This window comes from Prionailurus viverrinus, chromosome A1 (assembly GCF_022837055.1).
Source record: "Prionailurus viverrinus isolate Anna chromosome A1, UM_Priviv_1.0, whole genome shotgun sequence".
NCBI classification, from domain to species: domain Eukaryota; kingdom Metazoa; phylum Chordata; class Mammalia; order Carnivora; family Felidae; genus Prionailurus; species Prionailurus viverrinus.
The window spans coordinates 111,587,938-111,834,952 of NC_062561.1; the positions used below are offsets into that span (position 1 = coordinate 111,587,938).

Genomic DNA, 247,015 nt, shown 5'->3' on the forward strand with positions numbered 1-247,015 from the left:
TGAAAGAACACCACTGGTACTGTCCATGGAAGCCTAAATGGACCTCACAAATGACAATACTGTGGATGGCTCAAGGCTATCTCCAGAGAGATTCCCAGGGGGTCTAAACAGCAATAGGAACCACATGTTGCATTATTAGTAGCATTTTAGGGAAAGAAAACTCAACAGTCCATGTAATTATCCCAAACCTGTTGAGGATACAAACTACTTACAAACTTCAGCTGCGAGACACAGAGAATTGATGGTTACCAGAGGGGAGACGGGTGGGGGATGTGTGAAATAAGTGAGGGGGACTGAAAGCACACCTATCTTGATGAGCCTGAGTAATGTATAGAACTGCTGAATCACTGTATTGTACTCCTGAAACTAATACGACACTGTATGTTAACTACACTGGAATTAAAACAAAACAAAACCTTCAGCCATGAGAATCTGTGATTTGCTTTAAAAAAGAAAAAAAAAAAAAAAAGAGAAGAGTGCCTGGGTGGTTCAGTCAGTTAAGCATCCAACATCAGCTCAGGTCATGATCTCACAGTTTGTGGGTTTGAGCCCTGCGCAGGGCTCTGTGCTGACAGTGACAGCAGGCTAGAGCCTGCTTTGGATGCTGTGTCCCTCTCTGCCCCTCTCCTGCTTGCGCGCGCTCTCTCTCTCAAAAATAAATAAATCTTTTTTAAAAATAAAAAAGAGAAAGACATGGCCTTTTTTCCAGCATTTAATCACTATCTATCTCTTTTACCTCTGGGAGAGGAATTCTGGTCCAGGTGTAACAGGAATCACAAATCTGGGATTTTTTGCTCATTCCACTTACTTGGTCATCACTGACCTTTGTGTGTTCAACTTTTAAAACAAATCTGTACATTATAAATATCCATAATTATTTTCTTTTCCTCAAATTTATATACCAGCTGCTAAAAACATCAAAACATATGTACAGGATAGCACTAGGACGGCAACAGTGCCATTTCAGCAAACATCCCATTTTTGTCTACATGGCAGTACCTGTATAATTAAATATACAGAATAAAAAGCAGAAATAAAATACACTTATAGTCCTAAGACATAGGCTTAAACTAAGATTGAAACAAATATGGAGATCATGAGGAAAGCCTGAGATAATACATCAACAACCTTTGTAAATTGTACGACTGTGAAGGGAAAAAAACTTAAAAAAAAAAAAAATAGGTGCACCTCATTTGAATAGAATCCACCCCAAAATAAACAAGCCCATCATTAAACTTTAAGGTCCATTTCTAGGAACACATTAGGCTGAAAAGTAAGGGGAATGCTTATTATACAGGACAGGCGAAAGTCACTATTGAAACAGAGTCCTACAGTATATTTTAATTTTACCAAAACCCACAACCACCACCAATCACCACAAAAACCAATTTTCCAAAATTTGCAGCTGGAAAACTGAGCAGTGATTCTTAAATCTAAATGTAAATTAAAATCACTTGAGAAACTTAAAAAAATATGCCTACATATGCCTCCAAACAATTTAAATCAGATTTTCTGTGGGCAACAAGGCTGAGAACCACAGAAATAACCATCCTTATCCTACTCATCTAAAGCTAAGTCTTCCCGAAAAATAATTTAACTATTCTTCCATTTAAAACATATCTACTGCAACCAAGAAAAGGAAAAAAGTCGGGGCGCCTGGGTGGCGCAGTCGGTTAAGCGTCCGACTTCAGCCAGGTCACGATCTTGCGGTCCGTGAGTTCGAGCCCCGCGTCGGGCTCTGGGCTGATGGCCCGGAGCCTGGAGCCTGTTTCCGATTCTGTGTCTCCCTCTCTCTCTGCCCCTCCCCCGTTCATGCTCTGTCTCTCTCTGTCCCAAAAATAAATAAACGTTGAAAAAAAAAAAAATTTAGAAAAGGAAAAAAGTCATGTGTGTTTGCTTAGAATATTCAACCTAAGAAATGAGCATACCATTTTATCACTCATTTTACCCTTAAAAGTTCCAAAGCAAACCCCTGTAAGTTCTCTGTTTAGAATACTCAAAATACATATTTTTAGTTGACAAGTCTTTAAGGAAAAAAAAAAATTTTTTTAAAAGTTTATTATAAAAATTCTTTTAATCTGTTACTAATTGACAAATCAACAATGGCAATTACTTATTATTATTAAAGGAAATTACTATACTTACCAATGCATTTTTTAAACTCATTTCATAGGTAGGTTACTAACACTTCCCAGTTAAGATGGTTAAACTCCAGTCTTTCTGTACAACTAGAAAATTAGTTGAAATTCTGGTAATCATTCTAAACCCAAGCCATTCTGGCCATGAGCCCTTTTCTGCTAACCACAAGAATTAGAGAATTTGTACACCTGAATGATAGTACCACAGGTCAGTTAGAAGATACGCATTCCTTCAAAGCCAATTCTGTTACCACAGTACCTGAAAACCAGATGCCTGGTATCTAAATTACTTGGACACTGGGTTAAAACTATGGCACACAATAAATTATTTGTTCAAAGAGAAAGGGCATAAAGCGACAAAGCAAAAAAAAAAAAAAAAAAAAAAGATACATGTATTTCTTGTGAAAGCATGAAAAGAATAAAATGGAATGCAGACATAGAAAAACAGGGCTTTTTGCTTTGGACCATCAATTCCACAAGCCACCAAAAATACTGTCAATTACATCAGAGGACAGATAAAAAAGAAACTAGACCATTTTTAAAACAGAATGTGTGTGGGGTGCCTGGGTGGCTCAATTGGTGGAGCATCTGACTTCAGCTTAGGTTATGATCTCACGGTTCAGGAGTTCCGAGCCCCACATTGGGATCTGTGCTGACAGCTCAGAGCCTGGAGCCTACTTTGGATTCAGTGTCTCCTTCTCTCTCTGTCCCTCCCCACTTGCACTCTGTCTCTCTCTCAAAAATAAATAAACATTAAAAAATAAAAAAATAAAATAAAACAACAGAATGTGTATTTTCCTCACATCTTGGATATGAGAAAACTTCCTTGTCAGTTCCAAGTTCAACACAATACAAAGCAAAGGAACTTTTATTACTACATTCATACAAGTAATGATCAAGTGCCCTGAAGTTTACCCTCATAGCTTTAGATGACCAAATAGTAGTTTCCACAGAAGAACTGTTTTAACTTCCTAATCCTATTCAAAGGATAAAAGGGTGGGGGAAAACTCATTAAGTGCTTAGCACTGCCACTTCATTTCAAATGCCATTTTAGTCCTTGGGGGAATGCACATAACACTAAACCAAGATCTAGCAACAGTTTTCTATTTGGTTTAACTAGTTTCACTTAAAGAGCTAAATACAGGATAATGCTTTAACAGCTTTTTTATCTGAGACAAAATTAACTCTAAGATCACATGACAAGCAATGTACAAAATCTGTCAATCATTTTAGAGTCCATCTAACATACATAGCAATAGGATATTTACCATCAGAAACTGCACTGACTGATAAGTAGACACATTAGTTTGTTAAGCTCCACCTGAAAACATGATGTTTTATTAAAACAAAAACCAAACAATTAAACACAGTTGGGTCTTCCTGAAGTTGCACAGATTTCCCTTCTTGCAGGCCAGTTAATATGCAGGAAGAACGCATGAAGAGCACGATGGCTATCTGACAAATTGTACTATCTGGATTACAAGTCCTGAAAATCATCTGAAGAATGTCAAGGAGTTAGCAGAGAGATTATATAGTGACCTTAGTTTTTATTTTTCTTTACCTAGAATTCTACAAATTCTAAAATTTATCAATTGATGTATCTTTTAAATAAACAGCACCAGTCTTGCCCATTGATACAATTAAAATTTGACTTTCTCAGTTCTTAGTTCACAAGTTTATTATGAAAAACACTGCAGTGCTCTTGTGCAGTAACATCGTCTTATAGGAGGGGGGGGGGAAACAGTTCTGTTCAAAACAACTCACCAGGTTCTGACAATAACAAAGAACGACATGAGGCTGAGATTTGAGAAGGGAAAGAAACTGAGTGCAGACAAATCATACAATTAAATTAAACGGTATCCCTGAAAATAAACAAAACGATTTCAAAACTCACAAGTAGAGGGGAGGCCTTGGTACTTATTTTAAAAATGTTCATTAAGCTCCAATGATTGTTTGCTGCTATCCTTATCTACAGTCATGCTGAGTAAAGCTATAGCTAAATGGAAGTTAAATTGTATTCACGAGGTGTTAATGTTTACATCTTATTATCTGCAGTCTCTCAGAGAAAGCAAAAGTAACTACAAATAGCGCTATGCCAGAAACTGGTTTCTTGACCAACAATGTCGCTTCAGCATGCAATGAACTGGTTCATTCTAAAGTGGTCACGGCTGTTGATGACAAGAGGCTCTGTATTTTTATATGGCACATCTTTTGGTCCGTGTGAAAACAAGTTTTTTGAATGTTAACTATTCTCTGACACTTTGGAGTTACTGTTGCTCTTCCCATTTCCATTAGGTCAATATATGGTTCATGGCAATACTGTACAAGTTTAAAATTTCATTACAGGAAGTAGTCTGGGGTACGACGAGTAACATGTGGCTCGCCTCTGCGAGGTGCTGGGTCAAACTGCAAGCTGAAAAAACAAAACATATTTGTTTATACGGCACGTTACCAATGTACCGACAATCAAAATCAAGAACATTATTCTTTCAGACTTTATTTTTTTCCTGTATGATTTAAGCTTGCCTTAATGGAAGAGAACCTTAATTGCAGCCTAATAGTGCATTTAATAAGAGTCTTGTAGTGGCACACCTCCTCAAAGAGCTGATGCAACTTCAGATAGAATTTTTACATATCAGAGTTCCTTCTAAGATTATATCAAAGGGGGGTTCCACTGAATAAATAAAATTTAAAGAGCCCAATGTACTGTATTTGTAATCTAACCTCAGGATATATTTTATGAATTCCATATTTAAAACAAGTGTTTAAAAGTTAAAATCCTAATAATTCACACATCAGAATCTATACAGTACCAGGTTTCTGTTGATGTGTTTCAACATATCACAGGTCTGTTCAAAAGGAAACATAAAGATGCCCTGAGGGACTCAGTCAAACTCCCGACTCTTGGGTTTCAGCTCAGGTCACGATCTCATGGTTTGTGCAATCAAACTCCACATCGGGCTCTGTGCTGACAGTGCAGAGCCTGCTTGGGAGTCTCTCTGCCCCTCCCCCCTCCATAATAAATAAACATTAAAAAAAAGGGGGGGCGCCTGGGTGGCGCAGTCGGTTAAGCGTCCGACTTCAGCCAGGTCACGATCTCGTGGTCCGTGAGTTCGAGCCCCGCGTTAGGCTCTGGGCTGATGGCTCGGAGCCTGGAGCCTGTTTCCGATTCTGTGTCTCCCTCTCTCTCTGCCCCTCCCCCATTCATGCTCTGTCTCTCTCTGTCCCAAAAACAAATAAAAACGTAAAAAAAGAAAAAAAAAAAAAAAAAGGAAACAAAAATCAAATTGGAATCTGAATTTAGCATGAACCCTTCAATTCTTACACACCACCCCCCCCCCCATTCAAACTATACAATTTGACTCAACTGTAATGGCAGCCATCTACTCAGGTGTAAATACTTACAAAGAGTATTTTAGAGTATCATCAAGTTCCATGATTGCAGCTTGATTACCACAACGATAACAATAGTTTGGAGCACTGAAAATTGTTACTACATTCCGGTCGTGGCACCAGTTATACCCCTACAAGGAAAAGTAATAAAAACCTATTTTACTCCCTTATTTACAATTAAATATGACTCAAGAGAGAAAAAAGATCTCCCCTTCCCACAAGGCTTGAAGAATACTAATGTTTTGTTTCTGGCTAATTTAATACCATATTAATTCTTAGTCATAGGTGAAGGTCCCCACGTTGGTCACTGACCAGGTACAAAGAAAATAGGCCTCTAGGATCTCCAGCCTCATTTTGTCGAAGTCCATCTGAATACGTGAGTTATGTTTTAAGTATTGTACACAAATATCTTTCCATATCTCTAGCAAAGTCATACTTTTATAACAACCACTTAGTATTAATCTAAATAGGCCCCTAATATTATAAGTATGCTAATCAATGTTCTATACTAAGAACTTAGCCCATTTCCCCTTTGGTTTCTTCTTTAAAATCACCTATAATTCTACCATCCAAAGGACCAGTGAACATTTTTCTATTTCATCTCAATCTCCCCTCCTTACATTTACCTGTTAAATACATGAAATAAACAGAATTGAAACCATAAAATGCTACATTCCCTCCTCTCCTGTTCCCTGAATCTTACTTTCCCACTCTAAAATCCCAAGCACTACCCAGTCATTAAAGACATCTCTGAAAGTATGTCAACTATGAAATTCACTGTGATCAAAAGCTTGAGATTTTAATTCTAGTGTGCATCTACTGAAAAGGCTCAGGCAAATTTATTGGAAGGAACACATGGAATATTCTCATCATTAATATCACTAACTGACCTATCCCCTTCCAAAAAAAAAAAAACAAACCCAAAATCCATCCCTAAGATCCCTAAGATCTTCCTTAAGTTTACTTAAAAAAACAAATTAGGGGGCGCCTGGGTGGCTCAGTCCATTAAGTGTCAGACTCTTGATTTCGGCTCAGGTCATGATCTCACAATTCATGAGTTCGAGCAAAGAGCCTGTTTGGGATTTCTCTCTCCCCACTCCTCTCTCTGCCCGTCCCATGCTCATGCCCTCTATCAAAATAAGTAAATAAACATTTTTTAAAAATACATAAAAAGCAAATCAGGTTTCAAAGAGGAGAACATACCTCCATCACCAGCTGGTGAGCTCTGGACACCAATGTGAGGCCATTGGCATGATTAAATGTTTCAGAAATGTCTTGCCCAAAGGTGTAACCAGCTCCTCGAGGAGATATACCCCAACCACCACGATCATCTGGATCTGACCACAGCAAGTCACACATTGGACCCTAAAAAGCAAGTTTTGTTTTGTTTATTGCAAGTTAGGTTTTAAACAGCCTCTTGCAAAAACGATTTGAGTAGTTCATCAGAAGCGGCACCCTACAAAGTCACATTTTTTGAGTGATATTTGCTTTAAAAAGCTTAAGGTCTGCTTTAAAGTCAAATATGTGTGTCAAGTAAGTAAGAAACTATTTCCAGATGTTTTTAGAAGTATATCCTACATCAATGAGCCCCAAGAGCAACAAACCCTAACGAGTTACTAACCTACCTATAGTATGCAAATTTCAACATTAGGCAATATAGTCCAGTAATGAAAGGAGAGCTCTGAAGACAACTACCCAGATTCTAAGGTCAGTCCCAAAGGCACTGTTATCTTGGCAGGCTTCTTAATATTAGCTTCTTCTGAAGAATGAAGTTGCTGTTCGTACCACATGGGGTCATTTTTAAGCATTAATGTAGAGAATACATAAAAGAAATTAAGTTACAATTAAATTTTCCCTTTCTCTACCAAATAAGAGTCAATACCTCATGAGGAACTTCTTGTAGGCGATCAAGTGCTCTGATGTGATCCAGTGTATCTATGGATGGTGACAGGCCGCCATGTAGACAGAATATCTGAAAAGAGTGGTTTATAATGTTAACCTCATATAGAAGAAAATTCACACATTCTGGATTCGGTCAGCCCACATCACTTGGTCCCACTGGGGTTTCTGTGTTCTGCCAGAACCAGGCTTGTATCTGCAGGGTCAGTCTTTCTTCCAGCCCACTCTCAACTATTGAACATACTCCCTTTCTTCCTGATAAATCATTGCTACTACAGCTAGACTCCACTTCAATCAGCTCCTCCAAAGAAACATTTCTCTGACCTTACCCTCACCGCAGACTACCTTCCTTCTCATAGAATTTCCTTGCAATTTCTTCTGTGCACTTCTCTACCTGGTGAGTAAATAGCTAATTACATCTTCAAGACTTGTCCAGAAACAACTTGAGAGGATGGATGGGTTACATTTTCTATCCCTGTGGTCCCAACTTAACAGTTCAGTCAATGCTTGATACAAAGAAGGTACTTTAGAAGTCTAAAAGGGATGTGAAGGTGGAAAAATGACTGGGCCTAAACATTAAGAAAGCAGATTCTTGGGGTGCCTGAGTGGCTCAGTCAGTTAAGCGGCCGACTTCAGCTCAGGTCATGATCTCACGGTCAGTGAGTTCAAGCCCCGTGTCGGGCTCTGTGCTGACAGCTCAGAGCCTGGAGCCTGTTTCAGATTCTGTGTCTCCCTCTCTCTGACCCTCCCCCGTTCATGCTCTGTCTCTTTCTGTCTCAAAAATAAATAAACATTAGACAAAAAAAATTAAAAAAAAAAAAAAAAAAAAAGAAAGCAGATTCTTGAAAATAAGCAGCAATGTAACTTTTAGTAAGACCTACATACCTGCCCATCCACCAAGGCTGTAAGAGGAAGATAGTCAAAAAGATCTGTGAAATATTTCCAAACATTTGCATTTCCGTATTTCCTTAAACACTCATCATAGAAACCATATACTTGTGTGATCTGTCTGCTCTCATGATTTCCTCGAAGAATGGTGATGCGCTCACGGTAACGAACCTAAAATGAGAAAATAAAACATATGAACACCTGGCTCTTTCAAAAACCAAATGACAGTTCAGCAAACTCTACAAGAAAACCCAGAGTTCCAATTTTGGTAGTGGTGGGGGGGACCCCATGCCCCCACACCACAGTAAAATGAAATCCCAAATCCCACATCTATAGTTATTTGACCATGGAGTATCAGCAAAGCCTATCTCAATTAAAATCAAACTCCTACGACTACCAACTTTTACACAAAACATAATCATCAGCTGTAATATTCCAATCATGAAATTTCTGTCTACAGTTAGATGACTTTTGGTAAATTTACAGTTATACAAAAACCATCACAATCATTTTAGAACCTTTCCACCAGTCCAAAAATATCAGCCATAGGCTGTCCAACTCCTACTCCCAACCACTGACTTAACTTTGTCTTTTGAGATTTGCTTTTTGTGGAAATTTCTTAAAGTGGAATAATACTTTTTTGTGTGTCTGGCCTCATACACTCATCAGAATATCTCTGAGGCTCATCTGTGTATGAATCAGTGGATTATTCTGTTTTTTTATTGCTGTACAGTATTCCCTTGTATGGCTATTATACCACAGTTTGCTTCTTTATTTACCAATAGGATGAATACTGGGATCCAGGTTTACAGCTTTTGAGTATTATGGAAATGTTGCTATGATCATCTTCCATGAAGTTTTTGTACAAAGTTACAATCTACTTGGGGCACCTGGGTGGCTTATTTGGTTGAGCACCCCACTCTTGGTTTTGGCTCAGGTCATAATCTCATGGTTCGTTGGTTCAAACCCCATGCTGGGCTCTGCACTGACAGTGCTTGGGATTCATTCTCTGGCTCTTGCTCTCAAAATAAATAAAACTTTAAAAAAAGTTATAATACACTTTCATTTCTCTTGGGTATATTCTCAGTTCACTATAATGGCTTGGTGTTATGGGTACAAGTATGCTTAATTTTTTGAGAAACTGCCAAACTATTTTTCAAAATGGTTGGTGTATGAAGGTTCTAATCTCTCCATAAACTAACACTTGATATTATCAGCATTATTATTGATAATAGTCACTCTAATGAGCGTGATTATGACTTTAATTTACATTTCCATGATTAATGGTTTTGAACATCTTTTCATGTGCTTTTCTACTATTTATCTTCTCAGGTGAAATATCTGAGTGTTTTGTCCCTTTTCGTCTTAATGAATTAGAATACATTTTTATTATATGAACGCAATTTTTTTTTCTTACTGATGTCTTTTGAAAAACAAAAACTCTTAATTTTGATGAAGTCCAATTTAATAATTTCCTTTGGGGGGGGGGGTGCGCCTGAGTGGCTCAGTCAGTTAAGTGTCCAACTTCAGCTAAGGTCATGATCTCACAGTTCGTGGGTTCGAGCCCCGCATCGGACTCTGTGCTGACTGCTCAGGGCCTGGAGCCTACTTCTGATTCTGTGTCTCCCTCTTTCTGCCCCTCCTCGGCTCATACTCTGCCTCTGTCTCTCTCTCTCTCTCTCAAAAATAAACAAACATTAAAAAATTAAAAAATAATTTTTTAATGGACTATGCTTTTCTTATCCTATCTTGGAAATGACTGCCTAACCCAGGGTTACGAATATTTTATCCTATGTTTTATTCTAGAAGCATCAAAGCTTTAGCTCTTACATTTAGGTCTCTGATTTTGATTCATTTGTACGGTATGAGGTATCTAACTCTTTTTTTTTTTTTTTTTTTTGCATATGGATAATCCAACTGTCCAAGCATCATCTGCTGAAGTTTCCTTCCCCCGACTCCACAATTTGTGTGCAATGTACAACAAATGGGCAGCTTAAACAACAGAAATTTATTTCCTCACAGTTCTGGAGGCTGGAAATCCAGATCAAAGTGTGATTAGTCTGAAGGCCTGTCTACATAGCTAACAAATGGTCATCTTCTCCACATGTCTGATCATTTTCACTTTGTATCTGTGTCCTAATGTCTTCTTACATGGACACTAGTCATACTGAATTAGGGCTCACCCAAATGACCTCACTTTCCTTTAATTACCTCTTTAAGGTCCTATCACCAAATACAGTCACATTCTGAGGTACTGGGGGTTAAGACTTCAACGTATGAAAGGGGCTGGGGGAAGGGCATGCAGCACAATTCAGTCCCACAACCTTCAAATATGAATTATTTTTTTAATTAATTTGAGAAATAGAGAAAGCATGAGCGGGAGGGAGGCAAAAAGAGAGGGGGAGGGAGAATCCCAAGCAGGTTCCACACTATGAGTGCAGGGCCCAATGCGGGGCTCGAACTCACAACTGTGAGATCATGACCTGAGCCAAATTCGGACGCTGAACCCACTGACAGGTGCCCCGCAAATATGAATTCTTAAAGGCAGCACATTCATTCCTCCTCTGAGCACTGGGATTCATCCTGGGCTTTGCGTACAGATTAGTTTGCAAGGTTGTTTTCACAGTATCTAGAGTCATCATAAATTTTTAATCCAACATTTAATCTAAGTGCTTCATTTTACAGATGCGGAACATACTATCCTCCAAAAATGTTTTGTAGCACATTACATGATTCAGACTAGTAGCTACATAACACATACATTGTATTGCCTACAATTCAGCTCTTGCCAAAACTACATTTTACCACTTCCCCAATATTCTAAGTTTCTGGCAGCCATTTTATCACTGTGAATGTTCTTTTTCCCCCTTATTTATTTAAATACAAGTTAATTAACATATAGCTTTTTCAGAATTTAGCAATTCATCATTTACATATAATACCCAATGCTCATCCCAACAAGTACCCTCCTTAATGCCCATCACCCACTTAGCCCACCCTACCACCCACAGCTCTTCCAGCAACCCTTGGTTTGTTCTCTATATTTAAGTCTCTTATGGTTTGCCTCCCTCTTGGTTATCTTATTTTTCCTTCCCTTCCCCATGTTCATCTGTTTGTTAGATTCCCCATGAGTGAAATCATACGATACTTGTCTTTCTCTATTTCCCTTAGCATAATACATTCTAGTTCCCAATGTGAATGTTCTTTAATAGAATCTCTCCTAAAAGTGAAGTCATACTTCCTAGAGGAAGACAGAAGCCTGCCATTCTAAAAGCTATCGACCATTCTACCACTGTTTTCACTTTCAGATCTTTGTATATTTCACAAAGCTACAACTGGTATAAGGCAACTTGCTTTTCTAGATTGTCAAGTTTTAATGGCTGCAAACTATTCCACTGAGATAAATCTTAATTTAGATATTCACTTTTGTTGGCTTTTTAGATCTTCTTTTTCTGGTATTAAAAATAATGTCACCGTTAAGGTTTTCAAGCAAATGAAGCTCTTTTCCTCTTGAATTTCTTCTTCAGTAAAAGTCTAATTATAGGATTACTGTGTCAAAAGATGTAAACATTCTGACATTTAGTATATTTTATTTCAAAAGCATCTAGAAAGATAATTATGCTACTTCTCCGCATCCTGATTAACTAAAGTTACGTTTCTATTTGACCAGCCCTCTAACATTTTTCAAATAACCTGCATAATAACCTTTTTACTTTTATTCTGTACCATCCCCTTATTCAGAATGAAGACAGACCTGTGATTTTTAAGCCCCAAACCTGAATACTTGCATTCCTAAATATGGAGTTTTATCCTAAAACTGAACATTCAAAGAAAATCACAAATTACTGAGGAAAAAAAGAACATTCAAGACTGTCTCACCCAGTACAAAATGCCAGAACAAAACAGAAATTACCTTAAGAGCTACAAGCAGAGTAACGGTTTCAACTGAGTAATATCCTCTGTCAACATAATCTCCCATAAACAAGTAGTTCGTATCTGGTGATTTGCCACCAATTCTAAACAGTTCCATAAGATCATGAAATTGCCCATGCACATCTCCACAGACGGTGACTGGACATCGAACCTCTTGCACGTTGGATTCTTTTGTCAGGATTTCTTTAGCCTACGGATGGAGAAAAAAGAAACCAATACATTTGGCACGAAACATTAACAAAGAGATCAAAGATATGTTATTTACACTTAATGTAGCATAAGGGGCAGACTCCGTAGAAGATGAAAATGTGGGCATTGGTAATCCCATTAACATAAAAGGGCAAGATATGGCCAGATTCCATCTATTTGCTATCTGACTCCTGACACTTAGGGGAAAAAACATGTATCAAGATGCACAGTTCTAGTCTTCTCATCACTATCAGTTTTTATGCCAAGCAGTTACTATCTAATTACATGCTAAACAGATTATTATTAGCAGCCATATAAGATTAATGAAAGTGGAACAAGACATTCAGGTACCTATTTCCTTAGCTTTAATGTCTAATTAAAATATGCCAGCACTTCAAGATTCCAGGCTATGAGGAAAAGTTTCTAATTTCTGCTTGACCTTTTTTTTTTTTTTGAAACACGAAAATTTTGCCTGTATTTTTATATTCTTTATACCAAAAGATAAACGTTTTGTTTTATAATTGTTAACTATTCAATATACGTGGTTTTTATAAAATTGTTTGGTAGTATATGCATTCCCCCATGTAATCACAAATTCAAACATTACTTTTAAGGGCAGCATAACATTTCACTCAACAGAGATCCTATCAGTCATTCAACACACATTTATTATTAATCATTTATCATATCCCCAAAACTAAAGCGCACTGGGAGTCAATCGTTCGTTCATTTGCTCAACCATCTGAGCGATACTACGTGCCAGGCCCTGTCCTAGCCACTGGGGGCATAGTGTACAAGATAGGCCACTGGGGGCAGAGGACCACAAACAAGTAAACAAGTAACAAAGTACTGGCTGTGTTAAGTGGTGAAAAGAAAGGGAAAGAGTAAATGGTGGGTAAGTAAGACATCACAACAAACATGACAGCCTATAAAAGCACAGTGGAGCAAGAGAGGCAGACAAAATGATCAGGCCAAGTGCTAAGACATGCTAGAGTAAGCAGGAGTGTTTCAGGATCACAAACACTGGGAAAGCTAGGAAAACTGCCTGAGGTCCAAGGAATTGGCAGGAGTTAGTTATAGAAAGGGGATAGGAGTAGGAAATGGGACAAGGTCCAAAACAGACAAGATGCAATCATGTGTATCAATTCTCAGGAAAAGGCTAACAGGAATGAAGCATACCCCACAAGAGTAGACAAGAGGGAAGACAGGTAGGTGTAGGATGACCGAATTACGCTGGTTTCAGCACTCAAAGTCTGGCATCCCAAGAGATGCCTCAGTTGTGCTCAGGTAAACCATGACAGTTGGTCACCCCAGGTACAAAATGTAGAGGGGAAATAGGACATTGAAGAACAAGTCTAATTAAAGTAGCATTAGAACAAAGATTCCCTGTCAGAAAACCTGATAAGTGAATTTATGATTTCAGAGGTAGGGCTAGACATGTGGATATCTGAGACAGAGTAGAGCTTAAAGGCTACTAGTATTCAGCGACCAATCCATCACAAGTCTGGTCTAGTCTCCCTCCAGAACATATCGCAAATCAATCAGCTTTTATTTATGGTTTTTTTTTTTTTTTTTTTGCCACTACCCTGGTCCAAGCCACCATTACCTACCTCACCTGGATTACTGTGCTAGCCTCCATACTGAACTCCCTTCTTCCATGTTTCCTGACTCTAATCTATTTTCCAGGCAACTGTCAAAGTTAAGAGTTTAAAATGTTCACTAGATTCCTTCAATTCACCATCATGTACACAGCACCTTGTTAGAACAATGTCTGAGATGTAAAAGGTACTTAATGTGTATTTTTTTAATGAATCAAGAACTTAAACTGGGGTACTCTTAGAGAGGTCATCTTGGAAAAACATGGATGTCTCTCAGAACAACATCAGAAGTACATGCCTAGAAACTGGTACCAAGTTCTCTGAAGAATGAAGAAATAATAGGTAACAGTAGTAAGGAAAGGTGCTTGGGTATTTGGTAGAAAACAGAAACCTGAAAAACAGGGAATTCTATGCTAGAGGAAAGCAGCATCCATCCATTTATCAGGGAAGGCTATTAGAGAAATACACAATTTCCTGAGAAGAGCCAGGTTTCAGTTAAGCCAAGAAGGTAAAAGAAATTTATTCTGAGAATGGGTTTAAAGTATTTACCTCAGACACTCAACATTTATTGAGCATTTTCTTCTCTGTACAGCTAGCACTATGAATGGTGTTCCAGAATGTACAGTGGGAGGCTGGGTGAGGGAAGCCAACACGAGAACATGAAGGTGAGAACTGTTGCTAACTTAATTGCTCATTACATTTTGAGAGACAACCAAGAGTAAAAAGGACTGGTTTTTTTTTTTTTAACTTTTTTTTCAACGTTTTTTATTTATTTTTGGGACAGAGAGAGACAGAGCATGAACGGGGGAGGGGCAGAGAGAGAGGGAGACACAGAATCGGAAACAGGCTCCAGGCTCCGAGCCATCAGCCCAGAGCCTGACGTGGGGCTCGAACTCACAGACTGCGAGATCGTGACCTGGCTGAAGTCGGACGCTTAACCGACTGCGCCACCCAGGCGCCCCAACAAGGACTGGTTTTAAGGCAGTGGTATGCAACCTTAGCCACACATTAAAAATCACCTGGGGGCAGGGGGAGGGGGGCCTGGGTGGTTCAGTCGGTTAAGTGGCTGATGACTTCAGCTCAGGCCGTGATCTCACGGCTTGTGGGTTCAAGCCCCGAGTCAGGCTCTGTACTGACAGCTTGGAGCCCGGAACCTGCTTCAGATTCTGTGTCCCCCGTCCCCCCCCTCCACCTCTCCCACTCACACACTCTCTCTCTCTCTCTCTCTCTCTCAAAAAATAAACACAATAAACAAATAACTAACTAGCTAACTAACACCTGAGGGCACCTGGGTGGCTCAGTAGATTAAGCATCCAACTCTAGATTTCAGCTTGAGGTCATGATCTCAGTTCATGAGATCAAGCCCTCATTGGACTCTGTGCTGACAGCAAGGAGCCTGCTTAGGATACACTCTCTCCCTCTCTCCTCCCTCCCCCTGGCTCACACACTCTCTCAAAATAAATAATTAAAAAAAAATCACTTGAGAGGGGAGCCTGGGTGACTCAGTCTGTCCGTTAAACGTCTGACTTCAGCTCAGGTCATGATCTGGAGGTTCTTGAGTTTGAGCCCTGCTTTGGGCTCTGCACTGACAGCTCAGAGCCTGGAGCCTGCTTCGGATTCTGTGTCTTTCTCTCTCTCTGCCCCTCCCCAAGTCTCGCTCTCTCAAAAATATACAAACATTAAAAAAAATCACTTGAGAAGCTCTTTGAAAAAAATAAAATAAAAATCCAGGTGCCAAGGCTACTCCTCCTTCAATTAAGCCAGAATCTTTGTGAGTGGGATCCAAGCATCAGTAATTTTTTAGTCTCCCCTCCTCACTCTATTCCAGTGCTTTCTTAGGTACAACAAAGTTCAAGAACCCTTATTTTCAAGTTTTCAAACACTTGGGGAGCCTATTTCAAGACAATGACCAACCACTGACATCCAAAAATTAATCATTCATTCGATCTAACATTTTATTTAAAAAGCTTATTTTAAAGTTTATTTATTTTTGAGAGAGAGACAGGGCAAGAGTGGGGGAGAGGCAGAGAGAGACAGGGAGACACAGAATCTGAAGCAGGCTCCAGGTCAGGGCTCAAACTCATGAACCACGAGATCATGACCTAAGCCGAAGTCAGATGCTCAACAGAATGAGCCACCCAGTTGCCCCTAACATTTTAAAACGTAGACCACTGTGTCTCAAAGAGTGATATTTCTTAAAAAATATATAGAATCCAAATCGCTAGGGTAATTCCAATCTCCCATGATTTATTATTACTAAAAGGCAGAATTTCACTAGTTATATTCCATGAACAAGTATGTTTGGGATTAATACCATGTCCAGTGTTTTTAGCACCTGGCACATGGTAAGGAAAATAGCTGCAAATGAAATGATAGGTCCTACTTCAAAAAAACTTGCAAGTTATTCAGAAGTTTTAAAAGGACAACGACATAATAAAACAGATGGTCAGAACTGTACAAATCTTACAATTCTGTAAGAAGTTACATTCCAAAATACATCCCTTGACACTTGCTTACCCACAAGGCTATTCCCTGTATGAAAAATAAAAAGTTGCCACTCATGACTGCCTCATGTCCTTATAACAACCTACTCAAAATTTCCATTCAAATCCTAAAATGACATTTAAACCTAAATGCTATTTGTTCCTTTTATCTCAATTTCAGCAAATCACAACCATCAACAATGTATCTTTACTTTTACTTTTAAAACTGTGAAGGTCATAGTGACAATCTTTGGAAAAAATACTTTGGAGCAGATAAAACTAAATGTTCCTTTGGGAATTTGGGAACGTTCCCTTTGGGTGACTCGGTTGAGCTTCTGAGTCTTGCTTTCGGCTCAGGTCACGACCCCAGGGTCAAAGGGACCCCAGGGTCGAGGGATCAAGCCCCCACACTGAGCATGCACAGCCTGCTTAAGATTCTCTCTCCACCCCTACCTCGCGAGTGCATGCTCTAAAAATAAATAAACAAGAAAATAAAATTTAAGACCCCAAAAAACAAAAAAACCTAAATGTCCCCTTTGACCACTCTCCACAATCTCACTCCCCTTGGGCAAAGTAACCACCAACAGTATCCTGATGTACATCCTTTCAAACCTTATTTACAAATTTTACATACATATTATATGCTTACAAAAACATACTCATTTTCCTTTGCATTTTTAAACTAGTAAGAGTATTGGGGCGTCTGGGTGACTCAGTCAGTTAAGCATCCGACTTTGCCTCAGGTCATGATCTCACAGTTCACCTCCTCATCTCTGCATCAGGCTCTGTGCTGACAGACCAGAGCCTGGAGTGGGCTTTGGATTCTGTTTCTCCCACTCTCTGCTCCTCCCCCGTTTGCGCTCTCTCAAAAATTAAATAAACACTAAAAAAAAAAAAAAAAAAAAAAAAGTATTATTCAGCAGCCTGCTTTTCTAACAATCTATCTTGGAGATCATAATGCATATATATTCATTTGGTTAATTTCTCATGCTGGATGTAGAGTATTCCCTGAGGGATTATAATACGGGGCAGGGGGTGGGGGGTGGGTAGCAGGGAGTGGGGGGAAGCAGTGCAATGTATATCCTAGTATTTGCTCCCTGGTATACATATACACTTTTCCTGAGAGATACCATGAGGTGGACCTATTAACATATTTAACAGCTAGCTTCTCTTTATGTTACCAACTTATCCTCTAAAAGGGAAAGGACACTGTATTAAGTGAACTTTTAAACTTCTAAATCTGGGAAAGCCCAAACTCCTTCCTTTCCTACCAAATTTCAGACTAGAACAATTATAATTAAATCCTGCAGAAAAGAGTATTATGTATCAGATGCCATCAAGCCAACTATTAAGTATATTTTAACAATAAAAATTCAAGCTTACAAAGAATTTAAGTATAGTTTGTTGTTTTTTAACCTCAACTCACCTCTAAGATGATAACTACACCAAAATACACTATCACCAAAACAATAAAGGTTGCAGTGGTTCTCACTGAGGATTATTTTGCAGCCAGGAAAAACTAATCACAGAAAAAAAAAATGAGAAGTTGTGCTATCACATGGAGTCAGGCCTTTCTACCTTCAGAAGCACCTAACCAAACCCCTCTATGGATCACCTAATGAGACCTCTAATCAGTCACCTTTAGAACCTGCAGGCCTTCACCATCAATTTTTCTTTGCTTTTTTTTCTTTTTTAACCAACCATCAGTTTCTAAGGTAGCTATACAACTTCAACTCTCTAGCCTATACTCAAAGTAAATGGGAGAACCAGATTTACAAAGCAACTTAATTAACATTAGAGATATTTATACATTTAATGTCTTTTCACTTTCTGATATTGATTCCTATAATTTAAAGCCTCATATCACCTGAATTAGGCCCAGAAACAAAAGCAAAAGACACACCCCCCCCAAACTTTTTTTGCTTCCCTAAAACACTTTTCCAAAGCTTCAAGAGGCTCAGCTAATAAACAACTGAAAGAAAATTAAAGTTTTTAAAAATAGTTTAATTAGCATCATATTGATTTTTTAATTTATTGGAACCCTACTGAATTTCAGTCAAATGGCAAAGACTGAAATCAGTGAATTTAAGGAAAAAAGATGCAATCTTAAATTTCCTAGAATGGGGCACGTGGGTGGCTCAGTCGATTAAAGCGTCAGACTCTTGATTTTGGCTCAGGTCATAATCTCCTGGTCCATGTTAACTGCGCTGAGCCTGCTGTGAAACCCCAGAGAAGGGGATTCTCTCTCCTCCTCTGCCTCTCCCCCATTTGAGCGGGCCTACTTTCTCTCTCAAAATAAATAAACCTTAAAAAAAACAAAAATAAACAAAACCTTCCTAGAACAAGATTAAAACTAGAATAGGGTAATCCAGTAATAAGAACTTAACCATGAAAAGTTAACATGTTCTACTGTCCTAAATTAAAAGAATTTGGAGATCCACTTGAAGAAAAGAAATCTTTAGGAGCATTAATTTATTATCAATGTCCTCTCTGTATTCTGAGTTCAGATTCAGAAACCTTAAAAGTTTATTTTTCAAATTACTGTAAAAACAATCTGGTTTCTTGGCATATGGGCTATCCCTAACCACCATAATAACATGAAATTACAAAAAAAAAAAAAACCCAAAATTTTAAAATAAGAAATACTTTAAAAAAAATGTTTATTTATTATTGTGAGAGAGAGAGCATCAAGTGTGCAAGTGGGGGAGGAAGAAAAGAGAGAATCCTGAGCAGGCTCCACGATGCCAGCACAGAGCCTGAAGCGAAGCTTGATTCCACAAACCACAAGACCATGACCTGAGCTGAAATCAAGAGTTGGACATTCAAGTGACTAAACTACCCAGGTGTCCCAAAGCAAATTTAAATTAGACTCCACAAATCATTCAAGTCAAGATATTTCAAGGAAGACAAGTAAAAAGAAAAAAGAAAAACAAGAACCAACAATGATTTGCCAACCATTTATATATTAATTTCCTTAAGGGCACACAATAGCAGTATAATTTCTATTTAACATGTACTGTCGAAAAAGTCATGGACTGTATTAATTCATTTTTCTTATTAAACCAAGCAAACATTTAAACATGCAGAATGATTGCAACTATGTAAAAATTCTTTATATGAGAAGACTTGAGAACATTAAAATGTTAATAGATTGTGGCAGTCTTAATCCTACCACAACAAAAACTACTCACAAACAGACTTCATGCTTCAAATTGGCTAACATCTCAATTTGTGTACTAAAGTTCATATTCATGGGGCGCCTGGGTGGCTCAGTGGGTTGAGCGTCTGACTTTGGCTCGCGTCATCATCTCACAGTCTGGGAGTTCAAGCCCCACGTCAGGCTCTGTCCGGACAGCTCAGAGCCTGGAGCCTGCTTCAGATTCTGTGTCTCCCTCACTCTCTGCCCTGCCCTGCTCACACTCTGCCTCTCTCTCTCTCAGAAATAAAATAAAAACATTAAAAAAAAATTTTAAGTTCATATTCATGAACCCAATGTCCTATAGCATTATAGCGATCACTTTAAACTGCTGTATAATATCTTCCCAAACAGATTTATACGTGTATTGTTTATTTAATTTACTTTCAGGAAATTTTCAATTATGGAACTACAGAGTTAAATATACGAACATTTTTTGTTACGTATGTACTATATAAAGCTCAATTTTGCCCAACTTGTATACAATAATAAATGGAAGAATGCACCTATTCCCATCTACTTAAAATATAAAATGCTACATTGTGATTTAACTAGCACTCTTCATTTTGGAATTCAAACTTTTTATTCCATGTTTATTACCAGTTATTTTTCTCTTATACAGACTGTCCACACAAATTCTCTGAATATCTATTGATAGAGAGCTAGATAATGCTCTTAGATATTTTTCTATTAAAAATCTGGTTATTAATTCAAATGTTCACTGGAACTCTATTTCACATAAATTAAACATTCAATACTTTAATCATAGTTGAGTATTTCTTCTACCAATATAGCCACAAAGACATAAGAGAAGCAAAGCTGAAAAAAATGCAGTAATTAATTTTTGGATTTTACTTTTTAGTTTCAGAATTAAAAACATTTGAAGGTTTATTGGGGCGCCTGGGTGGCGCAGTCGGTTAAGCGTCCGACTTCCGCCAGGTCATGATCTCGCGGCCCGTGAGTTCGAGCCCCGCGTCAGGCTCTGGGCTGATGGCTCAGAGCCTGGAGCCTGCTTCCGATTCTGTGTCTCCCTATCTCTCTGCCCCTCCCCCGTTCATGCTGTCTCTCTCTGTCTTAAAAATAAATAAACGTTGAAAAAAAAATTTAAAAAAAAATAAATAAATAAAAAAACATTTGAAGGTTTATTTTTTTTAAATGTTTATTTATTTTGAGAAAGAGTGGGGGAGGGGGCAGAGGGAGAGGGAGAGAATCTCAAGCAGGCTCTGTGCCCAGCACAGGGAGCTCAACGCAGGGCTCGATTTTACAACAGTGTGATCATGACCTGAGCCAGTATCAAGAGTGGATGTTTTGAGAGCCTGCGTGGCTCAGTTAAGCATCTGACTTCGGTTCAGGTCACGCTCTCACAGTTTGTGAGTTCAAGCCCTGCATTTGGCTTTGTGCAGATAGCTCAGAGCCCAGAGCCTCCTTGGGATTCTGCATCTCCCTCTCTCTCTGCCCCTCCCACACCCCACATGTGTGCTCATGCTCTCTCTCTTTCAAAAATAAACAAACATTAAAAAAATAGAGTCAGACTCTTAACTGAGAGCCACCCAGGCACCCCCATTTGAAGACTTTTTAAAAAAGTAAATTCGCAAGAAAAAATAAATTTTTTCAATACTCTAAGAGAATTTTATTTTGTTTCATACTGCTTTTATGAAAGATAAATGGAAGGTTTCCTGGATTTTCATAACTGCAAAAAAAAAAATTAAGGTTCATTGCAAACTAGTATATATGGACAGATTTTTATTTTCGTGTGATACATAATATAGGACATACCAGTAGCTGTGGAAGCAAATAAATTTTGAGTTAATTATCATAATCTTTCTTCATATTATTTGCCTTTTCTTTAATTATTCTGAAGAGATGCCTCTAGTTTATGAAACATTTTGGTCTTCTGTATGATTATACTGTATACACACTATCAGTGTGATTATACTAGAAAAGTACTATACCCCTCCATGTAATGTTCTAGGAACCAGTAGTTACTATTTGGTTAGTGTCTAACCAGAAGAAAAAGGTCAGGGATTAGGGAAAATTCTAAAATTATATTAAAAGAAAATACTACATAGGCTGATGTTTTTCCATCTCTGTCAAATAATCATCTGTATCTTTGAAGAGAATGAATGTCCATATTCTTCAATGACCACTGAAGAATATGGACATTCATTTTCTTCAGAGACCCTATGTTTCCCATGCAACACACTGGCCCAGGTCTTTACTAACCAACCTACACATATGCACGAATTAAACATTCCCAATCATGCCTGCAAAGGGGAAAAAATATATACAACCTACTAAACAGAGAAATGTTGGCATATACGTAGTTGTTTAAAAATTCTCACCACAACACTCCATATGGACAATATTCAGCCACTCTGGGCTCCTTCATCTGTACCAGGTGACTTGGCCTAAATGGTCTTTAAGGTTCCTTCTATCACTAAAATTTTACTAAAGCAATTCTTAAGCCTTTTCATTAAGTCAGAGCCACCCAACAGAAACAGGTAGTGGGGAAATACTCTCAGCTGACCAACAATGGGTGGCAAAGAAATAAAATTCACTTGATCACTATTAACACGTTCTAAAACCTTTCCTATCTATAGAATTTACTACAAACTCAACCTCCTGACTAACATGAAACTGTACCATTAGAGCAATGAACTAACATCCCTAAAATAATGCTATTTAGACAAAGCTAAACAGTGAAAATGAATAACACACATAATGGAGGCTTAATAAATTTTGACTGAATTCCAAAACCAAACGTACACCGTCACATAGCATCGCTGACATGCGACAGTCTTGTGAATTCCACTTATTATACATCTCTAGTTAAGTAAATGAAATGTTTCCCAGGAGCACTCTAGAAAGAGGTTCTCAGTCTTCTTTCAGCCCCCTCAACATCAGCCATACTCCCATCTGTAGTAACTGAATGACAAAAGCGGAGGTAAGGACATGGGAGTACCAGAGTGACTGGCCAACTGGTCATGTACACTTTAGAAAATAATTCAGATTCATTTTTATTTGAGAGTGTTCCCACGAGTGAGGGAGGGGGGCAGCAGAGCAGGAGCCTGCTGAGGAGCTTGATCCCAAGAACCTGGGATCATGACCTGAGCCAAAATTAAGAGTTGGATGCTCAACCAACTGAGCCACCCAGGCACCCTGAAAATACCCAGATTCAGACACACACATTTCTGTCACTGCCTTGTTCAACCATTCTAAATGCTACACCAATATGTAAGGAGGCAATAGTAACTTTGTAACATTAAGAAGTTAATCAGTTAATTCCAGACTGCTCTTTACAATTCTTTCAGAACCAATCCCCCATTTACTGGCAGCCAGACCTCTCTCTACTTGAGCCTCCTCTACCACCTCTGCTCCAGAAGCTGAAAGAAAAGGTATTTAAAACAAAAACAAAATCTTTCCCCTTAATAGTTCGAGTCCAATTCATAGCTCACTTGTGTAGGAGAGTGCAGGTTTAAGGTTTTTTCAGGCAAAGATGGTAATGAGAAATAAGTAAAGAAAAAAAGAAACGAGAGATGGGTCAAAAAAGTAAAACAAGGGATTCTCTGTCACACTCAACTTTTCCTCCCTTCTCAGTACCTTTAAAAAAGACCCTCCCCCTACCATTACCTCAATCCAAACCTAATGTCTCCTGGCTTTCCTTGTACATCTCCTCCAAACTAAACAAATACTCCACAAATAACTGACAAATGACTTACACCACCAACAGCAATATCTGCTGCCATACAAAGTGGGGGTGGGGGTGGTGGAGAGACACCTGACCCATGTTACAATTATTACATACACTTCTCCAGTGCCTATCATGCTTTCTACAGCATGGGTTTCACCTGCCAATATTTGCAGAGAGAATTCTTGGCTCTGACAGAGAAAATAAAAGGGGAGTCAGGGGACTTGTGTGTCTGAATAGTAGGACTATTCACCTTTTCAATGTTTCCTCAGTAAGTCAACCCAAAACCAAGTGCATTACTGCTTCATGCCTGGGAGATCACGAAACACACAAAAGGCACAAATAGGTCTGACTGTGGAAGCTATGATAAAAAGGGATTTTACAAGCTGTAGTGATTTTACAAGCGTAGTGTACAATATAAAGGTCACTTATGCTTTCCTGGAATATTTTAGATTTCACCTTCTAGATCATGATTTGCACTGATGATACACAGAAAATGAGCTGGCATTTTCTTCTCACTAACGGTATGTGAGGGGAAAATGCAGTTAGCCACATCCAAAATTGAAGAATTATTACTGTTTCTTCCTCGAGGACAAAGTGAGACAACAGTGTGTGACATGAATAGGAAGTCTTTGAGCAATTAGAATAAAAATGTTTTATTTTACAGAGCTGCTGATTCTACAATACAATTTGACCCCAATTCACCTCCGTCTTTCATTGTTAACACTCCCTAAGAAAAGAGAGGGGAGGAAGGCTGTGAAGCAAGACTAGAACACTGGGCACAGAATCCATAAGCCTATGCAATCCCACTTTAGCCCCTGAAGTCACTGTACCTTTCTGAGTCTCTGGTTTCTATCTATAACTGAAGATAATAAATGTCTCATAAACTTAAGAGAACTGTATATGTGAAAATGATGAAAATAATATTCTGCATCATGCTTTCCCCCCATTTGTTTCCAATATTCAAATTACTTTTATGGAAATGAGCCAAACAACCTTTTAAATTAAGCACACATACAGACTCATAAAAATGTATCAGCCACTTCATATAGAAATTTAACCTTGATCAAATATCTTGCAGCTCATCCAGTTTAGAAGGGTTTGCTTTTTCCCATACTCATGTAACAAATGTGAAGACTTAATGACTGCATTTTATTTATAGTGTTTGCACAGCAATGGAAAATAGCATACCTAGGTAAAGAACTCCTTTGGGGAAAGAGGGGGAAAAAAAAAAACAAAAAACTGGCTATCAAACAACATTCTCCACAAGTTTGGTAAGACCTGACAACACAAAGCCAAAAATCATACCTAAATTAAACCACTGCTGAAGCCACATAATAAAAGAGTGTTTACTGTAGTTAATGCAAAAGCAAGTTGATACTATTTACTTCTTCCAATCTGTAAATGGAAACATACCAGTCCAGTCATACAAATGTAGTAATGTTACTGACTATAGAAGTGTACTTAAGACAACACTGCATTCACTCACCACAAATTTTTCAGCAATCAACTAAAATTATGATTCCCAAAATGACAAAGTATAATTCACACAATCATCTTGGTTTTGATATAAGCCTTGATCACATTTTGGGGGGAAAAAACCTTAACTAGTCAATTGCATAAAAACCATATTCACCTCTGTCTAATTAATACACACCTGGATTCTCTGCATTTTGAACATGCACTGTTAATTGCTGATGGGATACTACAATAACGGTCTCTGGATTTTTTAATCACCATAACCTCTAATGGTATACTTCTATCTTTACCATTTAAATATTTCATTCAGATCAGGCATGCTCAGGAAGATGGAAGGCTTTTAAATTATTTTTCCTTCTTATAATGAAAGAAATGATCAACTACTACCAAGTACCTGTCTCCAACAAGAATTTTTTCTTTAAAAGGAAATAAAAAACTATTGTACTAATGTAAACATGTTTCCCTTAAGATTTTCTAAATATGTAGCTTTCACTATATGTGCTTTGGCTAGTCAATTAATAGTGAAAAGAGAACTTTTGTGTTAACTTTTCTAGTACAAAAAATCATTTCAAGTCATGCATCCTAACTCATTTCATATGCCTAAATAGCTGCCTTTAAGTTAATTTAGTTTGCAAAATTAATATACTTCCAGAAGTTGAAATATTTACAAGTTAAAAAGAGTATTAAGACTGTATAATATTCCCCCTCAAAGGACCCATTTTTTGGAAACTTAAAACATTATTTCCATCTTTTTGACTCTAAGAACAAATACCTGGCCACACTGGATAACCAGTGGGGATCTAAGTATAAATTGTTTAATCTCACTATATCTTAGTTTTACAAAATTGTGGACAAGAATCAACATTTACCAAATTATCAAGCTTTTGATAACCAACCTTAGCCCCCAGTATTATCTCCTATGGTCTCTAACACAAACCCACTACTTCCCTGGTTCATCTACTACTGTTTTCCAACTAGATTTAGGCTCCCCGAGAATAAGCATGATTATACTTCATTGCTTTTCACTTCTTTCATAAAAGTTAGCAATCTTGAATAGTCATTAAATATTTAATATTTAAACACAATGTATGCATCTAAATTGGATTATATAATTTCATAGTAGAAGGGTCCCTGGAACATCTGTTTTTAAGTCTTTAGTTTACAGACAGGAAAATGTGGACTAAGTGGTTGTCCCAAGGTCAGTCACAATTACTCTGTGGCAGAAAGAGGACTAGTGTCCAGGTCTAGCTTGAAGTCCAGTGGTCTTTCAATTACATCATTACCTCTCTTTCAATGTTTTCTACACAAATGACTAGTCATCTAGCCAACTGCTGACTCAATGTCTTTATATAAAGTACTGATCTTTAAAAATCATTAAAATCATCACTTACAGCACCTAGAAATATACAATAAGTTTCAGAAGCCTATTTCTAAATCCTTACTACATACACCATTCTCATTTGATGAAAGAAAATTAAGGGTAAAAGAGGAACAAAAGACTCAATACATTGCTAACAGTAAAACTGAGCTCCAATAGGTAATGTGCCACCTCATCAACTAGTAGGAGAGTTGTTCAGGCTTAGGATAAATAAATCTGAATTTGACTCATTTAAATTGCACTTATTTACAGCATTTCTGAAAAAGCCTACTTTAGAAGCAAATACATCAAACTCATGAACCCAATTTTCCCATCAAAACCACAAACGAGTCAGCATAATTGCTCTCTAATAACTCTCTACACTAACACAAAATGTGAATATGGTATTCTGCAATTCTGTACTAAAATGAAATGCTGCAAAGTTAATTTTGACAAGAGTGAAACTATTTATAGGAGAGATAAGCATTTTCTATACATTAGAAAGCTGACTTCTAAGACTTCAAAAACACGACACAGCCAATAGTTAAATAGACTACCTGTTTCCCCAACCCCTAGGGAAAACCAAAACGGAATTAGGTAATTTAAAATCGACTTACTAAAGCAACTACAGCATTCCATTTACAACATCTGAAAAATATTTAAACGCTAAGCACAATGTATGGGACACAATAAAAGCTCAATGTACAGCTATCGTTATTATTACTACCATTAATTACTTAAACCCATAAAAATATCAACAAGTAAGTTTTCAAACAAAGAGCTGGGATACAAAATTTGCTGCTTTAAATTTACGCTGTTCATTTTAAAAATAGATGGCAAAATGCCAAGTACGTTCAGTTTACAGAAGGGTTTCAGTTACCCAATTTGAGTCAGCATATAAATCATAGATTAAATTGACACTTGATTTCCAATCCGAAAGCTCCTTATGTAGTATGACTCACCAAATTCTCCATTTGTTCCAACTATGAAAAATAAGTTGTACTCCTCCCTCCATCTACCACCACGACCTTCGCAGAAATTAGGTTAGAGGTATATTTAAAAATTTTTATAACACACATTTTTAAGTCTCTGTCAAAGATTGCTCAATGAGTTTAACACAAACCACCGAGAATAGTACTAAAGCTGTGTGACCTTTAGACAGGTCTTGGTATGTAACCTACGAGCCTGCCTTTGGAGGATCCTCTGGACAGCTCTGGACCGAAGAGTTAGGCCCGAGTACAAGTAAAAAGCCTCTGACCCACCTCACAGTAGAGTCACAGACCTCTTTCCCAGACCTTAGAACCCAAGTCCTCTTACATCCATCTCAAAACCGTGCCCGACCCTAACACACAGGGTCTCTGCTCCCCCAGCCACATTTCCCGGCACCGAAGCTGGAGGCTCGGAAGCCCTGGAGTCGGGTGAACGGCGCCATTTTAGGCGGCGGTGGCGGCGACAACCAATCCCTGCGCAGGAGGCAGGGGGCGCCGGGTCGCCCGGGAGCCGCCGCCGGGCCGCGCCGGGCGCCGGTCTGGGAGGCTCGGGGGGCCCGGGCCGACGGCCTCCGCCATGTTGCACTCTCCCCACAGCCGCCTCCTTCTCGGTGGGCTCGGCCCGCGGCGGCTCCTGCAACCGGAGAGAAGCTCACCTTCTCGCAGAGGCTCTTGACCTGGGACTCGGACAGCTGCTTGCACTCATTCAGCTGCTCGATCCACTGGTCCAGCTCCTTGGTGAACACCTTCTCGTCCATGATGCCACCCGCCCGAACCAGCTGCCGCTCCGCGCTACTCCCGCGCCGCCGCCCGCACACGGGCCACACGCACACGCCGCCGCCGGTTCCCGGGGTACTTGTGTGGCTACTGGCGGCTGCTCGGCGCTAGCGCGAACCCGCGAGTTCTCCCTGAAGTACCCGGCCGCCGGCCGCTGTCCTCCTCCGCTCGATCTAGTCCTGGAGCTCGGCTCTCTGTAATGGCGGCCACCGGCGTGGTGACATCACGCGCGGCGTCAGGAGGCGGCGGGGTAGAAGGGCCGGGACAAGAGCTGCGCAACTGCAGAGCCAACCCCGGTCCGCCGCCAGGCCAGAGTGGGGCGGGCGGCAACCAGGGGCCACGGCGCAGGCGCAACGTAGCCGGCTGGTAACTGAGGCACCTTCGCTTTTAGGGCGTGGTGGTCCAGAAGGGAGGGGGGGCGGGGAAGAGAGGACCGAGTCCGAACAAGCGCGATGCTTGCAGCAGGAAACTGGGCTAATGCCAGAGCACAAAGTCCTGCGCGGCGCGGGCGCCTGTTTAGCGCAGGCGCAGTCTGGGGCTTGGGAGGTTGAGGAGAACCTGCTAGTCCGAGCTTTTTCTCTAAGGTGAGACAGTTCTGCGCTTCGCCCCGCGTTTGTACTCAGGTTACAGAAACTAGAATTGTGACCTCACGGTGCGCTGGAATTGTATGGGATTCCTAAGTCTTTGAGGGCGGGAACGGGTGCCAAGTGGTAGCCTCTTTGGAGTGGCCACCTCCGCCTCTGGGCGCGGCAGGCACCTTGTAATTAGGTCACTCGTGGGCGGAGGAGGGTGTGTCTGCCCTGGGAGCGCGGCGCAGTGCACCTGACTCCTTGGGCACACACCTGTCTTTGGGCCTAGGTGCCTGTCGGCCGTGATGCCTGCGCCCGAGCCTTAGGCTTTTCTCTAAGTTTAGGACCTCGATCCTAGCTTCCACAAGCCTCGCGCAGCCTCGCCCATTGTCGCCTTCTCCCCAGGTGTGCGCCTTCCTCCCACTCTGGTTCCTCCGGAGAATGAGGAACCCCTTCGCCCCCCACCCGTGCCCTCTCTGGCCTGATGATGTTAGAAGCGGCTACAATCCGCGCTTTAAAGAAAGCTCGGATATCTGAGTATCGGACCTCGGTCTGGCTATGAATCTCTTTGATGTTTCCGAGATGTTTTACATGCCATTATCTCTGCATTCACAGAAATATTTGGCTCAGTAGAGCATCAATTATGTGCTGAATCCCATCCTTAGGAGAGAGAGGGGTCAACCAAACAGACAAGGTTTCCTGCCTCGGTGGACGCTGGTATTCTCCCAGTAGTGTAGGACTAGATGGAAGAGAGATTATCATGTCCCCAGGACCTGAGAGATACAAACTTTCCAAAGGACGTTTAGAATTTTTTTTAACGTTTATTTATTTTTGAGAGAGAGACAGGGAGACACAGAATTGGAGGCTTCAGGCTCTGAGCTGTTAGCAGGGAGCCGGACAGGGGCCTCGAAATCATGAGCCTTGAGATCATGACCTTAGAGGAAGTCAGATGCTCAACAGACTGAGCCACCCAGGAGCCCATCCAAAGGACTTTTAAAATGCAAGGCAAGAGCTGAACCTAGTCACTTGTCTTCTAGATTTCCTATCCCCAATAGCAGTTGACCCTGCCAAATCCAGGCTCACTCTGCAGCTCTGAGGGCATCGTCCCAACCAATAACCTGAAGAAGGATCTAGAGGCCTGGATGAGCCAATGATGGGTCTGAAAATTCTCCTTCATCAAAGAGAACTTGCTTAGTGAGGTCCCAGACTGAAAATGGCAATTCTGCTTTTCTTTCATACCTCCCAGCAGCGTCCCTAGAGGAAAGTCTCTCAGATCTTCTCCCCTAAAAGCTTATACTTAATTTGCCAGACCGGAAAAAAGTTCTTTTAGCCCAAATTCTGACCATGTTTTATAGTTAACATCCCCCAATAATAGAGGAGTAAGGAGTTAAGACCATGTAGAATGTATAAGGAAAAAATCATCACTTAGTGCTTATGACTATAAAGTCATGCCTAGTGTGCTGTCATCTTATTCTTCACTGTTGCCCTGTACCTGTGTGAGAACTGGTCCTGTCTTACAGGGCAACAAGAAGACAAACAGAAAAGAGAAGGGACTTGCCCAAGGTAGTAATTAGGATTTGAAATTTGATACTCCCAAGTGCAGGGCATCTGCCACACTCACACAACTGACCTCTAAGAACTGAAATACAGAACAGGGTCAATGTGATTTCCCTTTGCTTGAGTTCTCTTATCTAGAAAGGTTGGGTGATGTTAGTTTGGTTCATTAAAGAATATTGAACACCCTAAGGGCTGCATTCTTTCATGTTTCAGACAAAGCTCCTGAATGGGTGCAAATGTGTACTGAGGACATCAAGATTTTATGCATCTGCAGCAGCATTTCTAAAGTAGTTTCCTTGAACCATGATTCCCATGAGAAACAAATTCCTTTCAAAAGGAAATTTACAAAATGATATATTCTCAGAAGTCGTGTGATTAAAAAAGCAAACAATAAAAACCTCATGAGTTTTATCTACCCTAAAAAAAAAAAAAGTATTGAGCACCTACTATGTATTAAGATTATAATGAATGGGTTTTTCCAAAGTGCTGTGAGCTCCTAGTTGGTAGCCCTAATGTAGGTATTACTTATTTTCTCTTGATGCAGATTACTTGGCTCACCACCACCACAAAATGGTGGGAAGATATAATTATATATACTTAAAACATCCTGCCAAATAATTAGATGCCATGACTTAACTTCTTAAGCAATGAATTCTAGGAAGCTCTTATTAGCTTTCAAGCCATGAATTAAAGCATATGTGATTATAAACAATACAGAACTAAATCAGAATGTGTTTTTCTTTAGAAGGAATCTAGATTGTTTTCTTACTCTGCAGAACTCATACTCACCGACGGATCTGAAACTTCAGATTGATTGATCTGGTCCTGACTCAGTGGGTCTGACTGTCTAAATTCTAGAGCTGAGGAATGCTTGGAACAAAAAAGTAAAAGCAAACCAAAAAAACATTGTCCTTTTAATTGCTTGGCAGAAACCAGAAAGTAAATAAATATGCTTTGAGAAAGAAATCTTTGCTCAGATGGCAAATTCAGTATACAGCAAGTCTAAGTGTTGCCCATGATGTTTAAACATAGCTATAAAAGAAAAAAAAATCATCTGATGATGGGGGTGGGGTTGAAGGAAGATGACCTTGAGCAAATAGCTTGATAATAGGTACTCTTAGCCAAAGTATAAAAATTGACATCAAATCTTGGAGGAAGAATGAGATACATCGTTTTGTCAACAATTCTCTTGGCCTCACATTAGGTTTATTTTGTTGTTATTCCTTCCAGTTGCCTGATTTCTAAGCTTTACTGAGACAGAAAGTAGAGCCAGATAGGTAAGAAATGGCTCTGGAATCAGATGGACCTGGTTTGAATTCTAGTTAAGAAGCTTGGCAAGTTACATAACTTTTCTGAGTCTCCATTATCTCATGTATAAAGTGGGGATAATTATAATTGCCAAATAATAAGGTTCTTGTGAGAATTCAGTGAAATTATGAATGTAAAACACAGCATATAGTAAATGTCCAGTACGTATGAGATATTCTTACTTTTAATAGTTCTAAGTGGTCTCTGGTCCTACATATCCCCTAATGCCAGTTGGAGCACTTCATTGCCTGCTATGGAAACAGAACATAACAGTATCAAAAACATCATATACACACAAAGCCATCAGATGAATTGAAGATGGAGGGGGGAGGGGATTCAAGAAAAGAGGGTCGAGATGGAACAAAAAGAACATCCCCTCTCTTCCCTTGACACCGTGCAAACATTCAGAAGGCTTGTTGTGTAGAGAAAAAGTCAATGAGGAATAAGTTCAAGAAATACAGTTGGTTAGTCTTATGTTCCTGTTGTGTCAGAATTTTTTATCTGAAAAGGGTGCCATATCTGATAACATGCACTTTGCACCAAGGCCTTTTATGCCCCAGAAATTCCAACATAAAGACCTAATTAGTCAACATTAGTGCCTATGCCCATGAGAAGCCTGCCATGTTCTGGCCAACTGGGCCTGCCCAACTACTGGAAGATTTTGGTACTCGGGATACACAAATACTTGCAACTTATTGGTAGCTATCCCTGTTTTTCTCCTTTGCAGTTTTCTGAACAATTAAACTTAACATTTCACCTGAAATTAGAATTTTATATATGTGGCCAAAATTTTGTGGCCAGGAATTTTGCCACAGATATAATACAGCTCTTTCCCTCACCTACTACAGTTTGGCTAAAGAAAAAAGAGAGAGAAATGACCATATTATCCTTTGGTAATGTCCCTGACATCTAGATACTATTCTCAGTTACAGAGGAAATATTTTTTACCCTGTTACAGGAAAAATAAAATCTCTGAAATGAAAGGCAAAGTTTATTACCAGAAGGCTGGATAAACCTTAAAAATACTGTCACCAACTTTGCAGGTATTAAAAATCTTATCATAGAAATAGGTTTATTGACATGGAACATTATGCACAATATAGTATTAAGTGACAAATACCTTATAAAACAGCATATATGATAGTACCATAATTTTATTAAATATAAGTATATGTTTATGAGACTTTAGAAATCTATACAATGAGGTACTAATAGCAGTTGCTTCTGGTGAATGGAGTTTTTCTTTTTTTCTTTTTATGTACTTGATTCTTCTGTAATGAAAACATATTGCTCATAATTGTGAAAAAATCTTCAGATATCCTGAGTAAACATGATTAGGGGAGTCACAGGCCCAAACAACAAGTAGCCAATAGTTATGTTAAATATTCCACTATGCCCTGGAATATTACTCAAGGGCCCCAACTTGTGAAAAGAAGTCTCACCTTCCTGTGGATCTCTTACATGGCCTCCTCACACGGCATTTCAATATGGCCTTTTCTTCAACCTTCCCTCTCATTAAAAGATCTTATCCTCAGCTCAGATGGCCCTCTTCCTCTCTCAGACAAATACTGTACTCATCCACTCCATTCCTACTTTCTCCTTTGCTCAACATGTCCCTTCTCCTCAGACAGCCACTTGTATCTATAAGAACCCTGGCATTCAAGACCAGTTCAAGCCCCACACTCTCTGAAGAGTCTTCTCTGATGGCTGTAGGTCTCTCTTGATTGGGAGTGCCTACAAGAGCAACAGGAAAACCTCAGAGTCTGGTGGAACAGCACAGAGACCTGGCACCTGTCAGAGCAGAGGGGTAAGAATGGAGAACTTGTTCGTGAGCCCATATGAGTATTCCCTAAAGGCTCTCAGAGATGCTGTAGAAGATGAGGGGGCATTTTGCAGGGAGCCAGAGAGAAAATCTGTTTATATTTTGTTCATATTTTCCATATTAACAAGTTTACCAGTGTTCTAGCTTGACTCTAGGCAAGATTTAGAAATCACACCTCCCCCCCTGCCGCCAAAAAAGAAATAAGGTTCTCCAAAGCAGATGAATTTGCAAGTACAAAAGCATCTAAGGAGTACTTTGAAATTAATTTGCAAAGATAGGAAGATAGGACCATACTGCTCTTCTGTCTGATGGAAAGAAACACTCTCCCTTGACAGGAGTGTTCATTCCCTAAGCTGTTAGAAGGCACACCAGACAGGGAGACACCCCACCTCCCCACACACAGACAATAACCAGGTACTTATATGCTCATCTTTAAATTGTGGTGGATGGTGATAGAATTAGGTCCACAAACAAAAGAAGGAACAGACATTGTGTGCAGAAAAGAGAAAACTCATGGGTAATTTAGTGCCTACAGGTTGGTGGATGGTTTTTAAAGGAAGGATGTTAATCAGTTTTCTCCATCTTTGGAGGAACAAGGAATAGGAAATGAGTCTCTGTCAAGTAGTTAACAGTAATAAGGCCAGCATTTATTAAGCACTTATGTACTCTTCCAAGTACTTTACGTATATTATATCCCTCCTCCCTCACAACTCCTGAGTGAGGTACTATTATTATCCTCATTTTACAAATGATGAAACTGAGGCACAAAGGGACTGAGTAACTTGTATAAGGTAAAATAACTAGTAAGCAGAGGAGCTGAGGTCTGGCTTCAGTGCCCAAAGTCCGAAGTCCTACTAGAGAGCCTTTAGCATCAAAACTCAAATGATTTTCATGAATGAAAGATCTTGACCACTGAACCATCTGACACTTTCAATGCCTAGCAATCTCCAAGGATAGACCAATAATCCATGTCCTTACAGGTTGCAGCTCAGTAGTGAGTGGCCTGTGATCCAGCCCACCCCATCGCTCCTATTCCCTAAATACATCCATCTCGTCCCCTCCACTACCGTCTTCTTGTACCATGCCCTTCTCTCTTTTCTCTGATGTACCCTCATCCTTTTTCTTCTCTTTCTCTCCTCCTCCTCCATTTGTCCAGCCTGCTTGATTTGGCTCTTTATTATGCAGAAGCAAAAAGCCTGCCAGCCCCTGAGCCACCTTCTTTGGAAAGGAGATCCTTCCCGATCCATAGGCTGAGCATAGGCAGCCTAGAAAGCCATGAGAAGAAAAAAGAGACCAAACAGTTCTGAAAATGAATTGCCCTGCTTTCTCTCCACAACAGGAAATACCAGGTTAGCTTTGCCTTTTAGTCCAGTAAACAATACCAAATGGACAGCACTCTCTTCCTCCCAGAAACCAGTTGCAGTGTAAGGAAAAGAGTGCTGGGCTCATCCTCACCTCTGCCATCAACAATCTGTATGACTTTAAGCACATCTTTACCCATCAGTTTCCCCATATAACAACGTAGAGATTGGACTATACTGGAGACCTCTTAGTTTAAGATTCATAGGTGGATTCATGGGGACTTACCAACTCCCAGAGGATAATGTATAGGAATTTTCTTTTTTACTGAAATTTTTATTGAGACAATTTTAGATTCTCATGTGGTTGTAAGAAATAATACAAAGAAATCCTGATTTCCCATTGGTAACCTCTTGCAGTACTAGAGTACAGTATCACAACTGGGATATTGATATTGATACAACCTACCTATCATTCATATTTCCCCAGTTTTACATGCACTCATGTGTGTGTGTGTGTGTGTGTGTGTGTGTGTGTGTGTGAGAGAGAGAGAGAGAGAGAGAGAGAGAGAGAGAGAGAGACCACTTACTGCTGTACAACTGGGAGTTTTCTTTTGTATATGCTTTTTTCCCTGGGGAAAGAAAGGTTCTTAGCTTTTATCAGATTCTCTCAAGTATTGTAGATGCAAAAAAGGGTTTGATTCCCAGCTCTGAGAATTCTAGAAGACCACACCCCAAGCCTTTATACCTCTCTGTTCCAAAAGCAACATTTAATTGGCACTTACCACATGATAGGCGTAGAGATGCATGTGGAGGACAGGTGACGGGAAGAAATACAGGAATAGTGGGGAAAACTCAAAGACGCATAAAACACAGTCCACTGAACTCATGGTCCAGCAGTGGAAGACGGACATTCCTACAGGTAAACGTATTTATTAAACACGTACAGAAGAGGAATGGCATCGTTACTTGGGGCAGCTTGGGAAGTACTTCCACAGAAGCTGATGCTCGAGCTACATCTTAAAGGATATCCAGAATTCCTCAGCTGAGAAGAGAAGAACTGGCTGTTAAAGTCAGACAAGAACTCCCTCTTGAATCATATCTATTTTAGATGCTTTTAAGAAAACATAGGAAACTATGCCTACATTTGTTTATTCTACAATGTTAAGGTGTCAAATTCTTCAGCTCCCGTGTGTTGGTGTTGAGGCCAAGGGATTTTTTCCCCCTGAGTCTATTTTCCACTGTCTTGTCCAAATTGGATACCAGATCCTGCCTGCTTAGCTTGAGAAAGGCATTTTATCTCTGGCGCCTTGATCACATCAGAGCTTATATTTAAAGCATGAGTGATGAAAAGAGACCGCAGCTGAGTCCTGGCTCTGTCCCATCCCTAGAGCACCCTCCTCTCCACCGAAGGCTCTAGAGGCCAATCCTACAGTGGCTGCTGGAGACGAGAGCTAGTCAGAGCCATGAGGAAAAACATCTCTGCTCTGGGATCTCCCACAGGGGCTCTTCAGAAACCCTTAGAGGCTGGGTTTCCTGGCTTTCCTATGTGTGCCCCCCATCCAACCAACCCACATTTGATGGTTGGCTGCCTTGTGTTGGCTCAGGCTCAGACACCCCTTGGGGGTCTCTTTCTGGGTGTGGATTGCAGGTTCTACATCAGCCTGTTCAGTTCCCAGTGTTGCTCGCGGGGAGATCATTGTCTCTGGTACAGCCATCCTGCACCAGGGAGACCAATAGCCTACAATCAGGCCCACCCTTTGAAGAACCTCCTACAAGCCTGATTCAAGGCACAACTTCTTTTTTTTTAAAAATTTTTTTTTTTCAACGTTTATTTATTTTTGGGACAGAGAGAGACAGAGCATGAACGGGGGAGGGGCAGAGAGAGAGGGAGACACAGAATCGGAAGCAGGCTCCAGGCTCCGAGCCATCAGCCCAGAGCCTGACGCGGGGCTCAAACTCACGGACCGCGAGATCGTGACCTGGCTGAAGTCGGACGCTTAACCGACTGCGCCACCCAGGCGCCCCAAGGCACAACTTCTTATGGCTTCTGTGTCCTCAAAGTTATTTAACCCCCTAAACATCAGTATTTTCATTCATATGATGGGGATCATAATAGGACCCCCATAGGGTCCTAACCCCGTAGGGTTATTTTAAGCCTTAAATAAATGAATCCATGTAACGCTCTAGTACATAACAATTACTCCATCAACATTAGCTATTATTATTAACTATTTTTATAATAAAACTATTTCTGGCTGTAAAAGAATTAATGATCACTGCAGAAAATTTGTGAACTGCCAGCAAGTTTCAGGAAGAAACAATCATAAGATCCAGAAATGAGGGCTATAATCATTTTGATGTATAGCCTTCTCAGCTTTTCTTGGTGTGCATAGATATATATTATCGGAAATTAAAAACTGTAAACTAAAGTTCATGTTGCATGTGTCTGTTCTGTATGTATCTGTTTTCCCATATAGTTAAATACTCCTTGGAAAGAATATTTCTTTTTTTTTTTTAATTTTTTTTTTTTCAACGTTTATTTATTTTTGGGACAGAGAGAGACAGGGCATGAACGGGGGAGGGGCAGAGAGAGAGGGAGACACAGAATTGGAAACAGGCTCCAGGCTCTGAGCCATCAGCCCAGAGCCCGACGCGGGGCTCGAACTCCCGGACCGCGAGATCGTGACCTGGCTGAAGTCGGACACTTAACCGACTGCGCCACCCAGGCGCCCCTGGAAAGAATATTTCTAAAAAAAGTTTTCTTAATGTTTATTTTTGAGAAAGAGAGAGAGAGACTGTAAGTCAGGGAGGGGCAGAAAGAGGGAGACACAGAATCCGAAGTGGGCTCTAGGCTTCCAGCTGTCAGCACAGAGCCCAATGTGGGACTCAAACTCACTACCGAGATCATGACCTCAGCTGAAGTCAGTCGCTTAACTGACTGAGCCACCCACACACTCCAGAAAAGAATGATTCTAAAAGACTACCTAGTTTTCAAGCATATCAATGCAGCCCAATTTATGTAACTAATCTCTTAGTTTGGTAATTAGATTGTTTCTTATTTTTATAAGTACCATGGTAAGTGTCCTGTTCACAAATGTCTGTGTGCATCTTTATTTATTCCTTAAGATAAATGCTTAGACGTGGGGTGACTGTGCCAAAGGATATATACTCTGTTTTTGTTTTGTTTTGTTTTAACGTCTGGCATAAATAACTGGATTCACCATAATCCTTTGTACTGACACTCCCGTAATTGGTACTGGATGGCCTGATCTTGTTAATTTTGGTGGTAAATTCATTAATTTTTTAAATTTATTTTTACAGTTTGTTTGTTTATTTATTTATTTATTTATTTATGTATTTATTTATTGAGCACAAACAGGGAAGGGGCAGAAAAAGAGGTGGAGAGAGAATCCCAAGCAGGCTCCACACTGTCAGCGCGGAGCCCAGTGAGGGGCTTGAACTCTCGAACTGTGAGATCATGACCTGAGCCGAAACTAAGAGTTGTATGTTTAACCAACTCAGCTACCCAGGCACCCAATTCATTAATTTTAATAACATATTCAGTCCCTGTCAATCCACAACCCAAAACAAAAGCTAGGGCCTCGGCAATAACCAATACTGAAGCATAAGGCTTTCCACACCATCTTCCTGTGTTCCCCACCCAAGGGAACCATTCTGAATCGTAAGTTAATTTCCTTTTCTTTTGATGTGGTTTTGCTCTATGTGTATATATTCCTGAAGAGTAAATTTTCAGAACTGTCCTTAGCTTTATAAAAAGGACATCAAGCTGTATGTCATCTTTTGGGATTTGTTTTTTCCATTCACTTTGCTAAAATTCATCCATGTACGTGCATTGTTTCTAGGATTTAGCTTTTGTTCACACTGCTGCTACGAATGTTATACTATAAATGTTCCCTATTGTACATGTACAAGAGTCTGTCTACAGACCCAATTTACACTCCCACCAGCTATAAACAGAGAGCCTCTAGATCCACAGTCTCTGGTATACCACAGATCCATGTTGTCAGGTTGCTCTCCAGGTGATTGGCTCAGTCTACCTCCCTCCAGCAATACACAAGAATGCCAATTTCCACAAACTCTTTCTAACCCTAGGGATCATCAAAAATTTTTGACCATTTGATAAGGAAAAGATACATCTCCCTTTTGGGTAACTTTGTTGCAAGGTACTGACTCCTCTCAAAGCTAAGAGAGAAGGGGTTTGGCTCAGAGAATTGTTTCCAGTCTGATAACTTCAGTGACATTTCTGGGACTGGTTCCTCAGTGGCTCAGCTGCTTTCCCATGTCCTAAAAGAGGTGACATGGTTGGAAGGAGGGAATGAGGGGAGCCAGGATGGGAAACAAGCCCAACTCACCACAGTGTAAGCTTGTCTCTTGGTCTCAACCCCTGCCAGTGTCAGATCACTCCTTCTCCTTGATGAAGCAGGCATTATCTCTTCCCTACCCACCCCCCCACCCCCCCACCCCCCCACCCCCCTACCCCACCCTCGCCCCAGAGAAGAGCCAGTATAATGCTTCCCTTTGTTATTTGAATTGATAAATTTAAACCTCTTTCCCTGCTCTGCAGTAAAAGAACTTTCTATTTTGGGCTTAGTGACATAGCCAAAGCCAAGCAGAGAGCAGCAGGCTGCAGCATGAGTTAATAGTCTTTATTCAAGGGAGGGAACCTGCAAGCAAACAGAAGGACCTTCCAAAGTACATCATCTGTGTAGCAACATGCAGCCTATTTGCCTGTCTTTCTGGTGACAGATATATTTCAAAGTTTAAAATCGAACACTCCTTAACCTTCAGAGTAAGCTAATGAATGCATCCTGAACAATGAATTTTCTTCAGTCAATTCGCCAGGAATTCATGGATGTCCCCCTGTATACCTAGCGCTGGACTGGGTATTATCAGAGAAGAGAATACTGTCTTCAGGGGGAGTTCCAGCCACCCAAAGTTAAACTGATTTGAGGAGTGCCTAAAACATTTATTTGCCTGAGAATATGCTTTCTTCCTTAGTCCTGAGATCTGCCTGAAATCCCACATGGGTGAAGGGTCCCGGGTCTCAAGAAGCCTCCAGGAGTACACAGAGGTCTTGCTTATAGGAGGGGCAATCTATTTAAATCATTGGCACCTGTTAGCACATAACTACAGCCTGGAAGAACAGGACAGAGGACAAATAAGTTCCTCCTGAGTCTCACCCTGGCAAACTTTTTCTTACGGGAAGTTTCAAATATACACAAAGGTAGAGATAATAAACCTCCATGTACCTATCACCTGGCTTCAACAATTATTAAAATATGGCAATCTTGGGGCACCTGGTGGCTCAGTCAGTTAAGCATCCTACTCTTAATTTCGGCTCTGGCCATGCATGATCCCAGGGTTGTGGGATCAAACCCTGTGTCCAGCCTGCTTAAAATTCTCTCTCTCTCTCTCTCTCTCTCTCTCTCTCTCTCTCTCTCTCTCCCTCTCCCTCTCCTTCTCCCTCTCCCTCTCCCTCTCTCCAAAATTAAATTAAATTTAGGAGTGCTTGGGTGGTTTGGTTGGTTGGGTGGCCGACTTTAGCTCAGGTCGTAATCTCGGGGTTTGTGAGTTCGAGCCCCATGTCAGGCTCTGTGTAGACAGCTAAAGCCTGCTTCAGATCCTGTGTCTCCCTTTCTCTCTCTCTGTGCCCCTCCCCCACTCATGCTCTGTCTCTGTCAGAAATGCATAAACGTTAAAAAAAATTTTTTAATAAAATTAAATTTTAAAAAATGGCAATCTTGTTTTATCTGTACCCTCCCCTCCCCTCGTTTCCATTTTAAATCCAATTTAAAGCAAATCAAACATTTTCATAAGCAAATACATCGGTATGTATCCATAACAAATAAGGACTCATTTTTCAATAACCACTTTATCACATCTTTAAAATTAACAATAATTTTTTAAATATCATCTAGTATCCAGTCAGAGGTCAAATTGCCCTGATTTTCACAAGTGTCTTTCTGTCGTGGTTTATTCTAATCTGTCACTTGTATTTGTTGATATATTTTGTCTGTATCCTGTAGTTTATAATTTTTTAATTTTAAATTTAAATTAAATTTAAATTTAAATGTATTTAAATTTTTAATTTTAAATTTTATAAGTTTCCTCTCCTTTTTTTTTATTCTCCTTATTGGTGTTATCAAAGATAATAGGTATTTTAGTTACTATTGCTGTGTAACATAAAACAATAAAATAAACCAATTTATGGTGCTTGTGGATTCCATGTGCCAGAAATTCAGAAATAGCACAGTAAAGATGGCTGCTCTTTGCTCCAAGGTATCTGGGGCCTGAGCTGAGGAGATTCAGAGTGTGGTGATGACTTCAAAACTGGGAGCTAGAAGCATCTAAAGTTTGTTTACTCACAGGTCTGGTGTCTGAGTCTGGAGCACTCAAAAACTAGGACTTGTGACCACAGGCCCTACATACAGCCTCACCATGTGGTATGGCTTTCTTGCAGCTTGGTAGTCTCAGGATAGTCAGATTTCTTGCATGTCAGCTTAGGGCTCCAAGTTCAAGTGTTCCAGCCAACAAGGTGGATGCTATATCACTTCTTATAACCTAACCTCAGAAATTACATCGTCACTCGTGTTGTGTTGTGTTGTGTTGGGTTGGGTTGGGTTGGGTTGTGTTGGTGGCAAGCAAGTCCAAAGCTTACCCAGACTCAAAGAGAGTAGAATCAGACTCCAGCTTTATAGAGGCAAAGGCAAAGTTCCAGAAGAGCATGTGGGATGGCAGATACTGTTGCTCTACTTGGGACTAGGATGGTCATTCAAGCCTGCCTTTCCAACACCAACCAGAATAAAGTTGCAAATCATGGAAACCTAGTGGAAGAGAGAAAGGCGGGGAGCTTATTTGTGTGCAGGGCCACGTCCTACAGCTGTGTCGATTATACCCTTAATAACCAACGAGGTTACTAGGCTGAGATCCAGCTCCACTTGCTACACCTGTGCCTGACTGTGGGGCTGTGTTGCTGGGAAGAAGAGGTACCTTCTCTTATACATGTAAGATACCACAGGGGCAAGAGATGTCCCTTAATGGATAGCAAAAGGGCATTCAATCTAACTTAACACTTACCAGATACCTACTGAAAGGGAACTTTCTTTATGCCACTTTGAAGAGTATTAGGTCTTTTGTTTTGTTTTGTTTTGTTTTGTTTTGTTTAAGCTACACAGAGTGGACCAAGAACTATCTCAAAAATGGTGCTGGAGTTAGTCATATATTTGTTAAATGGTGCAAGTTTTATGCATCAGGTACTTTTTAAAAAAATTTTTTTAATGTTTATTTTTTGAGAGAGAGAGACAGAGTGTGAGTGATGTGGGGCTCAAACCCACAAGCTGTGAGATCATGTCCTGCGCAGAAGTCAGATGCTTAACTGACTGAGCCACCCAGGTGCCCCCATCAGGTACTTTTTGATTACATTGATTTAGAATGTTCCAGATGAATCTTGAAAGAAACTTATACACTGTGTCACAATGACGATAGGCCCATTTTGACCCATCTGCTGCAAGCCTTGGCCGAATGCAATAAGTGGAAACCAGGCCAAACAGAATTCAGGGTTTTTTTTTTTTCTTCTTTGTAGTCACTATTCTTCATTAACATAGCTTTTATAGATTGATTAAATTCCTAGGGAATCGGGTGCCGGGGTGGCTCAGTTGGTTAAGCATCTGACACTTGATCTCAGTTCAGGCCTTGATCTCAGGGTTGTGAGTTCAAGACCCCTGTTGGGTGCCATGCTGGACAAGAAGCCTACTTTAAAAAAAAAAAAAATCCCTAGGGAAGAAATGCTTTCATTTCTATTTATGAATACAAGAAAAATAAAATAATACAGATAAGGCAAGTTAACTTCCAAGGATTTTTAAGGACCAGGAGATAGCAAACTCAAACCTGAGTTTGATAAGGACAGCTATGTTATAATGAAGCTCACACAAGTCCAGATATAAGTCTCTGTCAATGAGATTATTAAAAAGCGGTGATCATGCTGATCTAGCCATGCTGGTGGTCAATAGCTGGGGTGAGGAATGCATTAAATGGCAAGGCCCAGGGCACCTACACTTATTAGGCCTCAGGTGTAGAGTGCTAAATTAATTGCACTTTTCATTCAGTTCATGGCACATTACCTTAATTGGTCCAGACAAGTCCACTCTTTTAGGTATGTGTATCTACATTTTCTCCTATTCCCACTCCTCACTCCTATCCTTCCTTCCTGCAAGGAACCATTCTAATACATTTAATTATATTTTTTTGGCTTGTATGTGTTCTTGTGGATGTGTGTTGATGACTGGTTTGCATGTCTTTTAATTTACACAATAGCATTGTATTACAGATCTCACTCTGTCTTATTGTTTCCACTCCACACTTTGTTTTTAAGACCTATCCACATTGCTGTGTGCACATCCAGTCCATCATCCCTGACTGCTGAATACTCCAGTAATGGGCACCCCCAGTGCCTATAACTTTCTAGCACCCAAAACAATGCTGCCATGAGCAGCCTCATATGTGACCCATTTTGGGCCTGTGTAGCAATTTCTTTAGACAACCTCTTGCCCACAAGGTGTCTTTAAGTGCATTAGAAAAGGTGCCTCTTCATCTTGGAGAAAACTGCCCAGTGGTTAAATGCAAGGTTGGGCAAGATGGAGCCCAGACTGAGTTTCAGCCCCAACTCACCCCCTCAGTTGGGAGTCTTGTTCAGGGTACAACTGTAGGAAGTGGCCCTGCCAACAAACATTCCCCAGTTCTCACTTCCACCAGATTTCGGCTGTTGGCAACATCACTCCTGGTTGGTACAGGAAAAGGGAGGGTGTCAACTGACCACAGAAATCTCATCATAGGATCTGTGTCTACTTGATTTGATCAAGCAGTGCTATAGTACTTGGGCACTATATACTTGGGCTGATGCAGTATGTGGGAGCACCATGGCTAGTTTACAACCTGCACAGGAAATGGGGAGTCAGACATGGCTACAGTACACAGGTGATAGTGCAGATATACCTGCCTGAGGCCAAGGCAAAGGGCCCGAGTAATTCAATCCCTCACTTTGTCTTGGAGATGGGAGAGAAACATCTTTTCTCTTAATGCTGTTGTCACAGGACACAGGTGAAGGGGCGGGCCTCGTATCTGCAAGGCAGCAGCTCTGAGTGGCTTTGCCACAAATAGTGGACATCGGGCCCTGAGCCATCTTGCCTTTGCCCCTTGGTGAACGTCCCGGGGCTGACACAAATAAGAACTGTCAGTTCTTTCTCAAGGTCACCTGGATAGGCCAGAATTCAACTAGGATTATTCAATCCTTTAAGCAGGTCAGGTTTCAAATCCATCAGAAATTCTTAGTGACCATTCAGATATATCTTAACCCTCTTAATTTTTTTTTTAATTCACTTCAACATTTTTTTATTGTTTGCTTATTTTTGAGAGAGGGAGACAGAGTGCAAGCAGGGGAGGAGCAGAGAGAGAGGGAGACACAGAATCTAAAGCAGGGTCCAGGCTCTGAGCCATAAGCACAGAGCCCGATGCAGGGCTCAGACACAGAGCTCAGATGCGGGGTTCAGATGCAGGGCTCCAACCCACAAGCCACGAGATTGTGACCTGAGCCAAAGTCAGACGCTTAACTGATGGAGACACCCAGGTGCTCCTATCTAAACCCTCTTAAAATAACCCTCTGTGGAGGGGGCACCTGGGTGGCTCCGTCGATTGGCCATCTGACTTTAGCTCAGGTCATGACCTCATGGTTCATGAGTTCGAACCCCACATGGAGCTTGCTGCTGTCAGTGCAGAGTCTGCTTGGGATCCTCTGTCCCCTTCTCTCTTTGCACCTACCCCCTCACTCTCTTTCCCTCAAAAATAAATAAACATTGTGGAGGTAAATGAAACACCTAAGTTATAGAGAAAGTTGTTATTTTCATGCCAATGTTTTTTCAGCTGTCCAATGAGGATAATCATGATGAGAACTTCTAGAAGACAGAAGTCTTAATTCATAATTTTTTTCAGAAAAGAGTCATTGGAATTTTTCAGATTTCTGGAAGAAAGGCAACCTCAGAAATCAACCTATTACTACATTTCTGGATTATGCTTGCAAATTAAGAACTACACTTCAGTATTTATAATAAGCCTGGATAGGGGTGCCTGGGTGGCTCAGTCAGTTAAGCATCCAACTTTGGTTCAGGTCATGATCTCACGGCTTGTGAGTTAGAGCTGTGCATCCAGCTCTGTGCTGACAGCTCAAAGCCTGGAGCCTGCTTCCAATTCTGTGTCTCCCCCTTTCTCTCCCCTTCCCCCTCTCACGCTGTGTCTTTGTCTCTCAAAAATAAACACTAAAAAAAATTAACAACAACAACAACAAAAATAAGCCTGGATAACAGTCAATCACACAAGGATGTGAGCCACACTGAATACCATAGTGATTACTGTTAATGTGTGCCCTTGTGAATACGCAACAGTGGGCTTTGAAACAATGCAGAAGAACGAAAGTACAAATCAGTTGTATGCATTAACAAACATTGGGGCGCCTGGGTGGCGCAGTCGGTTAAGCGTCCGACTTCAGCCAGGTCACGATCTCTCGGTCCGGGAGTTTGAGCCCCGCATCAGGCTCTGGGCTGATGGCTCAGAGCCTGGAGCCTGTTTCCGATTCTGTGTCTCCCTCTCTCTCTGCCCCTCCCCTGCTCATGCTCTGTCTCTCTCTGTCCCAAAAATAAATAAAAAGTTGAAAAAAAATTAAAAAAAAAAAAAACAAACATGAGGGTCTGGAAAATATGGAACACTAAGTGGGCCTGTGACATAAAAACCATAAAATAAGCTTCATATTTGGGAAGAGGAGCACATGGGACACCTTGGTGTCTCAGTCAATTGAGCTTCCGACTCTTGATTTCGGCTCAGGCCATGATCTCACAGTTTGTGGGATTGAGCCCCAAGTAGGACTCCATGCTAAGCATGGAGCCTGGTTGGGATTCTCATTCTCTCTCCCTCCCACTTCCCTGCTCATGTGTGCACATTATCTCTCTCTCAAAATAAATAAATAAACGTTAAAAAACAACAACAAAAAGAGGAGCACTGGTTAAAACCTAGAGATGGCTGACAAATGTCAGGAAAGATACAGAGATTCTCAAATGGCCTGGCTGCTTCACATAGGACAAGGTATCCACCACCCACTGAGACCTGACTCATCCTTCTCAAATGGTTCCAGCATAACTTCATCCTTTCCATCCCTCCCACCAGAAATACGTGACCTCATCGGGGTCCTGGAGCTTACCTGTACCCACAGTGTCTCTTGGTTAGCTCCCCATCCCTATATCATGGAGTCAGTTAATCACATCATTGGCTTGTTGATGTTTAATGACCTAGGAGGTCTGGGGTGCCTTCTACACAATGTGAATTCGAAGTCAGCATCCCTCCCTGCCCTGTCAGCTCAAGCCCCTGCTTTTATCATTAAGAATGATGGAGAGGGGTGCCTGAGTGGCTCAGTCGGTTAAGCGTCCGACTTCGGCTCAGGTCATACTCTCACAGTTTGTGGGTTCAAGCCCCGCGTCGGGCTCTGTGCTGACAGCTTGGAGCCTGAAGCCTGCTTCGGATTCTGTGTCTCCCTCTCTCTGTTCCTCCCCCACTCACACTCTGTCTCTCTCTCTCTTTCTCAAAAATGAAGATGAAAAAAAAAATTTTTTTTTAAAAAAAAGAATGATGGAGACCAGGGGCGCCTGGATGGCTCTGTCAGTGAAACGTCCTACTTCAGCTCAGGTCATGATATCACGATCCATGAGTTAGAGCCCTGCAATGGGCTCTGTGCTGACAGCTCAGAGCCTGGGGCCTGCTTCCGATTCTGTGCTTCCCTCCCTCTCTGCCTCTCCCACACTCATGCTCTCTCTCTCTCAAAAATAAACATTAAAATAAATAAATAAATAAATAAATAAATAAATAAATAAATAAAGCCTTTAAAAAATAAATAAAGGTATCTTTCTTCTGAGAAGCTCAAGCTCATAAGAAAAGTTTTAAGAGGGACGCCTGGCTGGCCAGTCGGTGAAGCATGTGACTCTTGATCTTGGAGTCATGAGTTTGAGCCCCACTTTGGGCATAAAGATTCCTTAATAAAAGATAAATAATAAACAACCTTTTAAAAAAACTTAAGGAATACCTACCTAATAGTGATGGAGGGCGGGGTATAATGATCAAGAAATTATTGTATCACCAGACAATTAATCAAGAAGAAACTGGCCCAAATTAAGGCAAAGGACATTTGGGTTGGCTCCTTCCTGGTGAAGTATTTGACAAAAGAGGAAAACCAAGGCTGGATTAGGCCATGGGCAGGAAGATGGGAACTTCATTTCATTCCACAGTGCTATTCTAGACTCAAGGCATGCCTGCCTTCAAGGAGGGAAAGGCCAAGCAAGTTTCCTTATACATGAGGTAACACTTCAGATGAATGACTAGTTGTTCTTGCAAGCTGAATTTTTTATTCCTAACAACTGAACAAGAACCTATTCCTAGAGGAAAAATGAATGCTGAGAGCCTGTCTAGGATTCCAAGAGCTCAGAAAACCTGCTATGTCTGCCCTCCTGAGCCCCTGGAGAATGGATGTGTTCACTGTTGATTTTCTTAACCACTTTTTTTTTTGTTAACGTTTATTCATTTTTGAGAGACACAGAGAAACAGAGCATGAGTGGGGGATGGACAGAGAGAGAGGGAGACAGAGAATCCGAAGCAGGCTTCAGGTTCCAAGCTGTCAGCACAGGGCCTGACGCGGGGCTCGAACCCACAAACCGTGAGATCATGACCTGAGCTGAAGTCAGATGCCCAACCGACTGAGCCACCCAGGCGTCCCAATTTTCCTTCAAGAGGAAGGGGAATCTTAAACGGTAATGTCCATTTGGCGGCTGAAACACTCAAATAATCAAACAAATCTTAGATGTTGTATCAGAGCTACATTTGGCAATTATCCACGCAGAACTAGTATAAAAGGTTTCTCCTAAAGAAAACTTCCTGGAGGAATTGAGCAATGCTGGAGAAGACACGAGCCCGCCGCAGTTCCCAGGGAGCTCCTTGGAACGGAGCACGCAGAATGGGTCCATTCTGACAACTGGCAGTTCCCCGCCCTTCTCAGCTGGGGCCCAGCGTGTGCATGAGAAAGTTTCCTCCTGTTGCCTCAATCAACAGCTAGAGAATCGAGAATCCCAGCTCCGAATACCAGGCTACTTAAGCAGTGATGAATCTGCTTCACTTCCTTCTTTATTTCCTAACCAAGAATGTAGTTCCAGTTTCAGTGTGGAGGCCAGAAACGGCTGAAGACATCACCACTTCCCTTCACTCAAACATCTCCGCAGGTAAGCCACCTGCCCTACACTTCCTTCTGAAGGCCCAAGCTAGAGATCATAGTTCTTAAACAGGGCACTTAACATATTGCTTGACTCCTTATTGGACTAAAATTTTCAAAACAAACTTCCAGGAGGTGGGGACTTGGCCAATAGTGCTGAGACCTAGTGTCTATCATGGGCCCTGTGGGGTAATTATATGACCTGGAACAAATCTGTGCACATTCAGGGCCTTTGGATAACCTTTAAAATGATGCTTTAACCTTTCTCCGCAATAAAAATTTCTACAACTCTAGGCTAAAAGAGGAAAAGGGGCTGCAGAAGACTACTGGCGACAATTTCACCTACCTAGAAGAATTAGAGCTGTGTTAGAGCCACACCAGTAAGACCAGACCCAATGCTGTGAGCACAGCCTCTGGGGGGCAGGTCCATGGTCCCCACCGTTTGGGGATGAATTCTGGAATAATCACTGGTTCACTGGAGAACACAGCTGCCATTCTCGTCTCTGTTTCCTTCCCTTTTCCCTCCCTTCTCTACCCTGAGACCAAATTACTTCTGATTTACAAGAAGAAAAAGAAGGATGTATTCCCTCCCAGCTTCAGGGAGAATCACTGTTGTGTCTGAATTGGACTCAGATGTTCATGACACATAGGCCAACATTTAGATAATCACCATCCCTTTGCAAGCCTTTTGAAAAATATTCGCTTACACTATTTGATCTCCTTTCTTTAGCATTTTACTTTATCATTCTTGAGAAATCATACTATGATGGATGAAGGGCTGGTTACATGGAAAGTCATGCCATGATGAGATTACTAATCTAAAGGAAGAGACAAGGTAGAGTAGAAAAAGCTCTAAGAATATAGATAAAAAGCACGGGCAAATGTATAGGAAAATAATCACAGCTCTACAGAGTTAGTGTAGGCTTGGAGACAGGGGACAGACTGGTGCACTATGCATTGAGAAGAGCAATGACTATGTATGCACATGTTTCTAGAAACAATTCATCAATATTTCTTTTTCATTGTAGTACTCGATCCAAAATCTAAAGAGTGATCATTTAAAAATTGTGTATAGTTTCAAACATATGCAAGTAAACATTTTGCAAAGCTAATAATTGTTCACTAATTTATATAGTGAATAATATAACGATCCCCCATGCATGCATTATCCAGCTTCAACAATCATCAGCCCATACCTATCGTTATTTTATCTGCATCCCCACTGACTTTCTCCATCCAGTGTTATTTTGAGGCAAATCCTAGACATCATATAATTTCATGTATAAATATTCAATATGTATCTCTAAAAGATAAAAACTCATTTTAAACATAATCACTCCCATACTTGGAACTAATAATACTATAATGTCACTTATAGAATATATAAGTCATGTCAGAATATAAAAAGTGTTGACGAGGGGACGACTTTTGATCAGTCGGTTAGGCATCCGACTTCGGCTCACCTCATGATCTCCCAGCTCATGAGTTCTAGCCCTCCATTGGGCTCTGTGATGACAGCTCAGAACCTGGAGCGTGTTTCGGATTCCGTGTTTCCCTCTCTCTCTGCCCCTGCCCCACTCGCACTCTTTCTTTCTCTCAAAAAATAAATAAGTAAACAAACATTATACATTTTTTTCAACTTTTTTTGGGGGGGGGGGACAGAGAGAGACAGAGCATGAACGGGGGAGGGGCAGAGAGAGAGGGAGTCACAGAATCAGAAACAGGCTCCAGGCTCTGAGCCATCAGCCCAGAGCCCGACGCGGGGCTCGAACTCACGGACCGCGAGATCGTGACCTGGCTGAAGTCGGACGCTTAACCGACTGCGCCACCCAGGCGCCCCCAAACATTATAAATTTTTGAGGAAAAAAAAAAAGATGTTGACCAGTGGAGAGGTGTGAAATACTGCCATTCCCACAGACTGTAAAATGAAATGGGACTGATTTCTAGCTTATCCAATAAAACTTCAGAGAGTGGGTGATGGAATCTCATAGTCAACCTAATATTTATTATTTGTTTATTCTGCACTTCAGGGTGGGGAATCATGGATGAAATCCCCCGAAAGGAAAATTAGAGAGCCTCCATACTCATGAGCAATTCTCTTGGATAAGAGGAGGCTCCATGTAATTAGCCAATGTCATGGTGTCACACACTCTGTCTCAGACCTATACACAGAGCTCAGGAATGTGAGTGAACACCGTGGGCGAGGAAATTGCTTGCAAATCCAGCGCCCAATCCAGAAGCAACAGTCTATGAGAGTTTTCCAATGCCGGATTCTACTAGTTTCTGTTTCTTTGGAAATATTTTAGGAATTTATCAGACCTGTAATAACCTCAGTGTCATTCACAAGGAATTGAAGAGAAAGTAGAGTCATGTACAAAAAAGGGGGGAGGGGTTGTGAGGGATATATGCATACTCCCTATATTCCTTTGTACTGATTGACAAATGTTCCTTTGAGAATGTTACATAAACACAAGGGAGCCTGGGTGGCTCAGTCAGTTGAACGTCCAACTTCCGCTCAGGTCATGATTTCGCAGTTCATGAGTTTGAGCCCTGCATTGGGCTCTATGCTGACAGCTCAGAGCCTAGAACCTGCTTTGGATTCTGTGTCACCCTCTCTCTCTAACCTCCCCCACTGCTGTCCCGCTCACACTCTGTCTCTCTCTTAAAAATAAACATTAAAAAAAATTTTTTTAAAAGAATATTACATAAACACAAAGGTTAGTTTATGCAGTTCCCAAAGATTTATGTGCAAAAAAAATTCTTTAAATCAAATCCTATCTTTAAAGTTTCCAAAAGAGCACATTTTGTAAAGCTAATTCATGTTCTCTCTCATGTTGTGAGACTAGAGCTTTGAACGTTTTATTTTCTTAAAATGAAACAATCCCAGGGGCGCCTGGGTGGCGCAGTCGGTTAAGCGTCCGACTTAAGCCAGGTCACAATCTCACGGTCTGGTCTGGGAGTTCGGGCCCCGAGTCAGGCTCTGGGCTGATGGCTCGGAGCCTGGAGCCTGTTTCCGATTCTGTGTCTCCCTCTCTCTCTGACCCTCCCCCGTTCATGCTCTGTCTCTCTCTGTCCCAAAAATAAATAAAAATGTTGAAAAAAAAAATTAAAAAAAAAAAATGAAACAATCCCAACTAGACTCGCAGGAGGAAATCACATATTCTTGGGGCTGTGCATGCCTTTTCACTCCTGCACCACTACTGCAATAGTTACCTAACTGGTTTGTATGCTTCTCCTCCTCCCCCTTCACACTGAGCTGTCTTCTTAAGCACTTACCTAGTCCTGCCACTTTACTAATAGGCATTTAATGCTTCCATCGCCTTCCAAAAAACCCCCAGGTCTTTGGGATAGCATTCCAAGTTCTGAGATTGGTCTCTGACTTACTGGAACAACCTATTCCTCACTCTCCTACTCTCCACATACTCTATTTTCTGGCCGCATTAGCTAGTAAATGTTTTTAGAACATAAGCTAAGTTTTATCAAACAATGAAACACTGAATTCACATCTGAATGTAAGGGATGGGATAGCCCAGTGTTTAAAAGCATAACCTTCATGTCAGACTGGTTGGGATCCTGGCTCTGTCACCTACCAGCTAACTGACTTTGATAAAATCACTTACTCTGCCTGAGGCACAAGTTGCTTCAACTCTAAAATGGGAGTGATTAAAGCACCTTTCTTGTAGAGTTGCTGGGAGGATTAGGTTAGATTAAGCAGTGCCTGGTACATAATAAATATCCAATATATTATAGCTTTTATATCAGTTGATTAAGGTCTTTCTATCTGTCAAGAGACACCACCCCATGAAACCTTTATAGTTTCCCCAGTGGAAGGTCATCCCGCCTCTCTGATCCTACAGACCATTCATACCTCTTTCTCAGCACAACTTTCTATCTTGTATTATTTTTATTATTCTGATACACATCTTTGCTGTCCTATGCTGTTGAATACCTGCCATGTACTAAATGCCATAGGGAATAAAAAAAAGGAAGAAAACTTGGTTCTTTGCCATGCAAGTAGTGCTCAGAATCTAGTTAGCAAACAGACATTGGCAACCCAAATACAACTCACCATTGTTTGTTCAATAAAGATGTGGTTCATTATTATTATGATGATAGTTTTCCTAAGGTCCTCTTACAGAAGAATCTCAAAGTATGAGCTACATTTTAACACAGGGACCATTTCCCCTACTACTAAACAGAATTTACTTCTAGAGAACAAATGTGGTAAAATACAATTGAACACAGCTGAGTTTGAGGAACTATCCAGGGAAAGGTACTGTCAGCGATGTTTAGAGATTGAAATGATAGAATCCAGCTAGGACTTCCTCTGCTCCCAAAACTTTTGCCAAAATAAATACACAAAGTATTAGGCCTAAGATATGGCACAGAGCTAGAAGCACTTCTAGCCTCCTTTCCCTGGTGATGAATTATGATATGCATTCTTGGTGTATGTGTAATCCAAGGGCAGAAGAGATGGTGAAGGCCACACAATCCCTCAATGCTGCATCACGTCAGCCAGCCTAGAGACCAAAACTGTGAGGTTAACGACTACAACTGGATCTCAGCTGCAGAAAACCAGCAGTCCTAATTGCTGAATCTAATCTGTCTTGTACTAAACGAGGTTTTAGGTCAGGGCCAAGTTCCCAATGTCAACAGGACTTCAGGTGAGACTGCCAGGGTTCCTGCCTCGCCCAACTGAAGATGACACCCACAACACCTGCTACAACAGGAAACAATGCAGCTGGACAGCATATTTTGACCATGTGGCTGGGCACGTGTCATCAAGATGGCTCCTCCTCAAGTAACTGCTCTGGGCAGCTAAGCAAAGAGGAGTAGCTTATTCTCCTGGATAGAGCAGACCACGCCCCCCTTTCTCCCACTGTCCCCCACTCCAGGCTGGCTGAGCAGTACAACCTTGTGGGGGTGGGGCAAGGCTGGTTTCCTCACTACACCTCCAGGATTCTAGGTCTGTGAGGAACTGTGAGAAAGGAAGCATTATTCAACTAGGGGCAGTTTTGTGTTTCTGAAAACAGATGCAAAAGTCAGATGTTTGGTCAAACAATGTAAGGACAGTTCATTCCCAGAAAGCTAAAATCATTATAAAATCCCTAATTGCATCTTGCATTTTAATCATAGTATTGAACAATTTATTTTCCAATATTTGTAGATATTTCCTTTTTTTCTTTTCTTCACAACTGAGCGTGTCATCTGGCATGTGACTAAGAGTCCAGATGGGACTAAAGGGTCATGCTTTTAGTACCCCTCAGGAACAGCTTTGTCTTAATGTTGTCACATTCAGAAAAGTGATGCTTCTAATCACTAGCATCAGTAACCTCATGTTTCTACTCCAAATAATTTCTATTTTTACACACAAAAAAAGAGTAAAATATTCAAGTTGTCACATAGGCACCACTATGCAAACAATGAGAGCACCACTTTTAAGCCTGCATGATGGACCTGGCAGAGGAGGACAGACTGCATTAGTCCAACTGATGGATGAGAGTCTGAATGTTGGACAAGTGGACTAAGGAAAAGCTGTAAGTATAGTGAATACAGAAGTAAAACATGTGAGAAATGAGGGTGGCTAGTTGTATGAAAACTATACCTTTATAGAGTATCTTCTGGGTTATAGTCTACTTTCATGTACATTTCCTCATTCTGTCATCACCTCACACTTTCGTCTCATCCCACACCCTTCTTCAGTTTCAAGAAAGAACAAGAATGGTAAGATGACAAAATCAGTATTTGCTTAGCATGAAATACTAGTCAACAAAGAAGTATTATATTTAGATCTTCCTTGATATGGTAAATATTGAGTAACTGCATAGCCATCTTATGGGGTGTTAAGAATAAAAGTATGTTAAAAAAAAAAAAAGAATAAAAGTATGTTACAGGACGTCTTGACACAGGTGTATAAAAGGACCAAAACCAACTTTAGCACAGAGTTAAACAATTACCAGTCATGTAGAAAACAGGTATCTGTGGAAATGGCTGCCAGTTTCCACAAGTCACCTGAAGAAGTTTATATTCTCACCCCATCAATGGAGTGAGCCAGTTGCCCTCAGAATGAGATCTTCAGCTCAACACATGTTCAACAGAACTTCACTCAATGCCTTGTGCAGAGCAGCTGATCAACAATTTAAAAAATTAAAACAAAGGCCTGGGGGCGCCTGGGTGGCGCAGTCGGTTAAGCGTCCGACTTCAGCCAGGTCACGATCTCGCGGTCCGGGAGTTCGAGCCCCGCGTCGGGCTCTGGGCTGATGGCTCAGAGCCTGGAGCCTGTTTCCGATTCTGTGTCTCCCTCTCTCTCTGCCCCTCCCCCGTTCATGCTCTGTCTCTCTCTGTCCCCAAAATAAATAAAACGTTGAAAAAAAAAATTTTAAAACAAAGGCCTGATTCAAACAGAATGTAAAAATATGAGAAATATATTTGAACACTGATTGAATAGTTGATGGTATTAACAAAGTGTTAATAACTGTTATAAAGCCATAGAATTATGTCTTTGTAGGAAGAGGTCTTAGCTTTTAGAGATACATATTGAAATATGTAGGGAAGGGTTAAATGATGCCTGGGATTTGCTCCAAAATAATAAAGGAGGGGAAGAAATGAGTGGGGAAATACATGAAACAAAACTGACCATGTGTGGATAATTGATAATCTGGGTGATAAGTACATGGAGGGCCATTGTGATACCCTGTCTACTCTTGTATATATTTGAAATTTCCCACAACAAAAAGTTTTTTAAATTTTGGAGCATTAGAAACATAAATTAAAACTGGATGCAAAGAATCCTGCCGGGGTGCCTGGCTGGCTCAGTTGTTAGAGCATGAGACTCTTGATCTCAGAATCATGGTTTTGAGCCCCACATTGGGCATAGAGATTACCTAAATAAACTCAAAAAGAAGAAAAACTTGCCACATCAACATGAATAAACATTAAAAAAATGTTGGGGATGGGTGCCTGGGTGCTTATTCCATTAAGTGTCGGACTTTTGATTTTGGCTCAGGTTGTGATCTCTTGGTTCATGAGATTGAGCTCTGCGTTGGGCTTTGTGCTGGTAGTGCAGAGCCTGCTTGGGGTCCTCTCTCTCTCTCTCTGTCAAAATGAATAAACACTTTTAAAAAATGCTGGGGAAAAATGTGTTGCAGAAGGATGTATCCTGAAAAATGTCATTTATATAAAATTCCAAACATGTCAAACAATACAAGTGATACAATACAAACTCCTAAGATTACATGCAAAAACCTAGAAAGACAAGCATGGGAATGACAGATACAAATTTCAAAACCATGGTTATTGGGATGCAGGAAGGGGAAGGTAATTAGGAAGGGTTACACAAGGGGCTTCAACTATTTTTATATAAGGCAGTAAACATATGTGATTATCATATTATTCTCTATTCACTTTTGTGTTTTTTGAAATATTTAACAATAGAAGTACACATAAAAATTAAAATTAAAAAATGAAACAGAAATTGGATAATCATTTGTGGGGATGTTCTGGAAGAGTCCTGCACTTCTTGTATTGACTTCCAAGAACAATATCCATCGCCACCCTATTCCTCAGCTTAGGAAAATTGCTTCTTTTTTTGTTAAAATATTTTTATTATAAAAAAATCATACTGACAAAAATATAATTAGCATATTTAAATAATAATAATGATAATGATAAAACGAACTCCTTTAAACCATGACTCAAGAAATCTGACAGTACTAGGACCAATAAAGTTCCTGGTACAGTCTCTATTCACATTCCCAGCAGACAGAGCTGCTATCCTGAATTTTGTGTTTATCTTTCTTGGACTTTCTCTGTAATATAATCATATATTGTGTATTTAAGATATAGTTTTACATGTTTTTAACCTGTGCATGTGGAATTATACTCTGACTTGCTTTTTTTTTTTTGAGGAGAGAGAGAGAAAGAGAGAGAGTGAGTGGGGGAGAGTCAGAGTGAGAGGGAGACAGAATCTTAAGCAGGCTCCACGCCCAGTGTGGAGCGCAACGTGGGGTTTGATCTCACGACTGTGAGATCTTGACCTAAGCCAAAATCAAGAGTCGAATGCTTTATTGACTGAGCCACCCAGATGCCCCTTGACTTATTTTAATGTGAGATACTATGAAATGTATTGATGTTGATGCATGTGTTATAGTTCATTCATTTTCACTGTGTGTGTACTAAATTATTTATTTATCCAGTCTATTGCTGATGGACTTTTGGGTTGTTTCCAGTTTTTTGCTATAATAAACAACACTGCTGGACACATTCTTATACTTATCTCCTGAAGTCTATGTGCAAGACTTTCTCTACAGTAAACACCAAGGAAGGGAACAGTTGGGCATAGGGTAAGTCCATCTACAACTTTACCTAGATAATGCCAGATTTTCCACAGTGGTTGCCCCAGTGTGCACTCCCACCAGCCTTGTGTGAGAGATTCCAGTGCTCTGTATCCTCACCAACACTTGGTATTGACAATTAGTTTGCCTACTGAGTGAGGTGAGAACTGGAATCTGTGATTTTAATTTCCATTTCCCTGCTTATTAATGAAGCTGAGTCTCTTGTCATGTTATTCCCCACTCATCTTCCTGCTTTTGTGAAATATCTGATTCCATCCTTTGCTCATTTGTAGGTATGTTGTCTTTTTCTTATTGATTTTTAAAGGCATTTACTATATATTTTAGATATAATAATATAAATTATGTAATTCCCCAATTATGACCTGCCTTGTCTAAAATAAATGTGTTTCCTCCCTTTGATCTGTTAGGGTAGTAGACTAAAGCATTAGACTTCCCTATCAACCTTGTGTTCTGGGACAAACCCAACTTTGTTATTAAACAGTACCATTTTTTATATTCTGGATTTTGCTTGCTAATATCGTGTTTAGGATTTTGCAGCTGTATGTGAGATTGGGCTGTTACTGTCTTTGTTTTATTGATCTTGACTGACTTAAGTTTTAAGACTATTCCACACATCCATTCACTGAACAAAATTTTTTTTTTAATGCCTACTGTATACAAGGCACTATTCTAGGCATTTGGACACATCATGAACAAAAGAGAAAAATATCTCTGTTCTGGTAGACATTACATTCTAGCCTCATATGATGAGTTAGGGTATGTTTCCCTTTTTTTTTTTTTTTAACTTTCTGGAGGGGCTATAAGACTTGGGAATTATCTCACTCTTAAATGTTTGAAAGAACATACTGTTTCATTTTTGTTTATATTTTTAATTTTTAAGTAAGTTCTACATGCAATGTGGGGCTGGAACTCATGACCCTGGGATGAAGAGTCACATGCTCTACTGACTGAGCCAGCCAGGCGCCCTTGCAAGAACATATTTTTTAAGCATTCTGGGCCTGGTGTTTTAACAATTGATTCTTTTTTTTTTTTTTTAATTTTTAAAATGTTTATTTACTTTTGAGAGAGAGATAGAGTGTGAGGGGGGAAGGGTCAGAGAGAGAGGGAGACACAGAATCTGAAGCAGGCTCCAGGCTCTGAGCTGTCTGCACAAGAGCCCAACGTGGAGCTCGAACTCACAGACCACGAGATCATGACCTGGGCTGAAGTTGGACACTTAACCAGCTGAGCCACTCAGGTGCCCCAACAATTGATTCTTTTTCTTGTTTATAGCATCATTCAGGTTTTCTATTTTTGAGTCAGTTTTAACTAATATTTTGTAGAAATTCTTCTAGTTCATTTAAAATTTGAAATTTACTTGCCTGAGGTTGCTGGCAATGTTCTCTTGCAGTTTTTGTTTTGTTTTGCTTTTATCTCAACTGCGTCAGTACTTACGGCCACCTTCACATTTCTTACCTGGCCTGCTGCCTCTTCCCCATTTTTCTTGATCCATTTCACAACAGGCTTGTCAATTTTACTAGTCTCATAAAAAAATTAACTTGTGGCTTTGTTCTCTATTGTATTATATTCTCTATTATATCTCCATTTTTCACTTCATGAATTTCTGTTCTTCTAGTTATTACTTCACCCCTTTTATTTTGGTTTTATTCTGTTCTTTTAAAAATTTCTTCAGGGGCGCCTGGGTGGCTCAGTCAGTTGGGCGACCGACTTCGGCTCAGGTCATGATCTCACAGTCCGTGAGTTCGAGCCCCGCATCGGGCTCTGTGCTGACAGCTTGGAGCCTGGAGCCTGTTTCAGATTCTGTGTCTCCCTCTCTCTCTGACCCTCCCCCGTTCATGCTCTGTCTCTCTATGTCTCAAAAATAAATAAACGTCAAATAAAAAAAATTAAAAAAAAATTTCTTCAGTTGGTGTTTAATTCATTCATTTTCATCTATTCTCTTCTTATAGAAATATTTAAAGTAACATATTTCCTTCTTAATGTCACAAGTCTTCTTTAACTTTTATAAAAACCATAACACACATACACACAAATGCACAAATCATAACACTTCAGCGAATTATCACAAAGTGAACAGAACATGGGTGACTCCCATGCAGGTCAAGAAAGAGAACATTACTAGCCTCTCCCAGTCCAGTCTCCTGCTTTACAGAAGGTAACCACCATCATGACCTCTGTCACCACAGATCAGTTTTAGCTGTTTCTGAACTTTATGAAAACAGAATAATGTAGTATGTATTCTTTCTTATATTTGGCTTAATTCTTTGATATTATATTTATGAGATACATCTAAGTTGTTGTATGTGGGTATAGTTTGTTCACTTTGTGGCTATATATAATATTTCATTATATGAATTCACTAGAGTTCATTTATCCATCGTACTTTTGATGACCATTTGTGAGGTTTCCAGTTTGGAGCTAATACAAACAATGCTGATGTGAACACTATTTCATTTTGAAATAATTTCAAACTTGTAAAAAAGTGACAAAAAAGTACAAAGAACGTTTTTTCCTGAACCACTTGAGACTAAATTGCTGGTATGATGCCTCAAATAACTTAGAATTTATACGCAACTCCTGTGAACAAGGGTATTGTCTTACTTAACCCGAATACAATAATCAAAAACAGTAAATTAACATTAATATACTACTATCATTGAATCCACAGACCTCATTCAGGTTCTTCCAATTCTCCCATATGTCTTTTGTAGCAAAACCCTCCAGTCAGGGATCACATGTTATATTTGGTTTTCACATCTCTCTTTCTCTTTCAATGTGGAGGAGTTCTTCAGTCTCTCCCTGACTTTCAAGGACTGACTCTTTTGAATGTTTCAGGCCAGTTGTTTTGTATAGTGCTCCAGATTTTAGTTTTTCTGACATTTCCTCATGTTTAGATTCCAGGTCATGTATTTTTGGTAGGAATATCAAGGAAATAATGTTGTTATTTTCAATGCATCCTGCCAGGTGGTAAATTAGGTCAATTTGTCCCATTACTGTGAATGTTCACTTTGACCAATTTACTAAAGTGTTTTCTAACAAGTTTCTCCTCTGTAAAATTATTCTCTTCCATTTGTAATTAATAAGTTATCTTGTGGGAGACATTTTGACACTATGCAAATATCTTAGTTTTAGCATCCATGAATGATTCTTGTCTGTGATAATTATTAGTGTGATGTCAAGTGATGATTTTCTTTTTTCATCATTCCTTTTACATTTATTAAATGTAATTCTACTATAAGAAAGAGCTGTGTCTTCTCCCCCTGCTTATTTATTTTTTTCAATTATTTATTTATATGTATATGGACTCCTAGATAGTGATTTGTATTTATACGTTACACTCCATTGTTGTTGTTATTTGTTTTGTTGCTCCTATTGTCTCAGAGTTGACTGTTAAAAGCATCTTCCAGTTGGAATCTGTGTCCTTTAAAAAAAATTTTTTTAAGGACTCCCTTACTTTCTGGCACAACAAGATGTTGCAGGCTCATCATCTACTTTCCCTACTCCAGCCCTGGCGTCAGCCATTTCTTCAAAGAGCTTTGTCATCTTTTTTTGAAGAATACTATTTGGAAGTAAAGATGTAGGCACTAGATGCACTCATTGCTAGAGATGCATCAGCAGAAAAAAATGAAGAAAAATATAAAAGTGTATGTGAAAACACATACATGCATCTATATCTCATAAAAACCATGAGTTTGTGGGAATGCAAGCTGGTGCAGCCACTCTGGAAAACAGTATGGAGGTTCCTCAAAAAATTAAAAATAGAACTACCCTACGACCCAGCAATTGCACTACTAGGTATCTATCCAAGGGATACAGGTGTGCTGTTTTGAAGGGACACATGCACCCCCGTGTTTATAGCAGGACTATCAACAATAGCCAAAGTATGGAATGAGCCCAAATGTTCATTGATGGCTGAATGGATAAAGATGTGGTATATAAAGATACAATGGAGTATTACTCAACAATCAAAAAGAATGACATCTTGCCATTTGCAACTACGTGGATGGAACTAGAGGGTATTATGCTAAGTGAAATTAGTCAGTCAGAGGAAGACAAATATCATATGACTTCACTCATATGAGGACTTTAAGAGACAAAACAAATGAACATAAGGGAAGGGAAACAAAAATAATATAAAAACAGGGAGGGGGACAAAACAGAAGACACTAATAAATATGGAGAACAAGCAAAAGGTTACTGGAGGGGCTATGGGAGGGGGGATGGGCTAAATGGGTAAGGGGCACTAAGGAATCCACTCCTGAAATCATTGTTGCACTAGATGCTAACTAATTTGGATGTAATTATTTAAAAAAATTAAAAGAAAAGAAAAAAAACAAAAACCATGAGTTTGTTCCATAATATACTTATTTGCTCAAATTCTAGAATATACATAAAATTTATAAAAGTTTCAGAATTGTTAACACACGCTCCTGTGAAACACAAATTTACTAACTAGACTACAATATTTGTGTACTGTTCTTTTTGTTTTTAGCTTTACAGTATAAAGGCAAAATACTCTTTTCTCTTTAAAAATTTTTTTTAATATTTATTTATTTTTGAGAGAGAGAGGGAGGCAGAGCATGAGCGGGGGAGGGACAGAAAGAGAGGGAGACATAGAATCTGAAGCAGGCTCCAGGCTCTGAGCTGTCAGCACAGAGCCTGATGAGGGGCTAGAACTCACGAAGCATGAGATCATGACTTGAGCTGAAGTTGGATGCTTAACTGACCGAGCCACCCAGGTGCCCCCAAAATACTCTTTTCTAAAGTTATTTAGGTTAGTTCTTTCCTTCTCTACCCTCTCCACTGTGGCTATTTTATTCATTTGTTATGATTTGTATTCAATTTTGGTTCCCACCCCCAACACATACACACACACACACACACACACACGCACACACACACACACACCCTGGTGTCAAATCAATTAAATGGAAGGAAGGAAAAGTATTTTTTTTAATGTTTTATTTATTTTTGACATGGGGAGAGACAGAGCATGAGCAGGGGAGGGGCAGAGAGAGAGGGAGACACAGAACCCGAAGCAGGCTCCAGGCTCTGAGCTGTCAGCACAGAGCTCCAGGCTCTGAGCACAGAGCCCGACGTGGGGCTCAAACCCACAAACCGTGAGATCATGACCTGAGCCGAAGTCGGACGCTCAACCGACTGAGCCACCCAGGTGCCCCAAAAGGAAAAGTATTTTTAATGAAAGGTAATAGAATAATAGGATATCTGATTGGGGAAATAATGAGCTTCAACCTCCATTATATTCCATATGCAAAAATAATTTAAGATTATATCTAAATCAATCAAATATTACTACTGTAAAACTTCTAGAAAATACATAGGAGAGTATCTTTGCAACTCTGGGGCAGGTAAAATTTATTTAGCTCATAGAAAGCACTAGCCATAAGAGAAAACATTGATAAGCTGGACTTCAACAAAATTCAACATTTCTACTCATCAAAAGATACCATTAGAAAGATGAATAGGCAGAGGTGCCTGGGTGGCTCAGCCGGTTAAGCATCGGACTTTTGATTTCAGCGCAGGTCGTGATCTCACATTCCAGCCCCACGCTGGGCTCTGCACTGACAGCACAAAGTGTGTTTGAGGTTCTCTCTCTCTTCTCTCTCTGCTCCTCCCCTGCTCATGCTCTCTCCAAAAAAAAATAATTAAAGGGGCGCCTGGGTGGCTCAGTCGGTTCAGCAACCGATTTCCGCTCAGGTCATGATCTCACGGTTTGTGAGTTCGAGCCCCACGTGGGGCTCTGTGCTGACAGATCAGAGCCTGGAGCCTGCTTTAGGTTCTGTGTCTCCCTTTCTCTCTGCCCCTCCCCCACTCATGTCTCTCTATCTCAGAAATAAATAAACATAGATAGATAGATAGATAGATAGATAAATAAATAAATAAATAAAATAATTAAACTTAAAAAAAGAAAGAAAGAAGGGGGCGCCCGAGTGGCTAAGTCAGTTAAGCATCTGACTTCAGCTCAGGTGATAATGTCACAGTTCGTGGGTTTGAGCCCCGTGTCGGGCTCTGTGCTCACAGCTCAGAGCCTGGAGCCTGCTTTGGGTTTTGTGTCTCCCTCTTTCTCTGCTCCTCCCCTGCTCATGATCTGTCTTTCTCTCTTCCTCAAAAATAAACATTAAAAAAACAATTAAAAAAAAAAAGAAAGATGAATAGGCAAGCTACATACTTATGTACTGGAAAAATGTTCTCTATCAATAAAGGATCTGTATTCAGAATACAGGTCTCTGGTTAAAAAACCCTATAAGTTAACAAAAAAGACAAAGGACACATTAAAAATGAACAGAAGTCTTCAATGGGCAACAAAAACACATTACAAATAGCCAAAAAGCATATGAAAAGGGACTCAGTCATTACTCATCAGAGAAATGCAAATTAAAACCCCAATGAAATACTACAACATCCCCCCTAAAATGGTTAAAAGAAGAGATGACAAGCCCAACATTGGTAAGAATATGTAACAACTTAAATCTTCAATCACTGCTTTGGAAAACTCTTTAGCAGTTTTTCTAGAAAGTTTAATGTACATATCTACTCTATGACCTAGCAATACTACTCAAAGGTATTTGCCTGAGAAAAATGAAAACATGTCCACAAAATATTTGTATAAACATATGCATAGAAGTATTAAAATCTGGGTGCCTGGGTGGCTCAGTTGATTAATCATTTGGCTCTTGATTTCGGTTCAGGTCATGATCTCACAGTTTGTGAGTTCAAGCCCCACATTGGGCTCCGTGCTGACAGTGCAGAGCCTGCTTGTGATTCTCTCTCTCTCTCTCTCTCTCTCTCTGCCCTTCACTCTCTCTCTCAAAATAAATAAATTGATTTTTTTAAAGTATTAAAATCTGTCAGCAACTGCAAGTGAAGAGATGGAAAAACTTTTCTCATGAAAATTGAAGCAAAAAAAAATCCAGGATAGCAATATTTATATCAGACAAAATAGACTTTAAAACAAAGACTAGGGATGCTTGGATGGCTCAGTGGATTAAACATCCAACTCTTGATTTCAGCTCAAGTCATGATCTCATGGTTTGTGGGATCGAGCCCCACATTGGGCTCTGTGCTGGTAGCAATGTCAACGCAGAGTCCATGCAGGGCTTGAACGCACAAATCGTGAGATCATGACCTGAGCCAAAACCAAGAGTCAGAGGCTTAACCGACTGAGCCACCCAGGTGCCCCAGGAATGAACAACTTTAAGTGGATAGATTATATGGTTTGTTAGACATATCTCAATAAGGCTATAAAAAAAGGAATGAATTGAATATACGTATACAACATTGATGAATCTCAAAAACATTGTGAAAAAAAGAAGCCAAGTACAAAAGAATATCTACTATATGGTTCATTTACATATATACTATATGATTCTATTTATATAATATTCAAATACAAATAATACTAATCTGTGGTAACAGAAGTCAGAAAGCGGTTGCCTCTGGTAGGAGATACTGACTGAAAAATATATAATTGTTTATTTGTTATATATTTTGCTTTGGGTGGCTGTTCTGTATTTTGATATAATTGTTCTATATTTTGCTTTGGGTGGTTGTCACATAAGTATATTTGTCACAACATATGAAGCTAAACAGAATCTGTGCATTTTATTTTACGTAAACTATACCTTAAAAAGAATATATCTTTTTTTTATGGTTCAAAAGGTATCTACATTTTTATTTCTGATAGGTATTTTCAAAGTGCTACAAAAGTCATGCACCAATTGCACTCCCACTAGCTATGCATCAGATTACCTACTTTACCCAAAGTCTTCCCAGACAAAATGTTTTCTAACTTGGATTTGTGACAATTTGCTAAATTCAACAGTTTTCTCTCCAGATACTTTAAAAATACATTTTCTAATTATCAGTGAGGATGAATTTGTAAATGTTTAAAAGCGAATTCTAATCCTAACCACATGCTTTTCATCTTCTTCTTTTCTTTTCTTTAAAAAGAAGATATATATTTTTTTCAATATATGAAATTTATTGTCAAAATGGTTTCCATACAACACCCAGTGCTCATCCCAAAAGGTGCCCTCCCCAATACCCATCACCCACCTTCCCCTCCCTCCCACCCCCCATCAACCCTCAGTTTGTTCTCAGTTTTTAAGAGTCTCTCATGCTTTGGCTCTCTCCCACCCTAACCTCTTTTTTTTTTTCCTTCCCCTCCCCCATGGGTTTCTGTCAAGTTTCTCAGGATCCACATAAGAGTGAAAACATATGGTATCTGTCTTTCTCTATATGGCTTATTTCACTTAGCATCAAACTCTCCAGTTCCATCCACGTTGCTACAAAGGGCCATATTTCATTCTTTCTCATTGCCCTGTAGTACTCCATTGTGTATATAAACCACAATTTCTTTATCCATTCATCAGTTGATGGACATTTCGGCTCTTTCCATAATTTGGCTATTGTTGACAGTGCTGCTATAAACATTGGGGTACAAGTGCCCCTATGCATCAGTACTCCTGTATCCCTTGGATAAATTCCTAGCAGTGCTATTGCTGGGTCATAGGGTAGGTCTATTTTTAATTTTCTGAGGAACCTCCACACTGTTTTCCAGAGTAGCTGCACCACTTTGCATTCCCACCAACAGTGCAAGAGGGTTCCCGTTTCTCCACATCCTCTCCAGCATCTATAGTCTCCTGATTTGTTCATTTTGGCGACTCTGACTGGCGTGAGGTGATATCTGAGTGTGGTTTTGATTTGTATTTCCCTGATGAGGAGAGACGTTGAGCATCTTTTCATGTGCCTGTTGGCCATCCGGATGTCTTCTTTAGAGAAGTGTCTATTCATGTTTTCTGCCCATTTCTTCACTGGGTTATTTGTTTTTCGGGTGTGGAGTTTGGTGAGCTCTTTATAGATTTTGGATACTAGCCCTTTGTCCGATATGTCATTTGCGAATATCTTTTCCCATTCCGTTGGTTGCCTTTTAGTTTTGTTGGTTGTTTCCTTTGCTGTGCAGAAGCTTTTTATCTTCATAAGGTCCCAGTAATTCATTTTTGCTTTTAATTCCCTTGCCTTTGGGGATGTGTCAAGTAAAAGATTGCTACGGCTGAGGTCAGAGAGGTCTTTTCCTGCTTTCTCCTCGAGGGTTTTGATGGTTTCCTGTCTCACATTCAGGTCCTTTATCCATTTTGAGTTTATTTTTGTGAATGGTGTGAGAAAGTGGTTTAGTTTCAATCTTCTGCATGTTGCTGTCCAGTTCTCCCGGCACCATTTGTTAAAGAGACTGTCTTTTTTCCATTGGATGTTCTTTCCTGCTTTGTCAAAGATGAGTTGGCCATACGTTTGTGGGTCTAGTTCTGGGGTTTCTATTCTATTCCACTGATCTATGTTGTCTGTTTTTGTGCCAATACCATGCTGTCTTGATGATGACAGCTTTGTAGTAGAGGCTAAAGTCTGGGATTGTGATGCCTCCTGCTTTGGTCTTCTTCTTCAACATTACTTTGGCTATTCGGGGCCTTTTGTGGTTACATATGAATTTTAGGATTGCTTGTTCTAGTTTCAAGAAGAATGCTGGTGCAATTTTGATTGGGATTGCATTGAATGTGTAGATAGATTTGGGTAGTATTGACATTTTGACAATATTTATTCTTCCAATCCATGAGCAGGGAATGTCTTTCCATTTCTTTATATAAAAAGAAGATATCTTTAAGGAAGTGAATGGATAATATCACACATTGGGAGATAATATTTATAATGCATATGTGTGACAAAAGACTTCTATCCAGAATATATCAAGAATCTCTAAAAACTAGCAACAAAAAAGCAAACATTCCAGGGTGGTTGGGTGGCTCAACTGGTTAAGTGTCTAACTCTTGATATCTGGTCAGGTCACGATCTCATCGTTCGTGGGATCAAGCCCTATGTGGGGCTCTATGCTGACAAAGTGGAGCCTGCCTGAGATCCTCTCTCTCCATCTCTCTCTGCCACTCCCCTTTGTGCACACTCTCTCTCATAAGAAGCAAACATTCCAATTTACAATGTGCAAAAAATGTACAAAATATATGAACAGTTAACAAAAAAGATATGAGGATGTCAAATAAGCATGTGAAAAGATGCTTAACATCATTATTCCCTAGGGAAATGCAAATTAAAACCTCAATGAGATGCTAATATGCATCCACTAAAATGGATAAAATGAAAACAACTTATGTATGAAATGTTTATAAAGATATGGTACAACTGGAACTCTTATCTATTGTTGATGGGTGTTCAAAGAGTTCTCTCATTTTAGAGAACTCCTTGGTAGTTTCTTAAAAATTTGAATATATACCTACCCTATGACCCAGGAATTCTACTTCTAAGTATTTTCCCAAGAGAAACAGTGGTTCATATCCACAAAGAGGCTTGTGCAAGAAAGTTCATAGTATCCTTAATCATAATAATTAAAACAACCCAAATATGTGTCAACAGGAGAATGGATAAGGAAACTGTTCGATTTTCATACAACAAAACACTACATAGCCATAAAAAGTAACAAATAACTGACACCTGCAAACCATGGATGAATCTCAAAACACCACACCAAAGTATACACACTGTATTCTATTTATACGATTCAAATTTCAAAGTCTGAAAATGGGCAAAACTAATTTATGGTGTCAGAACTCAGAAAGTGTTTGGATTAAGGGGGAGTAGAAAATTCCCTGGAAAAAGGACTAGGGTAATGGAAATGTTCTAGATCTTGTTTCAGGTAGTATTGCATGGGTGAATACAACTGTCAAAACTCATTCAACTGAAGACTTAAAATCCATTTCAAAAGCCCTAAAATGAAAATGAAATAAAGATATTTTCAGAAAAACATAAATGTGTGGCTTTGTCACCAACAGGTCTACATTAAAGGAAGTATGAAAGGGTAGTTTTCAGGCAAATTTCAGTAAAATGATCCCAGATGTAAGCTTGGAGATTCTGGGAGGAAAATACATAGCAACAAAAATGTTAAATATTAACTGTCTAAAACAATAATAGTGTATTGTAGAACTAACACATACATAATTAAAATACATGACAAAAATAACACATAAGTCAGGAGAGAAGTATAAGGAGTAAAGATAGTCTCAGGTCCTTTCATTGTCCAAAAACAAGTAAAAGTACTAATTTTATTAAACTCTAGTAAGTCAAAGATGCATGCGATAGTCTACAGAGAATTGTAAAAGAGTATAATTAACAAACAAATAAAAGGGAAATATTGAAAAATAAAAATACTCAAAAAATCCAAAGAAAGCAATAAAGGGAGGGGGAAAAAACAGAACAAGTAGAACAAATGGAAAATAAACAGTAAGCTGATAAATTTAAAACCAAAGATAGCAATAACTAAATTAAATATAAATGGCTCTAAATAAAATCCTTCAAATAAAACACATGAATTGTCAGACTGGATTTAAAAAAATTAAAATTATGCTGCTTATAAAAGAACCATTTAGATGAAATATAAATACATAGGAATATTGAAAGTCAAAATTAAAAATGTACCATACAAACTCTAAACAGACAAAGCTAGTATAGTTGTATTGATAACAGATCAAGTAGACTTTATGGCAAGAAATATTTCATAATGAACAAAGATGAGAGATATTTCATAACCAAAAAAGGTAAAATTCAGCAGGAAAATGTAATAAATCTATATTTTTGCACCTAAAAACATAGCCTTAAATGTACATAAAGAAAAAATAAAATTAAAAGGAGAAATAGAGAATTCCATAATCATAGTTTGAAATTTTAACACACACCTGTCGATACCTGTTAGAATAGGCACAGGCAAAGAATAAGAAATGATTTGAAGATCTGAATAACACAACAGTCTTGAACTGACACCTGGAGAATACTGTACCCAATGACTAGAGAATACACATTATTTTAAAGTTAAAAAATTTACTATATGCTGGTACATAAAACAAGTCAATAAATTTCAAAGGACTGAATTAATACAGATTGTATTCTCTGACCACACTCTAATTAAGGTAAATAGTAATTTCAAAGATCCTCATATGTTTGGAAACTGAGAATTACATTTCTCAGTAACTCATGGGTCAAAGCAGATATCACAAGAGAAATTAGAAAATACCTTTTACTGAACAATAATGAAAATACTACATATAGAAATTTGTGTGACGCAGAGGTAAAAATTTGTGCTTAGAGGTAAACCTATCACTTTAAAATGCTTATTATAAAAAGAGCAGTGGCTGATAACGATTTAAGTTAGAAAATGAACACAAAATTTATGCTAAAGAAAGTAGAGGGAAAAAATTAAGGATAAAAGCAAACATTAATGACATAAAAAACAAGCAGAGAAAGGATCATCTTCATTGAAGACGTAGAAACTAATAAATCTCTGTCAAAACTTCCCAAGGAGGGGCGCCTGGGTGGCTCATTAGGTTAAACATCTGACTTTGGCTCAGGTCATGATCTCATGGTCTGTGAGTTTGAGCCCCACATGAGGCTCTGTGCTGACAGCTCAGAGCCTGGAGCCTGGTTAGGTTTCTGTGTCTCCCTCTCTCTGCCCCTCCCCTGCTCATGTTCTCTTTCCCTCTCTCTCAAAAATAAACATTAAAAAAAATTACCAAGGAAAAATGAGAGAAAATAGAAAATTTCACTGTCAATAATCAAAAAGAGGACTTCACTATAAATCCTACAGATTTTTATAATAAGAGAATATTATGAACAACTTTATCCTGACAAATTTAGAAATTTAGGTGAAATGGACAAATTCGTAGAAAAACAACAAACAAGCAGCAGCAGCAGCAGCAAAAAAAAATAATCAGTCAATTAATTAATAGGATCTAACTTTCAAATAAAAGGAGTTGGTCATTAAAAACTTTCCCACACACTGCTGCTGTTGCCAACACGATGTGAGTCCCTTGGATCCTTGGATTCTAATGAAGTCAGGTGATGCTGCAGAATGAGAGACAAGCCAATTTGAGGGAAGTTTGGATCCAGCCTCATCTAGAATTAGGATTAGGGGCGCCTGGGTGGCTCAGTCGGTTTAGCGTCCAACTTCAGCTCAGGTCATGATCTCACAGTCCATGAGTTCAAGCCCCGCATCGGGCTCTGTGCTGACAGCTCAGAGCCTGGAGTCTGCTTCAGATACTGTATCTCCCTGTCTCTCTGCCCTTCCCCCTGCTCATGCTCTGTCTCTCTCTGTCTCAAAAATAAATAAAAGCATTAAAAAAAATTAGAATTACGATTAGGCGTTTGATAAAAACAAACTCATCCAGATGCAAAATATCGTGATGCATTTTGCCAGTGGGAGGACAGAAGTGCCTGCCTGGGGAATGACGAACTCATGAAGAAGTGTACTAGATATTCAGTTCAGAAAATCTAGCATAGTACCAAAGCACAAGACCTCTAGCCTATATCAAGTAACAATGTCCTCAGCTCAAGGCCAACGTAAAGCCCATCTTTTAATTTTTTTTAACATTTATTTATTATTGAGAGACATGCGCATGAACAGGGGAGAGGTACAGAGAGGGGGAGACACGAATCTGAAGTAGGCTCCAGGCTCTGAGCTATCAGCACAGAGCCTGACACAAGGCTTGAACTCACAAACTGTGAGATCATGACCTGAGCCAAAGTCGGTCGCCTAACCAACTGAGCCACCCATGCGCCCCAAGCCCATCTTTTTATTGAAGTACATTACTAATGCTTGGCTTTGCACCAATCACACATTCAGGTTTGTCCTCTACAATTTCAAAGCTGATCTCTCACCCATGTGACCACATTATTTCCCTCTTCTTCCTGATATAAATCAGTCTCCTAGATACTCCAAAATTCACAATTAAGTAGGGCTTGTAGCAACAGTGATGTTGTGCTATTGCCACTGAAGAGTTATAAGTATATTTGGATTATAGTTTTTTTATCTGACATTAGTTTGTGTGGTAGTAGCACAACTTTAGAAAGAGTACATAATGGACTTAAAAAAAATTAAAGACAAGTGGGGCACCTGGCTGGCAGGCTTAGTTGGTAGAGCATGTGACTCTTGATCTCAGGATTGTGAGTTCAAACCCCATATTGGGTACAGATACTACTTGAAAAAAAAGTCTACTGCTGAGTTTCTTTAATAACCAAAGAAGAAGAAGAAGAAGAAGAAGAAGAAGAAGAAGAAGAAGAAAAGTATCTAATCACAGCCCAGATATTAATTTATTCAGATGTATGAATACTTCATTATGAAACAAAACCATGAAAACTAAATGAAAGGAGAGAGAGGTCAAAGGGAAGGAAGTGTAGAAGACACTCCCACAAAGAGAACTCCAGGCCCAGATGGCTTCACCGATACATTTTATCATTTTAATAAGAAAATAATCTGGGGCACCTGGATGGCTCTGTCAGTTGAGCATCTGACTCTTGATTTCGGCTCAGGTTATGATCCCAGGGTCGTGGGATAGAGCCACAGCGTCAGGCTCCTCACTGAGTGTGGAGCCTACTTGGCATTCTCCCTCTCTCTCTCTCTCCCTCTCCCTGCCCCCGCTCCTCTCTCACTCGCTCCCTCCCTCTTTCTTTCAAAATAAATAAATAAATAAACAAACAAACAAACTTAAAAAAACAAACTAATCTTACATAAAATCTTTCGAAGAGTAGTGAAATTTTGCTATCTTACTCTGTGGAAACAAATAATCTCTAAGTCTCAGTGATTCAAAACAATGAGGATTTCTTTCTCATGTTACGCTTCAGATGCAACAGATTTGTTGCAGCTCTTCTCCAAGCTGTGGGTATGCTGTGGCTCACATCCCTGTGATCCGAGCTGAAGGAACTATTTGGGATTTACTGTTATCATCTAATGTCAGAAGATAAAGAACAAGAGAGATGGCACAAAGACATAATGGATTCTTTCAGACATAGTGTATGGCTTGTCCATTTACATGTCATTTGCCAAAGCAAGTCAGATGTTCAATCTCTACTCAGTGGGTCAAGGAAATGTACCTCCTTCATAGGTGCTACTATAAATCACAAAGGCAAGGATGTATGATCTCTTAGAGAAAAGGGGAGTGAATATCTGAATAGCTATATAGATTGCACAGTTTCCAACCAATTTTACTAAATCAGCATGATTTGATCGAAAGTCTGACAAGGACATTGTAAGAAAGGAAAATTACAGTTCATTCTCACCCATGACATAGATGTGAAAGTTCTAAGTGAAATACTAGCAAATTGATTTTGGCAATATGCAAAAGTATGAGAAAGTTTTTAACAACCTATTTTCTCTCTGTCTCTATAGATTTCTCTGTTCCAGGCATTTCATAGGAGTGGAGTCATGTAACACATGGTCTTTTTGTGACTGGCTTCTTTCAGTTAGCAAAATATTTTCAAGGTTCATCCATGTTGTACCATGCATTGCTACTTTATTCCTTTTTTAAGGCCATAGAATGTTCCATTGCAAGGAAATGCCACATTTTGCTTATCCATTCATCAGCTGATGGACATTTGGGTTGTTACTACTTTTAATTATTGCTAATAATGTTATTATAAATATTTGTGTACAAATTTCAGTGTATATAGATATGTTTTCATTTCTCTTGGGTATGTACCTAGGAGTAGTATTGTTGGGTCATAAGGTAACTATGTGTTTAATTATTTAAGGAACTGTCAGACTATTTTTCCAGAGTATCTGCACCATTTTATATTTCCACCAGCAGAGTATAAGGGTTACAATTTCTCTACATCCTTTCCAACATTTGCTATTGTCTGACTTTTGGCTTCTAGTCATCCTAATGTGTGGGTGTGGAGTGGCACTGAATCTCTGGGGGTTTGATTTGCATATCCCTGATGATTAATGATGTTGAGCATATTTTCAAGTGCTTATTGGCCATTTTCTATATTCCTTGGAACAATATCTGTCCAGATCCTGTCTTAGCTCAGGCTACTATAACAAAATACCATAGATGGGGTGGCTTAAACAGCAGAAATTTATTTTCTCACAGTTCTGGAGGCTGGAAGTCCAAGATCAGGACACCAGCATTGTTGGGCTGTGGTGAAGTCTGTCTTCGTGGCTTACAGACACCACCTCCTCACTGTGCCCTTACATGGCCTTTCTTCAGGGCATGCACATGGGGGTTGGTAGAAGTAGGAAGAGAAAGAGAGAGAAAGATCTCTGGGTTCTCTTCTTAAAAGTACACTAATTAGTCACTTATTAGATCATGGCTCTACCTTTATGATCTTATTAACCTTAATTATTTCTATAAAGGCCTCATCTTCAATACAGTCACAAGGGGGGTTAGGACTTCAACATACGAATTCTGTGAAGGAACACAATTCAGTCTACAGCAGGTCCTTTGTCCATCTAAAAAATTGGGCTGACTTTGTATTATTGAGTTTTAAGAGTTCTTGATACACCTTGGATACTAGTACCTTATCACATATGTGATTTTTCTCCTATTCTTTGGTTTGTTTTCCTCTGCTTTAAAATTTTCTCCATATCCCTGCATATTAATCATACCTTTTTATTTTCTTTATTTTTGATGCTTTGGCATTCTGAGATCTTACTGACCCTGAGGAGACTGCTCCTTCCTAAGGCTAGCCAATTATTAGAGATAGTAAAGAACTCACCTGTCAGCATGCTTTTCATATGCAATATCCTAACTACATCCTTTATCAGGCTCTTACACTGCAGGTTGCTATTCCTCTGCTCTAATCACCCCAAGGCCAGGTATGAGACAAATAAGGACAGTCCCCAAATCCCAGAGCCTGCTGAAATTACTCAAACTAGCCAATCCTAAGACTGCTTACCCTGACTTGCACGTTTCTTCCCATAGAAACCAAGATAAAGGCTCTTTCCCAGGTTCCCCCCGCCCTTCCCTCTGCTTCCCGACCAACCCTGGTGCTTTCCCAGGTGTATGCCCAGGTGGTCCCCTGTGGCATAGAGTGATCCCTTTCTCTTGAGATCTAAGAATATAACAAACTATGTTTTCAATGGCAGTCTCCTCAATTGTTGGCCTCACCCTACCTGGATAGTAATAAATCTTTGTTTTAATACATCCTGCGTTTTGGCAATTTATTATGTGCCTTGCTGGAATTTTGTGTTTATCCTGTTTGGCATTCATTGACCTACCTGGATCTGAGGATTTATAGTTTTTATCACATTTTTAAAAAACATTTCACAGCCACTCTTTTTTTAAAATAATTTTTTGGCCCTTTCTTCCCTCTCTTCTATTTCTGGAAATACAATTACATGTGTCAGAATGATTAAGATTGTCCCACTGTCATCATTTTGGTTTTATTTCAATTTTGTCTCATTTTACTTCAATCTTCCTCTATGTTTCAATTTGGATGGTTTCTATTGTTATGTCTTAAGGACACTGATATTTTTATTTAGTATCTAATCTGTTTTGGACTCAATTCAGTGAATTTTCACTTCACTTCAGATATTGTATATTTTAGCTCTAGAAGTTCCATTTAGATTTTTTTTGTATTCCATTTCTTTCTTCCTTATTTTCATGTTTTCCTTTAAATACTTGAGCATTTTATAATAGCTGTCCTAAAGTCCTTATCTGCTAATAATCATCATTTCTTTATCTCTTTCTATTGACTGATTTTTAATTTTCATTATGGCTTACACTTTTCTGGGCTGTTTTCAAATCTAGTAATTTTAGTTTGAATGGCAGGTATTATGACCATTGCATGACTGAATGTTAGGATTTTTTGTTTTAGTTGTTCTTTAAAGAGTTTTAAGTTTGTTTTGATAGGCAATTGACTTACTTGAAGATCAGTTTGGTCCAATAATGCTTGTTTCTGAGCTTGCAAGATAAGATCTAAATTGGCCTTTTTCTAAGGCTAGTTTAACCCGAGTACTAAAGTATAATCCTTCTGAGATCTCTATGCCCCAGCTATCCAGCAAGATCTTTCCACAATGGACCTCAGAAACCTGAGTCATTTCTAGCCTTATGTGATCTCTAAGAATTATTTGGCTTATAGCTTCCTAGTAGATTGTCTTTGGCCATGTAAGTTTCACTCTATGCATGCCTTGTCAGACTGGATACTCCAAAAACCAGATGCCAAGAAGGGGATTTGACATGTAACAGATTTATTGAAGTAAGTGCCTTTAAGGAAAAATAAGGAGCCAGGGTTTCCTAAGAGAGTTATAAGATTGCAGTGCAGATATGACCTTCAGAAAGAGAGAGGAATGAAAGTCAGATTGAGTGGGAAACTATTCTAAGGAAGTTTGGAAAGCTAACAGGGAACCTTCACACCAAAGTCGCCCATCAGAGAAGTCTTGAATTTCTCAGGAACAGTCCTGCCTCACACCCCTGGTGAACTCAGTCATTAGCTAGGATTAACACGTGGGAAGTATGGCTTTATTGTAAATGTGGAGCCAAATTTCAGAGTGCAGCAGCTGAAGCCACAAGCCAATTATGCTCCGCACAGTCAGAGATCTAAGAGGTACATTTTTGTGGCCACCAGAGATTTGCCCATTGTACTACACAGATATACTTCTTCTCACCAATTAGAGAAAGACTCCTCCATGATTCCTGTTATCCTTTATTCCTGAGAGGAAACTAAGAAGTTGGAGGATAATAAGACAAATCACAGCCCTCATAACTGTAATAGATGTCAGGGCTGCTACTGTACTCATGCTCTCCCATGATTCATTCTGAATTTTCCTCACCTGTACCCATCATTTTGGCAGGTCTTGGTGCTCTATTACCTGGGAGTGTGACCCAAACCAGCACTCCTAGGAAGTCTAAATCCTTGGTAATCATACCCTTCTCAGTCAGAAGTGGCTACATGTGTCCATTCATGGTTAGAAAGTATAAGGAAGTACCAGGAGGCACTCAAATGGATAAGTGGGCTTAAAACATATCCCTGCCCTCTTCCTGTAACACCAGTCCTACCTCTTCCTGCTGATCAGGACCAATTACCTCTATCAATGTGGGGATTCTTCTTTTTGACCACTAGTCACTGGTCACAAGGAATCCAAAATTCCATGGTGGCAGCTATAACTTTTAGTTCACTAGCAGTCTTGCTGTGGCCTCTAGCAAGAACGTGCTCCTTTTGAAAACCAAGAACTCCAGTTTCACCAAACCCCAAAGCTGCAAGGATGAGAAATACAAAATCCCAGAGTAGGTCATTGGAAGTGATGCTAAGTGGAGGCTTTCCTCCTTCCATGCCTTGGCTCCCGGATCCATGGAAATACAGCACCCAGTTATTTCTGTTGGGGTACAGCATTCATAAATATCTCTGATTTACTATATATTCTACACCCTGAAGAACAGCACATCATCCTTTCATAAAACTGCCTCTGAGCTGTCACTTCAGTTGCACCTTATAAATATTGGTCCACTATTCTATGAGGTTGGCTGCTTTGAAATGGTACTGGATGGATACTACACTGATTCCCATGGCTATCAGACCATTCCCACATCTTCTTCATCGTGAAGTGGTTGGATGCTACACTGTGTGTATTTCCATGCTTGTGAATCAGGTATTCTGAAGTCCCAGGCTACTGAAAATCTTCAGGCAGGAAAGCATATATATATTCACAATAGGTATCCATCTCTGTGAAAATGAAACCCTAGTCTTTCAAGGATGGAAAAAGCCTGATATACTTGACTTACCACCTAGTAGCTAGTTGGTCTCCTCAAAGAATAACCTTATGTCAGGAGCTTGACATTAGCCTCTATTGCTGCAGTTTTCAGTATACAAGTCTTACATGTCCTTTCTCTAGGACCTTAGTGAATGATGTGTACCCTGGGTCCCTACCATGGAAAATCATTCTTTGGTTGGTCTTTTGATCTTACATAATTTATTCTAGCAAGTCCATTCACTTAGCCTCTTTAATCCATCTGTAAGGGCAACTCAGGCATTACTATTTCCATGGGTGTTGGCCATAGCTTTTTCCAGGCTTCTAATAGTCAATTTGCTACATCCCCTAAGGTTCTCATAGGGTGTTATATCTCATGTTCTGAGGTGGTGCGCCCAAGTCAATGAATTCTTCTTTATCTGGACTTATATTCCAGTCCCCTTGATCAAATACCCTAAAAATCGAATCCCAGAGGTATTTCCCTGGCTCCTTTTGGTAAGCTAGCTAATTCTTAAACTTCTTCTGGCATAAGGTCAATTACACTCTCTGCATTTGGAGCTCTGAGAGGTGCATCTTCATGGCTGCCACACACTCAAAGATTATTATCCAGACAAATATTGGAAGGGAAACAATACAGATTTCTTTTTTTTTTTTTTTTGGTATAGACATACAGCTTTATTTCAGCAGCACCAGATGAACCAAGCAGACTAAAATAGCTCCATAAAGGCTCTAAAAATTAAATAGTTATTGAAAACACAGACTGCAAAATTAGGCCACAATCTAGGGACTGTCCCTAAACCGGTAACTATCTTAAAGATTTTATTTTACTTAAAAAAATTTTATACAGTTAGTACTATATTAGTTTCAGGTGTACAATGTAGTGGTTCAACAATTTTATACATTACTCAGTGCTCATCATGATAAGCATACTGTCAATCCCTTTCACATATTTTGCCCATCCCGATACCCACCTCCTTTCTGGTAACCATCCCTTTGTTCTCTATAGTTAAGTGTCTCTTTCCTGGTTTGTCTCCCTCTCTTTCTCTTTGTTCATTAGTTTTGTTTCTTTTTTTTTTTTCCTTTTTTTTCCTTTTATTTTTTATTTTTTAAAATTTACATCCAAATTAGTTAGCATATAGTGCAACAATGATTTCAGGAGTAGATTCCTTAGTGCCCCTTACCCATTTAGCCCATGCCTCCTCCCACAACCCCTCCAGTAACCCTCTGTTTGTTCTCCATATTTATGAGTCTCTTCTGTTTTGTCCCCCTCCCTGTTTTTATATTATTTTTGTTTCCCTTCCCTTATGTTCATCTGTTTTGTCTCTTAAAGTCCTCATCTGAGTGAAGTCATATGATTTTTGTCTTTCTCTGACTTAGCATAATACCATCTAGTTCCATGCACGTAGTTGCAGATGGCAAGATGCCATTCTTTTTGATTGCCGAGTAATACTCCATTGTATAGATATACCACATCTTCTTTATCCATTCAGCCATCCATAGACATTTGGGCTCTTTCCATACTTTGGCTATTGTTGATAGTGCTCCTATAAACATGGGGGTGCATGTGTCCCTTCGAAACAGCACACCTGTATCCCTTGGATAGATACCTAGTAGTGCAATTTCTGGGTCGTAGGATAGTTCTATTTTTAGTTTTTTGGGGAACCTCCATACTGTTTTCCAGAGTGGCTGCACCAGCTTGCATTCCCACCAATACAGATTTCTAAGCTCCTTCTCTACATAGCTTTCTCTTCTCTAGTATGCTGCCTTGTAAATTGTAGCCACCTTGGCCTCCCTGAGCTTATCTCCCTACCTCACCAACTCAGAAAAATTAACAGGCTCTCCTTGGATCACCACCTCTTTATGCTGTGATCCAGGAATTGTAAAAAGCCTGTGCAATCATAGTGACCACTTCATTTTCCTTCTATGAAGGAAATGATTCATAAGGAAGGAAATCATTCATTCAGGGATGATTGTTCTGGGCTGCCTGTTGCCCAGCATCAAAGACAGCTGTTTCATTTTTTTATATTATCTTACCAATTGCCTACAATAAAGCAAAACTTTTGACTTGTTAGACTTTAATATAAATTACTACTTTCACTACTTCTCTGATAATGCTAACTGTAAGGAAGGCTAGGAAAAGTAGTTTTTATTCCAGGCATTCATGGTTCAGTTACAAATCAGGACTTTTATTAATTTTTTAAAAAATTTTTAATGTTTTATTATTTATTTTTGAGGGGGGGAGGGGCAGAGAGAGAGGGAGACACAGAATTCCAGGCAGGCTCCAGGCTCTGAGCTGTCAGCACAGAGCCCTACACAGGGCTTGAACTCACAAGCTGTGAGATCATAACCTGAGCCAAAGTCTGACACTTAACTGACTGAGCCACCCAGGCAACCCACAAATCAAGACTTTTATTACAAAAGAAGAAGCAGAGAACCGATATTGGGAGATGACTATTAATCTACTTCAGTATTCCAGGGTTATAGCTATTTTCTCTTGGTCCATGGAAGGTATCATTCCAACTATTTTCTGACCTCCACTGTGCTGTTGAGAAGTCAGTTGTAATTCTATGTATCATTCATTTACAGGGCTTGGTCTTTTTCTCTAACTGCTTTTCCATTTTTTCACTTCATTGGTGTTGTGTACTTTCAGGGTGATGTGTCAGAGAGTGGATTTCATTTTCCTTATTCTTAGAATTCACTGGGATTCCTGAGTCTTAAGCATTCGTTTTTTATCAATTCTGCAAAATTATCAGCTATCATTTCTTTGAACATTTCCCTCTCTCATTCTTTCTTTTTTTTTTCCTTTCAGAATTGTATTTAGTCATATGTCAGAGTTTCACATACTTCATCCATGTCTCTTAACTTCCACTTTATCTTTTCTACTTCTTATTTCCCTAGGCCGTTATCTGAGTAATTTCTTTAGATCTATTTTTCATTTCACTTATTCTCTCTTTAGTTCTAATTTACTATTTGACAACTCCATGAGGATTCTACTTTTAATTATTTTTTAAAATTTATTCATTCACTTTGAGACAGAGACAGAGACAGAGCACATGAGCAAGGGAGGGGCAAAGAGGGAGGGAAAGAGAGAATCCAAAGCAGGCTCCGCACTCTCAGTGTGAATCCCAACATGGGGCTCAAACTCACAAGTTTGAGCTGTCAGCACGGAGCTTGACGTGGGGCTTGAACCCACAAACCGTGAAGTCATGACCTCGGTCGAGGTTAGACACCTAACCGACTGAGCCACCCAGGTGCCCTTAACATCCTACTTTAAACTGCATTCCTCCAGAAAGGATTTGCGTTTGCTCCTGCCAGCCACCTGGTTCCATCACTTATCCATTAGTACTTTCAGCTACATTCTCACCTTGGGTTTCTGGGATAATACATGCAGTGTGAATTCTGACCCTAAACCTGTGTAAAGGATGGTTATGAGTTCTCAAGGGAAAGGTTGTTTGTTGTTTTGTTTTGTTTTGTTTTTGCCATCCAGAGCCAAGGACAAGGCAGATAAACTTCTCTACAACCTCTTCAAGGAGTTGGCTTTGTCTAATTCACTCTTTACTAAGGGTATCACTTTTCAAGGACTCAGCTTTATGTGCAGTTTCCAATACAACTTTGCATAGGCCCAGACTTTATCTCCTTTCACTTGAATGACCTGCTAAAACCATACTCTAAACCACCAGTTTAGACATGAGCTTCTATAATTGGAATTTTTTAGGATATCCAGCACACATGTTGTCAGATAGCTAGGATGCATACTGCCAGAAATGAAAAAGGAGACTTGTTTTTGATCTAACAATGCTGCAACTTCAGAAAAGCTTCAATTGCACCTTCGTAAAGGCAAACAGAATTGTGAGTGCTATGAAGTTTGGGAAAGGAACTGTAGCATGACATCCCTAACTCCAATCCCAAGATTTCTTCCAACAAGCTTGCTCAGTGACAACCATGCCTCAGATTCTTACTAATCATTTTTAATATCATTCATTGACTCTTCAGCAAGTGTCCAAACTACCCAGGTTGTTTTGAATTTATTTGTTCCATACATATTAAGGTACATAATTATATAAAGACACTTGGGGAGGAGTGATAGTTACAAAGATATAATTTAAGAGATAACTAGCATCACAAAACAGGATGTGAAACATATAATATTTGTTTAGATATATATAGTATAAGCAATTAAAAAAAATGGGAGTCTACAGGAAAAATAGAGTCCCAATCATACAAGAGAGGCTCATAAACTTAAACATGAAAAGTTAATACAATATACAAGGACCAAATGAGTTATAAAGAATCAAGTACACCTGATACCCTAATGGCTATCAGATACATGGAAAATGAACCAAAAAAAAATCAAGTTGATGCCAAGTTTAAACCTGAGGAAACCATGGTACCGCTTTTAGAAACAAGAAAATCCAGGAGGGAAAAGAAAGATAGTTTGGGGAGAAATGAATCCAATATAGATATGGTAAGTTTGAAGAAACAGCAAAACAATAAAGTGGAAATATTAGCAAAACGTGGAGATCAGAAAAATGTCAGTTCAGAACTAAATATCTTGGAAGAATATCCTCTAATACCCTCTGTGGTGGTAGTCAAGATAGAAGAGCAGCACACTTTCCTCAGGAAAACAGGGAAGAGTAGAAGGCTTAAGAAATGAACTTTAGAGGATGCTGACAGGGAAAAAGGTAGGAAGATAAATTATTAGTAGAGCAGAAAAGTGTTTGGAGGTGAGAATAAAACAGTGGTGTAACCAAAAAGGTGAGAGTGTTTCAAGAAGAAAAAGATGATTCATGGCATCAAATGCGACAGAAAATCAGGGAAAATAAGGACTTAAAGAAAGCCACTGAATCTGACAACTAGGAAATAATTGATGTCCATCAAAAGCAAGGTTTTATTGCTGTGGTAAAAACGGAAGCCAGACTCAATATGTAATGAATCAAATTTTAATTTTATTCTTCAAGGTGTTAGGGTGCTTCCCTATCACTGTGACTATATTCTTTGTTCCTTCCTCCAGATGAAAGAACATAGGTGCCACATGGCAGCAACCCTCTAAGCTATGAGTTGTAACCCCTTCCACTTACAACAACTCCACCTGGTCAAAGGACTGGAGCCAAGAGTCCCAATTATCACATGGATATCTCCCCAATAGATTTCAAAACTTGACTCAGTTGATTGCCAACTCAGCTGCCACTGTCTTTGCCATAACCCACTTCTTTCCGTGACTTTTGGTAGCCACAGGCAACCAAGTCATGACAATCCCATCAGCCTTGTATAGGCTCCCTCCAAGGCCATAAGAATAGCCCTAGCAATTTTTTAATTGTAATTCTGTGTTCTTTTTCTCCAAAAAGGGTCCTGAGATATGAAAGCATCAAGCTGCATAATACCTGGATCTCCTTATATTAACCAGTAACTCATCCTCTCCAACATCGTAACATAGCCATGTTTGTAACATCGCCTTACCTGCTCCACTAATGTACAGACTTTGAGAAAGTCCAATATAGCCTCAAAAGATGAAAGCTGGGAATTGTTAGTCTACACTTCGTTTCCCCAGGATGGAACAGAACTACAATACAGGGGTGCCTGGGTGGCTCAGTTGGTTGCATCTGACTCTTGATTTCAGCTCAGGTCGATTCCAGGGTCATGGGATCAAGCCCCACATCAGGTTCTGTGCAAGATTCTCTCTCTCTCTCTCTCTCTCTCTCTCTGCCCCGTCCCCTACTTGTGCTTTCTCTCTCTCTCTGAAAAATAAAAGAACTCCAATACAAGTATCTCTCATTTAACATAGCACAACTTTAAAAAGTGCTGCCAAATCTGCAGAGATTAATTTTTTTCTTAACTACAGAAAGAGATATGTTATACAGTTCTCTTTTGAAGCTCTAAATGCCATGTTTATTCTTTTTTTTAAGTCTTTATTTATTTACTTGAGAGACAGAGAGAGAGAATGAACAGCATAGGGACAGAGAGAGAAGGGGACAGAGGATCTGAAGCCAACTCTGTGCTGAGAGCAGAGCCCAATGAGGCACTCAAACTCACAAACCTGAGCCAAAGTTGGAGGCTTAACCGACTAAGCCACCCAGGTGCCCCACCATGTTTTTTCTTGTATTTAATGGAACATTTATACATGAAGAGCAGGTCTTTGTTGTATTGCTGCCAACTTCTTATCTAAACAAATGAAGAACAAGGCACAGATACCCTCAGAATTTTCACAGGCAGTATGCAACAAGAGTAGAGAGTACCTCCACACTGAATGTATTATCCAGTGAATGAAGTCAGGATACATTGAAACAACTAGGACAACAGAACTAAAATTAAAGACCATGATTCAGCATTTTGAATGAGACTCCAAAGGTACCATGAACAATTAAATTTCATCATGAAAACTCACTATGCCCTGTGTATTTTAAATCTTATCCCAGTAAGTCCTTACAATATGTCTAAGATAAGTTACTCTTGTTCCCATTTCCCAGGTAGGAAAATTGAGGCGACAAAGCACCACACGCAAAATCACCAGTGAAGAAGTGGTTTACCACAGCCTTTAGACCATCATTCTAATTTTTTTTTTTCCAACGTTTTTATTTTATTTTTGGGACAGAGAGAGACAGAGCATGAACGGGGGAGGGGCAGAGAGAGAGGGAGACACAGAATCAGAAACAGGCTCCAGGCTCTGGGCCGTCAGCCCAGAGCCTGACGCGGGGCTCGAACTCCCGGACCGCGAGATCGTGACCTGGCTGAAGTCGGATGCTTAACCGACTGCGCCACCCAGGCGCCCCTAGACCATCATTCTAATTCAGGTAATCTGATATTAATCTGGACTCTATTATATCATATAGCTTTTAATAAAAATTGAATGTTCATTCAATAAATAGTTTTAAAAAGATAGAAGCTCCAGAAGTTTATATAATTTCAGAAAATATTCTGACACCACCACATACTCTTTTTGGAAAAAACAATTTTCTGAACTCAAATCTATCAAAAAACAACAAGGAAGATTATTGATGACAGAATTATCCATAATAAATCTTGTTTTTAAAGGTTTTCACAAGGCGTCATATGCTTTAAAGATTTTAATAATACTGTTCAATGTAATAATTAGTAGCCACAAAGAAATTATTCAGAGAAGCCCAAGAGATGCTGCCTGAAATGTATATAAATAATCTATGGCTTAGTTTGTAATGTCCTAAGACTTTGGAGTCATTCATATGAAACAGCCCAATACCTAGCATGCATTTTTATTGCATCTCTCTCCTAGAATACCAAGAGCCATTGATGTGGAGCAAAAAACATTGCTGTATTAGTGCCCCATCTTCATCTCCATACACTAGTTCGGTCCAACAGAGGACCAAGTAGCTTATCCGCTATTAAACCAGGGCACATAATGGCTCCAGATCCTGGAAATGCTGGACCCTAAGCTCCCTCTGCAGGAGGTTGGGACTATCAGACTTCAAAGAGAACCTGATAATCATTTTTACTCTAGGACAAGAGGGACATATAGACTATGTAAAGCCACTGGACACCTGTAATCTATATATTGCTATCTATTAAATGAAAGCTACTTGTGAAAAGAAAGAACCTTAACCAAAGACAGTGTGAAAGTCAATCTAAGGCAAAATTCATTTTATTTACTGCTTTGAGTTATACATTTCACAGGATCATTTATTCTTTCAATGCCATGTGTAGCCATACATTTAGGTAAATAAGTCAGGAACTCATGGAGCAGGGATTTAGTGTTTGGCTCATTGCTGTATTCACCATGACTGGGAAGGTGCCTGGCATATTTTAATGGAGGGAGACCATTAAAAAACAAAACAAATAAGTAAAATTTGTAGCTTGTCAGGTAGAGAAATGCTATATGAAAAAGTTAAAAAGGGGAACAAGAATGGGAAAAGTCGTAATTTTAAGTAAAGTCGCCATTTATGAGTAAAAATCAGTAAGGAGGTTGTCTTGAACAATTGTTAAGAAATGTTGTGCATAGTAGTAGAAGAGTAAAAAGTAGTCGAGTCCTGGAAATTCTTTGAAGGTATAGCTGAAAGAATGTAGGGGATGAGAGAAAGGGAGATGTCCAGGATTATTCCAAGATATTTCTGCTGAGCAAATGGAAGAATGGAGTTGCCCTTAACTAAGATGAGGAAAATATGGAGGAGCAGGAGGGAGTGAGGAAGAGATCAGGATCTTAATTTTGGACATGTTAAGTTTGAGATACCTATTATATGTTCTGGTGGAGCTGTTGAATGGACAGTTGGAATCTGAGTCTGGAGTTTAGGGGTCAAGTCCAGGTTGGAGAGAGAGAACTGAGAGTCATCAGTATGTAAATGGTATTTAAGGCCATGAATCTGGATGAGCTCACCAAAGGACTACACAGAGAAAAGAGAAGGTCTGAGAACTGAGCCCAAACGCTTTTTGATTATTTAAACCACAAAATCATTATATCTCCTGCTTTCCCTTTGTTTACAGGGCTCACTAAACTATTATTAAGATAAAGTAATCAGATAAAATAAATTCATAATGATTGTCATCCACTATTCTTCCACAAAGCTATAAATCAACTGTCTAGTGATTCTTCCTAGGTCATCTTCAGGTTTCAAAATTAAGGTAAATTAACTGTTGTTTTGGGGGCACCCAGGTTAAGCGTCTGACTGTTTGATATCTGTTCAGGTCATGATCTCACAGATTCCTGAGTTTGAGCCATACATTGGCTGTGCACTGATAGCATATAGCCAGCTTGAGATGATTCTCCCTCTTTCTTTGCCCCTCCCCCGCTCACACACTCTGTCTCTCTCAAAATAAATAAATAAACTTAAAAAAAATAAATATTTTTTTTAAACACTTATTTATTTTTGAGAAACAGAGAAAGACAGAGCATGAGTGGGGGGAGGGGTAGAGAGAGAAGGAGACACAGAATCCAAAGCAGGCTCCAGGCTCCAAGCTGTCAGCACAGAGCCCAATGTGGGGCTCGAACTCAGACCATGAGGTCATGACCTGAGCTGAAGTCAGACACTTAACAGATTGAGCCACCCAGGCGCCCCCAATCTGTTTCTTTTTTTTTGCCCATAAGATTTTAAAGAAGGGTGGCTCAGTCAGATAAGTGTCTGACTTTGGTTCAAGTCATGATCTTGCAGTTTGTGGGTTCAAGCCCCGCATCCAGCTCTGTGCTGACAGCTCAGAGCCTGGAGCCTGCTTCGGATTCTGTATCTCTCTCTCTCTCTCTCTCTCCCCTCCTCCCCCACTCATGCTCTGTCTCTCTCGCGCGCTCGCTCTCTAAAAACTAAACAAACACTCCCTCTCTCTCTGCCCCTCCCCTGCTCATGCTCTCTCTCTGTCTCAAAAATAAATAAAAACATTAAAAAAATTTAAAAAAAAAAGGGGGGGGGCGCCTGGGTGGCTCAGTCGGTTAAGCCTCCGACTTCAGCTCAGGTCATGATTTCGCGGTCCCTGAGTTCAACCCCATGTCAGGCTCTGTGCTGACAGCTCAGAGCCTGGAGCCTGTTTTGGATTCTGTGTCTCCCTCTCTCTCTGCCCCTCCCCTGCTCATGCTCTGTCTCTCTCTGTCTCAAAAATAAAAACATTAAAAAAAATTTTTTTAAACTAAACAAACATTAAAAAAATAAATAAATAAATAAAATAAAATAAAATAAAATAAAATAAAATAAAAGAAGGGTGCTACATTTATCTGCCTTCTGGGAGGTTTCCCAAATAACCACTTGTAACTAATCGATAGCAACTATTTCTCAGCAATCCTAGGATGAATGACAATGTATTTACACAAGTTTTTTTGTTCCTTTGCTTTTTTGTTTTGTTTTGGACAAGTTTGAATACACCACAGCTTTAACTAGTTTTACCCTCTTCTCTTTTAGTTTGGCTTTCATCGCACCCATTGTAAGTACATACTTCAGGTTATCTGACTTCAGGATTACTTTTTTCAGAAAAGAAGAAAAATTATTATAATTCTTTCCCTTTACAGAGTCATCAGTTATCATCTTTTCCTAACAGTGTAGGAAGAAAGTGTAGGCAGTTAGGACACTAGCAGGATAGTAGGACATTTTCCTTGTTTCTATATTTTTGCTTTCTATTAAAATGAAAAGAATGAGGGGCGCCTGGGTGGCGCAGTCGGTTAAGCGTCCGACTTCAGCCAGGTCATGATCTCGCGGTCCGTGAGTTCGAGCCCCGCGTCGGGCTCTGGGCTGATGGCTCAGAGCCTGGAGCCTGTTTCCAATTCTGTGTCTCCCTCTCTCTCTGCCCCTCCCCCGTTCATGCTCTGTCTCTCTCTGTCCCAAAAATAAATAAACGTTGAAAAAAAAAAATTAAAAAAAATAAATAAAATGAAAAGAATGATTTCTTGTTGTCATCTTGTAACATAAGTTTCCTACATCACCAAAGTTTTCTTGATCATTTCCCTATGCAATTCTGCTAGTAGTTTTACTAACATGGGCCAATTTCCATTTAGGGCCCTTTAAATTATACTTTGGCAAAGAGTTCACAGAATAAATTAGCATTACAATAACCAGAATAAGAACAACAAAAACAAAAGGTATAGGCTCCTATTTACACATAAGGGAGCAAATTCCTATCCACATATTCATATCCTTAGGGATGGTCTTAAACTAAAATAGAGGGGGCGCCTGGGTGGTGCAGTCGGTTAAGCCTCCGACTTCAGCCAGGTCACGATCTCGCGGTCAGTGGGTTCGAGCCCCGCGTCAGGCTCTGGGCTGACGGCTCAGAGCCTGGAGCCTGTTTCCGATTCTGTGTCTCCCTCTCTCTCTGCCCCTCCCCCGTTCATGCTCTGTCTCTCTCTGTCCCAAAAATAAATAAACGTTGAAAAAAAAATTTTTTTAAACTAAAATAGAGGAAAAAAGGGACATTTTATATACTATAGAGCTATAACTTTTGATAATGACTAAAGTTTTTTTTTTAATTCTTAAGATAAATAGCATATGTTATTCAATACAATTCTGTTGCCTAAAATAGTGACTGTATCTCCACTACCAGAACTCTTAAACTGAACTTCTAGTTCCAGCCATGATGGAGTAACAGGTACTGGTCTTACCTCAAACAACAATAAAACTGGACAAAACACATAAAACAACTGTTTCAGATACTGGACAGCAGATCAGGTCAATTTTATCAGAAATAAAAAGCCCCTAAATATATATGCACTTAATAACAGAGCTTCAAAATGTATAAAGTAACTACTAACAGAACGGAAAGGAGAAAAAGACAATCTAAAATTATAGTTGAAGATTTCAATATTCCTCCCTCAGCAACTGATAAAAGAAGTAGACTAAAAATCAGAAAGATAAGAAACCTAAATACAGTATCAACAAACTTGATCTAATTGTCTTTTATAGAACACTATATTCAACTTCAACAAAATATTTATTTTATTTTTATTTTTATTTATTACCGAGAAACAGAGAGAGTGTGAGCATAAGAGGGGCAGAGATAGGAGGAGACACAGAATCCGAAGTAGGCTCCAGACTCTGAGCTGTTAGCACAGAGCCCCATGCAGAGCTTGAACTCACAAACTGCGAGATTATGACCTGAGCCGAAGTCAGACGCTTAACCGACTGAGCCACCCAGGCACCCCAAGATATTTTTTTTTTGAGAATACTTATTTTCAAGTATACACATTCATTTTAAGTTTTTTTCAACATTCAATAAGATAAACCATATGCTGGGACATAAAACAGGTCTCAGCGGATTTAGGACCGAAATAATATATTCTCTGAAAATTAAATAAAAAATTGATAATAGTAAGATAGTTGGAACCGACCTAAATAGTTGATAATTAAACAACAAAAGAAATCATAAAGGAAATTGGGAAATATGTTTAACTGATTGAAATAATACTATTTAAATTTGTGGCATACAGTTAACATGGAAATTTAAAGCTTTAAATGTTCATATTAGAAAAGAGGAGGGGTGCCAGGATGGCTCAGTTGGTTCAGTGTCCAATTTCGGCTCATGTCATGATCTCATGGTTCATGGGTTCCAGCCCCACATCTATCTCTGTGCTGACAGCTTGGAGCCTGGAGCCTGCTTTGGATTCTGTGTCTCCCTCTCTCTCTCTCTCTCTCTCTGCCCCTCCCCTGCTCACACGCAAGCTCTCTCTCTCTCTCTCTCAAAAATAAATAAACATTAAAAAAAAATTTTTTTAAATAAAAGATGAGAAGTCTCAAGTCATGACCTCAGCTCCACCTTTCAGGAGCCAGAAAAATAAAAGTTAATAGAAAAACTGCTTCTTCTACTCATAACACTTCTGACACTACCTGGAGTTAGCCCACAGCTTAAGGGCTCAGTGCAAGACTGTCCCTCACTTCAGACTCCAGTCACAAGTCTGGGCCTCTTCTACTTCTTACCAACTGGCTGTAAATCAGGAATTGCCACAACCTCTTTCTTGGGTCTAATAATTTGCTAGAATGGCTCACAGAACTCAGGAAAGTGGTTTACTTGCTATTATCAATTTATTATAAAGGATACAATTCAGAAAGAGCCAAATGAAAAAGATGCATAGGAAAAAGTATGTGGGGAGGAGTGCAGAGTTTTCATGACTTTTCTGGGTGCATCATCCTCCCAGGACCTCAATGTATTTACCAATTGGAAAGCTCTCCAAATCCCTTTGTTTAGGTTTTCATGGAGGTGCCAGTATATAGACATAAGCGATTAAATCACTGGCCACTGGTGATGAACTCAATCTCTAGCCCTTCTCTCCCTAGAGCTCAGAGCTGAAAATTCTAATCCTCTTGTCATATTGTTAGTTCCTCTCAGAACCAGCCCTTTTCCTCTAAGAGGCATCTCATTAGCAAAAACTCAGATGTGGTTGACAGGGGGCTTCATTATCATAAACTCAGGTATGGGGGTGTCTGGCTGGCTTAGTCAGTAGAGCATGCAACTCTTGATCTTGTGGTTGTAAATGTGAGCCACACGTTGGGTGCAGGGATTATCTAAAAATAAAATCTTTTAGGGCCACCTGGGTAGCTCAGTTGGTTAAGTGTCTGACTCTTGATTTTGGCTCAGGTCATGATCTCACAGTTCATGAGTTCAAGCCCTGCATCAAACTCCATGTTTTTATAGAGCCTGCTTGGGATTCTCTCTCTCCCTCTCTCTCTGCCCCTCCCGTGCTCACTTGCATGCACACACACACACACACACACACACTCTCTCTCTCTCTCTCTCTCTCTCAAAATAAACAAATAAACTTTTAAAACATCTTTTATTTTATTTTTTTAATTAAAAAAATTTTTTTAATGTTTATTTATTTTTGAGAGAGAAAGAGTGTGTGCAGCATAGGAGCAGAGAGAGAGGGAGGCAGAGAATCCGAAGTAAGCTCCAGGCTCTGAGCTGTCAGCACAGAGCCCAAGGCGGGGCTCGGACCCATGAGTGGTGAGATCATGGAAGTCAGATGCTTAACCAACTGAGTCACCCAGGCATCCCAATAAAATCAGCAACTTTGATGAAATGAATAAATTATTTGAAGGAGGCAAATTACCAAAACTGATACAAGGAGAAATAATGGATGTGGATATCTCTTAAATAAATTGAAGGAAATTGAATTTGTATATTAAAATATTTCCACAAAGAAAATTCCAGGCCTTGTTGGCTTCCCTGGTGTTTCTTTATTGTTCTTTCTTTTTTTTTTTTAAGTTTATTTTAATTTATTTTTGAGAAAGATGCAGAGAGCAAGTGGCAGAGGGGCAGAGAGAGAAGGAGACAGAATCCCAAGCAGGCTCCACACTACCAACACAGAGCCCTATGCGGAGCTCAAACCCATGAACTGTGAGATCATGACCTGAGCTGAAATCAAGAGTCCAACACTTAACCGAACTAAGCCACCCAGGCACTCCCTCCCTGGAATTTCTAACAAACATTTAAGGAAAAAAGAAAATCAATCTTTCAGAAAATAGAGGAAGAGAGAACACTTCCCAACTCATTTATAAAGCAACGTAACACTGACACCAAAACCAAACAAGTACAATATAAGGAAAAAAAAAAGCACTAAAATTCCTCCTTAACATAAATGTCAAAATCCTTAATAAAATATTAACCAACCAAATCCAAAACAAAACATAAAAAGGATCATGTGATATTTAATCTCAGGAATGTAAGGTTGATTTCACATTCAAACATCAGTTAATATAATTCACATTAACATAATAAAGAAGGAAAATCCTAAGAACATCTCAGTTGTTATGGGAAAAACATTTAACAAAATTTAACATCTGCTCGAGCAAAGAGAAAGGGAAGAAACCTTCCTCAGTGTAATAAAAGTCATGTATATAAAACCTGTAACTAACATCATAATGGGAAAAAGCTGAATTTTTTCCCTCCAGTACAGGAAAAAAATCAAGGATGTCCATTCACTCTCACTACTTCTGTTCAACATTGTCACATGTCCTAGTCAGTGCAATAAGGCAAGAAAAAATAATAAAAGGCATAAACATTGGGAAGGAAGAAGTAAGACTATCTTTATCTGTAGATGTTATGATTGCTTATCTGGGAAATCCTAAGGAATATAAAAAAAGAAGGAAGAAAAGAAGGAACAAATGAAATTAGGAAACCTACTAGAATAAATTAAGTGAATTTAGCAAAGTCTCCGAATACAAGATCAAGATAGAAAAACAAACTGTTCTTCTGTATATTAGCAAAACCAAGTGGAAAATGATATTTAAAAACAATACTATTTATAATGCATCAAAAAAACAAAATACATAGAAATAAATTTAATGAATGATGTGTAATACTGGTATAAAATATTACAGACAGAAATTGAAGAAGATCTAAATAAATGGAGAGTTTATCCTCATGTATTGAAAGACTTAATATTATTAAGATATCAATTTTCCTCTAACTGATATATAGATTTAACACAATCCCAATTAAAATCCAAGTAGACATTTTTTGTACAAGTTGAATCCTTTGATATTGATGTAGGATCAACAAATACCCAAATGCAACAGGTAAGAGGCAGACTTATATCTGTTGAACCTACTACAGGGAACAACTCTTAATTTCCCTGGAGGAGATGAGTTGCTAAAAGTAACAGGAATTCTATTAGAAAAGTATATTATGTATAATAATCTCAGGTATTAATTCCAATCAAACTTAAGATAAAAAGAGTGGCACCTGGTTGGCTCAGTCAGTCAAGTGTCCAACTTTTGGTTTCAGCTCAGGTCATGATCCCATGGTTCGTGAGTCCGAACCCTGCCGGCTCATGGAACCTGCTTGAGATTCTCTTTTTGTGTCTCTCCCTTTGCCTCTCACCCACTCGTTCTCTCTGTCTCTCTCTTAAAAATAAAATAAAAACTTAAAAATAATTAAAATAAGATAAAAAGTATTACAATACTGTAATAAAGAAATTACGTTTTCCTTTGTTTCTCATGTCTATTTAGTAAGTACCAAATCAGGTAAAGCCCTGGTAAAATACCAGATAATGCCACTTTATTATTATTGTTGTTGTTTTAAGAACAGGACAATCAAGAATTTTAGTGGTGTACCTCTTCCAGGTTGTACATATCTTATGGAATAGAAAAAGTCTGTACCAAATAAAAGGCACTATCAGATGGAACAAGGAAACTGGAAGAGTGCTGGGAGTCGTTCAAAAGAATAAAAGAATTATTAACTAAGTGGAATTTAAGTGAAAACAAAACAAAAAAGAATAAAAGAATTTAAATAACACTTGAATATCATACAATCTTCAGATATTTTATAAATATTTTAAATGCTTTTACAGCTAAGAACATACTTTTTAAAAATTTTTTTTAACGTTTATTTATTTTTGAGAGACAGAGACAGAGCATGAGCAGAGGAGGGGTAGAGAGAGAGGGAGACAGAATCCGAAGCAGGCTCCAGGCTCTGAGCTGTTAGCACAGAGACTGACGTGGAGCTGGAACTCATGAGCCGTGAAATCATGACCTGAGCCTAAATTGCACGCTTAACTGACTGAGTCACCCAGGTGCCCCAAGAACATACTTTTAATCATGTAAGGGTAAGAAGAGCTTTTAAAACAATGGGTCAGATATTTCATTAAGAACTCACTTCAGGAAGCCTGAGCATTCTAGGAAATAAAAGAGACTTCAGGTTATGTGATTAGCAAAGAGCAGATATCAGAGTATGTATAGTGTGTGTGTCGTATGACAGGATGTGTTACGTAACTCAGTAACCATGGCAAGTAAAGAAGCAGGCGGAGAGGTAACTTCATAATTCTAAACTAACAGAATTCTTAGAAGAATACAAAGCAGTGAATGGTTTGCTAACGAAACAAAGTTGGATGATGCTAATGCAAGATGCATGGCTGTCTTAATAGCTCATGTTACATTTCTATTGTACATAAAATAAGAGGAGACTTGCCAATTTGTATTTTTAAGATTTAAAAGAAAGAACACTACCAGAAAAAAATCTGTTCCTCTTCCAATTCTTCCCCTTAAAATGGCCATCTCCACCCTAAAATCAGAAACCAAGCCAGTAAGACCAGAAATAAGAACTTAATTACATGCTGCCAAAACCTTGACTGTATTAACGTTAAATTATATGTAATAATATGTTTTTATATAAGCTACTAAATGATAAACATGCAGGTCAAGCCAAAAGATTTGCTTCAGTGCTGTCCTCAATTTCCATCCTCTTAAATGACCTTCATGATATGTTTAAATGCTGTTCCAGAATATTTAGTGTGGAACCAAATCTTATTTCATGCTTATCAAGTGTTAATTGTTTGCTCAGAAATGTTTGGTGCTATTAGACATTGGGATCTCGTTTTATTACACAATTAGAAACTTTTCCTTCTATAATTATAAAGTTCCGAACCAAAGTTAAGAATGACCATTGATTATACATGACTAAGACAACACAACATCAGATAAAATTATCTGACTTAATGTAAGTTGCAGTTTTATTAGAATGTACCAGTCGGGCAATTTCTATAACTTAGTGTTTAAATTAAGAAAAATGAATAATTTAAAGACTAATAAATTTTTAAAAATTTAGGTGAATATACACATAACTACACAGGATTTATGGTGTATCTGTAGGATTCTCTAGTCAGCATTTGTTGTGCGTGTAATATTAATAAAAAGGATTTTTTTTTTTAACCATACAATGATTCTGGGATTCCCTGAATTTTCATCTGCTGCATTTTCTACTCTACACCTGGCAGGTTCTTCTTCCTTTCAGTTTGTGCATTTCCTGTATTCTAAAAAGTAAATAGAAACAGGACCTTAATTGAGGAAATGGTGAGTCTTTGGCTAAGGAAATATAGCCACAGATAAGTACTTATACTTTGCACCTGGGGTTTGTTTTATACGAGACACTCTTTAGCAAAGTATTCTTCATGATCATCATGAAACAGAACTGAAGGTGGCCTTTGTATGGGCTCTTTTCTCTCTTGCCTAACTCATCAGCAGTAATTTAGAGTTTCTCTTAGATTATGTTGTCTACTCAATATATGTATGTTGATAGATAGATAGATAGATAGATAGATAGATATGTAGATATATAGATATATGTGTGTGTCAATATGTACACTAGTTCAGCATACATTTAAGATGCCTGAAGGAGTTGAATGTACAACTGGGAAGCACATGGATCTGACTAGATAATTCAAAAACAAGTCAATGGCACAGCCAGGAACAGAACAAGAAAGTTGCTATATCCTATCTTGCATTTTTAAAACCATGTCATACTCTATTGTGCCCTAAAATAATAAACTACCAATTCAAAGTTTAGTTTCTTAATTCTGACATTAACATATTATGAATGGGCACATATTGTGAATGGGCAGCACAAATAAACGACAACCATCACTGATTACTTCTCTAATAACTATAACTGTTTCAAGATCACTCTTGAGAAGGTCAACTTTTAAGCGTTCTACACCACAGGAGCAAGAAGGGATTTTCCCTTCCTATTTATTTAAATGAAATCTTTAAATGAAAGAATTAAGAGTTCCTTTCTTCCTGCATTGGAATATAATTTTAGTTCCAGAGGCTCTCATGGGACAGTGGGATAAATACATGCAGCACGTTACTAGGAGCCAAAAACAGGGAACTAATTTAGTCAGTCATTTGAAGAATGTGCAAAGGGTGTGCTACTCAACAAGCTGCGACATCAGTAAGTCACCAAAGTTTAAAACTTTAAGGCCACCTCACTACTTTCTACGGTGAACTAAAAAGTGACCATTAGTGACTTTCTTGTTCTATCTAGAAAACATCTCTTTTCTGCAAAGTGGATTGTGGAGTTCTTAACAAGTTCTAAGCTAAAAATAAGGCCTAAGCATCACTTTGAAGATATATCTAACAATATTTGATAACTCTTTAATCCAAATGATGTAGCGATTGAACAGACTTAGTGAAAACACCTTCTTACATGGTTTCAAAGTCTCTCTATTTTGCTAATTGCTTCAAATTTCCTTAATAAGTATGTGCCAATTTCATCATGAATTTAAAAATATAATCAATTTTATTTATAACATGAGAAACTGATTTAATGAAGTTGCTCACCTTACAAATGTGTAGCATAGAAGGCCATTTCTATGATTTAATTCAGTGGGTGCTGAGCACCATACCCTTTTCTAAAAGAATACCTTTAGAGAGTATACATTTGGATACTGAGGATCTTGAAGATTTCCAAATAAATTCAAGACTCTCTCTGGGAGATAGGGGTTGGGATATTTCAACAATATTATCTGATAGCTAGCTGAGAACAAATCTTTGTAAAAATAGAACTATTGGTGGAAAGCAAAGATGGCAGAATAAACTGAAGAGAAAACAGGAAGAAAGGAGCCCAGCATTACATAATACACACAGCATACATAATATTTTCCCCGGGTACCATATATTCTAATCACTCAACGTTCAAACGAGGGTTAGTATTAATTACCCCAAAAAATAACTTTTAAAAACTTTTATTAATATGTTACTTTAAGAGAATATAAATCTGTTTCTCAGGTTCAAAGATTACAGAATTTTGAATGTTTATGTAACTTTTAGTAATAACTAAATTTACATACCAAGTCAAGGGTTCCAAACAGCACTCCTTACTAAAACTATAAACAAAAAAGGGTTTTTTTGATCCTTATTATGTAAAGTTGGTATTTTAGATGAATCTGTTTTCTTTGATTCCCTTTTCAGCACTTTTATCTGTTTAACTTTTGCAAAAATATATACAACAGTGACAACTTGTTATTCCTACCTTGAAATTTTACTTTCCTTTTTAAGAGTTTCAAATGGAAATTGTGATATCCACTAGAGTCAGTTTCTCAATATATTAAAATGGAACTTAATAAATCATCAGCTATAGTGGTAAAACATGCCAATCACAAATGATTTGTTTTACCACTTTACAGATAGCCTTACAGGTATTAAAAGAAGACATTTATTTTTTAAATTCTGCATATTAAGTGGATCAGATAATCCCTCTTGAATTATATTCAAGTACTATATTCTTGCTATTATAATAACTTTTCACAAGGTGTCACTGTTCTTCAAAGAAACAAAACATTTACTCTGTAAAAAAAAAAAATGTGTTTCATTTTAAGAGCTCAATACATGTTATAAATCTTAATCTACTGTATCTTCAGACGCCAGAAGCACATATGTCATTCCTGCTATTATGTGGGCAAAAATCATGGAGAAACAAAGGAAACTGATTTACTCCAGGTCATATACGGAACCAAAATCACTTTCCTCAAATATTGTACGAACATTTCAACAATACTGAGCTACTGAAAAATTTGTCTTTTAAAGTTTTCTTAATCCTTCTTTAAAAGTATCTCCTTTAAGACTTACCTCTTATTTGACTATGAGAAAAGAAATTCTCATCAGCTGAAAATATTTTTCAAAGCAATCTATTTTCTATCTAAATTATATTATAAATGTAAGCTATCTTACAAAAAAAAGGTCTTGTAAAAGATAACATCTGGAAATTTGTAAAGCTGTGCAACAGATATGTACCTTCCATTCGTTTCATCTCCTTGGGCTGTATCGTGAAAGGCAGTTCTGGGAAATGGAATTCCTTCCTGTCAGATCTGGAAAAATTCAGCTTTCTTTTGTTTCCATTTGCTATTTGGTCATTTTGACCTGTTCGCTCATTAAATATACCCTTCTCCATTTGGCTCTAAACAAACAAAGAAGTAAGAGTTAATTTTAAAAAAGATGTGTAACTATTTTTTGAATCATAAGCCTAAAATTGCCAGCCATTTGGAAGGTAATAAGATAGTCATAAAAGGTCTACATTTGCAAGGTTATTTAATAATTAAGAAGTAGAATAGAATACCATTAAACACATAAACAGATTGAATTCCAATAAAAGTTTCATGAAGCAAACTTTTAAAGATATATTCGATAATCTGAGAATACTAGTGTTGATCATGAGAAGCATAATCTTAACTTTTAATTTATAATCCTACTCATTGTACTCTGACTTTGACAAACTGCTTCAGTTCATTTTATTAATAATTTATTTTCCATTTACAAAATGATGTACTCTGGACACATTGAAAACCTGAGAACCCAGAACTCTAGAAATGTGTTACCTATTTTCACTCATTTGGCAACAGATGACAAAAAATCTGCTAAGTTAATGAACACTCTACCACAATGTAATATGTAGTATGCCACTGTGTGAATATATATTAATGTGCTTAATGACTTGCTTGCTCTTAGATAGATTTGTGTTGTTTTCATTTTTTATTATTATAAATAACATTATGCTTCAATTTTTAATAAGCTACTTCCCTATGTAAAACAGTAAGGCAATGAACTACACTGATTGCATTTTTCTTTAAAAAAATTTTTTTTGATGTTTATTTATTTTTGCGAGAGAGAGAGTGTGTGAGCAGGGGAGAGGCAGAGAGAGAGGGAGACACAGAATCTGAAGCAGGCTCCAGGCTCTGAGCTGCCAGCACAGAGCCTGATGTGGGGCTCAAACTCGTGAACTGCAAGATCATGACCTGAGCTGAGGCTGGATGCCTTACCTACTGACCCACCCAGGTGCCCCACTGATTATATTTTTCTAGTGAAAAGTTTGATGTGTCTATTTGGTAATTGCCTTTAATCTATAAATAAGATATTAAAAACACTTTGGGGGCAGTAAAAGACCAAAAAGTCTTGTGCCTTTTTTTTTTAAGATTCTATTTTTTTTTAAGCTAATCTCTACACACTACGTAGGGCTCGAACGTATGAACCAGAGGATCAAGAGTCACATGCTCTTCTGACTGAGCTAGCCAGGCACCCCAAGTCTTGTGACTTTTAAGGGTGAAAATCTTAACTTTTTTGTGCAAGTCACACATTAAATACAGAAATCAAATTATAAAAAATTAACAAAAACTGAAAGCACTAAGGAAATGATGGCCTATTTTCATCTCAGGAGGGGAAAAAAAAAAAAGCTAAAAGCACATTTTTTAAAATGTTGGAGCCCTAAAGATAGAAAAAAGGATTGAATGGGGAGGGAGTCAAGGATAAAGTTTAAAAGAGGCCATATTTTAATGACTAGGTTCTTGCCTTACTTGAGTGGGACCTAATCCTCTTGCCTGCTATTAGACATAACCTGTACAATAGATTGTGAAGAAGTATGTCTCTTTTTCGCTCTTTCAGTCAACCTATTATTTAAAAATGAAGGCAAAGTTATTAGAACTCCCCATAAGCACTTCTGTTTTAGCTTCAGTAATGAAGTGATATCATGGCAGTCTACAGTTTGAACACTGAGTGACAAAATGCAATCACATTGTGTAAATGCCAATTGATAGAAGTTGGTGAAAACAGAGCAGAGAACAACTTGCTCATGGCTAACATCAGTGGTAACAACCATGTTGTGGGCTCACTCCAGCTGGCCTACTTGGTTTCTTGTATTTGTTCTAAATCTGGATCTCTTAACTACTGGTTTCTGAATTTCTGAGCTTGGTTTCCAAGGCTGGCTTACAACCATGGTTATTGCAACTAGGGTTTTGGGGTCCTCTCAAGAACAAATGGGCTCTTGCTGTCTGTAGACTGTTGTACCTTTGGACTGACACAGAAACGTCCACTGGCCCACTGCTGCAGCCATTGAGCTTTACAACTTATAGCTCAAACCAGTCTGTTAGTATGGGCTTGGGATGCTGAATGTAGTCTCCTTCCTAACCCAGATTCATGGTAGTGTCCCTAAATTTAAAGGTTTTTTTTATTATTTTATTTTAGAGAGAAAGAAAGAACAGGAGCATGGGAGAGGACAGAGGGGGAGAGAGACAGACAGACAGACAGACAGATAGACAGAGAATCCCAAGCAGGCTCCACACTCAGTGTGGAGATTGGTGCAGGGCTCCATTCCATGACACTGAGATCATGACCTGAGCCGAAATCAAGAGTTGGACACCCAATCAACTGAGCCACCCAGGTGCCTCTCCCTAAATTTAAAACTATCCCTGATGCCTTACTAAATAGACCCTTGCTATATACATCACACTGCCCTTGATTAACCAGACTCATGGTACCAGTCTTTCAATCTGTATCAGTAGCTAAATCTACAACTGGCCCAATATGTTGTTTTCCTCCCCAAATACTTGATCTTCAAAGGCTATTTGACTATAAACGATTATTTTCAACTATTCTCCTCCATTTAGAAAATCTGCTATGATACAGAAAAAAATGCTTACTTTGTTATACCAAGGCACATCAGTCCCAGAACCTAGGTAATATCACCTTTTCTTCTTCAAATGGGAAGAAATTATCCTGAGGCTCTTGTTTTTAAAAGTGAGGTTTTTCCCAAAGGCATAAGTGGAAAATTAGACATCTATATAGGTAATAAAAGTTAATTTCTTCTATGGCATTCTTAAGAAACACTCAGTAATGTCCTATTATTATAATTTCAACATATCCTCAAATTCAGTTTATATACAGACACTATGAACTTGATTCCTTGAAACACCTTTATATAGGAATGTTGTATCACTTAGGTTCATTTCCTTCTGTCTTTTTCTGTCACAACTCACCTTGGAGTGGGAAAGATTTGATTTGGGATTTGAAGCCACCAAATTACTGCTAGTTAGATTGATAGGTGGCATCATCATACTACCTCCAGCATGTGGATCATTTTTCATTCCATTAGAGTTAGTGCCGGGATTGACAGGGTTTGGTAGTTCACTGATTATAGATTTTGTGTCTTGAGATATAGTATGAACATTTTCAACTGCATCCTGTTGACAATGTCCACCTTCACACTCTGTCTTTTTTGATTCTAAGATATCTCCTTTTCCTCCTTTGACTTTAATAACTCTGACTTTGATCTCCTTGGGCCTTTTCTCTTTTTCCATTTCCTGGAATAGGAAATATCCAAACATCCAAAATCTGAGTCAGAAGAACAGTTATTTTTATCATTAGAGTGCTACTTATAATACAGTTATATTGGCCAAAAAGAGAATAGTCTTTACCTTTCCCAAAATTGGAGTACTTAACAGTGTATTGGTAGAAGTTGTTTTCCTTTCATCTTTCATAAGTTCATTTTCTTTAGAATTCTCTTTTGGCTTTATGAATGAATTGACTTTTGCTTCTTGTAGTAATTTAGCTCTCAGTTCTGGTATAAATCTGATAAAACAAGCAATTATCAACCAATAATCTTTTATTTATATAAAGTATTTTATCTTTAATGTACCAGTTAATCAATTAATTTACGTGCTAACTACAGCATAAATAAGTTATTAAAAATGCATGTGTGCCAAGAGATGGTACAATATTTATTTAATACAAATGGCTTCCTGGTAAAGATAAATCTTCCAAAAATTTTGGCATGGGAATTTACTATATAAAACTTTTAGAAAACTTTACTCAATAAAATTATTTTTTTAATTTTCATAAATGTATTATTCTTTCCAAGGAAAACCCAAACCATTTTGTCCTTTTTGTGTTTCTTCAAAGTAACAGTACTTAAAAGATGAACTAATTAGTTTCTGAAATCTTAGTCTAGAGAAATATTTTTAGTACAAAGTGTAACAGAATACATCAATATTGAAGGGGGATGATTTTGGTTTTAGTTTGATTTTTTTATGTTACTTATTTTTTAATAGAAAACCATTCACATGGCTCAAAACGTAAAAGGCTGTATTGAAAAGTCTCCTTCCTACCCTGCCCCTGAGTTGCACAGTTCCCCTCCCTGAAGCAGCTATTATTATCACTTTGGAGAAATTTTATTTTATTTATTTTTTAAGTGGCTCTACACACAATTGGGTCTTGAACTCACCCCCCAAGTTCAAAAGTCACATCCTCCACCAACTGAGCCAGCCAGGTGTCCCCTAGTTTGTGGAAACTTTAAAATACCATTCCATGAGTAAATTCTTCCCTAGTTCAACCCAATCTTGACAGGGCTGGGCAGGGCACATGTCTAGTAAAGGGGAGTGTGAAGAGACGAAGAAAATAAACAGTGTGATTCATTTGGCTGAATAAGAAAATGTCATACTTCTGCCAAAACTCCTTTGCATTGCAGAAGGCTCTGTGAAAGGGAGAGGTCACTTATCAAAGGAAAAGGTCTTCTCCAAACATTTTCTGAGAATTCGATCATTGGAATTCAAGAACTTTCACCCCATCATGCTAAAATCCTAGTATCTAAGTATCCAGGAGAAATCAACTTGGTCTATGGAGAAGTGATATAAAGCAACTTTTTAATTCAATAACTGGCACTTTTTTCATCAATGGATTTTCAATATACCTTCTTTACATTTTTTATTTTATATTAAAATTCTTAAAATGTTTCAAGTTCTAAGTACTCTAAAGGATTCTCTCTTCTTTGCCTTTTTCTATTATAGTATATCTTCAATGGCAGTTCCTGGAACTTTCCATGCCTAATCTTAAATTCATCACATTTTCAAATGATGTCCATATTTTCTGACCTCACATCCAAAGACCAACTGAATGACTCTGCAATTAAAGAAAAAATTCTTCTTTCAAAGCCCAAATAGAAAACAGTGGGTTTCTTTTAAAGAAATATAGCTGATTTATAAATATACACTGTCATTATATGTTACATATACAATGTTGGACACAGAAGGACTAGAGGTCCCTACGTTCCAGAAATTTCTATTTTGGTAGGGAGAATATGACAACAGGGACTGCAATAGAGAATAAATAAAGCAGAGGGAAAAAAATCATTCGGGAAATAAATGCCAACTATAACATATAGATCAGAGAAGCTGTCAGAAGAGGAAAAACCAGACTATTCTGAGTCAGGGGTCCAAATGGGAATAAAGTTAAACAGTACTGATTGTTTATTTACTATCTTCTGGCCTATGATTGCCATTGAAAATGTGTGTAAAGAGCTTAGCATACTGCCTAGGACATAGTAACTGTAATGAATGTTAACTACAATTATTTTTATTACAATTTTCATCATAACACCTGTGAGCCTACCATATACCTAGTCAATAGCGAGGAACTCAGTAAAGTTTTTGTTAAATTGAATTTTCTGTGTGTGTAACATTAACCTATGCAGCAATTCTCATGCTACTAAAACTTCCTAATATAAAACACTATAAAGTCCATAATCACTCAACATGCTTACTTTTCTATAAATCCATCTCTAGTAAAATACTCATGATGCAAAAGATCAGTTGATGATATCCTCTCAGCAGGATCAATTTGTAAACAAGCCTAGAAAATGAAAAAAAAAAAAAAAGATTCTAACATTAATAAGTTTCTAACAGGGCTCTATAAGGTAAAAATTAAATTGACCTATGTAGAAGTTAACTAATTACCCAGAGCTAAAAAGATTCTTAAGAAGATGGAATTAGACCTTAGAAATTTGTGACAGTGAGTTCTGACCATTTATTTCCCTAAGAAATTTGTACTTGTAAAGCATCATTACAGGTTAAACGTCCTATGATTCTAGGCAAAACAGAAGTCGGTTTGTTTCAGCTGCAATTAGCAGAAATTAATTTGTTCTTTTTGATCCTCTTATCAGCACCATAAGGTGAAAAGTTCATGGATTATTATTTCCCTTTTACGGTACTAGAAGCATAATTAGTGATTTACCATATGAGGATTTTAACTCATTGTCTGAATCCTAATCCAGTGCTCTTCCTATAATACAACTTCACAAACCTTCAAGCACTCAAATCTTTCAATAATCCATTATAAGAACAGCTCTTTTCTCTTACCCTATTTTGAGAATATTTCAACTGAATAGAGATTAAAAAAAAAAAACCACAAAACAAAAATAGGTGATAGAAGTAATAGTTTTAAAAATAAGTTGAAAGGAGCCTGGGTAGCTCAGTGGGTTAAGCATCCAGCTTCGCTCAGGTCATGATCTCATGGCTCATGGGCTTGAGTCCCTCACTGGGCTCTGTGCTGACAGCTCAGAGCCTGGAGCCTACTTCAAATTCTGTGTCTCCCTCTCTCACTGCCCCTCCCCTGCTCATACTCTGTCTCTCTCTCTGTGTCTCTCTCTCAAATATAAATAAATATTTTTTTTAAAATTAATCATTTAAAAATAAGTCGAACATAAGAAATCTTTATATGGTTGTAAATAGAAGATATTTTTAACCAAAATATTAATGACAGAATTTGAATAAAATTCATTTGCATCATAATTTTCATTCTTCCTTTTAAAAAAGGCAAAGAATAATAATAATTGGTAACTTTTATTGATGTTTACTGTGTGCCACACAACACTCCACCTAGCTTTTTCCTATTATTTGATCCCAGCAACAACCCTACAAGGTATATATTATTACTCCCATTGCACAGATAAAGAGACTGAGGCCCAGAGAAATCAATTTGTCTAAGATCTAATAAATAAAAGTGTAATTAAAATCCAGAAAAACCAAGGTAATTGAATATAATATTACCTTTTCATTTATGTCCAAATATGTATGTTTAAAGTGATTCACAAAAAAAAGTTGTAAAGATCTGCTATACAACAATAAGAATATAGCTAATGTATAGCTATACTATACATTTTGAAATTTGGTAAGAGGGTAGATTTCATATTATGCATTTTTTACTGTAATAAAAATATATTGAGTCACAAAGCAAAACTGAATTCATTATCCACTTTATGATGCGGGAATACCCATACCCTTAAAACTGCAACTAGTTAAAAATATATACTTATTTTAGAGTGTAACAGTAATCTGTCAATAAAATTTATTAAGAAAAATGTTAAAAAGTCTGCCCAAGTCATAGCCTATTAGAGGTAGACTAAATTAGTCCTTCTCTGAATAATATAACCAGAAAATTTAAATCTATGCCCTAGTTTGGAAAATGTAAAATATGATACTTTGAGAAACAGACTGGCAGTTTCATTAAAAATCAAACATACACATACCTTAAACCCACCCACCATTTCAGTCTTAGATATTTACTCAAGAGAATAAAACTATACATCTACACAAAGACATATACATGAATGTTCATAGCAATTTTATTTGTAACAGCCAAAAATAGGAAACAACCCAAAACAAGGGAATAGATTAATAATTGCTACAGATCCATACAATGGACTACTACTCAGCAATAAAAAGGAATCAACTACTGATACACACAAAGCCATGAATGAATCTCTAAACCATAATGCTGAGTTGAAGAGTACATACTATGTAATTCCATGTATATATATTCTAGAAAATGTGAACTAATCTACAGTGACAGAAAGCAACTCAGAGGTTGTCTGGGAACTGAAATGATGGGAAAGATAGATTGTAAAAGGACAAAAGGACATTTTGTAGGGTGATGGAAATGTTAGATATCTTGATTGTGGTGGTGGTTTCATAGGTGTATACACCTATCAAAACTCATCAAATTGCAAATTTTAAGTATGTGTAGTTTACTGTATATAAATTATGTCACAATAAAGTTGCTTACAAAATTTAAATCTAGGAAATGATACATGCTTTGCCCAAATATTAAGATGTATTTTAAAGTTGCAATAGTCGGGGCACCTGACTGGCTCAGTCAGTGGAGCATGTTACTCTTGATCTCAGGGTTCTGAGTTAAAGTCATATGTTGAGTATAGAGATTACTTAAAAATAAAACCTAAAATAAAATAAAAGTGGGAAGGAGTAATTAAAAACAAAACTAAAGTTACAATAATCAATTAAACTGGTACTTACACTAGACTAAAGAAAGAAATCAATGAAATAGAAAAAGACCCAAGCATGTATAAGTATTTTGTCTATGATAAATGTGGCAAACCAAGTCACAGGATTATTCAAGTTGAAGAAAAATATTTACAACATATATGATAAAGACTAATATGCTTATTACTTCACAAATCTATATGAAAAAAGATGGTCTGAAAAATAGTTTAATCATTCTTAAATATTGTTTATATTATTTCTATAGATTTATATTATATATTATATACTAATAATTTTTCATTATTATGGCCAATTTATATTGTATTATATTAATAATAAAGGTAATATATTCAACCTTTCCTGTAATCATATAACTGCAACTAAAAAAAAGATGCTATTTTAAACTTATTAAATCGGCAAATATTTTGTAATGCCTGGCTGGCTCAGTCAGTGGAGTATGTGACCCCTGATCTTGAGGTTATGAGTTTGAGTGCCACATTGAGTATAGGTGTTACTTTTGAAAAATAGGCAAATAGGAGAATGTGGGTGTCTCAGTCAGTCGCGCATCAGACTCTTGATTTTGGTTCAGGTCATGATCCCAGGGTTGTGGGATCGAGCCCCATGTCAGGCTCCACATTGGGTATGGAACCTGCTTAAGATTCTCTCTCCCTCTCTCTTTGCCCCTCCCCTGCTCATGCTCTCTCTCTCTTAAAATAATAAATAAACATTTTTTAAACAATAAAAAATAGGCAAATATTTTAAAAACTGTAATATCCAATGTTAGATTGAGAGTGGGAATTTATATCCAATGCTGCTTGGGAGTACTTGAGTATAAATCAGTAAAACCTTTCTGGGGGAAAATATAGAACAATATATCAAAACTTCTGAAAAATGGGGCGCTTGGGTGGCTCAGTCGGTTAACCAGCCGATCTCAGCTCGGGTCATGATCTCACGTTTCATGGATTCGAGCCCTACATCAGGCTCTGTGCTGACAGCTCAGAGCCTGGAGCCTGCTTTGGATTCTGTGTCTCCTTCTCTCTCTGTCCCCCCCCACCCCCCCCAATCATGCTCTGTCTCTGACTGAGTCTCTCCCTCAAAAATAAACATTTAAAAAAATCTTTTTTTTTAATTCTGAAAAAGTGTAAACCCTGTGGCCCGCTAATCATAATTCTAGGAATTTATCCTAAAAAATAATAAAATAAGTTCAAAAAGACATATTTAAAAGATGTTCACTAGGCTGCCTGGGTGGCTTAGTCACGTGAGCATCTGACTGTTAATTTTGGCTCAAGTTATGATCTCATGGTTTCAGGGAAATCCAGCCCCACACTGGGCTCTGTGCTGATGGTGGGAAGCCCACTTGGGTTTCTTTCTCTCCCTCTCTCTGCCTCTCCCCTGCTCATACTTTCTTGCTCTCAAAATAAATAAAGATTTCAAAATTAATTAATTAATTAATTCAATAAAAGACATTCACTAAAGCATCTTTACCAATAGTGACAGAGAAAACCTGAAAACAAATGTTCAAAATTGTAGGATCAGTTAAACAAACTATATTATAGTCATACAGTGGAATACCATGTAACCATTGAAAATTATGATATAGTTCCATATTTACTGAGATGGTTACATAACAAACAGGTCACACAACACTGTGTGAAGTATGAAATCTTTTAAAAAGCATAAATTTCTATGCATGTATTTGGTTGACAAAAGCCTAGAAGTATGTAAATCAAAATATCAACAGTAATTTTTCCAGATTGTGGGAAAACCTTAACTTCTCCTTTTTGTTTATCATGTATTTTCTACTTTTTCTATAATCATTACGTATTCTTTGTAGAATTAAAACTATGATATATAAAATAAATTCAATTGAAAATGTAGTAAATAAATCTGATTCTTACGAAATTCTAGTTCTCTCCAGATACCAATGAAATCATTTTTTCCTTTAAAAATAGTCTTTAGATGTTACATATCATACGGTTAGTAAGTTTACCTAAATAGCAAAAGCAACAATTAATATTAACATTTGTTGATAGTTTATCAAAGGCCCTGTGCTCAGAACATTTTCACCATTACCTCATTTAATTCTGCAGCCCCAGAAAATGAAGACTGTTAAAGCTGTTTTATAGCCCAGTAAACTGGGGCACAGAGATTAAGTGACTTTCCCAAGGTTACAGAGCTAATTAGTGACACAGCTGAGTTTTAGTCTATGTGATTCCAGAGCCCCTTCTGATAAACACTATACCATATTTACTTTGAAATTTAGGTAACCACTTTTTTTAAAGGGCTATACATCAGAAATAAGATACTTCACTTGACCTGGGAAAGGAAATTGGCTGGATAGAAAAAATAAACAGAAGCAGATTTAACTTTCCACAGTAAATTCTCTAACTTTTTGAATTTAGTACTGAGTATATTGGCATATTTATTACCGAGTTTAAAATAAAATTTAAATTTTAAAATAATTAGAAAGTGCTATACAGTATGATGTTTTTGTTTTCTTCAAATTCAGGGTGAATTTATAAAATTAAAACTGCAGCTGCCAATGCCTTGTAGATATCTTACGATACCAGTGTACAAGGAACAGATCCCTAACTTGGGTAGACTGGCTGTTAAAAGGTGGTGATAAACACTGCAAGTCCTTTGAATTTTTCCAGTTTATCCCTAATTATCATTAAAATTGGGATAAACTAAAAATAATGGACAGGATTATCCTAGGGAGCTTTCAGTTTTATAGTCTATGAATTTTAATTTCTCTGGACTAAAGACATAAAGACAGAGGAATATAGTAACTGTTAACAGTTAACATTACGAATCCTTTTGGAATTTCATTAAAGTAATATCCTAAAACTGTATTATAATTTATGCAAATTTCCACAAAATATGTCCTTAATTCTTAACCTACATGAACTATATCTGCCAACAATCCATTTAGCTTTGGGTATTTTTTTCTTGCATTTTTGGAGTGTTGAACTTGAGGAAGGACCACCCCAGCAAAAATGGGACTCTTGGAAAAGATATTCTGTAAATGAGGTGTCAAATTGCCTGGAAAGAAAAAAAAATATGAATATAAGAAAACAAGGAAATTAATCTAAAATCAAAATAAATTGCTATGTGACTTGCATTAAATTACTAAAAAGGGAGAATAACAATTATGTTAATTTTTTAAGGTTGAAGAAAGCACTATCTGAATACAGAGTAAAAGTTCATAAGTTTCCCCAGTAATCTGTTGATAGCAGGTAAGCAGTAGAAAATTTAAAACCACCAGGTTCGTTTTCATTTCCCAAATTATAAGACATAATATACGATGTTATCAAGAAAAGCGCAAACTTTTACATATTTCCATATGGGCATCTAAATAGCTTAACTAACAAGTGTTCGTCAGCAAAGCCTTACTCAAAACAGCTAAAATATCTAAATTATTTAGAAATAGCAATATTGCAAAGAAGAAACAAGGCTATGGAGTAGTAGTAGAATGGAAAGAACCATAAACAGCAGTGGAGAAAGCTAAGTTCTAGCGCCAGTTTTGCTATAAATAGGGCTGTGCACTTGGGCAAATCTCTTTCCTTTCTATGCTTCAGTTTCCTTATCTGTAAAAGGACAAAAGTAATCCTATCATCTCTAGGGTTTTTTTCTAACATTAATCTAATAACGAGAACTTTAAAGATGACCCAAAAAAGTATGATGCTCTAAGACTCTGAACTAAATCTTTAATTAATATTTATCCAGATTTCATGATTTTTATGGTTGCTCACAGTATCTTCTTCATGATCTGTAATTACATGTTTATGTATAGCCTCTCTACCACAAAAGGGGCTCCTCAAACTCCTCATTCAGAAATATATAAAAAAACAAATCACTGAAACTCCATGAGCAAGGCCAACCATCAAAATGTTTGGATAGTCAAGGCAGATCATCATAATTCAGCTCTCATCGAGTGTATTTTTAATTACTTTTTTAATTTAATAAAAATTTAATGTTTATTTATTTTTGAGAGAGAGGCAGAGACAGAGTGCAAGCAGGGGAAGGACAGAGAGAGAGAAAGACACAGAATCTGAAGCAGGCTCCAAGTTCTGAGCCATCAGGCACAGAGCCCACCAAAGGGCTTGAACTCACAAATTGTGAGATCATGACCTGAGCTGAAGTCCGACGCTTAACCAACTGAGCCACCCAGGCACCCCTCAGCAAATGTATTTTTGAATAAGTTATTTAGGTACCTGGTTATTTATTGTGGCTAAAAAAAAAAAAAAAATCTCAGTAACTTTCTATCTCCAACTACTTTAAAAGACATCTAAATCAACTCTATTATTTAAAAGTCCTCTTTCAGAGATGCAAATATTTGTAGAAGCCAAAACTTTAGAACAACTTTCAGACAATTTGAAGTAGTTTCCTACTGTACTATTTTTCTTACTATCAATCATTAGCAAATGTCTTAGCTATTTACATCCTAGCAAAGAAAATATTATTTACAAAAACAGAGAATTTTCTACTTTCTTTATCAGCCCAAGGCTTCCACTTGCTGCCATCTACCAAAACAATATGCTTCCCTGTTCTTATAAAGAAAAAACTGAATCTGAATATCAAGCAGACGTGATCTGGCAATATCTATTTCAGGCATTTAACAGTATATTTCAGTAGTACCTACCTACTTTTAAAACAATTTTATGAAGTAAATCCAAATCAGAGCTGCTAGGAAGATAGGGATTTCCAGTGGCCATCTCAATGATCATACAACCTAAAGCCCAGATATCTACAGGTCTGAAACAACAAGAATAAATTGCTTTTTCATGGAGAAATACATACCTTTTCTAAAAAAATTTTTAAATAAAGTTGCAGCCAAAGAAAAAAGAATAGTTAAGTGGTATCACTTATAAATTTTCACCTTAGTATCGTAACCCAACTTTAGGATATATATAAACATTATCACATTTTATTAACAATATTAAATAGCTTATATTTAAATCACATGAGAAGCCATGTAGTAGTCCAGATGAAAAGTAACTATAATTCTAAAATTGTTTCAAATACTTATATAAGGACATTATGATAAATGGTTTATTAATTAGAATAATTGAATACCAAAATCATCTTGTTTTTTAAGGAATATAAAAAATCTTAAATATTTTACCATTTACATTTACTTATCTTAAGGTGTTGTGAGTCATTCATAATTCCAACATTTTCCCATTAATCAGTTTTTCTTTTAAGTTTACTTATTTATTTAGAGCAAGTGAGTGCAAGCAGGGGGAGGGGGCAGAGACAGAGAGAGAATCCCAAGCAGGGGCTAGGGGCTCCATCCCACAAACTGTCATGACCTGAGCTAAGATTAAGAGTTGGACATTTAACCAACTGAGCCACCCAGGCGCCCCCGACATAACCAGTTTTTAAAAGATAGTTTATATTACTAAGACTTTTAAACAGATAAAAAGCAGCCCTATCTCACATTCAGAAGAAATATAAACACTACAGTGAGGGGGTGCCTGGGTGGCTCAGTTGGCTAAGTGTCCGACTTCAGCTCAGGTCATGATCTCGTGGTCTGTGAGTTTGAGCCCTGCATCGGGCTCTGTGCTGACAGTTCAGAGCCTGGAGCCTGCTTTGGATTCTGTGTCTCCCTCTCTTGCTCTGCCCCTCCTCCACTCATGCTCTGTCTCTCTCTCTGTCTCAAAACTAAAATAATAATAATAATAAAAATTTAAAAAAAAACACTACAGGGGCGCCTGGGTGGCACAGTCAGTTAAGCGTCCGACTTCAGCCAGGTCACGATCTCGCGGTCCGTGAGTTCGAGCCCCGCGTCGGGCTCTGGGCTGACGGCTCAGAGCCTGGAGCCTGTTTCCGATTCTGTGTCTCCCTCTCTCTGACCCTCCCCCGTTCATCTCTGTCTCTCTCTGTCTCAAAAATAAATAAACGTTAAAAAAAATTTAAAAAAAAAAAAAAAAAAAAAAACAAAAAACACTACAGTAAGATATATCTTTCTCTAATCCAATTGATAAAAATTATAAGATTCAGTAACTGCTGTATCGGTGAAGCTATGGAAAATGAATACTCCCATGTACTGTTTTGGGAGTGTAAGCTATACTTATTTGAAGGGAAAATTGGCAAAAGTTATCAAAATAAAAAATGCACATACTTTTGGGGCACCTGGGTGGCTCAGCTGGTTAAGCAACTCACTCTCAATTTTGGCTCAGGTCTTGATTGCATGGTTGTGAGATGAAGCCCTGCATTGAGCTCTGCACTGGGCATGGAGTCTACTTGAGATTCTCATTCTCCTTCTACCCACCCCCCCACAACTCCTGCTCATTCTCTCTCTCTCTCTCCCCTTCTCAAAAAAAGGAAAAAAAGTGTACATACTTTTGACCAACTTTATTCCTAGGAATTTATACAAAGATCTGCCCACCCTTGAACACAAAGATAAATGATAAAAGATAAATAATAAGCACTATTTGTGGTAGAAAAAAAAAATGGAAACAACCTAAACATCCATCAACAGAAGAAAGGCTACGTAAAATTTTGTATAATACACAACAAAATATTATTCACCTGTTTAAAAAGATAAGGTATGTGATAATATAAAGTGATTCTGGGGTGCCTGGGTGGCTCAGTCAGTTAAGCATCCGACTATATATTTCAGCTTAGGTCATGATCTCACAATTCATGGAATCAAGCCCTGAGCCACTGCTTGGGATTCTCTCTCCTCTCTCTGCCCTTCCCCCTGCTCATATGCTTGCTCGCTCGCTCGCTCTCAAAATGAATATTTTTTTAAAAATTTTAATAAAAATTAAACAAAAATAAAGTGATCTCCAGGAGGGGCCCCTGAGTGGCTCAGGGGAAAGAGCATGCAACTCTTCATCTCAGGGTCATGACTTCGAGCCCCATGCTGGGTGAACAGATAAATAAATAAATATTTTTTTTCTTTTTTTTTTTTTTTTTAATTTTTTTTTTCAACGTTTTATTTATTTTTGGGACAGAGAGAGACAGAGCATGAACGGGGGAGGGGCAGAGAGAGAGGGAGACACAGAATCGGAAACAGGCTCCAGGCTCCGAGCCATCAGCCCAGAGCCTGACGCGGGGCTCGAACTCACGGACCGCGAGATCGTGACCTGGCTGAAGTCGGACGCTTAACCGACTGCGCCACCCAAGCGCCCCTAAATAAATATTTTTTAAAAAATTTTTAAGTGATCTCCAAGATAAACTCTCAAGTGAAAAAAGCAAAATTCAGTAAAGAAATCCTGGAAGATCTATATAAATGGAGAAATATTGTATATTCATGAATAGGAAGACTCAATATTGTCAAAATTTCAGTTCTTCCCAACTTGATCTATAGATTCGGTGCAATCCCAGTCAAAATCCAATTTGGATACCAACAAACTGATTCTAAAGTTTATATTGTTGGGATACTTGGGTGGCTCAGTCAGTTGAGCCTCCAACTTCAGCTCAGGTCATTATCTCGTGGTTCGTGAGTTCGAGCCCCATGTTGGGCTCTGTGCTGACAGCTCAGAGACTGAAGCCTGCTTTGGATTCTATGTCTCCCTCTCTCTCTGCCCCTCTGCCACTCACGCATGCATGTTCTCTGTCTCTCTCTCTGTCTTTCTCAAAAATAAATAAATATTTTAAAAATTTAAGTAATATTTAAATTTATATTGTTTATACATAGTTTAAAAAGAGACACCATGCTCAAAATTGAGTCACTTGTGCTAAGCCCACATCACCAAACTGAAGCTTAATACTTAACTTAATTTGCTTCATCTTATCCCAGAAATGGGATATTAAACTAGTCAGTTTGGAATTACCTGATCAGCACTCCTGAATGCTGCCTGAGTTTCTGCCAGACAGAACCCTGCCATTCTCTAAAGGAAGGTGAAAAATAATCTATTCTTTACTAGTAACTTCCTTGCCTTGCCCTCTTTTGCCTATGTAAGTCTTTCTATTTTGTACAGCCCTTTGGTGTGCCTTTCTATCTGCTAGATGGAATGCTGCCTGATTCACAAATTGTTGAATAGAGCCATTGAAATTTTTTTAATGTTTTTTTAAATTTATTCTTGAGAGAGAGAGAGAGAGAGAGAGAGAGAGAGAGAGAGAGACAGAGCATGAGTGAGGGAGGGGCACAGAGAGAGCGGGACCCAGAATCCAAAGCAGGCTCCAGGCTCTGAGCTATCAGCACAGAGCCTGACGCAGGGCTTGAACCCACAAGCGGTGATATCATGACCTGAGCCAAAGTCAGATGCTCAACCGACTGAGCCACCCAGGCACTCCGAGCCATTAAGATCTTTAACTTTTACTCAGCTGAATTTTGGTTTTTAACAATATGGTAAGGCAAGAGACCAGAAGAGCCAACACAATGTTGAAGAAGAACAAAGTCAGAGGAAAGATACCCCTTAACTTCAAGACATATTATAAAGCTACAATAATCAAGACACTGGTATTGGTGAAAGAATAAACAGATGAAGAGAACAGAATAGAGTCCAGAACTAGACTCACAAGAATAACTAAACTTTGACAGAGGAGAAAAGACGATTTAAACTGACAAAGGAGAAAGGACAATCCAGTAGAGAAAGGAAAATCTTCAACAAATGATACTAGAACAACTAGACATCTATATATGGGGGGAAAAAAGAAGCTAGACACAGATCTTAACATTTTCACAAAAATTAACTCAGAATGGATCACAGATATAAAAATTATATACAAAACTATAAAACTTCTAGACAATAATATAGGAAAAATTCTAGATGATCTTGGGTTAGGTGATGAGTGTTTTTTTTAAGATTTTTAAAATGTTTTTTATTATTTTTGAGAAAGAGAGATATAGCATGACCGGGGGGAGGGGGTGGGGGGCAAAGAGAGAGGGAGACACAGAATCCAAAGCAGTCTCCAGGCTCCAAGCTGTCAGCACAGAGCCCGATGTGGAACTTGAACTCAGGACTGTGAGATCATGACCTGATCTGAAGTCAGACGCTTAACCAACTGAGCCACCCAAGGTGCCCCTGAACTGTACAATTTAAATGGGTGAATTTTATGGTATGTGACTCATATCTCAAAAAAATTGTTGTAACAAAAGTGTAGATTAAACTAAGTAGATGCACTTATGGAAGTAGATAAAACTGTAAAGAAATACGAGGAACTGAATATAATAAAAATCAACAAGATGGTTACTTTTGGGATAAGGGAGAGTGATAAAATTGGAACAGGGAACATGGAGGGCCTTCAGGGGGGCAGAAAAATTCTATTTTTTTATTCAAGTGTAATTAATATATATTAGTTTCAAGTGTATAATGTGATTCAACAATCCTATACACTACTCATTGCTCATTGTGTTTCTTAATCCCCTTCACCTATTTCAACCAACCCTTAACTCCAAAATTCTATTTTTTGATCTGTTGCTAAGACTGTACATTTGTTGTGCTGGATTTTTTGTATCTCTGTGTTGTTTCACAATAAAACGATTTTTTTTTTAAAGATGCACTAGTAAATTTATTTCAGACATAACGTGAAGTCCCATAGAAGCCAAATTTACCACGTACAAGTCACCAATTTTGGCTCTGTGGAATACAAGAGATTAAACCTGTTCTCAAGGAACTTATCTTTCAGCAGGAAGCATTTTTTTTTTAATTTTTTTTTAACATTTAGTTATTTTTGAGACAGAGAGAGACAGAGCATGAACGGGGGAGGGGCAGAGAGAGAGGGAGGCACAGAATCCGAACCAGGCTCCAGGCTCTGAGCTATCAGCCCAGAGCCCGACGTGGGGCTCAACCTCACGGACCTCGAGATCGTGACCTGAGTCGAAGTCGGACGCTTAACCAACTGAGCCACCCAGGCGCCCCAGGAAGCATTTTTTTTAAAAAAGCTAGAACTAGATCATATTAGTATTAACTGGCACAAAATTTACACACAATGAACAAGAAGATTTAGAAGGGGATATGATTTGGGGGCAAGGGTTAGGAATAGCAGGTGCATGAGAAAAGGAATTTAAGATATCATGAAGAGAGGGTAAAACTGGGACACAGATCTTATGGGGCTACACTTATTGAGTATTTATTATATTTTAATCTTTTTCATTCATTTAGTCATTTGATTCTCACCACAAACCTATGAAGCTTGTCCTATTATTATTTCCATTATACAGATAAAGTAACTGAGGCACAGAGATGGTGTACGTAGGGATCAGTGGGAAGTATAGTTGAAAAGGTAGTTAGGGGTGCCTGGGTGGCTCAGTCGGTTAAGTGTCCGACTTCGGCTCAGGTCATGATCTCACAGTTTGTGAGTATGAGCCCCATGTCAGGCTCTGTGCTGACAGCTCAGAGCCTAGAGCCTGCTTCAGATTCTGTGTCTTCCTCTCTCTCTGCCCTTCCGCAGCTGTGCTCTGTCTCTCTCTCTCTCTCAAAAATAAATAAACATTAAAACAAATTTTTTTTTAAAGAAAAGGTACTCAGGAATGACCTTGGGCCAGTTAGTTTACCTGTGTTTTATATCCTTTTATTTTAAATGGGGATGATGAGGAGGATGGGCAAAATGGGTGAAGGGTAGTAGGAGATACAGACTTCCAGTTACAAAATGATTAAGTCACAGGAATAAAAGGCACAGCATAAGGAATATAGTCAATAGATATTATGGTAGTATTTTAAGGTGACAAATGGTAGTTACATTTGTACTGAGCATAGCATAATGTAAACAGATACTGAATTGTTGTATTGTACACCTCAAACTAATGTAGTATTGTGTGTCAACTATTTTCTTTCTTTTTTTTTTTTTAAGATTTTATTTTAAGTAATGTCTACACACAACACGGGACTTGAACTCACAACCCTGGGATCAAAAGTCACATGGTCTACAGCTTGACCTAGCCAGATGCCCTTCAACTATAGTCAAATAAAAAATATTTTAAATAAAATATCCATATTATCATTTATAAAAATTTTAAAAAATAAAACAAAATGGGGATGATAACAGCAGCACCTTATCACAGAGTCATTGAGGAAATAAAATTGTTTAATGCATGTAAAGCATTTAGAAAGTTCCTGGCCACGAAGTAAATACTCATTAAAGTTAGATATTATTGTAAAAACAGAATAATGATTTCTAGAAAAGGTGTTTGAGAATTATCCATGCCCCCCACCCCACCGCCAGTTCTTGTATTAAGTTGGACTACTTGGTCCCTTTATGCACATCAAGATTTGTTATTTATATATTAGATTGCCATTTCATGTACTGTTTCTACTGTTTCATAAAAGACTGAGACAACGCTACTTTCTAAAGTATCTAGAACAGCACAATCTAAAAATTGTTTGCCAGACTTTGTAAAGAGGGTGCCATATTCTGGAAAATAGGAAACTTGGCAGTTCCTATGGTAATGCCAGCAGAGCGAGGTAAATGATTTTGAAATCTTTGCAGAATGTAGAGGTTAAAGAGAAACAGACGTCACTCTGCCATGATGGGGGCACAGCTTAAAGCAAGCACGGATACAACCTAAGGGATGTCAGCACAGGTCACCTGGGGTTGGGGCCACTCAGCAGCAGAGGGCAAGCATGGTAACACCATTATCTAGCAGGGCAGGTGCCTACGGGGTCTGTCTGTTCTTTTTAGAGGCATCCCTTTCTTATCTCCAACCCAGAAGCAGAAGGCAGAGGGTGTCAATAGTAGGGGAGACAGACACACAAAGGGAAAAAAAGAGATGGCCAGGAAAGGCCAGACAGGATCCCAAAATATACGTACTTTCCATAAGAGGTATCTTTTAATACTAATTCTGGAGCTCTATACCAGCGTGTGGCCACATAGTCCGTATAAATGTCCCCAGGAGCTGCTAGAGTTCGTGCAAAACCAAAATCACAGAGCTTAGTAATTCCTGACTGGGATACTAAAATATTCTCAGGTTTTATATCTCGATGAATGATCTAAAAAACAAACAGAAGATGCAATACATTAAAATGAGAATTCATTATCTAGAGGATCACTCAAAAATTATACAGAGATAATCTAGCTAATTAAGACAATAAAGCTATTTTCTTACCGCAGGCAAAGGATTAACTGCACAATGCAAAAGCTAAATAAGTACATATTTTCAATTCTTGTCACCTCAAAATGAAATGAAGTCAAGAAAACAGATATAATACTAAAAAGGAAAATCACATTCCTAAAAAGAAAGGTAATCAAAAGAACATAATGAAAAACAAGTTAACTTTCCTTTAACCCTGTGCCATTCTAGATACAACTGCCCCTTCTCTCATTCCTTCACAGCTAAACCTCTTGAAGACATTATCTTTACTAAGTCTTTTTTTTCTCATCACTCATTTATTCCTTAAAGTAATATAACCTTAAAGTATATAAAGTAATATAATATAAAGTAATATAATCTTAAAGTAATATAATCTTAAAGTAATATAACCTTAAAGTAATAATATAATATTCCTTAAAGTAATCATTCCTTATATAAGGAATATAAAATATTCCTTAATGTCATTTGTTCCCACATTCTATCAGACTGCCCCAATATGTATCTTACTTGACATATTAGAGTAAAAATGTTGCCAACTATTCCTCCCTTCCTGATTTCTGGGACCTAAAATTCTCCCAGTCCCTTCCATTTCGGTGGCAGTTCCTCTTTCTCTATTTGTCTCTTAAATGTAGGATTCTGGCCCAGGCTTTCTTTTCTCACACATCCTGTTCCCTGGGCAATGACATCTACTCATTGGTTTTTTTACCACTTTCGTCACCTATCATGGAGACACCATATTCTCTTGGCTTTCTTCCCACCTCTTGGCTGCTCCATCTCAATCTCATCTACACTTCTAGCTTTAGTAACAATATACTGATAATTTCCAAATTCTATCTCTAACCAAGATATGTCTCCTGATTTCCACAAGGATTGGAAGTCCACAAGAAGTCTGACAAGGCTGACCCACACACAGCTCAAACTTAGCAAATCCAAAACTGAATGCTTCATTTTCTCCCCAAAACCTGTTTTCAACAGTCCTTTAGTTCCATGGATGGAACAAACATTGACCCCATATCTCAAGCCAGAAACCAAGATATTTTTCTCCTTCAGCTCCAATATATATTTTTGTCCCTAGTTCAAGTCCCCTCAACTCTCTCACCAAAATTACTACATTGCCAAATGGTCTCCCTGAATTCATTCTGATCCCCTCCAATCCACTGTCACAGTACTATTTTATTTTATTTTATTTTATTTTATTTTATTTTACTTTAGAGAGAGAGATCATGAGCAGGGGAGAGGAGCAGAGGGGTAAGGAAGGAGGGAAGGAGAGAGGGAGAGGGAGAGAGGGAGATTGAGAGAGAGAGAGGGAGAGAGAATCTCAAGCAGGCTCTATGCTGCATGGGGCTTGAACCCACGACCCTGGGAACATGACCTGAGCCCAAATCAAGAGTCAGAGACTCAATCTACTAAGCCATCCAGCTGCCCTCAGAGTACTATTTTAAAATCACATGTGTGGGCACCAAGCTGGCTCAGTTGGAAAAGCATGTGATTCTTGATCTCAGGGTCATGGGTTTGAGCCCCACGCTGGGTGTAGTAATTACTAAAAAAAATAAACTTTAAAAAAATTACATGTGTGATCATGTGACTTCTCTGCTTAACATTCTTCAAGGATTTCCCATCCCATAGAACAAATTTGAAACTCCTTAAAATGGCTTATAATGCCTTCTAGAATTTGGCCCTCACTTCCCTAGCCTATACAATATTCGTTTCCTAAGTTTCCAAGGTTTGTCTCATCTCTATGCACTTGCTGATGCTGTTCCAATTGCCTAGAACACTTTGTCTGGCCACCTATTTCCTTAGGTCATAGCTTATATATTTATATTAGTAATATAAATTTATGTTAGTATTTAAGTAATCTCTACACCCAACCTGGGGCTTGAATTTACAACCTCGAGATTAAGAGTCACAGACTACACTGACTGAGCCAGCCAAGTGCCCCTATTTAATGGTATTCTTTATTTCAATTTCTGATTGTTGATTGCCAACATGTGTTCTCACATCATTCTGTACTTCCCCCATTACATTATTTGTCATGCTATTTATTAATTGCCTGTTTACTTGTTTGTAATTCCCACTAGACTATAAACGCCATGAGAGCAAGATTTCTGTATTATTTAAGCTATATCCCCAGTGACCAGTACAGTGCCTAAAACAAAGGAATTTAAAAATTTTATGAATGAAGCATATTCTCATCACTAACAAAGTATCATAGCACAAGTGAAAATATCTCAGTGACAGAAATCTGGCATCTTTCCTTGTTGATACAACTTACTGCTATAAGTGTTTGGGATTGGCTCTTGTTCTGACTCAGTTTCCCTTCATAAGTGGCCAAAACATTAATTTGGGGTAATGAGACACCTTAAATGTACCATATATAAAACTATATTAATCCTTTTTTTAAGTTTGTTTATTAGTTGGTGGGGAGAGGCACAGAGAGAGGGAAAGACAGAATCCAAAGCAGGCTCCATGCTCTCGGCGCAAAGTCCCACACGGGGCTCAGTCCCACCAACTGTAAGATCATGACCTGACTGAAATTAAGAGTCAGATGCTTAACTGACTGAGCCACCCAGGCACCCCTATATTAATCCTTTTTCATTTCTACAACTTTTATTGAATGAGTAGTATATGCTAGGCATTATGCCAAGATCTAAAGATATGAGCAATAGCCGACATGGAAAAGCACATTAAGATACCACTTCACATATTCTGCCCACCAGATATCTATCACTTTCCTCCTCAGTCTTTTAAAAACGAAGCAGAAAGATGCACTCAGTTGATACGCTTGTATTTTCATTCTGTTCAACAACTAAAACCATGACAACATGTGGAATTTTGTTATCCTTGAGAACCAAGCACACTCTGAATCCCAACTTGTAAAACCCGTGTTTGACTAGATCCTCCTTGGCCTTCTACTATCACACTGTGACCTCCATAAACACAGTATTTCCTTCAACTTGTTTAGGTCTTCTTTAATTTCTCTCAATGTTTAGTAATTTTCAGGTTATAGTTCTTATACATCTTTTGTCAGACTCTCCCTAAGTATTTCGTATTTTTGAAGCTGTTTAATGGCATTTTTTTAAGATTTTATTTTTAACTAATCTCTACACCCAACCTGGGGCTTGAATTTACAACCCCAAGATCAGGAGTCACAGGCTCCACTGACTGAGCCAGCCAGGTGCCCCTATTTAATGGTATTCTTTATTTCAATTTCTGATTGTTGATTGCCAACATATAGAAATACAATTAATTTTGGTATATAAATCTTATATCCCATAACTGCAATAAATTTACAAATTAGTTCTGTTAATTTTATTGTAGATTCCATAGGGTTTTCTATGTAGATGATCATATCACTTGTAAATAAAGACAATTTTACTTCTCAAAAAAATAAGGCACCATTTCACACCCACTAGAATAGCCACAATCAAAATGACAAAAAACAAGTATTGGGGAGGAAGTATATTGTTGGTGGGGATGTAAAATGATACAGCCACTTTGGAAAACAGTACGGCAGTTTCTTTCTTTCTTTTTTTTTTTTTTGACAGTTTCTTTAAAAAGTTAAAACATAAAACCTATGACGCATGTGGTATTTTTTTATGTAAGCTCTACACCCAACATGGGACTTGAACTCATTATCCCCAAGAGCAAGAGTCACATGCTCTACTGTTGGAGCCAGCCAGTCACTCCTACCCATATAGTATTCTTAACTTGACTTATTTTACTTCTTTCTCCCTAGTTCCTGGTAGTTTGGTAAACCAACAGTCCCCCAAATCATGGGGAAAACCAGAAGCCTAGCAGCTCCCAAAGAAAGAAGGACAGTGTCTTATCCCCTCCAAAGCCCCTTTCCCAAGGTAGCTGTCATTATTTGATCTGACAAATCACTGAAAAATCCCACTAGAAATCTTCCATTTATTTGATTGAAAGTAGAGCTTGCCCAGTGCAAAAAGCCTTTCTCCTGGGGCCTTGGTCAGAAATAATTAGCACACCATAATTAGAACACTATCAAGAAAGCAAAAAGACAACTCATAGGAGAAAATATTTGCAAATTCCATCTCTGATAAGCATCTAGTATCCAAAATATATAAAATACAACTCAACAATAAAAAGACAAGCTAGGAAAGCGGGCACCTGGGTGGTCCAATCGGTTGAGTGTCTGATTTTGGCTCCAGTTGTGATCTCATGATTCGTGAGCTCAAACCCCACATTGGGCTCACTGCTGTCAGATGAGCCCACTTCAGATCCTCTGTCCCCCCCGCCCTGTCCCTCCCCTGCTCGTACTCTCTCTCTCAAAAATAAACATTAAAAAAATGTTTAAAAAATAAAAATTAGTAAAGGACCCGAATAGACATTTCTTCAAAGAAGATATGCAAATAAGAATTTGCCAGTTCTGAATGTTTCATTTTAATGGAATTTATGCTGTGTGGTTTTTTACATCTCAATTTCTTCATTTAACGTGAAGTTTCAAGGAGCTTTCATGGTGTAGCACGTATCAGCACTTAATTCCTTTTTATGGCTGAATATATTTCACCATATGGATATTCCTCATTTGTTTATCCATTCATCAGCTTGATACATATTTGAGTTGTTTCCACTTTTTAGGTATTATGAATAATGCTTCTATGAATATTCTTGTGCAAGTTTTTATGTGAACACATGTTTTCCTTTCTATTGTGTAGATACCTAGGAGGAGAATTGTTAGGTCACATGGTAGTTCTTTATTTAACCTTTGGAGGAATTGCCAAACTGTTTTCCATACCATCTGCACCATTTTATACCACCACCAGCAGCGTATAAAGGTTCCAATTTCTCTACTTCCTCACCAAAATTTGTCATTGTCTGCTTTTTTTTTTTTTTAATTTTTTTTTTCAACGTTTATTTATTTTTGGGACAGAGAGAGACAGAGCATGAATGGGGGAGGGGCAGAGAGAGAGGGAGACACAGAATCGGAAACAGGATCCAGGCTCTGAGCCATCAGCCCAGAGCCTGACGCAGGGCTCGAACTCACGGACCGCGAGATCGTGACCTGGCTGAAGTCGGATGTTTAACCGACTGCGCCACCCAGGCGCCCTCATTGTCTGCTTTTTAAATTACAGCCAGCCTGGTGGGTGTGAAGTGACTTCTCATTGTAATTTCGATTTGTATTTTCATAATGACTAATGATATTGAGCACATTCCATGTGCTATCAGCCATTTATATACCTTTGAAAAATGTTAAATTGGGTTATCTTTTTATACTTGAGTTGTATTTTGCATATCCTGGATATTTATCAGATATATGATTTGCAAATATTTTCTCCCTTTCCTGTGAACTTTTTACTTTCCTTTCTTTTCTTTTTTAATGTTTATTTACTTTTGAGCATGCATACATGCAAGGAGGGGACAGGATCTGAAGTGGGCTCTGTGCTGACAGCAGAGAGCTGAATGTGGAGCTTGAACTCATGACCCGTGAGATCATAATCTGAACCCAAGTCAGATGCTTAACTGACTGAGCCACCCACGAGCCCCTGAACTTTTTATTTTCTTGATAATGTCCTTTGATGCGCCAAAGTTTTAATTTTGATGAAATCCAATTTATTATTTTTTTGATTGCTTTTGCTTTTGTTGTCATATGTAAAGAACTATTGCCTAGGGGCGCCTGGCTGGCTCAGAGGGCAGAGCATGCAGCTCTTGGTTCACACATCACATTGGGTGGAGAGATTACTTAATAATAAATCTTAAAAAAAAAAGTATCGACTAATAAATGGTCACACAGATTTTCACCTACATTTTCTTGTAAGACTTTTATAGTTTTACCTCTTATACTTAGGTCTTTGATAAATTTTGAGTTAGTTTTTGTACATAGTGTGAACTATCAGACCTAGAATTCAAACAAGGAGTTTGCTTCTCCTTTACTTTGTGGTGGAATGTACCAGAACTACATAAAATTCCATACTGAAGTCTGATTTATCACCTGAAACTAATATTACCCTGTATGCTAAATGGAATTTAAAGAAATTTTAAAAGAATTTTAAAACGTAAAGATTTTTATTTATTTATTTTTCAAGTGTTTATTTATTTATTTTGAGATTGAAAGAGAGACTGACCGGGGGAGGGGCAGAGACAGAGGGAGGGAGAGAATCTCAAGGAGGCTCTGCTCTGTCAGTGCAGAGCCCAGCATGGGGCTCAAACTCATGAACTGTGAGATTCTGGCTTGAGCCAAAAACAAGACTGAACCACCCAGGCGCCCCAATGAAACTTTTTTTTCAATGTCTATTTTTTTTAATGTTTTAGTAATTTTTGAGACAGACAGAGACAGAGCATGAGCAGGGGAGGGGCAGAGAGAGAGGGAGACACAGAATCCGAATCAGGCTCCAGGCTCCGAGCTGTCAGCACAGAGCCCGACGCGGGGCTCGAACCCACAAACCTTGAGATCGTGACCTGAGCGGAAGTCAGACACTTCACTGACTGAGCCACCCAGGCGCCCCATCAATGTCTATTTTTGGGAGAGAGAAGAAGTGGGCGAGGGGAAGGGGGGGGGGGAAACAGAGGATCTAAAGAGGCTCTGAGCTAACAGCAGGGAGCCCAATGTGGGGCTTGAACCCATGAACTGTGAGATCATGAACTGAGCTGAAGTTGGATGCTTAACCGACTGACTGAGCTACCCAGGCACCCGCTCCTCCAAAAAAGATTTTTAAAAATCTGATTGACTTATTTATTGTTTTTTTATTAAAAACATTTTTTTAATCTTTATTTTTGAGAGAAAGAGAGAGAGTGAGTGGGGGAGAGACAGAGAGAGAGGGAGACACAGAATCTGAAGCAGGCTCCAGGCTCTGGGCTGTCAGCACAGAGCCCAATGCGGGGCTTGAACTCACGAACTGCGAGATCATGACCTGAGCTGAAGTTGGACGCTTAACCAACTAAGCCACTCAGGTACCCCTGATTTATTTATTTATTTAATGTTTTATTTATTTTTGAGAGAGAGACGGAGTGTGAGCGTAGGAAGGGCAGAGAGAGGGAGACAGAATCCAAAGCAGGCTCCAGGTTCTGAACTGTCAGCACAGAACCTGACACAGGGCTTGAACCCATGAACCGTGAGATCATGACCTGAGATGAAGTTGGATGCTTAATCAACTGAGCCACCCAGGTACCCCTAAAAATCTGATTATAATACTTCTGTTTATACAGTCGTGTGTGCTTAAATGTTAACACTCATCTGAACAGAGTTCTAATTTCCCTATCATCTAACAGCCTCAGAAAACCCGATTTTAAGTCACCCAGAACTTCAATTAAATAAACTTTCCAGTTGGATGTTATACAATTAAATGCTAATGTGCATATGAAAAAATAAGCTAGTAGTTTCCAGAAAAAGGCTGAATAGAATGTCTGAGGTAGACCAAAAGACTGGGGATTCCCTTATGCCCTAAAAACCAAATGGAATCCTTGACTGAATCCTGATCTTAATAAATCACTTTAAAGGACATTTAGGAACAATTAGCTACATTTTAATATAAATTTGGTATTAGATGATGTTAAGGAATTATTTTTAGTTGTGTAGATGTAATCATGATTCTGAAGTTATACAGGAAAATTTGCTTTTTTAAAGAGATAGATAGTGATGTATTTAGAAATAAAATGTCAGGGTACCAATAATTTAAAATACTTCAGAAAACAAAATAGCTGAAGCTCACGTAGCAAAATATTGTTAAAACATATTACACATTAAAATGTTAAAAATAACATTATTCAAATAATAACAATTTCTTATTTGGAAGACTAGGAGTTTAAAATCCAAAGCAGAGTTAAGAAAACTATGCAGGGGCGCCTGAGTGGCTCAGTCGGGTTAAGTGTCTGACTTTGGCTCAGGTCATGATCTCGCAGTTTGTGAGTTCCAGCCCCCCATTAGAGTTGCTGCTGTCAGCCTGTAAGCACAGAGCCCGTTTGAAATCCTCTGTCCCCCTCTCTCTCTCTGCCCCTCCCCAACTTACGCTCTCTCTCTCAAAAAATAAACAAAACAATCCTTAAAAATTAAGAAAAACAGAAAAAAACTATGCAAAAGTGGCCTAAATTTAGGAAAGCAGGACTTTGTGGAGTAGGAGGTGGGGTGGGGCTAAGAAAGATTGACAGTGCTTAGGTATTAGTCAAAATTATTTATAATTCATAAAGGTTACTGAAAACCGAATAAAATTTAAGAAGCTCCATATGGGTAGGAGCTAAGTCTTTTACTCAAGGTTCCATCCTCAACTCCCACTACAATCAATGATTGTTACTGGAAGATGCTCAATAAATATTTATTGAATAAATGGATGAGGAGACAAAAAACCATGTCTTCCCCATAAGGGCCAAATATTTGCATTTACACTTTGCTTCCAAAATGGTTTCAAAGAAACTTTTTTTTTTCAGGATTCACAAAACTTTATTCATTTAGAATTAACAAGCTGTTCACATATCACTTAATATTGTTTCACAAGCTTGTAGGACATGGATTATCTTTGAGGAATTATTTTGATTTGCATGACGTTTACAACTTTGTGCACAGTATGGTATTTTCCCTGTAAGTAAATAATAAGCAGTCTGAATTATCACATGAATTCTAAAACTTTGAGGGTTTTTTTAAATTATTATAATGAAATACTAGCATGGTGAGATGTAATGTTTACAGTTTTAATCTGTCAGACCCATTTCCTCTAAAATAATTAGCTGAAATTATATGACATCACACTCGCTTCCATTAAAGCCAGACACAGGCAACTCTCATTTGTGTGTTTGATAGTGGGCGACCAGTGGTGCATGTCACCACGAACAGCACATAATCTCATGCTACATTGTTTGGGTATTTTATAATATATTTTCAAAATTTTTTATTCAAATATAAATTGACACACAGTGTTACATTTGTTTCAGGTATAAGAGGCTTATACTATTAAGCAGATCAAAATTTTAAATTATAAAAACAACCAGAATGAAAAAGATAATTAACTAGTTACTCCAACTGAACAGTAAATTTTTATTTAAGCTGCCTAAAAACCAATATAGAAAGCATATTTTCTGTATTTTATAAAAAGAAAGTAAACGAGTACTTCTGGAGATAAAAAGCCTTTACTGGTACTGAACTATATCTGACTTCATAAATTCTTATTAAAAGTAACATGGGGAGGGGCGCCTGGGTGGCACAGTCGGTTAAGCGTCCGACTTCAGCCAGGTCACGATCTCGCAGTCCGTGAGTTCGAGCCCCGCGTCGGGCTCTGGGCTGATGGCTCAGAGCCTGGAGCCTGTTTCCGATTCTGTGTCTCCCTCTCTCTCTGCCCCTCCCCCATTCATGCTCTGTCTCTCTCTGTCCCAAAAATAAATAAATGTTGAAAAAAAAATTAAAAAAAAAAAAAGTAACATGGGGGATGCCTGCGTGGCTCAGTCAGTTAAGCATCCTACTCTTGATTTCGGCTCGGATCATGACCTCACAGTTTGTGAGATTGAGCCCCATGTCAGGCTTCTGTGCTGACAGCGCAGAGCCTGCTTGGGATTCTCTCTCTCTGTCTCTCCCTGCCACTGCCCGTGCTCTTTCTCTCTCTCAAAATAAATAAATGTTAAAAAAAAAAGTAACATGGGGTATCACAGTAGATAATATCTCAGACATTTCAGTTATATAAAAAACCACTCAACTGAAATTTGGAGATACTAGGAAAATAAAGTTTTCCTTTCTTAAGTTTTCCTTTCCTTTTTGTCAACATGAAGATAAACTTATATCAAGGCCAGAATCCAGATATCCAGATAATAAGCATAATAATATTCTAATGAGCCACTTCACTCATGGCTGCCTTAATTCTCAAGGGTTACTAATTTTTCAATATTCTGTGAGGTGAGAGTCAGGTCCTAGATAAGACAAAGAGAATAAAAGAATTTAGGTGCTTCTGTCCAGGCCTTTTTCTCTGCTGCTCCAACAACTCTATGGGTATTCTTCCATACTTGGTGCTGAGGACTTTTTCTTTCTGTTCCTTGGAGAATAATCCATCCTTAGCTCTTCAACCAAAGTCTCTAAGAGGAAGATTCCCAAATCCCAAAGATACCCAGTTCTGACAACTTCCTAGAAAGACCATGTTAAATAATTGGTCAACCACTATTTTTACTTAGAAATTCTCACTGTCTTTTAAAATATACAATATTTCTAAAAGCAATTCCCTCTTCTAAATAAAACCAGTGACTGTCAATGGTACCAAAATTCTTCTGCTCTCAAATTAAAAACCTTGTAATTCTTTGACTTCTCATTTTATTCACATCCTTCTCATATCTACTTAGTCCCCACATCTTATCATTTCTTTCTGTTTTTTGTTTTGTTTTGTTTTGTTTTGTTTTGTTTTTGAGAGAGAGCAAGTACAAACAGGGGAGGGGCAGAGAGAGAGGGAGAGAGAGAATCCCAAAAGGAGTCAGTACTGACAGCACAAAGCTCAACGCAGGCCTTGATCTCACAACCTTTGAGATCATGACCTGAGCTGAAAATCAAGGGTAGGATGCTAAACCAACCAAGCCACCCAGGCGCTCCTCATTTCTCTTTTGAAGTCTCCATTCTCTCCCTTTGCCATCCCTCCTCTACCTATTCCAAGCCCTTACCATTTCATATCTGGATTATCACAACAGCCTCTCACCTGACCTGCTTCTACCCATACTTACCCTCTACACTTTGACATCCTTGCCAAAATAAGCTTAGGTTTTATTTTAATCCTGTTACAGCCAGGCTCAAAAACTTTCCATGGTTTCCCAGTATCCTCTGGAAAAAGTCCAAACTCTTTGAGGATGAATCTCAGGACACTGGAAACCTCTCCGCAGGGCACCTGTGCAATCTTATCACCCTTTACCTAGTCTATGCAAACCCCACTTATCACCACTCTCTGAGTCCCCTGCTCAGGCCTGCCACTATTCTCACAGTAACACCCCATCTGAATTTATTTTTTCTTCTATTCCAGTGAAATCCTAGCTACAATTCCAAGTTCCACTTACTTTAGTTTTACTTCCTCTTTGAAGTCCTCTACTCAGAGTATAGCACATAGTGGTCTCTCCCTTAATTCAAGAAACATTTTAAATAGATAAGGCACTATAGGCATACAGATAACACAACTATTCCTGACTCCTTACCAGCACTACTTATTAAGCCTTAAAATATGCTTGACACAGTGCTAAATACATTATACATACTACCTAATGTCAACCTTTACAAAAAATCTGTGATGTACTACTATAGTATCATTTTATTTTTATTTATTTTTTAAAAAATTTTTTTAACGTTTATTCATTTTTGAGAGACACAGAGACAGCGTGTGAATGGGGGAAAGGCAGAGAGAGAGGGAGACACAGAATCCGAAGCAGGATCCAGGCTCCCAGCTGTCAGCACAGAGCCCGATGTGGGGCTCGAACCCACGAACTGTGAGATCATGCCCTGAGCCGAAGCTGGACACTGAACCGACTGAGCCACCCAGGCACCCCTATAGTATCATTTTATAGATGAGGAGGATGAGACTCAGAGAGGTTAGATAACTTTCCTGGGACCAGAGAGTAATGGTGCTACCACCTGTCACTGTGCACTACTGCAGTGAGCTGTGAACTGCACAAGTTGTGTTGTTATCCATAGCAGAACTGATAGTCTGATTCCACAGACTGTGCTCTTAACTATTACATTATACTGCCTCCCCAAGGATCCAGCTGGCAAGGAAATCACAATCTGAATTCTAGTTGCTATCACAACCACATTTTTCTTTTTTTTAATTTTTTTTTAACATTTATTTATTTTTGAGACAGAGAGAGACAGAGCATGAACGGGGGAGGGGCAGAGAGAGAGGGAGACCCAGAATCGGAAGCAGGCTCCAGGTTCTGAGCCATCATCAGCCCAGAGCCCGACGCGGGGCTCGAACTCACGGACCACGAGATTGTGACCTGAGCTGAAGTTGGACGCTTAACCGACTGAGCCACCCAGGCGCCCCACAACCACATTTTTCAAAACCATAAAGTGAAATACACTATTAGCAAGGCAGAGAATTAGAAATTAAGATATCCGAGAAAGCCTAGGATATATAGATGCTATATCATTTACTAATAAAACTATTTATTAATAAAACTATTCTTTTTTTTTTTTGAATTTTTTTTCAACGTTTATTTATTTTTGGGACAGAGAGAGACAGAGCATGAACGGGGGAGGGGCAGAGAGAGAGGGAGACACAGAATCGGAAACAGGCTCCAGGCTCTGAGCCATCAGCCCAGAGCCTGACGCGGGGCTTGAACTCACAGACCACAAGATCGTGACCTGGCTGAAGTTGGACGCTTAACCAACTGCGCCACCCAGGTGACCCTAATAAAACTATTCTTACTGAATATATATATCTAGCTTTCCAGAAAGTAGAGCTCAAGTTGGGAACAAAAAACTCCACAAAAACCTGCTGAGCTCAGGGCTCCTGGGTGGGTCAGTCAGTTGAGTATCAGACTCTTGGTTTCGGCTCAGGTTGTGATCTCAGGCTTCGTGAGATCGATCCCCACATTGGGCTCTGTGCTGACATTTGTGGAGCCTAGTTGGGATTCTCTCTCTCTCTCTCTCTCTCTCTCTCTCCCCCTCTCTCTCTGCCCTTCCCCTGCTTGTGCTATCTCTGTCTGTCTCAAAATAAACAGATCAACAATAACAACAAAACCTGCTGAGCTAAACACTTACTCGGCAATGCTAAAGGCAACATTAAAAATCAGAACAAGTGAGGGGTGCCTGGGTGGCTCAGTCAGGTAAACGTCCTACTTCAGCTCAGGTCAGATCCCGTGGTCCGTGAGTTCGAGCCCCGCGTTGGGCTCTGTGCTGACAGCTCAGAGCCTGGAGCCTGCTTCAGATTCTGTGTTTCCCTCTCTCTCTGCCCCTCCCCCACTCATGCTCTGTCTCTCTCTCAGTAATAAACAAAACTTAAAAAAAAAATTTTTTTTAAGCAGAACAATTGATCTTCTTTCCTGTCTTAATTTTTTCATGTTAAACAAGGCTCCATACCTCTTAGCCACTTTATTTTTTCTTTCTTTCCGTAAAGGTATTGACATTCATTTGCCATTACACTGTCCTAGTTTCCAGTTCCTATCTCCAAACATCCCTTCATTTGAGCCAGCCCGACATTTTAATGTACTTTCCACAATAAAAGGTACCCCAATTGACTGTTGATTCTTCCTTATGAAATTACTGATACTTTAGTATTCCAACTTGGTTTGCCCTATTGTTATAGTTATAGCTTTATTATTGTGTAGTCAATATGTTTTACAATTCTGTAACTAAATTTTAAGGTAGTGACCCCAATTCAATTAATATTGTACAGGAAAATAAATTTTAAATCTTCATAAAGGGCACTTATGATTCATATACAGCCTATAGTTTGGCTTACTCTGAAGCACTTACATTATTATTGTGAAGATATTCAATTGCCCGAAGGATCTGGAACAGGTATTTTCTAAGTCGTTTACTCTCCAGTCCATGACAATAATGTTGTAACTCATCTAATACTGTGTGGTCAATAAATTCAAACACCAAATGAATTTTCTTTTTCTGTCTAAAAACTTCAATCAGATTGACCAGGTTTTCATGATGAAATTGCTATTGACAAAAGAAACAGATTTTTAATAAATTATTACGTGCACAATAATTTGTACATATAACACATATAATTTTAAAGTTTATTTATTTTGAGAGAGAACATGCATACATGTAAGGGATGGGCAGAGAGGGAGGGAGAGACAGAATCCCAAGCAGGCTCTGTGCTGCCAGCAGGGATTGATCCCACAAACCATGAAATCATGACCATAGCTGAAATCAAGAGTCAGATGTTTAAACAGCTGAGCTACCCAGGTGTCCCAAGATCTATGGAATTTTAAAAAGCAAAAATATTCTTAGCTTCTTTTACTCCATGCATTTCAATAGAAAATTTTCAACTTATTTGCTTACATTCCTATTTTCTAAAATGCTAAACTTGGGGCACCTGTCTGGTTCAGTTGGAAAAACGTGCAACTCTTGATCTCGCAGTCTTGAGTTTGAGCCCCACGTTAGGTGTACAGATTACTCAAAAAATAAACTTAAAAAAATTGTAAACTATTTCATAATTAATACATATAAAACAAGGGGAAATGTACTGCCTTACTTGAGGTTGGCATTTGATTGCTTACTAAAATAACTTGGTTAGTGTACTATAATACAACTTGGGATTATCCTTTAACTTGGTTTATAGTTAAATTTAATATCTGAAATTTAAAATGTTTTTACATCTTTGGGCGCCTGGGTGGCTCAGTTGGTTAAGCATATGACTTCAGCTCAGGTCATGATCTCACGGTTTGTGAGTTCGAGCCCTGCATCAGTCTCTGTGCTGACAGCTCGGAGCCTGGAGCCTGCTTCGGATTCTGTGTCTCCCTCTCTCTCTGTCCCTCCCCTGCTGTGTGTGTGTGTGTGTGTGTGTGTGTGTGTGTGTGTGTCTCAAGAATAAATAAACATTAAAAAATTTTTTTAATAAAATATTCTTACATTTTCAAGCGAGCATGGATTTCAGTGCCATTCAGTACATGATATGAATTTTAAGAAATTATTTTATTAGTTTGATCCTAAAGTCTCAAAACTAAAACATAAGTTCCAAGTGGACAGTATAAATTAATAATACTAGAACAAGAGCATCAAAATATCTACAACCCTTTCAGATATGTGAATAAACAATTTATAGCTATAGGAACTTTATAAAAATATACCATTGTTTGTGGATACCTTTTTGTTCACTGTCTGTAATATTCTATTAAGCAATAAAACATCTTTTTAAACTAGTAACACTGTTAAAATAACTTCCAAAGAGTAAAAATGGCATGTACCAGCCTAGAAAGCAAATCAGGCTCCATATTTTATGCTGCTTACTTTAGTTTTTAACACGCTGAATTATTACCAAATATTCTCAAATATTTAACATTTTCAAATTACCAAAAACGTTTATTCATTTGGCTAAAAACTGAGAGGTACAGGGGCTCCTGAGCAGACTCTTAATTTCTCAGGTCATGATCTCAGTTTCATGAGATCTAGTCCCACATCATGCTCTGTGCTGACAGTGCATGGAGACTGCTTCTGATTCTCTCTGTCTCCCTCTCTCTCTCTGCCCTTCCCTGCTCACGCTTGCTCTCTTTCAAAATAAATAAATAAACTTAAAAAATTTAATTGAGAGGTATATTTTCAATGTTAGATTCATTAGAAAACTATGATTTTATGAAAAAATATTTGCCTTTATTCTAATGGCACAATATCAATTTTTTGACTTATCTGCACTAACACATAGACCTAAGTCCTTAAAATATGACCAAGAGAAAAACATGCCAGAATATAATGCCAGATTCCCTTCCTATTTTTGTTCCCAATTTCCCTGATTGGCAAGATGCCAAAATGCTGCAGTGACAGCATGCTGGCAGTATCAAGAACAATTGACTGGTTTTGGACACTACTCTACTAACCCTTCAACTAAGGAAAATTACTGTTTCCCTGTCCAGTCTTTATTTTAAAGGCAAAAGCAACAAAGAGTTAATGTGAGTTAATAAGCACCATGGAAGATCCACCCAGGGTAAGGAATCAGGTGTTTTCTCAGATAAACCATGAAACTCCTATAAATGTCCCATTGTCACTTTTCAAATTGTTTACTTTTGTCTTCCTTCATAATCAGATAACTTTTCTACAGATATTATCACTAATTACTCTAACTGTAATTTATTAAACAAAATTCTAGAAGATAAAAATTTAATTCAAATAAATAAATCACTATGGCAATCTTTTTAGACTAAAAATGTGAAATAATCCAAGAACTCTCTCTTGTTGGGTTAGATCAAACAAAAACTTCTGTAAGAAATAAGCCAATGAATGAAAAATTTTTTGAAAAAAAAATAAGCCAATGAAAATAAATAGCTAAGGTATCTCAAAACAGTTTGTATAATAACAATAAAGTACATTTTCAAATTCATCTCTGTGTTCTTGCCACATATTGGTTGTTTTACAAAATGATAAAGTAGAAAAAAATAATCACCTTAAATGTAACAGAGTTGAATAAAGAGCAAAAGATATTGCCTGTGAAAAGATCTTCTGATCAGATTTTCACTTATGATGTACAGTAACTGCCTTACATTATTACTGTTTTAGGTGATCAGGAATAGGACTGGCAACTCACAAAATCATAACATCTTTACTGACTTTAACTGCTTTCCATTGTCTAGAGACAGAGCACTTCAACAATCCACACATATAGATGCCTAATATACTTATTCTACTTAAAAAACAAATTGGAGTGTCTGGGTGGCTCAGTTGGTTAAGCATCCTACTCTTGATTTCAGCTCAGGTCATGATTTCACAGTTCATGAGATTGAGCCTGCATCAGGCTCAGTGCTGACAGTGTGGAACCTGCTTTAGGATTCACTCCCTCTCTCTCTGCCCCTCCCTTGCTTTCGTGAACACTTGTGAGCTCACTCACTCTCTCTCTCTCTCAAAAATAAATAAATAAACTTTTAAAAACATAAAAAAAATTAAAAAAACAAATTCATCCATCATATCTAATACAGGTTTAAAAAGAAAGAATTTCAAAGGGCTAGAACAAATAATCCTAAAATTTGTATAGAATCACAAAAGACCTCAAATAGGCAAAGAAATCTTGAGAAAGTAGAACAAAGTCTGAAGTATCACAGTCCCAGATTTCAAGATATACTACAAAGCTAGAGTATCAAAACCATATGATATGGGTACAAAAAAATTATACATAAATCAAGAGAACAGGACACAGGATCAATGAACCACAAAGATAAATGGGAGTGGCACAAAAACTGACACACAGGTCAACACACAACAATTGACCTATATGGTCAATTAATTGACAACAAAGGAGGTAAGAATGTACAATCAGGTAAACATAATCTTTTTTTTTAATGTTTATTTATTTTTGAGGGAGAGAGAGACAGTGTGAGTGGTGGAGGGGCAGAGAGAGAGGGAGACAGATTCTGAAGCAGGCTCCAGGCTCTGAGCTGTAAGCACAGAGCCAGATGCAGGGCTCTAACTCACGAGCCATGAGATCATGACCTGAGCTGAAGCCGGAAGCTTAACTGACTGAACTACCCAGGCACACCAAAACATAATCTTTTTAATAAATAGTACTGAGAAAAGTGGACAGCTATATGCCAAAAAAAAATGAAACTGCACCGCTTTGAACACCATACACACAAAAAAAACTCAAAATGGATTAAAGACCTAAATGTGACACCTGAAGCCATAAAATTCCTAAAAGAAAACATTAAGCAGTAATCTCTTAGAAATTCCCCCTTAGCAATGTGTTTATGAATCTATCTCTTCAGGCAAGGGAAACAAAAGCAAAAATAAATAAATGGGACTACACCAAAATAAAAAGCTTTGCACAGCAAAAGAAACTATCAACAACAAAAAAAGGCAACCTAGTGAAAGGGAGAAGATACTTACAAATGATGTACCCATAAGGTGTTAATATCCACCATATATAAACAACTTACACACCTCTACAGTAAAAAGATAATACTATTTAAAAATGGGCAAAGGACCTGAATAGACATTTTTCCAACCAAGACATACATATGGCCAACAGGCACATAAAAGATGCTCAACATCACTAATCATCAGGGAAATGCAAATCAAAACCACAATGAGATACCACCTCACACTAATCAGAATGGCTAGTATCAAAAAGAGAAGAAATAATACGTGTTGGCAAGGATGTGGAGAAAAGGGAACGCTTGTGCTGTGTGTGGGGACTATTAATTGGAGTAGCTACTGTGGAAAACAGTATGCAGGTTGCTCAAAAAATTAGATGTAGAAATACCATATAATCCAGTAATTCCAATGCTGGGTATTTGCCCAAAGAAAATGAAAACATCAGTTCAGAAAGATACATGCACCCTGTTTATTGCAGCTTATTTACAATAGCTAAGATATGGAAGCAACTTAAGTGTCCATCCATAAATGAATGGATAAAGAAGATGTGATGTATGTGTGTTCATACACACACACACACACACACACACACACACACACACACACACACACATATACAACAGAATATTACTCAACTATAAAAAAGAATGAGATCTTTTCTTAATTTTTTTAAGTAATCTCAACACCCAATGTGGGGCTCAAACTCACAAGTCTGAGATCAAGAGTGGTACACTTTACTGACTGAGCCAGACAGGCACCCAAAAATAATGAGATCTTAATATTTGTGAGAACACGAATGGACCTAGAAGGTATTATGCTAAGTGAAATAAGTAAAAAAAAAAAAAGACAAGTACCATATGATTTCACTTATGCGTGGAATCTAAAAATTACAAAACAAATCAACAAACAAAAAATCAAACAGACTCTTAAAAACAGAGAACAAAATATTGGTTGCTAGAGGGTAGGGAGGAACAAACTGGTGGATGCCAGAGGGGAGGGAAGAGAGTGCATGGGCAAAATAAATAAAGGGATTAAGAAGTACAAACTTCCAGTGATAAAACTAAAAAGTCATAGAGATGAAAACTATAGCATAGGAAATATGGTCAATAATATTCTAATGACATTGTATGGTGACAGAGGATGACTACACTTGCCAAGGTGAACACTGAGTCATGTACAGAATTGTCACATCACTATGTTGTACACCTGAAACTACTATAACATTGTATGTTCAATATACTTCAATTATAAAAAAGAGGCAAATATTACTTTCATATCATATAAAAATGAACGAGAGTATGTTTTCTTCATCATATAAAACATCTAGACTATGTTGTGAAAGTGATAAACCTTAAAGCATCTAGACAAATTCCAATAAATAAAATATGTAGATTTAAAATTTTTTTAATCACTCGTTTTGTACCTAATCTCCAAAGAATGCTAATCCTCCTTTCTTCACACTCCTGAGTTCTTTCCCCTGGGTTGACCTGTCATACCCACACAAAATTCTATCTTCTGCCCCCATCTCTAAAAGCACACTAGTCATTTTTACTTAAATATATTCCTGTCACCTCAAATTCAACATTTCTAAAAGTGAACTACTTCCCAGACCATTTCTTGTTTGGGTCTTTCATATTTCCATCAATGATAACAGTCACTGAACTTCAATTCTTTTTTTCTCCTCCCTTTGTTTCCTTCTACATCCTTTCATGTCTTTTTTTTTTTTTTTTGAAATGTATTCTATTTTAACTTTACTTTTCTCACTTTAAATTCAAATTGCTGCAATCCAGCAAGGGCTCTCGTGATACTTACCAGGATTCTTGAATTAAATTTATGAGCTCTCGCTATTTTTACTCAGTCTTCCAATCTATTCTAAAAAATAGTGCTAGATTAATTATTTTGAATTCAAATATTCCACTTCTTACAAAATCAAGTTTTGTCCCTTTTTTGTGTGTATGAAATGACATCAGTTTTTTTTTTTTAATGTTTTTGTTTTTTGTTTTTTGTTTTTTTTTTTTTGAGACAGAGAGAGACAAGAGCATGAATCGGGGAGGGTCAGAGAGAGGGAGACACACAGAATCTGAAGCAGACTCCAGGCTCTGAGCTGTCAGCACAGAGCCCAACGTGGGGCTCGAACTCACAGACCATGAGATCATGACCTGAGCCAAAGTCGGACGCTTAACTGACTGAGCCACCCAGGCGCCCCAAGTTTTGTCCATTTAAGAAAAGACTTGGGGCACCTGGATGGCTCAGTGGGTTGAGGGTCCAACTCTTGATACTGGCCCAGGTCATGATCTCATGGTTGTGAGATGGAGCCCTGCATCAGGCTCTCTGCTGAGTGTGGAGCCTGCTTGGGATTCTCTCTCTCTCTCTCTCTCTCTGCCCTTCCCTCGCTCTCTCTCAAAATAAATAAACATTTAAATAATTTTTAAAAAGACAAGACTTTAAAACCTAACTCCTGTTTACTTCTCTAATATCACCTCTTTCTACTTCTTTACAAAAAAACTCTACAGGCAAAAGTCTCTGGTCTCTCCTCAGAACTACTTGGGCATCTCTGAGTTTATGTTGTTTCCTAATGTGGAATAAATTAGTTTCTCTCTCCTGCCTAAATTCTGTACATGCTTTAAGGCCAAATTCATGTTCTATTTCCTCCAAGAAAATTTCTCTACCCAACTGGCCTTTGTGTTAATCAACTGGCATTTATTATAAGCCACTTTCTATTCAGTATGGTTTTCAAGTGCCTTCCCATCTTTCTGATTAAATAGTAAAAAGTTCTGAAAAGGAGGTACTGCATTATAATCTCAGCATCTGGCAAAATGCCTTTCACAAAGCAGATATTTTTACTAATTATTATACCTGCATATTTCTGAACAAACATTTCACAACATTTGGCATAACTTTTGTTACATTATACATAAGCATATATATCTTGTATTGCTATAAAATTTCAAAATACACACAATAAGGTAGGGTACCACACTTCATGCCTACTATATGTCTTAATATATGTGTTAAATAAAATATTCCTTTTATAATTTTTTACTATATAACAATTCCTCTTTGACTTAAAGCAACTAAGGTAAAAGAAACAAACCTTTAAAAACTTTATTTCTCTCGTTGCAATTTTGTTGACAGATTTTTCTGGTTTCTCATAAAATATCTTAATGGCCACTATCTGCCCAGTATCTTTATGTTTACATTTCATGACTGTTCCATAACTTCCCTCTCCCACTTTTCCGAGAGTTTCATACATCTCCATTTTCAAACCTGGATTCTTCTTCATAAAAATAAAGAAAGAAAATGTTAAGCATTTGTACTTTTATTTATTCAAGCTGCGCAATGCATTTCCACAATAAACCCGTATTTTAAAATACCTAAACATAAAAAAATATTAATCTTTTCCACAGACTCTTGTTTGTCTTTGGGACTCTGCCACCTGCAGACAGTAGGGTGTCCTTGTGGGGCTCCAGCCTCACCAGAACTTAGAGATCTTCCTGCTGTCTCGGTCACTCCCATGAACACTAAGATTGAAGATTCCTTCACTACATGTCACCCATCAGGAGTGGGGTCCGCACACTTCCTGTCATGAGCCCGTCAGGTATGGGGGTTCCCAAAATACTGCAGTCGCCTACAGGTCAGACACCGGACCCAAGAAAACCTCAGCCCCACCCGCTCCTCAAACCAGACACCCGGACCAGTCGCGCCCTTCTTCCCGAAGTCGACCTCATCCAGTCAACCACCGACGTCTCAGCCCATTTTGTAATGCCGCCAGCCAGGTTCCGCGGAGACCCAGCGGGTCAACTAAACACTGACCCTACTTAACTCGCCTGCCCAGCTAAATCCCGGCAGGCCACTACCATGGCAACGACGCAGCTGGCCTCACGCCCCGGGCTCTGCTGCGCAAGACCGGAACATCGGCCCGACCCCACCCGACCCGGAAGAGCAAATGAGGCGAGGTGAAAGCGCTCAGAGAAAGCTTGCGTGGGGTGGGGTGGGGTGGGGTGGGGTGCGGTGGGAAGTTTATGGATTGAGACCAACTCACAAGGTTGGTTTTGAGCTGAGAGCGGGAGGACCCCCATTTTGACAGCACCCAGGGTCTTCACGTCTTCTAAGGAAGGGCCACAGAGGCGCCAGCTTGCTCGACCAGCTCTTAGATGCCTCCGGGCCAACGAACACCTGCCGCTGGTGCTGGGTCCTAAAAGGATACCTGGTGTCATTAAGCGGAGTCATCTTGTAAAACAAGTCTTTCCAAGGAAGTCTTGTGTAATTACAGTTGTCTAAGTTACCTAACGTTAAATTGCGTAGACCTCAGTTCGACCTCAGCCATTGACATGCATCCTTAAAACGCAGTTAAGATGGTTCAAGAACGTTTCTTGAACACCTATATGCTTAAAAAAAATTTTTTAATGTTAATTTATTTTTGAAGGAGAGCAAGCGTGAGCCGGGAGAAGGGCAGAGAGAAAGGGAGATAGAGAATCTGAGGCAGGCTCCAGGCTCTGAGCTGTCAGCACAGAGCCTGACGCAGAGCTCAAACTCACGGACTGCGAGATCATGACCTGAGCTAAGTTGGATGCCCAACTGACTGAGCCACCCAAGCGCCCCTTTTGAATTTTTTTTTGAACTCATACTCCTCCTTTTTAAAAACGCCCTCTTGGGGCGCCTGGGTGGCTCAGTCGGTTATGCGTCCGACTTTGGCTCAGGTCACGATCTCGCGGTCCATGGGTTCGAGCCCCGCGTCGGGCTCTGGGCTGAGGCCTCAGAGCCTGGAGCCTACTTCCGATTCTGTGTCTCCCTCTCTCTCTGCCACTCCCCCGTTCATGCTCTGTCTCTCTCTGTCTCAAAAATAAATTAAAAAAAAAAAAAAACGTTAAAAAAAATAAAAACGCCCTCTTTGGGAAAACAAGTAATTCAAAATTGGATAGACATACCAAAATTGCTTGACATATAAGGGGACAGCAAGAGAAAAAAAAAAGTTATTTAATTGCTTAAGAACTAGGCATTGGTGCCAGCCTCCATAAACTGTCAATTTCCATAGCAGTTATACATTGCTAGATAAATGACATAATAGGGATTTTTTGCAGTTTATCCTCATCATTTTCCTGCATGTAATCCTACCTAGATGTCTTCATCTTTAGCTTTGAGGAGAATTATATATCAGGAAGACAAACAACATTCAGCTTTTGACTTACAGAATCACATGTGTGATGCATAGTAGAACCTATCAAGAGTTAGGCCTGTCTGCCTTCATCACCAAGGCAGTTATAAAAACAAAAGATAAAATTCACTGTTTCAAGAAAAGGAGGTAGCAAGAAAGTGGGTGCAATTAACCTTTTATGGTTCCATGGAACTATTGGCAACTTCATGCAATACTTCCATTCTGCTTTGGGCTGAAGAATTAACCCAAAGGGTTATAAAGTGCTGAGAGTCCTGTAGACCTTTATTGGCCCTGAGGCCAGGCATTAAAGGAACTAGAGGGAGGGAAATGTCAGAATCCCCAAGGATCAACACCTCCTGAGCTCCCCGATGGGCAACAATTCAGGCCCATTTGCACCTTACTTGCTGGTGTACAAAACCTGAAACCAGTTATTCAGGTTAGATTTATAGCCCCCCCCCCCCATGTCTGCAAAATTTCTTCTTCACATCTGAGTCATATTTTTAGGCTTTCTTGACAACCAATCACACTTCGAAGTGCTCTCTTGAGATCTCCTCTCCATGTACCCCATCTTAGCCAAATCTGTGGACTTTTACACAGTTTGACACAAATCCTCAAATGAGTGCAGCCCCGTGTTCAGAAAATGTCTATAGAGATTGTGAACAAACTTTTTAAAAATCTGTATACCATACTTTTTTGTTCTCAGAATTTCCTACCCTAGAAACCCCATTGTAATGCATGTGCCAGGGTATTTGGTGGCCTAATGGAAGCATTTCAAGGGATTTTACCTAGTGTGTGCCTCAGCATTCAATGCTGCACTTATTATAAAAAGCGGAGGTCCTCTCATTGCCCCATGTATCAGATTTGATAAGCAGTTGAACTAACCACAAAGGATTTTAAATCCATGTTATGTTTGACTTTGTTTTAATGAGTTAAGCAAAACGAGCTTTTGCTTAGGCCACAATCGCCGTCCCTGTTCAAACAAACCGAAGAGAAAACTAGTAAAAGTCTCTCCCGGCCCTCAACCCCTTAAATTTAACTACCATCTACAGAAATCTGACCGAGCCTCCGATTCAGGCGACACTCCCACGTGATGCGTTCTAATCGCGTCACAGGGACACGTGGTTCTAGATACTTCGTCCCCTCCCCCTCAGGGGTGGATTGTTGACAACGCTGCCGGCAGTCACGTGACCTTACGTCATCCCACCTCCTTTCCCTGAAATCTCTGGCCCCGGATGCGTCTTTCTGTCCCCACCCGGTCCAGTTTAAACTAGTGAAAGGGGGAGAAACATAATGGCGTTTCAGCTTTGGGATCTCATAATCCATAATCTACATCTCTATATCAGACAGAACTAATTTATCTATTATATCAGGAAGCCAAAATGGACAGAATCCTGCTAAAAACTACAATAACGAGCTCTCATACGCCCCGTACCCTTTTCCCACACCCCTCACTCCGTGGTACTGGCGGAGGGCGGAGGGATCTGGAGGCGGCGGAGGGAGACGTCATTGCAGGGTTGTTTGTGCAGCCTCGGCAGCGGTGGTGACCCACAGTGATTCGGCCGCCGCGCCGGGGGGTGGGGGGGCTGCGCGGGACTCTTTTCTTTCAGACTGACCGCGGGGCAGCTGGGGAGCATGTCGACTCCGGCGCGGAGGAGGCTTATGAGGGATTTCAAGCGGTAAGGCCCCTCACCTTGGCCTGGGTGACGGCTCCTCCCCGTGGCTGTGGGGCTGCTGGGCGGGGATCCGGGACACCTTCCTCTCCTAACCCTAAGAGGGCCGACTATGGGCCCAGTGGAACCGACGGAAGCCCATTCCCCGTTCGCACTCCCATCCTTCCTTCCTCGTTCTTCCCATTGAAGAAATTTTGATATCCCCTCCCCCAAAAGTAAAAAGATGGCTATGGACTATCCTAGGATGCCCCCGCTGCTCACTTGGGTCAGCTGCCGACGTCTGGCCCAAGAGCTCAAGCCTCATTCCCCCCGCCCCTGCACCCTGCGGTGCCTCATCCCCCAAAAGCGAACCCTTGCAGTCTTTTTCCCTGCTTGTTGCACCAGTTAGTTTTGCTGGATGGCCCTGCGGTCTTCTCTGAGGGGCAGGGTTGGGACGAAAATTGCCCCCCCCCCCCATTCTTTCTGCAGTGAGGGTGGGGTCTGCAGCGCGAGGTCCGGAGGTTAGTAACCCATCCTCCGAAACCCGACTCCTCCTCGCCCGCCCGAAAGGACCTTGAGAACTGGCTTAGAGACCTGGGACTCGGGCTGGCAGCCCGGGCTGCCAGTGCCTTCTGGAACTCAGCTCTGTGGCTTGGCGTATAAAGCCCTATCTATAGCCTCCAAAGTCTGGAAAAATGCCTTCCTTGAGACTGGCGCTAACCTGATACTCCCTGAGCCTCCTTTTGTAAAATAGGGTTTTGTTAAGAGGTGTTGGGGTTAGTGAGGAAGAAGTGCCTTTTTCTCAGTTGTTTACCTTTGATACTCGGAGGTACGGGGGAAAAAAACGGAAAACTGCACTAGATCCACTGCATATTTTTAAGTGATTTTCTGGGGAGACCTGCCCTGGTTGAGACAAAATATCCAGTAGCTGCTCAGGAAGTAACCTTTCAATTTCGCCATTAGAAAGCCATAGGTGAGGCATTTGGAAGCCATTGTTTTGAGCTTTGGATAGTTTATCATTGAATATATTCTCATTTAGCCGTTTACCTTTGGTGGACATGAAGCAGCATAATTCCTTTAAGGGTTCTGGTCATCGTGGCTTAATCAGATTGACTGAAAAGAACTATTTTTATGTAGACTAATTTGAAAGTATGTTACCTGACAATCACTACAGATTTATGTCTGTATATAAAATGTCTCCCTTATTTTTTTATTGAAATGACAGTCTGTACAAGGAGGTGCTCTGTTTCGTGCAAAAGTTGTCTTCTGAAACTTAAAACCAAATTTCACGTTCCGGTGATTGAAACCCAAATAATAAAAGTTCATCTCCTTTCCATTGTTACTCTGGTTTCTTACTGCACTTTACTGTTTAATTCTGAGTTGAACACATGGCACCTTTGGTAGTTTTCCAAGGGCTTCATGTTACAAGAATTTGATTATGACATGCTGGAAGGTAGCTTTGTATTGAGTCTCTTGATAATGAGAGATAGATTTAGCTATATTACAGGTCTTTAAAATAGGGATTGATGAAAAAATCTAATTGAAGCTTGATTTCTTTAAAGGCTGTTGCTAATTGAAACAAATGAGATAAAGCTACTCTCCTGCCTAACACTAGTTTCCTGATTAAATTGAATATAAATGTTTTCAGCCATTTAGTGTTTGCCTTGAGGGTCCTTTTGGGAGGGGGGGGTGCTGTTGCACAGGTAGCTGTGGTTAGGACTCACACAGTCTCAGCATGTTTATGGCAGCAAAATTGATGGTGCGTAAAAATATTTTTTGCATTCAGGGCTTTTAATTTTTGTTGTTGATGGCAGTCTGTACTTATCAGTTCTCGAAGATATGTCTTAACTTTGAACCTTGATATTTGAGGAGGGATGACTCCAAAGCCCTTTGGAATTTTAGATAATTTGAAGACGTATTTAATAAGTATATACCTGTTATATACTTTTTTAATCCTACGGTTTATTACACCTCGGCACAAGAACAAGGAGATAGATTTAGTTTGTATTAGAGTAGATTATACAGACCACAGGAGTTCTGTTTGGCCTTCTTAGTGATTTAAAGTTGTTCAACTTTGGAAATTACTACTCTGGATTTCTAGATTGCAAGAGGACCCACCTGTGGGTGTCAGTGGCGCACCATCTGAAAACAACATCATGCAGTGGAATGCAGTTATATTTGGGTGAGTGGAAAGGTATAACAAATGATAGGTGTAGTAATTCTTTTTAAAAAGTGAATGTATCAACTAGGGAAAGAGACTGAAGTGGAACTGAGGAATCTTACAGAAACTGCAAAGTAAATTAGAAAAAAAACCTGCCAATAAGTGTTTTTGTAGTTATGTAAAATTATTTGCATTGGTGTTACTGTCTATGACTTTCTAATCCCTTTGGGTTTTACCTGATAAAAATATCATTCAAAACTAAATGAGCAAAGGTAAATTATTTTGTACAAAGTGTACCAACAAGTGTTTATGGTTGCATTCTTTGGTAACTAAAAAAGCTAGGAATAAAAAATACAAGTTGGAGTGTGGTAAGAATTTAAATAAAAATGTCTCACACCTTGGTGTGAAATAACTGGAGACTTGAGAAGCGGTCTATGTTTTATATATTATATGTATTGCGTATATGCTTCTTAATTTAGAATTTTATTATGCTTTCTTTTGTTTTCCTGGATTTGATCTTTTTTCTTTCATACTTTTTAAACTTGGGTTTTACACTCAAACTTTAAAGGAATACCTTCATAAACAATTCTGAGTTGTAATGAGTTGTAAGAGTTCATGTTAAAAACTAGTGAAAACAATGAGTGTAGTTCGCTCTTTTAAAGGAAAGAGATTAAATTCAGACTAACATGCTTTGAGATCCTGAATGCCTTGAAAGAACTAATTAAACTTGATAGTGCTGCTTATGAAAGATTAAATTGGCATATGGAGGCAGGGAAGAGATTTGAGAAAAAAAAGTATCTTTCTTGGTTTACATCAGTTCTGTCTAGCTGTTTGGAACAAGAGCTTTACTGGGAAGCAGAACACTGGTGTTACAGTTATCTTTAAAAGTGATTTCCATCTTACTGATGTAAATTGAAAATACGACTTTTTCTCTTAAGACACTGGTTGATATTTATGAACTTAATTCTTTTTCTAAGGTTGTGATCCCCCCCTTTTTTTTAATTTAAAACCAGCCTAAAATGAAAACTTCAAAAATAGTTACCCTGTATGCCTACATCTCTAAAAATCTAGGGCTAACATGACAGTGAACTAACACTATCTTTAAAACTTCACAAATCACTAGAATGAGCCCCTCCTTCTCTGAGTTTATCCTTTTCACTCTTAAAAATCAGGAAAAGGCAGAATGAAAACATCTTTTAATCAAAAATCTTCTTGTTTTCAGACCAGAAGGGACACCCTTTGAAGATGGTAAGTCATTCTCATTATGTTTTCTGTAATATTAGGACACTGCTTTTTAAGCAGGAAGTTATAACAACAGCATATCTAATTTAAAACTATTTTCTGTCATTATTAGGTCATACTAAAACTAGTGCTAAGAAGTCATAGTTTATAGAGGACTTTCTTTCCAAGTCACTTTGATCACTATCCATTGCAAGTTCTTTGTGTTACTTTGGTATTTGGCTGTAGAACTATAGGCCTAGTTGGTAGGTTAAAGGAGGATAATTGTGCACTTTTGGGGGGGGGGGCGGTGGGGAGAGAGAATCCCAAGCAGGCTTCACACTGTCAGCGCAGAGCATGATGCCAGGCTCGAACTCATGAACTGTTGAGATCGTGACCTGAGCCAAAATCAAGAGTCAGATGCTTAACCTGATGAGCCACCCAGGCGCCCTTGGTGCTTTTTTAACATTGGTATCTATGCTGATGGGGTGTTGAGCTGAAATTGCTCTTAAACACACATAGCTGGGGCATCTGGCTGGCTCATTCAGTAGAGCATGCGAATCTCAATCTTGGGGTTATAAATTTGAGCCCCATGTTGGGTGTAGAGATGACTTGATAAAAATAAAATAAGAAATCTTTTAAAAAATGGCTGCCAGTAGTTTCACACATAGCTAGCATTTGACATCCATAAATAGGATTCTGCATGATTGCTTGTCTCTTAAATTTAGTATTTTCACCAAGACCCAGGTCCTTAGATTTTTCCCTAATTATAGCATGGATATTAAGAATTGTTGAACAGGTTTGTTTTAATTATCAAAATGGTTTCAGAATTAAGCCATTGAAGATAATTTGCACAGATATACTGATTGCAGTACTGTTTTTAAAGAGAGAACCTGAATGCCGGTAGGGGAAATGGTTAAGTAAATTATGATATATCTAGATTCTAGAATATTATGTACCCGTTAAAGAATAAGGTAGATCTGGACGTACATTTCAAGACACAAAAAAAGTTTCAGAATAACATATATTTTATTACATTTTTACTAAACATATATATGCAGGTGTGTGTGTATTAAAGGGTTTTATACCACACTGTTACCAGTGGTTACCTCTGGGTGGGGGTAAAGATTTAAAGAAAAGGACTTAAGGACTTCAGCTTTTTACACTTTATCAGGAGGTTCTCAGGGCTCCCTTAAAGTCCCTGAAACTGTTTCACAGATACCTTGTGATCAAAACTGTCTGTTTATACCAGGGTGTCTGGTATGTGTCCAGAGTTAAGTGTCCAGCTCTTAATTGCGGCCTGGTTCATGATCTCTTAGTTCATGAGATTTGAGCCCCCCGTTGGGCTCTGCGCTGACAGAGATTGGGATTCTTTCTCTCCCTCTCTCTGTGCCCTTACCACACTCACTTTCATTCTTTCTCTCTCAAATAAGTAAACATTTTAAAAAATTGCATACCACTAGTGAGGCACTATTTGCCTTTTGTATTCTATTCAAATTGGTACTAATGGTACGAAACTTTTAGTAGTTATAAGTGAACCTGTGCAGTTTAGCATCTTGGCACAAATCAAGATGGTGGCTCTATACTGTACTAATAGTCATTGCATTCTTTTTATTTATTTAAGAAATAAATGTATTTTAAAGATTTTAATTTTTAAGTAATCTCTACATCCAAAATGAGCCTGGAACTCCCCACTCTGAGATCAGGAGTTGCATGCTCCATCAGCTGAGCCAGCCAGACACCCCATATTCTTTGTAATTTATTGATTGAGGAGGAGACAGAGAGGGAATCCCAAGCAGGCTCTGTGCTGACAGAATGGGGCTCGAACCCAGGAACAGTGAGATCGTGACCTGAGCCAAAATCAAGAGTCATTCACTTAACTGACTGAGCCACCCAGGCAACCCATTGTTCTTGGCGTTTTTTAAAGAGATGTGCTGTTTATTATTTTTTTTAATCTTTATTTAAATTCAAGTTAATTTCTTCTGTGATTTTAAAAGTTACCAATTTCACTTAAAAACATCTTGATGACAAAAAAGATACATCTTGGTAAAAAAAGTAAATATTAATACTATTGAATTTTGAACCTTGGGGTGCCTGAGTGGCTCATTGTTACACATCCGGTTCTTGATTTTGGCTCAGGTCTTGATTTTAGGGTTGTGAGATCAAGGCCCATGTAGGATTCTATGCTGGGCTTGGAGCCTGCTTGAGATTCTCTTTCTCTGCCTCCCTCTTCCTCTCTCCCCCCTCCCCTTCCCCCTCCTCTCCCCCTCCCTCCTTCTGTCTCCCTCTCCCTTCTCCTCCTTCCCTCTAAGCCCCTCCCCCGCACCCACCCCCACTCTGTCTCCCTCTCAAAAAAAAAATTCTGACCCTTTAGTATACATTTTTAAAATCTTCTGTGTGATTAGGTGGGAAGTATGCATAAAACACTTCTGTGACAATTGTCTGGAAAAAAAAGCACTTGTGCAGTTGTCAGAGTTGCAACATAAACTGCTTTTCTTCATGGAGCATTTCTACTTGAATGAATGACTGAGAGACGAACTGTCATAATTTAGATTTGACTGTATGGCAGACATACTTAAAAGTGATGAAGTGAACTGTACTTCAAGACTTCTCTGATAAGATCAGTAGTGGTTACCTAATTGTGATTTGTTTTTTGATAGTATATAATGAAATGTGGCAGAATTTACATTTGTATAAGTCTGTATTTTTTTGAGTTACTAATGTATGATACTAGAAAATTATGGATGAATAAAAGATTTATGCATTGTGCAACAGATTTTAGTGTAACTGATGCAAAACGTTTATTGATACGGTTTCAGATTCTACATTGCAATTAACCTTTAAAACCCTACCAGTTCTTTAGTAATCAAAAAAGAATATCTACAACTATCTGAAAAAAACAATGAAAATACTCTACTTTTTCATTTACTGATTTTATGAAGCCTGATTTGCTTCCTATCCCTCAACCAAAACAGCATATTGTAACAGATTGCAGAAGTAGCTAAGAAAATCCAGCTGTCTTCTGTTAAAGCCAATCATTAAAGAGACTTACAGAATTGTAAAACAGTGCTACACTTCTATCTTTGGGGGGGGGGGGGGGAGATAATATTATTTTTAATTCAATGTGTAGGTTACACATATACTTAGGTTTTATACTTAGGTTTCATACTTAGGTTAATGTGTAGTGAGTTTACAATAATTAATACTTAAAATTTTTCTGAGTTGGGGGAGCCTGGCCGCCCCAGTCATTAGAACATGTGACTTTTGATCTCCAGGTCAAGACAGTTAGAGCCCCATATTGGGCATAGAAATTACTTTCAAAAATTTTTTAGTTCAATCCTGTAATACAAGAAATACTGATAGTTAGAGACACCTGGCTGGCTCAATCAGTAGAGCATGCAACTCTTGATCCAGGTTTGTAAGTTTGAGCACATGTTGGGTGTAGAGATTGCTTAAGCAAAAAATCTTTAACAAAAAAAAAAAAAAAAAAAGAAAGAAACACTGATAGTTAAATCCAGTGGCATGCTGGAAGCAGTTTGTACCAACTGATTCATGAGAACAGAATGTTAAAAACTGGGGGAATTGTTGCAACCTAGTTACTAAAGAGCCAATATTTTTAAATGAAATTATTTTTCATTTTTGGTGGAAATATATAAAATGGTATGCTATCACATGTATCTCTCCCCATCTTAACATTCAGTTGACTTCCCATTGGAAGCATGGCTGTGGTTGGGAATACGAGTATAAAGGGGTCCTGAGACTCCATAAGGTAGGGGAAAATCTTGAAAATAGCTTTTCTAGGGGCACCTGGGTGGCTCAGTCGGTTAAGCATCCGACTTCAGCTCAGGTCATGATCTCACGGTTCGTGTTGGACTCTGTGCTGACAGCTCAGAGCCTGGAGCCTCCTTGGGATTCTGTGTCTCCCTCTCTCTCTGCCCCTCCCCCATTCATGCTCTGTTTCTCTCTGTCTCAAAAATAAACATAAAATTTTTTTAAAAAGCTGTTCTGTATTTGTGTAGCCTGAAATTTTTACATTATACTTTTTTTAATTAAACTGTAAACTTTCAAAATACATTATTAGATATAAGGCTGCCTTCACCATTTAACTGTACATTTCATAATACCTCAATTAATTCAGAATATGAAATAGATAACACATTTGATCTTGCTTTTATCTTTGACCTACCTAATCCCAAATTTCCAAATGGCAAAAAACAACAACAACAACAAAAACGTAAAAGAGAGGTTATGTACTCAATACATAAAGGTAAAATACAAGATAGAATAAATAGAAGAAAGGATTTTTGTTTTGCTTTTTAAAACTGCATTGGTGAATTAAGGGAAGAACCTTGTAGAAACATCTGGAATGGTTTAAACTTCTATTGACTTCATTAGGAATAAGGCTCAATTTACGGAGTATTATAAATACTCAAGGGTTGTAGTTGGAATGCCTCTTCAACCTTCGGGAAGATTTCCTCAAAATAAAAAACTGGATAGTATATAAACAGAAAAGTCTAGAAAGACAAAACCACTAATAATGGTTATTTCTGCATAATAAATTTGGAATTGGAATTGAGGGTTCTTAGTACACTGTGAACAGACTGACTTTGTTAGAAGTGCATAATTTTTTTAAAAGCCTGTGCTTGTACTTACCATAAAATACTGCTTTACAAGGTGTACCCACTTTGGTCTGTAACCTAAAGTAGGCAGTTAAACTAACACTAGTGATTCTTGGCATATTTAAGTGAACAGATTCATATGGGGACAGAAGAGACCTTTCAAATTAGTGTCCATGCCTCCAGTCTAAGTCATTTGTTGTGTGGTAGTTACCCCTCTCACAATCCTTTGGCATACACCCCTCTAAGCTATAATAAACTAGCTGTAGTTCCCCAAATGTACATTTTAAATTTCAGTAGCTAGGGCCAAATTGCCTTCCAAAAGTATGGCAGTTAACATTCCCACCGATAGCACTTGAAAGTGTGTGTTCCCAAGTGCTTGCCAATGTTGTGTGTTAACCAGTCTAATGTAAATCAAAGTGTTTTTAGTGTGTTTTATGTACTAAGCCAAAATTGACATTAATTTTTGTGTGGTTGTGCAAAAACACCAGTATTGGGTTGGGGATTCATTGATGAAGAGATTAAAAATTTTGCTTGTCTTTACTATAATTATTTTGGTTTGTTTTCTATCTAGGTACTTTTAAACTAGTAATAGAATTTTCTGAAGAGTATCCAAATAAACCACCAACTGTTAGGTTTTTATCCAAAATGTTTCATCCAAATGGTAAGTAACATTTTATTACACTTCACAAATGATGAGGGGAGGGGGGAAAGAGTGGCAGTGGCTTCCTTCCTGTTAGGCCTTCCCTTCTACTTCTCACTTCTAGATGTTGCTTCCATGTCAGTATTAGCTATGGTTTTGTATCCTGGAATCTTTAGAAGGTTCCAAATTTCAAGTAAAGTTGTTTTGTTTTAATTATTTCTGATTTTAAAATAATATCCTTTTTATTCTTTTTTAAGAGAGGTGCTTTTTTTTTTTTTAAGTTTATTTATTTATATTTAGAAAGAGCATGAGGAAGTGGGGCAGGAGAGAAGGAATCCCAAGCAGGCTCTGCATTGTCAGCACAGAGCCCAGTTTCAGACTGTGAGATCATGACCTGAGCTGAAACCAAGAGTTGGACTCTTTAATTGACTGAGCCACCCAGGTGCCCCTAAAATAATACCTATTTATTTGTAGAAATGTGAAAGATACCAAAAATAATTTGTTGCTTAAAATTTAGCTTTTAAATAATGCAAGTGCTTGTTCAAAACTGAGATTGTTCTATATAATTTTTTATATAGATACTGTGATATAATTTTTTATATAGGTACTGTGAGTACCTTATTAACTATTCTTTTACATCCTTTTTTTTTTTATTTTATTTTTTTGTTATTTTTTTAATTTACATCCAGATTAGCATATAGTGCAACAATGATTTCAGGAGTAGATTCCTTTAATTCCCCTTACCCATTTAGCCCATCCCCCCTGCCACAACCCCTCCAGTAACCCTCAGTTTGTTCTCCATATTTATGAGTCTCTTCTGTTTTGTCCTCCTCCCTGTTTTTATATTATTTTTGTTTCCCTTCCCTTAGGTTCATGTTTTCTTTTATATCCTCCTTAATGGCTGCAGAATGTTTTATGAGGTTGCCATAATTTATTTAATGTGTCCAGTTGGTGATTTTCAGTTTATAATTTATTTATTTTTAAAGTTTATTTATTTAGAGAGAAAGTGAGGGAGGGGCAGGGAAAGAGGGAGTGAGAGAATCCCAAGCAGGTTCTGTGCTGTGAGCCCAGAGCCCAGTGCAGGGCTTGAATTCAAGAACTGTGAGATAATGAACCGAGCGAGATCAAGAGTCAGATGTTTAACCAACTGAGCTACCCGGGCACCACAGTTGGTGATTGCAGAACCTGACTTGGGGCTCAAACTCCTGACCATGAGATTGTGACCTGAGCCAGAATCCAGAGTAGGATGCTCAAGGGACTCAGCCACCCAGGTGCCCCTTAAATAGCACTTTGAACATTCTTGAAAACCTTCCCAAATACCCATACTATTGTTATAGAATATAAGCTTTTACAAGTGGGATTATTGGGTCAAAGATTCATATGTTTTCAAGGCTTTTTTAAATACAGTTTTCCATTTTTTCTCTATTCTATTTTCACTTGTAGAAATTACTGTTTTCCATAAATGATTGCTGAGTGACTCTTTATAATTAAATTTGCTCTTCTGTGATCTCTTACTTATTTCAAATATATGTATATTCCTGGATTATAAATTACAGTATGAAAGATTTAAGTTTTCTTTTTTATAACCTTTGTTCATTTAAATATGGTCTTCTCCATCAGTTCACTTAATTCCAGAAGGAGTCACTTAACATTTATTCCACTTTATCTTAGACTTGTTATCGAATCAAATTCACAATGTGGTAAGAAGGCTCTGTAAATCAAAGTGGGAAACACTATATAATGTGCAGGGGGTGGTGGTGGTCTATGTGTGTAAGGTGTGTAGTATTTTCAACCTTAGGGAAACATGTATTAGATTATTTCTCATCCCTTTGTATTAATAACATGGTTTCCCTTTTTTCTTTTATCAGAATTTTTTTTTCAGTTTATTTATTTTGATAGAGCAGGAAAGGGGCGGAGAGGGAAGGAGAGAGAGAGAGAGAGAGAGAGAGAGAGAGACACACACACACACACACACACACACACACACACACACACGCACGCTCCACAGCGGCAGCATGGAGCCTGGTGTGCTCATACTCCCCAACCATGACCTGAGCCAAAGTCAGATGCTTAACTGAACCACCCAGGCACCTTAGTATTTTATTAACTTTCTGGTCTACTTTTTAAACATCTTTATTTGAAGTATAATTCATGTATCATGCTATTCATTCATTTAAATTGTACAGTTCAGTGGATTTTAGTATATTCACTGAGTTATGCAGCCATCACCATAATCACGTTTAGAACATTTTATCTCTCCCCAAAAAAATCCCATGACAATGAGCAGTCCTTCTCCTTTGTCCCAGCACCCCAGCCCTAGGCAGTTATATTTTCTGTCTCTATGTATTTGCCTGTTCTGGACATTTCATTTAAATGAAATCCTATAATTCACGTGGGCTTTTTGTAGCTTTCAGCTAGCATAGTTTTCAGGGTTCATCGATGTTTTAACCGTACTTCATTTCCTTTTATTGCTTCAAGTGAGATTTCATTTTATGAATATACTGTATTTTGTTTATCCATTTATCATTTGATGGATGTTTGTGGCTTCTAGTTTACTTTTGGATTACTTTAAATAGTTACTACTTTAAAACTTAATCTATACTTAAGTGTTGTGTTGTGTAGACTTGCCAAGTTTGATGTTCCTGTAGGATAGATAGTAAGCCACTGACTAAGCTGCTTTAAAGCAGAGAGTTAAATCTGATCTAAAGCTAAAAAGTAGACATAGCTAGCACATGGATGGTCATTGACACCATGAGAGTGGATAACGTTGCCCAGAGGGTGTATACAGGGCAAGAAGGAAGAGGATGGAGATTAGAACCCTGAGAAATGACAGCATTTATGTATAATTTGCCACTCTCCCCAAAAAAGCCTCACTATTCTTATCTTTATGTGGAGTGATCTGGCTGGCTCCATGAAGTTTTCCAAAGTTTGGCAGTATCTATAACATTTAAACGCATTTACCCTTTATCAAGACAGCAGTTCCACTTGTGGAAGTTTATCATGTAGACATATAGTCTCACAAGTGTTCACTGGGGTGCCTGGGTGGCTCGGTCAGTTAAGCATCCTACTCTTGATTTTGACTCAGGTCCTCATCTCACACTTCATGAGTTAGAGCCCGCATTGGGCTCTGCACTGATGGCATGGAGCCTGCTTAGGAGTCTCAACATTAAAAAAAAAAAAAAAATTATGTTCATTAATTCACATACAGTTTAAGAGGGGAAAAAACCTCCCAAATGTTAAAGACTTAAAATGTTTTAATCACTTGGTTTTCATTTTTTATGAAAGGAATGCATACTCGTTTTAAAAATAAATCATAAAATACAAGAAAAGGTAAAAGACAACAAGACCCTTTATAATCCTGTGATTTACAGATAGCCCATACTTACATTTTGGCATTTAGTCTTACAAATGTTTTTGTGACCACACATATTCCAAATGAAAAAATTTAAATATTTTGTAAATTCTTTACAAAGTTTATTGTAAATTTTTACCACATTTGGAATCTTATTGGGGCATCTGGGTGACTTCATCGATTAAGCTTCGACTATTGATACCAGCTCAGGTCATGATCTCACAGACATGAGATTGAGCCCTGTGTCAGGCTCCATGCTGAGTGTGGAGCCTGCTTGGGATTCTCTCTCTTTCAAAATAAGTAAATATTTTAAGAAATAATAAATAAAAATAGAAACTTATTAACATATCATGTATGTCTTTGTATATCATTAACTTAGAGTGGATATATAAGGTTTTTTTTTTTTAAGAGCTTTATTTAAGGAATTTAGAAATAGGGAATTTAAACAGATTCAACTCTGAAACTCTTCTTATGAAACACTGATTTTTCTGTGAGACAGGGTTTAGTAATTAATGTTCACAACTTCTGATGGGGCCAGGCATTCTATTTGTAGTAAAGATTTCTCTTTAACTGTTAAGTATGATAAAGTTAATATGTAACCAGTTTTAGTGTTGTCTTTGCAGTGTATGCTGATGGCAGCATATGTTTAGATATCCTTCAGAATCGATGGAGTCCAACATATGACGTATCTTCTATCTTAACATCAATTCAGGTAAGTGTGTGTTAGGATGCATCATGATTTTTCAAGATTGTGCGGGATATAGTCAGCTTCTTTTGGAGCACTCTAAAGACCCAAGTGAGCAAACTAAGCTTCCCACCACCCAGGTAACCAATGTCACAGCTTGGATAAAAACCCATGATTTTTAGACATTTGGTCTGCTTTTTTTGTTAGTGACCCCACTGGACCAAATCCATGGTCCTTTTCCTGATCCTTGTGTAAATAAAGTGTTCTCACAGGTCAAGCATGAGTTGTGCCCAAGAAGCATAGCCAGAGGATGTGGAGAAGGAAGAAAACTCTTCTTGAAGATAGAGAAAGATGATTGCTTATAAAAACCATAGGGACCTCAAGAAACTGCCAAGTGCAGAGAAGCAGTGTTATGAATATGTTATCCCATCCGAGAAATTGTTTAAAAAAAAAAAAAGAAGAAGATAGTGTTAACCATCTGCCAAAGCACTCTGGTGGGTTCAGAGTTGACCTTGAATGAAAGTTTTGGAGAGAGGTGGACTGAGGGGTATTTTAGTTTATGTGGATTTCATAGGATCACAATTAAATTTTTGCTTGACACATTTTTAAAGCTTTTTCTATCACATTTCCTTTTAATTCGGATCATTTTATAAACATTGTTTTCAGCTATTTCTATTTCTTGCCTAATGGTTTCAGTATGTTGAAGAATACTCTTTTCCAATTTCCTTGAAATTAGAGGTCTTAAGACAATTGAGAACTATGAGTTTTGGAAGTTTAAGTTTTCTAGCATCAGGAAAGTTATTACAGTGACCAGGCCATTTCTGAAACTATTTAAGACCTAAAAATACAAAAGATCTATCTGCCATTTCATTAGTGAATAATTTGTTGTTTTGTACAACTCCTGTGCTCCATATCTAACCCACGTTAATGTAAAGAATAACTTTGCAAATCTTTTTTTTCTTTTCTGTCTTTCCATCTAGTCTCTGCTGGATGAACCGAATCCAAACAGTCCAGCCAATAGCCAGGCAGCACAGCTTTATCAGGAAAACAAACGAGAATATGAGAAAAGAGTTTCGGCCATTGTTGAACAAAGCTGGAATGATTCATAATAGACATCTGGTCTGTTAATTTTTTTCATCATTGTTGTGTATAATTTACCTCTCAGTAGAAAGGCTAACACATTTTAAGTGCCACAGGTTTTAAGGATTCTGCAGAAAAAAAAAAAAGTCCTTCAGTTTAGACCTACAAAAGCTTGTGTATCTTGATTAATGTACTTTTTATTGCATGGTGTGAACTAAGTTATTGCTTACATAAATTTGTAATATATCCTGTTTGTATTTTTTTCCAAGTGTATAATGTTGGTGTGGAGTTTTCATGACAGAATAATACACATTTTGTAAATCTGTACTTTTTTCAAATATTGAATGCCTTATTTTTGAATTCTTTAGATTTTTAAATTGGAGAAAAGCACTTAAAGTTTTTTATATATGAATATTACATGTAAAGCTGTTAAAATACATAACTTCAGTGCAAGAGACTTTGTCACTTATTTCCTTATCTGTGTAGGAGGGGTTAATAAGTCTCTAGCTCTCCCATCAATTGATAGTTTCATTTCCAATTTCAAAAGAACATTTATATTTTATCAAGAAATTCTTCAAATTTGATTCTAAACACCAATTATAATTTCACATTTTATTTTGAATGAATGAAACTATATCAGTTTCACTTGAGCAATCATAGACATAACTGGTTTGATTCTGTCCCACTCTGTATTTAGGCCACTTGTTACTGTTTCTTCCTGCACTATTTACTGTTAAACTGTACCTTTTGCAATTTCACAGTTTGTACCTCTACCGTGAGGATTTGGCACCTCTACCTGGAGCACAGAGCTAATGCAATTTATTTTGCTGCTTGATAGCACTTTAAAAGTTTTTTGATAAAGTAAAACTGTAAACACTTATCAAAACCCATGCCCCACTATTAACACTGAATAAGATTTGATTGCATTGGTTTAGCAAGGCAGATATTTGGAAGGAATCTTGGTGTAACTTAAAGTATTTGAAAACTGCCTTTTAATGCAATTGCGTATCTGTTTATTCTGGAAAATTGTTTTAATACCAGGGCCTGCTGAGTTGCATTCTCTTGTGGAGATTTTTTTTTTTTTTTTATCTCCTAAGTTGTATAAAAGTTGTACTGCATCTTAGTTTACTGGATAAATTTAAAACACAGTATTGTAGAAAGCTAATACAAAGCTATCCTATGCCTTCAAATAGCACAGAAAATGGAAAATATACAAGTAAATTCTGTTGAACCACCTGTGTAGTCTTTCTAGTTCAGTTAAAACAGCTATTGAGTAACCCCAGTAGTTTCTTGTCCTATTCTTACCAGCTTAGTAAGCTAGTAGCTGCTTCTCTGTTGGAAGACTGTAGGATAGCAATATGTACAGCTTCTATTTATTAAGCAAAGTTTAACACTGGAAGGATGTTTCCCTTTAAAAGTTATTACTTGGCAAATTTTGGAGTAAGTATGATCTTAGGAAGCTTTTCATACAAATGAGAGTCCACTCACTGGAATTAATGGCCAAAAAAAAAAAAAAAAGTTTAAAGGTACTTTTTGCTCATATCAAATGTGTGATGCTTTCATATTCAGCTCTCAGACAAATTATAGTTCCCGTAGACATTACTCCAGTGACTGACTGACTCTTATTTTAAATACACAGTAGGTATGAGAGTCTCCCCTCTTATTTCATTAAATGCTATTTGGTTACTGCTTCAAAATCTATTTTTACCTTAATCTGTTTTCCTCTTCCCATTTAAAATTGAAACATTTCAGGTGTTGATAATTATAAGAGGGTTACATCTCACTTTGCAGGGAGTCTGTGAGCTCCAAGTCCTAAATTCAGCACACACCTAAAACTCCTACCATGAAACTCAACATTCCCAGTAGAGAAAATTCTTAGGAATATTCCTCTCCCAGTTACTCCTCAGGTATTTTCTTCAGCCTTGGAACAGAGTCCTATTTCTTTGGTTGAGTGCTAGATGAAAACCCTCTATTTATAAGGTTAGATCATACAAAAAAATGTGTAAACTAGGTAAATTTTATAAATGTATGGCAAGAGGCTAGAACTAAGTTATTTATTTTGGTATGAAGTTGGGTTCATGCTGAAGTTTAAATGCATTTATGATGCATTTTCCTCTGTAAAAGTACTTTTTTTTTCCATATTTATTTATTTTGGGGGAGAGCACAGCGGGAGAGGGGCAGATAGAGGGGGACAGAGGGTCGGAAGCGGGCTCTGTGCTGACAGTGGTGAACCCGATGTGGGGCTTAAACTCACAAAATGTGAGATCATGACCCGAGCTGAAGTCAGATGCTCAACCGACTGAGTCACCCAGGTGCCAGCACCCTGTAACATGGAATGCTCTACATGCATGGCATTATTCAAAACACTTCAACATATGATCACTTTCAGACTCACAGTAATCCTGTGAGGGTAGCTAACCATTATGTTACAGATGAAGAATTAGGTACACAGAGATAAAGTGACTTGGTCTAGGTCAACCAACTAGCAAGTGATAGAGCTGGGATTTGTACCTGGCCAATCTGGTCTTTTACCCAAGAACTGTACTGCCCCTTAGGATATATTAAGGAATTAAGTTCACAGTTTTAGAAAATCTATAATACTTTAGTTGATTGAGAATTATGTACAGATTTATATCTATCCAGTGAAGAGGTTTTCTTGACCATTATTTTCTACCTCCCCCTTTTTTTTTCTTTTTTCTTAAACAAGTAAAGTCTGGATATAGGAACACTTTCTGCTCTCTGATATAAAAGACTATGACTTAATAGAGCACATTTTAACCCCTTCACGGAACTATTCTTGAGTCAGTACTCTCCCCTCCCCAACCCCAACCACCCAATAAAAAAGTTCCATGAATAACTTCTGAAACTGATGTAAAAATTCTGACTCCTGTAGGTAGAAGGTACTGGAGAAGAAATCTATTAAAGGTGCCTTAGTTAACAGTATTTTGTGCTGAGTAAACAAAGTCTACTTAATTTATTCATTTAGTACTCTTAAGAAAGAACCCCCTGGGGTTTATATAACAGTTTAGAGTTTTGTTTAAGGTATTTTGATCTCTCAATTCCAGATTTTAAAAGATAGCAATCAACTTTTTAGGTCTTGGTGGTATTTATTACAATTCCTTTCTATTGCATTTAGCAATGCAAAGTCCCAAAGGAATCTCAGTTATGTGAGGATTATTATGTAAATTAAAAAGTCAGTGGTTGCACAGCTATTAAAGGTAAATGAAATTGTCCATAGGGCAAGGGCCTTGTGCCAAGACAGTAGCCCTGTTACTTCAGTTCCCATCTAGTTAGGAAAAAACTGAGCTGTTGTCAGCTAAGAGTAAAGATTAGTTACCTTTAATTATTCAAGTATATGACATATTAGAGGAAAGAGATTAGAAACAAAGTTTTACTGTTGAATTTACTTTTTTCTCTGTCCTCTGAAAAAGAAGATACAAGTGCATGTGCCATTCCTCTTTGAGTAATTTCTCCACCTCCCTTATCCCTCAACTGCATTGGTTTAAAACAGTTTTGTTAATAGTGTCTTGAGGTTTGTACATTTCCTGTCATAGCATGGGCTAGGGCTTTTTTTAGTTGGCCAAAAAGACAAATGAGCTGTGCCTTTTGCAAACCTTTTTGAGTATATGACTCATGTCAGGCTCAACATTAGTGCTCCTTGCTGGTTGAAATCAAGAATCCTGGAAGGAAGGGCTTCAGGCTTCCTCTTTGGCATATGGAGGATTCAGACTTGGGTAAAAAGCCCGAATGGAATGACTTTCAGGAACTGCCAGTGATTTGAGTGCTAAAGATTGGCCACATAATGCTTTTGTTTTTCAGTGACTTGTCAGTGATACTTTTGAAAAGACTCCAGAGTGTGTACTGTGCTGAGAAAAAGCAAATAACCTTTTAGTTAGTTAGAGAGGTCTTTATATGGTGATGGTGTTGGTTACAAGTATGATGCTTCTGCAGGCTTTTGGGGGGAGGTTAGCTATCTAAACTCTTACCTGAAAGACTGGGATCCTTAAAGTGCCACGGGGTTGAGTACTTGTCTAGAGGGAACCAGAGCCTATCTCTGAAAGGATCTCCTCAGGCTCCATCAACCTGTACCATTTAGTTGTCATTCTTCCTGGAATGCAGGACGGATTCTGTGGTGTCTTGAAGGCTGCCAAAATGCAAACATATAAGAGCACTTAAGGCAGACCTCTTAATGCTGCTTCCTGTCTGAAGCCCAAAGTATAAGTTGCCCTTTCCTTTCCCCCTTTACAAACAAGGCTTTTTGCCAAGAATAGCACAGCCCACCTAATGAATTAGACTAGCTTCCCTCCTGAGTTGGAGAATGTCAAATGCAGAGAGACTTGCAGCTCTTTGGCCTCTGTACAAAGTCATTTTACAAAACTGAGTTAGGAAATTTTTATGTTACTGTGGTGGTGCGAGTACAGAGACCAATAAGAACTGGAAACTTGTCCTGATAACATCCTGGGCAGAGAATAGGAAAAGAATCCACAGAGTCCAGCCCATGTCATCAACTTCAGCAAAGGCTTGGAATATCACCTCCAAAGGAAAGCTGGATTAGTGACCCTGCTGGGTTTTAGTGGGCTTTGGTTAGAGAACTGTAGCTGTACAACACATAAGGCTTTGGTTTCAGGTGGAGACTCCCTGGAACAAGAGCTGGCAGGTTGCCTTTAGAATGAAGACTGTCAATCCCAGGGATGGGTACAAGGGATCTTTTGCAAGCCAGAAAGATCAGTGAGAGCAATACTGGGGCCTGATGACGGTGAGGTTGATGGCCCATTTTTTCAGGGAGAAAGTTTCTCTGGCTTTTGTTAGCCCTTACACATCAGTTAGTTGATGGACTGCCGATTCTTTTGCACAGAGCAGCTTAAGAACACAGTCACCATGGCACCCTCTCAAGACCAACTATGAGGGATCAGGCTATAAAAGCAACAGTACAAGTACAGTTCCAAAGACTGGAATGTAAATCAAATACTAGGAACTCCTTTCCAGACAGCCTCTGGCAGTACATGCACAAGCCTGGGCAGGAGGCCAATAGAACAGCAGAGGACCTCCAGGTTCCAAGCTCCAGATCCTCTGGAGACACTGATTAGCAGGTTTCTGGGTTTTGTTACAAAAATAGAACACAATCATAAAAAATAATTTGGTAAACACAAAGGTAGAAGGAAGCACGAGTCACTGTGAAGTTGAAAATAGCTGGCTCAAGGGGAAGTGGGGCCGTAGGTGGTGGTCCAAGCCCAACTGTTTGTCATGTGGAGCCTGTAATTCACACCCAAGTTTTAAGGAATCTCCTACAGCTTACAGGTGAGACTCAGGCAAGCCTACCACGCAGCCAGTGCTAGAGCAAAGGCCACATTCATGGAGAAAGAACACCCATAGCCTTTGCTGGACATTAAATCAGGGCTGCATGGTTCAGTGCCTGCTGCCATTGAGTTTGTCAGCATTGCTACTGAGTACCTACTGTGTGTTAAGTCACATCTTTGGTCGTACTCTAGAACTTCGACTGATGTGTTCTGCCCTTCTGCAGCCCTGGGGATGGAGTCTGACCTTGTGGGGTCATTGTGAGTGCTAATTTTTCTTTTGTGTAAATATAAGTTAGTTGAAACATTTCATATTTTCCCAGTTTGTCCTCAAAGCAAGAGTAGGGTAGGAATGAAGCAGGGAGAACTCACTAAAAATGCCAGGTACTTAAAGACAAATTTTTCCACTGAATCCTCCAATCAAGATCAAAGCAAGAATCATCCCCCACTTTGAAGACCCCTACACTGAGGAGTGAAATAAATCAGGAGGAACGAATTCCCTACCACTTCACAAGTTCAATTAAATTCTTTTTTTATTAATGTTTATTTTGAGGGAGAGGGAGAGACAAAATCCCAAGCAGGCCCAGTGCTGTGCTGTGGGCAGGGAGCCCATGCAGAACTCCATCCCACAAACCATGAGCTCATGACCTGAGCCGAAATCAAGAGCTAGATGCTCAATTGACTGAGCCACCTAGACAGGCGCCCCTCAATTAAATATTCTTAATATGAGAAGATGTCAAAGGGAAAGGAAAATGCAGCCCAACAGTGAGATTGTGATGCTAGCATTCACAGCAAAGCAAGGGCTTTAGTCAGTAGGCCCAAACAGTTCAGGGTCGACCTTATTGTTAACTGCCCTTTCACCAAACCAGGGGAAGACCAAGACCTGCCTCCACATGCCCTCACAGCATTTCTCCCAGGCAAATAGGCCAGAGGGCCATAATCAAGGATATTTTGGGGTCATTTGCCTACTTTTCCTAGGCTGAGAAAGAAGGATGGGACTTGGGCTGGGACTACTTGGGTAATTTCTAAAGAGCCACCCTTGACTGACAGTGCTGTCAAGGAAAAAAGCTCTGGTTCACATGCCCATGTTTAGGATAGATTAAGAATTCTAGCTTCCATCTAATGGGATTTTAATAGTGTCAATTTTTACTTTCTTTTTTGATTCCCAAGGGAATCTGTTCAGGTAATACATTCTTGTTCCCTCCACCTCCTCAGCTAGTCCTCTTGTCTGTGGGCAAGGCTTCAGGCTCACCCCCTCTGTGATGAGCACATGTGCAAAGGACTCTGCCCCTACTGCTGACATTGTGAGAAAAACAACCAAAACGAGAAGGGCAGCCAACACACTGTCACCACTAGGCCTGGGAGTCCCAACTTGCAAGGAGCAGAGTAAACTTGGGGAAAGAAACAACCTCCTCTGGTTTGTTTTTCACTTAAATAAATAAATGGATAAATAGGCTCTTTCGCTTCGTTGCCATTTATCTATTTTAATGACAAGCAAGGCAAGAAAGATTCTTTATTTTCCCCAAACAATGTATGTGTGTGTATCTATATATCTCCATGAGGGCAGAGATTTTTTTAGTGTGCATTCAGTATTCATTGAAAGAAGCAATTTTCATATGACCACAAACCTATTTAAGTTCTAAAACTCTTGCCTCTAAGATTTGTTTAGTCTTAACTCCTACAGAAACAAAAGGTGTCCCTGAACTAGTCAACAATGAGAGTCGTGACGAGATGACAGGATACCTAGCTGACAGTCTCTTTCCAGACAAAAGGGTACCTCACAGAGACTTTAGAGCTGGACAGCAAGGAAACACTTAAGTTATCTAACATTTAGAATAATATAAATCTCATTTCAGATGCAACAATGTATTTTCAGTGCCGTTTACTACAAATAGCAAAGGATCAGAGGATGGGCAGTGATAATGATTCCTCCCAGTGCCCATGGAATAGGTAAGCCACAGGTCCACATGGATCCTGGAAAATCCTTGCCTCTGCCAAAGCAGAGAATTTCATCAGCTGGGCTATAGGCTCTAAGGAATATTGGAAAAAGGAATTTTCTGGGTAACATAAAAGGGTGTCATGGTTAAGTGAGCACCCTACACAATACTGTTATTACTTGCTTCTCACAAGGTCTTGAGACTTAAGTCTTTGACAGAAAAGATACACTCTAGTTATGATAAGGACAGTTTACCATGTCCTTCCTCTTAATCTCATTTGATCCTTACCCCATGTTAGACAGGAATGCACATACCAAGGCAAGTATCTTACAGCAAGCTCCTGTTTCAACACTAAGAGTGGGCTGTTTTACCTACACTACAAGGACTGCTCCAGTGCAAAAATTTAGATTTCTGTGCTTTCTATTCCAGAAAAACATAAAGGATGAAATTCTAAAATACTGGTTCATTTTTTAGATGAGAAGAAAAACAGAAAGCTTAAGCTGAGGAAATAATGATATAACCTATTAGAAAATGGTTATCAGAAAATTTACTTTTGGTTAACTACAGAAGTCTTCAAAAATAAACTGAAGAAGAATGTTGGGGGGCGCAGCGGGGCGCAGGCATGGAATCTGTGCACAGATTAAGCTTGGTTTATGCAATGGATACATTCCTGACAGGATATTGCTATTTTACTGGGGCATTATATCTTACAGTGGAAATGGGATCCATGATGAGAAACTTGTGAAAGACGCATTAAAGTGAACAGCCCCACTCTGGTATTTCCCACTTTATAATTTGGTTTTTAAACCTCACAAATTTGTACAGGTAAGCAGAAAAGAAAGAGGCTAGGCCATATTTGAGGAAGGGGCTGAGGCTCACTGAGCAGTGGCTTAGTCCTGCAACATCATCTCTGCCACATCCGTCTGGTAGGGATTTCTATGATCTCCATTTCCCAGGTAAGTCCAGGGAGAGACATGGCTGATCCAAAGTTATATCGGAGGTCTTGAGCTCACTTGGTCTACCCTAGTGATCGCTACAGATTAGAGCCACAGGCTGCGCAGAGATGAGTTCCATCCAAGATGTGATGGTTAGCCTTGAGCAGTGAGAGCCTTCCCACTTCTCTGTTGCCAGAGAAATGCTCCCACAGGCAGCTCTCTTCAGCATTTCTGGGTTTTTAATTACCTGAATTTACCAGTAGGTTAAGCTAAGACAGGGTTCACTGTCTTTTTCACCATTACCCTCAATACCAAGTTCAGTGATGAGTGAATCCTGCTGTGACTATTATACTGCTGACCCCAAATGAAGTCCCTCTCTCAGGATTTATGCCTGGATATTGCTTCTTGGCATTTTGGCTAAGATCAAGGGTCGGATTTATGCCTGGAGGTAAGTACTTAATTGTGGGTATTAAATATGAAAGAGAGGGCACCAGTCTGGCTCAGTTGGTAGAGCATGCAACCTTTCATCTTGGGCTTCTAAGTTCAAGCCCCATGTTGGGTGTAGAGGTTACTTAAAAATAAGTCATAAATAAAATCATAAATAAAATGGAAGAGGGAGGGGATAAAGAGCAGATATATTAAATAAAAGAGGGAAATTAATATGAGAACTTCAGAGCAAAACAACATTCCACTAAAGTATTTCTTCAGGGGATATGTGCAAGGCAATCCACGAATATACAAGACCAAAACCCTCAGGGTCCCTCCAGAAAAAGAGAATGTGGGTTTTATTCAGCAGCCTAGGAGACCTTCTAGAGAATCTATAAATCAACTGGCTGCCTGGACCAAGCTGTGGCATCTGGTATCAGTTTTAAAGGCCAGATGCCCTTTCAGAAGTTGCCTCTTCCCATGAGTTGGCAGGTACTTGAGGCCTACGATTTGATTCTCACTCATCTCTTAAAAAAAGATAAGTGTGTGTAGCAATGGCCATAAAGATGGCATAAACTTCAGAAAGAAATAAGGAAATAAAGGCTGGTCTGCCTCAGTGGGGGCGGGGGGCTGGGGTGGGAGGGAACACCATAAAACAGAATCAGACTTGAAGATACATTGTTGAAAAATCCAAATTGTAAAATTCATTACCTACAATTATTACATCAACATAAAAAAAAATAGGGATTTTTTAACAAAAAGTTTGACATTCAAAAAGTAAGAATAAAAAAAGGCATAATTTATAAATCCACAAATATCCATGCACACTTTTAGAATGATAGCTACTGGAAGAATGAGACCTTTTAAAACTCCAATCTAGACAAGACTATCTATCATTCCAACTGCCTCTTGATTTCCTACAGGTTGAAATACCAGGAATCTTAAGAGAGCTGCTGTGGTCAATGTCACATTCATCCCAGTCTCCTTCCTAAGCTGATGTTGAAAATGTGATGAATCTTCTGCCTTAGCTTTGATGCTGGGGGAAAAAAAAGAAAAGGTTATTGAACTATGTAGTCCAGCCAATCAAATCCATAAATTAAAATACAGCAGTGATACACTATTTATGTACTACCTACGTGGAAAGCACACTCAGGAATTATTTTACTACATATAGAAAACTCAACAAAACAATGAACATAACCATCCATTTGGAACCTAGAGCCTAATTTTTTCTCTTGTCACTCGTGATCTATAAATGTCACAATTAAAAGTGATGAGAAATACTTGAAATATAACTTTTTTCAAGGCATGCTCTGCAGTGAAGGGTTCTAAAAGCAGAATCACACAAACACTGTTCTAAATTAAAATCAGATGAATCCAGGTAGTAATTCACAAGATTTCACATTGACTCAGGATAGTTAGGAGATGTGAAGGTTATTTATGTATTTCTGGATTTCACACTATTAAAAACTGTAAATGCATGTCTTCAAATAGTGGCAAAATGAAGCAAATATATTCTTTCTGGGTGCTCTCTAGCACCTTTGATAAATTTAAACTTGGCTTTAGACAACTTTTAAGCTGGGTGTGAAGAAATCATTTTGGCTGTCACCTTGTATTCGGATTTCCTTAACATTCAGCAATGTGAGTGAATCAATCTGAGAGTCTTTTCAGTAATCAGAGTTTTCAAGGTATGACCTATTTCCTAGCTAAGCCTGTCACTTCAGTCTTTCTGAGCAATGAAAAAGCAAAATTCCTTGGGAAAAGCAAAATATAACAAGTCTTCCTCCTGTTAGAAGAATACAACATCACCTAAAGAAACCATCTTTAGTCTGAAGGAAAAGAAAACCCCCTAAGATATCTTTCAAATTTCCAGAAGGACAGACCAAGACTACAGCAGCACAAGCTTGCCACAGCTTTGGCTGCTGCAAATACGGTCTTTGACATAAGGTGTTAGCACATGATTCTCTCATTCTGGGCACCAACCAGGCGACACACTGGCCTGTGGGGTCAGATAAAGCTTATCTTGCTTTTTCTATTTCTGGTGGATAAAGGGGGAAATGTAACTCCACTAATCTGACAAGCTGCACTTGTTTTACATTATTTTTTTAAAGATTTTTTTTTTTTAATGTTTATTTTTGAGAGAGGGAGAGGTGCAAATGAGAGTGCAGGAGGGGCAGAGAGAGCAAGACAGAGAATCCCAAGAGGGCTCTGCACTGTCCACACAGAGCCCGACATGGGACTCAAACTCACGAGCTAGGAGATCATGACCTGAGCTGAAATCAAGAGTTAGACACTTCACCAACTGAGCCACTCATGTGCCCCTGCATTTGTTTTAACGCTCACAATTAACTGCTGCCTTAAAATCACATCTCCTTGGGGCACCTGGGTGGCTCAGTCGGTTGAGCGTCCGACTTCGGCTCAGGTCATGATCTCGCGGTCTGTGAGTTCGAGCCCCGCATCGGGCTCTGTGCTGGCAGCTCAGAGCCTGGAGCCTGCTTCGGATTCTGTGTCTTCCTCTCTCTCTGCCCCTCCCCTGCTCATGCTCTGTCTCTCTCTCTGTCAAAAATAAATAAACATTAAAAAAAAAAAAGTTTAAAAAAAAAAATCACATCTCCTTTCACCAAGGGAGTGGCTGTTCCATTACCTTAGAGCTTGCCAAGACTAGACACAATGCACAGAAAGAACTTCTTGAAATGCAAGCACTCTTGTTTTCCTACTTTCTCTTTCACATTTCATATATAGTCACTTTCTATACTGCCATGTTCCTTCTTGGATAAAAATGTTCTCAGGAAAAATGGGCCAAGAAATTCAGTTGACAAATTCTATGAGCCAATAATGACAGCTTCCTAGTTAATCACTCCTCTTTCTCCTTAAGACCATGGTCTGGAAATATTAACTCTGACAGTCAGAGTAATAACACCTTTCCTGAGTGAGCTGCTGCTCTGTGTTAAGTATTGCTCACTAATGGATAAAGCTGGCCAACCACAAAGGCTGCTAGTAAGTGGCCAGGGATGGCTGTTAAATAACAGATTGTTTGCTCAATATATTTGTATTTGAGTCAAAAGAAAAATCATACCCTCCATCTATTTGATATACCAATGCTCATTTCTTCTCTGGGACCAAAATAGTTAAGAGTTGGATAGACTACAGAGATGTATTTGCCTCAAAAGTGCAGAATAACTACAAAATATTTTTAAATCTTAAAGACATTATGTCCTAAATTATCTTCACTGTCCAGTCTCAAGATACCAACAATTCCAGTTGATTCATTTCTTTTTGCTAGCCAGCTTCAAAACCCACCTAAATTCTAATTTCAGAGCTTAAGATCTATTCTGGGCAGAACTACAACAGACATTTTCAGGTACATGGCTCAATATCAAGCTTTTTTGGTCTCTGGGCTGGCATTATTGTTTAATGTTTGGTAGCCTCTATCACATGCAAACACCTCAGGCAAGAGACAAAAGAACGGCAAAGTCTCCACAACACTTTCCAGGAGCCTCTCAGGGATATCGTTCAACACCACACGAGTCTGTCATAGCACACACATCAGAAGACTTCTTAGGATCGAAGTATCTACAAGAGTCTTTTTTTTTTTTTAAGTTTATTTATTTATTTTGAGAGAAAGCATGAGCAGGGGAGAGGGGGAGAGAATCTCAAGCAGACTCTGTGCCGTCAGCATGGAACCTGACATGGGGCTCCATTTCACGAACTCTGAGATCATGACCTGAGCTAAAATCAAGAGTCAGACGCCTAACCAACTGACATTTTATTTGAAGGAAGCTGAGACACACATACTCTTAAAAACACTCTAGGGGCGCCTGGGTGGCTCAGTCGGTTAAGCGTCCGACTTCGGCTCAGGTCACGATCTCGCGGTCCGTGAGTTCAAGCCCCGCGTCGGGCTCTGGGCTGACAGCTCAAAGCCTGGAGCCTGTTTCCGATTCTGTGTCTCCCTCTCTCTCTGACCCTCCCCCGTTCATGCTCTGTCTCTCCCTGTCTCAAAAATAAATAAACATTAAAAAAAATTTAAAAAAAAACAAAACACTCTAGAAGTATAGGCTCCCCACAGGCCTCTTCCAGGTGACAACATGAAAATAATTAGTCTGTGGGCAGAGCTGCTTTCAGGGATACTGGGTTCATGCCTGAAGACTCTTCTCTGGATGTTGACACTATGAAATAACAGTGTCAAAAATGAATATCACAGGGCAGAGGATCCCTACATTTTTGAGGTTCAGGACGCCTTTACAATATTAACAGCTTCGAGAGACACCCTGGCACAACACACACACACACACAAATTTCTGCACACCAATCTATGGTCATACCAATCAATTACAAAACCTCCTTAGTCTCTCCTGATCTGCAGCCCAAACACCACGAAGGGTCCTTTTTTGTTTTTTGTTTTGTTTTGTTTTTTGGTCTTTTTAAAGTTTATTTATTATTTTGAGAGAGAAAAAGTGCAAGTTGGGGAGGGGCAGAGAGAGGGAGAGAGAATCCCAAGCAAGCTCCACACTGTTAGCGCAGAGCCTGATATGGGTGGGGCTCAAACCCATGAACCATGAGATCATGACCCAAGCCGAAGTCAGATGCTTAACTGACTCAGCCACCCAGGTGCTCCTCCATGAATGGTTCTGATCTTTCATAGTCCAGCATGACTGGAAAGACTATGGTTACATACAAGACAGAGAAGTGTAACAGAAAACTGATGTGAAAAGTCTTTAGGGAGGGCACAATACCTCTTGGAAGCAAAAAGCAAGGAAAGAATCTGCCACAAGCAGTTAGGAAGTAAAAGCTCATCCTACTCCTCCTGCCTACGCCTCCCCATGGGGTGCACTCAGGCAGCCAGCAACTATCTAGCTGCTCCATGACTGAGCTCCAGGAACCTTACCACTATGGGACATTGAAGCACTGACTAGAGATTTTTTTTAAAGTATTACAGCAGACGATCCAAAAAGTCAAAAACTTCCAATTCCTGACTTCCAACTTCAGATTAAAAAAGAATATATATATATATATATATATTTTTTTAGCAAAACTATCTGAGTGGGGTATGATGTTTGAGGCTGAAGTACTTTCTGGGAAGCTGAAGTTTTGATTAGTTCCTTGATACCTAGATAGAAGGGAACCTCTTTATATGCTCTGCCTCCCAAAATAAGACCCAACTGGGGCAAGGCAAGGACTTACCTATGTTTCTGAGGATAGAACTAAAACAGGGGGCATGAGTCTTTCACTCTATCGGTTTGGTCAATTTTGTAAGCTTTTTCTGAGCTGCTCTAGGGTAAGCCTATACTAGGTTTTGGAGACAGAAGGACTAAAACTTTAGGCACCATCTCTCCCCTTGAGAAGTTTACAATCCTCTAAAACAGGCCTAAGTGCCAAGGAAACAAACTTTGGGAGAGGGAGCAATTAATTCTACTGCCTAAAAAGGCCAAGGGAAATGAGAAAAAGCATGTTTGGGGGGGATTTTGAAAAGCAACCGGGATGCCCAGCCCCATCATCTGAGCTGCTTTCTGCCACTCTCCAGGGCCCCAGCACCAGGACCCAGATACAAGGCTCCACAGGCAACAGCTCACCATATAAAGTGTACAACTTCAAATCAGACTAAGCCCTACAGAACAGGGAACACCTATATGTGAGCATTATTCCATCTACATTCCCATCAGCAAGTCAGAAGGGCCAAACAAGTCTGGTTAGACTCTCACCCATTGGGGTAAAAATGTTACCAAAAAGATTTTTTCAGTAAGTGTAAAAAAGTACCACTCTAGCCAACATTTTCTTAAAAAGTAAGCAAAAAGCTCAAAACAATGTTCATAAAGGAAGTTTGGAGGAGTGCCTGGCTGGCTCAGTCAGTGGTGCATGTGACCCCTGATCTCAGAGTTGTGAGTTCCAGCCCCATGCTGGGTGTAGAGATTACCTAAAGATAAAATGTTTTAAAAAATAAAAAAGTTTAGAGGTTGAGTTTATGTATTACTCCACCAAAAATGTGTAATTTAGTTATCTAGCTGTGAAAAGGTTTATACCAATTACAGAGAAATAAAAGTGAAAAGGCACATAAGTGTCCACGGATAAATGAAGGGATAAAGATTACATGCTATATATGTATGTATGTATGTATGTATGTATGTATGTGTGAGAAATGGAATACTACTCAGCCATAAAAAAAGATCTTGAAATTTGCAACAACATAGGTGAACCTAGAAGGTATTCTACCAAGTGAAATAAGCCAGACAGATGAAGACAAATGCTGACAAATGATTTTACTTATATGTGGAATCTTAAAAAAAAATGAACAAATAAAACAAAAAGATTCGCAGACATAGGAAACAAACTGATGGTTACCAGATGGCAGGTGGGTACTGAAGTGAAAGGGATTAAGAAGTACAAACTTCCACTTACAAAATGAATAAGTCATGAGGATGTGATGTACAGCATAGAGAATACAGTCATTAATACTATAAAAGCTTTGTGTGGTGATAGATGGTAGCTAGACTTCTCATGGAGATTATTTTATAATGTAAAAAAAACATTATGATGTACACCTGAAACAAATAGGATATTGTAAGTCAATTATACTTCAGTAACAAATTTTTAAAATTTTTTAATGAAAGGGCTTAAATCCTTGAGGAGTAAACAAGAACATTCAGAAAACAATATACTCTAACATATATCATCATAAAGGCAGGGTCCATTAACTCTATACCATTTCAAATGCACTGAGAAATCCTGTTTACCTTTTTCATTAATTCACTTCTGGTAGTAAACTGTGGCAGGTCTTCCACTTCAATCCCATCAGCCATTTCCATCACTTTGTCTAAAAGGTCTTTGTTGTAACTGCACAATAAAAAATAGTAAGATAAAAACCCTGGAGGAATTACTTGTCACTGTGGACTAGTAAGAAATTGCAAGTAGTTGGACTGTGAACTCGACTCTTAGAGCTCTGATGTGATACTACAGGAAAGGGACACATGTTCAACAGTAAATTTGGAAACAGTTCTTCCGGCTTGTGGACTCAGAAGTGGCTCTAGGAATGCCAATAGAGCAGTCGTTTCAAGACTTCCAAACCAAAAAAGGATTTACGAAAATAAACGCACTATACATCTGGCAGTACATATGCATGGATACAGTATGAGGACCAAATTTTATTTTTTAAACACATGGAATTCTGGTCTAATGTAATCATTATTTGTTCATTTGTCCAATTTTCTGACATTTATCTAATCTTGGAACCCATTACCCAGGATTTCCCAGGAGCATCTAGAAAATAGAGAAAAAGCCTTTGGCACTGCTTCTTCGAATCCTGTTCTAATAAGCCCCAACATCTGAAAGCAAAACCAAGTGGCTAGGGGTTGGAGGGGCCATGTGACCAGAGTCAGACATCCATAAGGTGCACAGAAAGCAGGACTAAGCCAAGTCCTCTTATTATCCTAACAATTTCAGGACGCTAAAATAAAAGGATGTGGAGCTTCAAGATTTGACACCTTCTTCAATGAGAGGGTATAGGCACTTCAAAAGCAGTCTCTTGAAGGCATCTGTTATTTTTATATCTGTAAAGGCAGAGAGGCAATGGCTGGCTCTTGCTAAGGGTCCAACAGAGGGGAGAGTGGGGAGAAAAAGCCAAAGGCCACAATTACATCCTGCCATAATTGGTAAAATCTACTAATCCTGTCAAAAACCATCCGGCCCTCTCTCAGCTACTTCATATGTAAATTGGAGACCTCAGTTTCTGTCTCTGTACGTTCGCCACGTGGGTGGAAGGACTCAAGGCACTTAAAAATGTACTTGGCAAAGATGATAGTTTAAATTAATAGTAATAATACACATAACAATGGCATTTTAGAGCTCACCAAAGGTTGAGCTCTTGCTAGATAGCAGCCTGTGCTAGGTGCTTTTTTTTAGTCTTTAACATTGCAGTCATCACAACTGACTTTCCAAATGAGAAAACTGAGGCTCAGAGGTTAAATACCTTTCCAAAAGGGCGGACTAACGTGGTCAACAGCCACAGGTTAGAGCGCCAGGAGGTTGGGGGCGGGGTCAGCACTGGCAGGGGGTGCTCAGCCCAAGGGGAGGGCTGCAAGTCTGAAGGCAGGGGACAGGGTCAGCCAGCCCGCAGGGGTCCGCACCTGCAACCCAGGAAGAGGTGGTTGGCCCACACCATGGAGAGGGACAGCAGCTGGTCCAGGCGGCCACCGCCATCTGGCGGGTCGCGGTAGTCGGGCAAGTGGCGCAGGATGAATTCCATGCGAGCCTTCCATTGCTTCTCGCTCTCCGAGTAGGAGCGGAACTGCTCCGCGAAGTCAGCCGCCTGCCGCACCCCCGAAACCAGCTCCGCCACCGCGGCAGCCGCCTCGCCACCGACCATGGCGCCCTCCGCCGCCGAGGGCCGCACCCGCCCGCCGCCTTCCCGACTCGCACCGCGCCACTTCCCGGCGGCTAGAGCGGCCCTAGCGGCGCGCGACTGCTAGGGACGACCGGCCTGGAGCGCCCTCGCCGGGAGCGGCGGCCTCACCGGCCCCGGCCCCGGCCCCTCAGACCTCCGCAGTCCCAGGCGCCTGGCGTGCGTCCACCCAGGAGTCGCAGGGGCCGTTCTCAGTCGACCCGCGGGGAACCGGTAGGGAAATGGAGGCCCCAAGCACAGAGACGGAGTGCCCCTCTCCCATTCGGCAGCTCGGTACCAGCCACAGCTGTGCTGTGTCCTTGCCCTGGGGCTTTCCCCTGCACCCAGCCCTCAGATGGATGCTCTCAGTTCTGAGGGCTTATATGTGTAGCTACTTAGGGTCTTTGATTAATTCCCAAAGGTCTCGACACCCATTCAGGTTGTGGCCCACCTTCCCGGAGCCAGCTACCCAGCCAATTAAATACCTGCCAGGCCTTTTGCTAGATGCTGGGGATGCAAGAGAGCAAACTCAAAGCCCTGCTTTAATGAACTTTGCTGTCTGCTGGGGGAGGCAAACGTGAGTGAAATAATTGCTTGAGTGAAAATATTCAGCGTTGGCAGATGTTCATAAGAAGGCCCAGAGTGTTAGGAGCATGAATAAGCAAGGGACCTGATCCAGACATGAGTATCCAGGAAGTGATATAGGAGAGCAGAGAGATGAACAGGAGTTAACCACGTAAAGAGACATAGGCCATGGTAAGACCCAGTCTGGCCTGGTAAGAACAGGCCAAGATCTGTGTGGCAGGGTTCTACAGTGGGGGACAGTGAAGGAGATGAGGCAGCAAAGATCAGCAAAAATAGCTGGCCATGGTAGGGACTGTGGTCTAGTTCCTAAGAGGAATGGGGAGCCTCTGAAGGATTTTAACCAGAGCAGTGACACCTCTGTTTCCAAAAGATGTTGGAAAGAATTGGAATGGATGTGTCCACAGGAGCTGAGCAGGTGAACTAGCATAACTCTGGTGTCTGTTCAGGTGTCAGGTAGCAGATCCACTGAGAGAAGAGCTTACTTGTAAGTAGTGAATTTCCTATTCCTGGAAGCATTCAAGCACAGCACTTGGGAAATCACTTGAGCCCCCTTCAGCCTTGAGAGATTATTGACCTAAGAGGATTCCCCATCATCCCTTATCATTTGGTACAGAGGTACAGAGCTGGGCCGAGAATCCAGGATCCAGGGCTACAGAGTAGGGTCCAAAGGCAGAGCCATCTGTGATGTCTGCTGCTTCTGCAGTTTCTAATGGGATGTTAGGACCCCAGCAGGCAGAAACCTCCACACAAAATGGAAATACCAGGCAGTCTAATGAGGACATTGTGTTCACAAACCCAGTACCAGGCTCAGTGAACTCCCATTATGGTTAACAATAGGGAGACATAGTACTCTCACCCCCTCAAGCAGGGAGAATGTGAACAGGGTTGTAAAACCAAGACGATCTCAGCTTCTCCACAGCAGTCAGGAATAGGTGCCCACAGCCAGGACTCTCAAAATTGAGTGCAAATCACATCTCCTGAGGGGCTTGTTCAAATAGCAGATTCCCAGGCCTCTCGCTGGATGCTCAGAATCAAGGCTCCAGGTAGTTGATTCCATCTGGCGCTGAGCAAACTTTGAAAAACATTGATCAGACTTCTCTGAACCAACTTCTTAGTCACCTGATAGACAGTTGAGAGGCTGGCCCAAAAATTAGAACCCAAGTTTTGTTATCAGCGGCTGTAGCTCCACAGCTAACTTGGCCACTGGGGTGGGGAAAAGCTAAGGGGTCCTCCAGCAACTAGCTTATTTAGCATCGTTTTTGATAATGAGTCATATACATATATGTATATATACCTACATACAAATATATTCATACAAGCATGCAAATCGGAAGAACCCAAATGTATACAAATAGGTATTATAAAAATAACATGATATTGTTACATTATTCTTTCAAAATGTGAAGTAGTCTAAAAATGTTGGTATTAACATTTTATAGGACCCTTTGGTCTTGTAAATTATTGCCAAGTTTATTATTTCTTTTTTCCCCCCAATTTATTATTTCCAACTTGTTTTTATGATTCAGATTTCCTCAGAGTGGAGTACTTACTTATATAGACAAGGATCAATTTTCCTACCTCATCTTTTTTTTTTAATCTTTATTGAGATATATTTCACATACCAGAAAGTTTCACCCATTTATAGTATACAATCCAATGGTTTAGTATATTCACAGATTTGTGCAACTAATCAACACAAACTGAACATAGAACATTTTTGTCACCCCAAAAGAAACCACATATCCATTAGCACTTGTTCCCCACTCCCTCCAGCACCTGCCAACCACAAATCTACTTTTTGTCTCTATGGATTTCCTGTTCTGAACATGTAACATAAGTGAATCATGCAATATGTGATTTTTTGTGACTAGCTTTCCCTTGTATAATGTTTTCAAGGCTCATCCATGTTGTACCGTGTTACAGTTCTTCATTCCTTCTTATGGCTGAAAACCACTACATCATATGGATATGCCTCATTCTCTTTATCCATTCATCATTTGATGGACATCTGGGTTATTCTTACATTTTGGCTATTATGAATAATGCTTCTATGAACATTCATGTACAAGTTTTTGTGTGGACATACATTTTCAGTTTTCTTGATGATATAGTGGATTGCTGTGTCTAACTTTTTGAAGAGCCGACAGATTGTTCTCCACCATGTCTGCACCATTCTCCATACTCACCAGCATTGTATGACTTCACTTACTATTTTCCTTTTCTTTTATTACAGTCATCTCAGTGTGTACAAAGATGTATCTCATTGTGGTTTTTTATTTCCCTAAGAACTAATTATGTTGAGCATCTTTCATGTGCTTATTGGCCACTTGCACATCTTTGGAGAAATGTCTACTCACATTCCTTGCCATTTTAGAGAAGAGAGATACTTTTTTTTGGTTTTTGTTCTATTTATTTAATTTTAATGTTTATTTATTTATTTTGAGAGAGAGAGCTCCCACATGTGAGCATGCGCAGGGGCGAAGCATAAATAGAGGGAGATAGAGAATCCCAAGCAGGCTTCGCACTGTGAGCACAAAGCCCAGTGTGGGGCTCGAACTCATGAACCAGGGCTCAAACTCACAAACCATGAGAATCATGATCTGAGCGGAAACCAAGAGTCAGATACTTAACCGTGTAACTGACTGAGCCACACAGGCACCCCAGAGACTGTATTTTAGAAATGTTTAGATTTACAGAAAAATTGAACAGAAAGTGCAGTATCCATCTCCTTTTCTCCTCTCCCTCCAGCTTCCTACACTATCAACATCTAGCACCAGAGTGGTACATTTGTTACACTGACACGTCGTTATCATCCAAAGTCCATAGTTTACATTAGGGTTCACTCTTGGTGTAGTACGTTCTATAGATTTTGATGAATGTGTAATGATGTGAATCCACCATTATAGTAACACAGAATAGTTTTGCTGCCCTAAAAATCCTGGCTTTTGAAGAGCAAGAGTTTTATATTTTGATGAAATACAATTTTTTTTTTTTTCTGAGTCACACTTTTGGTCCTTTCTAAGAAAACTTTGACTCACCCAATGACATGAAGATTTTCTGTTCTCTTCTGGAAGTTTTATGGTTTTACGTTTAGATATATGATTCATTTCAAATTAATTTTTGCATATGATGCAAGGTATGGATTGTCAAGATGATAAAGGGTATAAAATTTTACCCCACTTGGAAGGTAACAAGTTACTGTGGCCCATTTTCAATGTCTGCTGGAAAAAGATCTAAGACTCCTATGATAGAGACAAAGAACTTGATGACTCACAGCATAGGGAGCAGCGTTGGCTTCAAGTTGATGTTGGTTCCCTTGTCCATAAGTCCCACGGTGGGCTATGCCAAGGGGCCGGGTGGAAAAAGTACAGAGTACGCACAGTGGGTTTGTGTCACAGCTGAGGAACCCTAAGCTTAGGGAACAGCAATCTTTTATAAAGGACTGCAAGCAAACCTGCCCAACCTTTGACCCAGAACAATACATTATCTTTTTTTATCTGGACAGTAAGCAAACTTGCCCTTTACTCTGAAGGTGGACACTATCTCTAAGCTGTTTCATGGACAAACATCCTTGAAAAGATAGTCTAGAACAAAAGGGCAGTTAGTGTCTAACTCTTAAAATGTGCAGATACATGAGAGACCCACTGAGAAATTGTTTCCCAACATAGGTTGAGATTTTTTTTTTTTTTTTGGCTGTGTGGTCACCTAATTGGTCCAGTACAATTTGTTGAAAAGACTATCTTTTTTCCATTCAATTACCTTGATATCCTTGTCAAAAATCAATTGACCATATTTATGTGAGTCTATTTCTGGATTCTATTCTGTGTCATTGATCTATGTGTCTGTCTTTTTACCAATACTATACGGTCTTGATTAGTGTGACTCAGAGTTAGCAAAGTTCTTCTGTAAAGGGGGGCTGCATATAACTCCTGTTGCATACTTTACTTTGTTTCTTTTTCCAACTATTTAAAAAAATGTAAAAAGCATTTTTAGCTTGTAGGCCTTACAAAAACAGACTGCAGGCTAGATTGTGCCCATGGGCAATAATGTGCCAACTCCTGCTATAGCTTTATAGTAAGTCTTTTTTTCTATTAAATTTTTTTATGTTTATTCATTTTTGATAGTGTGCGCATGGGGGAGGGGCAGAGAGAGAGACACAGAATCCAAAGCAGGCTCCAGGCTCTGAGCTGTTAGCACAGAGCCCAACGCAAGATCATGACCTGAGCCAAAGTCAGACACTTAACTGACTGAGCTACTTGGACGCCCCTTATAGTAAGTCTTTTTTTTTTTATATGAAATTTATTGACAAATTGGTTTCCATACAACACCCAGTGCTCATCCCAAAAGGTGCCCTCCTCAATACCCATCACCCACCCTCCCCTCCCTCCCACCCCCCATCAACCCTCAGTTCTCAGTTTTTAACAGTCTCTTATGCTTTGGCTCTCTCCCACTCTAACCTCTTTTTTTTTTTTTTCCTTCCCCTCCTCCATGGGTTTCTGTTGAGTTTCTCAGGATCCACATAAGAGTGAAACCATATGGTATCTGTCTTTCTCTGTATGGCTTATTTCACTTAGCATCACACTCTCCAGTTCCATCCACGTTGCTACAAAAGGCCATATTTCATTTTTTCTCATTGCCACGTAGTACTCCATTGTGTATATAAACCACAATTTCTTTATCCATTCATCAGTTGGTGGGCATTTAGGCTCTTTCCATAATTTGGCTATTGTTGAGAGTGCTGCTATGAACATTGGGGTACAAGTGGCCCTATGCATCAGTACTCCTGTATCCCTTGGATAAATTCCTAGCAGTGCTATTGCTGGGTCATAGGGTAGGTCTATTTTTAATTTTCTGAGGAACCTCCACACTGCTTTCCAGAGCGGCTGCACCAATTTGCATTCCCACCAACAGTGCAAGAGGGTTCCCGTTTCTCCACATCCTCTCCAGCATCTATAGTCTCCTGATTTGTTCATTTTGGCCACTCTGACTGGCGTGAGGTGATACCTGAGTGTGGTTTTGATTTGTATTTCCCTGATAAGGAGCGACGCTGAACATCTTTTCATGTGCCTGTTGGCCATCCGGATGTCTTCTTTAGAGAAGTGTCTATTCATGTTTTCTGCCCATTTCTTCACTGGGTTATTTGTTTTTCGGGTGTGGAGTTTGGTGAGCTCTTTATAGATTTTGGATACTAGCCCTTTGTCCGATATGTCATTTGCAAATATCTTTTCCCATTCCGTTGGTTGCCTTTTAGTTTTGTTGGTTGTTTCCTTTGCTGTGCAGAAGCTTTTTATCTTCATAAGGTCCCAGTAATTCACTTTTGCTTTTAATTCCCTTGCCTTTGGGGATGTGTCGAGTAAGAGATTGCTACGGCTGAGGTCAGAGAGGTCTTTTCCTGCTTTCTCCTCTAAGGTTTTGATGGTTTCCTGTCTCACATTCAGGTCCTTTATCCATTTTGAGTTTATTTTTGTGAATGGTGTGAGAAAGTGGTCTAGTTTCAACCTTCTGCATGTTGCTGTCCAGTTCTCCCAGCACCATTTGTTAAAGAGACTGTCTTTTTTCCACTGGATGTTCTTTCCTGCTTTGTCAAAGATGAGTTGGCCATACGTTTGTGGGTCTAGTTCTGGAGTTTCTATTCTATTCCATTGGTCTATGTGTCTGTTTTGGTGCCAATACCATGCTGTCTTGATGATGACAGCTTTGTAGTAGAGGCTAAAGTCTGGGATTGTGATGCCTCCTGCTTTGGTCTTCTTCTTCAAAATTCCTTTGGCTATTCGGGGCCTTTTGTGATTCCATATGAATTTTAGGATTGCTTGTTCTAGTTTCGAGAAGAATGCTGGTGCAATTTTGATTGGGATTGCATTGGATGTGTAGATAGCTTTGGGTAGTATTGACATTTTGACAATATTTATTTTTCCAATCCATGAGCAGGGAATGTCTTTCCATTTCTTTAAATCTTCTTCAATTACCTTCATAAGCTTTCTATAGTTTTCAGCATACAGATCCTTTACATCTTTGGTTAGATTTATTCCTAGGTATTTTATGCTTCTTGGTGCAATTGTGAATGGGATCAGTTTCTTTATTTGTCTTTCTGTTGCTTCATTGTTAGTGTATAAGAATGCAACTGATTTCTGTACATTGATTTTGTATCCTGCAACTTTGCTGAATTCATGTATCAGTTCTAGCAGACTTTTGGTGGAGTCTATCGGATTTTCCATGTATAATATCATGTCATCTGCAAAAAGCGAAAGCTTGACTTCATCTTTGCCAATTTTGATGCCTTTGATTTCCTTTTGTTGTCTGATTGCTGATGCTAGAACTTCCAGCACTATGTTAAACAACAGCGGTGAGAGTGGGCATCCCTGTCGTGTTCCTGATCTCAGGGAAAAAGCTCTCAGTTTTTCCCCGTTGAGGATGATGTTAGCTGTGGGCTTTTCATAAATGGCTTTTATGATCTTTAAGTATGTTCCTTCTATCCCGACTTTCTCAAGGGTTTTTATTAAGAAAGGGTGCTGGATTTTGTCAAAGGCCTTTTCTGCATCGATTGACAGGATCATATGGTTCTTCTCTTTTTTTTTGTTAATGTGATGTATCACGTTGATTGATTTGCGAATGTTGAACCAGCCCTGCATCCCAGGAATGAATCCCACTTGATCATGGTGAATAATTCTTTTTATATGCCGTTGAATTCGATTTGCTAGTATCTTATTGAGAATTTTTGCATCCATATTCATCAGGGATATTGGCCTGTAGTTCTCTTTTTTGACTGGGTCTCTGTCTGGTTTAGGCATCAAAGTAATACTGGCTTCATAGAATGAGTCTGGAAGTTTTCCTTCCCTTTCTATTTCTTGGAATAGCTTGGGAAGGATAGGTATTATCTCTGCTCTAAATGTCTGGTAGAATTCCCCTGGGAAGCCATCTGGTCCTGGACTCTTATTTGTTGGGAGATTTTTGATAACCGATTCAATTTCTTCACTGGTTATGGGTCTGTTCAAGCTTTCTATTTCCTCCTGATTGAGTTTTGGAAGTGTGTGGGTGTTCAGGAATTTGTCCATTTCTTCCAGGTTGTCCAATTTGTTGGCATATAATTTTTCATAGTATTCCCTGATAATTGTTTGTATCTCTGAGGGATTGGTTGTAATAATTCCATTTTCATTCATGATTTTATCTATTTGGGTCATCTCCCTTTTCTTTTTGAGAAGCCTGGCTAGAGGTTTGTCAATTTTGTTTATTTTTTCAAAAAACCAACTCTTGGTTTCGTTGATCTGCTCTACAGTTTTTTTAGATTCTATATTGTTTATTTCTGCTCTGATCTTTATTATTTCTCTTCTTCTGCTGGGTTTAGGCTGCCTTTGCTGTTCTGCTTCTAGTTCCTTTAGGTGTGCTGTTAGATTTTGTATTTGGGATTTTTCTTGTTTCTTGAGATAGGCCTGGATGGCAATGTATTTTCCTCTCAGGACTGCCTTTGCTGCGTCCCAAAGCGTTTGGATTGTTGTATTTTCATTTTCGTTTGTTTCCATATATTTTTTAATTTCTTCTCTAATTGCCTGGTTGACCCACTCATTCGTTAGTAGGGTGTTCTTTAACCTCCATGCTTTTGGAGGCTTTCCAGACTTTTTTCTGTGGTTGATTTCAAGCTTCATAGCATTGTGGTCTGAAAGTATGCATGGTATAATTTCAATTCTTGTAAACTTATGAAGGGCTGTTTTGTGACCCAGTATATGATCTATCTTGGAGAATGTTCCATGTGCACTCGAGAAGAAAGTATATTCTGTTGCTTTGGGATGCAGAGTTCTAAATATATCTGTCAAGTCCATCTGATCCAATGTCTCATTCAGGGCCCTTGTTTCTTTATTGACCGTGTGTCTAGATGATCTATCCATTTCTGTAAGTGGGGTGTTAAAGTCCCCTGCAATTACCACATTCTTATCAATAAGGTTGCTTATGTTTATGAGTAATTGTTTTATATATTTGGGGGCTCCGGTATTCGGCGCATAGACATTTATAATTGTTAGCTCTTCCTGATGGATAGACCCTGTAACTATTATATAATGTCCTTCTTCATCTCTTGTTACAGCCTTTAATTTAAAGTCTAGTTTGTCTGATATAAGTATGGCTACTCCAACTTTCTTTTGGCTTCCAGTCGCATGATAAATAGTTCTCCATCCCCTCACTCTCAATCTAAAGGTGTCCTCAGGTCTAAAATGAGTCTCTTGTAGACAGCAAATAGATGGGTCTTGTTTTTTTATCCATTCTGATACCCTATGTCTTTTGGTTGGCGCATTTAATCCATTTACATTCAGTGTTATTATAGAAAGATATGGGTTTAGAGTCATTGTGATGTCTGTATGTTTTATGCTTGTAGTGATGCCTCTGGTACTTTGTCTCACAGGGTCCCCCTTAGGATCTCTTGTAGGGCTGGTTTAGTGGTGACAAATTCCTTCAGTTTTTGTTTGTTTGGGAAGACCTTTATCTCTCCTTCTATTCTAAATGACAGACTTGCTGGATAAAGGATTCTTGGCTGCATATTTTTTCTGTCTAGCACCCTGAAAATCTCGTGCCAATTCTTTCTGGCCTGCCAAGTTTCAAAAGAGAGATCAGTCACGAGTCTTATAGGTCTCCCTTTATATGTGAGGGCACGTTTACCCCTTGCTGCCTTCAGAATTTTCTCTTTATCCTTGTATTTTGCCAGTTTCACTATGATATGTCGTGCAGAAGATCGATTCAAGTTACGTCTGAAGGGAGTTCTCTGTGCCTCTTGGATTTCAATGCCTTTTTCCTTCCCCAGTTCAGGGAAGTTCTCAGCTATTATTTCTTCAAGTACCCCTTCAGCACCTTTCCCTCTCTCTTCCTCCTCTGGGATACCAATTATGCGTATATTATTTCTTTTTAGTATATCACTTAGTTCTCTAATTTTCCCCTCATACTCCTGGATTTTTTTATCTCTCTTTTTCTCAGCTTCCTCTTTTTCCATAACTTTATCTTCTAGTTCACCTATTCTCTCCTCTGCCTCTTCAATCCGAGCCGTAGTGGTTTCCATTTTGTTTTGCATTTCATTTAAAGCGTTTTTCAGCTCCTCGTGACTGTTCCTTAGGCCCTTGATCTCTGTAGCAAGAGATTCTCTGCTGTCCTGTATACTGTTCTCAAGCCCAGCGATTAATTTTATGACTATTATTCTAAATTCACTTTCTGTTATATTATTTAAATCCTTTTTGATCAGCTCATTAGCTGTTGTTATTTCCTGGAGATTCTTCTGAGGGGAATTCTTCCGCTTGGTCATTTTGGATAGTCCCTGGTGTGGTGAGGACCTGCAGGGCACTTCCCCTGTGCTGTGGTGTATAACTGGAGTTGGTGGGCGGGGCCGCAGTCAGACCTGATGTCTGCCCCCAACCCACCGCTGGGGCCACAGTCAGACTGGTGTGTGCCTTCTCTTCCCCTCTCCTAGGGGTGGGATTCACTGTGGGGTGGCGTGGCCCGTCTGGGCTACTTGCACACTGCCAGGCTTGTGATGCTGGGGATCTGGCATATTAGCTGGGGTGGGTAGGCAAGGTGCACAGGGGCAGGAGGGGCAGGCTTAGCTCGCTTCTCCTTAGGTGATCCACTTCAGGAGGGGCCCCTCTTCCGTGGGCCTCTCGTCTGCGCTTGGCTCCGGCGACTCCGTTCTGCTAATCCTCTGGCGTTTTTCTGGGTTATTTAGGCAGGTGTAGGTGGAATCTAAGTGATCAGCAGGACGCGCGGTGAGCCCAGCGTCGTCCTACGCCGCCATCTTGCCAAAGTTCTCCCTCCTAAGTCTTAAGATCAAATTGTTTCAGTTCTCCAACTGTGTTCTTCTCCAAAATTGTTTTGGCTACTTTATATTATATATATATATATATATATATATATATATATATATATATATGTGTGTGTGTGTGTGTGTGTATGTATATGTATATATGTATGTGTGTATATGTGTATATATGTATATATATGTGTGTATATATGTATATATATATACACGTATATATATATATATATGTGTATGTGTATATATATATATATATATATATATATATATATATTTATATGGTGCTTGAATTCACAATCCTGAGATCCAGAGTCCCATGCTCTACCGCCCCAGCCAGCCAGGCACCCCTTTTGGCTATGTTAGTCTATTGTTTTTTAATACAGATTTTAGCATTAGCTTGTCAATTTCTACAAAAACAGGCTGCTGGTTTGGGGGGTTATTTAAAAAGATTTTTTTAAGTTTATTTATTTATTTTGAGAGAGCAACAGTGAGCAGGGGAGGGGCAGAAAGAAAGAATCCTAAGCAGGTTCTGTGGTGTCAGTGCGGGGCTTGAACTCACAAACTGTGAGATCATGAACTGAGCTGAAACCAAGAGCTGGACACAACAGACTGACCACCCAGGCACACCTAGGCTACTGGGTTTTTGGTTTTTTTTTTAATTTTTTTTTTTTTTTTAACGTTTATTCACCTTTGAGACAGACAGAGACAGAGCATGAACGGGGAAGGGGCAGAGAGAGAGGGAGACACAGAATCGGAAGCAGGCTCCAGGCTCTGAGCCATCAGCTCAGAGCCCGACGCGGGGCTCGAACTCACGGACTGTGAGATCGTGACCTGAGCTGAAGTCGGAGGCCTAACCAACTGAGCCACCCAGGCGCCCCAACTACTGGGTTTTTAATTGGGGTTGTACTGAATCTATACATCAATTTGGGGAAAATTAACATCTTAATTTCAAATCTTACAATCTGTAAACAGGGTGTATCTCTGCATTTATTTAGGTATGTTTGTTGTTATATATTTTAAAACCTGATCAAATATTGATTAATACATATAGTCACTACTTTATTTGTTCTTCATTCCTTCTTTATCTATACTTCCCATATGGTATCATTTTTATTCTACCTGAAAAATTTGTTATTTCCTTTAGTACAGATCTGTTGGTGACAAACTCACTTTTTGTCAATCTGAAAATGACTTTATTTTGCCTTCTGTATTCCTTATATGGCTGCATAACAAGTTTCTCTGAAACTTGATAGCAAAAAAATAAACATTTGTTTTCTCACAATTCCTATAAATTCACAAGTAGCTTTAGCGGTGTGGTTCTGGCTCAGGGTCTCTGATGATGTTTCGATACATTTGTTGGTGGGGGCTTCATTTATGTGAAGGCCTGTTTAGGGTCTAGAGGAGCCACCTCCAAGAATGCTGTTGGCCATAGATGTCGCTTCTCACTACATGGACCTACCTCTCTACAGGGCTGCTTGTGTGTCCTTCCTCACAGGGCAGGGGTCTTTCTTCAGAGTTTGTGAACCAAGAAAAAGCAAGGCAGAAGCCACAATATTCTTTATGACATAGACTCATAGGTCACATACCATCACTTAGAACTTAAGTCTGTTCACTAGATGTAAGTCACTAAGTATAGTACACAATTGAGGACAAAAGAATTAGGCTCCATCTTTTGAATGGAGGATCAAAGAATTTGTGACTGTATTTTAAGCCACTACACTTCCTTTTCTTTTTTCTTATTTTTTTCCTCTTCTTTCTTTACCTTCTTCCTCCTTTTTCTGCTCCTCTTCTTTCCTTCTCCTCAGATTATCTTCTAGAACCTTCCTCACCAGTTCTTTTTATTGTGGCCCTGAAAACCTTAAGAGAATTCTAGAAGATACTCTAGAAAATGATCTAGAATGTTTCTTTTCAGTTTCTTTTACCAGTAATTTATTTCTTGTGTCCATACTGCATTGGTTACTAAGTCTAACATATTCTAAATATCTGAGTCTCTAGTGTTCCCCTGTTAAGTAAACTGTTGCTTTCCATTTTGAGGATGTATCCATTAATTCCCATTTTACTGAATGTCTTGTCTTTAATTGAGAGTAAATATTTAGTCTTATCAAATGCATTTTCAGTACTTATAAACGCAGTCATATAATTTTATATTTAGAACTATTGATATGATTTATAATGACTCTTATTAGTGGATTTTCTAACATTAAACTTCATTTCCATTTCTAGAATAAACTCCATTTGGTCACAATATATTATTCTTCCAATATGCTTTTTTTAAGTTTATTTTGAGAGAAAAAGAGAGCGTGAGAGTTGGGGAGGGGCAGCGAGTGAGGGAGAGGTTGAGAATCCCAAGCAGGCTCTGCACTGATAGTGCTGCCAATGCAGGGCTAGAACCCACTAACTGAGAGATCATGACCCCCGCTAAAACCAAGAGTCTGGTGCTCAACTGACTGAGCTAACCAGGTGCCCTCTTCCCAAGTGCTTTTAGATTCTATTTACTAAAATTTTATTTAGGATTTTTGCACTGATATTTGAAAATGATACTGTCCTATTTTTTTCATTGTTATTATATTTTGGTTTTAGTGTACTTATATTTGCTTTATGAAAAGAAATTGTAAGTTTTTATTCTTTTTCTCTTTTTTTTAAGTTTTTTTCTTTTTAGGGAGAGAGAATGAGAGGGGGAGGGGCAGAGAGAGAGAAGGAGAGAGAATCCGAAGTAGGCTCCACACTCCACACTGCCAAATTACTTTGACAAAATTCTATATTGAAATTAATATTTATTATATTTTGTATAATACTACATCTGTATATATTTATCCATAATATTTTTATTCAAATTATTTTATGCACATTAGTCCCTTTTGGTTTTCTACTTTTAGCATTCTGATAAAATTGTACATTTCATTCATGTTTTGTAATTTATTTGCATAAAACTGTGTAAGATATTCTCTTATGGTATTTTGTATGCTTTTTTTTTAATTTGTTTTTTACTTTCCAATGTTTGTGTGAATCTTTCCCTCCCCTTGTAATTTTTTATTTTGGGTGTTTGTACATTCTCTCTCTCTCTCTCTTTTTTTTTTTTTTTTTTTTTGAGATTAGTTTGTGGTTAACCAATTTATTGAATTTTTTATTTTTTTATGTTAATTTATTTTAGAGAGAGAGAGAGAGTTGGAAGGGGGCAAAGAGAGGAGACAGAGGATCCAAAGTGGGCTCTGCACTGATAGCAGAGAGCTCAACATAGGGCTTGAACTCATGAACCATGAGATCATGACCTGAGCCAAAGTTTAATGCTTAACTGACTGAACCACCCAGGTGCCCCGAATTTTTTTCTTTTTTTTAAGCTTTTATTTAAATTCCAGTTAGTTAACATGATTGAATTTTTTCTAAGAATAAGCTTATTTATTAATAAGTTCCACTATAGTTTTGTTATTTTAACTGATTAATTTCTGTATTTATCTTTATTAAATTTTCCTTTTGCTTTCCTTTGGCTTATTTTAAAAATATTTTTCTAGTTTTTTAAGCCAGTTTAATCCATTTCTTTTTCTTTCATTTATGTTGATATAATTATTTAATGAAATGAATTTTTCTTTGAGTACTACTTTAACTGTACTCAGAGATCCTTCTATGTGGTATGTTCATTATTGTTGTTTTCTAGAAATTATGCAATTTTGAATTTGTATTTTCCCTTTGATTATAGAGTTATTTAATATAGACCCCCATATATATCCAAAGAGCACAATTTTTGTTTTCTGAACATGTTATAAATGTCAATGATTCTTGTGTCATTATTATAAAATGCTATCTGCATTATTTTTACTGTGGTAGTGAGGTCTGGTTTGTGGCCTAATATATAATCTTTTGTGTGTGTCTAAGTGTATGTGTATGGATATTCCAGAGCACTCGAAAACATAGTATGTTTTCTATTCTCAGAGGACAATGTTTGATCACTATCAATAACATCTACCTTGTTGATTGTGTTGCTTGGAGTTCTAGATCATCATTTAATTGTGACCACTTGATCTGTTCTGGATTGGGAAAGGTAAATCAACGTCTTTTAGGGGCACCTGTGTGGCTCAGTTTGTTAAGGGACTAACTCTTTTTTTTTTTTTTTTTTTTTTTTTTTAATTTTTTTTTTTCAACGTTTATTTATTTTTGAGACAGAGAGAGACAGAGCATGAACGGGGGAGGGGCAGAGAGAGAAGGAGACACAGTATCAGAAACAGGCTCCAGGCTCTGAGCCATCAGCCCAGAGCCCGACGCGGGGCTCGAACTCACGGACCGCGAGATCGTGACCTGGCTGAAGTCGGACGCTTACCGACTGCGCCACCCAGGCGCCCCGTTAAGGGACTAACTCTTGATTTCAGGTCAGGCCATGATCTCATGGTTCCTAACGATCAAGCCCCAAGTTGAGCTTCCAGGCTAACAGCACAGAGCCTGCTTGGGATTCTCTCTCTCCCTCCCTCTCTCTCCCCTCCCTTGCTCGCTCTCTCTCTCTCAAAATAAATAAAATAAACTTTAAAGAAAAAAAAAAGTTCTTCTGTTATTAGTGTGTCTCTGTCTAAATCTCATATCTCTATAGTTTCTATTATATGAAAGTCCTTGCTATATTACTTAATGCATAAATATTCATAACTTAAATTTTTATAGTGGATTGTAGTCTTTAGCTACAAAGATTACTTCTCTTTATCTTGGTTAAAGCTTTTTGCCCTGAATTTTATGTTGTCAGATATTAAGATTTTTAATGTTTATAATTTTTTGGTATGCCTTTCTATGCCCATCCATTTATTATTAACCTTTCAGAATCATTTTATCTTAGATGTGTACAGTTTAGAGTTGGATCGAATTTTGAATTCTACTTTGAAAACTATTTTTAAAAAATGAGTTATGGGGTGGCTGGGTGGCTCAGTTGGTTAAGCGATTGACTCTTGATTTTGGCTCAGGTCATGATCTCACAGTTGGTGAGCTCGAGCCCCACATCGAGCTCTGTGCTGACAATGCAGAGGCTGCTTGGGATCCTCTGTATCCCTCTCTCTGCTCCTAACCTGCTGGTGCGCTCTCTGTCAAAAATAAATACATAAACGTTTAAAAAAATAAAATAAAAAATTAAAAGATGAATTAAACTCACTTACTGAAATGACAGATATATTTGTTCTCAATTGTGTCATTATTTTATGTTGGTTTTCATAATGCACTTTTGTATTTCCCCTTTTCCTTAATGTAGTTTTGCTATTAGGAAGTTTTGTATTTTTATTCTAGAAGTTATCTATGTAAAATACCCTTCATCCATTTTCTTTTGGCACTGTATCTTTTGATTCCTTACCATGAGCAAAATAAAATTATCTTGTAATCCAATCCTTCCCCCCCATCATATAATCATAGGATTATCAATTTTAGTGTTTGTATTAAATATGCTTAAGCTTCTACTTGATTTAGAAACTTTAAATACTATCCTGTGAATCCATTGACTCCAGGCAATTAGTAAGCTCATTCTTATTCCTATCTTGTCTCTAGAAATTTCTACAGTATTAAGGCATGTAACATTTGAATTCTGACCTGTCACCCTGATTTCTATATTTGTTTTACTCTTATGTCTATAGTTAAATGCATTCCATACTCAAGGAAGGTCCTTTTACCCTGATTTCATAAGGCTTGCCATGTGATGTTAAGACTGCTGTTCTATGGTTCTAGTGGGTTCTTCAGAAAGGGCTCATGAAAATAATATTCTCTGATTTCTTACATGTTTTAAAATGTTTTTCTCGGGGCGCCTGGGTGGCTCAGTCAGTTGGGCGTCCGACTTCAGCTCAGGTCACGATCTCGCGGTCCATGAGTTCGAGCCCCGCGTCGGGCTCTGGGCTGATGGCTCAGAGCCTGAAGCCTGCTTCCGATTCTGTGTCTCCCTCTCTCTCTGCCCCTCCCCCGTTCATGCTCTCTCTCTGTCTCAAAAATAAATAAAACATTAAAAAAAAATTTTAAAAATAAAATAAAATAAATAAAATGTTTTTCTCTAACCTTGGGGCACCTGGGTGGCTCAGTTGGTTAAGCATCTAATTCTTGATTTCAGTTCAGGTCATGATCTCACGGTTGAGCCCCTAGTCAGGCTCTAAGCTGGGTGTGGAGTCTGCTAAAGATTCTCTCTCTCCCTCTCTTTCTGCCCTTCCCCCCAGCTTGCTCTCTTTCAAAATAAAAAATATATAATTATTTTTAAAAATATCTGTAAGCTTTATACTTAAAGATCAGTTTGGTGGATAGAATTCTTGGCCCATACTTTTCTTCCTTTGAGTGTCTTGCAGGTGTTGTTCCACTGTTGCTGGTAGCAATTTTTACCCTAGAAATGTGGTGGAGGGGTGGAGAGGTGGGACCAAGGAAGCTTCTCTGTTATCACAGTGATGGATCTCAAACATGGCTTCTGTGAGAAGTCACCTCCTCTAGATTTCAGTTTGGTTGAGGAGAGCTTCTCTGTCCATTTGTCTCCCAGAATTTTTTACAGCCTTTGTTTCTAAGAGTACTTTTAAAAGTACCTCTCTCCCCCATAGTGCTTTCCAAGAGTTTCCATCATCCCCAGCAATCTTGTTTTGTTTAATTTAGGCCTTGTCCTTGTAGTTCCCTTTCAGAGTAGGATCCTCCCCTTCTGGAAGGGAATACTTGCTGGAGAAGCTCTATTTTCCCTCCTCACTCAAGAAGTTTCACCAGATATTCTGCTTTTTTTCATCTTTAGCAACATTTTTCTTTTTTTTGTAAGTAGGTTCCAATGAGGATCTTGAACTCCCAACCCTGATACCAAGACCTGAGCTGAGATCAAGAGTCGGGTGCTTAACCCCGACTGAGCCACCCATGTGTCCCTGTCTTTGGCAACTCTTATCAACACTTTGGAGGTTGTATTTTTCTCCAGGTTTCACCAAATACATAGTTGGCAGATTTGTTATTATCCTTGTTGAGGGTGATAGTTCAAAGCCAAAACACCTCAGTGTTCCTTCTGAAATGGGACGTTCCCCTACTTTTAAGTTATGATAAAAAATTTTAATCAATGCCAACATGACTTATCCTTTCAACTGAACTTCTGTGAACATCCAGGTTTGTTTGTGTTTCCTTCTGATAAACTTCTAGAAGTGAGGTTCCTGGTTCAAAAGAGCCTGGAGAATTTTTTTTCTTAATTTTTTTAATGTTTATTTTTGAGAGAGAGACAGAGACAGAGAGACAGAGTGCAAGGAGGGGAGGAGCAGAGACAGAGGGAGACACAGAATTTGAAGCAGGCTCCAGTCTCCAAGCTGTCAGCATGGAGCTCAATGTGGGGCTTGAACTATGAGATCATGACCTGAGCCGAAGTCAGATGCCCAACCTACCGAGCCACCCGGGTGCCCCCTTGAACACGCACACTTTTAAAGCATTTACTGTATTTTGCCAAAGTATACGGTAGAAAGTTTGTGCCTAAACTTGTACCAGCCACGGGCTTCCTTCATCTTTAAAGCCATTGCATAGTTATTGCAATCACAGCTCTCACATTCTTGAATTTCCATACTCTCCTGAGCAAAATCTTTCTTCTTTTTGTGTAGCCTCCCACTTTATGACTGATGTGCTGAAAACCCCCAGCCTAGGGCCCCGGCACAGGAACAAATATCTGGAGAAACAGCAAGTTACTTACTATTAAGAACACTTTAAACTCTTCTATTCTGATTTTGGTCTTGAAGAGGGGGACCAATGCAACAGGTTAAAACACTCCTAGAAATGGCTCAAAAAGGCCTCCTGAGGGTGGTCAGATGAGAGCACTGAACTACAGACACCAGGGTTTTCTATTTCTTCCCACCACACGTAAGCTCAGCAAGTAACCCAAGTTTACAGTGGTTCTGGAAGTGTCAAGGGGAAAAGCTTACTTATTTTCCCCTCTATACCTGACAAAACTGTTTTAAAGTAGCCAAATGGACTGGAGAAGCAGTTTTACTCTTGCTTATCCTACCTTGGAAAACCTGAAAATTCAGGTGCATTTAAAATATCAAGTGGAGAGAGCTCTCAGAGCTCTTCAAGCTGGCTTCCCAGCATCTGCAGAAAAGAAGGTTTTACCAGCCCAAAAGCTGGGAAACATTAAAAGCTTTGAAACCTTATGATCCGAGGCTATTAAAGAAGTTTCTAAATTCTGAATATTCCTCTCCTATGGCCTCTCCAGTATCCTGACTCGCCAACAGCCCAGGGCTTCCACAAGAACAAATAATATGCAAAACTTTTTTTAGTCTACTTATGATAATTGCCTCAAATTAACATCACAAGGCAGTGGAAATTACATTCCCCAAAGGCTTCCTACTGCAGGAAGTTACTGTGCAAAGGTAACTGAGAGGTAGTAACATTAAAATCAGGTTAGCTTCTGTTGTGCAAAAGTTTGTTAATCCATTATTTATATTCATATAAGATGGTGTTTCTGTATCTAGATGCATGAATATTTTAATCTGTTGTAAGTGTAAGCCTAAGGTTTTTTTCTATTGAATTAGACTCGTCTCTCTGCCAGAGACCATAAAGTTGATGTTCTTAAAACAGCGATCTAGCGGCTGCTTTTACCTAACCAAATGAATGTTCAGCATTCAGATCACAGAAAGTTACAGTTCTTGCTATTTTGTACGCCTCAGGCCATACCAGGAGTTCAGTCTGAATGCCTCATTTCAAGCACACATTGAAGAACTAGTGCTCACCAGGAAGGAGATGGAGGAGGGGAGCTGGAGATCAGGTGGCATATGGCAGCAGAGGACATAATTGTGAGGACTGCCTTCAAATCCTTGAAGGGCTATTTTGTAGAAGATAGCTCATTCTTTGCTTTTCAAGGCAGGCATAGGGCCAAAGATTGAGAGAGCTATATGAAGTCAGATTTCATCTTTAAATAGAAAAACTTTAAACAATTATAGTTGTCTGAAAAATAGAAAATACTTGCTTGGGTTGAACTGAGCTCCCAGTTATCTCACATCTACAATAAATTCATGATTGACCAAGATACATGATTAAGTATTTTACCGTTAACAAAAAATATATGGCCACAGCTATTTGTTTTTAGAAAGCTTTGAAAATGCTTAAGCAAAGCGAACTCTTTTGTCATTCTCACTGCTAGTTTTGTAGAATAGGACCCTATAGCTAATAATCTTAATCCCAGACAAATTTCTGAAAACTGCTGCCTGCCTGACTGCCCTTGACCTCTACTCACATAGGAATTATTAATAGCAAAACAAAAATGCTTTATGTTTTGTGTTCTCTCAGATTATAGCTGATTTTCTTTATATACATTTATGTATTTCCAAATTTTATGTTTACATATTCCAGAGATGATTTTAGCTGCAGGAAGACTCGCATATCCTTAGTGTTACTTCTGTTAACCCCAAAGAACACTTTCCCCAGCACAAAAGGGAGAAAATGATTACCTTCCTACCATTAGTCAGTGGTGGTGGAGACTCTTCCCATGGTTCAAGAAAAAAAATCCTCCTTTGAGAGAAACTCTTAAGTAAGCACACTACAGACAAGATTGGGCATCCGGGTAAGAATTTGCTTAAGAGACAGTTTTTGTTTTGGGGTTTTATTTTTAAGTCTCTACACCCAACACAGGACTTAAATTTACAATCCCAAGATCAAGATCGATGCTTTAGAGACTGAGCCAGCCAGGTGCCCTAAGAGCTAGTTTTTTAATAAAAAGGAAGAAGGATAAAGTGTGTGGTCCCACTCCTGAATTTAGATAAATTGAAGTCACTTCTCATCCTGCCCACCCCCTCTCTGGTGAGAAAATGCTGCAGGAGGGATGATGATGACCGCCAGGAGCCCTAGGCCCAGCTCCCAAGCCATGAGGGACAAATAGAGGGAGAAGTTCCAGGCATTGGGCCCATGGGGGACCCAGCTGCCAGTCACAGGGCAAGAACTGTACTTCTTTAATATACTTCTTTAATATACTCACAGAGACTGTGTTGGCACCATGCCATACACATCTTGACTGTGTAACAAATCACTGCTCAGCATCTGACCAGGTAGTTTTGTTAGTTTCTATACCTATCTCCCGCACTGTGAATATTAATTGCAGACGAAATTTCTCATTCCGCTGTCTAGCCCTAGGCCTAGCCTGTGGGATAAGCAAAAGGAGAGGCCACATTTTAGAATGACAGATTTAGTGAAATAAAAGTACTGAACACCTGACTAAATTTGAATTTCAGATAAACAACAAATCATTTTTTTAGTGTAAGCATATCCCAAATGCATTTTCTGCTGGCCACCCCACCACATTTTCCCATCCATATTTAAGACTTTGAAAGAAAATAAATGAATGCATGGATGAATGAAGAGGAAGATCAACAGGACAGAAAAAATCACAGAGATGTAATTAATGAATACCTGACATGTTTTTGTCCATTGAAAATATTTTCTTTTGATTTTTCTTTAAAAAAATTTTTTTTAATGTTTTTATTTATTTTTGAGTCAGAGAGAGACAGAGCATGAGCAGGGGAGGGGCAGAGACAGAGGGAGACACAGAATCCGAAGCAGGCTCCAAGCTCCAAGCTGTCAGCACAGAGCCCAACGCGGGGCTCGAACTCATGGAGTGCCCTGCTTTTGATTTCTCTCTTAAAAACTTTTTATTTTTTGTGAAAATAATGTATACACACAAAAAGTCAAATAGGACTAAAAGGCGTATCGTGGAAAATAGCAGTTCCCCAGGGCGCCTGGGTGGCTCAGTCGGTTGGGCAGCCGACCTCGGCTCAGGTCATGATCCCGTGGTTCATGGGTTCAAGCCCTGCATCAGGCTCTGTACTGACAGCTCAGAGCCTGGAGCCTGCTTTGTGGATTCTGTCTCCCTCTCTCTCTGCCCCTGCCCAGCTTATACTCTCTTTCTCTCTCTCTCTCTCTCTCCCTCTCTCTCTCTCTCTCTCAAATAAATAAAGCATTAAAATTTTTTGGGGGGGAGAGAAGAAAATAGCAGTTCCCTGTCCCACATAAACCCAACCCCAGCCTGATACCCAGAGGTACCAGTTAAATAAATAAATAATCTCTTTCAGCTGTTTCTGCCAGTTTTAACCACCTCCTCCATTTCTCTAAATAATATGCTTGTAGTGTTATTTTGTTGATTTGTCAGTTTTAGACATTATCCATTTTCTTGCAATTATGGGAGATGAGGCTTTGCTTCTTTTATCCACTGCCACCTGCATCCTCCTTCCCTTTCCCCCAGCTTCTCAGCGCTGTTTATTACAATCTCTGGTTAAATCAATAATCTGTGTTTACATTACTGTGGCTACGTAAATTTTCTTGGTGCAGCATTTATTTGCTTTCACAGTTTATGTGTCATGGGGTTTGTTTGTTTGTTTGTTATAGGTCGCAATAGCTCTGTGTTTTCTATTTACTCAGTTTTTTTATAAACATATTGCTAACTCTCATAACTGTCTAATAGCCCCTCAATATAATTTTCCACTTGGGCATACTGGTCGGGTAATCTGGCCATCTCTCACCTGAAGTCCTCTATCCTCTGGCTCAGAGGGGAGCTCTTGCCCCTGGGCCTTCTGCCTCACTGTCATCCAGGCTCTCCTTCAGCATCACTATGGGCATCCCTTTGCCCTTTCCTGGGCATGTCTTCCTCATTCTTGGACTATTCTTTTATTTGGGTAGAGATCTTCCTGAGAAAGGGAGTGTGAGAGGCACATTATTTGTGGTCTTTTGGGTCTGCAAACATCTCTTATTCTACCATTTCCCGTAATTAATGGTTTGGGTTTAGATGTCTAAGCTATAACTCATTCTCTTTCAGAGTTCTAAAGGCCTGACTCCATTATCTCCCAGCTTCCAGTGTTGCTGTTGAGGAGTCTGGTGCCATTCTGATCCTCAGTCCTCTCAGGTGACCTGTTTTCCCTCTCTGAGTCCTTTCAGGGTCTTTTCTTTATTATCCCTGGTGTTCTGACATTTCATGGATAATGAACCTTGAAGTAGAAACCTTATTTTCTCTCCCTGAGGATTTTATAGCATTTTTAAAGCTTTCTTCTCCCTGAACTTAGGCATTCTTCCTCTCCTCCACTTCCCCACATACCTGTTTCTCATGTCTGAAGCTTTCCTTAAATGTCTGAGGATCTCAGCTATCTGATAATATCTAAGAATTATGCTTTGATCAGCATGCTTAGATGGAACTTGTCAAACAGCAAACTTCCCTGTAGAGGTAGTTGGTCATGAGCTGGCTCTTCCATTGAAGGTTTGTATCCATATCATGTCTGTATCTGTAGGTCTTTCCCTTGAGTTTGCTCAGCTTCTATAGAAGAGGGTTCTTTAGTCTCCATCCTGGGAGTAAGTGCTGTGTCTGGCTGCATGAGGAAAAGGGGCTGGGATTTTACCTTTCGGTATCTAGACTTCTGCTGTTGTCTGTATTCTCTGCACTTTATTCACACCCTCCACACTGCCTGATGTGCTGATCCAAATTCCCCAGTGAGCACCACAGGTGCCCTACAGGAATGGACAAGGTGTAGAACCCCTTTGCCCCTGGGGACTGTGCTCTCACACAGCCTCCACTAGCCCTCCCATTTGTAGCTCTGTCCTCCTTGTCCCTGACAGCTAAACAGCTAGGCCTGCCTCTCCCCTCAGAGCCCCTTTGCAGGAATCAGGCCTTCAACCTCCCCCGGGCTGCTGTGTGACTCACCACTCCTTCCTGTGCTTCCCACCTTCCAAAAATGTGCTTCCATCCTTTGTCTGCTGCTGTCTCCCCGCCTGTTCTCATAGACCTTGTGGATTTGTAACTCTTTTTACTCCTTTATAGTTGTTTTTAGTAGAGTTTTGGGAGGGAGCAGATGGAGATTCATGAGAGTCTCTTCTGCCACATTTACCCAGAAGTTCTTTTAGGGTTCATTTTCACTCTGAAAGCTCTTGAGGGGAACAATTTCCAGACCCCGTTCTGAAAGAATGCCTGCTGTCAGTCAACACAATCACTTTTTATTTTATTTGGGGGTAGGCATTTCTTTATGGGAAAGGATTTCAAAGTCCAAACACACACATTGTTTAATCGTTTTAGTAAAACACTCTTGACCTTTTGAACAAGATCCAAATGCGGTCCTCTGCTTTTGTCTAGGACTGCGGGACAAAAAAGCATGAGAGGCATTTTGAAACATGGCCCTGGCCCCAGTGCTAACCAGACCTGCTCTGTCTCCGACTTGAGTAAAAGCAAGGAGAATGCTGAAATTCCATGTCCTTGGAATCAATCACGAGCCCCACCTCTCCTGCTATCCTGTGTTTACACATTACTACTTATTGGGTTGTATCTGCTGGCTGATCTCCTTTCATCTGCAGGCCACACAAAACTCTCTTCACTTAAAATTGCACACAAGGTACTTGAATCAAGAGGGGCATTTTAGCAATAATTCCTCATTCCTTTTATTGGAGGACTCAGCGTCTTAAGGAGGGTTCACTGTTGTTTCAGTGTGTTCTGCTGTGCCCAGCTGACACCTAAAGTCCAGATAAGCAAAGGAGAGAAAGCAGGGCCAGGAGACTGACTCAGGGAGAGGTGGCTGTATAGGCTGGGGCATGGGGTAGGCAGGAAAATGAGTGGACCAGGATGGAGAGGGCCTTGAACGCCACACTAAGAATTTTGTGCTTTCCTGCAGGCAACATGAGCTACTCAAGGATTTTTAGCAGGAGAATGACATAAGATAAACTATGCTTTAAGAAAATCAAACTGATAGCTGTGGTTGAGAGGGTTGAGAACAGAGAGATGCTGGAGTCTAGGCAGGCAGGCAGACAAAGTAGTTCTTAATCCTGGCTTCATAAATCACTGGAAAAGCTGTTTAAAACATCCTGATCCTGCCCTCTACCTTGAGAGATTTGACTTCAGGTGGTCTGAACCAAAGGAGGCAGGCAACCAAGAATCTGTGTTCCTTTTTTTTTTTTTTTTTTTAGTGTTTATAATTTTTGAGAGAGAGCGCAAGTGGTGGAGGGGCAGAGAGAGAGACAGAGACACAGAATCTGAAGCAAACCCAGGCTCTGGGCTGTCAGCACAGAACCCGGCACAGGGCTCGAATTCATGAGCTGTGAGATCATTGACCTGAGCTGAAGTCAGACACTTAACCAACTGAGCCACCCAGGGGCCCCAAGAATCTGTGTTCTTAAAACATTCCCCAGGTGCAGCACTGAGCTGGAAAGCTATTGTGACAAACCAATAAAGGGGACCAGGCCTCAAACTTTTGAGGCAGAGGAGGAAAGAAATTAGAGGGAGGCTGCCACCTGGAGAAGAGAAGGAGGAGAGGGAGAGGGAAGGAGTCCCACCGGATCCCTGCCTATTTCAGGGCCTCAGGGGAGGAAGATATGAGGAAGACCATTACTCTGAGCTTGGAGAGCCAAGTGGAAGCTGGTGCCTTCCCCCAAGAAAGCTAGGAGAAAGTCAGATTTGGAAGAAGATGGTGACAGGGGATGTTCTGTGTACTAAAGGAGTCTGGGAGTCATGAAGTGCATAGAGTTGAAGAAAGGAGACTACAGTTCACTTCCCACTGGTCACCCAAGTACGTGGACACCCCAACATTCCTCTTCTGCAGGAGTCAGAAAGTGTGGTGGTTCAGAAATTGGGCTCTGGAATCCAGCAGCCCTGTCCCTGTGACTGTGGGAGCCACTGCCTCCTCACCTGCAGAAAGCCAGTGATGGTAGCAGTTGACTCCAGTGTGGCTATTGGGATGACTTAATGATATGCTGCCTGTGAAGGCTGGGCACAGAGCCTGGCACACAGGGAACCCTCCATAAATGGTAGCAGTGAGTAATACTAAAACATATGAGCTCACTTCTCAAGCCAGGGAGTCGTAAAGTATTTCATTCAGTGTCTCTCACTTCTGCAGCTGGCGAGCCGTAAAATATTTCATTCAGTGTTAGGGGACAAGTCCACAGGAAGGCATGAAACCTTTCATTTGTTGCTACCCACTCCAGGTGGCTTTCTCTGGGTGTGTTTTTGGTGACTCTTTTGCCTTTTATTTCTAGGACTCCTAAAGAAATGACAGTCCCTTGGCACTGCATTTAATTGGAGAGGAGCTCAGATACGGGAGATTATAATTATGACGCCTGAAATGTCAAGCTCTTCAAAAGTCTGCCATTGCCCTCACTCTCACCCTGAACAGCTCTGGGAAACCAAACCATGCAGTCCCCCAGAGCAAGCCCTGGATCTCTCAGCCAGGCCTCACCTGGGAAATCTGAGTGACGTTGACACGCAGGCCGCAGGAAGACTCACAGTGAACTGAGAAGCCTGTGCTGAGCTCAGAAGAGGTGAGTTGATGATCTGCTATTTATAGCCCCACTAAGAGGCTCTGGCCGCCAGCTCCGTGTGAGGCTGCTGGAAATGATGCCTTCACAGAGCTAAGAGCACAAAATGCAATTGGTGATTCATGGGCAGCAGCCACTTGAAATCCAAACATTCCTGTGCCCCAGCCCCACTGGCCTTTCAGATGCCCCCTTTGGAAGCATATGGAACAGATTTGCTAGCCTATGACCTTCTTGTCTGCTTGCGTTTGGGCAGACAGTGAGGATGGACAGATTCTGCTCCAACAAGGGGCATGAGAAAGGAAGCAGCACTCCTCGGAAAAACACCAAGAGCCTGAGCCCGCCCCTCCCAGAGGCCTTGGCCAGAACCCAGGTCAGGCTGAGTAAGAGCCAAGCCCTGGGCTCAGGAGGCCACCCTTGGTGCTGGGCCCCAGAGGGACCCAGGGTCAGAGAGAAAGGACAGTTCCTGCTACTGCCCTCTGTCTTCAGGGACAACACTTGTAATAGAGCAGCTTCCTGATGATGCTTGTTCAACAGAACAAATGTACAATGAGGAAATCCTGGTAGCTTTTTCATTTTTCCCCCAATTTCCTAGCCCAGCACCTGTCATCTGAAATAGCTGTTGTTTATTTTCTTTTGGTAACATCTTGGCTTTCAGACCAAAGTCTACTTGGAGGCCCCAACACAACTAACCCTATGCGAGGAACGTGCTGAGGGTCTCTTAGCTTCCTGCAACCAAGACCAGATTGAAAGGACCAAACCAGGATAATGAGGCCATAAACCAACCAGACTCTGGAGCCACATTGTCTGAGCTCAAATTCCATCTCCATAATTGCCAGCTACTGGGCCTCCATCACATTCCTCCCTAAGACTCAGTTTTCTTGCTGGTAAAAAGGGATGATAACAGAAACTGCCTCACTGGATTGTCTTATAGACAAAAGAAAGAAACATATGTAAAGGGGTCAAGCCTGGTGCCTGGCATATGGAAGTCTCCATTAGTGGAAGCTGCCACTATCATGGCCGCTGCTGTGATTGTTTTTGCTATGGTGTCTTGGCCCCTATCCTGACATCATGCCTATGGCAGTCAGGCTCCTCATGGAGGTGGTGCCCTGGGGTCTCAACAGGAACCCTCTATCCAATATGAATATACCACTCATCAGGCTGTTCAGCAAGATGGACTCCACCACTGAGTAGTTCAGCCCTTTGTGTTGCCTGCCCCTGCCCTTGCCTAGGAATCAGGTGCCTATCCCTCAGGCTTGGACCTTACCCAGCCTTGACCACCCCACTCTTCTGCCCTTCTGTGTCCTGGGTGGCCATTGGGGCCGTCCCGTGGAGGACTTCACCGGAGGGTGCCAGGTGCTAACTTGAGATCTGTAGCCAGCAGGTTGCCCACCTCACCTACCAGCTGGACATGTATTACAAACTGCTGATTCATGAAGGCTCATGTGGCCTTGGTTGTTTGTACATTCTCTCATCTCCAGCTGTCGGCCAAAACATAATTGTAGCTGTCACTTTGGCAGTGAGATGCTGCGATGTGTCCTAATACAACTGCCTCTGCTCCACAGCAGTGAGCTTTTAGGAGGTGGGAGGAATCTGCAGCTGCTCCTGTGGAGAGAGCTGTTCTGAAAAGTGGTCTGTGTGATGTTCACCCAGGTGCAGCCATGAAGGTAGTGTGAGCACCAGAGTAAGGCCCTGCATTTAAACAGGCACTGGCGTGCTTTCATCTGCAGCTATAGTAATGCAATTCTGATGACATCAATTAATAAGAGAGACACTGCCATTGAAATGAGGCATTTTGAGCATCTGTAAGAGCTTGGAAAACACTGTTAGATGTATATGCAAATTGGACTCCAGTGTTCATGGGATGAATGAATGGTTAAAACACTGAGGTCCAGGGATGCCTGGGTGGCTTAGTCAGTTAAGCGTCCGACTTCGGCTCAGGTCATGATCTCATGGTTCGTGGGTTCCAGCCCTGCGTCAGGCTCTCTGCTGACAGCTTAGAGCCTGGAGCTTGCTTCAGATTCTGTGTCTCCCTCTCTCTCTGCCCCTCCCTGGCTCGCACTCTGTCTCTCTCTCTCTCAAAAATAAATAAACATTAAAAAACAAAAACAAAAAACACTGAGGTCCATGGTTTAGGGAGATGATGCCAGAGATATAGCTGGGGCCAGATTGGAAAGCAAGGGACCTGAAGGCCAGGCCATGGAGGTTGGACTTTATAAAGCAGGCAAAAGGGAGCCACTGAAGGACTTAAGGCAGAGAGTGATGTAGTCAGACGACAGTGGGAGTCTGGGCTCAAACACCCCTAAGTAGTAGCAATAAGGGTAAGACTCTCCCTCTGTATAACGTAGGTATGCTTGGGAAAGTTTCTGGAGCAGCTGGAGCACTGGCTCCTGGATTCAGGGGTGGCTGTGACTTCATGCTTAGTGGGTAAGTGTCGGAAAGGCCAGCCCTAGTCAGGCCAGTTAAGTGTGCAGTCAGTAAGGGGACATACAGGGCTCATGCCATGTCCTTTTTCCTCAGTCCTTCCAGGCCAGAGTTCATTAAGGAAGCGCTTGTGTGCTGATGTGCTAAATTCAAGAAACTGCAGACACTTATGCCAAAGGTCAGGGGAGCCTCCTGGGGCTGAGAGATGGTTCCACTGCCTGTGGGTATTGTCTCCCCTATCGTGCATACACACTTAGAAAACAGCAGATATATATCCAAGTTTGGTTGATGGAGCCCTTCCTAGAAGAAAGGTTTTATTCTCTTGTGCTTAAATAAATACCAGTTTAAAGGATGGTTTCATGAAGACAGAAAAATATGAAGCATTGGGACCATGACCAATGGGTGAGCCACCCACGATGATGGAAGCCAGAGCATATCTGGACCATCGTGTAAGTCAAGAGGAAAACAGGATTCAGGGGACAGAAATTTTGTGTCCCCTTCTCAGAAGGGGATTGTTTTGCAAGCAGGGGTTTGGCAGTGATTCTCGCCTTTCAGCTGTAAGCTGGCGAGGGCAAGATGCCTCTCAGGTTGTCAGGGAAAGAAAGGCAGGAGGAAGAAATTCCATTCTGGCATGATCTTCCATCCTTGTTCCCTGAACTGTGCTACCAGGGGGGCAGGAGGGAGGAGAAGTGGCAGGTGTGGAACAGTGAGGAAGTCTCCTTACCTGAGCAGCTCCTGACACAGGTGGCTATGGTAGTGGGTGCCTGGAACCCGTTTGCCTAAGGTCGGAGCCTGAACCTTATCCTCTTCCCTGATGGCAGGCAGCGCATCATAACCACCTCTGGCTACCCTTGGCTGGCTTGTAGCAATATGCCCAGATGTAGTTTTACCCTATTTCGTTTGCTTTTTCTTCTTTTTAAATCTATTTTGAGAGAGAGGAGGGGCAGAGAGAAAGGGAGAGAAAGAATCCCAAGCAGGCTCTGTGATGTCAGTCTGACGTGGGGCTCAATCTCATGAACTGTGAGCTCATGACCTGAGGCGAGATCCAGAGTCAGATGCTTAACCGACTGAGCCACCTAGGCAGCCTTCCAGTGAAATTCTTTTAATGTGGGACTGGAACTCAGGACCTTAAGACCAAGAGTCACATGCTCTAACCACCTGAGCCAGCCAGGCACTCCTTCACAATAAATTTTTAAAAAGTATGCAGTAATGCCTCTCCTCAAATATAAAATGAATGTGTGTTGAAGATTTAACTTAATTCATCAGTTAATAAGAGAAGCACTCAAATATCACAACTAATCCAAACATTTATTTATTATTTTTGAGAGAGAGCACAAGCAGGGGAGGGGCAGGGAGAGAGGATCAGAAGCAGCCTCTGCAATGACAGCAGAAAGCCTGATGCGGGACTTGAACTCACAAACCGCAAGATCTTGACTGAACCACCCCGGTGCTCCCATCACAACGAATTCAAAGGAGAACTCAAAATATCACTCATGGTTGTCAGATAAGGGATGCTGAAATGATTTTAGAAACGGGTGCAAAACTAGTCAGTGCCCACAAGGCAACAGTTGGTGGTCCTCAGCCAGCCACAGTCTGTGTTTCTGAGAACAGGAATTACATTACTCTCAAACTTCTACAACTTCACTTCCATCTTTAGAGATGAGAACTGGCTACTCAAAGACAACAGAAGGCAGAGAGAACCTAGGTGGGTTAGTTACTCGGGACGCCCACTAAATTTCAAGATCTTTCATAGTTCCCTCCACTTGCAATTGGCTCCCTACCTACATCCATCCTAGGATTTCCTCTGCTCATCACCTCTGCTGCCCTGTTTGTATCAGCTCACCCAATGGCTTTCCCCATGTTCCAAGTGATGAACCTGGGAAAACCAGCTATCACCTGGGCTGAGCTGCTGACTGTTCCCCAGGCTCCAACTCTGCTTCTATGGTGGTGGGCCTTGGAGGTGTCAGCCAGGCCATCTCAGGGCTGGTAGTCACATTGGGCCTAGTGTGGGTAGTCACATTAAAAAATGGTTAAGGTTTTGTGGAAAAAGATCAGATTAGAAATGCAGAGAGAGGGGCGCCTGGGTGGCGCAGTCGGTTAAGCGTCCGACTTCAGCCAGGTCACGATCTCGTGGTCCGTGAGTTCGAGCCCCGCGTCGGGCTCTGGGCTGATAGCTCAGAGCCTGGAGCCTGTTTCCGATTCTGTGTCTCCCTCTCTCTCTGTCCCTCCCCCGTTCATGCTCTGTCTCTCTCTGTCCCAAAAATAAATAAACGTTGAAAAAAAATGCAGAGAGAAAAGACCTATGGTCCAGCACAAAAGACAAAGTGTTTGTGTAATGACCATTGAGTTCCTGGGATGATTTTCTGCATTTGGATTCTGTGAGAATCCTCCTTTATACTTGGGTGGGTGTCTATTCCAATAATTTCCTATCTAAGAGAATAGCTGACATGCAAGCTGTATTATGACCGAGGGGCGTGGGGTGGTGTCTGAGGGTTTCCCACAGAGCCCACCATTTGTGTTGGCACCATGGAGCATTGTATCAGCCCCAAATGGCGGGGGACAGAGTGGTCCATCATACGATGGAAAAGAACAAATATTTAACTCACCTTGCACCCTTGGACAATCACCTCACCTCCTAAGAACAAGTTTTCTTTTTAAGTTTATTTATTTATTTAGTGATCTGTATATCCAATATGGGGTTCGAACTCAATGACCCTGAGATCAAGAGTCTCATGCTTTTCTGACTGAGGCAGCCAGACACCCCATTAACAAGTTTTCTTATCTTAAAAATGGGAGACAATGCTCCTTTCTGGCTTGCCTCCCAGGGCTGCTATAAGGTTCCTGTGAGAGGCATGGCTATGAGCCTACTGCCAAGGCCAGTCATGTGGTGGGAACTGAGCCCACAGCTCTGGCAGGATAGGAGAGTTTGGTCCCTCTGTGTAAAGTGCTTTGGGAGAAGAGGTTTTGTGCAAATGGGCAGTCATGATTAATTGATGGGGAGGCTCTTAGGCAAAGGATCAGATTTCATAAATATATATATATGTGTATATATATATGTGTATATACATATATATGTATGTATGTATATATATATATATATATATATATATATATGTATGTATATGCACACACACACACACACACACACCCCTTGGCTATCCTGAAAAAGAAATGTTCATTCATGGTAAGGCAAGCATATCTAAATGAAGATTTTCCATACCTTCAACAGGTACCTTCTCACAATCTTCATTCATTCAATGAGCACCTATTGTGTATTGAGCACCTACTGTGCTCTGATAAGCACTACTGATAAGCACTGTCCCAGGCACTGACATACCAAGATAAAGAGTTAGTTCCTCCCTTTATGGTCCTGGGAGGCCAACATACAAAAAGATTTACCAAGGAAAGTAATAAGCACAGACAGAGGATATTCTAACAGTACCAAGGAGGGGCACCCACCCAAAACCCCAGTGGCTTCAGGGACCCTCAGAGCATGTACAGAGTAAAGTCAGGCGTTGCTGGGGTGCCAAGGGAGGTGAGAGGCTGGCTGAAGTGAGCAGTGGGGCCAGTCACGTGGGGACTTGGGGGCCTCAGAGGAAATTCTGTGCCTGAGAAAGTGAGTGTTATGGTCAGATTTGTATTGTAGAACAGTCCCTCTGGCTGCCCACGGAGCACACGTTGGAGGGGAACATTCTAGAGGCATAAGACCTATTAAGAGATGATTACAGGCATCCAAACAAGAAGCAATGACCTGAGAAAAGGAGTGCAGGGAACTGACTCAAGAAATGTTTGGGCCAGCATTTAACTAGAGAAAAGAGACAGCAATGACCTTCAGGTGTGGTTAGGGTGGTGCCATGATAGGAGAAAGAAACCACAGGAGGAGAAGTAGGTCTGGGTGGGGGTAGGGGGCTGAGCGATGAGGATTCAATTTGAGACATGGTGAGTATGAAAGACCTGTGCACATCCAGGTGGGAGCATCCAGGAGGAAGATGGATACACAGGTCTGAAGCCTAGGAAGCAGTTTGGGCTGGGAAGCTAGGGTGACTGCAAGCACAGAGAGGCTTCTGAGACTGTGGCGGAGAGGAGAGAGCAAGACAAGTGGAGGGGGCACCATGCCCTTTGGCCCTAAAATGCTCTCCTGCTGAGAATGAGGGTGGGAGGAGGGGATAAGGGCAAAGAGGAGGTATTTGGAACCCTTGTTATGGGAAATAGGAGAGAATCTGACCCAGACCTGGCAATACATCACTGTACTGCCTTTGGAGGTGATGAATCTGCTTTGACACTGATCTGTCGCCCTCAAGGTTTTCTCCAGGATCTAAAAGCCAAGAAGTCAGGCTGGCCTATAGTACCTGGGCTGCAGTCTTGCTGAGGTTGTGGCAGAAGGAAATAAGAGGTGTGGAGCAGAGGGGTGCCTGAGTGGCTCACAGACTCAGGTCATGATCTCACGGTTTGTGAGTTTGAGTCCCACATTGGGCTCTGTGCTGACAGCTCAGATTCTGTGTCTCCCTCTCTCTCTGCCTCTTCCCTGCTCATTTTCTCTCTCTCTCTCTCTCTCTCTCTCTCTCTCTCTCTCTCTTTCTCTTTCTCTCTCCCTCAAAAATAAATAAACATTAAAAAAAGAAGTATGGAGCAGAGGCAGCTAACTGTTCACCAAACACAGTCATCCTCTGCCCTTCTATAGAATAAAGTTGAGGATAAGAAAGAGTCAGCACAGACTACATTTCCCAACACATCCGTTGCATCTGAGAGGAGTCAAGTGACTTGTTCTTGGCAATAGAATGTTGATCAGGGATGACATGTGTCATTTCCAGCCCAAGATAGTTAAGCAGCAGATAGGCCTTCTCCACCCTGCCTTTCTCCTTCCTCCATGTTGAGATCCTCTTGGAAACCACATGTTGGAGAGAGCAGAACCACAGGTGGGAGGTTCCTTGTCCCTGACTTATCACTTACAGGAGAGACGCTACTGATCAGAAATACCCATTTGGGTTTTATGTGAGCAAGAAATTCACTACATTGTCTGAGGCAATACACGTTTTGGGATTTGTTTGTTATAGCATTTAGCATTACCCTAATTAATATAGGGCTTAAGAAAATTTTTGGTTGTTCAGTTGGCTATGATGGGACCAGGATGGGGAAATAATTGAGGCCTCTAAGGGTACAGAAGGTTTTTGTTAAAGTCCAAGAGCAGGAGTAGAGAGAGTCCTGGAAAAATCTAACAAGTAGGAGGTCAAGTCCTCTGGTAGAATTCAGGAGACTAAGATTTCAGAGAGAATCCATCCCACTGTGTGGCAAGAGCCAAGTGGGAGAAGGTGAAGAACGTTAAGCAGATCCAGGAATTGTGATGCTGGGGGTCAGGAATTGTGATGGCTGGTTGGTCCACTTGAATGTCATAGTCTGTTATAAAGCAGGATGTGGGGTAGAGAGGAAGCCTCTACCCCAGAGGGCTGGCCATTGTCTTACAACCAGGACACCAGGAAGGAGTGCTTGCTTTCTTAAAAAGAAAAGACTAGCAGGACTGCCATCATTCTGTCCAGTCAGCTGCCACAGCCGACTGGACCTGAGCAGGGCATCTCATCACTGCTTAGGAATTGCTCAGTAGGCTACATGAGATGCACACCTGAAAGCTGGACCATGAACAGAACATCTATAAATGCTGGGGTAGGCTCACGCCATCTAGAATCAGCCCAACTTATAGCAAGAGTGTTATCTTCAGTTGGTAGAGAATCTTGGCACTCTCCAAAGCACTTATTTATAAATCTTTTTGAACCTCATGGACATCCAGGGATACCCATATGAAGACAATGTCACTCTGTGCCAAGTATGGTCACCAAAATATTAAGTGAGATCTCTCAGGAGGGTATAGAGCCAGGATCTCCTAATCCCTGTCCTGTGGTTCTCATTATAAAATTCCTTTTAGAGACATTTTTACACATTAACTGCCCTTCATCTTAGGAAGATTTAGGCCGCAACATACCATTGGCACAGGCATGGCTGAAATGGTCTCCAATGGCACATCCAGGTAGCAATTCCCAGAAGAGTTTCTAAATGAGTGGTGCCAAAACAGGAGTAGTATAGGAATGACAGAAAACTCAAAATAGTAGAAAGTAAGAGTAGTTTATGTCTCTTTAAAAAAAAAAAGTCTTCAGTAGATCAAGGGTCAAGGTTGCTACAGCCCTCCACAATTTCAGAAGCCAAGCCTCCTTCCCTTTTGTGGCTCTTCTATTGCTCTGTAACAAATCACTTCAAAACTCAGTGGCTTAAAACAACAATAAAAATTTTCTGTCTCCCACTTTCTGTGACATATCAGGAATTCACAAGTGACCTAGCTGCATGGTTCTGGCTGGAGCTGTTTCATGAGATTGCAGTCAGGATGTCAGACAGAACTGTGGTCATTTGAAGGCTTGACTGAGACTGCAGCACTCCAGGCAAGTTGGTTCTGGCTGTTGACAATAAGCCTTAGTTTCTTACCACCTGTCATCCTCCATAGGGTTGCTTGAGTGTACTTACAACATGGCAGCCAGCTTCTACACATCTAGAGCAAGTGATTCAAAAAGAAATAAGACAGAAGCTGCAATGTCTTTTACAATGTAGTTTCAGAAGCCACCATCATTTCTGCAACATCCTATTGATTACACAGGTAGCACTATTTTAATATGGGAGGGAAGTAAATAAGGACATGAATACCAGAAGTTGAGAATCATTGGAGGCCATCTTGGAAGTTAGTTTACCACATCTGCCATCCTCAAGGTGTGGCTTCACCCTCATGTTCCCAGATGGCTGCTCTAACTCCAGCTATCACATCACCAAAGGTGCTTTTTTTTTTTTCAACGTTTATTTATTTTTGGAACAGAGAGAGACAGAGCATGAACGGGGGAGGGTCAGAGAGAGAGAGGGAGACACAGAATCAGAAACAGGCTCCAGGCTCCGAGCCATCAGCCCAGAGCCTGACGCGGGGCTCGAACTCCCGGACCGCGAGATCGTGACCTGGCTGAAGCCGGACGCTTAACCGACTGCGCCACCCAGGCGCCCCCCCAAAGGTGCTTTTTAACTAGCACAAAGAAGGGAGAAAGGAAGAAAGCATGCCTTTTCCCTTTAAGGATACTTTCCAGAGGTTGTATACACCATCATACTTATATCTCATTGATCAAAAATTAATCACATAGCTGGAAAGGAGGCCAGGAATTTTAGTACCTATGTATGTATTTATTTGTTAAGTAGGCTCTGTACTCAGCGTGGGACTAGAACTCATTACCCCAAAATCAAGAGTCGCATGCTCTACCAACTGAGCTGGTCAGGTGCCCCGAGTATTTATTTCTGATGGTCATGTGCTCAGATATTGGGGGCAAGTTGGTAGTCTCTGCCACATTAGCAATGTTCCCACATGTATTTCAAAGGATAGGGGGAGGGGAGGGGACCATAGAGACCATCACTATTTTGGGTTACTGCTTGACTAAGGACTTATGACCCATCTTGTCTGCTTGGCTGGGAAATAAGTGTGTGTGTGTGTGTGTGTGTGTGTGTGTGTGTGTGTGTGTGTTTCAGCCATGGGGGAAGAGTGCAGATTAGTGCTTTACCCTGTAATTAGTGAATCTCAGTGTAAAGAGAAAATAGTCCTTAGAAGAGCTCAGGAGACAAATGAGTGTTAAAAACAGACCTAGTGCTAGAAGCCCAGCCAAGGATCGTCCCAAGAATGAAGATGATCCAGAAAATGAGAAAATGAGAAGATCATCACAGGAGGCATCGTGAGGGCAGCCACATTCTGTACTCAGACCTGTAGGTTTAAATAAATTCTAGGCAGCTCAATTTACTGATCCAAATGCAGAAGCACAGATGGGCCACTCTACCAGCTGTGTTTTTAAAAGATCATATGATTCCTGATCAATGAACCGAAGAGACCAAATGCAGACGTGTTTAAAGCTGAGCTGCAGATTTGCCCAGAGACCTCTTAGAGACCAGAGCCAGGACTTGAGCAATCAGCTGGGTGCTGACTCAAGCTGGGGTGAGGGGGTAGGGAGGGTGGTGTTGGGCATCAGAGCCTAGCTTAGCAGAAGATGAGCCATCAGCCAGCCAGCAAATTCTAAGGCCTGAGAGGTCCACAGAAAAGCTGCCCTGGTAGAAGTAGGGCAAGGTAGTGACTTGGCCAAATGGCCAGGGACAGGGGGCACTGTCATTCTAGAGGAATGCAAAGTCTGAAGCAAGAAGCCTGGGGCTGAAGTACCCAAGAGGACAACTAGTACTGCTAAGGCCCTTCTGACAGGGGCTGGATTTCTCCTTGCTACACAGCTTGCCTGGGCAGCAGATCCTTATCGTGAGGGTGAAAGAGGTAGACTGAGGACTCAGAAGTACTTGTTTCATGGAGGGTGGCTAAGGGTTTCCTACCTGCCTGGCTAGTCTCACATACTCTGCCCATGGCCCAAGCTGAATGACATACTGGGTCCTGAGTGCCCACCTGGCCATCTCCAGGTGAGGTTGGCAGGACACCCGCCCAGGCAGCATACTTGGGCTCTGTATTGCATCTGGGCTGTCAATCATAACTGTATTGCTGTTATAAAAGAGTCCATTTCCAGAGCAGTGAGGGGATCACCAAAGTTCCCAGCCTTCCCCACTCTGCTTTCGCCTGAGTCCCAAGTTCACCAAGAACTTGGGGGACCACTACAGCCTCCTAATTTGAGGACCATTTCAAGAGACATAACCTCCAGGAATGGCCAACATCAGGCTCCAATATTAGGCAGAGCGGGAGGTCCCTGGGGACTAAGGGTGGGCTGGCAAGAGGGCTAAACCATCTTGAAGTGAACTTGAAATGGCTTGGGAAATCTGGGACTGTTCTTCATGGTTCTGTCGCACCAGTGATCACTGAGGACCTGCTCAATGGAGCAGACATTAGGCTACCCCCTGGGGACATAGAGCAGAGGAAGGTTCATATGACATCACTCCAGACACATAAATAAAGCAAAATAGCAGAGGGTGCAATGTGCAGTGATGGGTACAAGTACAAGATACAGAAATAATGGTGGAGGGGAGTGTGCTAGTAGAGCAGTAAAGAAAAGCTTCACAGAAGAGGTGATACTTGCAAGAAAGAACAGGAGTTTCTCTGCTGATAGTGGGGCCAGGTGAGGAAAAGCATCCAGGTAGAGGGAATACCAGACCCCAGAGCTCTGAGCTGTGAAACTGCCTGGAGCAGAGGAAGAGAATTTCCTTGCCTGATGTGTTTACAGTACTCTGAAGTTTCTGGGCCCTTTCAGGATGCAGTGGGGACTTGATCTCTTCCACTAAGCCGCTCAAAGGAGTCAGAGACAGAAGATGCTTCTTCCCTTCAGAGTTTGTTGGGTTTTCTTTCATCTTTGAGTCCTCAGTACCTGGTCATGATAGTGGAGGTACCATAATTAAGAAGGAAGCTTTTCTGATCTTGGAGAACCTGTCCAAAACCCAGTCCTTCTGCATGTTAGGTCTCCAAGTAACTTTGGGTGGCCCCTTAGGCATGGCTGTCCCCAGTAGCTTCTGATGGGGCAGGAGGCAGGACTGGGAGGTGCACTGGGCTTTCCTCGTTGGTGTCAGACCCAGCCTCTCAAAGTGTCTGGGTCTCTCTGGGATCCTTTGGAACCCCCAGCATTGCTAAATCACCCATCCTGCCTCTTGCAATTGGCTCTGGACTATGGGAAGCATCATCTGGCTCATGCTGGCACATCCTCACCACTTATTTTGTGGTGTACAAGCTAGCTTTTCCTCCAGGACCCAGGAAAATGTGATATGCAGATAAATCACCAGGTGACCCAAAACCAAATAGCTAGTCTGAAGTTGTTCTATGAAGACAGAAAGAACTGGATGCCCCAAGAGGTTCAGTGGGCACCACCCCCTCTCTGGGTCAAGGTGGGAAAGTGTAACTGAAACACACCCTTGCTAAGATGTTAGCTACCCTGTCTCCAGCTCCAGGTGGACCAGGAACCTGAGGCACAGAACTACCACTGCCTAGTGAGGCTTTGTAATTCTCCATACAGGTAGAGGGTGGGCCCTGCCCTCAGTATAAAGGTCCAGACCAGACCAGCTCATTCATTCCCCTGATTATTGCTTTTCTCACTGGGATGCACAAATAGGCTCCTGGCAACCCTGGCCTTTCTCTCACTTTTGCCAGCTCCAACGTCAAGACCTAGCTCAGATCATATCCTTCTGGCTCAAAAACACCTTAGTTACATAAACTCCTTGGTCTGGCGTTCAAGGCCCTACCCACTACAGTACTAACTTGCTCCTCACCCTGGATCTTGCCTTTATCTGGTCCAGATGCCCCTTTGTTGCTGCTGACCTCCTGACCAGGCCCAGCTCCAGTGCCGTGCCACCTATCAAGTGTTCTTTTTACCCTCTGCCCTCTGAACCCATGGCCTAAGGGATGGAGCTTTTTACTAGATTTGCATCTTTAATTACAGGAGTGATACATGCTTGTAAAAACATTCCCACATTACAGACGCATACGTGTTAAAATGAGTGTGTCATCCCAACTCTCCTTTCCCTAGAACTGGCCCCAGTTAACAGTCAGGCAGGCCCTTGGGTACCCATTTTACCCAACAGGAGAGGGGCCTTTGGAGGCCTTCCACAACCGCTTGACATGATGGTGGCAGGTGGGGGCAGAAATGAGTGTAAATGAGGGAAGGTTTCAGAGGTGGTGATTTTGGTTGACTTTGATTTTTTTAATGTTTATTTTTAAGAGCAAGAGAGACAGAGCATGAGTGGGGTGAGGGGGGCAGAGAGAGAGGGAGACACAAAATCCGAAGCAGGCTCCAAGCTCTGAACTGTCAGCACAGAGCCCAAGGCGGGGCTCAAACTCATGGAATGTGATATCATAACCTAAGCCGAAGTCAGACGCTTAGCCGACTGAGCCACCAGCGCCCCAGGTTGACTTTGAAAGAAAATTTTCAAGGTCAGTCTGTGAGACCCCTTGATTTCTTTCAAAGAACAGTGCCCCAGAGAAGCATTTCCTGTTCATATGGGAATATCCATTCTATTCTAAGAACCAGAAACTCAAGTTCAAAAGGCAACCAGGCCTCTGTAAAATCCTCGTGGCCTAGCACTACTTCTACTACAAGCCCGGGCGGAGCTGAACTGGAAATCTGGCTGTGGTTGTATAATTGCCTAGGTGTGCAAACCCTAGAGCTTTGTCCAGTGGCCAAGGGGAATCAATGAAAAAGTTTGCAGAAGAGTAACATTTTAGACACAGACCATGAGCAGGAGGTGATAAGTTTGGAAGAAGTGAATCCCTTTGAGTGAACAATAATGGTGGTTTGGACTTGGGCAGACACAGTGGAATATGAGAAGAGGGAAAATTCAACACAGCAGATGGGGGTAAGGGGCAGGAAGCAAACTCTAGCTCAGGTGTTGTGGATATGGGTTCCAGATTGACAGTTGCATTTAGCAAACAGTTGTTAACTGGATTGGACTGAGAGTGTGAGGACCTAGGTATCCCTACAATCTTTCATAGATAAAGAATCAAAGGCAATAAATACTCCCAGTCTGGCCTTCTAGATGCTTAGAGAGGACTAGTCAATCAGTGCAGACCTGACTGGTCACCCAGATCTTGATTCAAGCATGTCAGGTACACACAGAGGCTGCTAGACATCATAATCTTGAAGCAGATGTTCCAGGTACACAGCTGACCACTTCCAGCCAACCCACTGCTCACCTGACCTACAAACCCAATATCCCCAGTCAATCAGCAACACTCAGAAACTTTGCTTTTTGAAAACAGAACACAGATAATTCATTATTCCATTTCTTCTCCCTCCCCAACCCTGAGCCTTAGATTCTCTGCTGGAATAGTTTCTCTGTTTGGTGGTAAAACTTTTCCACTCAGCCCTCAATCTTTAGCCTCTTATCCTATCTCAAGCCAGAGGCTCCCACCAGCTCCCACAAAGTTGAATATACCCTATATGTTCTTTGCACAATTCTGACATTCTTCACTCTTTGAGCTCTTTCGTCTTTGAGCTCTCCTGGGTACCTGGGAGTGCAATGAATGGCCCAACAAGAGCCAGGGGTGTTGTGTGAGGCCAGGAAGCTTGCAGGTTGGGGGCATTGGGCTGGGGTTTGGGGGAAAGAATATAGGTAGGAATTCCAAAGCCTCAGTTCTGGTCTCTAACTCCTCAGGTATCCTTTCTTCTCTGGGCCTGTCCCTTCTCCAGCCCCCAGGCCTTTGCACAATGCTTCTCTTTCTGCCTGGAATACTCTTCTTTGTTTGGCTCATCCTGTTGGTCTCTGCTGTCTCAGGGAAACCTCAATGACTTCTTGGTTCAGATCAGATTCTGTACTTAAATATTCCCATAGGCCCATGTTCCATTACATCTTTCCCTTCATTAGGGTTTTGTTGTTGTTGTTGTTTGTTTTTTGCTACCATCTGTCTCCCCACAAGACTTTGCCTTCCATGGGAGAGAGGTTCTGTCTTGTCTGACTCACTGCTGTATCCCTAGCCTATAGCTAGGGACCTGTCCAGGAGTAAGCACTGAATGAATGAATGAATGAATGAACCAAAAGACGGACAGATGGATAGATTTCACCTGGTAAAACAGAAAGCCTCAATTGGATAGGATTATCTCCAGTACTGATATAATTTTCTAGGCCTTTATTGTTTCATCTCTGAAATAGGAAGAATGTTCCCTCCTTGCTGCTTCACTTCTGTATCTAAAGTGACCCCAATCAGTCTCATAAAACTTGAAATGCTTTAAAAACAACTTGGGTAGAGGCTCCCGTTTGGCTCAAGAACCTTATTGTGACACCCAATCACATTTATGTGACACTTGAAATAGAAATTCAGGCTGTGGGGCACCTGGGTGTCTCAGTTGGTTGAGCATCCGACTTCGGCTCAGGTCATGATCTCACAGTCCGTGAGTTCGAGCCCTGTGTTGGGCCCTGTGCTGACAGCTCGGAGCCTGGAGCCTGCTTCTGATTCTGTGTCTCCCTCTCTCTCTGCCCCTATCCCGCTAATGCTGTGTCTCTCTCACTCTCAAAAATGAATAAATGTTAAAAAAAAATTAAAAAAAGAAAAAGAAATTCAGGCTGTGCCTGAAATCCCAGTCCTCACTGTCAGAGCTGGACTTAGATGGCATCTTCCAGGGCAGGATGAGTTTCTAGAAGCCCCAGCCACACCTCCTAGAGTTAGGACAATAAAGACTCTTCTGTGTCCCCACAGCCAGGCAGGTAAGATAGGTGAATGTCACAGCTCAGAACTGGGAATTGTGCCCCATGAAGAGACCAGAGTGCTCTGCTTGTTTGTCCATCTGTCTGTCTTCAGTATGGACTGAGTGCAGGAGTTTTTCTGAGGCAGAGCCAGAGGTCTGGCATAGGGCCCAATGAGTCATCCCTCAAGAGTCTAGGCTACACAAGAAGGCTGCCTGTGCCCTCCTTTGCTTTTGCTGCTACAGGTGGACCTCACTTACTGGGGTTTGGGTCTGCCTGTAACTTGTACCAGGATAAGGAGAGACCATCTCTATAATCTTCACCAAGGACTTCTGTCCAGCCATCCTCTCCCAAAGGGCCAGGAACTGCTCATTCCTATCACCCCTACCCCAGTCTTGAGAAACATACCCCTCCCAGAAGGGATAGTTTGCTGGACTAAAAGCATGACCTGTCCAAGGGCTGAAGTGAGACAGAGACCCAGCCACATAAAAAATAGCACTACTGCTCTTAGAAGCCACGATAGGGAATACCAGTTCCTAGCAAACCAACAAGGACATCAAAAGCCTGAGAAAACTCAATGAGGGAAAGGAGGATGTTTTTGATTCTGGAAGAGACTTTTCATTGGCTTAGGAATGCAATGCCCATTACACAGATAGGTGAGCTCCTTCCCATAGAGACCAGTCTTTGATGGAACCCTGGGAAGAGCCAAAGTATTCACTATTGTAAAGAAGGGTAGCCTCTTGACCTTACTCTTTGATGTGCCAATCTGTGCCTTCCCCTTCTGCTCAGATTTCTATTGATTTTCACTGTGCTTGCTGGTTCCTGGTTACTTTAGGACACCCTAGCTGGCCCAGGCCCTCCTTAAAGTTCCAAGGGTCCATAAATCACTATCAAAATTACAACAGTGTCTTTTGTTGTTGTTTTTTTGTTTCCTGGGTTTTTTTTTTTTTTTAATTTTTTTTTTCAACGTTTATTTATTTTTGGGACAGAGAGAGACAAAGCATGAACGGGGGATGGGCAGAGAGAGAGGGAGACACAGAATCAGAAACAGGCTCCAGGCTCCGAGCCATCAGCCCAGAGCCCGACGCGGGGCTCGAACTCACGGACCGCGAGATCGTGACCTGGCTGAAGTCGGACGCTTAACCAACTGCGCCACCCAGGCGCCCCTCCTGGGTTTTTTTTTTTTGTTTTTAGATAGAGAAGAAAAACCCATCCTGAAATTCAAATGGAATTTCTCAGGGGCACCTGGCTGGTTCAGTTGGTGGAGCATGGGGCTCTTTATCTTGGAGCTATGAGTTTGAGCCCTACATTGGGTGTAGAGATTACTTAAAACAAACAAACAAAAAAACCACAAATCAAATGGGATCTTACAGAATCTCGAATAACCAAAACAATGCTTAAAAAGAAAAAAGTTAGAGGTCTCATATCTCCTGAATACAAAACTTCAGTAATCAAATCTACAGTAATCAAAACAGTGTGGTACTGGCATAAAGACAGACAGACAGACAGACAGACAAATAAAGCAGAATGAAGTGCACAGAAATAAATCCTCACATATATGGTCCAACACTCTTAGACAAGGGTGCCAAGACCATCCACTGAGGAAAGGACAGTCTTTTCAACAAGTGGTACTGGGAAAACTGGGTATCTGCGTACAAAGGATGAAGATGGGTCCTCACCTCACACCATCAACAAATATTAAGACAAAATGGATCAAAGACTTAAACATGAGAGGTAAACTATGAAACTTGTAGAAGAAAAAATAAAAGAAAATCTTCATGACATTGGATTTGGCAGTGATTAATTGAATATGACACCAAAAGCCCAGGCAACAAAAGCAAAATAGATGAATTGGCTTTATCAAAATGAAAAACTTTTGTACATTAAAGGACACTACCAACAGTGAAAAGGAACCCTATGGAATGGGAGAAATATTTGCAAATCGTATACCTGATAAAGAGCTAATGTGCAGAATATCTAAAGAACCCCTACAACTCAACAACAAAAGAAACCCAAATAGCCAGATTTGAAAGTGGGCAAAGGATTTGAATAGACATTTCTTCAAAGAAAATATACAGATGACCAATAAACACATAAAAAGGTGCTCGACGTCACTAATTATTAAGAATATCAAAATCAAAATCCCTATGAGATGCCACATCATATCCATTTGGATGACTATCATTAAAAAAAAAAACTACACAGGGGCGCCTGGGTGGCGCAGTCGGTTAAGCGTCCGACTTCAGCCAGGTCACGATCTCGCGGCCCGTGAGTTCGAGCCCCGCGTCAGGCTCTGGGCTGATGGCTCAGAGCCTGGAGCCTGTTTCCGATTCTGTGTCTCCCTCTCTCTCTGCCCCTCCCCCATTCATGCTCTGTCTCTCTCTGTCCCAAAAATAAATAAATGTTGAAAAAAAAAATTAAAAAAAAAAAAACTACACAGAAAATAACACGTTTTGGCAAGGATGTGGAGAAACTGGAAGCCCTTGTGCATTGCCAATGAGCATGTAAAATGGCGTCATTGCTGTGGAAAACAACACCTCAACAAATTAAATACAGAATTACCATATGATCCAGCAAATCCACTTCTGGATATGTGCCTAAATGAACTGAAAGCAGGGACTGGAACAGATGTTTGTACCCTCAAGGGCATAGCACCATTATTCACAATAGGCAAAAAGTAGTAACAATTCAAATGCTCATCAGTGGATGCATGGATAAGCAAAATGAGGTCTAGATTTACAATGGAATATTACTCAGTTTTAAAAAGGGAGGAAATTCTGGCACATGCTACAACAGGATGAACCTTGAAGACATTATGCTGAATGAAATAAGCTGGACACAAAAAGACAAATACTGCATGATTCCACTTGTATGAGGTACCTAGAGTAGTCAAATTCATAGAGACAGAAAGTAGAGTGGTGGTTGTGGACTGGGGGGAGGGGGGAATGGAGAATTATTAATCAGTTTGGAATGATGAAAAAGTTCTGGGGATGGGTGGTGGTAATGGTTGCACAGTGATGAGGTTGTACTTAATACCCCTGAACATACATTTAAAAATAGTTAAAGTGGTACATTTTAGGTTAGGTGTATTTTATGATAATAAAAAAAGAAAAAGTTGCATGGGTATGAGGCACTTAAATTTGTAAGTATTCTCCTCTGGAAGCTTACTCTTGGGATCCTGGGAAATAGTGGGGAAGGTGACAAGGGGCAGAAGAAGGGGGGTATGTGGCCCCCATCCTCCATCACCAACCTCCCCTTATTTCTGCCTCCCTAACTCCTGCCCATCCTTCAAAGCCCAGCTCTGGTCCTCTCCCACTTCCTCTGAGATGGGACCTCCAGCCTTCACTGCTTCCCCTCAGAGCAAGTAGTGAGTGTCCACTCCCTCCTATACCAACAGTCCTGCTCTCCTTGTCCTGGGCTCTTTCCTCAGGGGACTGAAGCCTCTTGGGCCAAGGCTGTTTCTTTCCCTCCAAGGCTGGAGACCAACAGTAGTTACTCAGTGTCTTTGTCTGCACAATGGGACTCTTGATATCTATTTCTCATGGTTGTTGTGAGTGTCCAACAAGATAATAAATATAAAGCTCTTGAGCACAGTGAAGGGTCCATAGTAAGTGTTCAATATATTATTACTATTAGGAGTATTCTTCATACTGGCCTGGACTACTTCTCCTGTGCCTATCTACCAGTTATTCCTCATCCCTTGAACCCCAGTTCCATTCCTACTTCTACCACAAAACCTTCCTATCCACCTCAAGCCACACTGACTCCCTATGGGGCATCTTGGAATTTAAGGCAAATCTGACTTCATAGGATTTTCATAAAGATTAAATAACTTAATCCACATAAAATGCTTACAATAGTACTGGGCACATATAATGTGCTCAGTAACAGTGAGCAGTGATGATGATGATATCATTGATGATGGGTTGTGGTCATTTCACATGTCTGTTCTATTGTCTTGATTGTGGCTGTCACTCTTAAGTAGGTAGCTTTCAGAGTAAAGAAAGATGACAGCAAGAGGTGATAGGTATTGGGGAGATGGATTCAGGTTCAGCAAGAATTCTCACAGCCTTGGAGCGGGTTGGCAGACCAGAAAGTCTTCCTGGTCTTAAAAGATGAGTAAGTGACAGTTTAAAGTCCAGGAAGATGGGAGAGTCATGGTGAAGCTAGGGGCATGCAGAATGAGGTCACTGTGTGGCTGAATGTTGAGTCAAGGTAGCAGGAGATGTCCTGGAGCCAGACTGGGCAGGACCTTTACCCAAGGGGATCATAGTCCCCTGGAGGGTTTGCAGCAGGAGAGAGACCCCTTTGACTTAAATTCTGAGTTCACTCTGGCTGTTGGGTGGAGAATGGACAGCAAGGGCATGGATAGGAGCAGGCAGACAGGGAGAGGTTGCTACAGGCATCTACAAGAGGGGTGGTGGTGGCTTGGCCTGAGTAGTAGCAGTGGAGGTGGAGGGCTAGGGACTGTTTCTGGAGATGTTTAGAAGGAAAAGATGCTGGGTTGGCCATGGGGCTGAAGGGCTCACTGCCCAGGGGGCTTGGGTGGATAGGTGGCTGGCATTGCCATTTCCTGAGATCTGACCAGGGGAAAAAACAAGTTGAAGGGACAAGGCTGGCAGTGGTTGTTGAGAGTTGAGTGATTAGTCTACCTTCTCACACCTCTGCTGGTTACACATCACAGCTCCTATATTCAGAAAGTTCTTTAAGTCTAGCCCAGACTTTCAGCTGCAACTTGAGCTCAGGCCATTTTCTACTGCCCTTTGTGAGTCTGCTTAGCACTGAGAGGCAGTGGGACTGAGGCATGGGCTGGGGGCCAAGGGCTTGGGTGGTGGACATGCCTGTTGCATGACCACCATCAAGCATGCCAGCCTCTGGTGCCTGTCAGACTCAGACCCAGGGAGCCTGTGCCAGGGTGCGTGGGATGGAGGACCTGGTCCAGAAACCTCCTGCCCCAAGTGCTTCAGGTCCACACATGCCCCTCATCCTGCCTCTGGAGCCTTCTCAGATCAGAAGCATCCCCCAGGGCCCTCAAGAAAGCCCTTCTTCGTGAATCCTTCAGAGGTAGGAGGTGGAGAGCAAAATCTCTGATCTTGATGCCAGGCACAAACTCCTAGAAATTACTCACCAGAGGGTAAGGTTTCAGAAACCTAGGCAAGGGACCCTGCCCCATGGTCTGATCAGAATGGCTGGTCAGCAGGGGCTGTGGCATTGGGGAGCTTTCATGGGTGGGGCCAGAGCCCTGCTCATGCATACCTCCTTCCAGAACTGGGCTGCCCTACACCTCATCTTACCAAACTGCAGGTGGGGGACTGGGGCACCATGTTGAGCACTCCTTGGTCCTGCCTTTCTAGCTGACCATTTGGGACCCTCAAAGCTCCCAGACCTACTGAAGACTGACTTAACATGTATTTGGGGTCCTATCAGCAGCTTCCTCATCCCTGATCTCCATTTTGTCCTTCTGGAAGCATCCTGGAAGTCTGCTTCCCAACACCCTCAGGAAAAGTGTCCCAGTCTTGGCCTGTCATGAGCTCCCCATCCCCAGGAGCTAGAATTGCATAACCAGCTTGCTCAAGCTTCCTTCTTCTTCCCCCCACCTGCCACTCAGCTCTCTTGGGCCTGGCTCACATCCATGTCTGGTGCAGTCACAAGTCTGCCAGGGGGTACAGAGATGAGTACCAGGAAGGGAATCAGGTCACCTGGGTTCCAGCTGGCTGGGACACAGCTGGGGACTTGTCCCAGCAGAGGTAGCATTTGGGAAGTCATTAAATCTGGAGGGGCAGGGTGAATTAATGAAGGTAGTAGCTCTCCCTCACTCCTGAGCAGAAGCTCGTCTGGTGGAACCTTGAGAGGCAGGTTGCCAGGGGAATAGCCCTGTGACAATGTACTCTGTCCCCATGACAGAGCTTTTGCAGCTTGAGTGGTGAGGATACCTTCCTTATAGGAGTGGAGTCTCTAGGATCCTCAGCCCCAGGCCTGTCTCTTCCCTGAAGTTAGAGAGAAACACCTGCCATGATCCCCCTCCTCACAATTCTATGTGCCCCCCCCAAACCACTCTCTCCTGGCTGGGCTCCTGGATTTGCTCCAGAGGGCTGGATGTAATGGGAGTAGTCTCACAAAGTGTGCAGGGTCTGCTTCAGCCCTACACACTGGGAGTGTTTCCCAACTTCCTGCCACTTCCATGGAAGTCCCAACTTCCATGTCCAGATAGGGACTCTGGCCAGGGTGACCCCTCTAGCCCCAGGGACCTCCTCTAGGGCTTCCCAGAGGTCAGGCCGTTTGACTCTGTTCCTGGTACTGCCCTGTGATAGGAACCCCAAATTTCCCAAGGATAGAAGATAAGGCAGTCAGGGAGAAATGGGGGAGGACACAGTATAGAGAGAAGGAGTGATCGAAAGGGTACAGACCCTTTCCTCCTCATTCCTTGTTCACACCCCTCTCTGGCCAAATGATCCTTTCACTTGGCACGACAGCAGGGATCTCTGGGAAGAAAGAGACTGAAATCTCTGAGGGGGGCAGGGTCTGGATATTTGGGTACATGGGGTCAGAGATGGCAGGATTGCTAGGAGAAACCCCCAGAAAACAAGGGTGACCTAGGAAGGAATCCCCATGGGCCTGTCAACCTATTCTAAAACTAGATGGTCGGCAACCTCTTTTGGGGGCCTGAGGGATGCCCACTCTTTCAAAGGATCCTGAACTTTGCTGAGTCCTGCAGGGTCAGTCTAGCAAGAGCCTGGTACAGCCTCCCACACTGCTGTGAAAAGAGACCTCAGGGAGTCAAAGAGCTGGATCTCAGTGTCACTTTGGCTATTTGCCAAAGCTTTGTGAGTTTCTGCCCCTCTTTGAGCCTCATTTTCTGTGTCTGTAAAATGGGTATCATCATTCCAAGGGATCAAAGGAAGTCTATTTTATTCCTAAATAACTCCCTTCTCTGCCTGTTGTACATTCCAAAAGCCCCACTCTCCTTACCAAGTTTGGGTTAAGCATTGCCCTAGTCAGATACTCTTGAAAGGTGGCTGGGGGCTCACTAAGCTTCTTATCTTTGAGGGTAGAGTGTATTTTTTTGATGCCTTTGTGCCCTTCCTCCCAAGTTGGTAATGCTGCCATTAATTAAAATCTCTAGACAGCACTTTTACCTGCTACCCCTGTGCTATGCCCAGATGATTGCAATCCAATGGACTGGAGCTTGGGCAAAGATGTCAACACAATGTTCCTTGGCCTAAGCTGTCATTGGCCAAAGCAGGACTCTGACACTCAGTCACACCACCCTCTTGCCCCACTCTCTTTGAATCAACACCTATTGGCTGAGCCCTTATTTTGTGCCACACACCTTGACGGACTGAGAGGCAGGGAGTGGGCAGAGGGGAAGGTTAGCCATGCCATTGCCCCCGGTGGTGTCCACAGATCAACAGTATCCTCATAACATAGTACTAAGATTCCATCCAGCAAAATCCTCAAGGAGGGGACTTGTCCTTGGGAGCCAGGTAGGGAGGGCATGAAAGTTTCAGCCAGATCGCCAGTCCTCCTTACACCCTTAATGAGATGGCAGTGCCATCAGATGTCTGGTCTAGCAGGATAAACAGAAAGTGCAGTCTCTCAGTTTAGGAAAATAGAATGTTGGGTTTGCTATCAGGCTCAAAAGCAGAGAGCTGGCAATAAATCAAGCATTGAAAAGCGATGTCAGTGCTTCCAACTAAATTTCCGAGCCCGGGAAACAATTGCACATTAAAATCCATCGGAGGAAAAAAATCTATTAAAACTTCAGGAGAAGTGCTTTGCTATAAATTAGATTTTTCTGCCAACCAGGATAATTCAATAATTTCCCCTTGACATTCTCAAGATTGCTCTTTGGGGGGGATTATAATGCTTTGAAGTTGGGAGCAGTTTGTTTCCAAGGACAGAGGAAGAGTTCCTTGGGAGTGGAGGTGTGAGGGCAAAGAGGGGGCTCTTCTAACTAAAGGCAGGGAACCCATGTGGGGCTCAAAGCCACTGGACAGAGGTTTTCCAGACCTCCTGGTGATACAGGGCTTTGATCAGGGAATGCCCTAGGGCTAGGTCATGATTCTGACAGGAAAATTAGGTGTGGGGGACTTGAGGTCCTCCAGTATTACCTCTTAGTTAGGGCAGCCTCAGTCTTACAGCTTCCTTGATGACCATCTAAAACCTTTGCTTGATGACCATCTAAAACCTTCGCTAAAACCAACGCTTATGGAACCATAGCTGGTCTGGTAACAAGGTGCCTAAGGTCACTTCTTAGTTCTGAATTCAGGGTGGGTAGGGGTGGCTCCTTGCCTCCCAGTCTTCTTTTCTTCCTTTGCTGTGCAAAGCTGAGCACCAGGCAAGACCTCTCCCCCATACCCTGTCTCCTGTCATTTGGGGCTTTGATCCTAGTCCCTGTCTCTCTGTACAAGGTACAAGGTACAAGGTATAACACTGTCATGATGCCAGACTCAGGTTGACCAGCACTGTTCTGGGTGGACTAGGCAAGTGGCAGAGAGAGGGTGCCAGGCAAGGGCACGGACCTTGGGGAACTGGGCACAATCTGCCGGGCCACCGGGTACCAGCCCCTAAGACAACTGTGGGGGTAGTTGAGGAGGGACCTGAGTCAGGAGTTGGGTAGGACAGGGCTCCAGAGCCAGCTTGCCTGGCTATGACTCCGTGCCCCTCCGATGACAGCTCACCTAACTTCTCTAAGCCTTGCTTTTGCTAACTATAAAATGGAGATGGCAACACTACCTGCCTTGTAGATAGAACTAAATATGACAATGTTTGTGAAGCACCTAGCACCATGCTGGACCACAGAGGCAGTACTTAGTATCTTTAGGACACAGGTCCACTGACCCCAGACCATAGCTCTTCCTGCTGCAGGAGACCCATCCCCTGCAGCCCCTAGTCACGTCCCTTTCTCCCTCCTCTCCCATCCAAACTGACCTGTCTTTGGGGACTTATTTCCTCAGACAGAACCATGACGAATGATGTCTGCTTGTAGAGCTGGACTGCCCACTGGGCACAAGCACAGAATTGTGTTTCAGATGACCTTACCCCCAGCAGTCACTCATTGTTGCTACCAACAACCCTCCCAACAAAGGAGGTTGATATTAGAGTTCTTTCATTTCACAGAGGCCCTGGGAGATAAAGTGACAGTGCTCAAGATCTCATATCTAGGGGAAGAGGATGGAGCTATGACTGGGGCCAAAGGTCAAACCAACTCAGCCACAGAAGCAGTCCCCGGTCTCAAGATTTCTCCCTCTCATGGTCCTTCTTTCCTTCCTTCTTTGCTTCCTTCCTTACTCCCCACAAGTCAGAGCCCTCCCAGAGCCTACATAATGGCCGCTGAGACAGAGTAGCAAACTGAGGCAGGGACATGTGGCAGTGATCTCCTTCCCAATACTTCCCGAGTCTCCAGGAGAAAGGTCCCAGGTCCCCAAAGAAAAAGGCCAAAGGAGAAGAAAATGAGAGAGTCTGGGAAAGTTTCTATGTGAGTGGCTGTCACAACAGGCCATTCACTTGGACACTGCCTGACTCACAGGAGAGAGGAATTTGGGGTTTCAGAGGTCATCTCATCCCACCCTATTTTTGAATCATTTCTTCCACACCACATAACATGGAGCTCATTAGCTCCCAGGACAGCCCTAGGGTACAGATTGCCCTTTGCTCCTTGACCTCTTCTGTGGCTCAGACTTGGCTTTCTGTGGCACTGTCCTGTCCTTGACCGCATATGGTCAGGGCCCAGCCAGCAGCAGGGGGGTGGTGTGCACCTGCTGCTTCTCTCTTGGCAAGGTCCCAGGGTTGGGGGACTAATCTATAAGCAAGATAGGGGCTTTCTGGAGACTGCATCTCTCCAGAGGGCAAGGCTAAGCATTGGCGTGGCAGTGTTCCCTGGGGGCCCAGCCCTGTGCCCAGGAGTTTCCGTCAGAGTGGGGGTCAAAGGGAAACTTAAGGCTGGGGAATTTTGCCACCATGTGAAACCAGTCTGGGAGTTCAGGACACACGTAATCAATATCACTGAATTTGCCCCAAGATAAATATTTGTAATGTGTTAGCCCCCAACCCAGGGGATGTCCTGGTTCCTTAGAAAGGCCCAGAGGACCTGCTAGCAACAGGCAGGTCAGGACATGGTACCCTAAGGGGTAAGAAGTATCTGAGGTTTTGTAAACTCTGGCCCCTACCACTCAGTAGCTGTGTGACCTTCAGTAAGTAGCTTGGCCTCTCTGAGCCTCGGTTTCTTTCTCTAGCAGCAAAAGTGGTGCCCTCTTCAGAGCCTTGCTGGAGGTCACAAAAGACACGATTCCTGCTAAGTACCTAGCACAGCGTGAGCGCTCTGCAAACGCCAGCCTTTGTTACTATTTGCAGCAGGTGGGGAAACCCGTGGGAAATCCGGGCGCCTCTGGGAAGCTGGGGGTGGTGGGCAGGCTTTCCCGGAGCCAGGGGGCGGGGTAGGGGCGGAGCAACGCAGTCCGGGTCCCGCCTTCCCCCTCCGGCTCCTGGGGGCGCCGGTGGAGCTTCCCTGCAGCCCAAGGCAGCTGAGTCACGGTTGCCTGTCCGGCCGTTGGCCTTATCTCGAGACGTCGCTACCCCCCAAAAGCCCCCAGCCTGCCCGACGGGTTACATCTAATTTGTGCCAAGTCCCTCTGGTAGTTCTTGGAAAAATTCCCAGGGGCCCATGAGTTTGGGGTCCCAAGGAAAGAGAGAGCCTCCTTCCGGGCTGTCTGGAGGTATCCAGGAACCCCTTGCCTAGAAAACTCTCCCTGCGCCTGCCGGCTCAGTGTCTTATCTTTCTACCATTAGCTAAACTTTCCTTGGGAGTAAGCGTTGTCTTTTGCAGATTTCTCTTTTAAAAGGCGCATTCCCACCCAATGCTTTTGAAAGGGAAACCAGAAGATTGGAGAACCGGCGGAGATAGACCCTAGGCGCCAAGAAGGGGAGGAGGACTGAGGGACCAGACTGGGATTTGGCTGCCTCCTAGTCTCCCTCAGGCTCCGCCTGCCCCTCTCCCAGCCCCCAGGACTCTAGGGGAAGTGCCGGGTGGGGGAGGGGGAACAGAGCTGACAGATTCTGTAAACAGAGCCGGTTTGGGCCTCGGCCAAGGACGGGGTGTCCTGGCCCAGCCTGGGTGTGAGGCCCATCCGCGGCTCTCCAGGACACCCCGCCCTGCCCGGCTGGCCCGGGGGTGCCCAGCCCACAGCCAGCTCCAGCCAGGATGTGTTGAGTTTTGGGAAGTGTCCAGTTCCCTCGTGGAGAATGTGCCCCCACTAGGGTCTGGAGGAGTGGGGGCTTCTAAGAACTGTCAATGATCATTCACCAAGTGCCAAACTTAGGAATAGGGACGGTCCTCTGATCCCTGCCCATGGGAAAAGCTGCTACTGGATTGTGGCCCCATGCCCATTTCCACCTCTGATACTGCCCTATACCCTGCTCTTCTGCTATCTGGGGCAGAATCCCTATGGGGTAGAGAAGCTGAGAGAGGGGACTCAGGTTCTGAGAATACTTCAAAGCCCAGTGCTGCCGCGTTGGCTTGTTGCCAAATGTGGTGTCTCATGCCCATGGCCTCACAGGGGCAACCCAGAGAGCTGTAAGGAATGACCTGGAAAGGGGGATAGGGAAACGACAGGCATACTCAAGGATATTCAATGTTGGAAGCAATAGCCAGCTGTGGGTATGAGGTGGGGAGAGGGGTCTCTGTGTGTTTAAGGGAACAGGTGACTCAGAGATACTGGCACCCCAGCAGGCGGAGATAGCTGTGGGCTATGCCTTAGAGGAGAATATGTAAGATACAGAGAAGGGTCCTGGTGGAGGAGGAGAGGTTGGCCATTGAAATTTGTAGGCTGGGCCACAAGTGCCAGTTACAGGTTCTAGACTTTTTTGTTGGGGTGATGTGTTCCTGGATGATAGTGGATGGGGTGGACAAAAGGTCCCAAGGACAAATGTTTTTGGGAAACACTGTGTTCAAAAAAGCTAAGCACCATTTACTGGGCTTTATCAAAGCCTTTATTTCATATGACAATTAACAGCATTTTTGTTTTCCAAGAGTGGGGAGGGTATAGAGAAGTCCCCCTCACACCTTAAGGCCAGCCTCATGGGGCTTGTGCTCTTCTGAAAATACTGGGGCCCAAGGCTTAATAAGTATGTCTTTCTTGCTGACTCTGGCCCACATGGAATGGGTGGGCACATGTAGGCTTTCCTAGAAACCATGGCTTCCTAGAAACCCACATTCAGTGACCATATCCTCAAAGAGGGGCCAGCCTATAGAAGCCAGGCATGGGGTGATGGTCATAAGAGAATGTTTTATTAATGAGTTTGGCAGGCTGAAGGTTCTGGGTCCCAGGCTCTAGGCAATATCCTACTCCCCAAATCAGGTCACCAGGACAGCATTGGTGAATCTGGAATACCTGGTCATGTAAGATAACAATATAGTGATGACATCTTGTATGCAGTGTGAAAGCAGGCTGAGAAGGGAGAGGTCAGTGGGAGATGGCACCTCTTGGGAAAGGCTCCAAGATGAGGCGGGGTGTGGTAAGCCTTTCCAGGTGGCTAAGTTTTAGTGGTATAGGAAGCGAGGACTGGCCTGGCCGGTCTGACCAGCATCAGGAGAGAAGGCTGGAAAGGCCCACAGAATCAGCTTCACCAGCTTCTTTGATGAGCTAGATCTCAGGCTGAGGTAGGTAATGTGTCTAAGTGACTCTAAAGAATACATACTCCTGAGCCTTCTTTTCCATCAAGTCTCACTTCTGCCTTCATGGCCAGATAACTCTTCCAAGTCTTTCCCCTGTATTTTCCTTTCTTCCTTGTTCACATCACTCCCCATCCTGCCAATTTCCAATAACTGACCATGGCACTGAAATGCTTTTGGCTGGGTGAGGGTCATCAGAGTCCTCCTGATTCTCAGATCCATTAAAATGTATTTATTTTTTTATTTAAGTAATCTCTATAACCAACGTGGGGCTCAAACTCATAACCCTGAGATCAAGAGTTGCATGCCCCATCGACTGAGCCAGCCAGGTGCCTCTGATATATATATATTTTTTAATAAATAACTTGATTGACATATAATTCACATACCATGCAATTCATCTATTTAAGGTATAGAATTCAGTAGTTTTTAGTATATTCACAGAGATGTGCAATGATCACTGCAATCACTTTTAGGGCATTTCATCACCTTCTCCTCCAAAAATCATACCCATTAGGAGTCATTTCACTTTTCCCCCTATACCCTACCTCCAGGGCATTAGATAACCACTAATCTACTTGCTGCCCTTTTTTATTATTATTAAGTAAACTCTATGCCCAACATGGGGCTCGAACTCACAACCCCAAGATCAAGAGTCACATGCTCCATCTACTGAGCCAGCCAGGTACCCCTATTTTCTCTTTATGGATTTGCCTATTCTGGATATTTCATTTAAGTGGAATCACACGATATGTGGTCTTTTTTCACTAGCTTCTTTACTTACGTAATGTTTTCATGGTTTATCCATGTGGTAGCATGTATTAGAATTTCTTTCCTTTTTATGGCTGGATAATATTCCATTTATTTGGTTTATCCATTTATCAGTTTATGACTCTTGGGTTGTTTCTACTTTTGGAATACTATGAATAATGCTGCTATGGACATTTATGTATAAGTTTTTCTATAGATATATGTTTTCCTTTCCCTTGAGTATATCCCTAGGAGTAGAATTGCTGGATCATATGGTAACTCTATATTTAATCTTTAGGGGAACTGTCAGATTGTTTTCCAAAGCAGTTGCACTATTTTACATTTCTACCAGTAGTGTATGAGGGTTCTAATTTCTCCACATCCTTGCCAACATTTGTTATTATCTGTTCTTTTAATTGTAGTCATTCTAGTGGTATGTATGATGTAGTATCAGAGTATGATTTCATTTGCTTTTCCCTGATGACTAATAATGAGTATTTTTTCATGTGCTTATTGGCAATTTGTATATATTCTTTGAGGCAATGTATATTCAGATCCTTTGCCCATTTTTAAATTGAGCATTTGTCTTTCTACTTTTTTTTTTTTTTTTTAATTTTTTTTTTCCAACGTTTATTTATTTTTGGGACAGAGAGAGAGACAGAGCATGAACGGGGGAGGGGCAGAGAGAGAGGGAGACACAGAATCAGAAACAGGCTCCAGGCTCTGAGCCATCAGCCCAGAGCCCGACGCAGGGCTCGAACTCACGGGCCGCAAGATCGTGACCTGGCTGAAGTCGGACACTTAACCGACTGCGCCACCCAGGCGCCCCTGTCTTTCTACTTTTGAGTTGTAAGAGTTCTTTATATATTCTAGATAAAAGCCCTTTGTCAGATATATGATTTGTAAAAATTTTCTACCATCATCTAGATTGTCTTTATACTTTCTTAATGTTGCTCTCTGTAGCATAAAATTTTTAATTTTGGTGAAGTCCAAGTTTATATGTTTCTTTGGTGGCCTGTGCTTTTGGTTTCATGGCTAAGAAATGATTGCTTGATCCAAGTAACAAATATTTACATCTATGTTTTCTTTTAATGGTTTGAGTTTTATTTCTGACATTTGGATCTTTGATTTGGTTTGAGTTAATTTTTAGGTATGATGTGAGGTAGGGATCCAACTGCATTCTTCTGTACGTGAATATTCAGTTGTTCCAGCACTGTTTTTTCTTTTAACCCATTAAATTGTCTTGTGCCCTTGTTGAAAATCTGTTGACCTTGAATGTAAGAGTTTATTTCTGAATTTTCACTTTTATTCTATTATCTGTGTGTTTATTCGTTATGCCAATATCACATAGTCTTGATTTCTGTAGCTTTGCAGTAAGTTTTGAAAGCAGGACGTGTGAGTCCTCCAACTTTTTGGTTTTTACCCAGATTGTTTTCATTGTCCTGAGTCCCTTGCATTTTCTACATGATATAGGATTAGCTTGTTAGTTTCTGCAAAGAAACTCATTGGAATGGGGATTGCATTGATTCTGTAGGTTACCATCTGAACAATATTGTCTTTTGATTCATGAACATAGGATATCTATTCCATTTATTTAGGTCTTCTTTAATTTCTTTTTTCCCCTTAATTTCTCTCAAAAATGCATTATAATTTTCAGTATATAAGTCCTATATTTGCTTGATTATATTTATTCTTAAATATTTTATGTTTTATATTTTATATTTGTACTTGATTCTATTTATTCCTAAATATTTTATATTGTATATTTTATTAAAGAGATTTTATCAGTAATTTAAAATCTTTCCACAAAGATTTCTTTTTTCCAGATAGAAAATACCATTCATATACAAACTTCCACAAGTATAGAAGTTTCTACTCCCAAAGACTAAAGTTATCCTTCTAACTCATTTCATGGATCTAATATGTCCCTGACCCCCAAATCTAACAGGGTCAATATAGGAAAATTGAAGGCCAGTCTTGTTTATGAACATGCATATAAAAACCCTAAACAAAGTATTATTAAAATTTATTGGGGCGCCTGGGTGGCTCGGTTGGTTAAGCATCAGACTCTTGATTGTAGTTCAGGTCATGATCTTGGGGTTCATGAGTTGGAGCCCCCTGTTGGGCTCTGTGCTGACAGTGTGGAGCCTGCTTGGGATTCTCTGTCTCTGCCCCTCCCCTACTCATTCTCTCTCTCTCCCTCCCTCTCTCTCTCTCTCTCCCTCAATAAATAAACTTTAAATTAAACAAAATTTAGGGGCACCTGGGTGGCTTGGTCGGTTGAGCATCTGACTTCAGCTCAGGTCATGATCTCAGTTTGTGGGTTTGAGTCCCATGTTGGGCTCTGTGCTGACAGCTCAGAGCCTGGAGCCTGCTTCACATTCTGTGTCTCCCTCTCTCTGTAGTCCTCCCTGCTCACACTCTGTCTCTTAACAATAAATAAATGTTAAAAAAAAAAATTTTTTTAATAATAAAATAAACAAAATTTATCATCATATAATAACAAAGATAGTTCATATGACCAAGTTATAATTATCCTAGAAATTCAAGCTTTGTTTAACTTTCAAAAACCAGTCACTGTCATTTATCACATTAATAGATTAAAGAAGAAAAATCCTATAGTTATCGCAGTGGATGCAGAAAAAGCATTTTATAAAATGCAACATCCATTGAATCAAATGGATAAATAGTGGGGGGAAAAAAAAAACAACCTTGAGCCAAACTGGAACTGGAAAGAAACTTCCTTAATTTTAAAAAGGCTGTCTTTTAAAAAATAACTAATGCAAGCATCATACTTAGTGGTAAAACATTGGAAATTTTCCCTTTGAAAATTGGAACAAAACAAAGATATCCATTACCACCACTTTTATTCAGCATCATACTGGAGATCTTGGCCAACACAGTGAAGAAAGAAGAGGAATAAGGACTGGAAAAGGAAGAAACAAAATTTCCTTTATTTATAGATGTTTTGATAGTATACAGAGGAAATTTTTTTTTTAATTTTTTTTTCAACGTTTATTTATTTTTGGGACAGAGAGAGACAGAGCATGAACGGGAGAGGGGCAGAGAGAGAGGGAGACACAGAATCGGAAACAGGCTCCAGGCTCCGAGCCATCAGCCCAGAGCCTGACGCGGGGCTCGAACTCACGGACCGCGAGATCATGACCTGGCTGAAGTCGGCAGCTCAACCGACTGCGCCACCCAGGCGCCCCCAGAGGAAATTTTTTAAATGCTCTACAGGTAATTAGAATTATTAACAAAGTCCAGCAAGTTTCTCGGATTTAAAAAAAGTAAATATATACAAATCAATGTATTTAACAGCAACAAAAAGGAAATTATATTTTAAAAGGATAGCACTTAGAATATCATTTTAAAATATCAAATCACTAGGAATAAAGCAATAAAATTTGAATAAGTCTCCAATGCAGAAAAATTTACAGCATTATAGACAGACATTAAAGATCTTAATAAATGAAGCTATAGTGTTCATGGATTGGAAGACTAAAATATTACAAAGATCATCAGTTCTTCCCAAAGTGATCTATAGATTCAATTTTATTTCTATAAAGTTTCATGAGGATTTTTTGTGGGACTGGACAAGATGATTCCAAAATTTATGTGGACATGCACAAGGCCAAGAATAGCTAAGTCACTCTAGAGGAAGAACGAGGTTAGAGGAATTGCTATTACTATATCAGATTACTATAAAGCTATAGTAATTAGGAGAGGGCCTGGATTTGGGGGATAGGCAGTTCAATGGAATAGAGATGAGATTACAGAAACAGAGCTGCACATATCTAGATGCTTGGTTTTTGACAGAAGTGGCATGGTACAGCATTGGCAGAAAGATTCTTAATAAACTTGGCTGGAACAACTGAGGATCTATATAGGAAAAGAATGAAATTGAACCCCTACTAAATTTACACCATACACCAAAATCAACTTCAGGTGTATATGGACCTAAATAGAAAAGCCAAAATTGTAAAGTTTTAAAATAATAATGTAGAGGGGCACCCGCATGGCTCAGTGGGTTAAGCATCCAACTCTTGATTTTGGCTCAGGTCATGATTTCACGTTTTGAGATCAAGGCCCACATTGGGCTCTGCACTGACATCATGGACCTCGCTTGGGATCCTCTCTCTCCCTTTGTCCCTCCCGCACACACGTGTGCATGCACTCTCTCTCTCTCTCAAAATAAATAAACATTAATAATAATAATAATGTAGAAAAATAACAATGTAGAAGAATATCTTCATAATCTTGGGTAGGGAAATGGTCTGAAACAAAACACAAAAAGCAATATTACAAAGGAAAGACAGATAAAATGAAGAATTTATATTCATCAAAAGACAACATTAAGAGAGTGAAAAGGCAATCTACAGAGTAGCAGAAGATAATAATAACAGATAAAACTATCAAAGGCTATGGGGTGCCTGGGTGGCTCAGTTGGTTAAGCGTCCAACTTGGGCTCGGGTCATGATCTCATGGTTTGTGAGTTCAAGCCCCACATCAGGCTCTGTGCTGACAGCTCAAGGCCTGGAGCCTGCCTCTGATTCTGTGTCTCCCTCTCTCTGCCTTTCTCCTGCTCATGCTCTTTTTCTCTCTTTCAAAAATAAATAAAACATTAAAAAAAATTTTTTTAAACTATCAAAGGCTTTTATCCAGAATATATACAGGACTCATGAGAAATAATAACAGAAGACAACCCAGTAGAAGAATGTGCATTCCAAACTCATCAAGCTATATACATTAAATATGTATAGCTTTCTGTATGTCAATCATACTTTAATAAAGTGGTTTTAAAATAAATGAGTAAATAATACAAAAAACAGAATAACTTGGGAAAAAGAAAAATGGGCAAAAGATAGGCACTTTGAAAAAAAGAAACACAAAGGCCAGTAACATAAAACTGTTCAAATTTTTTGGTCATCAGGCAAATGTCAATTAAAATCACAGTAAGATATCACTACATACTTACCAAATTGAATAAGCAAAAACATTCATCTATATAAATTTACATAAAGATGTACAAACATTTTGGAAAACAGTTCAGCATTATCCAAGTAAGCTGAAAATAACATACACTATGAGCCAGCAATTCCATTCCTAGGCAAATATCCTACAGAAAAGAGTGTTAATAGGACAGGAAACATGGACAAGAATGGTCATAGGAGCTCGGTTTGTCATAGCCCTGTCATAAATCTGGTTCCCAGGAAACAGATGCTGAGATGGAGTTTGGAGCACAAGATATTTATGATGGACATTAGGAATCAACATCAATGAAAGGAAGGGAGAGGAAGCAGGATTGAGCAGAAGAAGTCCAACTGTGATGCACATTCATTGACGTCTAAGCCAAGTTGGCAGGGAACTCTGGAGCAAATATTGTGCATCTGGATTGTCCCAGATTGGATTAAAATGGCCCAGCCTCTATATCCCTGCTTTGTTCAGTCACTGGATGCCAGCTGCTCTGAAAAGGGGCAAGGCAGCCCTCTGCAGCTCAGGCAGACCCTGAATAAACTACTAGCTGCAGGTTTCTGCTTATCACACTCTCTGCAACTGGACAGCAAATCCTTCCTTGAGGAAGGATCTGGGTGACACATCTTTGCGTCAGCCACAAGCCCAAACCGGCAACAACTGAAATGTCTATCAGCTGAGCAAATGAAGGTTAAACTCTGCTTTGCTCATACAACATACCCATAATTTCCCCGTGTTTCCTCATGGCACTTTTGTGTTCCATCCGTCCCAGGGCAACCACAGTTCCCATCCTTGCCAGTACTTGATTTGGTCGGTCTTGTTAAATTCTGGTCCTTCTAGTGGGTTCATAGTTTTCATTTATATTTTCCTAATGACAAAAGATGTTGAGCATCTCATGTTGTTTATTTGTTACCTAAATAACTTCTTTGGTAAAGTCTTCTTCAATTCAAGTCTTTTGCCTGTTTTTAAATTGTGTTTTATATAATTTTTGTATAAAATTTGTATATATAATTTGGATATGGGTCATACATATACATATGGCCTCTAATCCATATCATATAATTTTTATATATAGTATAAATGATATATGTTTGTGGTATGAATTTTACATATGGCTATCCAATAGTCCCAGGACCATTTGCTGGAAAGATTGTTTGCTCCCCATTGAGTTGCCTTGGCACTGTTTTGGTTTTTTTGTGTTTTTTTTCCCCTAAGTTTATTTATTTACTTTGAGAGGGAGAGAGAGAGAAAGAACACAAGTGGGGGGAGGGGCAGAGAGAAAGAGAGGATCTCAAGCAGGCTCCGTGCCATTAGCACAGAGCCTGATGCAAGCCTTGAACTCATGAACTGTGAGATCATCAACTGAGTCGAGATCAAGAGTCGGTTGCTCAAATGACTGAGCACCCAGGCGCCCCAACCTTGGTACTATTTGTTAAAAATCAATTGATCATGTATGTGTGGGTCTATTTCTATCTTTATACTAATATTACATTTTTTACACTAGCTTTTTAGATCACTTGAATTCATTTAGTGTAAGATTTAAGGTAAAGATCTGGATTTATTTTTTCTCAAATAGTGACTTGTCCCTGGGGCAGGGGGAATCATGCTTTTTATCTCTACTGTTTTGAGGGCAAACTTTATTATATAGAGATTTATTATGCCATATGTAAGACTCTATTTCTAGATAACTCTCTTTAATTGATGTGTCTGTAGTTTTATTTTTCAGTTCTATGAAGAGAGTTTTGAGTAATATTTCTATGTGGGAGTAAAGAGGGAGTGCAGGCCTCTACCTGCTCTGGGAATACTGCTCTTCCTCAAACCTCCAGACCACCATCAGAGGAGTGAAGAGGGCTCCTGACAGGTGCTCTCTCCTCTCCCCTCCCAACAAACCCAGCCTGGCCACCACCCTCTGCCTTGGGCTCCTCGGGGCTGCTGTCAACAGCCCCTTTATCCCTGTTCATACCAGTCCCACATGAAGTCCAGAATTCCAAGGGTATCCTTCACTCCAGGACTCTAAGCCCCATGTGCCTCTGCATTACCCTTTTCTGACCTCATCGACTACCCTACCCCATGTCTAGAAATCCTTTCACTGGTCTCTGAAACTCATGGTCTGACATCAGTGAATTTCCCCATATCCTCAACCTCATTTCAGAATGTCATCTTTGCTTTCTTGCTCTAATGGCAAACTGCCTCTCCTGTAAGGACTCTGCTTCCCCTTCAGCCTCTCAAGTGGTGGCTCTTCCCCCGACTGTGGTCCTTGTGTCCCTGGTGGGATCGGGAATGACTATTTTGCTCCTCAGTGTCACAGTTTGCCCTCCTCCTTGGAAATACCCATGTCTGGAAGCCATGTCATCAGACAAGACCACCCATTCCTCCACTTTTGACAGCCATTGACAGGCCTCCTTGGTCTCTCCCCCTTGTTCTTTGAAGATTTTAGCTCCTGGCCCATCCTAGTTCCCCACCTTTCCTCTCCAGGGACACTCCTGCATTAGTTTTTAGTTTCTCCATTCATGTAAATGAACCAGCTCTTTCAGCCCCTTGGCCTCCTCTTCACAATCTTGGCTTCTGTAGTACCTCAGCCTCTTGCTCCAGCAGCCAGACCTCCAACTGGTGGTTATCTGTCAGTACAGTACCTTCATTGACTGGGTGATCTGTGTCCCCTCTCGGTAAACAGTACCTCTCTCTCCACCTCACTCCTTCTAGTGCCCCCAATCCAACAGCTCGTCTTGGAGCCTACTGATCCAAGCAAATATTCGTGTTCCCTTGCCTCCTCAGGCCCCCTTCCCTTCTTACCCAGCTCACATTCCATGGTCCGATGCCATACTCTCTCCCTCTCCCCTCCCTGTAGAATAGTCATCTGGCAAAACCACAGCCTTGGTTAAACTCAGCCCTCTATCTACCCTACACCTGCATCCACAGACTGCCTGGGACAAATAAAAACCCACAATGGGCTGACCAGTCTCACTTTGAATTAATGAACCCAAGCCTCCCTCGGTGAGACCTATATGCTGCCCAGAAATCGTACTACACCCCCAAGGGCACTTACACCCTCTCTCTCAGCCGACTGCCTCACACCTCCTCTTCCACCTCACTCTCAGCTGACAACCTGTTCCTAGCTTGCTAAGAAAATAGAAGCCCTCACCAGAGAAGTTCCACGGGCTCCACCACTACTTCCCCCACCCACTTGCATCTGTGCTCATCAACTCTGGTTTTCATTTTGCTAATATGGGTGAACTGTCCATGCTCCTATTTAAGGACAGTCCCCTTTTTTGTACACCAGATGCTATCTCCACCTGTCTACTCAAGGACTTCACTCCAACATTTATCCCTTTTCTCACCTACATCATCAAAATTCCCCTCTCTCCAGGATTATTCCCATCAGTACACAAAAATACTGATTTTTCCATCTTAAAGAAAAATCATGTCTTGGCCTTATATCCCCCTCAAACTCTCACCCAATTTCTCTGCTCCTCTTTATGGCCCAACTCCTAGAAGGAATGGACTCTTCTTGCTGTCTCAAGTCCTCTCCCTGCTTCCTTTCTCCCATCAGGCTTTAGCCCCCACCACTACAGCAAAGCTACCTCTGTCAAGGGCTCTCCATGTTCTCAAATATCAGGCTTCGCCTTGCTTGCTTCTCAGTAGCATGTAAGAGTTCATCTCTCCCTCCTTGGCACCTGGATCATCACCACCCTCTCATGGTTTCCCTCTTACCTCTCTGGTCGCTCATCTTCTGTCTCCTTTGCTGGCACTTCCTCATCTCCAAGGCTCAGTCCTTGGACCTCTTTTAGTCTCTTATCTTCGCGCAGTCCCTTGATAATCTCCTCCAGTGTCCTGGCTTTAAATAACATTCCGTTGCTGACAACTTGCAAATTTATATCCCCAGCCTAAGCTTTTTTCTGAATTCCAACTTATATTGTCTCTAGGCAGACTCCTGAAGCTGAATCACGGCCGCCCCCCCCCAATCAGTTTCAAGCTCACCAGCTCTCCCCCATCCCATAGCTGGCCCACTTCCCTCTAGATGTTTGAGTTTTGAACCCAGATCTAGAGGATGAAGATTAAGACTTTCCTTTGCACAGGCCTGTGGAGTGAGGGCAGTTAGAGTGGGGGCCAGTGGCTCTGTGCACATTGCAGGCTGCTTTATTCTCAATCCATTTTGGGCTGGTGAGCAGCTCAGTGTGAAGCACTCCTGGCTAGTTCAGGGTTGGCCACTCAAGGTGGCATCTCATGGGCATACAGGTACCTAACCCCCCCCCCCCCGACACACACACCTGTACATTTTGCCTGCTCTGTGTCTCCTTCCTACCTTCCTCTCCAGGTGCAAGGACACAGTGACCTTCCCAGAAGGCCCGATCCTAAGGACACTGCCCATCCATCTTATGGCCTCCATCCAAGCTGGGACTCTGGACTTCATAGCTCTCTGGGATCCCATGGGGACCAAGCCAACTGGGGAGCTCTGTGAGGCCCTTCTGGTTTCTTTCCCACCTTCTCAGGGCTCACTTCTCTGGAGCCATACCTGACCTGGGAAATCCACCTGGACTCTCAAGGTGGATTACCTCCCCGAGCCCAGTACCCACAAATGAGAGACCAAGAGTGTGGTTCACTGCAGCAGGAGGTGTCTGTCCCCCAAGAAGCTGCCTGAGTAGGCTTCTCAGCAGCAGCTAGGATGAAGGGCAGTTTACCCCTCCCCAAACCACTCAGGGCTGCAATTTTGCAAACCAGGAATTAAAGGCTGGAATACTCAACGCCCTGTGGTCTCCCGAAGTGGGAGGACTCTAAAGGAGGATCAACTTCCCTTAGAAGCCAGGCACATTGGCAAGAAGTACTGGGTAAACAAGCAATCTTGGGGCAATGCTAATCTGCTTTTTCCTCTTCTTCAGAGTGTCTGACTGAGTCTAAATTGAATTATTAATCTAGTCCTGTGTGCCCGTGTCACTTTTCCAGACAACCAGTTTATTCTTGACTCGCCCACTATCAATTTCAACATGCAATTTGCAATGAAATTTGACTGATCAGCACTACTGTAATTAGTTGCAAATGTCTATGCTTGTATTTGTTTGGTGTAGGGGCTTTTTCATTAAAGTGACGGAGGCCAGTAAACACTATGACTTTGCTCTGGGACACAGGACTAGTGGCAGTTATGTTTTGGGCCAGGGCCAGGCTGACTCACAAGAGAGGGTGGGCATTTGGAGTTGTAGCACCAGGAACTGTGTTTTCCCCTTTAACACCCTTGTGTTCACAAAGAGCACTCACTCTAGGTTGGACAGATGATAACATGTGCAATCCATGAGGAAGAAGCGAACTAGAGTTCCCTTTTTTGGTCTCTCCCTTAAGTCTCCCGAGATCTGCTTGCACACCTCCAGTAACAAGGGGCTTTTATCTGGTTAGGCAGCTCTACTTGTGAGAAAGTTCTTCCTTGCCTGGGCTCCCACCTGCCAGCTGTAGGGCTGTCCCACCTAGTCCAGGGTTCTGGTCTCAACTCACAGACTGTCACATTGAATGAACTTGGGCCGGTTGCTTAGCCTTATTTTATCCATCTGAGAAAGGGGAATTATCCAGTGGGTTTGTCTCCAGGATTGTAACAGTCAGAGTTTCTAAATACAAGCAACAGAAATTGACCTTTAACTTAGGCAGATTGACTTAATTGACTTAAGCTAAATTGATTTAAGCAGAAAAATAATATTGAGCAGCTCAGAGAATCTCTTGGCAAAGCAGAAAAGCAGCGCTGCAGATGACGTGAAAAGACAATCATACCGAAAACTGGCTCAGTCAGGACCTCATTGTTCTCACTGTTGCCACCACCATCGTGCACTAGACCCTATAGGCTGGGCTGCTGTATCCTGCCCAGGCTCTGTGCTGTCACCATCTCCACCACCACTGTGGGTGGCTGGCTACACCCACAGTAACCACCAAGGAGAACCCTCTGTGATCCCTGCTTTTTTGGGTCACTAGTTCCTGGGTCACTGTCTGGAGCCTTTGTGCCTGAATGGCAGAGCCTCAGTCATGGGCCTTCACCCAGCCACGGGGAGGCTGGGAAAAGTATGCACATGGTACTTTTAGCCTCTGTAGTGGGAAGTGGGCTCTGCCTCAGAATGAGGGGAATTCCCCATCACAGGAAGAGGGTTCAGATCCTGGGTAGCCAAAAAGAAGAACAAAGAATCAAATAATAGGGTAGATGTTAAAAGAGGTTTGAAAAGGTATCAAGTTCAACATACCTACCCAAGATTATTATTCATTCTATTAATATTTCTGCAGATACAGAGGGGAGATTGTTACGATTCCTGCCCTCAAAGCACAACATAATCAGGGAGTAAAAGGCACGGGCCAGAGGACTCCTGTTCTAGGCAGGGGACGTCCCTGTTGAGAACTGTTGTCGTTTCCCTGCTTAGTAACTGTCCCTCCTCTTCTGGGAATAGCAACCCAATTTTCATCCAAGAAAGTACTCCTCTTATCATTTTCAGCTCATGTGCTTCAGGTGGAGTAATTCCCTGGCTTGAGAGTCACAAGTGAATCAGGCCTGGACAATCAGAGTTGCATAGTGCATTAGGCCCTTTGCAGGGTTGCACAATGGCTGGTTTAAGGCGGGGCATGGGATGTAAGCCGAGCCACGAGGTCCAATCAGAGCCAATACTAAGTATTTGAGTATTCTAGGAAAAGATGTTGTCCTTTCATCTGGACTTAGAGATGTGAGGGTGTCAGCTTGGAGCTGCTGGCAGCTGTCTTGTCACCACACTTTAAGAAAAAGACCAATCCTTAAGGAAGCAGAAATGAAGAATGCCCTGGTCTGGATGACATAGTTGAGCCCCTGGATCAAGGTGTGCCTGAAGCCCCTGAATTTTTCCATTATGTAAAACAACCAACCAAACAAACAAATAGTTCTCTTTTGCTTCAGCCAATTTGGATGAGTTTCATATAACTTGAAACTAAAAGAATTCTAATTGGTTCTCCCACATATACCCTGCCTCAGCATCAGCCTGGAACCAACTCCTGTGGAATGTCTACAATGAAATCACCAGGGGGCCTTCTCTCTGGTATTGTTCTTTAGAGCCCCCTCATAATGGACAAAATTATCCCATTTTGTAGATGGGAACACAGGGGCACAACTGAGCAATAGCCTGGGGGACTCAGGATTGACCTAGAGCCCAGGTCTATGAATGAGGGGACTCTAGTACCATCCCCAACCTCTCCTTATCTCAGCAATAAGTCCACAGAAGCCAGTATGGGATGTATGGCCTGGAAACAACCTGATCACATGGCTGATGGAGTAGTTGGTAGGATATTTAGTCAAGCACACCCGTTGTCCATGTAGAGCTAACAAACCCAGCCTAGGTCCATGACAAAATTCTTCCTGGCATCAGGGTAATAACCAAACTGGCCCAGGTCTTCTCCAGGATATCTCTAGGGCTCTCTCTCACACTTCCTCACAACCTGCCTCCCCCAAGGGGGCTCTGAGTACTGCCTTCATTATTTCCTACAATGTTTAGTAAGCTAACCATGGTGTTTGCTCTTAATGATGAGTCCTTCAAAGTGATGGAAAGCATTGCTCAAGCCTTAAGGAAGCCACTGTCTTTCCCAAGTAAGACATGGAGGGAGGTTTCTTGCAGAGATGCAATGAGCTCTGTTCCTTCTAAGGATTGAAAATCTGGGCCAGGGAGAGCAACACGAGGGCATAATCCACCTCTGAGAAACTCGCCTTGCAGGTGTTGCCAGTGGGAAGGAATCAGGGTCCCATGAACTAGAAGCTGCTCAGAAAGGAATCAGATGAGGACCTTCTGTACCAGGCTCTGGGAACAACCTGCCAGTGCTGCTGCAGCCCTGAGCTGCTAAGTCAGTTACACAGGTAGATTGGCCCTGGTACAAGTGGAGAGACCTGCTCAGGCACATGGGGCCTCTGCTGTACTTATGGCACTGTGTGACAACATTGGGATGCCTGAACCTACATGGAGCCTTACTGCTTTTGTCCATGGTCAAAAAAGTGGGTTTCATAAGATGGTCCCAGCTTCAAATATGCCTCCTAGTTGTCAGACCCCAAGTTTTGATTTGGGGTCCTGAAACTACAGGTCCCATGGATGCCTAAACAGGACTCTGTGACCTATAGGCCAAGGATCTGGTATTGCATGTGTCCTGCAGGCCCCAGTGTCCCCCATAAGCCCATGAAGCACAATTGTTAGCAGGCGGAGGGTACATCCCATGGGTGTATGGGCATCATTTGTGAACCATTTTTGGAATTGGGCTGGCAAGTGTTTGCAGCCTGAGAAATGGGTTGGGACATCACCGGTCCCCAGAAATGTAAGTAGTTATAGAAATATCTATCTGAAGTTTTAGCCTGAGCTTTTAAAAAATCCTTTGAAAACTATCAGCAAGTAAGTATGTTTTAAAGCTAAACATAGGCATGTCTGATATCCCAACAATTCCACTTCTGAGTACATATACTCAGCAAGGGTACATACATGTCCCAAAAGACATGTACTATTGCTGGAAACAACCCAAATTTCCATCTACAATGATATCAACAAATCAGTGGTGGTACATTCATAAAACAGAGAATAGCAATGAAACTGAGCAAACTATTTCATAGTCAATAACATGGGTGAATCTCACTGAGCAAGAGAAACCAGACATAAAAATAGCACATACTATATGATTCCATTTATATAAGTTTTCAAAAATAGGCAACACTAATCTACGGTGACAGAGGATACCATAGTGGTTATCCCTGGGTCAGTAACTTACAGAGGGCACTAAAGGTTTGGGGGGCTGGTAATGCTGTTTTTGGTCACACAGGTAATAGTTACAGAGGTGTGTTCACAGGAGCTGTGAACTTATGAGCTGAGCGCTTTTCTCCAAGAATATTAGATTTCAATTAAAATGTTTATTTAAAAAAGATAAATAACCCCTCTGACCCAATCAACCCCAGCAGAAATTTCAGAGAGCCTGGAAATTGAGCACCTGTTTCTGTAGTACCTTCCCCTGATCCTTAGTTTTTTGGGTTCTCAGATGTCCTATGCATTAAGGTCAGCCACCAGAGCTGTGGGGACAGGGGCAAAGAAGAAGAAGGTGGCTTTGTGCTCCGAGGGCACAAAGGTCTCCAGAAAAGACCAGACAGACCACTGTAGGTGCTTAGCTGGGAGTCACGAAGGTCCACATTGAGGTCAGCCCCCCGCAAGCCTTCTATGAACCAGATAAATTCCTTTCCCAGCCCTCTGAAAGAGAAAAAGGGAGTACATCTTGTTGTAGGGCTAAGGCAGGGAAGGGGTAGAGGGGTCAAGTTGGTGCCCACTTTAGACTTGGCATTGGGTCCAATTTCACTCGAGTCCACATTGTTCAAACTCTCCCAGATTGTCAACTGCCTGCTGGCTCAGCTTAATAGCACATAGTACATGACCTGGCACTTGAGAGGTTTCTAGTGTGTTCATCTAAGAAGAGGGGTCGTGGAGTCAATTGCTCTATTGCACCCTCTCTTGGGGAGGAGAGCTCCCCACCTCAAATGACTGGAAGAAAGGGAAAGAGAGGCTCCTTGGACCGTTCCAGTATTAGGAGGCCCTAAAAGTACCTTTCACACAAGTAGGTGCTTCCTAAGCTTTGTTGAAATATTAGTTAGTTAGGATGGAGTTTCCAGTCCTGGGAACAGGATCTGGGTCTGCCTTAAAGCCAAACAGGCTGTGGGCTATTTGTGGCTTAAAGCCAAAAAGGCTGTGGGCTGGGCCCAGAGGGAGCAGGACCTGCTCTGCTCTAGGCCACACAGAAGTCCTGGAGTGCCTGAGTCATTGGAGAGGACTGTGTCAGCTTAGAGGACGACGCACTGAAGTCAGAGAGATGCAGAGCCTACCTACCTTCACCCCACAGTGCAAAGGGGCAAACTGAGTCTTAGAGAAACTCGGTACCTTGTCCCCACCTCACAGCTAATCCAATAAATCCTGGATTAGTGCTGTGCTATGAAGCCTCCTCTATTCTCTCTCTCCTCTAGCTCTGAGTTTCTTCACAGAAGCATCACTGCCCCCTCAACACACACCTACACCTGGTGCACCTCAAGCATTCCTACCTTCTGTCTGCCTCTGGAACAGGGGTCAACAAACTGTGTCAAGGGTCAAACAGGAAATACTTGAGACTTTGAGGTGGTCGGTGGGTCCATACAGTCTATGTCACAGCTCTTCAACTCTGCTTTGTAATAAGAAAGCAACCAGAGACGATATATAAGTGAATGGACATGGCTGTGTTCCTTGATTTATGAACACGAAATTTGACTTTCATGTAACTTCCACGTGTCATGAAATATTATTCTTCTTTAATTTTGTTTTCAACCATTAAAAAACATAAAAACTATTCTTAGCTCATGGGCTGTTCAAAAATAGGCATAGGGCCAGATCAGGTCCTCAGACTATAGTTTGCTAATTCTCTGTTCTAGAATGTGCTGTCCTGGGGCCCATGCTCCCAGCATCACTGAGGTGGGAAGTCATGTCCTCCTGAAATGCAGGTAGTAATAAAGTAACCAACCATTCTGGTTTGCCCAGGGCTGAGGGGTTTCCCAGGATGTGGAGTTTTTGGTGCTAACACCAGGGCAGATTTAAAAAAAAAAAAAAAAAAAAAAAAGGATAGTTTGTCACCCTAGGTGGTAATCATTAACCCAAAGAGGAGACAGGCTTAAGGAAGCACCAGCCAGGGTTCTAGCATGGCCCCCTAGGGGCTGCCCCACGCACCACCTAGTCCCTGTGGTTTGTGGTGGAGACTTGACCCACTCTGCCTGGCCCAAGGCAAGGAGATGCCCCCCTCCTCCAAGAAAGAAAACCTCTGTGGTCTGGGTGCTCTCAAAAGGCAGGAAGTTGAATCATCAGCTCCGGTAACGTCTCCGTCAGCCTGTGGGTCTGCCCAGGGAGTTCAGGGCTCTAGGCCCAGGGGGCTGGCTCTACACTTTGCTGCTTTCTCTGAACAGGAAAGCTCCGGAGTAAGGTTTCCAGTGAGACTTCTGAAGAAATGAGAGCTGTTGAGTCAGACAGTGAGGAGAGCTGGATGGCAGGTCCCCTGGGGCTCTAGCCCAGCTCTGGCCTAAGCTTGCTGTGTAGCCTTCAGTGACTCCTTCACCCTCTCCGTTTCTTGGCTTTGTCTTCTACCACAGAAATGCTGATTCTTGAAATCCCCTTGAATTAAGAATGTGGATGGTGACCTAAGCGAGAGCGTTCTGGGTCAGTGGACAACTCATTCTAGGCTCTACAATCAGAATGCTCAGGCACACATCCCTGTTTCCCACTCACCTGGGAGCAGGACCTGACCTGCTAACCCCTTTCAAACTGGAGAAGCTTCTAGGAAGGTGACAATTATGTATTTAGGGGGCTAAAGGGGAGGAGCAAATGAAGAGAAGCAGATTAAAGAAGGTTACCCACAGATAATGATGATAATCATACCACTTGTTTATTAGACAGTCACTATGTGCCAGCCCCTAGATGATCTTACTTGATCCTCACAATGACCCTTTCAGATAAAGACTGTCATTATTTCTACTTTATAAGTGAGGCAAATGAAGCTCAGAGGGATTATCTTGCTCACAAATAGCTACCAAGTGGTGGAACGGCCATTAACAGCTTTGTTAGACTGTACTTTTGAGGTTCTGGGACTCAGGAAGCCCACAGGGGGCATTAGGGAGGGATGAGCTTCCCAGAGAAGTCAAGGGTCAGGTGAGGGAGAAACTATTCTTCCCGGTGCTGCGCAAAGACCTCCAGAGAACACACAGAAGTCTGGTGGCTGATGACCTTGGGGATTGTACCCCTGGCGGAGGCAGATCATGCTCTCACGGATTCCCCAGATGGTCTCTGAGGGCCTGGTGAGGAAATAGGACACACAGCAGGATTTTGCTGCTAAGAGGGAGCTGAGCATTTATTTCCTGAGCAAAGGCAGCCGGCTCTGCTCCTAAGGTGCCCCCTGAGTGTCTCTGTATGCTGCTCCCCGTCCTAGCATGGTGCTATGCTCAAGGTTCAGAGCCTTGCGGCCCATAACACACACTGCTTGGTTTCCCTCCTTCTCTGTGAGAGAGGGAACAAAGAATTCAGCAAGCCCAAGAGGGGCCAGTAAGGCCATTGACAGGGGCTGTTTCCCCAACTTGGCTGTCCTTGGTAACCCAGCAGGTAGATAATCCTGGGCAAAGAGGCCAGCCCAGCTGCCCAGGCTACTGACTGGACCCCCCAACATAGGCTCAGGTCTGGCCTGGAGATGCCTTCTCTCCCATGAGCAGCAGGTTCAAAGCCAGACTTAGCTATACCCTTGACCATTTCTTACCCTCTCTGGGGCACCATGAAATTCTCCACACAGCTCTTAATCTAAAAAGTGCTCTATTAATGTTTGCCATGTGGGTACTAACTGGACAGGTAAGAGTGGGAATTTGAGAGGATTCATTAGCCTCAGGATCTGGTATGGGCTGGGCCTGGACTGGTACCTTGGGGTGGAGCTTGAGGCCTGGAATCTGGATGCAGGGGTTGAGGCTACCCTCCTGACCCCAACCTGGGCCTGCACTGGACCCCAGGCCTTAGGAGCCAAACCATCCTTGCAGATTTTTGGCTTCTATACTTGGCTATTTTAGGCAGCCTAAAGCTAGACTTGATTGTGTCAAAACTGAAATAGCTCATTATTAGACATGGCTGGCTCACCCTTCCAAAGAAACCTTTCTGGAAGACTTGGGGTCTTGTAGTGAGCAAAACACCCCCCATCCCCCCCTCCCCCCCCCCGCCCCAGCCCACACCATCCTATCCTTCAGTCCCTCTGGCAGGAAAGGAGGAACAGTCCAGGCAGCCCGGCCTCATCCAGGGCCTTTGCACACAGTGTGGGCTCCATGGGCACACGTGGGACTAAGGGCCCCTGGCAACACAGTGCCTCTGTCCAGGTCTGGGCCCTGCCCCCAGCTCCTCCCCATGGGAGAAAGGGCAGAATAGGACTGGCCGGTTGAGGACACTGTGGGACTGTGCCCAGGGAGTGACAGTTCTGGGCCTCTCCCTGCTCCTGATGATTGCCAGCAGGGGTGTGGAGCCCAAGAGGGAGGCCCCAATCCTTCCCCAGTCCAAAGGCCACTAACAGCCCAGTGGCTGGGAGTATGTCGAAGAGGCTGGGTCTTCAGGCGGGGAGGTTCAGGACAAAGGAGGATGGGCAGGAGAGAAGGAAGAGGCTGGGCTTAGTTCATATCCTAGGGCCTGAATGCATCTCTGCCTGGGTCAGGCTGGGCTTGGAGCTGCCCTCAGCTGCCCCCCACTGTACAGCCTGCAGGCTCTGGACAAAGCTCTGCATCATAGCCTGTCTTCTTTGGCCCTTCCTGCTCCTGGGTGGCAAGTCTCCTGTAGGACTTGAGTGAAATATCACCAGATTTCCAGGTTCCGGAGGCAAGTCCCTGCCTAAGCCACTCCCGTCAGAGAGTCTCCCTGCTCTGCCCACCCCCCTCCCCGGGAAGGTATACTTGTCCTCATTAGGGGTGGATGCTGTCAGACTTGCCCATGGTGGAATTTCTGAGCCTGGGCAGTTAGGTGAGAGAGATCTTTGGGTCAGGGAGCCCTTTGTGAGCCCCTCAAATTGAGTCAGCTAGGTAGTGCTCCGCTACAGCCCTGTTCACTGTAGGGGCCAAGTGGCCTTCATAGGGCCCCAAGTGTTGGAAGTGGGGACACCTCAGAACTCTCAGGGAGCTCCTAGCAGATGCAGTGTGGCCAAAGCAAAGGGGACAATTCAACAGCTAGGGCCATTGGTGCAGAAGTCAGAGCTCTGCCTCCCCCATCACAGGGACACCCAGGCTCGGTCAGAAGCCTGGGCAGAGATGGTGTTGAGGGGAATATGGAAATAGCTGAAGGGCTAGACTCAAAGCCTCTGGCTTCCTGATGCTAGGCTTGGCATGGGGTGGGGAGGAAGCTGAAGAGGACAGACTGAGAATCTCAGAAATCAGAGAAAGATTTCCTACAGAGACAAGTCTGACGCATGAGATGGAAAAGCTGTCGAGATGGGGGGAGCTGGGAGCAAGTCTGTAGGTGGAGACATGCTAACAGGTGTATGGACCAGTGAGCCCCCCCCGGGGGAAACGTGTACAAAGCTTGTGATGAAACAGCAAGCATCAGAGTGCTCTGGTCCTGAGCTCCAGGCCCTTGCAAGTCTTCACCGACTGTTACGGGTTGAATTGTGTCCCACCAAAAATATCCTAATCCCTAGTACCTGTGAGTATGTCCTTATTTAGAAATAGGCTATTTGCAGATATAATCCAGTTCAGATGAGTCATTAGGGTGGGCCCAAAGCCAATATGACTGATGTCCTTGTAAGAAGAGGGGAATTGGGACACAGTCACAGGCACATGTGGAGACACACAGACACTGAAGGAAGAGACCATGTAAAGATGAAGGCAGAGATCAGAAGGATGCAGCCACAAGCCAAGGAATGCCTGGAGCTACCAGAAGCTAGAAGAGGCAATGAAGTATCCTCCCCCTTGAGGCTTGGGAGGGAGCCTGGCCCTGTCAACACCTTCATTTTGGACTTCCAGCCTCCAGAGTTGTGAAAGAACAATTTTCTATTGTTTTAAGCCATTCAGCATGTGCTGCTTTGTTATGGCAGCTCTAGAAAACTAACACACCAGGCTGATTCTACTGCCTGGAATGCCCTTCTAGCTAGTCCGGTCACTGCCATCATACAGGCAGCCGAGGGTGGCTTCTCTGTGAGCCCTGACAGCGAGCCCTTGTCCAGTCAATCGGTAAGGTCTGCATGCCAGCCTGCCTTCCCGACTAGACTGTAAGTTCCTTCAGGGCAGGGCCTGGCCTGGAGTAGGGCAGCACAGTTCCTGGTACACCGTGGGTGCTCAGTCACAGAGAGGTGACTGAAGGAATAGTTGAGGGGAAATGAGTGCCTTTCAGACTGGGGCATGTCATCTACTCCTCTACAGCCTGTTCTAGCTTGGGTGGGAACAGGGCAGTCCACAGAGAGGTTATAGCATCATCCCCACAGGCCACTCCCAGCTCTTCTACCGTCCAGCCCCCTCCCAGCCTCGTGTGAGCCTGAATAACTTGGGGAAATTCCTAACCTTCCCTTTCAATCTGGCCATTGGCTCTAAGAGTTTGCCACAACATAACTTCTCAGGTCCCTCCAACAAGGGGACTGTGTCTGTGGCTCGATGACTCATGCACACTGCTCCATCCCGCAGCTTTGGGCGGGACCCAGGGCTGGGGATAGTGCCAGCCAGGGCAGGCTAAGAGCTGGGACATCCCATTGCACCAGTCCAGTCCCCAGGAACGGAGTGTGCTCAAGGCTTCAGGACAAAAATCTGGAATCAGGGAGGCAACACTCATTTGAGCTGAGATCTGAGAGGCAAAAAGCAGCAGACAGAGGCAACAGTGAGTTCAAAGGCCCTGAGGTAGGAGTGAGCTTGGTATGATCAACAACTGAAAAGTAGGCAGAGGAGGCTGGGGCATGCTGAAAGAGAGGTCATGGGTAGGACATATGATTAGACTGAGGTCATCTGGGTAATACAAGGTAATGTCTCCATCTCAAGGCCCTTGATTTAATCATGTTTGCAAAGTCCCTTTTGCCATGTAAGGTAACATATTCCAGGTTATGGAAAGCACACCATAAACATTTTGGGAGGGCATTATTCTGCCCACTGCAGTATCTCGCTCATCCTCTTATCTGCCTCTCACTCCATTGCTACATTTCTGTTCACCTATCTATCTACCTATTTGGATTTGACCATGGATCTACTAACTTTGTCACCTGGCCACAAATTATCTCCCTTCTTACCCCTTTATGAAGTATCAACAAGTTATTTATCAACCTATCATTCCTCCATGGCTTTCATCATTCAATCTGATAATTGTATGACCCCCCAGCCATGGGTCCAATAAACTAATTTTTAAACTCAATCTATCATTTGATAGTCCTCTGTACGTGATGAATTATCAGTCATCTAGCTCCATATTTTTATATGTGTCACATATGTGGACATTCCTTCTAAACACCTACAAATAAATTGAATAAATATTCATGACTGCTTGCCATGTGCCCAATTCTATGTCATGTGTGGGTGAGATACAGGGTTGTTCATACCCCTGGTAACCATATTGGGCCCTTTTTCATCATTGTCATCATCGCTGTTGATGCCATCACTGCCAACCTATGCACACTGTCCAGTTTTGTTATCCACCTAGGGATCGTTTTTATATGGACTTACCAGCCAAATCCAGGCTGTTCTAGTCTGCCTTTTGCTCACTAGCCATCCTGTGTATAAATAATGCAGACCCATTTTAACTTGATCTCAGATAAAGTGTAGGTAGAAAACTGTATCTGCTGGGCAAGCATCTTATGCCTCGAATAACAAATCCTAAAGTTAAATGGAAATTATTTTTAGGTTGTCTAGGCAAATAGCACAGAGGATGGGGGACTCTAGAGAGGCTACATTAGGTGCATCTGGACACATGCAGACATGCAACACACACGTACACTTGAGCATGGGTACACACAAATGCACACATGCACACAGTCTTTCTTCTGCTCCCACATAGTGAATCCTTCCTGTCTCATTCACACCTTGTGAGTATGTGCACACACATGGCCAAAGTGGACACTTGAACACTGATTCATTCCCTAACCCATCTTGTTTCCAATCTAGGAATCTCACCTCCCCACCTGAGCTGTGAGGTTTTCCAGAGCAAGAATGGTACCTGCCGTTCCTTGGGCATGCCCTCCCAGCCTGGACAGCCAGCAGACTAGACACTTAAGAGCTGTGTGCCTTTCCT

General features: G+C 40.6%; 4 protein-coding genes and 1 long non-coding RNA gene across 19 annotated transcripts; 2 read left to right on the forward strand and 3 right to left on the reverse strand.

Annotated features, from left to right (window-relative positions):
* Positions 1–3,284: 3,284 nt before the first annotated feature.
* On the reverse strand, positions 3,285–28,329 carry PPP2CA (protein phosphatase 2 catalytic subunit alpha). The gene is made up of 7 exons (XM_047871024.1): positions 27,887–28,329; positions 12,232–12,441; positions 8,316–8,489; positions 7,414–7,503; positions 6,735–6,896; positions 5,544–5,662; positions 3,285–4,551 (listed from the first exon to the last, which is right to left on the reverse strand). Exons 1-7 carry the CDS (start codon positions 27,986–27,988, stop codon positions 4,479–4,481), a joined length of 930 nt encoding a protein of 309 aa, XP_047726980.1. The 5' UTR covers positions 27,989–28,329; the 3' UTR covers positions 3,285–4,478.
* Positions 28,330–35,474: 7,145 nt separating this feature from the next.
* CDKL3 (cyclin dependent kinase like 3) lies at positions 35,475–137,532 on the reverse strand. 14 transcript variants are annotated; one of them, XR_007148317.1, is made up of 12 exons: positions 137,251–137,532; positions 136,303–136,485; positions 129,150–129,344; positions 115,492–115,670; positions 108,431–108,543; positions 106,691–106,830; positions 101,274–101,362; positions 99,154–99,307; positions 98,716–99,039; positions 95,705–95,867; positions 41,244–41,409; positions 35,475–35,606 (listed from the first exon to the last, which is right to left on the reverse strand). XR_007148317.1 is itself a non-coding variant. In XM_047838916.1 (12 exons), exons 1-11 carry the CDS (start codon positions 136,934–136,936, stop codon positions 92,179–92,181), a joined length of 1,599 nt encoding a protein of 532 aa, XP_047694872.1. In that variant the 5' UTR covers positions 136,937–136,998; the 3' UTR covers positions 35,475–35,606; positions 92,144–92,178. The 14 variants fall into 14 exon arrangements, 3 of the variants coding, with proteins under 3 accessions (XP_047694872.1, XP_047693998.1, XP_047695609.1); XR_007148244.1 differs by lacking the exon at positions 137,251–137,532 and adding an exon at positions 137,022–137,109; XR_007148494.1 differs by lacking the exon at positions 137,251–137,532 and adding an exon at positions 137,022–137,086 and having other exon boundaries at positions 136,303–136,482.
* Positions 137,533–139,869: 2,337 nt separating this feature from the next.
* UBE2B (ubiquitin conjugating enzyme E2 B) lies at positions 139,870–155,003 on the forward strand. The gene is made up of 6 exons (XM_047862595.1): positions 139,870–140,039; positions 142,114–142,194; positions 143,396–143,421; positions 148,582–148,671; positions 152,626–152,714; positions 153,668–155,003. The coding sequence occupies exons 1-6, from the start codon at positions 139,996–139,998 to the stop codon at positions 153,794–153,796; spliced, it is 459 nt and encodes a 152-aa protein (XP_047718551.1). The 5' UTR covers positions 139,870–139,995; the 3' UTR covers positions 153,797–155,003.
* A 2,656-nt stretch (positions 155,004–157,659) lies between these two features.
* CDKN2AIPNL (CDKN2A interacting protein N-terminal like) lies at positions 157,660–170,756 on the reverse strand. Of its 2 annotated transcripts, XR_007152968.1 has the most exons (4): positions 170,477–170,756; positions 169,088–169,187; positions 163,293–163,395; positions 157,660–157,911 (listed from the first exon to the last, which is right to left on the reverse strand). XR_007152968.1 is itself a non-coding variant. In XM_047862642.1 (3 exons), the coding sequence occupies exons 1-3, from the start codon at positions 170,713–170,715 to the stop codon at positions 163,384–163,386; spliced, it is 351 nt and encodes a 116-aa protein (XP_047718598.1). In that variant the 5' UTR covers positions 170,716–170,756; the 3' UTR covers positions 160,526–163,383. The 2 variants fall into 2 exon arrangements, 1 of the variants encoding a protein (XP_047718598.1); XM_047862642.1 differs by lacking the exon at positions 157,660–157,911 and having other exon boundaries at positions 160,526–163,395.
* Positions 170,757–170,831: 75 nt separating this feature from the next.
* Positions 170,832–197,198, forward strand: LOC125167849 (uncharacterized). Its single transcript, XR_007152969.1, has 3 exons — positions 170,832–170,964; positions 196,034–196,315; positions 196,968–197,198. It is a non-coding gene; the product is annotated as an uncharacterized LOC125167849 (long non-coding RNA).
* The last annotated feature ends 49,817 nt before the right edge of the window (positions 197,199–247,015 follow it).

Bases quoted from the DNA above. Each gene is read 5' to 3' on its own strand.
- PPP2CA (XM_047871024.1), bottom strand. From the start codon at position 27,988: ATGGACGAGAAGGTGTTCACCAAGGAGCTGGACCAGTGGATCGAGCAG. The intron at 8,490-12,231 runs GTAATTTCTGTT...TTCTCATTTTAG, and splicing joins CTCTGCTTGTAGCTCTTAAG to GTTCGTTACCGTGAGCGCAT. The intron at 7,504-8,315 runs GTATGTAGGTCT...CACTCTTTTCAG, and splicing joins CAGCCTTGGTGGATGGGCAG to ATATTCTGTCTACATGGCGG.
- CDKL3 (XM_047838042.1), bottom strand. From the start codon at position 136,936: ATGAGGTCGACTTCGGGAAGAAGGGCGCGACTGGTCCGG. The intron at 115,671-129,149 runs GTAAGTGCTTCA...TTTGTTTTTTAG, and splicing joins AATATCTTCACAATAATAAT to ATCATTCATCGAGATATAAA. The intron at 108,544-115,491 runs GTACGTATATTT...TTGTTGTTTCAG, and splicing joins AAAGATACCTCTTATGGAAA to ACCTGTAGATATCTGGGCTT.
- UBE2B (XM_047862595.1), top strand. From the start codon at position 139,996: ATGTCGACTCCGGCGCGGAGGAGGCTTATGAGGGATTTCAAGCG. The intron at 143,422-148,581 runs GTAAGTCATTCT...TTTTCTATCTAG, and splicing joins AGGGACACCCTTTGAAGATG to GTACTTTTAAACTAGTAATA. The intron at 148,672-152,625 runs GTAAGTAACATT...TTGTCTTTGCAG, and splicing joins CAAAATGTTTCATCCAAATG to TGTATGCTGATGGCAGCATA.
- CDKN2AIPNL (XM_047862642.1), bottom strand. From the start codon at position 170,715: ATGGTCGGTGGCGAGGCGGCTGCCGCGGTGGCGGAGCTGGTTTCGGGG. The intron at 169,188-170,476 runs GTGCGGACCCCT...TTTATTGTGCAG, and splicing joins CACCTCTTCCTGGGTTGCAG to TTACAACAAAGACCTTTTAG.